Raw genomic sequence first — 258,935 nt, 5'->3', positions numbered from 1 at the left:
GGGGAGTGAGCTAGTTCTGTAGTTCGAATACTTATTAATTAAATGTGATTTTTAAATGCCCCCTCCCACAATCCGCTTTTAACCGACAAGGCATGGTTTCGGTGATTGAGGAAAGGGTTCAGGGAAGTATATTCTCCTACGAAAAAAGAGGGGGGAGGTCCGTATTTTCTGAAATCCTTCCAGTCAGGTAAATCGCTTTTAAAATGCAAATTTTCCCTCCAAGCCACCTATAACTACCAGTCACTTTCACCTTACTGTTATTGAATTTATTTAAATCACACTAATTTCCTTACGGAGATCCTGACTGAGATAGTTTTGACGCTTCATTCAGCGCTGCTATGGTGAGCGGACTTCGGGAGAGGTTTCATTAGGAGGGGAAGAGAGGGATTAGGAAACAAACTTTTCACCCATTGTAGCTAAATCTTCTTGCATTAACTCTAATCCTCAAAACAACTCTATAAGGTAGATAGTATTATTTCATGCTCATTTTACACCTAGTGCAGATGAGGCTTAAAAAGAGAAAGGTAACTGTAGGTGGTGGGGCTGGGCCCATTCTGTTCTGAAGTCCTTCAGATGCCCTTCTAGGTCCTCTGCTTGGTCCCTGGTCAGCCATGGTCATTTGTGGACTAGTGGGAGGGAGAGCTAGACGAGAAATGATGGGAAGGAGGGAACTGGCTCATGAATCATCCTATCCCCAGCAGAAAGCAGTCTTGCAAGCCTGCTCTCCCTTCCTTCAGGCTTATTCACATATCCAGCTTGTAAACTTGTGTCTTAACCCCACATGATTCACAACTCTATCAGGCAGGCCTTGCAGTTGCAGCCCATTTTAAAGATCCTGCAACATACAAGCCTTTTTCCCAGTGAGGGGAAGCAAAGTCTGCCATCTCAAATAAGCCTTTTTTTAGATATTATTTTAAGCTGGTTGTTTTTTAAAATGACTCAAGAAAAACCTTAGACCATCCCTCTAAATAATCCCATGCCTAAAGTATTTAGATAGAGGGTCGGCTCCAGGAAAGGAGCTATTATCATAGATAACTATAGGCAATATGAATTAGGTGTGATAGATGGGGAGGACCATAGGAAGGCCGCTTTGACCAAAGTCCTCTCTCTTTCTCATTGTTAAAGATGGCCTAGCAAACACTATTTTACCAAACATTTACTTTTCCATCTCCATGTGAATTACCTTTCTCCCCTTTAAAGTTCCAAACCATAACTCTCCTTCTCCTTAGCTCAAGATGGCATATAAACAGCCTGATTTGTCTTGGGGTCCCCTATTCTTAAGAAACCTCTGTATGAACATGTGTAATAAATTTGGTCATTTTCTCTTGTTAATCTATCTTATGTTAATTTGATTATTAGTCCAGCCAGAAGAACTTAGAAGGGTCAGAGGAAAATTATTTTTCCTCCCCCACACTAGCCATGCAGCTCCAAATAATTGGAAACCAGAAATTCTAACTCCATATTGTTTTGCCCTAAGCTGATCCCTACATGTACCATGCACATAAACTAATGTAAGGGGATAAGATGGTTTACTTATTTCATGATAGATTTTTGTTATTTAGTTTCCATTTTTATTACCATAATCTCTATTGAATACTCCAATTTAATGCATAGGTTAAAGAATTTAAATAACTTGTTTTATTGTATATGGAAATAGGAAAATAATCCCACTCAGAAAAAATTACTTTAAAGTTTTTGAATATCTTGAAGAAAAATATTAGAAGGAAAAGTACATTAAAGTGCTTTATGATCCATCATACCATAAAAAGGATTTTTTCATGGTATTATTTTTAAGTTACATTAATTAATTAATTAGTAAATTAATTAATTAATTTTCATATCTGTCAGCACACCATCAGAATTAGTAATAACAAAAAGGCACAATTGACTAATGAAGTAGAAGCAGTGCTTTTAAACAAAAAGCAAAAACCGAAGGAAAGAAGAATAGGCATTCTGTTTCCTAAAGCAACATCATAATCATATGTTTATATTTTTCTGATGGTTTTCTTGATTTTAAAATATGAGTTTAAAATTTGGTTCATGAAATTAGTATTTGTCTGTAAAAATTCAAAATGTCACATTAAGCAACTAGACATTTTTAACATTTAAAATTCAAGGAAGGGGTGGAATAAATAAATGTATGCAACCAAGTTCAGTTTTGAAAAGACTTATTGTCAAACACAGAATAGAATTTATAAGTGAATTCTATTATCATAAATGTTCCAGTGACACAAGAGCCTAATGATTTAGATTTATAGCCTAGTAACCTTTTATTTAAATTGAAAATGTATTTAAAACTTAATAAATTTATGTAAATATTATAAACACAAATGTTTTGTAAGTTTAATCATCCTGAACATCAAATTATTTTCCTTAACTTAATGTAAAAGAGAGGCTTTAGGAATGGTTTACCCTTCTTGCTCAACAGATAAACCTCACAGGAGAAAAATAATTGTATAAATGTGATTATATATCAAAAAGTTTAAATCTTTATTCAGATTCTTTAAGTACTATATATATATATATACAAATAGAAACTCAAATATAATAAATGCAGAAAAAATTAGGTGCTGCTCACCCTTTAAATACATTTATTTTGAAGTAAAATTTTCCTTTTGTCAACATGTCCTAATAAAACACAATATCACAAAGGGAAATATTTCTAGATTTGATTATGTAAAAGTTTGAATATTTTAACACATATACAATGGTAAAAGGTAAAAAAAAATGGGGGAAATATTTGCCATATAATTGATATTCTTAAATATAAAGAGTTTATAAAATGAATAAAAACTTTGAACACCTAGAAAAGTAATCAAAGGACATGAAATCAGTTCCTAAAAGGAGAAATATAAATAAGTTATCAGTCGTTTATACATTAAAAGATTCACTCAGTCAACAAATAGCTATTGAGCACATACTATCTGCCAGACACTGATCTCAGCACAAAGGATACATCATTGGACAGAACAGACAAAAATCCTTGTTCTAGTAGAGTATGTATTTTAGTGTGAGTTGGGGGAAGACAGGCAAAATGAATAAGGGAATTATATAGTACATGAGAAGGTAATAAATACTCTCATATAAATCGTGGAAGAAAGATAAAGAATGTTTTAAATAGATTGGTTATTGAAGCTGTCACTGAGAAGGTCACTTTTCAGGAAAGATGCCTTGGTGGTAAAGGAGCTGGCCAGATATCCTTGGGGAAGCATTTCAGGCAGAGAAGACAGCAAGTGCAAAGAAGCCAGTGTGTCTGAAATGGATGAATGGAAAAGAGTAGTAGGAATTGCTATCAGAAAAGTAATTGGTACAGAGAAGTTACTGTTTCTATAATGCCTAAAAAGCAATTATAGGGACTTTGATTTTGGATTTTGCTCTGAAGTGAGAAACCACTGGAAATTTTGAATAGAAGAATGACATAATTTGACTTACATTTTTAAAGGACCCCTTTGGTTGCTGACTATAGAATAGACTATTAAGGCTTATGAAAATCTAGCAAATGAAAACGAGATATGTTTTTTACTCATGCAATTGGCAAGTATTTTTTAAAGCAGGTCATAAAACAGCATACATACTATGATTACATCTGTGTAACTATAATCATAGGTAATATCCTTAAGATGTGCTAGGAACTAAGATAATTTGTCAGAAAGATTTATTTTAAAAGGTGATGTGACAGACAACTGTTACTTTGATACCCATGTCATATGGGGGAAAAAATGGCCTTGGAGGTCAGGCAGATCTGAATTTGAATAACGCTGTCACTTATTTTTGTGTGAACTTTAACAATTTAATCATCTTCTCTGTGCCTCACATTTATCGTGAGTTAAGATGGGAATAACAGTGTCCCCGTTTTACCCTTATTAGTTTACTATAAGGATTAAGCAAGAAAATCCATATAAAGCCTTTGGCATAGAATAGGACCAAGCAAGTTTTAGTCTTTCTTGCCCCAAATATTAGGCCACATTACATACTCAACATCCATTACCCACTTCCTTGTTAACCAAACAAGAACTTTGTTCAGGAATCCTCCCCTCTCAGGGAAGTAGGTCCAACCCCAGCAGAAAGGCCCGAGACTCAGAGGGTTATGGTGGTCCCATGCCCCTTGCCCCTAAGACGTGAACAGGTGTCACAGACCTGGCCACTGAGTCATTGAGACCTAAGACAGAGTCTGCTGGGTGGCTTTTGGGAAAAATTTCCCCATCTTGAAAAGAGACTCACAAAAAAAGACTGTCTCTTCTTCCCCTAGACCTTGTCATGCCTGAACGTGGTATCTAGGAATTCTGTAGCCATTTTATGGACAAAACTGACAGGCTAAAAATGGCAATGCATAATAATGCAAAGAACTGGCATTGGTCCTGAAATAACTGACTTTGGAGTAGCCCTAATTAGGACTCTTTCTTATGTGACGATAATATATTTTCTTTATTGTGTAAGCCAGTTCAGTCAGCCCATATCATCCTAACTGAGATATTCCCATTATTTATTTGTTTGTTTATTTTCTGTTGGAAAAGTCCTTCTCATCGTATTTCTGCCAGGTTCTGTTCTCTTCTATCAACATTGAATAGAATCAATAGAGACACAGGATCAGAGACGAGATTTTCAAAATTATAACTAAATAGTTCCCCTGAAAATAATTCAGAAAAGGCATTCTCTCACATTTAAACAAACATAACTTTCCCCAAGATGGCTTTAGAAGAAAAAAAAAAATGAGATAAAATTTCTCTGAAAAAATTCTATAACACTCCAACTCAAAGATGGTGGAAATTGGTTACTTCTGGGCTGTCCTTAGAGGCAGTGGGGTAGCTACACTACTATACTGACTATCACTCTGGTTACTTCCATTCTGTTCACGACAATAATAGAAATAGACAATATAATAAGTGGAGTCAGTGTATTTGGTGGTTAAGTACATGAGCTTGGAAATCAGACTGCTGATGTTGAAATGCAGTCTAAGATGTGTGACCCACAGCACGTTGTCTCATCTGATTAAGCTTCATTCCACATCTGGAAAATGGAGGATAATAGTACTTACCTTGAAGAGTTCTCATAGGGATTAAATCAAATAAATTATATGATTACATGTAAGGATAATATTTCCATGTTTGGGCACATCCTCTGTACCCACAAAAATGATATGCTCCCTGTGAGCCTGCGGGTTACCCAGGTGTATAGAACAAGATGAGGAGAAACACAAATCATCTTTCTCATCGCTAGATTTGTCAATCCAACATATCTCAGACCTACTGGAATGAGCCAAAATAGTTCATGCAAAAGATACTATGCAGTGTGAGAATTCCATGAATATAGTTTGGTGTCTGTGCCCAAGTAGATTTCATCTGAAGCTTCTGCATTTCCTCATTATTCTGATAAGAACTAGCCAAGGGAAAGCACATATCTGATGAAAATGTCCTTTATCATGATTCATAATCATGTTACCTTTTTTCTCAGACCCTCAAAGCCCTTGACATTAACACTAACTCTCATCAAGTGATAATTACTTGTCTCCTTTAAAGGATGAAGAAATAAAAGAGATGGGAAGGTTATATCCCAAATTTGGGACAATGAAGGGAAGACGGAGAATGGGGAGCAATCTCTAACTGTAGGTGTGGCATTTTGTTTTTTAAAAAAGAAAGAGACTAAAGCAAATATGGCAAAATGTTAATGTGTATTTTATCTGAGTATTGGAAACAGATTTTTAAAATTGTGTTTTCTGTATTTTTGTATGCCTAGAATAGTTCTTAATTTTATAAAATTAAAAGGAAATTAAAAGGTAGAAAACAATTGTAATTTTTTAAATAATTACATTTTAACACTACAAAAAAGTTCATTCATAGCTTATGGAATGAGAGTAGGAGACCTCAGCCCTAAAATATTTGAAGACTTAAGTCATAATAGTAACACAGACTCTCTAACTTATGATTTGTGGAAAATATTGTTTTTAAAATGGCAATAACTACTAGAATAGTTTCATTAAGGCCTACATGGATAAAAATCTAATATGACCCTTCAGGCACTTTGAGGTGGTTACAGCAGAAGTAAGAGAAGATTGTGAAGACAAGAGGGAAAAAACCTCAGCATTTCTATGTCTAAAAATTTATGATTTTTTTATGGAAATCTAAACAGGAAACAAGCAAAAATATTCAGAGCAAAAATCAGTTTTAGATTGAGAAACCGAAAATAATACAAGTTTTATTTAACTGATAGCCTCCTAAATTTTAAAAATCCAACACCACACAAAACTGCTCGAGTCTAGGATGTTCTTCGGTAATTTCCACTTACTATTAATTGCATATAGGTCAGTTAAAAATTCATATTATAAGACAAGCTAAAAAGATGAATGTATACATGGTGAAGAAAACCGGTAGAGATTCTAGCTTCCCTCAAATGAGTGAAAAACAAAACAAAACAAAACATTGAATCATTTTGGCAAAGATACAAGACTTCCAAAGGGCATCTGAAACTAAAGCTTAATTAGATGAGTTGTTCCTCAAATAGTTGGAAATTTTACCAAGTAAGTACACTTTGTTTGCCTTCATTAAAGTACTAGTTTATTCATGGCCAGTGAAAGAAATCCTATAGAAAAAAAAAAGCTGAAGTAACTGGTATTGTGTTTTTTAATTTCCAATGTATTATTCCTAAAGAGGATACCTCAGAAAAGGAAAATAATAAAATAAATCCATTGAACATTTATTGAGCTCTTACTATGCGGCAGGTACTATTCTGAGTGCTTGGTCTGTATTAACTCACTTAATCCTGGCGACAACCCTTATTTTCCGCTGATGGAGAAGCATGGAATAACCATTGCAGCTCTCTCATAGTGAAGCTTGCTTAGTTCCTAAATTCACCCTCCTAACCATTGTACTATGCTGCCTTTTAAGCTTAACCAATCTAGGGTGAGAGTAGAGTCAGATTGCCTCAGAGAAACAGAAGGTTTCTGACAGTCAGAAATGATATGCAGTGAATTGACTTGAAATGCATTACAATAAAGTATATTTGTATGAGATATAGTTGGTATTTGAAGTTTTTAAACTGGGGAAGTTTGTTTTTATTTAATTGACCAGGACATCGAACTTTCCAATATTTATTCTGATTAGTCCCTTTTGACTAATTTAAGTCCATTCTCTGCTCTACACCCAGGCTTCTGCTAAGAGCTTTTAGCTCTCGATTCCTTATTTTGCATAGGGGTATGGAGAACCTACACTCATTTTGCCATAAAGCAGTCACCATTATTATGGCCCATTCACATCGAGTTATCTCTTGCAGGGACCCCTAAAGCAGAGTTATGACTAGAAGATTAATGCTGCCCTCTGAGTGCAGGGTCACTATCCACTACCGGGCCCCCTTATCAAGCTGTGTCTCCATGCAGACATGTTCATTCTGTAATCTGTGAAGAATCAAAGGCCATTTTTCTGCAAATTTTTGCTTGAGATTTAAATAATCTCAGGAGACTGAGAAGTGGAGGGAGGAATGGAGAACCACAAACACAAAGCAGAGATCTGATGGTTGTTTATCAATATTTAGTACCTGTACTCAGAGCCCAGGGTATCTGACATTGAAATCTTTTCTTAAGCTGACAGCTTTAGATAAAGAGAAATGCCTTCTTGTCCAGGAAAGGCATTCCAGAGAGATTTGGATTTTTCTTTCTTTTTTCTTTTAATTAAATTTATTGGGGTGACGCTGGTTAATAAAATTATATAGGTTTCAAGTATACAGTTCTATAATACACCATCTATATATTGCATTGTGTGTTCGCCATGAGTCAGATCTCCTTCTGTCACCATGTATTTGACCCCCTTTACCCTTTTCTACCTCTCTCTCTCCCATTTCCCTCTGGTAACCACTAAACTGTTGTCTGTGTCTATGAGTTTTTATTTGTCTTATTCATTTGTTGCTTTCAGTTTTATATTCCTCATATGAGGATTTTTCTTGATAAATATAATAGAAACCTAATGGTGGCTTCAGAACTTCTATGGAGAAGGTCCTAGGGGCAGCTTAAACTGAGCTGCATAAATTATCCATATCAAAGAAGAGAAGAATTGCCCTTGGAGAGATTTCTGGAGGAGAGTTCAAGCTCCCTTGCTCTCCTTTGGTGCTTTGCAACCTCCAGTCTTTAGTTACATTAAGTACTAATTGAGATCTCACTGTGTGCACAGCACCATGGAAACTGGGTAAAGGGATAAAAGAAGTATCAGATAGGTCCCCTGCCCTCCAAAAGCTTTTAATATAGTTGGTGAGAAAACAAACCCTATGGAACAATTACATAATAAGGACAGACTGTGACTAGGCAATTAACAAACCTATAAAGAACATGTCAAAATATAAACCAAAGAGCAGAAAATGTGAAGAGAGTTGGTGAGTTGTAAAGCAGAGAAGCAGAGAGGAAGAGAATAGGAAGTTCAGGGAGGAGAGGAAAGTTCACCGGCAAAAACTTAACCATTGCCTATTTGTGTGCTGAATCAAACACTTGAAGTTGGGAAGAAAAGCTGACCAAAGAAATGAGGGCCAAGGTGTTGTTAGAACAGAAGCTAAGGAGATAAGCCTTTATCTGCCAGAAATTTGGGAACTAGCATGCAGGATATGACATGAAGAAAAGAGTGTTGGGGGGTGGGAGGTTATGTTGTAACACAACTGAGAGGAGCAGACAAACAAGCTTGACCATCTCTTGTGAAACTTCCTGTGGTTTTGTGAAGGACTAGCGCATGGGTGCTGGTTGGACATTAGGAAACATTACTCCAAATCCCTGAAATTTATTATCACTAACTACTGTTGTCAAAAACAATCAAGCACAATTCAATCTCTTACTAAACTTAAAAAATTCAAATGAAATAGGTAATATAGGGGAGGAAAAATACTTTTCCTTCTACCTTCTTAGGTCCAGTATCTGGGACCCTACAAATTTATCTGGCAAAAGACAAATTACGAGGAGAAAAGGGCTTAATACATACACATAGGAGTTTCATAGAAAAGGAGTGAAAGTTCAAAAAAAGCAAATAGGTCATTTTATCAAAGTGGGGAGAAGGGAGTTTTGGACTTTAGAAATGGGTTTTGGGAAGGTGATTAGGAGACATGGTAAATAAGGGTTGTAAGGTTTGTTAAGCAGACTCAAGTCACCTCAGGGGATGAGCTGTCTCCAGAGTCATTCTTGTCTTTCTGGCACAGGAAAGGAGGACACCTCTACAAATAAAATTTTCCTTTATAAAAGTAAATTTCCTTTATAAAAGGGAAATTTATATACTCTGGTTTTAGAGCTTTTCCTGAGTCAGCTCTTCCTCAGTTACCTTCAGCTCAAAATAATCTTTATGCCAAAGTGGCATATTTTTGGGTGGTAAAATATTGAAAACAGCAAAAGTACTAAAAGGCTTTTAGAGACTGCCACATTCTTTTTTGCTTCTTCAGCCTACTGCTTGCCCCACAGCCCCTCAAATGAAAAAGAGCAATTCTACACAGTTTTGGTATAGGAAATTCTAAACTTTTAACTTCTAAATTTAGAAGTTCCTTTTACAGATAAAAAAATATTAGTTATGTGTCTTTACCTCCCCAGGTAGAATGTACATTCAAACTATATAAATCTGTTTGTTTAAAACACAGAAAAGAATTATGATATACTTGTTGAAAGAATCTGTTTACATTAAGCCATAGCTGCAGTAGCTATTAAAAAAGTACAAAATCATGGCAAAATAGAATACAATAGGCAGAATGAAAGGCAAAGGACAGGAACTGTTCTAAATCTTGATTGTGGTCATAGTGGATTACACAATTGTATACATTTGTCAAAACTCCTCGAACTATGCTCTAAAAAGAATGAATTCTACTATACATAAATATCTCTTGATTTTTAAAATGAGAATAAAGGTAATAAACAAACTAGGAAAAGGTATTTGCAAATTTTGTCACAAACAGCAAATATCCATAATCCATAAAGTGCTCCTAAACTTCAAGAAGAGCAATAACTGTCTATGGCCATGCCACCCTGAACATGCCTAATCTCGTCCGATCTCGGAAGCTAAGGAGGGTTGGGCCTGGTTAGTACTTGGATGGGAGACCACCTAGGAAGACCAGGAGCTGTAGGGGTAAAAAATAAATAAATAAAAAATAAAAAATAAAAAAAAATAAAAGAGCAATAACCCAAAAGAAAAATGAGCAAAAGATAAAATCAGATAGTTCATAGAAAAATAAATGAAAATAGCCCTTAAACACACACACAAGATGCAAATTAAAACTATAAGATACCATTGTTTTTTATCAAATGGGCAAAAATCCAAAAGTTAGACAACTCTGACATCGAGGTTGTAGAGAAACAGGCATTCTTGCATATGGTTGTTTGAATGTGAGGTGGTCCAACTCCAGGGAGGATAATCTAGCAATATCTAGCAAAATTACACATGCATTTCCTCTGTGATAAATAATTTTTAAAACATACTGGCAAAAATATAATATCTCATGGTCAAGGTTACGAGTGTACCATTGTTTATAACAATTTAAAAAATAGTAATAACCCAAATAGCCATCAATTGGGCAATTGAGTAAATGGAATACTATGTAGCCATGAAAAGAAATGAGAGCAATTGCAATGAACTGATCTAGAATGATCTCTAGGATAAATCATTAAAAAAGAATAGTGCAGAAAGTATTTATAGTATGCAATGTATTTGGAAAATATTTTTTAAACAAGCAACAGAAGGATAATCTTAGGAATAAGAAGAATTATTCTGGGGAGTGGAGGGAACAAATTGAGGAAACAGAATAGAAGCATAACTTATGTAAACATTTCTTGGCCTATAGTTTTGGCTTTGAAATTGTGTGAATGTTTATGTAATTAAAATCTAAGTTTAATCCAAAGTGGGAAAAGCAATCCTTACAAATTGAAAACACATTAAAATATGAAACTAAATATTTAGTATCAGAGACACATAAAGAAAATAATTGTTCTGAATATCTTTAAAATAATGTTTTGACTATATGTCTTTTAGTATATATATTCTAAGTGTAAAATAATTACCAAGTAATCTTAAACTGCAATAGTGTTATATTGGTATTGTTATTTTGCAATTATTATAGGTAATTGTAGGACAAAGTAATTAAGTAACAATGATGGCATTGTTTTTTATGTTCATATTTTTAGAAATATATTTTGAAGTCTGTATGGATGAAAGGACATGATATCTGGGAATTACTTGAGTAAAAGAAAAAGAGAATGGAATCTACTGTTGAATGTTAGTGATGGATATATTGGGATTCATCATACAATTTATTCTCATGTTAAGTTTTATAATAAAAAATTTTAAAAGGAGCATAAGATCTCTATTTTTCGTGACTTCACTGGAATACAATCACCACCCCCCTCCACTATTTAAAACAAATAGTTATAAAGCTGGACCAGATCTGAACTCCTATGAAGAAACCTCTTAGCATCTTTTGATCTTCAAAGCTCTTTAAAAATCTTAAAGATAAAGCTTCACTGTGTCATTGAGTGGTAGTTCAGTTAATAGCTGCATGTCTCCACGGAGAAATTAAAAACAGGAGGATAATAATAATAGCTAGATGTATCTTGGGCCATTGTGTTCAAAATGCTCATGGCACTTTCTCATGTGATTATCTCGGCTTCACCTAAGAGCTCTGTAATTACTGCCACTTCAGATGGGAAACTGAGTCTTGGAGAAGTTAAATGATGTGTCCATGATCACAATTGAACTGACAATGGGACTTAGGTTTCCTATTGGCCAATTCAACTATTTAATACAGACTACAGCGGAAATTAACATGAAGAAATGAGATTAGAATTCATAATATTTTAGCTTTTACTTCAGCACTCCAGTCAAATAGAATACACATTAGAAAGATCACCTAACAAAAGAAAGATTTCAAGACCTTAAATTTCATAGGTAATAGATAGTCTAGAACTAGTTAAAAATGTTACTGTGTATTTGGGCTCTTGCTGCATGCGTGCATGTGCGTGTGTGTGTGTCCATGTGGCTCCCTTTTTAACACTACTATGAAATCAACAGTAGCTTTTCCCTTTATTTGAAGGTCTGGTTCATGAGCTTGTATCTACAAAGTAATCATGGTAGAACACAGTGCTTATTGAATGTGTTTGTGTTGTCTTGGCCCCATTCCTTCCTGTAGAGAAGATTTCAGCTAATAAGTTCATCAGATAGTCACAGAATGCATTGTTATAGGGCAAACCTAAGTCTTGAACACCTTTTCTTTATTGGAAAAAAAGTGTTGACTTAAAACAGCACCCTTAAATTAAATTATGTTTGTTGAAGCAATTCTGGCATGTAGGAAGGCCGTAAATGAGGTGTCATCTTTAACTATTAGATTATTCTTACATTTCTAAAGTGAAAAAGAGGTGACTTCCAACCTAAATTCCCATGTTGCCCTTATTCTTTGATTTATGTAGGGCTTTGGTGTTATTTGAATACTTTGTTTCATTAAGACCATCCTATTTAATATCATGGAGAAATGTTCATGATTTAATTCAAGTCAAAAATGTAAGATACAAAACTAAATATACAGCATAACCCAATTTTGTCTAAAAATAATTTATGCATAGAAAAAAGGCTAGAAGAAAATACGCCATAATGTTCATAATTATTATCTTAGCCTGGTGAAATTATGGGTAATTTTGGTAATGTTTTTCTATATTTACAAGTATCCCTTGCTTTTCTAAAGTTTGAGTTATGCCATTTTGCTGTTACCAAAGACCTACATTGGTACTTATTTTCACTTTATGCTGTTTTGGATTATGAAAGAAAGGTTTCATAGGAATGCTATGTTTTTGGATAGTGGGAGACTATCGAAAAGTGAGTTTATAAAGGATTTTCTATAATAGATATATATTACTGTTATCATAAGGAAAAAGAACTTTTAAAGTCTTTTTTATCTCAGATTGTAATTTAGAATGGATATTTTTGACAGCGATTATTCATAGCTCCCAGCAGCCTTGTGGCATGCAGTAATGGACTACGAAATGTACAGTTGGTTGGACAGTCCAACAATTTACTTTTCCAATTTTCCATCCATCCCATCAGCATAAGTCCAAATGCAAAGAAATAGACCCCCACAACGTTTTCCCTCTATTTCCTCTCTTTAGTCTCAGTAACCATGTGAGTGAAACTTGGAATAACTTGCTCTTTTCCGATGTACTAATTTAGCAAATGGATTTTGATAAGTAGAGAAACCTAAAGAGGCAGCCAGGGGGTGGTGTTCATTTAGATAATACTATGAAACAACCAAATATGATCTTGAAAAAAACTGGCTGTCTATGTTGACGTTGCCTATGTTGAAGGATTTTTAACTAGAACAAAAATAGAACTGTTACAGTTTCCATTTTCTTCAAACAGTTACATGTTGTAAGTGGTTGGAATGACAAAAACCAACCAGGACTTCACATCTTGGTATAGAAGCCCCAACTGTAGAAGCTTAGCCGCCTGACAAATACCAACAGAATACCACCTCATGCACTAGAAGCATCTGTCCATTACCCAGCAAGTGAAGCGGGGAGGGGAACTGTGACACCTTCGGACTTCAAACATATTCATCTTATGGATAGTGACCCACTATAAAAACCCAGGCCTTTTAAATTAAATTATATATGTATTTTACATTCCATTTGTCAATACCTTGGCCAGATGGCATAGCTGTCTTGTAGATGAAACAGCCACATTGGGTTGTTCTCAAACTATTAGCCACTTTTTTCCTTAGACAAAAACTAAAAGATAAACACACACAACCACTATCACACCGCAAAAAAGGGGTGGGGGGAAGGGAACATGGAAAATGGACTTAAAAAAGTATATAAATTTAGAGATAGAACATTTGGATTTGAGTAAATTATTTTACTTCTCTTGAATCTTAATTTTCTCATTTTTGAAATGAGGATGATAATAATACTATGTGTAATATATATCAGTGATTATTTCTGGAGAGTGAGTTTATGGGGGATTTTCACTTTCATTTTTTTTTTAAGATAATGAAAATACCTATTTCATAAGGCTCTAACAATGACCAAGTGAGACAATGAATGTAGTTTTTGTAGACAGTAACCGTCTACCTTGATTATTGTTAAAGATACATCTAGTGAAACTCAGAAAGAGTCTTGATCGAGCATTAGGGAAAGGAATATCTCATGTTTTCCCCTTCCTCACTTTTTGGCATCTGAGTTAGGGGCTCTTCTGTCACATCTTAGTGCTTGAGAAAAAGTACTACATCCCCAAAGTTCTCTCCTCGGCCTGGTGGTCAGTCAGAAAAAGAAATCTTTATGGTCTTAGATTTTTCAGTGGTCACCCAAGAAATCCCCATTGGCGTTCCTATACTGAGGCTGGCAGCCTCCATCCTGCAGGAGAGCCAGAGTTCAAAGCATCCTTTTGTGTTCTTCCAGAGAGCTCTTGCAGAATACTACTGCAGTTGGCATAGTGTGAATGACCAAGCTCTAGCCAGCCAAACTTCCCTCGCCTCCTCCAAGGATTGCTAAGAATTTGATGGTTTCCATTAGAAATCAATTCTCTTTTGGGACTTTTTCTTACCACTCCTCACCTCTACCTCCTGAGAGTAACAGTGTGTCCTTTTTGCTCCTTTTGGTTGAATTTATGTGTTGTGGGCATTTTCTCTGTAATCCATTGGAAAAGTCACAACTATGAAGATGTGGGAATTTTGAGGGGAAAAAAGGTCAGAAATGGGACATTGACTTTTTTCTCCTTGGACCTCTTCGGTAGAAGGCAGCAAGGCCTACAATGCATGGAAAGCAGGAAGGAGAGGCCAAAAGGGAGATGCAGAAAACAGGGGAGATATGAGATCTCCAGGACAAACTTTACCTCATAATTTTGACTTTGGCTCCATAAACAAAAGCTCCCTCTTACCCTCTGGGCAAAAGAGGCAATCTGAGTAATTAAAAGTTCAGAGTTTGTTAGAAGTTAAGTACCTGCATTTCAGCTGAGAAAAAAAGCTGTTAAATAAAGTGGGGATTTCTCTACTTAGAAAACTGCCCTGCAGAAATCAGGCTGGCACCAAAACCTGCTCTTTTTCCCTCTGAGTTTTGCTGCAACCCCTAAGTTATAATCAGAGGAAGGAAACGCCTAAGAGATCTGAGGGTTTTAATTGTCGTCAAGTGCAGATGGCTTGGATTACCGCACAGCAACGTAGCTCAAGGTCAGTGTCTCGCACTGTAATCAGCGGCCTGAGTGTATGATTTTAGTTGGACGGCACCATTCTGGACAAGAGCTGTGCAGCTACATTTAGGCAAGGTCTGCCTGGAACACTGGCAGACAGAGAGTAAAGTGTAAATTTATCAGAAATTCAGAGCACAGAAAAACCCACCATATTTTTCATGCAAAATAGGACCTTGCCAGTGAGCATCAAAAGAAAACAGGAAGTGGCTGTGATTGGAGATGAGAAGTCACACACACTCCACTGACAGGAGCTTTGGTTTCTTCTAGTCTAGTGCAGTGAGGACTGACAGGACTAAGGCCTGGGGCGGGGCGGGAAGTCGGAGAGGTGGCAAACAACGCGTGCCTGGTGCCAGCAAAAGTCCTGTGGATGATTGAGACGTCGGTTTTGTATTAAACTCAAAACTGATATCCCCTGCTTGACACGGAGCACTTGATCTTTTCACCCCATTAACAATGAGTGAAAAAAAAAGGCGGGGAGGGGGTCTTTTTAATTTCAGAAAGAGCCCAAGCAAAGCGGCTGCATTAACTGTGCCAGAGCGTGGAGACCGTTTTGTTCCCAATCCAAGTCAAAGACTCAATATTTTGTGCCACGGGTGTGTAAATTCCCAGGAGAACCTCCCATCGCCTTGGGTAGAGAGGAAGGTGGAGGTGGGGTAACATCTCTGCAAGGGTAAGAACTGCTTCTTCCACAAGCACAAGTGAACTAAAAGTAGAGGGCTCTTTTTGAAATGTGTACTTAGAGGCCCAGGGTTTATGTCACTAGCATTGATCCAGCACTTCAAAATGAGTAGAGTCTCAAAGCTTCTACACTTTCGGCTTTCTCGTATGAGAGGTGTGAAAATAGATGGACATAAAAGCCCATCAAAATCCTAAGAAAATCACTATCGAAGCCCAATCAGAACTCTGGCTCATCCCTCAGTGTCTTGCATGTTGTGTGAAGCCCAAAGCACAACCAGGAGCCACAAAGGCCCCGGTCTGATCTTTCCCTCACAGACACAGGCGAGGTGATAGTGATCCTTCAACAGGTGTGAAGGTGGGTATCGTGAGGGAGGTTGTTCCAAATGCGATCTTTTCAAACTGTGCCTTCTTTCCTCTTACTCTAAGACGAACTCTTGCCATAACCCCCAAAGTCCCTCTGAGAATCTCGGCAGAATATTGAGCTGCCATCAGTAGCACTGTTTCAATGTCTTGGAGACAAGAAAAGATGGTTACCTGAAATGTCCTTCAAGCTCTAAAAATTATCTTCTATGAATAAAATAATAAATCTTTTCAATGTAGAAACAGGCATAATAATTTATTTAGAAATTACCTAAGGAAAGATCTGTTCAGGGAACCTTTTGGGGAAAAGATTATTTCCTCTAGGTGAGCAGTCTGATGCCTGCAGCAATGTTTCTGAGTAACTGTGGCAAATCTCAGAGAGCTGGCAACATGCGGAGAGGTCAGGAAAGGTGAGCCATCACGATATTACAGCAGCCCCTGATCTATTGGTTGGGGGATTTTTTCCCTAGTTCATTTCTCTGTCTTCTACGATAAAAATGTCTTGATCTCTTTTGAAAGACTTTCAGATTAAAAAAAATATATATATGCAAGAGAAAGACAAATACTACATGATCTTATTTTTAAAGTTTTTTTTTTTCTTTTAAATCAAATGAACAAACAAAACAGGGAAATTTGGACACATAGAAACAAAGAACAAACTAATGGCTGTCAGAAGGGAGGGGAGTGGGGACGGGTGAAAAAGGGGAAGGGAAGGGACTATAGCCAATAACAGTGTGGCAGCTTTGCAAGGTGACCAATGATTACTAGATTTAGCGTGGTATTCACATTGTAAGATATATAAATGTCAAATCACTATGCTGTACACCTGTAAAGAACAACTTTGTATGTCAACTAAACTTTAATGAAAAGAAATCGATCCAAAAAGAAAAAAAACTTTGAATGAGCATATTGGATACTGAAATCTGCTGAGGGACAAAACGGTTGGGAAATTCGAGTTTGAAAATATCATGACACTGGTTTTCGATAATCAATGATAATAAAGTACACTGTGATGAAAAAAAGATTACGCATACTTATTTAGGCTTTGGCAATGAGATCTTTGTTATGCGTAACATTTAAAACTTGCCTTCAAAACTGACTTTTTTAAACTCATAGATATAGACAACGGAATGGTGGTTACCAGAGGAGAAGCGGGGGAGGGGACAAAGAAGGTAAAGGGGGTGGAAGACATGGTGACAGAAGGAGACTAGACTATGGGTAGGGAGCACACAATAGAATATGCAGATGTTATAGTATAAAGTTGTACACCTGAAATTTATATAATTAACTAATATTAATCTTATCAACTAATGTTATCCCAATAAATTTAAGAGAAAAAACTAGTTTTTTAAAATCCTCATCCTTTCCATAACCAGGTGTGACTACTTTCAAGTCATATTACACTTTGTTCCAAAAGGGCACTTTTTACCTGTAACCACTGCAACTGAAAAACTAACTTGATGGGTTAAGGTGCTGTGTTAGAGCCCTTGTGAACTATGTATGCAGTCCTAATAAGCTCTTTCCTGATAAAAGCCCTGCTCAGTGTAGACTTAACTATTGTTGTCAAATTATTATAGAAAGGTCAAGAACTGGATGAATTGTTAGGTTAAACAGCGTTTACCAAGTTTTTAAAAAAATCGCACGTAATATTAAACACATTTTACATTGTGACTCAGTATACAGGTTTTGCATATATATAATTGTTATGGGTTGAATTGTGTCCTTCTCCAAACATATGCTGAAGTCTTAACCTCTAGTACCTATGAATGTGACTTAATTTGGAAAGAGGGTCTTTGCAGATGTCAAGTTAAGATGAGGTCATTTAGGGTGGGCCCAAATCCAGCAGGACTGGTGTCTTTATGAGAAGAAGGAAATTTGGACACACAGAAGATGTCACGTGACAACAGAGGCAGAGATTGGAGTGATGTAGCGGCGAACCAAGGAATGCCAAGGACTTCTGGCCACCATTAGAATCCAGGACAGAGGAAAAGAAGAATTGTCCCCAGAGTTTGGGGGAACATGGCCTTAGCGACATCTTGATTTTGAACTTCAAATTTCTAAAACTGAGAGAGAAGAAATTTCTGTTGCTTTTAAGCCATCCAGTTCTTAGTACATTGTTATGGCAGCCTTATAAAACTGAGACAATAATTAAAGCAAAAGTTTTCCTAAATGATATTTACCTTTACCATGTGCAATTCTATTGTATTTGAAAATGCGTGTTGTGAGCCACAATGTGAAAAATACTGGATTAGAAATGCTCTTTAATGTTCTTTCAAAAGTTAAGAGTCTGTAACTCTGTGGGACGTGAGTGGGATGTGGATCAGAGGAACCAGAATAGCATAAGGAATATAGTCTGTAATATTGTAATAACTATGTATGATGTCAGATGAGTACTAGATTTATCAGTGCGATCACTTCATAAAGTATATAAATGTCTAATCACTATGTTGTACACCTGAAACAAATATAATATTGTATGTCAAGTATAATTGAAAAAAAATTTTTTTTAATTATTAAAAAAAAAGAAACTGAACACAAAAAAGACTGTTTTGTACCCTCATCTCAGCATAGCCAACCTTTATCCTGTAATCCCTTATAGAGTCTAGAAAAAGACAAATAAATTTTAATATTAGACAACACAAAGTTATAACATTAAATAAATAATATTTTTTCAATCAAAAAACAACAAGTGTTGGGGACGATGTAGAGAAAAAGGAATTCTTGAACACTGTCGGTGGGATTGTAAATTGGTATAGCCATTATGGAAAATAGTTTGGAGGTTCCTCTAAAATTTTTAAATAGAATTACCTTTTGACCTAGCAACTGAACTTCTGGGTATTTATTCAAAGAAAACCAAAACATTAATTCATAAAGATCTATTCACCCCTATATTCACGGTGCGCTATTCACAATGGCCAAAATATGGAAGCAAGCTAAATGCCCATTTGACAGATGATTGGATAAAGAAGTTATGGTACATATATACAAAGAATATTACTCAGCCATAAAAAATGAAATCTTACCATTTGCAACAACATGGATAGACCTAGAGGGTATTATGCTGAGTGAAATATGTCAGACAGAGAAAGATAAATACCATATGATTTCATTTATATGCAGAATCTAAGGAACAAAAGGAACAAACTGAATGAAAACAGACTCACAGGTAGAGAGAACAAATTGGTGACTGCCAGAGGGGAGGAGGATTAGGGGCCTGAGTGAAAAAGGTGAAGGAATGAGGAGCACAAATTAGTAGTTACAAAACAGTCAGAGAGTCGTAGAAGATAGCATAGGGAATATAGTTAATGCTATTGTAATGGCTATGTATAGTGCCAGATAGGTACCAGAGTAAACGGGGCGGCGGGGCAGGGATGGCTCCATAAACTATATAAATGTCTAACCACTGTCCTCTATACCTGAAACTAATATAAAAAAGAAAGGAAGGAAGGAAAGAAGGAAGGAAGGAAGGAAGGAAGGAAGGTAGATTGCTTTTTTTTTAATATTCAGCTATTGGTCATAGTTCCCTGAAATAACAGATAATAAAATATCTAATTTGAACCTAAATGGGATGACTTTTATCCCAACATTCTAGATTACTGGACAATTCCAGAGATGTTGGTCAAAGTGTATACCTTGTAGTTAGAAAATGAATAAGTTCTGAGACTCATTGTGATTATAGTTAACAATACTGTATTATCTGCTTGAAAATTGTAAGAAACAATTTTCTTAAATATTCTCACCACACAAAAAAATATGATAATTATGTGATGTGATGGAGATATTAGTTAACACAACAGTATATAAGTGTATCAAATCAACATGCTGTACACCTTCAATTTATACAATGTTATATGTCAATTATATCTTCATTAAAAAAAAAAGCCTGACAATTCCAGCCCTATTACAAATGCTGAGTAAGGGTATAGACTTTCCAACCTGATTATTTGGCGAGTAGATTTGACCAGTCCTCCATTAAAAAGGCATTATTTTGTAGATCAAAGCCTACCTGCAGGGCTGATTGATTGCAAGCTGACTGAGGGTAGCAGTTGCTTTCCGACTTGGCTAATGTCAGGGAGACAGCAGAGGAGAGTAACAAAAAGCATCGAATTTCTGTCAGGTAGCGCATCAGTGTCAGGTCTATTTAGGTTCACAAACTTGTTTATTTTTAGCCTCTCTCAGATTCAATTTACCTACCTCTTAAAATGATGATAATAATCCCATCTCCCTGGGATGTTGTTGGGATTAAATAAATTTGTTACATATTAATTAATATATAATATCAATGATGAATAAAACATAACTAATTAGCATAGAATTAATGTACATAAAACATTGTGCTTGTCACATTGTAAACCCTTAGTAAATATTAGTTTTTTTCGTAAAACTGTAAGCTCCTTGAAAGCAGAAACTATAGTTTAGACATCTTTGTATATACCTCATAACTCTGAACACAGTGCTTCGTACACGCAAGTTATACAGTTATGTCGGTTGACGAAATTTGCGGCTAACAATACAATAGCACTCCTACTGTTTCTTTCTCCTTCATAAACAACATCTATTTCTCTAAAGAAGACTGTAATCTAAAATGCCACAATAAACTTCACAGGCATTAAATATACCTCATCATTAATCTAAATGGCAGCAGGAAGTGGAACTGTTCTCAGCTTCAAAGACGGGAAAAGTTAAAGGACATGCATGAGGTCTATCAGCAATCTGTCAGCAGGGCTGCAAATAGAAGCCAGAATTCCCCGCACCATAACCCCTGTGGGGTGGGCTAGTCCTTTTTAAAGAACGTTGTCTGAGTAGAGCTCAACAAACTACATTCTGGGGAGAATGGGATTTCTCAAAGGGAAAAAAGGCATTCCCTTCTTTTTCACTTTGTTATTCGTGGGAAGACGATGCAACAATTTCTGGAATAATTCTGAGAAAGAAAAAATGATCACTACCAATTCATTTGTTTTTGCGAAACACCTTTCGGTCCTTGCTCAAAGCCACTCACGTTTTACACTTTTACCAGGATAGTGTGTGTGCCTCTGTGCAACCTGCATCCTTCACTTTGCATTACACTGTAGATCCTTTTACACATTTCTACACTTCATCATAAAGATCGTTTTTAATGGCTGAATCTTAGACCATTGTGTGAGTGTACTACCAACTACAAAACAATTCCTTCTTTCTTTCTTTTTTTTTTTTTTTTTTTTGTCATTTAGTTTTCAGGAAGTAAGCATTGCTCACAAAAGCATATGTGTCAAATTAACTCCCTTCTTTGTGTGAGCAGAAACAAGTTTATGGACATTTAAGATATTAGACTAACTTACAAATAAGGAAAGGCTTACCAGTTCACCAATTATTTTTCATTTACCTACTTCTCAAGATCAAATCAATTAGATTGGTATTTTCACTAACTGAACACGCTACCTCCTCAGAAGATTGAATACCCCGCCTCCCCGCCCCCAAGTAATGAAAGATGATGGAGCAGACATCAGGGCAACTGTTTCTGTCCCAGTTTTTCATCTGTGTGTAGTGGCCTTTGTGATTTTCTCCCCAAAGCCATTCTACCCTCCTTTATTACATAACAGCCTTGTGGCTTTGGCAGGATTTACTCCAGCTCCAAAAGCTGGTCCTGATTAGTCTAAAGGGATTGCTTTCAAAGCAGAATATGCCCCCCACCCGCACCAATTTGGGAAATGGTGTTCTACTTGTTTCTAATCCTTCTCCTGGGGCCAGTGGGCTAGTGTGGATAGGTCCTTCTTGCAATAAATGGTAGAAAAATGAAAGAACAAACCCCAACAGCAAGTCCATTTTAGAACTCTGCTGGCATCACATCTGCTAATACCCCAAATATTATGGCCAAATATGGCCAAAGTAAGTCATATGACTGAATCCAGAGTCAACAGTAACCTTGACCATAATGAAAAGGCACTGTGAAGTTAGATAGCAAAGGGTCTGGTTCAGGAGGATGAGAAAGTGAGGCCATTAACTCAGTCAATCACATGTCTTTATTGGAACAAGAACAATCTCTTCTATTTCTAGCTTGTTAAGGGTTTTTTTTTTTTAATCATCAATAGATCAAATCACATTCGATCAAATACTTTTTTGGCATCTATTGCAGTTGATGGTAGTTTTCTTCTTCGTACTATTAATATGTTGAATTAGACTAATTGATTTTTGATCATTTGACTAATCTTGCTGTGGTAGGTAGCCTCTAAGATAACCTAGAAAATGGCAACAATGATGTGATAGGCATTCACTTCTGAGATAAAGTTATAAAGACTTTAACTTCAATCTACTTCAACTCTCTCTCTCTCTCTCTCTCTCTTTCTCCCACCCCACCTCTTACTTCCCTCCCTCCCTCCCTCACCTGGCCCCTCCCCGCCCTTGCTCTAGGGAATGCAAGCTGCTATGTTGTGACTACTGCTATACAGAGGCCCGTTTAGCAAGGAACTGTCTCTGGCCAACAGTGAGTGAGAACCTGAGTCCGCCGACAGTCACACCAGTGATCTTGGAAATGAATCCTTCTCTAGTCAAGCCTTGAAGATTAAATAAATTTATAAATAGAGGTAAAACATGCAGAAGAGTTTGGGCACCTAGTAAAAGCTCAATACAGTTTAGCAATATTACTTCCGAGCTTACCTTTCCGTATCTGTTAAATGGGGACAATAAGACCTATTTCATAGGACTGCTGTGAGCATTAAATGACACAATGCATTAGTAAGCACTTAATGAACAGTCATTATTGTTACCTTACCAGTTTAACTGATTTTTTTTTAAAAGTAGGAATGGAGTTTTATTCATTTTTGAATTTCCTAATACTGACAACAGAACAAATGTTCAATTAATACTTTGAAATGAATTGACAAATTCGATCTGTCTTCATATACGTAAAACAAAAATACAAGCTTCATAGATATGGACGAGTAATTTAACTTCTGTATCTTCGTCTGTTAAGTGAAAGCACTAGATTTATTCTCTATGGTTTCTTCAAGCTCCTTTCATTCATTCATTCAGTCACATGTTCATTCATTTAGTAAATATTTATTGGTTCCCAACCATATGCCAGTCTCTGTGATTGGTGCTGGGATTCAATCATGAGCAGAACAGATATGGCTTGTGCTCTCATAAAATTTACAGTCTAATGGGAGGAAGACATAAAATAAATAATCGCACACAATTCTCCAATTATAAACTGTGATATGAGTCATGAAAGAACAATTCAGGGAGCCATGGGAGAAATTAAAGGGGGAAACTGGTCCTAATCCAAGGTAAGAGGAAGTTTATCAATGTCATAATCTATGAATTCTGAGCTTGGTGGAAGGAACTCTGCCCTCTAGCTATCAGAATGAATAGGTAAACATGAGCAATTCTAGCACCAGCAGAATCTCAAAAATCACTCTACTTGACCTCACTATCCTCACCAGCCTGCCTTGGTTTGTGTATACAGCCACGTATGGCTGGGCGTGGCCAAGCACTTGGGAATCTGGGGAGAAGAGAGGACAGACGATGCGAACAGAATTCATCTCCTGATTTTAATGTATGCATTGGAACCGCTCAAAGAAAGTGTCACAAATCTCTCCACAGAACATCTATGATAGGGAGATCATTGCTGAAAATGACTAGTGCGACGCTGTTAAAGCCAAGATTACGGGAGGCTGCCAGCACTTGGCTTTTTCCCCCTTGTGGCAGCCAAAGAACACAGGTGTCTTAAAGAAAAGAAAGTGCAGAGGAGAAACTTATTAATGCTGAAGGCTCAGCCCTGCGCAGAGCATTTCCAGACAGTCAGATTGCCAGCTCTCCCCTCCGTTGCCAGGTAATAGTGAGGCTTCATAGTTGTATTTGGGTTTAAGGGGCTGTCCTCATTTGCTGTTGCCAAGTGGCCGCCCAGTCCTCTGTAGCCCTTGTCTTAAAAACCTGACAGCTTCTCTTCTCTCTGCAGCCATTTCTGGGGCGGGCATCTGCAGTGCGTCATTGTAAAGCACAGAGCAGGACAAGCTCAGAGACGAACCATCACTCCTAAGGACGTTTCTGTGGGTCCCACCTGTTTCACACCCACCCTGCCTCGCTGTTCCTGTAGACCTTTCCTGCTAGGTTTTTCTCAGCGTGTCCATGAGCTACGCTTCACCTCCACCAAGTGCACACTTGTGTAAACCTTCCTGGAGTCAGAGAGTCCCCTGAGGTGCAAATATTTACATGTTTCAGGAAAATGCTTCCAGATGAAGTCACTGCCAATTCCTTGAAACCATCCTGATTGGCTTCTGAGGAGCTGGAAAACAGGGAGAGTTAAAAGGATATGACCTTGAGTGAGGTTTGCAGACTTCTTAATCTGGAATCTGGCTTGCCAGATGACTCGAGGCCCCTCAAGTCTCTCCTATGTGGCAGAGCATAACACGTCACTGGGCTGTGATGAACCACACTGAAATGGCAGAACCCTCACTTTTTCAAAGCTAATCAGGACCCTGTGGGAAATGTCATGACTGACATCAATACAAAAGCAGCTTAGATTCTTGTGGGGGTTGTTCATATAAGCAAGCGGGTGTTGCGGGGGGTGGGAAGCAGGCAGCTAAATGGCTCTTTAGACAATTTTTCCCTTTGTTTCTGACTGCCAGCTAGAAGTATATTTCAATATTCTAGTCAGCAAGTTAAGCCAGATGCACACATGGTAGATGACAAAGAAAGAGGCCAGTACGAAAAGATATTAAAATTAAAAACACGCTTCAGAAAAGGCCTTCTGCTCAAATTGCGTGGTCGCAGGGAGAATTATAAATCAGAAGTGCGGTCAAGTGATGGTGTTGAGTTTAGTTTTGTTTGTCCCTTGATAACATTATAATGCCCAGATGAGAACTTTCAGGCAGAAAAGTCTGAGCTACCTCTGTGCTCTAACCCGTCAGCCACTAAACGTCAGTTTTAGATGGCACCAAAATAAGCATTTGGAGAGGAGAAATGCATATCATTAGCATCTGTTCACTTTTTAATTAAATCAGTCATTTACAAAGATATGTCCTGTGCTTAGGGTTCAAGTTTCAAAGAAAATACTACATGCAGAAATCTATTCTCCAAAGTTTGTGCAACTTGAAAAGCAAAGTCTGAGAGAGCCAGGGTCAAATCTGAGCCAGCTAAGACCAAAGTTAGAGTAAGCCGCAGACATTCACAAGCCTGAGGACGAGAAGAAGAAAGTCAAATACATCACAGGCAGGCCCCGGGTTTTGAATAGACAGATTGTCCCCTGAAGACTTATTTTTAAGGTGGTGTTTCGAAAAGAGCTAGGAATACATTTCCCCATAGAAACAATGATATTAAGATAGCTGTGTTTTCAGATCAGTCCATGGAATTCTGTTTGGCACAGTGTACCTAAAATCACCTCTGGTCACCTTAAGGTCCCTAAGACTTGCCCTAGAGTGATAGTAATGAGCCGAAGGAGGGAGGAACTATTTATAACTCACGGCAACATGGGGGGAAGACGTCAGCAGCCAGATACAAGGGGCCAGCGCTGCAGGTGTGCAGTTTGTGCACTGTGGTGCAAGCACCGGGCTGGAGGCCAGGTGGAGGCTGAACGCAGCCTGCCCTCCCCGAGCCGGGCGGGGGATCCGGGGTGGGGATGTGACTGCCAGAGGAGGGGCCTTTTTCTAATTTGTGCTAAAAAGCTATGCCCCCAAAGGAGCTCTGGAGGCTCCAACAGCAACAGTGAAGGATAGCTTTTCTAGAAAGGGGAATGACTTTTCTACAAAAGGGCTTTTCTAAGAGAGCGGGGAGTGATTTGGGCAGAAGAGGACATTATTGAGGGAGGGACAAGAGAGAAGCTGCCATCCACATACACATTTCTATTTCCGTATCACTGAACACTCAAATAGGTATAAACATGTCCCGACCAAAACTTCTTCTAAAGCAAAACTTAGTCCTCACCAACTGTTCTCACATTCCACTTTGAAACTTCTAATTGGCCTGGCAACTTCAGTGAGGGGAAGGCAGTCAACTCAGAAAAGGCTTGTTACGCCTTAGGGCTGCTGCAGGTGGGTGAATGAAAACGAGATATCTTTTGGAATTTCCGTAGAGTGGGACTCCCAAACAGCTGAGGAAGAGCCCATCTACAGCTCCAGCTCTGGTAGAGTCCAGAGGCTGTTCTGGAAACAAAGACCGGAGAAGAAGGTATGACCGCCATGCACTATGTTTGGGGGAAGGTGAGGAAATGTAGCTATGGACAAAGGCCCCAGCCCAACTTGAATGTGGATCAATGATCCTTACCAAGGCCTAGGGCCCCCTAGGAAGAAGAAAAACAGCTTCCCAAAGTTGTCTCCATTCAGCCAGTGGATGAAGAGAGCGATGATTGTCCATAGGAGGTTTTCCAGGCCAGGCCCCAGAGTGGCCTACAGCACGTCCGTTCCCCCCAGTCGGGGGAACGCAGTCACATGGCCACACTTAACGCAAGGGAGGCTGGGAAACATTCCATAGTGTGTGCCCAGGCCAGAGAGGGGAGCACGGTACCGTGAGTGCTGCCAGTCACTGCCTCTCCCCAGAGAGGAGGTGCTAGTGTGGCCACTGGAGAGGCGTTTCCTTCCATTTCTTTGTACCTGCACTCGAGTTGCTGCTGTAGCTGTGACTGATAAAGGCAGGACTGAGAACCAGGGCGTGGCTACCACCCTCTTGGGTTCAGGTACAGTGTCACCCAGGTCCCTCCCACAGGGAATCGCTGTGCACCCACGCCTTTGTCTCCTATCCCAGCTCCTGCAACAGGCTTCTTCTAACCAGGCCTCTTGAAATTGATCTCCCCCAACAGTTGCAAACCCCAGCTGCTCCTTTACTGCTGGGCCCTTAGAGAGAGAATCAATTATCCCTGCCCTTGGTGGATTGCAATGTCTGCTGATCTGCCAAAGGATAGGATTCAAGGTCTCAGGCCCAGCCCATACAAGGCTCTACTTAATCTGGACCTAATCACTTTAACAACTGCTTTTTGCCCTTGGTCTCCACCTGGCAACAACAAAAACACCACCACAGACTTTCAAGAGTCTAGAAACCTTAGCCCTCAAGGGAGATAGGGATAGACATGTATAACCTCCATTTCACAGATGCAAAGTACACAATGGTTTAGAAAAGTAAACGTCTTATCTGCTGTAAACCTGCTGGCCATCTTTGAAAGTCTCACTGTGAGCTTCTGACTGTAATGACCTGTGGTCTATTGGTCTCTGCCCTGAAGAATTCTTGAGTGGCTGCATGTGGAACCCTCAATTCATATGCATCTAAGCTTTGCCATTTTAGGATTTATTTTCTACCACCTCAACACACCGCCCCCTTACTTTTCACCTTCACTTTTCGTGATTTTGGCAATGAATCTCATGAGGAAGCCACTGGGAATTGGGGCCCTGTTTCCTATCAGGACTTCTGGGTCTAGTTAATATACTGGTGAATGCCCAGTAGGTGCAAGGCACTGCTAGACACTGAATTTTGAGGCCAATGGCCTTTCTTCCAAGGAGTTCTGCTTTGGAATGTGTTTTTCAGATGCTTTGCAACAGTGCCACGCAAATGGATTAAATGATAAAAAAAAAAATGTAAAACAAGATGGTTCACATTCTTTGGGGAGGAAAAAAGCAGAAATGTCTAGGATGGTGAGCATTCTTAGAAATGTTTTCCTCTTCTCTTATCCTGGACAGAGTTCCATCAGCAAGACTCTTCAGTCCTCTGGGCAACGGTAATTTGTATAAAAAAGATGCCCCCCTCCCCCACTGCCCAGTGTCCTCCTAGCACATACCCAAAACTGAAGCATGAAACTTGCCAGCCTTTCATTTCTTGCTCACAGGATAGTGGCGCACCTTCTACTACTTATGTATGCAGAATTTAGTTTTGAGGTTGTTAAAAATTTATGTCAAATTGTTGACACATAACTGAATTATTTTCTCAAAGGACATGATTGCCTCTTTGTTGGCGGTGGCAGCTTATCGAAATGCAATGGGGGAGAGAAGGCATTTACTGAATTTAGGGGCTAACAAAGAATGATCATTCGCCAATCCAATAAAATTAAGATAGTAGTTATCAGGGAGCAGGGGCCCCTCACTTATTTGTTTATAAAAAAAATTCTTTTGAAATTACACATGTTCCATTGTCAAATAGCAAATATTGTCTATTAGTAGATAGTTGAAGTCAATACTGACAATTGACAATGTTTGAGACAACAAACCCCAGCATTTCAGATGCTGTATATTGAAAGCCAAAAGATCTAAGTCGATGATCAAAATCTACAATGGCATTAGATATACAGAGACCATGTACCTCGAAGGTACTATTTATATATTCAACACATATTTTTGAGAACTCATTCCGTGCCAAGCTGGGATAGGCGCTAGGGATGCAGCCGTGAACAAACAGACACAGCCCCTTCTCTGATGAAACTTACATTCTAGATAGTGGAGACAAGTCTACGGCCGTGCCACCCTGAACAAGCCCGATCCCATCAGATCTCTGAAGCTAAGTAGGGTCGGGCCTGGTTAGTACTTGGATGAGAGACCACCTAGGAAGACCAGGTGCTACAGGCGTAAAAAATAAAAAATAAAAATAAATAAAGGATTGTAAGCTGACAAGGTCCTTGCCATCTGTGAGGTCAACCAAGGGTTGCCTTGCCTAAAATAAATAAATAAATAGCGGAGACAAGAAATAAACAAAATAAAGTCGGAAGATTGTAAGTGGTATGAAGAGGATAAGACAGGGTAATATGTTAGAGAATAATAGTGGGGTGGGGGCTACTTTGTTTGGGTAGTCAGGGGACACCCCCTTGAGAAAGTGACATTTGAACTGAGACCTGAATCAAGGAGCCAGTTGAGAGAGGCTCTGGGGAGAATATTTCTGGGTGAGTGAACAGCAAAGGAGCTCAGGACCGAGCTTTGCACATTTGAGGAACAGAGAAAGAGTCAGCCGAGCGAGCATACAATGATTGAATGGAGCAGTGGTATGAGCCAAGTTCAGTGAGGTAGGCAAGGGCCCGATCACAAAGGGCCTTGTCAGGCATAGAAAAGAATGCAGATCTTATTTTAAAGGCAGTAGGGGTTTAAACAGGTGTGTGATGTAATCTGATTTACATTTTTAAAGATTCTCTGGCTGCTGTGTGTAAAACAAGCAGGAGAGATGCTAGGAGGTTACCCTAGTGGTGCCAGTGAGAGATGATGGAGGCTTGAACGAGGGTGACAGCGTGGACATGGAGGAAAGTAGGTAGACATTAGTTATATTTTGGAGGCGAAGCCAACTGAATTTGTTCATTGTAGGTGGGGAGGAAGAGAAGAATCGAGGAAGATTCCTAGGTTTTTAGCTTGGAAGACTAGTTGCAGAAAGATGTCATTTATTTAGAAGGGAAAGATGGGGGGTACAGGTAGAGAGGAGTGGTATGGGGAAAGGATGGAAACATCAGTTTTGTTTTGAGATACTTTGCATCCACTCATGTGGAGATACTAAGAAGGCAAGTAGAACTATCACAGAATTGCCTAGGATGGTCTTCTTCACCAGGATGTCTACCAAGCTTCCATAGATGAGATAAATGCTATCAAGATGCAGACGCTCCCTGAAGCAGTAGTGGCTGGGCTTACTGGGACATTTTTTGTTAAGTGTTGTGCAAGTGCTTTGTACAGGGGTCAGTCATATCTGCACAATAATTCTGACTTTGTTCAATGAGCTATTCCGTGGTACTACTTGGGACTCTACTGCCTCCAGGGAGTTTTTTAGACAAAGAGAGAGGGATTCTTCTTGTCAGTAGATAGGGTGGGGGTGGGGAGACCACTAGCATCTAGTCCCCGAGGCCAGGAACATAAAATGTGCTGCAACGTGCAGAAAAGGCTTCACACAAGAACAAAAGTTAAATCCAAAATTCCTGTACCTTGGGAAAGTTTGTTGAGTCTCTCTTCATCTTTAAATGAAGACATTAAATGAAATTGTCTCTGAGGTTAGATCCAACCTCCTTATTCTGTGACTCAAGAGATATACAAACAATGGTGATATAAGTAGGCTGGCTGTAGGGATCGTGGTGGGAGCTTGCCGTGGCCATGAAAATGCACCACTCAGATTTGCTGCTGTGGCGGGTGTGAATGATGGATGGCCCCTGCGGCTGACATTTGGGACCCACCCCCACATTTACTTGGAGACCACACTTCCACAGGTAGCTCCCAGCCAGTGAGACTGAGCAAGGAGGGGAGACTAAAGCAGGCCCATTCCCACAAGACGCAGGACTCCTTCGGTGAGTGACTGACTCAAGGCCTCGCCATCGCCTTGGTTGAACTGCCCATTTGACGATAGCCCAAGACTCTTCCTCTCCCCGCTCTCCCTCCTGGCTCTCCCTACCTATTCTGACTCCCTCCCCTTCGTCCTTCACAAGTGTTCCCCTAATAAATTCCTTACCCATCTAATCCTATCTTGGCTTCTGTTTCTCAGAGAACACAAACTAACTCACGTGGTGCCAGCTGTGGTTTGAAAAAACAAAAGGCAGAGTGGAATTTGGAGAGTGGCTCATGCATTGTCCAGCAGGCTCAGAGGATGCTATTCTCTTTTCCTTGGATCAGAGATTGTGCCAAGGGCTAAAACTGCAGGGAGACATGCCTTGTTCAGTATCCAGAGTTGGTAGCCCTAACCATGTTGAGGACCACTGTACTTACTTCTTAAATCAACAAGCTCGCCTTCAGGGGAGATGTTTAAGTGCAGACTGATGGTCACTTGTCTCAAGTTATAAACTTGACTGGGAAAGGGGTCCAACCCGACTGACACCCAAGGTCCGGTCTCTCTTAGAGATTTCGCGATTCTGTGGCCTGGATAGAACATCAAATATTTTTTGACCCCAAATGTTATATTTCTCCTTGTGAAGGACATATTACCCCGAACCATCTATTTTCCTATAATTCTTAATAAAAATTTCAAATTTCTTAGCAGTAATTTAGCTAGAAAACATAGCCGAACCATTTTCACGAACAGGGCCCTTTCAGCTCTCCATGGCCCGATGTCAGGACATTTAGCCACCCAGGGGCATCCATGTTGCCCACTAGTTCTGTGCCCAGGAAAAAGAAGAGCTTAGAGGGAGAGCTGTTTGCTTCTCATTTACTACTGAATCAGTTTAAATCTACAAAAGGACTTTACCTCTTCTCTTTAATTAATGACCGGACCTAGTATAATTACCAAGCCAGCATCTTAAGACCATATGAATAAAGCTTCTGGAAAGAAAAAGCTGTTAACTTTCAGACATTTAAAGTTGGTACTGAGACTATAACTCATTGTGTGATACCTAAGAGAATGTGGAAAAACTGGCAGGAGAAGAGTAGAAAGAATCACAGGATCATAGGAATTTAAAAGCAGAATTCGAGTTGCTCATTTTGGAAAAGGACCACGCAGCCCAGGGTTCAAATCTCTTGCCCGAGGTCCCCCGAGCCTCAGTTCTCAGTGTTCCCACCGTGCTTTATTTCTTGTTCTCCCTACCCCTCTGACCCCAACCCCCTCAAGGTATAGTCTCCATGTTCTTTTAAACATGATCAAAACATAAAGAAAATGTTAACTGTTCGCAGAGTCACATTTAAATATTTAAATGAAATCAACTTGAAGCCTCCTCTAAACACCAGGGTGAGGGCTTGACAGCGTTGTTGGCTTCCCAACGGATCAATGCCAAATATTTTCTGACGGCTGTTGAAAAGTCTCTAGCACTCATGTGAGGTGGGCTTGCAGTGCTATTTGTGTCTTAGAATCCATTTGAAAATAATAGCTCTGAGTTTCACCTACCAAAACTCTGAAAACATTTTTGAAAGTATTTTGTAGTGGTAACACGAGATGTGGGCCTTGGCAAGTCTCTTGGCCTCTAGGCAACTCCAGTTTGCTCTTCTGTTAACCATGATCATGCAACAAATTGTGGTCTAAGTCAGATTCTGTGCTAAATGCCTACCTTATAGGGTTGTTGGGAGAAGTAAAGAAAATAGTAACATTAGCTAACGTTAATTGAGTAGTTTCATGCCAAGCACTGGGCTAAATACTTTTCTCTGCGTTGTCTAATTAAATCTCCATCACAACTCTAAGAATGAGATATTACATGTGGTATATACATTTATGGATGAGGTTAAATGACTTAACTAAGGCCACCCAACTAGAGGTGGCTGTATTCCTATATCTCCTTGCTCTTCGTCTATGTATAGGTAGTTTGTGCATATATTGTAAAGTGCTACAGAAGTAAGTATAGCTGCCATCTTTGAGGGTTGTGGAGAATCCTAACATTCTCCTCTCGTCTGCTCCTACCCCTCTGAATTTGAATATGGGTGAAAACAAGATCAGATAGTCATCTAGGGCAAGCTTGAGGGGGAAAAGGAGTCATAGTAGCCTGAGAAATGTGTGGGAGCAGGACTGGGGGTGGCAGGACATCGTGGTGCCTTAGCATTGGGCAGGCAGGACTGGAAAGTTTACTGACTTTATGGCCATTAGCTTCAGCTTTTTTTCTTTTTAAGAAAAGCTACATCTCTTTTAGATTCTCAGAGAAAAAAGAGAGAGCGAAGGAAAGAGAATTGTAATGCGGAGCTAGGCCTATAGAGATAATCCCTGTTGTATTTTTTTCATTTGTAAAATTATTTAACCTCTGTAAGCCTCAAGCTCCTCATCTGTAAAAATAAAAATAATATCTTGGTGATGGAACTATCATGTAAGTATGAAACGAAATAATATGTGGAGAGCACATAGAAGCCTAATTAATGTTAACAATAAAAATGATAACGATATGATTATATGTTTAAACCTTAGTTCTGACCAGTAAGTGCTCGATAAATACTAGCAATCTTTATATATTTACTTTTTCTATTGGAATATGTGGCCAACGTGCAAATACGCGGTAGTCAATACCAGAGCGCCCTCTGGTGGTTGTCACAAACAAAACCAATTATCCTGACCCCTGTCTCCATGAGCCCAGGAAGAGAAGTTGACGGCCCAGTCCGCCCACTCAAAGTTGAGGAGCCAGGTGTAGGTCATGCTGCAGGTCCTGTCATCACAAAACATTAACATTAGCTCATAATGATTAAGAATAATTCCCTAAATATGTTTGAGTTTGAGCATTATAAAATTAGCTGGTATTTATTCATCTTTGACCTACAAAAATGCCCATTTCATGTGGTTGAACCTTAATCATTGCTGCTGTATGGGAAATAATTAAAAATCTGAGTGTGTAGTTTAAAAGTGCTAAAACACAATGGCTTTAAGAATGACTTGGTGGCTTGTGGGATCTAAAGCTGGGAGAACAGACAATCGCTCCTCACATTTTGTCAAACCCCTCAGAGATTTTAATAATCTGGGCTGTTTTTCTAATTTCCTATATCTCTTCTAACACCTTTCACTCTTACATTCCATCTTTGCCTCAATCAGAAACACAGGTGGTGGCGGGCTTTTGTACTCCCCTTTTCTGCTAGTTCTCTTGCCAGTTCCTTCCATGCTTTGGAAAAAGATCTACTCTGAATCTCAAGAGGACAATCGATTGTGAAGCCCACACCCTGGGGTCACAAAATCACTGTCTCTGAGTTCTAACTTCACTATTAGAATTTGAAACACTGGAATGGACCAAACGGCAAAATCATTTCCCCACTTCACCCACCAAGTCTGAAAGGACTAAGCCTTAAACACACACACACACACACACACACACACACACACACACACACACACGAATTTTTTAAATGGAATCTATTACGCAAGAGACTACAGGTGTATTTATACTGAGATAAGTCTGTTTAAGAACTGCTGGTAAGGGTGTAAACTGGTACAAACTTTCTGGCAGTATGTGTCAAGAGCCATTAAAGCTCTTAAGTAATTCTTCAGGAGTCTGTACTAAGGAAATAAGCAGAAATGTGGGGAAAGATTTTCATATGAAGATGTTACTGTGGCATTATATATAACAGTAAAAAACAGCACCAAAAGAAACAGAATTGTTAAATCAAGTATGAAACATCCTTAAGGCGAACTATTATACCTTAAAGATCATGGTTTCAAAGAATGTAGAGTGACAGTGAAAATGGGCACATTGTGATGAAGAGTGAAGATATCTGTGTGTGTGTGTGTGTGTGTGTGTTTGTATGTATCTAGCTAATGATTCCAATTTTACAAAGAAATAGATACAATAGATACTGAAAAAAGAAGAATGAAAGACATTAAAATATTAAGAGTGATTATCTATGAGTGGTGGATTGTAGGCAATTTTCCTTAAACATTTTTTACATTCTCCAAAACTTCTGCAATAACTATGCTTTACTTTCATGATCACAAAAATATAAGCAATACAAAAGCAATTTAATTTAAAAAGTCATTCAAATTTGAATTTTATAATCTTTATGGTATTGAAATTAGAAAGTGGATACCAGGTTTCACAAAAATCTAAAGTTGATAAATAACTAAATATGTTTTAAAATATATCTTATAGTTGAAAACTGCTTTCCAGCAATCTTTCAAAGTCCTCATCATATCAAAACGCAGCAGCAAAATAGAAGTCAGAGAATTGTTTTCTTGGTTTTTAGCCAAATTCTGCAGCTTCTAGGAAATTCTGTTTGAATGTTCTTTTCAAAGTTCTCCACTGAATTGAAACCATTCTGAAGTTTATCCTTTTATCAGCGGCTGAAGCCAGTAATATTGGAGAGAGCTCTCGTAATATAATCAGCTGATACTTCCAAAACGTTAATATCTTGAGTCCTGAAATATTGCCAAGACTCAGAAGCTTATTAATGACATTAGAACCATTGCATTTATTATTTTGTACCTTTAAAGCCAGAGCACAGTATCAAATCCCAGTCCACAAGAGTAGATCGATGAGGTAGAATATTAAAACACTGTAGTATAGTACCACATTTTGGGTATGCCTCATGAAAAGAAAGTACTCGAGATCGAATTTAATTCTCAGCACCACTAGATATACATACAGGACATTACATGCTAGGGCGGCATTCCCAGTTGGGGACATTCTTACCCTCATACAAAAGTTTATATTCAGCCTGTTGGGAAGACTTTTTTCACACGTTCTGCATGGCTCTGTCTAGCAAACCAAATCTGGGACTCCCTAAAACATTAACTTCTAAATCTAGAATTCTACAATTTAAAAATAATTGGACTAAAATAAACTAAATATTAAATTGCTTTATTATTCTCTAAAACTTTTGAGTCACATAGGAGAGCTCAGTATTACTTTTTTTAAAAAAATCTATAAAAATAATGTAAATTATTCAGGCACTGGTAGTTCAGGTACCTTCTGAGAAACTTCCTAAAACATTTGTGTAAACCTTACACTTGAACTCTACATTTGTGCAAGCCAAACAAGCATATATTTGTTCTCCCTAGAGCTTCTGATAATACCTCTATTCTCTTCTCTGTTCATTCCAAAGTCCTCCTATTAAATTTCAAACTGCATCTCTAATCTAAGCTTTTCTTCCAGAGATGAAGGCATTTTTCTGAAGCTGGTTTTAAGGCGTGTACAACTTTGCAGGAACTTCAATAGGCTCCAGTCAAAAGATTCACATCAGTCACTACTTAAAATGAAGCCATCAGAAAAGCTATTTTTCATGCCCTTTACAGATTCTCAGTTCACATCCACTAAATTCCCATTTGATTTAGTTACAAATGTGACTAAATCAGCGGATGTGAACCACACACCCTAAATAAACTCTGCACAACTGCTATTACTATCTTGATGAAGAGTTAACTTCATTAGGGGAAAAGCAAGTGGCAAAACCATGGATCTGGTCTTTTGTACTCAGCGTTGCTGGTCAGGGGGATTCAGCCTCTTGGCCCCTAATTGAATAATAGTTTCATTCACCTATGAAGGAAAGATAGATATTGCTGCCTCATTTCAGTAATCCTATTCAGACACTCCAATGAGCTCTCAGAAATTAACAAGACACCACAGATCATTTAATGCAAGTGTCCCCAACCTTCTGGAAAAAAACAACAACAGACTTTTAAAGAAAATTCTTGATGTGTCAGAGGAGAAGATGCTAGAAATGGTTGAGTTTGCAGAGGAGTGGGCCTCATTGCCAATTGTACTCCTTTTCCTTCTGGAAATTTCAGCAAAATGGGGAAAACAATGAGGATGGGATTGCTGGCAGAAACCAGGCTGAGGAGATGTTGCAAGTAGATAACCTACGAGTTGGAGATACTTGCTTTAATGACACCAGTAAAAATGGATAGGTTCCCTAGCAGGGCGTTCATGCTGAGGTTCTTTATCAGATGAAGAAAGAGCCAACACACACATTCAAACTTCATGTTCTATTTTCAGCAGCCGTCAGTATGCCTGTCAGCAAGACCACATCCTGAACATGGATGTGTAATTGCACGGCTTAAAGCCTCCTATTTTATCCCAAATCCATTGGATAAACTATTCATACATTCTATCATGTTATTTCTAAAATCACAACCCATAGTTAAGCTTCCATGGACAGAGTGATGGTAAAGAAAGAACATGAGCCTGTGAAGATACACAGGTAAGCTATGAGGGTGGAAGACCATTCATGAGCACGTGAGTGATGGCATTGCTTGAAACTCAGAACTTTGCAAGTACCAGAGAGAGCCTACCTGAATGTTCTTTTTGCTTGAGTGTCTTACTTCGCAAGTGGGCACACGGTTTGGTAATTTCCCATTCTGTGGGTAATCCAGATGTACCAGGTCTCGGCAGTAAGAATGACATATATATTTACCCTCTGAAAGAGAAAGCACATGAGGTTCCTGATTAGATGAATATGCGTCTGTCTCCATCCCCCAGGCAGAGGGAAAATAAGATCCCAAAGCCAGCATCTGACCTGGAGTATAAAAATGTGTTTTTGAAAGGCCCATTTGTTCACAACAGTGTTCTGAGTATTTAAACCCAGACTGTCTTGGTCTTCTCTGAGATCTAAACATAATATCAGTGAATATATTTCACAATATATATTCACAATAAATTAGGCTACTACAATTTTTATTTTTGCAATTTTCAAGTGGAGATAAAATTCACATAATACAAAAGTCACCATTTTAAAGAGTTAAATTCAGTTCTTTTTACTATATTCATAATGTTGTCCAACCATCACCACTATCAAATTCCCTCACCACAAGACCAAATCCCTGACAAGTTAGCAGTCACTCTCCATTTTCTTTCTCTGTCCCCTGGCAACCACCAACTTTCTGTTTCTATGGATTTGCCTATTCTGGACATTTCATAGAAGTGGAATAGAATATATGGTCTTTTGTGTCTGGCTTCTTGCACTTAGCATAATGTTTTTAAGGTTCACCCATGTTGTATCATGTATTAGATTTCACTCTTTTTGAATAATATTCAATTGCCTGAAAGTGCCACATTTTGTCTATCCACTCATCAACTGATGGACACTGGGTTGTTTCCATTCCCAGAACTGGAACTGCTGGGTCATATAGTAACACTATGCTTAATTTCTTGAGGAACTGCCAAATGATTTTCCAATATAAATATTTTTAAAAGAGCTCTTACTGCCACATCACAACACATAAAAACTTCTACAACTCTATTCACCAGCAAACAGAATTCTCTCAACAGTAATCTAGTAGAAGAACCCATTCAAGAGGGATCTTAGATTATGAAATACTTAAAGGGCCTTATTATGAAATAACTTTACTATTAAAGTGGTGTCTGGGCAAGAAAAACCCTGGAGGAACATTTACAGTGGGGGTTCCACATGAGGATTTTATTCTAACCAAGGATAAAGCATCTATGTTGACACCATCATCTTGAGGTGATGGAGGAACAGGCAAGATTCAAGGGAGATGAATTAAAAAGTCATTTCCCCCTCTTCACTATGATCAATATAATCTCCACAGTAAAGTCTCTATATTTTGGAAACTACACTGCTATCAGTAAAAAAGGAAAAAAATTGAACATGTACCTAGAACATGTGTAGATGAAGATGGAAAGTCCAATTTGGGAGCTGCTTAAGAGCTCGGTTATGGAATGAACTTTGTCCCCCTTAAGTTCATATGTTGAAATCCTAACCTCCAGGACCTCACAATGTGACTATATTTGGAGGCAGTGCCTTTAAAAAGGTAATTAAGATAAAATGAGTTCATATGGGTGGGCCCTAATTAGAAGAAGATATTAGGACATGGATAACACACAGACCAAAGGGCAGCCACGTGAGGACACAGTGAGAAGGCACACATCTACTGGCCAATGAGAGAGGCCTCGGAAGAAACCAACTCTGCTGCACTTGATCTTGGACCTTTAGATTCCAGAACCGGGAGAAAATTAATTTCTGTTGTTTAAGTCACTCAGTTGGTGGTGTTTTGTTATGGCAGCCCCAGCAATATAACACGAGCACTATTGTCAGGATTGTGATATGAGGAGAGAAGACTCTAAGGGGACTCCCAGGTGATGCCTTCCAGAAGGTAAGGACACTGATAGAAAAGGACCGTGCTCAGGGAGGTTTGAAATTTAGGTGCCAGTGAAACTATGAGAGAAGATGTCCAGTTGCGTATGCGAGTCTGGAGTTGAGCGAGGATTGCTGAGGTGGGGTTGGGAGTCATTTAACCTGTTAGGTTGTATGGGAAGACCTGAGTATGACTGAGAGCAGCAGTCTGCAAGAGTGGCTGTTTGGAAACAGCATGTTTGTTGGTCAGACAGTCTGACTTCAAATTCTGCCTCCATCTTTTACTAGCTGTGAGGCTTTGCACAAGTTACTAGCCTACTCTGAACCTCGAGTTACCATCTGTGAACAGAGGGGATAATGGAGCCTCAACGGGCTCCCGTGAACATAAATGATGTAACGTTATGTCCTAGAATGTTCTAAAATAGGAACTCATACAAAGTGGCAGCTACTCTCATGTAGCAAGAAGCAGGAGAAGGAAAGATCACTGATGTTGAAGTGATGCTCAGAGAAAGGTGAGCGTCTGAAGGACAGTTCAAGAAGTAAGATGCAGAGACCTAAGAGGAGAAGTAAGCAAGAATGTGGGGAAGAAGTTTAAAGCTGGAGAAAATTCCGAGAAAGCAATTGGGTCAGCACTGTCACGTGTCACAGAGAAGTCAATCAGACAAGCATGGAACAGTGCAGAGATTTGGCCATTAGGAAACTGGAGTAAAGAGAGATTGCCCTGAAGTAAATGAGTGGGAGTGGAGACATAGAGTGTAAAGCAGTGGTCCCCAACCTTTTTGGCACCAGGGACCGGTGCTCCTATGAGAATCTAATTCCTGCTGATCTGAGGTGGAGCTGAGGTGGTGATGCCAGTGCTGGGGAGCTTCTGCAAATACAGATGAAGCTTCACTGGCTCCCGTTGCTCACCTCCTGCTGTGCAGTCCGGCTCCTAACAGAACGGAGCCAGGTCTGTGGCTAGGGGGTTGGGGGACCCCTGGTATAGACCATTCCTTCCAGAAGTTGAACCACATTCTGCCAGGCAGTGGGAGGAATAGAATAAAATATAGACATGATAATAAAATATAGACATGATACTGAGAGGAAAAAGGGCATTGCATTCTTCGCCTGTGTGCTCGCCTTCTGTTCTCGTCTGCCCCCAAATGGAACTGGAACTGAAATCCTACAGAATTCCTTATTTAATTCAAAATAGAATGAGATATATATTTTAATTCCTTATCTCATATTTTTCCAAGATTGTGCACCATCTTTTTAAAATTTAATTTAATTTTTGTGAATCCTCATGACTCTCCCTTATCTGGGAACTAGATTGACACTGTTATTATTTATGTGTGCCTACATGATAATAAACCTAAGAGACAAACTGAATTAGAGAGCTTTGTGCTATTCTAAGAGGGAATTCACTAATGCCATTAGGAAACATTTTCTCTTTTGATGCATTTTTGTTTCTCATTCATAATTAATTTTACAATGTCAAGCGTACAGCAGGCCCACTATTTCCTGCTGTTAAAAGCCTACGTACGTGAAGGAAGGGAAAGCAAAACCTAAGCATCAACATAGTTTTATCCCCTTATTGTAAATGGAGTTTCAATAGAATGGCAATACTCTTATAGGGATACTCTTATAAGACTAAAAGGAGCTTTGCAGGGCTATCTACCAAATTTTTCCTATACTGAAAGGCACTTTTTTTTTTACAAGTAGACGTCTCTGAAATGGGCACGTGTCTTACAATGAATGGCATGCCATGGTGTAATGGACAGCATTTTCCTTTCTTAATAGCGCAAAAAATTATGTCACGATTGATGATGTCTTAGATATGATGAAACATGGTAATGCTTTGTCTTACTACCAGGCAAGCTATTCTAGAAATACAATTACTTATTGGTTTTGTGAGAGCCTCTAGATAATAGTAATAAGATAATCGGTGAAGTGGCAGATATTCTGCCCTGAAAACATTTCAGGGCAGAATATCTGCCACTTCACCACAAATGAGCACGAAGGCAGGCTGCTCACATCAAGAAACAAGACAAGTCATGGCTTAAAACTAAGTAACATTCCTCTTTCAGTCCATTCCAGCCCTTCTCACTCTAAATACACACACACACCCTTTATGAGCCACCTTCTCACTTTTAAACTTACACAGCTTTTTATTAGCCTTAGGAAGGGAAATCTATCAGCCACTGGCAAAACTGGAGTTCCCACTCTTTTACTCAATATTTAACTTCTGTTAAATCTTCATTTCGATTTTGTTGACAATAAAGAACTACCCACTTTTCGAAGGTATAGGAAACGCCAGGCTGTCCCACACGTTTGCAGGTGTGCCGCTATACTGGGACACCTCCCACAATTTTTCCAGCACAGCAAGCCTGAACGCATTTTCTGTTGCTTCTCAAGAAAGACTCGGGAGCCGTGGCCTAAAGCCTGGAAATCCTTGAGTCTTTTTAGGAAGAATCTGAACTGCAAAACACATGTCTTTGATATTTATAACCAGTCAAAATAATGCTGGAGTTAATGTTACATCTGTTATGGAAAATCCGACCTACCGAGCTGCCCTGTGATAGAAAGGAACTGCAGGGCTCTGTGGTCTCCATCTTTCGTTTAACTCATGCAAAATTCGAAAGCACGGTTGCCTACGAGAAATAAGGCGTCCTTGTGACTGGCTTCTGAACGAACTCAGCTGACAAGAAACCCAAACGGCAGGCCCAGCTGAAGCATTTTTCCCTAGCCCTGCAGGCTAGCAGGGTCTTTCTAGAATATCAAAGGCAAAACGACTGAACCAACGTGGAGACTCATCCTCCCAGCAGGCCAGGTGCCATCAGACTGTCAGAAGCAAATGTAACCTACCGGGTATGTGGGTTTTCTTCACCTGAAAGTTGATTTTGCCCGAGAGCTTGTAAATTGCAGTTCCCATCTCTGAGCCCCGGCTCTGCTGTGCAACACAGAGAGACAGCTGAGGGTGACAGGCTGAGCAGGCCAGCCCCGGCTGACCTGTGTGACTCAGAGCCCACCAGGAGGCCGGGCCTCCCTCCACAGCCTGGCTTCACGTATTTTTCAACTGGCCACCTGCGTGCTCAGTGGCTCTGCTCATCAGGGCTGTTCAGCTTTCACAGCAGTGTCCGTAAATCAGGTTGGAAGAGGTTAAGGGAGCAGTCAACAGGGTCGATGGGAGACGCCTGTAAGGTGCTCATTAAGGCCTCTGGACACAGTCTTGGCAAGCTGTGTGACCTTTGCAAGTTATTTAACCTCTCTGTGCCTCCATTTTTTCTATAAAATACAGTTGCCTTATCCGTGGGGGATCTGTTCCAAGACCCCCAGTGGATGCCTGAAACCACAGAGAGTACAAAACCCCATATAAACTATGTTTTTTCCTATACGTACATACCTATTTTAAAGTTTAATTTATAAATTAGGCACAGTAAGAGATTAACAACACTAATAATAAAACAGAACAATTATAACAATATACTATAATAAAAGTGATGTAAATGTGGTCTCTCTCAAAATATCTTACAGTACTCAACTTTTCACTTAAGCATTTTACAGCTTCTCTCTGGCGTGTCTGAATTGCCATTATCACTATTCCAGTGTTTTGGGGCCATTATTAAGTAAAATAAGGATTATTTGAACTTGAGAAAAATGAAAACATTTTCAGAGTGGAGTCCACCAGCACTGCAGACCTCTAGATATCAGTGCAATATGGTGACAGTCAATCAGATAACCGAGACAGTTGCTAAGTGACCGATGGGTGGGGAGCACAACCAGTGTGGAATCGCTGGACAAGGGGGTGATCCGGGGTGGGACAGAGTGGTGGGTGCACAATTTCATCACACTACAAAGAACAGTGTGCAATTTACAGCTTATGAATTCTTTATTTCTAGAATTTTCCATTTAATATTTTTGGACTATAGTTGACCAGGGTAACAGAAAACATGGAAAGTGAAAACGCAGAGAGCGGGGAACTGCTGTACTTCCAAGAAGACTAGGAAACCCCACTTCGTGTGATAAATCGGATCAAGATTCTCAGCGTTTGTGGGAAAGGGACTGGGGCAACCGACAGGAATTAAGAGAAGGGAGGGAGGGCTGCTCATTAGCATTCTTTAAACAGGTCCATAAATGGCACTGTTTTTATTTGTACTGACAAGCCGCACTCCATCCTGAGGGTACAAATTGCTGCCTAGTGTCATCCTTGCGAAGACTCCTTCTAAGCATCCTCTCCACAGTGGGCGCACTTGAGGGGTTCCTTCTTGTAGCTGAGCTTTTCTGTCCCTGATCTCCCCCTTTCGTCGACTTTGAGGCATTTCTATCCCTTGGTTAAACGCAAGTCCATCTTCTGGGGAAGGTGGCATTGCTTTACTTTTCTGGCATCCGGAGGCAGAGAGGAGAGTTGATTGCATCGAAGCGAGATCTTGTAGAGGCGGGGGTCAGGAGTTGGTGCAAAGCCCTCAGCAGCACAAAAATAGCATTTCTTATTTTTCAGCTGGCTCTGTCACTGCCCAGCATGTCATCTGGGTTCTCAGTTTTCACATTTGTATAACAAAGGGCACTTCCAGCTGACCTCTAAGGTCTCTGTAAATTCTGATGTCCTCTGAGATTCTCAAATTGGAGTTCGTACAACCTAGGGAGGAAGGGATGGTATGGAATCCATACAAAGCTACAGGCTAAATATGGTTCATCTTTCTGGAGCACTAACATTATTTTCTTTATATATATTAAAACAAAACAGGCAGTGTGATGGAATGGAATTCAAAATTTCCTTTTTTTTAAGAAAAAAATAGTGACAATGGGTGAACGACATTGTGAATGTAACTAATGCCACTAAATTGAATATTTAAAGATGGTTTAAATAGCAACTTTTCTGTTATATGTATTTTTACTACGATGAAAAATTTGAAAAACAGTATTTAGGTGGGCTAGACAGTCCAGAAATAAACCCACACATACTTGATCAACTGATTTTCAACAAAGATAAAAAGGCAATTTAGTGGAGAAAGGTAATCTTTTTAACAAATTGTGCTAGGACAATTGGATATTTTTATGCTTTTTGCACATTTTAAAATAAACATCAATTCATACCTCTCACTGTATACAAGAATTCATTCAAATGCATTACAGATCTAAATGTAAAACCTAAAGTTATAAAATTTGTAGAAGAAAACATAGTAGTAAATTTTTGATATTAAGTTAAGCAAAGATATCTTAAGTAAGATGCCAAAAGCATAATTAATAAAAGAAAGAACTGATAAGTTGGATTTCATTAAAATTAAGAACTTCTCTTTAAAAGACACCGTTAAGAGAATGAAAAGATGAACCACAGATATTTGCAAATCTCATATCTGATAAAGGAATATATAATGAATCTTAAAACTTAATAACTAGAAAGCCAAGAACCCAATCAAAAAATGGGCAAAAGATTTGACCAAACTTTACAAAAAAAAAAAAAGATATACAAATAGCAAATAAGTACATGAAAAGATGCTCAATATTATTAGTCATTAAAGAAACACAAATTAAAACCATAATGCGATAGTGCTACACACCTATCGGAATGGCTAAAATGAAAGAGTGACCATATCAAGAATTGGAGAGGAAAAACTGGAACTCTTTCATACATGTTGCTGGTAGGAATACAGTGGTAGGACTTCTTTGGAAAACAGTTGAACAGCTTTTAAAAGGTTAAATATACATCCACCATATGACCCAGCTACTCCACTCCTACGTATTTACCCAAGAGAAAGGAAAGCAAATGTCCATATGAAGACTTGTACACGAACACTCATAGTAGCTTTATTTTTATTTTTAAATTTTTAAAAATTACTATTGTGGCTGGCTGACCCTTTTCCCTCATGTTTGTGTAGTTCCTTTTTTTCTTTTTTTTCACAGCACTTTTTTTTTTTTAAATAAAAATACAAGAGAACAAATCTACTTTTACTTATTTACTTTCAATAAGTTTAAATCCTTGAGGGGTACAACATTACACAGAGTCTGCATCCAGTGGCCTTAGCAGGAAGGTTGCTTCAGAATTTGGTATGAACCATGCTGCTATTTCCATGGGCAAGAGTTACCTTTCCCCAAATTACCCTGGTTTTGTTCTTTTTGCCACCAGGAGTCGCTATGTCATTCTTTGCCTTGTACGCATAAGCACATCTCTTGCCTAGATAGAATTCAGTTTCATCTGGAGCATAAACACCTTCAATTTTAAAAAGAGCTATGTGCTCCCTCTGGTTTCTGAGACCCTGCTAATAGCAAGCAAAACTGGCCTTGGACTACAGCCTTCCAGATGTATTTGTCGTTTTAGAAGTCCTGTTCCCAGCAAGGCTCCACAGGCTCCAGGATGGTGGGAAGAACATAGCAGCTTTAGCTTGAATAGTCTCAAACTGGAAACAATTCAAATGTCCATCAACAGGGAAATGGATAAATTTTGGTACAATGAAACATGCACTATTCAACAATTTTTAAAAATGAACTATTTTGACAGATACATTATGGATGAATTTCAAAATAATTATATCGCATAAAAGAAACCCGACAAGAGATGAAAAAAAAAATGGCGTAGATGATATAGGTTCTGTTCATTCCTCTGGCGACCAAATCAAAGTTGTCATGGAAACAAGGAGCAGCAGCAAGAAAAAATCGCCTGAGATCTAGATGAACAAACCACACAACTACGGAGAAATCCAAGAAAGCACCCTGCAACGGCAGAAGGTAGAATGGGGCGAGGACGTGGGGCTGCTCCATCCGGAGTGGCTGAGATGAAGGCAGTGGCAGCGGCAGACACCTCTTAAAGGGGCCGCGTCTGCAAGCGGATTTTCACAGTAGCAGACCTGCTTGCTCTGAGCACCAGTGCCCGTTTGGCTGCACACAGGGGACACCAGGGACTTACAGGGAGACAAGTCAGAGTGAGGGCCAACGGGAGACTGGATGGGTACAGAAGTGCCAGCAGTATCCTTTGTTCCCTGTTCAGCCCTCCCCTCTACCAGTGCGCAGGACACAGACCTGCCATAGCAGTGACATCATCAAACTGGATAACAAAGATTCCTCCGCCCAGAGGATTTCCTGAAATCTTGTCTCCCCCAATTCGGGCCCCACCCAAGCCACATCCAGGTGTATCCTCAGCGAGTCAGGTGCTCCCTTGCCAAGACTCACAATGGTGAAGGCAGCTGGCCTCAGTTTCTGGTGTGGACTTTTGAGGCAACTATAAGCACAGCATCTGTGGATTGCTTGCTGAATCTTGACAGGTGGCCCCAGAGGGGCAGAGGCTTGGGCTAAATTTAGCCTGCAGCTGAACCCCTTTCAGGACTGTCCCACTGGACACCTACTTCACAAAGCCACACAAATAAGACCGGGAGCTTTGCTTAGTACATAGAAACAGACACAGAAAGGCAGCCAAAATGGGAAGACAAAGAAGCAGAAACCATATGACAGAACAGAACAGAGTATGTAATGGAGTCAAGTAATCTAACAGATGCAGAGTTCAAAACCTTAGTTATAATGATGCTTAATGAACTTTTGAGATATGTAGAGAACTCCAACAAAGAGATAAAAATGGAAATGGAAATTATAAAAGGGAACCAGTCTGAATGGAGAACACATTATCTGAGATGAGAAGTATATTAAATGGAATAAACAAAAGAATAAACAAAATGAATAAAGAAGAGGATCAAATGCTCTATCTAGAGGACAGGAAAGCCAATTGGGACAACTCAATCAGAATGGCAAGAAAAAAGATGCCAAGACTATAAAAATAATTTAAAGAGAATATGGGACACTATTAAGGCTCTAAATATTCATCTGAATCGCATAACAGAAAAAAATCAAGATGTTGAACAGCTGTTTGAAGAAATAATGATGGAAAACTTCCCTAACTTGGTGAAGGAAATGGACATAAAACCCAGGGAAGCTCAGAGAATTCCAAAAATCAGGGATCCAAAGAGGCCCACACCAAGACACATCATAATTAAAATGCCAAAGAAAGTATATTAAAAGCAGCAAGAGAAAAAGAAATAATTACTAATAACGGAACACCCATAAGACTGGCAGCTGATTTCTCAAAAGAAACTATGCAGGACAGAAGGGCGTGGCAAAAAATATTCGACAGGATGAAGACCCAGGATCTACAACCAAGAATAATTTATCCAGCAAAGCTATCATTTAGAGCTGAAGGACAGATAAAGAGCTTCCCAGACAAAAATAAGCTAAAGGAATTTATCACCACCAAGCCACTATTACAGGAAATGTTGGAGAGACTTCTTTAAGAAGAAAAAACATGTATCAAAACCAGGAATAAAGAATGGTTACAACTACATTCCTATCAATAATTACCTTAAATGGAAAAGAATGAAGTGCTCCAACCAAAAGGTAGAGTGGATGAAAGGATAAGAAAACAAGACCCCTACATATGAAAAGGAAGGGAATGGAAAAAGATATCGCTTTGATGGACCTACAAGGTATTTAAGTCAGACAGAGAAAGATAAACACTATATGATTTCACTTATATGCGGAATTTAAGGAATAAAAAGAACAAACTAATCAAAAACAGAATCACAAATATAGTGGACAATTTGGTGTTGGACAGAGGGGAGCGGGGTTAAGGGGCTGGGAGAATGGGGTGAAGGGTTAAAGAAGTACAAATTAGTAGCTGTTGGATGGTCACGGGGATGGGGAGCACAGCATAGGGAATGCATTTAGCATTAATATGTTGTCTAGGTGGAGGGTCAGAGGAGGGAGGGAGCAATTGGGGCGATCATTTTATTAACTATATAGATGTCTAACCAATGTACTGTATACTTGAAACTAATTAAAATTTAAGAAATAAATTAATTTAAAAAAAAGAGAGAAGGCAAACACCTGAAGAGAGTAAGCAAATTGTTTCTCAGAATTTGGGTTTTCCTCACCTGTAGGATAGAAAATTATAATGATGATAATGGTAAAGGCTGCCCAGGACTTGTTTAGGAATATAATGTCAAATGCTCAGTACTGTGTCTGAGACACTGTAAGTACTCAATAACCAATCATTTTAAATTGTTTTAAAAGACTTGGATTCTGTATTCAAATTCCATCTCTTCCAACAACTGTTTGTGGCTTCAAGCAAGTTATTAAGCTCTCTAGCCTATTAAATGAGAGTGGACTAGCAGACACATAAGATTCAATCCAGCTCTAACATTCAATGGTTAAACATGCTAAAACTTGGGGTATTGACTATAGATATAATTATAGTAGTTGAGAGAATGGAGTGTCAAGAAAACAGATTGGAGAAAGTGTATCAGAAAATACGAAGAGATAAGAGTAAACAGATTGTGGGCAAATTATGGAAAGACCTGAAAAATTAGAAGATATGATTTGCAAAATGTAGTTTCTTGAATAGGTAAATTCATAGACATAGAAAGTAGAATAGAGGTTACTGGGAACTAGGAGGAGAGGGAGTTATTGTTTAATGAGAGTTTTTGTTGTCATGATGGAAGAGCTTTGGGTCGAGCTAGTGGTGGTGGTTACACAGCATTGTGAATGATTAAAATTACAAATATTATGTATATTTTACCACAAACACACAAAAAGAAACCAGACAAAAAAAGAGTCCATATTGCATGATTCCGTTTACATAATATTCCAGAAACTGCAAACTAATCCAGAGCCACAGAAAGCAGGCCAGGGGTGACTTAGGGATGTGGGCAAAAGGGGTGAAAGGGAAGGATTACAAAGGGGCATGAGGAAGTTTTGGGTGATAGACATGTTCATTATCTTGATTGTGGTGATTCCCAGGTTATGGTGTCAAGCTCTTCTGAGCTTGAGAGAAGTGTTTGCAGGGTCTCAGGTAACAGGGTAAATGCAAAAACTTCACCAGGCTGGATTGCCACAAGATATGAAGGTTGAATGTATTGAGATCTATCTCTTCTCTTCGCTTAGCATAGTAATGTTTGGGGTGAACAATCTGTTGGTTAGGTTTCTCTGTATTTTTCCAAACAAACCATATTGCCTATTTTATTGATGAGAATATTCTGGTAGTAAGAAACCTATCTCAAACTGACTTAAGCCAATAAGGGAATTTATTGATGCACATATTGATAAGCACAGAGATACACTACATCCGGGTATGGCTGGATCCAGGAGCTCAAATAAGATCATTGGTTCTTGATCTATCTCCATCTCTCTGCTCTCCTTCCCTCCTTGATAGCTCCGCCCTTAGGAAGGTCTCTCATGGTGGCACGATGACTGCCAGCAGCTCTGGGCCTGCATCTAGAAGACAGAGTGCTTTTTCCTAAGAATTCCATTGACAGATCCAGGATTGACTCTGGTTGGATGGACTTATATTTCTATCTAGGTATTAGAAAATGCTGATTTTCAAGGTTTGGGTCATGTGCCCACCCATTGATAAAATGCAAGTAGGGAAAGAATAGATTTCCCAAAGAAAATCAGATATCCACTAAACCTTCAACTTTAATCCCTGAAAAGAACTAACAATTAACTTAATGTGGTATTTAATTTTATTTCCTGAAAATTGGAAAGTAATTATATTTTGTGTCAAAGATACATAGGATTATGGATGCCCATGATTAGGGACATTTAAGTCCTACCCACTCAGTGATGCAGATTTTCTAACTCCTATTCCTTTTAAGCTGTGGCTTAAAAGCTAATTGTATTTTACTGCATATAATCTTGAATTCAGTCTTGGAAAATGCACGATGAAGTAAAAATAAAAGCTACCCCTGCTGTGCCATGCATTTTCTCTAGATAGTACTTATTCTTCCAGCACCCCTGTAAGAATGTTACAGATAAGGGGACTGATGGTTCAGAAAAGCTAAGTAACATATCCAAAGGTTAAGCCTGCGAGTGGTGAACCCGGCCCACATGATGCTAAAGCTCATGCTCTTAGCTGCTGTTACCACAGGTAAACTTCTGTCAGCAGCTTTAACCAGTCACCAGGAGTCACAGCTGTAGAGGGTCAGTCACAGGGAGCCCCCAGGGCTCAGCTTCTCAGCCTCGCAGGTCCTGTCCTGTGCACTGTTATCCAGCACCCACTCAAGGTCTGTTAGGAAGGAAAGGAGGTGAAGCTACACTTTAAACTTGCTCTTCTGTTAATGCTAAAGGGAGATTTGCTTTGTAGTCAGTTTAATCCAGAAGGGTTATTTCAGTTTCCTAACATCAGCCGAACAAAGCAATGTTCCCTTTTCAGTACATTTCAATGTCTCTTTCAAGAACACTGTAAAGCCAGAGGCCCGTGTGGAGTAAAAAGCACTGGCCTAGTTAGAAGGAGACCTGAATTCCTCTATTTCTAGTTTTTCCAACAATTCCCATGTGACCTTTGAAATCCATTTAACCTCTCTGGGTCTCAGTTTCCATAACTGAAGTTGGATTACATCAGCGTTTTCCAATGGTGGTAAACATACCATAGTGGTTCCTAAAATGAGCGTTTTAAATTTTCAGTAGTTATGTGTTAATTTTAATATGTAAAAAATATAATTATACATCAAATCAATTATTTCTCAGACATCACCTCTTAGGATGACACTAAATAAAAAGAGGAAGTTATTTACTAAAAAATATCAAGTAAATACTAATAGAGGGTTATATACAAATATGGCAAAAATTATGATGATGGCCTGTGAATGGCTGATGTTTGGGAAATGTGAGCTCCTGGTTCACTGATCACTTATTTTGGGCCCAGAACCTTGCACTTTATATGTGTTACCTTATTTAATACTTAAAACAATCCTAAGCAATAAGTACTGTCATTATCATCTTTGTTTTATAGCAGAGGATGCTAGGGCACAGCGTCCACTTACCTGCCAATATATGGCAGAGCCAGGGTCTGATCTCAAGCCAAATTCTTAGGCCTTGTGCTCTGCTGGCAATCTTGGTGGAGTACAAAGGACTCACTGAGCCCCAAAGACAGGATTCTGTAATTCAGCAGACCTCAGATAGACAACGTGAGCATCACCTGGGGAGCTTGCTAAGACTACAGGTTCACGGCCCCTCCTCTAGAAATCCTGGTCCTTAGATTGTAGGCTTGAGGAAATGCAAAATTTCAGCAATCACACCAGGTAATTCTGAAGTGCGTGGACCTATAGTCTCACGTGAGAAATGGCTGCCATTCCAGGACTAATTAGAATAAGAAGTAGCTGCTGAGAGGTGAATCCACAATAGACTCTTCTCCCTTGTTCACCTGGCTTGTTACTCACATCTGAGGCCTTTTGCAGCCTGTGAGACAGCAGTAACTGGCTGATGTCATGTCTCTTTTCAACTGTTCCGCATACACGCATCACAGTGGCAGTAGGAACTGAATGATCTTTATTCTCAAATCTGTTCCGAAAGTAGAGCTCTATGTTCTTCATCTCCCATCCAGTAATAAAAGAAACTCCAAAGCAGAGAACAGTAGGCAAATAGACTTTGAAAAAATTCAGCGTAGGGCCAAACAAATTCTGGGTCTGCACAATCTCACTCATGCTCACCACAGCCACCTGCCATCCCGTTTTCCCCTTTTGCAGCCAAGGCTCATTATGATCACAAGTAGGATGAGTACATGGGGCTTTTAAAAGGCTGAAAAAGAAGTGGAAGGATGTGTAGGACTCTTCCAAAGAGGCATGAGGAAAAGAGATGCTTGCCCCAGGCATGGCTTGTGCTAGTTAGGCTTGCTAAAAAGTTAGGGGGGTCGGTGAGTGGGGTAGGGAGTTTAGGAGGGAGAAGAAAGAAGTGAGGATGCTTTCAGAGCTTCTAAAAAGAAGGAAATGACCTTTCGCTCTATTTCCCTCAGAATCACAATTTAGAAAATAGATAAAAAATGTACATAAATAACTTCGATTCAAAGTATGAAATGGTAACAAGTACTATAAGAGAAGTACAGATCATTTCAAACAGGTATGGAGCAAGTTTGATGAGCAAATGGATGAAAATATTTCAGAACTCTGAGACTGGATGCTCAACAACTGGATGAAGAGGATGTAACGGGAACAGGAGCTCTCCAGTTTTTCAGAGTCCTCTGCATTTCCCATTTTCCTTACACGTGACCCCTTTTGTTCATTTAAGTCATGCCTGAATTCTTACTGGCGTCTGACTGTGCCTATCACCATGATGTGAGTGCCGATGTAGTTATAGCAGATGTGGAGCAGGAAGTGGGTGGAGATGAGACTGGCCATGTGGGCTGGATTGGTGTGGGCTTTGAATGCCACGCAAAGGAGTTTGCACCTTAAAAGTCATGGTTCTCACTGGAGTGTCGGTGCCCTCTTTACACCTTGCATCTTGACATCACTGGGTGTAATGAGGGTTGTTCTTCTGGGAGTGTGCTGTGCATGAGAATGGCTGAGAACCATTCTCATGCTGCAGAATGGCTGTAGAACAGCTGAGAAACATAAGCTGTAAGCAACAGGGAACCACGAAACAGTGGTGGCTTGGGAAGGACACGAGCACATTTGTAGAGACATTACTCTAGGAGAAGCTGGGCGCATGAAGGAAGGAAGGATGATTGAAAATAAGAAGAACGGCTAGAAAGTTACAACAGTAGTCCGGGTGGGACTTGGGACCTACCTCCCCTGACCAGCTTTTCCATTTCTCCCTGAATTGGTCAACTGATCAGCTCAGGCACTGGGGTATACATGGGGCAGGAATCAGCCTGAGGTGCTGAAGCCTACTTTGTTAAAAACATTCGTCTTTGTGCAGTTTGTTTGTTTTTCCTTCTTCATCATCCCTAGTTCATGGTCTTTGGTTATTAGTTTACAAGTGACTCTGGCTCATATGCAAAGTTGGGAGCTGGTCTTCACAGAGAGCTCCTGTAGACAGCTGGCTGGTGCTAGGAAGGAGCAGGCAAGGAGGGAGCTTTTTGGAACCTCTGGAGATAGCTTTATCCATAAGGCAATGCCTGTACAAGGAAGCCCATTCTTGCAAGCAAATGAACAGAAAAAGATTTTCAGAGAAAGAACAGGGCAGCAGTTTTAAAAAAGTGGGCATCTTCCTTTGCCCTGGTATGATCAGTACTGCTCCCCCTATCCCTCCACCCTCCACTTCCCACCCATGGTCTGACAGCCTCGATTTGCGGAATGTCGCTGGTCTAGAAGAAACACTCTATTTCTGGATTCCCAGAGGCGCTCAGCAGCCCAAAGTAGTGGGAGGGGAATGGACGTGAGGCTATCCTTTCCCTGCCTTCCTTCCCAGGGAACCAGATTACCAGGATTAGTTTTCTAAGTGTTTTGTTGCTTCTTAAACCCCTCTTGGGACAGAGAAACTTCTGTATCCCCGACCTCTTTAGCTGAAACCAATTAGGTGGATGGCTGTGGAAATCACAGACAAGGAGATAATTTTGGGGGTGGAAGTGGGGGAGACTGCCAGTCTCTTAATTTCTTGGGTTGGCACTTTTAGTATACAACTTTCACAGTCATTATCACGAATGAGTTCTCAATTCTCTTGGCAAAAAATCTGAGAAGGCAGATCACCTAAACCATCTTATGGCGGCCAGTTCTAAAATTGTTCTTGACAAGAGATTTGATTAGATGCTGTATATATGTGTGCATAAATGTTTGTGCTCTTTTGTGTGCATGCTGGGCTGGGTGGGAGAAGGAGGAAGACTAGGACAGGGGATTAAAAAATTCTAACCACATATTTCAACAAAAGCACTGAGTACATCCTACCACGGGCCTACCACTGCGCTGGTGCCTTGGTAACTAAAAGAAGCCAAAGGCAAATCCCTGTCAATATTTCCCTTTGTCCCCTGGCAGGAGCTGAGATGAAAATAATAGACTTGCCATCTGGAGAACAGAAGTTCAGTTGCAATTTGTTTTTATTTTATACCCTCTCAAAATAAAATAAAATAATAGTTCGAGCCTGGAGGAGATCCATCCCATAACACAGACTTCTTGGCATTTTTGAAGGTGTTCTACTTTGACTGAACTTCCCAGATCAGTCTGGAAAACCATGTCGTAGGATAAACAATGCATTTCTAAAGGCATTTGCTTTCATGCCTACTGGTGTTCCAAAAAAGTTTGCTATTTCTAAAGAATTTATAAGTATGGAATTAAAATGTTGAAGCTTTACAAGTTGAGTTTTGTGGAATTTCAGACTCCCCCTCTCTTCTAGGGATGAATCAACTGGCAAGTAGAATGGCTGCGTTCCCACTATTTGAGGGAAGAGACCCAAGAGGGTTCTGAAGGTGGGTGGGAAGCTCGAACTCAAGCATAGCTGAAACTAAAATTCACTTCCCCTGACTAAGCCACTTCTCAGCTGCATGACCTGGGCAAGTTAGTAAGCCTCTTTGAGCTTCTAAGCTTTTGGACCTCTTTGATTCCTTTTTTGGTCAAAATAAAGTAGGATGGGGAATAACAACACTTGCAGTGTTGCAGGATGGGCTACAGACTCATAGGCGTCACCCAATAAATGGTGATGACCATGATGAAACTTTGGAAAACAGAAGCATAGACATGTGGACACTATTCTTCTTTTGTGCGTATTATATGACCCACATGTAATTTTTCTGTGTCAGATTATCAGGTTAGGGCTTTCAAAATTAAGAGACTTCCTTGACTTTAATAACTATTTCCAGCTGAGGGGAGTAAATGTGGCCTAGTCCACTCACCTTCTCCCTGTTCACAGACCTCTTTCATCAGCAGGATACATCTAGAGACCATGGGGATACTATCTAGCCAGTCAACATCACCTTCACTCATTCTAAAGAATGACCATCTCTAGCTCCCTTGGGCTCCTAAACATTTAATGAATTTTTAATTCTATTGTGCTAAGAACATATAACATGAGATCTATCCTCTTAACATATTTTAAAGTGTACAGTTCAGTATTGTTACCTATAGGAACGATGATATAGAACAGATTTCTAGAATCTATTCATCTTGCATGACTGAAATTTTATGCCTGTTGATTAACAACTACCCTTCTCTCCTCTCCCCCAGCCCCTGGCAACCACCATGCTGTTCTTTGCTTCTGGGAGTTCGACTGTTTTAGATACCCCACACAACTGGAATCATAGAATATTTGTCCTTCTGTGACTGATTATTTCACTCAGCATAATATCCTTAAGGTTCATCTGTATCGTCGCATATTGCAGGCCGAATAATATTCCATTGTATGGATATACCACATTTAAAAAAGTCAGTCATCTGTTGATGAACACTTACGTTGTTTACACATCTTAATTATTGTGAATAATGCTGAAATGAATATGGAAGTGCTAATATCCCTTTGAGATAGTGATTTCAATTCCTTTGGACAAATACCCAGAAGTGAGATTGCTGGATCATTTGATTTTTTGAGGAACCTCCATACTGTTTTCTATAGTGGCTATACCATTTTGAATTCTCACTAAAAGAGTATATGTGTTTCAATTTCTCTGCCAATACTTGTTGTCTTTTATCTTTTTGATAACAGCCATCCTGACAGATGTGAGGTGATATCTCATTGTGGTTTTGATTTGCATTTCTCTGCTGATTAGTGATGTTGAGTATCTTTTCATGTACCTGTTAAGTCATCTGCATTTCTTCTTTGGAAAAATACCTGTTCAAGTCCTTTACCCATTTTAAAAACAGGCTATTAGTTTTTTTTTTGCTATTGAGTTCCAAGAGTTCCTTATTTATTTTGGAAATTAACTCCTTATCGGAAATTAACCCTGATCTATGGTTTGCAAACATTTTCTCCCACTTAGTAGATTGCCTTTTTACTCTACTGTTTCCTTTACTGTGCAGAAGCTTTTAAGTTTGATGTCCCACTTGTCTATTTTTGCTTTTGTTGCTGGGTGCAGACATTTAAAGTCCATCTATTCTAAGACTTTAATGTGGACTCTCCTGAGGCTATACCAACACCTACAATCAGTCACTTTTGTTTCTCTTTTTTTCAGTGTTCTTTTCAGTAATGACCTCAATATTTTTAGCTAGCAGGAACAGTAACAGAAATCCAGAGAACTGAAACAGCATGGTCATATTTAATACATATATCTAGGCTCCCAGTCTAGAACCCTACATTTTTTTTACTTAAAATGATAAAAAATTAGCAGCTTTCTTTTTTTTTTTAGCAGCTTACTTGAATGCACCATTATGACTAGAAGCAGAAGCTAAAATCTATTATGTACTTATTATGTGCCAGTTTCTGATGTAAATGCGTTATTATGTGCCAGGTTCTGATGTAAATGTGTTATCAACTCACTCAATCCTCATGAATAATCCTACAGGGGAAACTTATTATCCCCATTTCACAGAGAGATTGGGGCTGGGATTAGGAACCTAAGTAGTTGGTTCTGCTGCCCGTGCTTTCACCACAGTATTGCCCTGATCTTAAATCTCTTCAGAGTGTGTGTGTGCATATATATATATATATATATATATATATATATATATATATATATATATATATTGAACTTCCCAGCATACTCTACATACAATACATATTTCATTGTATGTATAGCTTGCTTACACACAATAAAATATGGATAATTTCAGTAGGATGAGTTTTGACATACCCACCACCTCAATGAAAATATAACACATTTTCATTATCCCTCGTGGCCTTTCATAGCTGGTCCTCCTCACTTCTTGCCAGATAACCACTGATTTTCCAGTTCTGATTTTCTGACCATCCTGAGAGTTTGGTTATTTTATGAGCCATGATGAAAAGAAGTTAAAGAGAAAATACTTTTTATAAATTAATAGGATAGGCTTTTGTCCCCAAGGAGGTGTCCTGGGAGCAATGTTCAATTGAAAATTAGTAATTATTTGGAAAAAGAAATGAAAAGCTGGGCTGTGAAACTGATGACCTCGTCACCAAAATGAAAGGATCGGGATGATTACTGGGAACTTCAAAGTGCCCTGGAGCAAGTTATACATAAAACAAGTTAATTTTGACATGTAGGAGCTTAAAATTTAGGGCTTATCCCTAAAAATGGAGAGTTTAGATCTCATATTTTTTAAAAAGAGCATGTATGCATTTGATATGTAAGCTCCTTAAACAAGATTTAACATGTTATCAGATATAATGACAATTAACAAATGTCAGTCCTATTTCTGTAGATGAAAAACATGGTGACATGCTATTTGATTTCGAGAAACCTTCCTCCTTTTGCTCTCTTCAGCAACTATACAGCTGCTTTGTCTATATTATTATATCTTAGTGTCATGGCACTTACAAAACTGGAAGCAATCTGTAAGATAAATCCAATGTCTACGTTTTACAGAAGAGAAAGTCAGGGAGTTTAGTGACTTGTTCAGAGTCACGCAACTCTCGGTAGCAGACGCAAGGTCCCATGCTGAAGTCCCGTACTCTTTCCAGCGGTCTACAATGCTCTAAAGTTCTGATTGTTCATGTACAGCTGAGGTTCAAACCCTTGACTCGACTAGAAATGGCTCCAGGCCATCGAATATAGATTTCCTCATACATCTCTCTCCATTCTTTTCCTAAGACTATAGATTAGTGTGGTGCTTCAAATAGGTACTGAATTCAGATTTGTTGACTTTCTATATTTCTTCCTAATTCACATCATGGTATAATTTACTGTCTTCTAAGGTGGAGATGGGGAAATTGTGAAGAAATGAAGGAGAGTGAGCTAAAGTTGTGTTAAGTTACATAGTGATAAAGATACTTGAGAGTCTTCACTCAGTCAGTCATTATTAAAATCAACCATTGGTCTTGCATAGAGATCTTTTAAATGTTCGAGTGGGGTTGACTGGGATAGAGGTTCTTAAGAACACCTTGTTATATTTCTGTAGCAACTTTTAGATGACTATAGGTTACTGCTAGTGACAGAGTTTAATCTTGAGGAGATGACCTAATGCTGAGCTGTCTTTTATAAGTGGTCACAATCCACCAATCAACACAGAAGGCCAGGAATTAGCAGATTACTAAGAGTCAATTCATTCTTTCAACTCATCCAAATCAAATCCCATATAGCTATCTTCATAAATTAATTCGGTAAGACAAATAGCTAACTCCTCACTATACAAAATACTTTGTTAAATAGTGGAGATAGAATAAAAGATAGTTATCGCTGTTGAGGGGATATAATTCTGTAAGGCATATATTTAAATAACCTCATTGGAATAGAATAATATCTCAACAAGAGCCTGCATTTCGTCAGATCGTAAGTAAAGTAATTGCTGAAAATAGGTTATTAATCTCCAAACTAATAAGAATACTAGTAAGCTTTGCTTTAAAAAAATACATGACCAAACTTTTAGGTATAGATTATCCACTGATGAGGGCTATCTATAAAATATTCAGTGAGGGTTTGTATGTTTACATTCTCTGATGGTTATACACCATTGCATTGCATTGTGTGTGATAAAAAGAGCAATGGACCAATAATTAGATGATCCAAAATAAAGTTCTGGTTCTTCCCATGTAATCATTGTGGAAGGTTAAGAGAGTTTACTCATCTTAACCTTCTGGAGAGAGTTTACTCATCTTTAAAGTGAAGGGATTGGAGATGATTTTTCTAAGTTCCCTTGGGGCTCTAACATCCAAATTACGCTATTATATATATAAACAGAGGGACTTTTAAACTGTTATGTGAGATTCCCCATATTTTGGTAGCAAAAAGAATAAAATAGTAATTCAAAAAAATAGATGATTAACATGTACTAGACCTTATATTTTATGAATTTCTTAATCAGATACCTTCCTTGGTGATTATGGATCATAAACATTTCTGTGTTAAAGGAGGATTTGGTGCAGGATTATCATATCATCAGATCATGTTTGATAATCTCTTAAACAAGGGGTAAATATTAAGCGTTTATGTAAGATGTAGAGCTACATGGGTGTCAAAGAAACATAATTATAATCCAGCTGCAAGATGAAACACTGTAAACTGAAAGAATGGGCTTACCTTAGTCTAGGTGGTATGTCCAACACTCCTCCCACCTGCAGAGGATGATGGCGAAAGCCAGGCTCTGTAGAAGGTGCTTCAGATACTGACTTGGAGAGGGCATTTGCTCTCTTTAGTTCCCTCTCCTCTCACCGTTTCACATTCCAGTCAGGCAGGACTGGATAGAAACTGCAGGGCTTTATGCAGTAGCATATTTAAGGTGCTTTAAAATCTTATATCAGTCTCTGACTAAAATATGCTACATGAACTGACCCAAACAAAAGGAATGTAACGTCCACTGACCTTTTTGGTTTTCTAGGAAAAGGAGGACTTGCAGTAATTAACTTATTCTTTTTTTGTTTATTCTGAGGTGTTTTATTTCTACAAGCAAATTAAGGTTCATTGAAAATAAAAGCTGTTTTTGTTACATGTTTTTAAAGCTAAACATTTCCATCTCTCCCGAGAAAACGTCTCTGAACCTAAATGCCTAAAACAGCATAAAATTGGATAAAAAGTGTTCATGGCTTTGAATACCATATCTTAAAATTTTCTCTTGATTTTTCCTCAGACAACTACTTTAAATAACACTTTTTAAAGGCTTTGAGAATTTTCTTTTTTTCTCCTACTTGATGAGACTCCATTTTAGTAACAGGAAAAAAAAAAAAAAGGATTTGAAATGAAGCATTAGCCTGAGATAACTTACCTCCCACTTGCCTCCAGAGCAACTTGGATTTCCGATTCTTTGAGGTCAGTGATTTGGGGAACCAGTAAAAGAGTCGGGCTATTCTTCTGAAGGTCTTGTTAAAGTCACTTCTTATGGCCATAGCTAGAACTACGAGTGTTCCAGAATGACAGAACGCATGGATGAGGAAAACACAGTAACACCCACATATGACACTTTAGCTGTGAACTCGTTTTCAGCCAGTATGTCTGGGGACCACCTGTTAGCCCTAAATCCCCTTTCCCTGTCACTCCTTTGGTTTGTCCTTTAGACCTTAGCCCTTATAACTAGAAACTGTATTAATAGATGTTCCTTCTAAAGAAAGAGTTTTTAAGCTTCAAAAAATCTAACCCAATGCCACACTTGATAATTTTTAAGCACAGATAACCTCCCGCCTCACCATCCTTCTTCATAAAAACCCAGTTACTTTCAGACGAGCAAAGTAACCAGTATCCACTAACTCAGCATCCAACAGAATTATCAATAGTAATTCGAAGGATGTAGTGGTGATTAACAAGTTACTTGATTCCACTTGCTTTGTACATTTTTCACTGGAAAAATGATATATATTTTAAACCTTAGCAGGACTTTACCAATCTCCCTTCCCAATTCGACTGATTCTTGTAAGTCGAGAAATGTATAAAAGAACAAGATTTTTTGCAGATCCCGGTTTGGTCTTTAACCCTTTGTTGAACATTTACCTAGATTTTAACATTATTGTAAATTATTTGGGCAGACACCAATGTTTAGTTGCCTACTATGCAAATGGAACTGAGGTTCTCATCATCACCCCTGAAACTATGTCCAACAATTGGTCCCTTGTGCATTCTCTTTATGTTAAAAGAAAATAAACTTATTCGTAGCCTGCTTAAGCTTGATGTAAATATTTGTGCTGGGCTTTTACATGTCATATTAAATTTTTTGAACCAATTTACACTCTAAAAAAGCCCAAAGGATATCATTACCAGTTTTAATTTCCAGGTTCAATGCTTTTTTCTATTTCATCTTCAGTATTTCTAAGGAATTTGGACTTTGAGTCTTCTTAAAAGTGACAAGTGAAGAGGAAGTCCAAGTAAAACAACAGTATTAAGACTTTTCCAGATACTTTTGTCTGCTAAAACAAGAGTTAAGACTTCTTTGTTTTCTTTGCAGTGGTATTGCCCCAGAACTTCTATTTTTAAAATTTGAGTTTAACTGTAATCTTCCTCAAAGACAAAGCACAATGTGTAAAATGCACTTCTGAATGGGGTGAAATCAGAAGTGACTAGCTCTGGTTGTGGCTGTGATTCTGAAGGGAGGATACACTTTTGACGTTTCAGTTGAGATTGCTTATGCCTACTGATACCCCTTCTTAATTCTAGATAACATACTTATTTTTAGCACAGAACACAAGGAGTAGTGTTTATTGCTTTAAAAAATAACGGGAAAACAAAAGAAATTCAGGATTATTGTAATTTTTTCTGGATTATTTACTAATGAAATATTCTATTTTTAAGGAAATACTTTAAGGAAAAGATTATATCTAAGAGACATTCTGATTGATACAGTGGAATGAAGTCTATAAGCCACTTATATCGTATTTGGTAATTTCAAAAAAAAAAATTGAAGCCAGAACTTTAAAAGATGTTATAGGATTATTTTTCACATTTCTCCTCGAACCTCTAATTCCTTTTTTATTACCTTGAAAATGCTCCATTTTTTCACATACTTCACACTTTTACTAATTTTTATTTCTTCTACTGTTAGAACTATAACCTCTCTTATATAGAGTTAACTCCGCTAATTTTTCTATTTGTTACATATACCATTTTTTATACCATTAATCCTCATCTTTTGGCAATATATCTCGATATTAAGAAAAAAGCTACGAAACTAGAGATGCAACTTATTTTAAAGCTAATTTCACTTAAATCGTCATTCTGAAAATTAGGTTAGCACACTGATTTCACGTGTTTATTGACTTAAGATGTTTTAAATGAGGATGTATTTTTGAGGGTAAAATATCGAAATCGAAATTGCTTGGTTTCCATATTACTATAATTACTAAAAATTAATAAAGGAAACCTCAACTAAAAATTGGAGTTAGGAAGGCCTGTAGAGTGAGCTCTCATGCCCTACTACTCATCCATTAATTATTCCAAACAGACAGAGACCTACCTTGCTTCTCCAACAGGAAGTGTTATCTACTTTACTAACCCAGCAGGAGGAAGATTTTCTTCTTGCTCAGCAACAAACTCAGCTAACAGAAGACGCCACAGCTCAGCCAATGAGACGCCACTGTCACCCCGAATACTTTTTTTCTCCCATGAATTTTCACTTTTTTTTGCTAATGACTCCCTTGGTTCACATTTTGTATAACTTACTCAGAGTATCTCTCTGCTTGCTAGATGAAATGCTGCCCAATTCATGAATTAATAAAGCCAATTAGATCTTCAAATTTACTCAGTTAAATTTTGTTTTTTAACATGAGGAATAAAACAGTAAGTCTTGACCAATACAAATGTGGAATAGAATCGTTTTTACCAATATAACTTATAAAAATACAATCCCCACAGTAAAGGTTTGTTTATTGGTGTTCTTTTCTAGGGGCACCGAAATAAAAACTAAATCTGCAAATATAGTAACTTATCACATGATTTAAGCAAAATTATACCTAATGTTCAGGGATGTAAACATTTAAATGATACAATTAAAGACATGTACATTAGACAAATAGAAAATTAAAATTGAGAGGGGTTAAACTTCTCCTTGTCTCACATGCTCTCAGAGTAAACAGGTATTTAAAAAAGAGCATAATTTTATTTATATAAGTCATTCAACCCATGAATTTATTTCTATGTATATGTATATGTGACACTTAAAATTCCTCACCACAATAATTCATCAATTTGAGATTTCAAATAAAATTCTAATTCGTTTTTAGTTTTACAATGTTCATGATAGTCAAATTTATTTACTCTTTAGGACATAACTTTATGATATACAGGTTTATATAATCACACTTCGATAATCTGATAAATCAAAAGATCAAAACCAAAACAATTCCTTTGGATGAAATTTCTTGCTGAGCATAATCTTTTAGTCTAGAACTCTGGGTAGAGTTTTCAGAGAATGTTGTCCTTGGATTTGTATAGCATAAATTTACGAAAGAATTTCTACTAAACTTGGAATTAATGGGTTTAGAAGAGATAAAAATTGTTCCTAAATCCAATATCCTGAGATTAATTTACCATCACCACCCATATTATTTCTTTCAAAAGCTAACTCTTATTCTTCAAACTGTTGTACACAGAAAAATACAAATCTTTACATTAAAATTGAGAAATTTATTGATATTTTTTCATGAAGTAGGCACAACTAAAGAAGAAATATACAGCTTAAAACAGTTGAAATGATCCTAAAATTTTTTTGACTATTTTAGACTTATGACCAAAGTAAAAGTGAATAGTTTTAAATAATTAAATCACTTTAAAAATCTTTGCTCAATAATTTCTCTGAACGTAAACAGATATGAGGATAACTGGGATCTGGGCACCTTGTAAAATGAAATAATGCCACTTTATCCTTCTAAAAAAAATTGTGATCCTAGTAAAACAGTGGTTCGGTTCTGCTCGCCACCCATAGAAGCCACCTCTCCATTCTACCACTTACAAACATATCCACTATCAGTCTTCCAGTTTGTAAGGATGCCAATTTTTGTTCCATTTAAAAATGTTACAGTAGGCAGTCAGAGATATATGACTTAGCCTTCCACAGAAGAGTAAAGGATCAGTATATCTCAACATAACAGTCATGGCTTTCTTCTAGTGCTCACTGAGGTCAAATGTCCTCATATAATTATATAATAAATGTTAAAAGGTAAAATTCTATCTTAACAGCAGCCAAAAATTTATATATTTTTATGTATTTACAATATTGTACATATTTACAAGACCACACAAATACTGAATTGTAGAAACAAGAGACCACTTATAGGCATTCGTTTAATGCCTCAGTATTATTTTCTTGTGCAAACTGAAACTCTTCTCAAACTTCTTAGAGAGCTAAAGGCAGTCAACATTGCGAAGGCCACCATCCATGGTTAGAGAGCCAAACCTAAAAACACAGAAGAAAAAAGGAATCTCAAAAGATTTTTATTTGGCCTCCAACATTTTAAAGAAGACTATAGAATATTTTTCAGAGGAATAAACTGTTATTTTTAAAGAGTTTAAGCAACAATGTATTTACTATTTCTTACTGAAACATGGTGGTATTATAAATATATGAAAAAAAAATACAATTTGGTGGCTTAGAAAGACTATTTAAAAGAAAATGAGGAGTGATATAATCCAGAAAGTGTTAGGAAGAACTGGTAATTTCCTTTTGGTGGGATGGGATTTACGAGAAAAGATGTGGATTTGGGAGTAAGTGTGACATACTAAACGGATAATAAGGAATGAAACCTTGCTAGAATAGTTTGCTATTTTAGGGAGTAATGGGAAATAAAGTTGGGTGAACAGGCTGGGGTGGACTATTATATTCTTTGAATTCAAGTACGAATTTAGACTTGACCTTTTAGATAGCAGGAATGTAGATATTTTTGAGCCAAGGGAGTGGCATGATATGACCAGTATTTGGGAATATTATTTTGGCTGCAATATCCAGATGGAAGAGCCTGGAGTTAAGGAAATAGGTGGTAGTTTATTACCATAGCTTACATGTGAGGGGGCAAGGAGAGCTGAATGAGACTGATGAAGTGAAATATGGAAACATTTTGAAAGATTACCAAACTTGGTGAAAGGGAGTAAAGTAACTGTCTAAAATAATTTATGTTCATAAAATATAATTTATGTTCAAGGGAGTGGGAGAAAGTTCTCACCGAAGAGGATAAGAAAATTAGAAGGGAAAATGAGTTGAGAAGGATGATAGTAAGTGATTTTTGACAGAAAAAAATCTGAAGAGATAGTGAGATATCCACATGGAAACAATGCACAAGACCTGGCTTCTGTTACTAGTTCTGGCACAGATCCTTAAGTAGTCATTTAACAGTTCAGTTATGATTATGCCACATCGTATCACCCATATATTGTCAAATAAACCTACAAATAAAACAGGAGGAACTGACTTATTGGACATGCTTTGAGAAGTGGGATTTTATTCCATAAGGCATAAATAATTCAGTATAAAAGTTTGTTAAAGCATATTTTAATAATCTCTTCTACTAGCTGATCTTCAGCCTTACTTAGGATTTAGCTAAAGTTCTATAAATTGGATACTATAAAAAGATAAATAATTTCAATGAGGTTGCTATAAACCAAAAGGAAAAAAGATTTTAAAACCTAATAGGCAGTCAGAGGAAAAAAAATTGAACGAACATATAAAAAGATGCTTGACATCATTATTAACCAAAGAAATTCAAATTAAAACAAGATGATCAGTTTTTACTAAATAAATCAGTAAACATTTAAAAAACTGGTAACATTTGGCATTAAAGAAAGCATAGTCTTTTTCTGTTTGGGACTACAGCAATACACAGCTTTTAAAGAATTAACAACACCTATCAAAATTTAAATGTGCATATCCTTTGACCCAACAATGCCCTCAAAAATTCTTACACAAGTACATGAAGATATACATACAAGTATATAATTATGAAAAATTAGAAACAATTTAAATGCCAAACAAATAGGGATGTATTAAATAGATATGGTGGACCCGTACATTGGAATATTAAGTAACTGTTAAAAGTAAGAAAAATAGAGCTATATGTATGGACTTGAAAAAGTACCCTTGACATATATAGCCTTGAGACTAAACCAGTATGAACAGAATGATTCCATTCTTATAAAACACACATGTACAACAAACTATTAATAGTGACTACTTCTGCAGGGTGGGGGAGGGGCAAGAGAAAGGGCAGGTAAAATCTTTAATTCCAAATTTTTACAATTATATATTGTTTCAAATGTTTTTATAATTCATTAAGTTAAAAATATGTAATATTTTAGAAGTCTCATACTTCAGAACTTTCTGTACATAGCTCAAAAATCATATCAGGACTTTCTGACAGTGAATCTTTCCAAGCTTTAGATAATAGGTATAGTGGGAGAAAGATTTTATGAAGAGATAGGAGGCTGGGTTCTAGAGGCAGCTCATCTTCTCAGGGTATAAACTTCAATACTTGTAGACCATGGATAAAGACTATCTGCTCTACTACTGTGTAAGGCTGGAATGCATGTTAAGTGAGATAATCCAGCGTGAAAGTGCCCTGCAAATGTGCAAAACATTATAAAAATGTTAAATATTTTTATTAGCATTTTAGGGGTTAGAGAACCCACAGTGGAACACCTAGGGGATTGAAAGAGAAGGGTTCTAGTCTATCAGAGAGCCAAACATGATTTAACTTCTCTGAAGAAGCAGGGTGAGGAAACAGCCATCTCAAAGTGGCTTTATTGGCTCTGTACATTTCCCTGATCTATTAAGATTCTATAAATGAGCAGACACCCAGCTTCTCAAAGAACTGCATTTACAGATGGCACTCACATGCAAAGCAGTTTGCAGAAGGCTCTGTAAGTTAACTAGCACCAATCAGACTGCAGGCATCTTATAAGCAACTCAATTCCAAAATTGAAAAATTATAATTCTAATGAGAAAATGTTATGAAAAATATGCACAAGATTTTTATTTTCACAAATTAACTCAAAATAAGCAAATAATTTTATTAACCAGTGCTTCTAGAAAATGGAATCAATCATAGTTGACTTGTCTTTATCCAATGGCCCCAAACAAAAGACACCACGGAAGTCACAAAATGTAAGAGATATAAAGAACCCTTATACTTTGTGACTTTATATCCCTTCCCACTGCTTACTCTATTGACACAGGAAGACAGAGAGATACAAATATAGATATATATGTACTTGACTGCATATAAAATCACAAGGCAGAATGATATCTGCATTAACTCACCTTTCTAAAATATGATTATTTTCAGCAAGTTCTTTAACAACCCCTTCCATTTCTTCCTTTAATTTCTTCATACTATACATAAAAAATAAAGAAAAATAAGCATCTCTGCTCAAAAAAGTATGCAAATGTCTCAGAATTATATTTATATTGTTTTAATTCTCTGGATTGAATTAAGTTACTAAATAATATTAGCAAACGTATTCACAAATATCAAAAATTTCAATATAAAAGATCAAGATCACAAACTGAAATACAAACAAATGGAAACATCATAGTTACCAAATAACAAATTTCTTACCCAAGAGTCATTTCTACTAATGTGTTAGAACATGGATAAATTGGAGTCATGGCATGTTTGATTCCACTGGAGGCTGCAATCATTTTCTGAGGCAAAGTTTCTTGTAACTAAAATATCAAAAGACCCCACATTAATCACAGAACAAAGTACCTACTACAGATCTTAAATCAGCCTTTTACAGCTTTAAGTTTTAATTTCAAAGCTATCAATGATACAATAGTTAAAACAATACTCTTTTGAAAAAACATTTCTTATAGATAACAAAAGAATGGTCTATCAGATGTTTTCAATTGTAAAACATCTAATTTCTTAAAATTTGGCTTAAAATACATATCACAGATGGGCAAGTAGAGTTCATACAGGCACATTATGTCCTATTTTTCCCTTCTCAATCATAAGCAAATATAAACTGAGAAGATTTTTAATTTTTCCTAATAGGAAGAAAATTTTTTTTTAGATACTTTTGATAGATGTACCTCATTAGTATAGTCTTGATACTTTGATACTTCTTCTTCAATATCAAAACATTGATTAGCTAGGGACAATAACTGTTTCCTAAGATGAAGCATCTTTCTGAAAACCAAAAAGAATTGATTAATAAGCTGTCTAATGAAGTATTATTCATACTTAATATATACAATACACACTAAATTGCATATTGTGCAGTCAATCACTAAATCACCGCCCCCAAAAAAGTTGACCTACCTCACCCATTCTTCTGACTTATTCAAAAATGCCTCATACTTTTTAACACATTCATCTGTAAAGTGGGTCATGGCTTTTGTTGCATGGTAATAGAGTTTTTGCCTGTAATTTAGAAATAATCAGAGGATTAAACCAATGTCACTGTTTCTATTTCCAATATTTAAAAATTTTCACATATATGAAATCTGTTTCCTGTAATGACTGTTGTGACTGAAGAATATTTACAGCAGGAAGCCAAAGGTTTCTAAGATAGACATAGCAGTGAGAAGAGAATGAGAAAGGAGAATAGTCAAAAAATGTTTATTGAATGACATTAAGGTTAAGAAGGTGGTTAAGTGTGTCCTTGCCTATGTTCTCTATTTTCTGTCCTGTAATAGAAGCACATGAGGCAGAAGAAGCCTGCTCCCTCATTCTCCCATCTCAGTAACCTCTCAACCAGAGGTCAGATGAATGAGCCTCAAATGAGTACACACATAATAATAATTGTATAAAGCCAAGATTAAAATGTATTTTAACTGTAATTAATTTTAACTTTAAGAATCATATTAATAACATAACCAAAAATAATTATTAAACATAACCTAGACACTTACTTATCAAATTTGTGGATCTGTTCTTCATTATAAGCCAGTCCTAAAAATCAGAATATATATTATTTTTGTAAACGCGGAATTATAAAATTGTGCACAATATTTTTTTCTTCTGAGATTATTACTTTGGAAAGTCTAAGAGTTTAAAGCAGATATCACAAACTTGTGACCCACAGGTTAGATATAGCTCCCAAATGCTTTTATTTGGTCTGTACAGTGTTAGTGTTAAAAAGAAAAATTAACTGCCAACATTTAAAATCAAATATTTCTAATATCTGGGCTACAAATTAAGTGAATCTGAGTAGTGGACCTCCCATTTAGATGGGGTATCCATCCCTTCTCCACTTCTCCTCAACTCCATTGGCCAATCTCATTCCTGTTATGTGCCTGGCCTCTAGAAGTTTTAGAGTTCATTACCCCTGATTTAACATATTCAAATGGTTAGTTTTAAAAATAACATTAACCTCTTTCCTGACAAAATTAAATCTCTGAAATAAATAACTTAAGCAACCACCCTTACGAATATACTAAATTAATTCAACTGAATTACAACTAGGGCTGATTTATTAGATTAACAAATGACAAATTTTACTTACTACGTTCTGCTTTGTCTTTTTTGAACTGATAGTAAATCTCTGTGATGTAATTTAACAGGACTTGTAGCTTTTCCACACTATTTAAGGAAGAAAAACCCAAATAAATTAACTGAGTCAATGTGAAAAAGAACATTTAATAATAAGAGCAGAAACTACCAATAAAGTTTTAACCTACTGCCTATCTTTTGGATGAGTGCCTTCTTGATGGGCCCACGTATCCGCCAGCAATCCACCTGGAGATAATCTGCTTTCGATATCCTGAAGACTGGTTTCTATTGTTCCCTGAGAACTGGAAAGCTAAATAAAACCAATGGCTTCAGATGCAGATTACCAAAAGTCAGAAATGATCATCACAATGCCAAGAGAGTCTAAAGTCTGAATCAATTTCTCTTACAGATTACAATTCAAAGTCAGAATAATTACTTTAATCTTTAAATGAAAGGATAGTTCCTTATGTTGATTTCCACCAAGAGTATGGTATGACAATAAAATATGAGACTAACTAGTATTAATACATTTTTAAAAAATTTCTTACATTAGATATCCTTTTTAAAAAACATACAAAATCCTTTTAATCTTGTTTTTAAATATTAAACTTCTGGGTTTTTTAGCTGTAAAATATGGTTAGTATTCTATCTCATAGAGTTATAAAACTCAAATAGGAGAACCATTGGCATAGTTTCAAGTATAAAATGTAGGTGTGCAAGATTGTGTTCGATTTGTTCAGAGGCCAAAGAAAAATAATTCCTCTTAAAACAGAAAGTGAAACCTCATCTAAGATCCTGCTCATTTTAAGTTTAGTAAATTTATCACTTATCTACCACAGAACTAAGTAGTTGTAAAACTTTTAAAGAAAGGATAAAGGTTAGACTTAAAGGATAAATATGTCTAAATATTTTAAGGGTCCTAATACGTACTATTACTTTTCAATTAAAGTTTTAAGTGGTGGTTTACAATGCCACTAGCAACAAATTAGGGTGCCCTTGTTATTACACTCTTGTCAGCACTGGACCAGCAGCCTTAGCCTCACTTGTTAGACATGCATATTTGGGGTCCCTACCTGTCGAATCAGAACTCTGATTCAGCCTTGCTAATTTGAAAGGAAAAAACAGTATCTTACTGTTATTGTAATATGCAATTTTCTATTGCTACTGTGAACTTTTTTTCAGGAGTTTCATTAGATCTATTCACTTTTAAATCATTTTTAAGTGTTCTTTGTCTATTTACTACAGATTTAATGTTTTATTAATTTGTATGAGCTATTTTTATTAAAAAACCTTTTGTCACACTTTCTCAATCTATTTGCTTTTTAACATTATTTTTTAACAGAGATCTTAAATTTTTATACAGTCAAATATATATCTTGCTTTTCATGTTTCATGTCTTCTTTAACATTAATGTTAAGAATGTATTAAGTATATATGTTAAGTATCTTATACTTACAAAATATAAAAAATCATTTATGGATAAGGTTATTTTTCACAACATTACAAAGAAGTATGAAAAACAACAAATAACCTGAAGGACCAACAATAGGGAGATAAGTAAAACTATTAATAAATCTATTGCCTACAATATTAAGTATATAAAAAAAAAGGTGTTATCAAAGAAAAAAAAACCCCAACACAACCAAATGGAAAAGGTTTTTACTATAAAACATTTATAAAAAACATTTATAAAAAAAATAAAAATAACAATTGTTTGTTTGTAAGATAACAATCATTTAATAATATATATAAAAAGAGAGGACTAAAAGAGTGGTTGTCAAAACGTTAACAGTATCAGAATCTTCTGGAGGTCTCATTAAAACATTGATTGGTGGGCGCTACCATCAGAGTTTCTGATTCAACGGCGGGGTGGCGGGGGTGTCCCCGAAATGTACATTTCTAACAAGTTCCCATGTGAGGCTGAGGCTGAGGCTACTGCTGCAGGATACTGAACAGAATCTATAATAATCATTTTTTAGGTGATGAGCATACATGGTATTATTTCTACTTATCAATAGTTTTATGGCAGGAAATATTTTAAGGTCTCCATTAGAAAAAGAGTCAAAGAACTAAATAGGTTATGAACAAAAACAATGCAACTTAGTGAAAAATAACTGGCCTGAAGTTAAAGCACAGACTTCACAAGACTCTGTGAGTTTAAGCTATCCAATCACCCAAACTTCAATTCTCATTGGAAATCTAAATCTTCACAAAAATGTCATAAAAATGAGAAATATTTTGGGCTCCCAAAAGAAAACATATATAATTTCAATTCAAAGTGCTCAAATGATGCTGGTATTGGGAAGAAGTGTCTATTAGGACTATGATCTGGTAAATCAAGTTCTAAAACAATAGCAAAAATAGAAAATATTTATAATATGACTGACCATGTTAAAAAAATAAATATTGGAGAAGACTATTTCTTGTTTCTCTGAATTTTAACTGCTTTATTCTATAATAATATTTAAAAAACTTTTTGATCATGACTTATAGTAAGAAATTCACTTTGTTCTAACCCAGTATCATTTAAAAGTATATATGTATATATCTGAATGAGAAGTTTCATGGAACAGTAATTTATTATATTTGATGAATTCTGACATTTTCTATTTTATTTTATTTAAAAACATTGCTGATTTCAATACACTAAACTTTATGCCTGCTGGTTATTTATGACTCATAAATAACTACTGTTCTAGATCTAAAACTGAGGAAAAGAAATACCTAAAAATCAGCCTAAGCTGGGAAAGAGAAAAGGGATATCATATCAAGTTCTTTTTCACTTTTCACTTAACATCCATTTCATGAAAGAATATTTCAAACACTAAACACTTGAAGGAGTATAGCCTTTTTATCTCATTTAATTGGTACAACAACCTGTGAGATAAGCAGGGTAAGAAGCTGCCCATTTCAAAGAAAAAGAAACCGAGGATGCAAAGAATTAAAGGTCTTGCTTAAGTCAGGCAGGAATAGCTAGGTTAATAGGGCAGATCTGGGATTACTCATCAGCTCTCACAATACATAATTTCATGCTCTTCTATAATACATTTTAAAAAGAGATCCAGAAACTGCCTGAAATGCTACTGTAGTTTTCAGCAGAGTAGAGATTTTGTCCTAATTTCTTTTTTCAGTTATAGAAGTGATTCCTTTCCTTGAGGAACCCAAAACTTTCTTTCCTTACTTTTTATTTCAGGGAAGATTTGATATTTTCCTACCTGCATGTACTTCTAAGCAAGTTTAAGCACTCTGCATGTTAAATTACTTGCTTTAATTGCCATAGCAGCACACCCAGAGCATTATGGATTTTAAAGGGAGATAGGGAGAGAAAGAGAGACAATGAACTTAAAGCAAAGCAGGCCTCTAGATACGTCATAAAGAAATGCAGAGCAGTAAGGGTATTTAAATACTGTAAATACTGTAAATAGTTCCCCGAAATGGGGCAAGGCTACTCTTTCTCTGGAGATCTTTAGGTATATCATTTCTCTAGAAAAGTTTACTAGATGTCTACTTGCCAGCAAAGAAATAGATTATGAGCCTATGATTGTCATAGTTTTGTAAATACTTACTCTCAACAATTTGGTGTGTATGTCTGAAATTTCATCTAACTCTGCTGCTTCTAGGTTGATTTTCATCAACTTTTCATATCTGTATGAAAAACAAGTATGGAAAAATCAAATAAGCATAATGAATACATAGATTTAAAAAGATGTTTTATAAATTACAGTGTTTATCATAACCGTTTAAAATATTGAATGCAAAGCCTACAAAGCAACAGATTCTAAGAAAACTTTATGTCTTTGTAAAGGACTTTTATATGCTTCTACTTATAAATTTGCAGATTAAGAGATAAAATATAAAAGACAACTTAATTTCAAATAGTCTTATGCCAGGATAATAGTCAAAATACTAGATTTCAGAATTAATGGAGGTCAATAGTAAATAAATACTGATTCCATTAATTATATATCCGGTGCAGTACAAATGGTATAGCCTAGGAAGAGGGCAGTTTAAAATATCATTCTGTTTCAAAAGCCATTCTCAGGGATCAAATTAATAAGTAAAAGTAAACTAAAAGTAATCCCAAAATTCTAAATAGACTACCAAAATACACTTCTTGAACACCTCTTCTCACTTTCTTTGTTGATTACAGGTTTTTTATTTTCCTATTCAGAGTGTCTGCTTTGCAATGTAAAAAATGAGACTTTTCTATCTCAGATGACCTTTTCCTTTGCAGAGGGAAGGAGAAAATGCCACCAAAAAGATGGTGTGCATTTCTTACTTAGATGACTGGATATTTTTCCCTTTGTGAGGAAGTAATTCAAACTAAAGTTGTGCCTTAATACAAACACTTGCATAGCCTGCTATGTGTGCCAAGGATAACTAAACAAATTAAACAGAAAGGTAAAAATATTTAACATTTTAACCACTATTAATAAGGAAGTAATCTACTCACACTTTCACAGTTTTTTCAATGTTTCTGATGCAGAAATCCAGTGTGATCACAACTTCTGTCTTTTTGTGAACAGTTTCATTATAATCATCTTTAACTAATTCTCTAAAAAATAATATTCTCATTAGTTTATCTAAGGAATTGTTGGTTTTCTCTTGTCTTTCACCAATTACACTACTGTTCTGTCCAAATTTCTTGATGTATTATGAAAGCCGAATCACTTTTTATTACTAAAAGCATCTCTGTGAGCCTTTTATATATCTAGGACATAAACCATTACTACTTATTAGGTTAACAGTTTAGAAATCTAAGGCATTGAAATTATATTAAAAATAAAAACTAATCTACAACCACATAAATAAGCTGAATAGCGTTACATTTTATACCATTAGAATTAATTTTTACTACTCATGGTAGACTGCTGTCTGATCTATACTTTAAATCAATTAATATGATCTCTGAAGAAGCAGGATGACATAGTAAATAATATAACCGATGGGCTTTTGTTCTACATCAACGGTCAACAAACTAAGGCCTGATGCTTATTTTTGCTGAGAATGGTATTCACATTTTTAAAGGTTGCAAAAACAAAATAAAATCAAAGAAGAGACCTTATGTGGCCCACAAAGTCTAAAACATTTACTAGCTGAAAAAGAAAAAGTTTGCCAACAGTTGTCTACATTAAAAACTATTTTCTCTTATTAAACTAAAAGCTAGTAAGTAAAAGGAATAAAAGCTTCATGGGGTAGATAACAAGAGAAAATGAGAGCTGGGAGTAACAACACTATGAAAATAAATTGAAGCCAACATTTAAATTTCTTCAGAAACTATCTGGTAAAAACATAGAGACTTAAGGGAAAGAAAAAAGCATAGGCTTACAAACTAGATATGTGAACACATAAAAAATTATAAGCATACATTAATGGATTTAACATAAAGGTGACAGGGAAAAAAAAACTTATTCTTTTTTCTTCTTAGAAGCAGCAGCAGCAGAATGATAAAATGCTTCATGTGTTTTTGCAAGAAGGGAAGGATAGGTGTACAGTGGGTACACAGAAATTGTCACAGGCATTAAAGCTAAAGAGCACTGTGAATCCAGAGAACATGAGGCCATTGCTATGTGTGTATAAAATTCAAAAGCTTCAAATGATGTTGTATAGAACTATAGGCATGATTCTCAAGAGACCATTTATTCTCCATTTCTATCAGATAGAAAGATGACATCTACAAATCATTAAAGGTAAAAAAAGGTCAAATCGTAGTATTCACCCACGAAACATTTCCAAGGGTCATTTTCAGAAAGAGAATACTGAACTAGATGATCAATATTCTGACTTAGAATAACTATATTAAGTGATTAGCAAATAAAATAAAATAAAATACAATAAAATTAGCTTTTAAATTGCCTGTAAAAGTGAGTGCACTCATATTGTATGGCTTTATTTACATGAAATGTCTAGAATAGGCAAATCTACACCAACATGAAGCATATTAGTGGTTGCCTAGGGCTAGGAAGTTACTGCTAATGGGTACAGGCTTTCTTTCTGGGGTGATAAAAATATTGAAAAATTAGTGTGATGGTAGCACAACTCTGTGAATACTAAAAATCATTAAATTGTACATTTAAAAATGGGTGAATTTTATATATATAAACATCTCATAATGCTGTTTTTAAAAAAAAAAAAAGCTGAGTGTATACTTCATTTGGGAAAATGACAGGAAATGAAGGAAGATTCTGAGGACATAAACCCAAGAAAGAAGTACAGGTTGTATTGGATTATATAAATGACAAAATCTTCCAAGATAATAAAATGACCAACAAGTCAAAGTCCTTAGAAAAGGGATTCATTTACTATCACCTTGTACAGCATAATATAAGTTTTAAAATTTAGATATTACTGTCCTACCCACAAGGTTACTGTAGAAATAAAATAAAAAAATAGCTGCTAAATATTTTATAAACTAAATATGAAACAAATATATCATAATAAAAATTGAGCACCTGACCCTACTTAGTCTGAAGAGAAAAAGTATCAATGATTGGGTACCAGTTATTTAGTGAGGTCTACATGAAGATCAGTTTTCAATTTTAATCTATTACTTACATCAACCATCGTATCCCCTTTCGCATTAATTCCTGATAAAGCAGCAGGGTACTGGCAATTCTACAGGCATAACACACAACTCCTGTTATTGCCTAATGAAGAAACACAAAATGTCGATATTTAGTGCTAATTATGGTAGAAGGTAAGAAAAGCTTTTATATAAAAATTTTCAAGCTTATGTATTTTTATCAGGTTAATTAAAAACACAATTTACACCAATTTCTAAAAGCTAAGGGTAGATATAACGGCAATAAATATTTCATCCTTAACATAATGTTAAACATGCACTGTTTCAATGGAGAACATTTTCTTATGAGTTCAAGAAAGGATATAAAGTCAAGAAGAAACAACACAAAATTATTTGCAATGGATAACAATGTAAGTGAATAATTTCCTAAGTCATACAGGCATATGGAAAGACACAATATATTTTATTGCTTCTACTACTGATAGGATAATATTAATTTAGATATATACATAGTAATTTAATTAAACACGAACCTTAGCCATGCTAGCATCTCCATCTAAATCATAACGTGGATGTACTTTAGGGAGGGAAACTGAAACGTGAAGTAAAATCATTAAAATCAGAAATAAAAAATTTTGAATAAATTGGTATGTCTTTTATATAGCAATCTCTAATTTAAACCTTAACCTCTAATTTACCTCTAAATTAAACATGAGTGGCAAAATTCTTTAATGTTCTTTCCTGGTTAAAAAAAATCACTTGAAACAATAATGTTCATTATATAACAAATTACTAACAAATCACCTGCAATATTTCACTTTTTTCTTTAACATATTTCAACACAACAAACTCAGTGCTTTTCTAAATCTAAATAAAATCTCAAAGATCCAAATAGAAATTTCAAAATCTAGATAGTTTATTTTTTTCGCCAGTAGAATTAATAATTTAAAAGATTCCAAAATGCACATCTAATTTTTCTTAGACTCCAAAGGCTGGCAAAGTATCCTAATCACACTGGACACAATAAATATTTGCTGAAATTAATGATACAAATGGTTATTTTGAGTGTTAGTAAAATACTAAAAACAGAGAGCTACAGTGCAACATACGTGACAAACTATTTTACATTTTATGAAATAAAATATTTAATATCAAATTATGTTGCCTACAAGGCTATTAAATTTTACTAGTCTTGTTCAACTAATTTACAAAATTTTAATGTTTATGAAAGGGCTATATTAATGTCATCATCAATCAACTTTATGGTGACAATCATTTTTACAGGTTTTTTATTTTTAATAGCTAGTAAAAACAACAAGAAAAATCTCAACTTACTTTTTTCATATGTCAGTCCTATGGTACTCATGGGTTCCTGGCTTACTACAAAGATAGGGTTTTCCTCAGTAGTTTTAGGGAAATGCTGTGCCAGTCTTCCAGGTTCGAGAACTAAGCGTCGTCCTTCATATATAAGTTCTTGATTTGAAGAAATAATTTTGGTTTGTTTATACACCAGTTCATGAAATACAGTAGCACTATATGAGAAAAATCCAAAAGGACAACATAATTGGGATAAAAAGAGAGCTGAAGTCTTTTATAATGACAACATCCATTGCTAAGTGATATTTCAGATCATGACCAGTCCACAGAAACAATGCTTGGTTGATGTGGATACTAAAAAGTCTACTGAACTAAAAATTCCACATAAACTGTCTATACAGCAATCCATTCTAAAATATTTTTATGTTTAGATACCCATATTGGATATGTGCAATATACAGGATTCTTAATATTTAATAATGAGGAGCCAACACAGCTTAGGAGCATTGATTATGAAATCAGATGATCTGGGTTCAATTTCCAGTTCTTCCACTTACTTGCTGAATTAATTATCTTAAGCTGCTCAACTTCTCTGTGCTAAATTTCCTCATCTATAAAATGGGAATAATAGCACCCACCTCACAGATTTGTTGTGAAGACTAAATGACTTAAATATATAAAGAACTGAGGATAGTATTTGCAACATGATTATATAATATTTGTTAAATAAATTAATAAAACCAGGTATTTTTGAAATGATGTTTGAGGAGAAAGGTAGATTCTCCCTAAATAGAGCTACGAAATCAAAGAAATGTTTCAGCAGCAATGTTGTGATTTGTCTCTAACGCAAGCCTCTGCCGAGATTTGGCTCAGGCTTGGGTGGGCTTTTTATGTTCAAATAGACTCTTAAAATGAAATAGTGGCCAACATCTAACTCTGATACATATTTATTAAGGCTACTAAGTACCAAAATAAAGAAGAATATTATATTTTAATGTTATATTAATATATTTTATTCATTTTATTTATATTTGTCATAGATATTATATATATAAAAATTATCTTATCTAATTAATATTCCTTAATAAATTACCAGTAAAAGTCTCTTTTTGAGTTTTATAAGGCATCAAAACTACTATCTGAATCCCGTCAAAACAAAAATTAAGGCATAGAGAATGGGTGTAATGTTTTTTCTCTTCGTTTTAAAAAACATTTTGAGATTTATATATAATTGTAATAAATAATATAGAGAGATGCTATATACCCTTCATCTTGCATGGCAACATCTTGCATGAATATAGTACAATAGTACAACCAAGATATTGATACTGATCTACCTATCTTATTCAGATTGTCCCAGTATTACATGTAAGTGTGCATGTACTTATATGCAGTTATAAGTACATTTGGGTAGATTTTTATGACATAGGCGTAATGTGTTTTTGTTTAGTTAAAACAAATGATTATTTTTCTAGCATCCCATAAAGGCTTTATACCACATATACAAACAATAACTAAACTAATTATATTTAAGACTTATGCTTTAATATTTTTTAAATGACAGGACAGTACACTTACTAAAACCTAGCCCATTTATTAGTAGATGCTATTTTCAGTTATGCCATTAAGTAATTTGAGAGAAGGCATAAAAATGAAAATGGTCTTATAAAACTTGCACTTTAAGACCTGGCTAATTTACTTGTAAATTTTAGAAAATGAAAAAATTAATCCTTTTATTCCAAAGGTAAGTAAAAAGGAATTTACTAAGCACTCAAATATAACTTTCTAAGTGGGAAGTGGGTGCCTTTGGTGATGCTGAGGCATCTTTTCTATCTCCTCTCTTAATATGAAGATAATTATTATATAACGCAAAATTATAATATAGGAATAAAAAATAAAGAGGTACTTACGTATTATAACTATGAATATAAATCTTATGAGCTGTCATTTGTTGTAGCGAAAAAACATGAATTATCATTCGGTGAAGTATATCACTAGTTTCTGCAAAAAACTGGTCAAAACCCCAACACTTTTCCTGATCTGCCTCAAGGATGTTTGCAAGAACAGGAGTAAGTAGAACTTGAAGACCCCTAAAATAGTATTGAAAAAAGTTGAAGAGTGAATGTGTTATATTTTATCTAGATACAAAAATCATAATATTTACCAACAAATCAAAGGAACTGCTATTACTATTATTAGATCATTTACAAGTTTTTAAAAGTCTGCTGACTTTTCACAAAGCCAAGTAACCTTAGTTTATTATTACTTGTCAATAAATCAGGGGTTATGGTATTTTTATGTTAACTTATCTTTTACTGATTATTTTCTTTCTCTCCTTCCTAAGTTTATTCACTTTTCTAAACACATTCTAACACTGTATATACGTACACAGCCATCCAATTGATTAGAAACAGATAGTCATGAGGATGAGATAACAATTTAATTTCAGAGTCTTTAATGTCCTTTTAATATGGTACAATATATCATTTTTCATATTGAATTTATGTCTTCTGTAGTATATTTCTGTGAACGAAAAAGAGGCTACACAATATACCCGACAAGCTCAGGGGGGCCACATGGCAGGCCTGATGAGCTTAGTGGCAGGCCTCATGAGCTTAGTGACCAAAAGTAACTACATAGAATGGTCTGATCACAAATTCCTAATTGGGCAGGTAATAGCGGGTAGTCATGTCCCATGCCTACAGCTTCCTTAGTAAAGGTCAATCTTTATCTTACTTAAGTGAGCTCTGTCTACTGTTCTTATGCATTAATAATAACGTACCTTTGAAATGCCAGAGAAATTTTCTTTTTCTACCCCTTGAAGGCACAATCACTGGCACCAGAGAACAAGACCACAGAACCCCTCATTATCTTGTTCCCCGCACACTAACTCTATGTACTGTAAATGTTCATTATTAACTATCCTCTACCCACTAATGTGAAGTATGTGTTTCTCAGTTTTGCCATTTATCCAATCCTAGAGATTCCCCTCTCTCTTGCTATGCTTTCTTGTAGGGAGCTAAAGCTCCCAAAATTCAAAGGAGTGCATGGATTATCTCGGGAGGCCTGCTTGCATAAAAAAAAGGAAAAGGCTAGTTCTGTGGAATTCCAGGAAGAAGAAGATTAAGTATAGAAAAATGAAAGGGAGTGTCAAAGGGAGTGTCGAAAATTGTACCTCAATCTTATTATGTTATTTTGGGATACACAAAGGAACAGATTATGTATAAAAAGAAGCATAGGAAATAAACTCGGAGAGACAGTTGTGAGATCTGTTCTCCCTCCTGCACCCTGTCTGTCTTCTCTTTTTCCTCAGTCCCCGCTCCCCCATTCAGGTACCGGTTTGACTTGGTCGGCTGGTTTCCGACACTTTCTCCCACCTCCTTAATGTACCACCAATGGAATTCATGCACCTTCCTTAAGTCTTTTCCTTTGATTCTAAGTCTTTTCCTTTGATTCTAACGTATAAAATGAGTTGGAAAGCTTCCATTCTCCAGAGCATTTAAGATCTTGCTTCCCAGCATATGTTGTCAGTTGGGATCAAATAAACTCATAAAAATTTTCTACAGGTTTGGATGTTTCTTACATTGACAATTCTTTAAGAAGTAAAATTACTATAATCATCTAGCAATAAATTAGTGACAATTCAACTAGGAATAATTTTTGACTAATAAGCTTAAATATTCTCTCCCTCCTTTTTTTAAGGGAATCCACACCTCTACATTCTCTAACTCTACTCCCTGTGCACAGATGGGCATAAGAGCCAGGTCTGGTTATGATTAGTTGTAGGTAGCTAGGTGGTAGCATATAGGTTAAATGAGAATCAACTCAGAAATCTTTGCTAAACCTATCGGAAAAGTCTTTCTTCCCAATGAGTTTTCAAAGCTGTGAGAATGTGAGTCTAGCAATGCCAGCAGCCATCCTATGGCTGCCAGGAAAGAGTCCGACTGAGAGGAAAGAGAAATCAGAGAAAAGCAGATCAGATGATTTGAAGAGACCAAGTCTTGACAAAGCCTGAGACTGAGGATCTAGCTGTGCTTTACGTCACATATACATATAAACTTTTAATTACAAAGCCAGTCTGTTTCCTTTTTCACTTAAACCAGCTGAGTTAGGTTTTTCTCACTTGCTATTCAGTCTTGACTAATACATATAAAAAAGAATACCTTTTTTTGTAGTCGTTATATTTTTGATAGCTGTTAACACTGCTGATTAGCAGTACTTAACGTCCTTACCAATTTTTTAAAAAGATTATATAATATACTTTCTGGTACCTAAGCAATTTTTATCAAAGAATTTATAAGATGGTGTGCTAAAGACTGATTAGACAGATAAGGCCTGCTACCCTCCTGAAATACGCGATCTGCAGTTCAGAATGTCAAATTACTGATTCTGAGTTTCAGCAATATAATTACTACACAGACAGTATTCGTTTCCTGACCCCTTCAAATTTTATTTGTTTTACCTGAGATCCCCAGAATGAGTATTTTCTAAATCAAAATTTAAAACGAATCACTATTATAACATTAAATTTCTGTTCTCCAATAAAATGAATTTCTCTTAGTAATTTTAGCTGCATGACACAATTTTATTTTGGAGACTTTTATAAACACCACAAAAATGAAACTATCAAAACAGTGGTTTTCAAAAATAATTTTAGCAGTGGAACTTCTAGCATAAATGAGTTTTCACAGAAATCAATACGCACAATGATAGGTAATATGTTACTCGTTTGTGAAATATATATTTATTTATATATATGTTGAAAGTCATACAAATTATAGCACAAATTATAATAGGTATTAAGACAGTAAATCTTAATCTGTATGAGAGTGTTCACTTATAGATTATACAATTATCACATTCAGGAAAAATGGAAGTTAATTCATTAATCACAAATTCTAAATATTGATGAGTGTCTTGACTTTGTTTCCAGATTAAAATCTAAAATAATCTACTCTCTACTTTTAATTTCTTTTACCTTAAATCTTTCTTTTTGATAACAGGATTCATATCTGATAATAAAATTTTTTTGGGTTCTGGCTGCTAAATAAGACCCATATGAACATTTGAAATGTAGAAGAAAACTATTATTTACAACCTTTTGAGTAATATAAATAGTTTTTTTAAATGAGGCTATATTAAACTTGTTGAGTATTTGTTTTTTAGAACTCTAGTTAACTCCTATCTATACCACTATTTGTGTTCAGTCAACATGAAGGTCAGTACAAAAGATACCAAGGTCCTAAGCTAGATCCCCACACTGGACAGAATTCCAAGACCAGTGATTAGCAATCTCAAAAATGTATGCCCTGTGTCCTAATAGAGATCTAGCAAAATTATTTATATATTATATTATGTTTATAATCAATCTTTACATTGCTACAAAGACAAAAATCACAAATCAAAGCATATGCTTTAATAACATCTAATAAAGTAAGCAAACGAACAAAAAAGTACACTTAAGTATTTGTGATTTTAGTCAACAAAGATTCCAAACATCAAAGTGCAAAAGGAGAGAGCTGGGTATACTATACTTACCGAGAAAGACTACAAGAAACAGGCATGTCTCCACTCCAGTCGATTGGTCCATTTTCTGCTTTCTGTACTCCAGATATTGCACCAGACGGCTTTCCAGTAATTATTTTATACCTGGGGAGGAATAAATGGAAAACAAAATAAGCAGTTCATTATTACATAGCCTATTAATAGGCTTTGCAAAAGTATTTCCTCAGGTGCACCCACAATTATCTACTAGATGAAACTTTGTGATTGATGTTCACAGGATCCACAAAACAATCAACATAATTTTGAATGTGACTGACTGAAGTAGAATAGTGGTTGTATGATTATTATATATATGCCATAATTAATTTTTATTTGGGAGCTCAGAGTGCAATATAACAGCATCTTGATGTTCACAACAAAAATATTAATTTTTCCATCTGAAAAAATCAAGCAAACACAAAAAGTTATGCTACAGAATGTCTCTAAACCACGAAAAAAATAACCTAAATCTCATTCATCCATATTATCCAAAGGCACAGTCAACTGGACTATGAAATTACTGCAAAGTGAACAGCAGCATACTTTAACAAAAAGGATAAAACTATACATGGCGCAGTATCAGAAAGATTCTTTAATTGAAAAAATACACACACATACAGGAATAGGTGTGTGTACCAAAATTAAAAGTCAAATTTAATTTGATTCTTGATCGTGATAAAAAACAAAAATGAACTGAATAAAGAGCTAGATGGGGAAGCAAATATACAAGAACACTATAATGATGTAACAAGTCAACAAAAGCAGCCTTTTAGGTTCTGACACTTTTTCTAAACAAAACCTAAAAGTAGGAGAGGATTAAGAGCTTCATGCCTTCAAGAATACTTTTACCTTGATGAAAATATAAAGCATAACATAGTGAAATCTTATTTAAGTTTATAGATATTATTTCTGGCATAATTTTCTTTTTGTTCAATGTCTACATAAATGTGCTCTGAGCAAATCAATATATATTTTTTTAAAAAAGTAAAACAAACCAGTACAACTGATTTGGACCACTTGCTGCTTCCTCAGTACAGGCAGTTAGGATTTCTGCCTTAAGAATTTTTTTTTCCAGAAAAGAAGGAAATTAATGTGTGTTGCAGTCACAGAAGAAGGATCTGACTGTGGAGGAATAAGCAGAGATATGTGAAATTAATGCAAGAGAAGAGAAGTGAATAGAATTAATGGCAGAATTCTTAAAGGAATGCTTACAAATTCTTGAAAAAGCTTAACTAATTTTGATAAGATTCAGACATAAACACATTCACTACATGTAAATGAGATGCAAAAGGATCAATGCTGCTATGTGAGATAAATGCATCGTTCATTAGTAAAGTAAAAAAGACATTACTACTACTTCAAGCACTTCTGATCATTCATTAGCATCAGTGCTCATAAAAAGTTAAGTTTCTGTACTAATAAATAAATAAATTCTTCCGTGTATCTGACTACATGGTGGTCAGACAAAATCATCAGGTATTCCTAGGTGCTTATGAGTCATATGTTTCCTTTATTAGAGAGTATCCACTTTAATCCATTTTTAGTGCAGCAAAAAATGCTGGTATTGATTTAAAACATCTATGACAATGAAAGCATGATTAACTGCTAGATATAATTTATGGTTAAAGAGAAAACACAAAATGATTCTCAGCCTTCATCAACGAAGAGATTTTATAAAAAAGGGCACTGCTGTAAAGCAGGCTCAAGATGATGCTGCACCCAGATTATCAGTACAGTAATGGATGTCTTCTTCTCATGAACATGTATACTGTCCTTGCCGGAAAACATTGAGATATCCAGGTTTTAGCAAAAGTCATCGCATCGGCTGAATTGGTTTTACTTCTTCAAACCAGCAAACCATCAATTTTCTGAGATGAGATTAAAGACTGTATTTTTACAGTTGTGATTGTTAAGTCATGTTTGCTTATAAAAAGCAGAGTCAAATATATAAAGGTCTGAGAGAAATGTTAAGATCTAAAAGAATGGTTGGACACATTAGGCTGTGCCCCAAATCATTCACTAAACTAAAAAGTATTCATAACCTCATAGTTTTATATGTGTGTACATGGGTTGGCTGTTTCTCATGAAGCAAGGTCATTCTCTAATATCTTTTAAGGTAAAAAGGTGTGTAGTCAATGTATGGATAAAGTTTATAATAGATTTCACATCCAGAACTCCATCTCTCTTTTTCTCCATTATTTGGATTACAATAGTGGCTTTATATGCAGTGATTATTTCCTAATAATTATGGCGGTACATAAATGTATAATGTACTAGTAAATGTATTCGGTCTTTGTACCATAACTGCAACACTAGGAAAAAAGTTAGTTACATTAAATGTTATTTTTGAAATGGTAAAAGTTCAAGCTAAGAATTGTATTTCTTTTAGATCTGGTAATGGTTCTAGTACTCTATAGATGTACTTTTTTTTTTTTTTCGGTTATATAAAAAAAAACCCTAATAAATACATGAAGACAAATAAACAGTGTGCTGAAATAAAATCCAGAAGGCAGTATATTTTTAATGATGGACTAAAGACTGGATGCCATTTATATTTAAGATATTTAAACACAATATGAAAAATTATGCCTATACACTTTTATAAGGCTGCATTCTTTTTAAAAAGCAAATAGCTTAAAATATCAGAAATGATGGCTAAACAAAATAAGATACAGATACATTTTAAAAATTGTTTCTAATTTTAGATGACAAAACCACTTACATCACTTCCTTATTCCTACGTGGCCCTTCAAATGGTCTAAATGGCAGTGATCCAGTAGCTGCGTGGTAAAACGTTACCCCAATGCTCCAAAGATCAACTGTTGCTCCATATTTCTTCTGGTGATCTTTTCTTAGCACTGCTCTCTCATACATATCAGGATGCTTAAAAAAAGATGAAAAAACTACTAATTTGTGTTCTATGTGAATACTACAAAATAGGTATTCAATAATACGTGGAAATTCTATCATATTTTCCTGATAATTTAACTTTCCCAATCTGAGGAGACTATTTCATGTCTCTCTCTCCTCAAACCTCCAACACCACCTCGTCTGACCCTCAGTTTTGATGACCTGACTTTATACTTTGAAGAAATGGAAGTAATGAAATAAACTCTTGCTTATACCTTTTATCAAACACTAACCTACCTGAATTTGTGTCCAGACTCTAGGCCTACTTTCTAGTTACAATGGAACTGCTCTAATCAAAGTAACCTTTTCCAGCTGTGTGGTGAAGACCATGATATTGTCTCACCAATTCCAGAAATCATTTCCTACAATTGCCCCTTTTATTCTACACGTCAATTTCCCCCTCTCTGTTGGATTATTTCTTTTAGCTTACACACATACTTCAGGATCTCCCATTTGAAAAAACAAAACAACCTCCCCCCTGCCCAATTTGACACCATAACCCCTTCTGCTTCCCATTACAGCACAGCTTTACAAAACAGCTGTCTACACTTAGAACTGCCTTATTTCCTCATCTCCCACTCAGGTCTATGGCATTAAAAATTATGTATATTCTTTAAGTCCCCAAACTATCTCCTGCCTTGAGCTCTAGATTCATATAACCTACTGTTTTCTTGAATGTCTAAAAGGTAGCTCAAATCTAACATATTCAAATAGATTCTTGGTCTCCCCATTCAAACTTATTTCCTTCCAATGTTTATCTTCTAAGTAAATAGTACCACCATCTATCCAGTTGCTTAACTCAGAAGACTAGCCTGCTAGGATTCATTGGAGATCTAGCAACCCAGACAAGTAGCTGGTCTGGTGTTGAACACATGTCCTTTAAGCACAGAAGACACTATGCTACAGTTGCAGAGAACAAATGGGTCTTATAGGACATTGTTATGAGCTTACAGATCCAGACAGATTCTGTTGGACATTCAGCTCTGCAGAGAACAACCAAGGGTCAGTCAAACATGCTTATTAGCCTTTGGACATTTGCCTTTATGGAAGTTATGGACTGGAACCTGATAATTCTTGGAAGGTAAAGCTACAAGAGTATACTCTGGACAAAAGAGGAGTCATTACCCAATGATCCCAAATGAAAACAATGCCTTATGACACTGTTATTTGGCTGTGCCCGAGATACTGGGAATCAATGCATGTAACACTGCTGGGAGGATGCTTCTAAAAGATGATGCAATCTATGAATCTGATACCCAAAGGGCCATAATCTCTGAATTTGGGGGGGGGGCGTGGAGTGGGACTCTTAGGAAATACATTTTAATGAGAAATCAGAAGAGGTGATAAGCATGAGGCTTTGGAAGTGAGTGTCCAAACATATGTCTACCAGATACTTGGCATCTAAGTGGTTTCGCTGGTTCTGTGGCACAGCACATAAAGTAACTATCGTCCAAAGAAGTGCTAGCCAGACCTTTGACCTGACAGCTGGTACTTAGTGTATAAATGGTACTGTGACTAGGCCAAGAGTGACAGAACATGCCTGATATCTTCCAGAACGTAAGGCCACCAACCTAGGAAGAGAAGATACAGAAATTCTAGGAGATATTGTACCTCAAAAGGTACAATACTATCTAACTGGTACAATTGGAAGGTATTCCCGAGGGAATGAATGACTGATAGTGGCTTGACACATGCTAGTCTGACATCTGTGTGCCCACTGGCTCTCTCCTTAATGTACTACTTGTGCTTGTCTAGGGCTTGCTATTACTGGGCCTGGGCCTCTGCATCTGGAATAGGAGCATAAGGATGAAGCTACTGCAAAGTTCTCAGATTATATAATTAAGATACCATATTAAAAATGGCAGAAGAAAGAATGTTGGTGTTTTCTTTGGATGTTAACACACAAAGGGGAGAAGATTTAACATCTAGCCTGGGAATTCCAAAACGAGAAAAGTTTTCATTTAAATGTGGAAAGATTTCTAGATTGCTAAGCTTCAGGCTATTGTTTAACTCATTTGATAACTTCTGGTGCACTGCATATGAAAACAGCACTGGGCATCATCTGAAGTAGGAAAAAGATTAGAGTAAAATTTCAGCCTAGAGTACAGCATGGACTTGGGAGATTCTCTATTTAATGTTTTGTTCTTCCTATGTTAAGGCTGTTAGAAGCAAAAGCTAAACTGTGATCTTAGGAGGATATATGAAAGATTAATAGTTGGTAATGGGGGATCAACTTCATGAAAGTTGGCACAGGATCAATGGTCTCGTCATTGCAGTAACTGGGAAGGGCTACTGGTATTTAGTAAGCAGAGACTAAAGACATCCTGCTAAATATGGGACAGTTCTGAAAAATAAGCTTCTCACATCCTGTACGACTTCTGAATATCCTGCTTGATATTTGTGCAAGTGAGAAGTCTGTTTACAATGATCTAACTCCATTTTATATACACCTAAAGTATTTTTGTAGCTATAAGAATGCAGCTATCTGTAAAGCCACGTTAATTAGAAACAACCAAGAATTATTCAACTGCTTTGGAAAATCATGTCAGTGACACCACCACCACTTGTAATGTGTGACTCACTAATACAACACGCAAGTTATCACTGTACTTGCATTGAAAGTGATATTATGTATAGATGCAAGCTTCTGATAACGTTTGCCATTGAAGTGGTTCCTAAACTTCTACATATTAAATACCTATGATTTTATTATAAATATTTTCCTTTATATTATTATTAAGATATTATGCTATACTTTTAATTAGGTATGCAAGTTGATTATATTATCTAATAATTTCATTTCAAGATACTGAAAGGAATGTTATAAAACATTATAAAAAAAGGGGAGTGATCATACAGGGTTGCAACCACTGGCCTGTGTGATCTGGCTGTCCTCTGCATACTTCTCCAACTTCTACCACCTGCCCCTTCACTCACTAAATGACAGCCAAACTACCATCTCTTCTGTTTTTCAAACATGGTCACTCTTATTTCTAGGCCTTCACAGTTGCTGTTCCCTCTACTTGTAATTCTCTTCCACCAAATCTTTGCATGGCTTGCTTCTTTTTATTATTTGAGTGTCAGTTCACTTAGGTTTGAAAGAAGGCTTTCCTTAGCTATCTTTCTTCTGCTAGTCACTCTTTATCTTACTTTATTGTCTTCCCAACATTTCAATCATCTGAATTTACTTGTTTACTTATTAACCATCAATTTTCTCCACTAGAATGTGGGTTCCATAAGAAGAGGAAACATGTACATGTTGGTTCACTATTGAAGTCTCAGTGGCTAGAACAGTGCCTGGAATATATAGTAGGCACTCCATAAATATTTGTTGGATAAATAAATGTAATCCATTTTAGGTACTCCTATTAAAAGATTCTTGAATATAACTACAGATTAATTTGGGGTTATATATTGACAGGAAAACAATTTAAGACACTTTAATCCATGCCAGACTCAGAATAATCTGAGAAAAGCTACAGGGTCGGCTAGATTTTATTCATCTTATCAGATTACAATGGCAGAATCTAATTGGAACAAAAGTCACAGAATCTAAGACTTTTAAGACAAAACCCAGAGCCATGAACAATTACTGATAGCTATATATTATAATTACTTTCTGATTACATGTTAAAGGTACTTACTTGTAAATCTATTTTCTTAAGTGTTTCAAATGTTTACTAACTTCCCACAAACAAACCTACATACACCATTTCAACCACAGAGCTTTTCTAGCTTTCTAACATTTCAGTTAGATCTTTTCAAGGCATTTCGTTTTTCGTTTCTAACAATGATCTTTTCTGTCTTTCAATAACTGACCTCCCTGAATAGAACCTTCTGCTTCAGAATTATAATGAATTTTGCTCCATAGGGAAAACTATTATAACAAGCTTGTAATATAGTAGCTACTTTGATCCAAAAATGGAAGTCTAGAGGCTTCCGGAGTAAACAAAAAGGGAAGCCTAGAGGCTTCCGGAGTAAACGGACAGCTTTTTCTTTTAATACAGATCTACAGCATTGATAAAATTAAAGAATTTAAGAGTGTCAGAAAACTTGTAAGAATTTTTAACAGAAAAATAACAGCATCCTTAAAAACATTTCTAATTCCTTATCACACATCATATTCATTAAAACAGAAAATTTCATCTTCATCATAAAAGTTACATAACACACTGAACAGTTACTTGGTTTACCAGTTACCCATATTTACAATATATTCAGCTTCTTTAAATAATATTAGTGATGGATGACTTACCAAATATTCTTCTGTGCCATACAGAGAAACGAACTGCTCATCATCTTCTAATTCTCTAGCTGCACCAAAATCTGTGAGTTTGTAAACAGACTGTCCATCTTCCCCTATAACACGCATGATATTTCCTGGCTTGATATCACGATGCACTATGCCGTTCTCTCGGAGATGATTCATTCCACCCACTTGGACAAGGAATATAAAACAAAGGAAATCATAATGTAGGTATCTTTGTGTGTATCTGTGTGTCAAATTCATCGATATAATTCATTCAATATTTACTCAATATGTTTTTCAATAAATTGGTCTAAAGTCATTTTAATCAAAGAATAGGTAGTAATTATATTTCGTATATCATGTTCGAGTCATAAGGAGTTTTTGAATAAGGTCAATTTGATTTAAGGAGTCCAATTTCTCTTAAATACAAAATGGTCTTAAACATATGACTTCCTGAAATACTTTTGGTTACATACATGTGGGCAATCTGCCTGAACTTATGAATAGATTCCCAAGAAAGATATCAATCTTTCACCACAGTTTCATATTTACCTTGGGGGAAAATATCCTACAAAAAAGTAAACTGGACTCAATACATAAAGTAATAAAAAGGTAACAGAAAGATGTGTCAGACTTGTTTCCATAAAAATATATTTCTTATATGCTTTTCTAAAAAGGCCATTTTCCTTTTTTTTTTTAATGAGTGAAGGTGGCTGAAATGAAGCTGTTTTGGTTAACTGATAAGTAGTTTCACTGAGTGATAGTTTGAAACATTTGCTTGACAGCTGATAGATGAATGTTCAAATGTAACATATGAAAATAAGTTTAGGGGTGTCAACACTTAATTATGAAAACTTAAGGCTACCAGTACTCTTGAGTAGTCTGCAATTATCTATAACTTCTACCTGACTAAAGAGGCTGCCTGCAGTATATTGTTTCTCATTTCATCCTCACCTAAATGGTCTCCATACTGCTTCCAGTGCCAAGTTCAAGAATTCCCACTAACCTTATACCTTCTTCATCACTAGACTTTTCCCATTCCTTAATCATTTTTTCCAAGATAGAATTCCCTTTGGTTGCCATATTCTTTTTTTAAAAATAATAGCTTTATTGAGATGAAATTCACATATCATAAAATTCATCCTTTTAAAGTATACAATTCAGTAGTTTTTAATATAGTTACAGTCACAGAGTGTGTAACCATCACCACTAATTTCACAACATTTTCCTAATGTCAGAAAGAAATCCCCAAACCATTAGCAGTCACTCCTCAACTCTGCCCTCCCCTCAAGCCCCTGGCAACCATTCATCTCCTTTGTCTCTGTGGACTTGCTATTCTGGACATTTTATATAGGTAAAATCATATAAATACTGTACCCTACTGTGTCTGGCTTCTTAGCATAATTTTTCGAGGTGCCTCCATATTACAGCATGTATCACTATTTTTCCTTTTATGATTAAATAATATTCTATTGTATAGATATACATTTTGCTTATTTATCAGTTGACGGACACTCGGGCTGTTTCCATTTTTTGGCTATTATGAATATTGGTGTATAAGTTTTTGTGAGGAAAGTTTTTAATTCTTTTAGGTAAATACCTAGTAATGGAATTGCTAAGTCATATGTTAATTCTATGTTTAACCTTTGAGGAACTGCCAGACTATTTTCCCAAGTGGCTATATCATTTTACAATCCCACCTGCTGTATGAGGGTCCCAATTTCTCCACATCCTTAGCAAAACTTTTTTGTCTTTTTGATTTTAGCCATCATAGTGGGTGTAAAGTGCTATCTCTTTGGGGTTTTTGATTTTCATTTCCCTAATGCCTAAATATCTTGAGCATCTTTTTATGTGCTTGTTGTATATCTACTCTAGAGAGATGTCTATCAAATAATTTGCCCATTTTTAAAACTGGATTATTTGTCTTTTTCTGTTGAGTTGTCAGAATAAAAATTCCTTATCAGATATATGATTTGCAAATATTTTCTCTCATTCTATGGGTTGTCTTTTCACTTGATGTTGTCCTTTGAAATGCAAAAGTTTTTTATGTTAATGAAGTCCAATTTATCTAATTTTTCCTTTTGTACCATGCTTTTGGCATCATATCTAAGAAAGTATTGCATAAAGCTGATTTTGAATGTAAAAAATTTATTTAAAAATTCTTATGTCATTACATATATACATAAACATAAAATCATATAAATAAACAAACGTACCCACATCTCGCAAAACAATTAAAAATTCAGACTCTGGTAGTCCATAGGCATTAGATGGCTCTTCTAAAACAGTGTATAAACTCCCACATGGACAAAATTCCATAATAAGGACTTTATGTCTTGTTGTTGTCTAAAAAAAAAAAAAATCAGTGATTGGGACTCAATATAAAAAATAAGTTTTTATATGCCATTATTTATCTGACTTCATTTAAATATAGGATTTGCTACAACAACGAAGGCACTTTGAATTACTTTACCTGGGATTTGTTAAATTGTTGACTGCACACATATAAGAATTAACAGCTTCTAAATTCCTATTAAAATTGGATTTACATTTGAAGACAGTCAAACCACAGTGAAACCTGGCTAAATCTGAACTCAAAAATCATTGTTACAATGTTATAATGGCTCTTTAAAAATTATTTTTAATTTCTAATACCTAATAGTACCTTTAGGACATTAGCTCTTCTAACAAATCTCTTAAAACACTTGAAGTTTTTCTCACAAAGAGTATTTTTACTTCAAGAAATAGAGTTCCAGCCTTAAAAACAAAGAGGTGCCAAACAGCTGAGTGGTCCCTCTCACAGTAAAGTTCTAGTCTTCTCATTTGCATCTGAGCGGCTGATTTGTTTTAAACCTTGATTTTAATGTACATTTGATTATAAGATATGTCAATTTAATAACAGCTTTATAGATGAAAAGAAATATTACCAAATTTGATATACATATTGATTATACGACATTTGCCATTTCAGAAACCTGAAAATATAAATATGTGTTTTAAAGTCCAGTGTTCATCTCTAACTTTTTATCCATTCTTCCTTTTATACAATGGCCCCAAAACGCTTTTATAAAATATTTTGAATTTCTCTACTATCGTGCAGTTATAAAAAATTTTTTTTTTAAAATCTTGTTTTTAAATAATGAAATATGTTGATGGTGGAAAATTTGGGAACTACCCAAAGTTCCATCTCCGAGATAATTATGCTAATATTTTGGTATACTTTCTTTCAGTCTTTTTTCTATATATCAAATCGCATTATAGGTATCTATCTGTATATCATATTGCATATATATATTTTTAATCCTGATTTTCTCACATAACATTATATATAAGCATGTTCCCATATGATTAATTTTTGGTAAATATCTCCTTTTATTACTGTTAACCACTGTGTAGTAAAGGATTAATTTTATCCATAGAAAGGTTTGGCTTTTGCCTGTGGCTACTGGGAGGTGATCACTAGGCTTTAGGAATGTCCTGTCTACTAGAAGTGTCTTTGTCTGGAGACTTTAGTCACATGACAGCTTAACAATGTGATTTATGATGGGGTTTTAGGACATGAAGATTTGTTCCAACTTCTAGAGTAAATGGAGACTAAAGGTATTAGCCCGAACCTCTGGGAAAGGCTGGAGACTAAAGGTCAGCCATACGGGCAGTATGTGATTGAGCCCCAATAAAAACTCTCAACACCAAAGGCTTAGGTGAGCTTCCAAGGTTGGCAATATCCTGTGTCAGGAAGGTTACGTGTCCCTGAGGACAAGGGAGATTCATGTTTTGAACCTTCTGACATTCTGCCCTATGGGGTCTCTTCTTTTGGCTTATCCTAATTTGTATCTTTTTGCTATAATAAAACTGTAATTTCAAGTATGGTGCTTCACTGAGTTCTGTGAGTCATTCAACATTCTAGCAAATTAACAAATCTGAGGGTAATCATGCAAAGCCCCCAATTTGTAGCCAGCCAGAAGTGCAGATGGCCCTTGGTACTCCTAAACTTGCACCTTTTGTATAAATGAGCACAGTTTCATGGCGATTGTTCTCTCTGAGCTACTGTCAGTAGTCTTGAACAAACTTGACATTCTGGAAGGCTGTGCTCTTAACCTCAAGGGTAGCTAACTCCAGGTAACTATCCATTACACATTCTAACTTATTTAACTATTCTTTAAAACAGGGCAGCAATGAACACCTTTGTGCATAAAATTATAATTTACATTTCTAAATACATCTTAAGTAATCACTAAATATAAAATCCCTATTATAAAAAGTAAAAACTGCCAAATTGTTTTTCAAAAGGTGTGATATTACTGATTACCCATGTAAAGGGATTAACATAGATTTCTATTTCCATTATTTCTAGATAATTATCTAATGACAATCTTATTTTCACCATTTCCTCCAAAAGTCAATACTATCTTTTACAACTGGACTTTATATATTAATCTCTGGGTTCCTAAGATTTTTATTCTTTAACAAAGTCTTCTTTCGATTATTTCACTTTCTCCTTGCGCCTTTAATAATTATATCAATTTAACTTCATTTGTTTTTTTAAAGTAATACTGGTAACTATATTCAATACTTTTTTATTTATTTTTTATTTTTTTAAGCTAATGATGAGACCCTTAATGTGTGGCTGAAAGTTTCAATTTGCCAGGGAGATATGAAAAGTCAAGCTCTGTATATTCATATAATATAACCTTAAAATATATGAAACAAAAATGACAGAATTACAAAGAGAAATTCACAATCTACCATCAAACTGAAAGATTTTTAACACAATTATCTCTGTAATTGATAAATTAAGCAGACAAAAAAAAAAGACAGTAAGGATACAACGGATTTGAATAAAACAAGTTTGATCCATTAAGCATGTATGGAACACTACACCCAGCAGTTACAGAATTCAAATTCTTTTCAAATAAGTGTACAGAACACTTATAAAACTGCCTATAATTTTGTAGTGTATAAAACAAGCTTCAACAAATTTCAGAAGTTGTTATTAAATATACCACAGTCTCTGACCACAGTGCAATTGTTAGATATTAATAACAGAAATGGAACTAGAAGAACACCATGCTTGGAAATTTAAAAATACATAAACCCATCATAATGGATATTAAATGTTTTGGAACTAAATTATAATAAAAATATTACATACTAAGGCTTGTGATATACGATTTTACCTAAAACTGTACTGAAAATGGAATTTATAACTTTGTTACATTAAAAAAGAGGGCTCAAAATAAATAAAAATGGCATCTATCTTAAGTCAGCTCTCTTTTATTTTTCATTTTACCATTTTCTAATTCCATGATACTGTATTTCCATTGTTATAGCTATTCAAGAATCTTTAAGAATAGATTATTTGGTTGTATGAGCTCTAAATTTCGCCATTTTTTAAAACTCGTTATTTATAAAGCATTTTTTAAAATTACTTCTCCTGAACTGTAATAACTACAACAAACATGACAAGATTAATTGAAACTTGTCTACTTACCTCCTCCTCAATTGCAAATAATTTGACAATATTTTTGTGATTGAGTTTTTTTAACACTTCAAATTCTCTCATTTGAACATCTACTGGACGAAGGAAGCTTATGTTATTAAATACTTTGATAGCAAATAAGTCACCAGTTTTCTAAAAAAATAAGAGAGAGAAAGGTTTTATTTATCTATAATATACAGAAGGTTAAAAGGTACTACTAGAACTAGCTATAGCAATTTATCTTTCTTACAGAACGCCCCAAATATTTTAAGCATAGGTAATTTGTACTAGAGTTCCTGACTTTTTTTAAAGCTAAAATAAATCAATCAACTGTTCAATACTCCTTTTGAATTGTATGCTTTGGAATATAGAAAAAACTCTTTTCTTTCATATTATAAAGCTTCCACTACGATACAAGTGGCAAGATAGGCACTTACAAGTCAGAAGAGCTCTGTTAATAGTAGCAAATGTGAAAGTATATTTTAGATGAGAAACAGAAAGTGAAATCTACAAGAGTTTCTTCAGGGCCTAATAAATTTAAATTAATCAAAACAGATAAAGAGAAATTGAAAACTACATTCCACATGAAATTTTTCGTAAGAATCTCAAAGATATACAATTAACTTTTAAGAAATATTCCCTAGTTGCAATAATGTGTCTGTGTATATGTGTGTACAGTGTATATGTGTGTACAGAAGTAGGAGCTCAAGAGTAAGGTTAAAGTAGACTCTCGTCGTTGGATGGCACCACTGTCCTGGGCAAGTCGCAGCAACTTCGCCTAGATGATTAGGGCAGACTGATGTCCACAGACCATTTCTAGAGTATCGAAGGCATTTCTTTTTCATTCTGCTATACCTGCAGCACCCCTCTCTCTCATGACACACTGTAGATCATACACAGAATTACAATGCACAGCTCTAGTTGAGAGGGAATCTTAGAGGCACAAAACAGATGCTGAAGTTCAGGTAAACATCCCATTCTTAAGTTCTTCACATTAACCTTACTTTAAGGCTCTCTTCCAGACCCTCCCACTTCCTTCCACTCACTCTAGTCTACAAGCCTCTCCTCCGTGGTCAGTCCAGATTCTTTGAGTTTAATCTTGTTTTTCTCATAATCCAAGGTTGAACTTCCCTGGAGCAAGTGAAAAGATCATTTCCTCTTTGATCTTGGGGTTCAAGAACCTGCTTCCTAAAGATATTTCATGGCTCTCTGTCAGGGTCACCGTGCTGTTTCTGCTTTGAAGCCCTCTGCCCAGCTTTCCACAGAGTCTCCTCTTATAGCCATCACCATCCTCCCCTCACCCCAGAAACTCATGATATTTTTCTTAAACCATTTAACTACTTCGCAATCTCGCTCTTCAAGACCCTATTCAGAGACCATCATCTATATGATGTGATCACTCTTCCCTCATTCCCCGCCTCCCCTCGCACCAAATACACACATATATTCTTTCCAGAGGAAAAGGGCCACTGACCATTTTCAGACAATATGAAAATTGAACACTGAACGACAGGTTCAATGTACTGTTTTCCCATTTGTTCGGCCAGGATAAGGACACTGCCAAATCTATATCACCCAACTGAGAGATTTTTCTTGAGGATACGTGTCTCAAACTTAGTCTAAAATCAGGAGAATCCTAACAGAGGTGTGAGCAGGGAACATAATACAATGTTATGGTTGCACTGCACAACCATGATCAAGGCTACTGTGATCAAGGCCAGTATTTTCCAAACTTTTGTAGTCTACATCATACCTGTGACATTACTGGGATACGTGTAGGAACATACCATTTTCCCTTTATTCAACTGCACATTTAGCATTCACTATCCCTAAGTTAAAACATACCTAAATATTTAGAGTTCTATGTGTACATATATACATTAAATCATTTAACGTTGTTGACAGGTTCTGTGACTTTAACTGAAACAAGTATAACTTATTTCACTTAAATCCTGTGCCACCACCTGTCTTCTCTTCTTGGTACAGGGCACAAAACAAAAACAATTTTTAGGACAGGATCATCCAAAGTTGATCACAATGGACTTGACCCAGAACATGTGGACAATTCTGGAATCGGAGAGAAAAAAAGTTAAAAATATTTGTATTACACTTCTGATTCATTCTCTATGAACCATAAAGGCTTGTTTTAAGTCAATTCTCTCCCCAGGAGAGGAAATAGCCACTCCCCTACAAATGCTTATCTCTCTGTCACTGACTGAACTGACTGGTAATCTCAAGGCTACAGGAAAATATGAAGAAACTCCTTATTAAAACATTTAGAGTTCCTGTTTCTGAAAAAAAGAATTTAGCAGGCTCTAAATATCATTTACTCAAAATAAATTCATAGTGCTGAAAAATTAGTGGATGGTTATTTGCATTATAAAAGGATATTTTTTTACTCCATTATTTTTCCAGCTTCCTTACCAGAATAGAAACTTTAGTAATCTTAAATGTCTTCATGTTAAATTGTTTTAATTATCTTTAATTTTATCCTCCAGTATAGAATCTGACACAAAATCTTTTGGGTTCTTGAAGTGCCTCCAACATCAGCCCTTTTATTTTATTCTCACTTCCAATAACAAGTTCGGATTACCTCATATAAAGATAGAGCTTTTTAAACCTGAGATCATCTAATTTTATTCCAATCTATCTTGTACAATGCTGTGTTACTTGTGGCATGAAGCCTTAGTACAGCACATCAGAACCGTGTATGGGTTCCCCTCCAAACTACACATTTGCCTCCTCCTCCTACTCCTCCCCCCACCAGCCCCACCAAATCACTATCACCGAACTTTTGTTAGTGAGATCACTCACTACCATAGGAGGGCTAGTTTGGGTAAAGAATCAAAAGGCACAACTCATCTTCCCAAGTCCCCTTTTTCAACGAACCTCCTGTTTTTCTCTGCTTCCCAACACATAACCTCTGCCACCACTGAGTAGATATCACTGCCTCTGACATAAGCTATGCCTTAAAATAACCACAAAAACAGGTATTCTCTTTAGACAGTACTATCAAAGATACCAAGTTTCACATTTTAGTACCAGTGTACTTCTCAGAAAAGTACATATAAAATGATAGAAGCCTTCAGTTTTCTGTGACCAACCTTATGTCTTCCACGAAAGACATTTGCAGTAGCTCCTTGGCCTAAAATATCAGATAAAAGCCACAGATGATTAGAAGTGCTCTGCATCTCGGCTTGGTCAGGCGATTCCCTTGTTATATATACTAGGAGAAAAAAAAAATTTGCATGTTTGTTTTAAGAAACTAAGACATTTAAGACAAATGTCTATTTTTAGTCTCAAGTAAGATTACCCATTATTTATAGCTAAACTGAAGTATATAAACAGTTCAATGTAAAAATCTAAGTTACCAGATTTATAAAGGCTAAAATGCTGTGTGGGCTCTGAAAAAACATTAACCAGTGACATCTTATATTCTCAATTTAATTCACTTATCAAAAGGCTGAAAAAAAATCCCTTCTAATTTTGTCTTTGTCAATTTTGTCTTTGTCAAGAGTGATATTGGCCACTTCTTCAAATGTTTTGAAAGATTAATCAGCAATGAATTATATTTGAAATATATTTTGAAATTATACTTCAAAATAAAGTAATAATGTAAAATATAATAGAAATACAGTAAAAAATTACTTTTGTTTCCTTCAAGGGCAGGGCAATGCTAATGAAAACAACTGTTGCCAGTGCATGACACTTCCATAACTTAAAATTTGCCTACAGAGCCAGATAATCATAATGGAAAGGTGTAAAAATTATTATTCCTGAAAAGTTACTAACTCTTTGGAAATTAAGGACTGTTTCTCCAACCTCCAAGTATATAAATATAGACGAACCAAGTATATATTACCAAGTCTTAAAAAATAAGCAAGGGGAGCCTACTCATGTTCGGGGGCTCAGGAGGTATATGGAAAATCTGTTTCTTCAGCTCAATTTTTCTGTGAACCTAAAACTGCTCTAAAAAATAGAGTCTAATAAAAGAAAAAGCATCATCCCCTTTAAATATTAAAAAAAAGCACCACCTCTTTTTAATACTGTTCTTTAATACTGAAAAGCTATATAACTATAAAAATATTAAAAATATTTGAGTTCTATATTGGAATAAAAATGAGGTATGCTAAACAGCATAAACACTAGTCTCACTGAGCCACCTTAAACCTGCTGTAATGTCAAATCAAAACAGATCTTAATATTCCTTCGCAGTAAGTTAGAACATACTAGGTATTCAGTGATGAATTAATAACTGCCAATATTCCAAGAAGGATTAGGAACTTAAAGAATGGCCAGGGGTCTAAATTTCAGCAATTTCTGATATACTAAGATATACTTATATAATTTTACCAGCCATCTAATTCAGATAAGCAATGTCACATACAGCAATTTATCGGAAATAAGCAACACGTTTGTCAGCTACTGAGGTAACAATTATAAATTTCTCAAATATCTTTTCAACAATATTGTCAAATATTTTTCAATAATGAAAAAGCATCCCTGATTACTGTTAACTGCTGTTTGAGATAAATGCGAATGGTAAATAGTATCCACTAGGTACGTATGCGTAGGTAGTGGATACTATAAAACACATTTATCAGCTAAAACACCTGCTCTCTCTCTATAGGCAGATATAAAACTACAGTTTCACACTGATCAAGGGTTAGTGTCTTTCGAAACTATCTTCCAATAACCCCACAATAACAGCATGTTAAAATATTACTCAACACATCCACAAGGTGCTTGCTATATAAATTTTCCCAAAATTTTGACACAACATAGGCAGGCACTCAACAAGTATGTTACTGGTGACCCTGCCTTAAGTGTACTTCCCTATACTGTCCAGAATGAAAGATACTATTTGTCCACAAGATGAAAACAGGTTTAGTGAGACGGCAAATAGACAAATAGACTAAGTTTCAATACTTTCAAATCCCACTACTAGGTGATTCATTTGTTAAACATATATTCAGCGTTCTAGAGTGAAAAAGGTCAGTCTCTGCTTATGCGTTTGACAATTACTGGGTTGAACATGGTTTGAAGCCACCTACTCAAAATAGCTGGGAAGCGGACTGGGAAACAAGCCTATAAGCCATTTCCCCAAAGGACACGTTTGGGAACTTGCGTTATATGCACGTATACTAAAGACGTCTTCAGCTTCTAGCTTTCGGTGAGTCAACCCCCGCTTGTTATCACTAAAACCTTAATGAAACGTCTCTTTTTAATCGTCTGAAAAAGAGTAACCCATTAAAAACTGCCGATCTCGTCAACGCGCGGAAAGGGATAGAATGTGGCCAGCCTAACTCCAAAGTAAAGGGGCATCGCGCCGCTTCGGGGCGGCCAGGGCCCAGACTCGGTCACGAATACATCTTCTTTCTTCGTCTCCAACGTCGCTAGACCTGGGAGGGCCCCAGTCAGAGGGCCGGGAGTCGAGGTGTTGGGGACAGAGCCCTCGCGAGCATTCCACCGGGTTCCGGCTGCCCCAGACACCAGCAGCGGTGTCCACTCAGCCAGGGTCCGGCAAGGGCTCGGCCTCGGGTTGTGCGGGGCTTCTCGGGTCGCCCACCGCCCCCCCCAACCCCCGCTCTGACTCAGCATCTCAGTTTCCCGCAGGGGGCGGCAGCGCTCCGCGCGGGCCCGTACCGGGCTCGGCTGCCCCTGCCCCGCGCGGCTCGGGTCCCTCTGCTCGCGTCTACCCCACTCACCGCGCCCGATCTCCGCGGCGCCACCGCCAGCGGGCTCCCGCGGCCTCCGTGCACCTCAGGGCACTTCCGGCTTCGCGAGTCCTGGTCAGAGCCACGTGACCGACGGCCGGCGCGAGGGGGTGCGCGTGCGCACGCCGGCGGGTGCGGGTCCGGCCACGGCCTCGGGTTCCGCCACGGCCTCGGGTTCCGCTGCGGCGGGCTCGCTGAGCGAGCGACGGAGAGGTTGGGAAGGGTCTAGAGGCCGACTCGGTCCGCACCCCTTGCCTGCTTTCTCCTTACTATGAGGGTGAAACTAGGGAGCCCTGCGCAGTGAGCACAATGATTCTGATTGCCACAACTGCAAATCCCGCCCGGTCCGGGAGAGGCAAAGGTTGAGTGCGGAGTGTGGTGATGGTGGGGAAGACAAACTCGGAACTCGTGATTACAAACATTCAAATAACAGGCGTACAGACTTCTGGGCACGTGAGGGTCTATCACTGAGGGAATATTATAGTCTGAAGGGATAGATATTTAAAGACCTCGCTGGCTGCAGTGGGACAGGTAATCGCCTCTGAATAATTCAGCCGTGTAGATCTTAATGTAAATAAGCTCACTTAATTTCCTTTTAAACAGCATTTGGGGGAAATGGCAATTGTGGAGAGCTTAAGGACTTAAAATCAGGTCCAGCAACATTCGTGTTACCAAGACCTCAGGCAGCTGTTCCCTAGAGGGGTGATCCCTTCTGCCCACTGACAGCACTGCAACCTTCCCAGCGTAAGGGGCCGCAGAGACTTCTGCAGATCTAGGGCTAAATTTCTGAGAAGAGGAGGGAGAGAGTTCTTCCCAAATGACAACTACAGCCACCGGCAGTGAAATGGGAAACCATGGCAGAGTGGTTGAGAGCAGAGGCTTTTGAATGGAACAGACCTGGGGTTACAGTTCCAGCTCTCCCTGCCAAATACTGAACTTTAAACAAGTTTTTGGTAGTCGTTTTTTGTTTACCTAAGTCTGTTATAGGTATGATAAAGGTAACAAAGGCCACTGCAATGCATTGTTACAAAAGGCAGTTACTTTATTAGACTTTTAAACAATGTTTTAAGTGATGGAATCATTCTAACAACAAAGAAATCTATTCACTGCTTACAATTCCAGTTTCTGTTCCCCCATTTCTAATACCAAGAGGATCTGTCAAAGTTCCTTATAGCAGTAAAACCCACAGCTCAAAGTTAAATGGAAGAAGTGATTAGCTGAGTCCAAGGTCTCAATTCACATATTTACCACATAATAATTGATACACATTGAATACCAGTGTCTTCTTAAAGGTCAAGCTGCTTGTGAACCAATTAGTTATCATTTATTTTACCACTTAAACTTAGGCATAGAACTAAACCAGGCATCATAAAACCCTTGTGGTTCCATAGTTCAGTCACACAAATCTCTAAGTCTTTGCCTCAATGTTATGTCACTTGTTAACAGATTCACCCTTCGAACAATTATTTGGGTGTTTTCTTTTGGAAACTATAATACAAATAAGGTGATTGATTATGGAAGTTTCCTAATTGCTGTGGTATTATGTGAAGTGCTCTTGGCAACTTCAGGGAATGAAGATAGGAATTATTATATATGATTATATAACATGAAATTTAATTTTGATTAGACTCTTAATTCCCATGTTTTGATTTCCCTTAAGCTATGAACACATTTGAATCTTTTGAAAGGCTTTAAAGAGCCAGGGGGAAGGGAGGAGGGAGGAGGTATCACCTTTACATATTTGGAATAGTACAATAACCAAAGCTAGTATCAAGCCTTCATGTGCAGGTACTATAATAAGCTCTTTTTATGTTTATTAAATTCTTAGTTCTGAGATAGCTACCATTATTTCTCCCATTTTGCAGATAGGGAAACTGTGCAGGGAGGTTATTTAATTTGCTCAAGGTTCTAAAACCAGTTAGTGGCAGAACTGTTATTTGAATCTACTTAATCTGGATCTGGAGCCTGTACCCTAACCACTGTGCTATGCTACTCATTAGTATACTTTGAACAATTAGTACTATTGCAATAGGTGCAATTATCTCTCCCATAGTATCGGGAGCTTATCAACCAAAACACTCAGATTTCACTCATTTAGAATACAATTTTAGGGAATTTATAGACCACTAAAGGCCATCCATAAAATCCCTAGGGACCATAGAGGCAAAAGGTTTAAAAAAAAAAAAAAAAAAAAGAACCTCCTTCTCCTAAAACCTTACTTAGACTTTTAGAATTTAAATTTAAATGAATATAGTAATTCTGCTACTCGGTTTTGTCCCTTTCTTAATTTTCCAGTGCTACTACTGATACTATTGTTTTTCTTCTTGCTTTTTTGCATAGTCATGAATAAAAATGAGAGAAGACAGGGGAGGGTAGTTCCAGGAACTAAATGGGCAGCAACTACTTATTAGTGTCATTAATATATAGGTATATACTGCATGGTATATACTGCATAGGTATATACTTAGTAGACCCAATAAAAGAGAGAGAGAGAGAAAAAAAAAGGATTTTTAATTCTATCAACAGATTCACACAGGCTTTTTCTAGGGCATTTTTAAAAGATTCTATGAACTAAGTTGCATGTAACCTTTTAGGAGCATAATAAAATAAAATAAAATAAATCACCCGTAAGCTTATATCTACAGTCCTTTAAATGGGAAATCAGGGAGATGAGAACATAAGGCTACAGTATTTATAATAATCCAAAAAAGACTTGGTAGATTCACTATGTAAAATTTATTTTATTTTATTTTTTATAAAAAAAGGTATAACACCGGCACCTACTCTTAAATCAGTTAATTTATGAAACCATTCTCTTTTGTAGAATACATATTGGCATCGAAACAGTTTAAAGAAATGTAATGGCTATCTACAAAAAATTAGTTTTAATCTGTTGTATTCCCCCCATACTTTGAGTCTGCACACATAAAAGAAAATTTAATTTCTTAAACATTTTATATTCAGCAATTAAAAAAAAGTACACTGTTTTCCTGCTATGGTCTTTATAAAGGACTTAAAGTTTCAAGTGAAAAAAAAAGTACTAGAATAACTCTGCTGTATCTTCTAACAGCATTTTTATATAGAACAATTTGAATTGGCATGCAAGCAACTTTTGTCGTCACATACCTGTATTTAGGGAAAATTACACCTATTTTACAGAAAAATCCCAATACATACACTGCAATAAGCTCAAAGCAAAGTTAAAAAGACCAATATGAATGAATGGCACACAAAAATTGCTTCTTTACAAATTATTAACTGGAATTCCTGATCATGAATCCAGATCATGAAGTAGGCACAGGGAGATCCAGTCCTTAGGGCTTTGCTCTCTGGAAGAACACCTACAAATAAAGTATTTGTACAATTAGTACTAATGTTTGAAGATATCACCTTTTACTTGAAGAATGACTCTGAGTTACCGAGTGCTAGCCACTCTTTTGTAAAATTCAACAGATATTTAACAGATATAAAACATTTCATGTATTTCATAAATCTACACATAATACAAATTAAGAACTTTCTCTTCTGGACAATTTGATAAAGTCTAGAGATAACTTACTGACATTACTCAAATGAGTAACTAGTGAAAATATGGTATTACTGCTAATGCTATGAAATTCAAGTGGTCAGAGGAAAAACATACTCTTTGCTGATGGCAATACTGTCTAAGTTAATGCTGAGAAAATTAAATTTTGAGAAAGACTAAATTTTGAGGAAGAAACAAAAATCAAAGCTACAGATAGCAGTTGTTACCCCTTAAGGAATTCAATATTTATTCGATTATAAAAAAGTACTTCCAATTCAACATTTGAGACTATGAACGAGTAGGCTAGAGACTGTGCTAGGCACTGGCTGAACATTACATATTACCTTCCATAGTTAGGTGCATTTAAGTGAGCACCAGAAAGAGTAAATGGTAGGCAGTAAGCTCATTAAGGAGGACTGTACTGACCACGGTATCACTAGTACCAGCAGATCGGACATTCATTTAACAACAGATCATCTACGAAGAGAAAAGAATGATCACTAAATGAGCAAAAGAAAGCCTTATTATAAGGAGGCCATGGTTCAGGTAAGCCTAGAAGAATGGAAGAGGGGTGCTAATAAGGCAGAATATTTGGAGACCACCAAGAATGGCGAAGACCATTCCTGCAAGAGGAACTAGAAAAGTAATCTGAGATCAGTATATGAAAAAAACCCTGAACGCAAAACTAAGAAACATGAACTTGTTTTCTGTCAACAATAGGCTTATGAAGATTATGAGAGAGGAGAATGAATTTCAGAAGACTGTTCAATATTTTCAAACAGATCTGCTTGGCTAGAAAAAGGGAAGGGAGATCAGTAAGATAACAAGCCCACACCAGACAGAAAGGGACAGCAAGTAAGGAGGAAGAACCAGCAAGATCTGAGGATCAATCATATATGAAGAGTAGGCACAAAAGAAGGAAGTCTTCTCCAACCAGAAGACTAATGTTATCATTGAGATAATGCTATCACTAAAGAGAAGTTGGGCTTGGGAGAAAGACTTTTTTTTTTTTATAATTGCGGTTTAGATAAATAGGTTTGGAGCACAAGCCTGCTAAAATGTACCCAGATCTATTTTTACAGATACCTCTAATAGTTACAATTCTTTGAGGCCTTTAATCCAGTTTGACTCATTGGTTATTCAGCAGAGGTTACCTCTATAGGCACTTTGCTTTTATAGTGATAAGGGAGTGGGAGGGTTCCCAGTGATAAACAGTAATTCTCAACATTCTTCTCACAAACTCTTTTGTCAGTTTAAGCTGACAAGCTACTACTACTGGGGAAAAAAACTGACAAGGGAAGAGATTAGAACCAAAGTCAAAGGATGGCACATTTATTTATTCAGCAAAGTCCCCTTGACTTATAAATTCTGCTGAATGCCTTGGGCAAAAGAACCAGGTAGCCATTCATTAAATTACCTGCTACCAAGACATTTAGCATAGTGCTTTGCCCTCACATTTGTTGAATGAAGATAATAAATAAAAATAAAGAAGAGTTACTCATCCTGTCACACTATAATTTTATTTGCAGAACACAAGCTCCTTATGGGCAGGGAAAGTCATCCATCTCAGTATTTGCAGCAGTTACTACAGTACTTGTTACATAAAAAATAAGAGTACTGAATGACTACTTAGGTGAAAGCAAGATAGTACTGCTTCATGGATTCAACTGTAAATATGAATACCAAATAAACATTTGATACTTCTTGCCAACTTGGAGCATTTATTTTTTTTAATTCAGTGATTTTACAAATGTAAAAAGAGCCTTGATGGCCAAATTTGAGGACTCCACTTTTTGTCCATTTTACAATTCAAAAGTTTCAAAATGGGATATAACCAAGTAACTCATACTTCTGTTTTTATATTTTTAGCTCCTTCCCTTCAACTAAATATAGGCAACTGTTCTTAAACATTATTTGTTCTGCCAATGCTCTAGTTCCTATTTAATTACATCACGAAACTATAAAAGAAAACTGGCATTTCATATGGATATGCTCAGGCACATACACATTCAGTGTTCTTACCTAACTTTCTATGATCTTTTGTTCAGCTGAAAGGGGTTTCACAGAAGACTCCAAAATATAACGTCTATAACTGCAGATTCTTAGAAGCAGGTTTTTGAGCAAAGAGATCTCAAAATAAGTGACAGTTGGTCAAACTACAGTATGACACAGTATCCTATAATATATATTCTCTCTTGGCTCTGAAATGTTGCCTAATTATATGGAAATATGTACATCTTCCAAATACCTACCTTTAAGTAGTTTTTAAAAACTTTAGCATCAGGCTGCTGAAGTGCTTGACAAAACTCCTGGGGGACCAGGAGGAGAGAAGAGAATGATTATGATTTATCCTAATTCAAATCCACAGCATTATTTTAAAATTGTGGTAAAAACATAAAATTGACCATCTTAACCATGTTTATGTGTACAGTACAGTAGTGTTTACTATATGCACACTGTTATGCAACAGATCTCTAGAACTTTTTCATCTTGCAAATATCCATTGAAAAACTTCCACTTCCCTCCCTTCTCCCCAACCCACAGTCCCTGGCCATCACCATTCTACTTTGTATTTCTAAGAGTATGTCTACTTTAGATACTTCATATAAGTAGAATCATGCATTATTTGTCTTTTTGTGACTGGCTTATTTTATTTAGCATCAAGACCTCAAGGTTCGTCCAAGTTCTATCATATGACAGGATTTCCATTTCTTAAGGCTGAATAATATTCCACTGTGTATAATCCAATGTGGTATATGCCATGTCCTATTATCCATTCATCCATCAACAGACATTTGTGTTGCTTCAAATCTACAGTATTTCTAACTTATACAAAATTAACTTGAATAGTTCCTTACCAAAAAAGGTTATACGGTATTCTCAAATGTAATACTTGTCAGATAGGCTGCTTTTGCTTTTGAGAACACGGTTCTCCTAGACAAAGGTTGACTCATGCCTAAGAAGGGTGACTGAGACAAAAACTACATTGCTATGGCTGTTCTCACCTAGCAAGTAACTGGGCAAAGCCAGATCAAAAGAAAAAGAGAAAATTTTCTACAAAAGAATTCTGAAAACTGTGTTGTCAGAAGGCATCTGAAAAAGAGAGAACTGAGGCACCCTTATCCTTACAATCAAATTTTAGATAGAAATATAATTTTGCCTCAATGATCAATCTGGGAGAATATTAGCTATTCGAAACTTTATGATATATTTCTATTTTTGATGGGTGTTAAGATCACCTGAGTAATTAGTAATTTATTGTTTTCATAAAAATATTGTAACAGGCTTATGTAACAAGTGATAACTGAAAAAATTCATTAAAATCTAAAGTTAAAGATGGTGTGTCATAAAATAAGAGACCATAAATTCATTAAAAATGAGTTTTATGATTACTCATGTGAGATCCTATTTTTCAATTTTTTCAATACCTTTTATAAAACATCATTAATCACTTTGATGATAAATAACTTTTAGACTCTACACAAAAGATTCTAACTCCAGCTTTAATCAAAACCTTGATGCTTCATTAGATCTATGTGCTCCTGGACAAGAAGTCTGGATAACTATATGCCATTAAAAAAAATGACTTTGTAATAGTGCAAAAGTATGAGATAGCTTTCCAGCCCCTTACCTCAAAATATAGTTTCAGATTTACAAATTAAGCACTGGTAAGCTTGGCATATATAAAATGAACTACCCGGAGCGAACTTTCAGAACAGAGGTTTGTGCGCCACAGTCCCCTTTGGTAGTCTGGGGGAGCCTACTGGACCCCTTTTAGAATGTTTTTAACACATGGGATTACAAAAGAACTAGTAATGAATTTATGGTTATCAAAAATATTTTTGACATGTGATAAAATAATAAGACTTATTCACACAGCAAGATCTAGTGGCATACCGTAACTCATAATTTCAAAATATTGATGAGTCTAAACAATATTTCAAGATCTCTACAACTAATGTGATATGAAAATACCTATGATTTCCATTGATGACAAAGTGACAGGCAATGCAAATAGTGCTCTAATTTGTCAACTACACAATGCTAGGAAATGAAAATTTGGTTAAAGTTTAGTGAAAATAAAAGTACAAATTTTCCCATTCAATTTCACAGACCCTCTGAAGTTTGAACTGTTGCTATCTTATATACAGTAAAATATCAAGTTGAATGCAGTTTGGCTTTCTTGAATCAAAATTTAGATGAAACTACAGTCATAGTTCTTTAGTTAAATTAAGAGGAAAAAATCTGCTAGGACAGCTCTTACTTGAATTATCTCTGGAGCTACTTGCAAGGAAGGCAGATATTCTTGTTGAAGATACTGAACACATTCTGGGCCCTGAAAATTAAAAGATGATTATAACTAAATTTTTTCTTCCTTGATATTAATAATGTTTAAAAAAAAACTGAAATAACATATATATACTTTAAACACAATAAGGTATTGTGATTAAGAACACAGACTCTGGAGCTGGACTGCCGTGTTTTGAAACCTGGCTCTGGCAAATTTCTGGTAACCTGGGCAAGTTACTTAACTTCTCTGATCCTCAGTTTCCCCATGTATAAAATGGAATTATTGTGAGGACTGGATGAGTTAAGAAATGTAAAGCTTCTAGAATACCACTTAGTATTTACTACATTTTAATATTACTCAGAGTTATGTACTTCTAGAGCGTAAACAAATATTCTCCCAAATGCAGGGGTCACAATGCTGGAGCCTTCCATGCACTGAAGGGAGAGAGTGAAGAGGTGTTCCTGTTCAGTCTACCACTGGCTGGGCGGAGGGGTGTTTGTGAGTGCATGAGGTGAAGCCCTAAGGCAGAGCCGGGGTAATGACCACCTTTAGAAACTAAAGTCCAAGCAAGAAAGAACAAAATATGTTAACAGATAATAGCAATAAAAGCGCATTTCTCTTTTCTGCTCACATACTAGGGAACAGAAATTTAGTAGCCAGGTGAGGAAACCGAGACCCAGAAAGACAGGATTATTCACTCAGTCTGCTGTTGATTAAATCTGTACTAAAAACATCAACTTCTAAAACTACTTATCTCCATTCCCATCTTCTAGTACTTCTAGATGCTAAAAATTATAACAGTAGTTTTCTGGGGCATTTTTTAGTGGAGGGAAGAGAGAATAATTCCACGAACTAACTCCTAACCCCCAGCCTATCTCAACAACTACAATGGAACTTAGGATACAACTGAAAATGGTTTTCTTACAGCAATTTGTTTCTGAGAGAGTGGCCTCAAGCAAATGTAACAAATATAATACTTAAAAAAACAAAAACAAAAATAAGCTAATTTCACTTTTAAACTTGAATATGACTTAAAGACTTTAATATATTGGTGACCCCAATGAGGTCCAACTTAAAATAAGTTATCAAAATGAAATTAATCCATCTCTCCTCAATACACTTCTCTCTGTATTAACATCTATTTCCTGTTTAATACTACTGGCTCTTGAATCAAAGGATGTCTTTATGTTTCCTCCTCTACCCTGACTCACGGGCCCTCTAACCCAGTGGATCTAGGTCCCTTCAAAGGAAGCCAGTTCCTAGCTGAGAGGAAGTAATGTTTCACTGTGAAAGTTTCTCAGACTCCTTCAACTTTCTTTCTCACCTTTTTCTTTAGTCTACTCTCCCTATACTTACTGCCCATGTACTGTTCATTATCTCATATAACTCCACTGTTATCACTTAAAGATGGAGTATTGTTTGTTTTTTTTCTAATTTGGAAAGCCTTACCTCAAGAGGAAGTCAGTCAAGTGAGTAAATGAAAAAAAAGAATGAAGCCAAACATTTTCAAATATAATATTCTATTTGATTCAATTCTATGTGTGTCTGAGAGCTTCCAAGGATAAGACAAATACTTCTGAACTATAAATACCATTGTTTCTTTTTATTCCTCATTCTCCTTGACTCTCTAGCATCCAATAATGTCAACCCAGCTCCTTTCTTGTGACTTTCTTCCCTGAGCTTTCATACTCTTGGTTCTGCTTCTAGCTTTTCCTTGGCTCTTGCTTTAGCCGAGGTTCTTTCTGTCCTGGTCTTAAAAAGTCTCATTCTGACCACTTCACTTTGACTAACTACATACTCAGGATTCCAAAATCAGCATTTAGTTCTAACTGGTGTAGACCCATATTCCAAACTGGTCTCTGAACATTTTTTTCCCACCTAGCTATCCTAAATTATAATCCTACTGCCTATTGACTTCCCAACTTTTCATATAGAACATACCTAGTCCCATTTTACTTTCACATATAACACAACTAGTTTCATTTCAGTTTTTAGCTATTACTTCTGCCTCCATACTTTAGCTAAACATGGTGACACTACTTTCTACCAAATCGACCATGCAACATCTGATCTGTCTTCATACACCTCTTAATTTTGCTCAGAATGCCATCTCCTCTTCTTGTCAGTCCAATGAATCTACGGAGACTTATGAATGTTTTAAGGTCTATCATAAAAACAAATCACCTCTTTCTAATGGCTTTCTTAGATTGTCTTCATAGGCAAAACTGTTCATCTTTAGTCCCACAATATTACATTTAATACAGATCTATTAATATATCTCTATTAAAGCACTTACTTAACCCACTTCATTAACTTATTTATGTATTGGTCTCCTCTGATTCTAAGCTCTACGAATATTGGAGACTTTTTGTTCATCTTTATATGGCTCCCCTGTTGCCCAACAGGCCTAAAACTCATAGCCCTCACCCTAGCACATAGTAGACATTAAGAAAATGCTACTGAGTTGAAAACCCTTCAAATCCCTATCAGAATCAAAAATTCAAATTCTAATGAGGAATGGGCTGAACGGAGACTTATGAATGAGAACTCATGCTTTTTTTAGGGGGTGAGGAGAGCTGCTGCTCATTAGCTGACTACAACTATGTGGGAATGTCAGTCTTACATTGGCATACTGGCTTTGAGAGGAGTTGAAGATAGCAATTTTTGCTTAAAAAAAGGTAACTGGGTTCTAAATGTTGGCAATCAATTCAAGTTATTGAAAAATACTGTGTAAGACAAACAACACACCGGCTAGATTCAACCCCGAATCACTAATGATTGGACAAACATGAAAGAACGGGATATTATGAAGTAGTAAAGTGCTCTAACCATTTGTAATACTAAGAAGTTGGAGAAATCTAGCTGTAAAGAGCCTACTAGATAGTGAAATTAACCTGACATTCTGGTTAAGATTTTTCACATTCTTTGTCAAATGAAAACATAACATTTTAACCTTTCTTGTTATCCAAAACATAAAGGACAATAACGTATACTGATATTCCCTCAAATCCCAACTGGTTGGAATTGAAGTTCATTAACTTCTATGAAAGATACAGCTTTTAAGAACAAGACAAGTCAAACACAATTAAAACCATAACAAATATACATGTGAACTGAAAATGAATGGGCATGGAGTACAAAGCTTACCCGTTTGAGATGAATTGTTTTCAGTGTCACTGCACACTCTGATAAAGCCTGTGTAAAACAAGTTTAAGAATTTTAATATAGTCAATTCTTGGTTACTGATCCAACTTTTCTCTTTATTTCCCTAGCCACTGCTCATTAACCTCCAAGAAGGGATGAAGGAAAGGAAGGAGGAAGGAAAATAAGTGGGTTGGACAGAAAATTAAATAAAATGCTGTCTTCAGGTAGTGAATTATAATTATGAAATCTAGCTTTTACTAGGTTGTGGGGAAGTAACTAAAAGGCAACTGCTTGACATTAAGTATTCTGAAGATGATACTTGGGGAAACTATCATACAAGGAAGAGAAAGTTACTCTTAACAGTTAGGAAAAAATATTAGGCAAAAGTTTTATAATGAAAGTAGTAGTAGGAAGCTAAACTCAACCTAACTTTAAAGAATGTTGGTATCATGTACCCTTTCATGGTCCTAGAAAAAGAGTCTTGATTGTTAAAGTTGTAGGAGCTGGATTTTATATATTCAGCTTTAGCATCGAGATTTAGTAAGGCTACATAAAAGTTTCAAAAGGTTTCATCAACCTTTAAAACATGAATCCTAATTTGAAATTAATTTTAAAAAGTTATGAAAACCAATATAATCAATCCGTCATTGAAGAAGAAATTGTGAGTTAAAACACATGAGATCTACACAAGGTAAACAAAGATTCCTAGGTGCTTACCAATACTGTTTGTGCATCTGCCAGGTCAAAGGTTTGTTTTAAAGGTGCTAGGAAACATGCAGGGACAATGTGCTTATAAACAAAATCAGCAAATCCCACTGGTCCATCTTTACCGCCTGTCAAGAGAATTCAGATTTTCATCTTGTAAAAAAAGAGTCAATTAACTTATCACTAGGGAAAATCAACTCCCAGCCTCTGCCAACATGAGGGCTAGGGTTCCATTCAATCACTTAAGAGTTTTAGGAAACAGGTTGGGGAATGAAGTTTTTTAAAAAAATCGTCTTACCCCAGAGTTCTACCAACTTAGAGAGGATGATAAAACATGTTTTCTGTGCGATTGGATCTGGATATTCGACTGCTCCTTGAATAACAGTAACCAGAACTCGTTCTACATTCTCTGCACCTACAATGAAAAAAATCTTTGAGTTGAATTTCTTAAAGAACTAGAAAGGCAACCTAAAGCTCTCATTCCACATAAAGTAACAAGATAAAAAGATTTACCAAGTTGTTAGGATCCCTCAAGTTTTATTAATTGGGTTTCTTAATTTTAATAAAACATTGAAAAATCACTAATCCTTTGTTATCTTATCCTCTGGATTTCCTCTATTGCAAAATTCTCTATGTTGATCTATACAGTCCCATTTATTTTTAATTTCAAAATGTCAAACTGCTCAGTAAGGCTCCTGTGTCTGGTCAATTCTGGCAAGTAGCCACCATGCTATTCTATGCTACTAAAGAACCAGTTAAAGAATACCGCCTTAGGAAAAAAGGAATGAATACAAATTAATTTTAAGGTCCTCTACACGAATGTAATTTCCACCATGATAATAATGAGCTGTCATTCTAGGGGCCAACATATAATCACTCCAAAAGCAGTGTATGCTTCAACTACCTCTTGCTCATGTAGATATATAACTGTGACAAGGACTTAAGCATACAATTTGGTATCACATGCATCCCCACCTTGATTTGCTATGACTTCGCTCATTCCACTGCCTGTGACTGTTTGCAAGAAAGCAAAATAACTCCTCCGCAACATTTGCTTCTCTAAAGCAGCAGACTGGTCGTTTTCTTCGGCTGGTCGGAGCAACACTTCAAAAATTGCATGAAGCAGAGGCATGAACATTTGTTGTAAAAATGGGGATACCTGTATCTGAAGATAAAAAACAACTATTACTACTTTAGAAATGAGTAAGAAAATTATTATTCTGAAACCTAGGAATAATCTTTTTGCATATTTGAAAGTTGCTAAGAGCAATCTTAAAAGTTCTCAAAAATGTTCTCATCACAAAAAGAAAATTCTGTAACAATGTGTAAATATGTGTGGTGACAGATGTAAACGAGACTTATTGGGGTGATCATTTTGCAATATATACAAATACTGAATCATTATGCTGTACACCTGAAACTAATATAATGTTGAATGCCAAGTATACCGCAATTAAAAAAAATAAATGAAACTTAGAAAAAAAACATGTTTTACAAAAGCCTTTCTCTGGAGTTTCTATTTAGGATATATATTTACATAATTAAGTTAGCAAATATCAATGTTAAAACAAAATCTACATAGCATATAAATTATTGAAAGCTTCAAGATCATTAAGTTCAACCCATTTCCTACAGTTCAAGATACAGGTCAAAATAACAGGGAGTCAGAAATATTTCACAATCAAGTATTCTTGATTGTGGAATATTCTGAAATTTAAATTCTCAAAATAAATTATATTGCTAAATTATTAATGAATTTATATGACTGGGCTCTTAGGCTTTATGTGTTGTTGGGCAAATTCCTTAACTTCTCTGTGTCTCAATTTCTTCATCTATAAAATGTAATACTTATCTCCTAGAATTGTTAAAAAATCAAATGAATCAGTGTGCAAGAAAATGATTAGAACAGATTTTGAACACAGAAAGCACTATGTAAGTGTTAGCCATTCTTAATAGCCAGTTTATACTTAAATTAGATTTCTTTGTACATAGAACTGACTTTAGCACTGAATTACTTTCAGACTCCTGTGTGGCCACTCAAATTAAAATGCTTCTTATTTACCTCTTTTAGACCTAATTCTGTTTTTAACTGCTCTTCTAAAATAGCAGACTAATAGTTTTCTTCTAACATAGCAGACTAATAGTTTTCTTCTGCTACACAGAGCAGATGTCTGTTTTTATTAAAACATTTATTAAGCATGTCCTATGTGTCAGGCAGTGTGCTAGACATTGGAGATGATAAAAATACATATATTCCATGCCCTTAAGTAACTCATATTAAAAAAAAAAGCCAAGGAGGCAAGTGCCAAAATATATCTAAAGATAAATACATCTAATCTTTATCTTTAAGGTAGGAGATGCCTGTCATACCTTAAATTTGGCTGTAATCTGGTTGATAAGAGGAATAAACTCCTGAAGGTCTTTTGCTTCACAGTCTTTGAGCATGTGCTCTGAGGCAGATGGGATGAAGGGAAGAACTTCTTCCTCTAGGCAAATTATCATGCGATGGAGGAAAGTGCGAACTCCACTTCTGAGAATATCCTTTTGTAATGGACAACTGAGGGCTGGCAGGAATGTCTGTAAACAGTCCAGATAAACTTCGGAACAGCCACATTGTTTCACAGTCTGCTTGTTGCTGAAAGCTTTGCTGGTTCGACTATATAAGCAAAATCAGGCAACTATTTTTAACTTTATTTTTTAAAAGTTTATGGAGTAATCAAAAACAACGCACGACAAAGTACAAAATTGATAAAGGTAATTCTTTATTTCCCATGTCACAATTACATCTATCTTTAACTTAATATGGTTATTTGTGAACTACTGCTTCCAGTTTTTTCCAGGGAAAAAATCCACTTACTATGACACTATGACTAGGCTGTCCTGCTAGACAATCTACAAACGACCCAATTCCATTTAGAAAATAGTCTTTAGAATCAAGTTATTTATACAACCTAATATTACCTTTTGCACTGAAGTAGTCTATAATTTCTCTATATACCTTCTAATTAGCAATCACTATAATGTTCATGCTGTTATTCTTTGCCAATAAAAAGTATGGGTAGAAAGAGACAGCAGCTTTAGTGGTCTTCAGGACACAATGCAATAGCTAAAAAGAAGCCTCAGGACTTGCTCTTTAAGATATCAAGACTGATCCAAGATGTCCCAATATGTAATTGATAGACAAATACTTTAGCTAATCCCCTTAAATACAGGATCAATTTATACCAAAAAATTCAAAGTTAAGGATTTAGATTGTTGTCAAGGCAGAAATGCAGAATGTTCTTCAGCTAAATCTTCTAATTCACTAGATTTAAAAAAGGTTTAGACAATTCTCTGGATAATCCAGTTTTGGAAACATGGATATGTCTGCCCAATTCTAATAAATGGTTCTGTTTGTGTAGACACATTCACTTTATAAGTTCAACTGTAATCACGCTCACCTGGCAAATCCAACCGCATGGTTGAGACAGTCTGCTAGAGACGCCTGCCTTTCTTCATCTTGTGCCAGCATCAATTTTTCTAACAGAATTTTAAACTTTTCCATTAGTGGAGCCAACAGATTCCTCATTAATGCTTGCTTCCGTTCTGCTGGGTATTCACTATTAACAATCAGCACTCCAGCTGTCTCATAAATAAATAGTTGATCATCGCTGCTCAACAAAGACTGGTAACCATTCTCCTAAAATGAAATTTAGTTGTGCTGAAGTTTCTTTTAGTTCCTCTCATTTAAGCAGAGTTAAGTGCAGAAAGAGGGGAGATGTAATCTGTCACATCAACTCATTATTAAACAGTACATCAAGTACCACAATGAGATATCATCTCACATCTGTTAGAATAGCTGTTATCAATCGGACAAGTAATAACAAGCATTGGAGAGGATGCAGAGAAAAAGGAACCCTTACACTCTGCTGGTGGGACTGCAACTGGTACAGCCGCTATGGAAAACAGTATGGAGGTTCCTCAAAACACTAAGAATTGATCTATCATATGATCCAGCAATCCCTCTACTGCGTATTTACCCCAAAGACATGAAAACCCATATCCAAAAAGATATTTGCACACCGATGTTCAGAGCAGCATTATTCACAGTGGCCAGGACATGGAAGCAACTGAAATGTCCTATGATAGATGACTGGCTGAAGAAGCTGTGGTACATATATACAATGGAATATTACTCAGCCATAAGAGATGAAATATTGCCATTTGTGACAACCTGGATGGACCTCAAGATAATCATGCTAAGCGAAATAAGCCAGATTGAAAAAGTCTGGCTTATTTCGCTTAGCATGATTATCTTGAAAATCACATGATATCACTTATTATGTGGAATATAAACCTAAAAGCAACAAATGAACAGGACAAACAGAGACTCACAGATGTGGACTACTGACTAGTGGTTACCAGAGGGTAGGGGGTGGGGAAGGAGGGGGGAGGTAGACGGGGTGGTCAAATATGTGGTGACAGAAAGAAATCTAACTATGGGAGGTGAACACACAGTGCAAATATATATGTATGCCAACACACAGTGTAAACATATATGTATGCCATACTGTTAAAGTATACACCTGAAACTTATTGGATTTAGTTAACCAATGTCACCATGAAAAAATAAATTAATTAAAAAAAAAAAGAAAAAGAAATCTCTCATCTCTTAAAAAAAGAAATGTCCCGATTAGGAAGTGACCAAAGCACTTATTAAGTACCCTAGGACCAATAACTGCTCTAACAGTTGAGAACACAAAGATAAAGTAGCTATAGAAGCATAAAGTACTCAGAACAGGTCACTGTGAACTGCCAAGGAAAACTGGTATTAACTAGGTGAAGTACTTTAACATACAGGTTTTTGTAGTATGTAGGCAAAGATAATTTAACCATATAATTCACTAGTAACCTTTCGTGCAGTAAAATTATATAACCTTTGTATCCTAAATACTGATATATACTTAAAAGAACAAGTGTTATTTTTTGTTCAACACTTTTCAAGTGGCAGCTCTAGTAGTATCTTATCAAAATTGGAAAAAAAATGAGTCAATGTCAGTATTTTGCTTTACACAAAAACATCAGTCAAAATGTGCTTAAGAAAGTATCTTAACTTAAATCTTTCTAGTGAAATGGACACCAAAACATTCAGATCAACCAGCATTTAAATATTTTTACCCCAAGCCTAAAAAAGTTAAACACAGAAAAACTTCAGTCAAATAGTAGCAGTCACTGAGAATGGCTAATATGACCATGGTACTAAATAAAAATTTGAAATTGATTTTTTTTCTTCTCCATAAAACACTTTACCAATATTTAATAGATACTTACAGGTGGAGAAAGCTCTAATAAATCTTGTATTCTATTCAGAATATCCTCAATGAAAGGATTCATTTGTTTACTGAATAAAAGCAAAAAGAAAAATCACAATAAATCACATAAATAATAGTGCTCGAAAGTTGCTAAAAACACCAACTCTTACTTTAAGGCAGAACTAAGAAAAAGTTCAGTTCTAAGCTAAACACATGTGATTATTAAGACTAGCGATGATTTTTAAAAATTACAACCTTATAAGCCAAAGATGAGTAGTTTTCATACCAAAAACTGGTACTAGTAAAGAACAATACAACGTAAAACAGAATAAGCTAAAAAATGTATTTTCAAAGAATACACTACTGATCCACGGCAAGAAAAGTGTTGGTTAAATAAGTAATTACATAATGTCATTCATTAATGATTAGTGTTACATATAAAAGTATGCAAATAAATCACTTTTTAACGATGAACAAAGTAAATGGATAATGAGGAGGAAAAAAGTCATGATACAAAAAATACTCAACTTAAAAAATGCCTTAGAACAGAAAAAGAACAATCTGCCACAGGCTCTTAGAAAATAATTTATATGTCTTATTTAATAACTTTAAAAATAAAAACTAAACATAATAGCTGAAATTTTGTACTTACTTGAGAGATTTGACAAATCTAGAAAACAGGTAAGCGGTTCTGCTCCTCACTTTTGCACTAGAATGTCGCAGACCTCTGTGATCTAAGAAAGCCATCTGAAGAAACAGAAACACTTTTACTATTATTGGACTTTTGCTATTGTCATGATACATTTTTATTTACACCAAATTTTACTTAGCTCCTAGAAGGCAGGAATCAGGTATACATTAATAAGTAATCCCATACAACACACAAACAGGCTCTTGAAGGTTTGTTCTAGGTGACTGATTAGATAGAAATTGTCCATTTTAAAGAAATGGAGGAAGGTTTAGTTTCAGTGCATTCAAGAGTTTTTCAGAACTTTTGGTTCTGGAAAAAGTCATAAAAGACAGAATATTATCTACTCAATAAATGAAGTAAATGAAAAATAGAAATTGAGAGTAAAATAAATACTTACTAGTACACATGGAATGTGTTGAGGTTCAACTGTGAAAAACTTTTCATATCTAACAACAGTTTCAAAGAACTCCAATGTCACAGATGTATGCTGATAGGAACTAACTCCTGATGTTACCAACTGAAGCAGAAAAAGTTAAGAAATCTATCCTTATTTATTGCAACATCAAAATGCCCCAGTATTTACAGATACTAAGCTCTAACAAGGAACTCCCAATTAGCTTATAGTGAAAACAGAAAATTATATTTAAAATAAATTATCTTCAGTATACTTACAGTTCGCATCATATCCTGCAAAGCACTAGCTTTTGAAACATCACCTGAGAAGTGAGCACCATGAGATACTGGAAGAGCTTCTGCCAACATATACAGCAATCTTATTGCTACTTCAACTTCCATAAACCGTGTAGTCTGCCAATTCCTACCAAGGTATAACAAGTCACTGAGATCTGAACATACACTTTCTATACGACTAGTGATGCACAGGATAAAGATACCAACGAAAGCTACTTTAATTATTAAAAAGTCGTAGCAATTGTTAAATTTTGCCAGGCAACATAATTTATAGCACAAAAGAGGAAATAACTGATTTAATTCATTTTATGTTTCAAAAAGTAATGTTTCCCCCCAAAGATCAAGATTACTAAAGGAGATAAGTGCATCATTTCAGATACACATAAGATCTTAATCAGTCAGACAAATTAATAAGTCAAATGAATCACTTATTGTAGATCATCATCAGGGAGAAAAAAAGAGGTGACTTATTACAAAAACAGTAACAAACTTACTGCAGTGTAGAACTAAAAACTCTGCGAACAGAAGCCAGCAGTAACTCTGGTGAAACTTGAGCGAGCCTGTCCAACAATAACTTCAGTTGTTTTCTATATTCTACAAACATGGCTTCATCTTCACCCTATGATGTATTTTTAAATTCTCATTTTAAAAACTTAAAAGACCTTAAAATTCATGTAAATGGTGAATTGTCATTAGTTTTCTACATTTACAAATTAATCACTTTTGTTTTTTTTTATCAATATTTATTTACACAGAAAAACTTAGTAGCCTTTCTCTTTCTGCTCACGACACAGTCCTAGACCTTGAAAGCCTAGAGCCAGACACAGTACAGGTAGGTGGTCAAAGACAAAGTCTAGAGCCAGAATGGGTTCACATTGGACTTTTTGAGAACTTTCTTACCTTATTTATACTCTTATCTTTATGGCCACTGTAAAAACTGTAATGTTGTCTGACTAAAGCTACTGATGTAACGAGCCTGGCACTTTGAAAGTGCACAGTGTGTTGGTTATCATCACCATTATCCTTTTATAGTCTAAAGTATTTAAATGCTTAAAGTAAGGAATATGACACTTTGGCACACAGCTAAATAGTATATACCACTAGTTATTAGAAATCACCTAATAACCCTTCTGTTCGGTGAGAAGCTAATTCACTGGCAACCCTAAACAAGACTTCTGACCAGAACAAGTCCAGGCAGCTAAATGCCTCACACCCACTCTCTCACAGACACTTATGATCTCAGGTCCACTGACCCAGCCTCAACTCATCACTCTTATTAAATACAAAGTGAGATATGATCACCAATAATATTGACTGTCAATATTTTATAAAGTTCGATGCTACTAAGTATTTTAAAAAGGGACCAAAAATGTAAGATTATGAGGCTTTCATTAATTTTACCTAAAGTCGAAGTCAATATGACAAATTTTAAAAATATTTGTTTTAAAGAACTCTAAAATGATCAAAACTTGAAATGTCAATTTGATGTAAGTAAATAAAATTAAAACTGATTTCTCCTTAATGAAAATTCTTACCTCATTTTCAAAGTTATATTCTTCATCATAAGTCAATTTTTTCATAACGGCCAACATGATTGCCTAAAATTAGGAATAAAATATCTTTTGTCAATTTCCTTTAATTTCATAAAATTAAAAATTAAGCTAAATTTCAAGAAAGATTGCAGACACAGATACTATTATTAATTTAAAAGAAGCAAAAAGAAGTCAGTTACCTCTACATTAGCTTTTTGCTGATCCGAGAGCACTGTAAGCTGTTAAAAAGAAAGCAATAATTTATTAGGTTTCCTAAAGTTATACTTATCAGAATATTTTTCTAATCAATTAAGATCTTTAAAACCATGCATGCAACTTTTTTGGAAGGCAGTTTGGCAACCCCTTTCTATGTTTAAAATGTACTTAACCTAAGATCTAGCAATTCCATTTCTAGTAAATAACTTGACATGTAGATGAAGTTGATTTTTAAAGATACTTATGTGTTCAGCAAAGTAACAGGTTATAGGACAGTAAAGTATGATATCACTTTGTTTATAAATAAAGCAAAAAAAAGTCTAGGAATCTACAATGAGATGCACAGTGGGATTACCAAAAGTGATTTTAACTTTCTTCATACCTTTCCACATTGCCTCAAATTTCTTAAAGTATGCATGCAGGTATGTGTTATATTTATAACAAACAAAAGTTAATTGGAAAAAAAATTATTTTAAGCTTGACTTGATTCAACTAAAACAATATAAATAAAATAGGAATGGTTCTCACATCTAATGTCATACTGAAAAGTTACTAATTCTTTAAAAGGAAACATGCTATGATATAGAGATTAATATCTTCTAAATTTTAAGTTCTTATTGGAACCAATTCTCTAGGAGGAAATTTTTAATTGTAAAAAACTGTTTATAAGAAATGATGTATATATAATTAAAATAATAAACCATGTTTAACAAAATTTCTACTGTGTTTAGAAATAAACACAAATTCATAAATGAAAAAAATAAGCTAAGCCTATAACTAATTCTGAAGCTTGTTAGAATCTGGCCACTTCTGTTTTCTGGCTAAAAGTTTAAAAAAAAAAAAAGAAAGAAAGAAATACATTAATATTTAACAGCAAATGTCATTCATTAGGTAGAATTATTTTCATTTTTCCTGTTACTTTCCAATTCTCTATGGCTCTTCTATATTATCTATGGGACAAAAAGATCAAAACAAGGACCCACCTGTTTCAAAATATGAAGATAATCATAACAAAATCCAATAATGTTAGAAGAGATATCATCGTCCTCATGAATTAGTAGCTGCAACATCAGCTCCACTTTTGTTTCAATAGCTTGTAGTGCCTCTTGAGCATTCTTAATATCCCCATTCTTAATTAGTTTAGTCCAGCTAACTATCAATGACTGTCCCATTCCATTTACCAGTTTAGAAAATCTGGCCAGAAAGTCAACATCTTCCTCCTTAAAAGCAATCAAGACAGATCTCAATTTAAAACCACCCCACCTAAGAGTAAGAGGGAAATCCCTAAACTTTATTATGAATCAAGTGCCATTCAATTTTAGGATTCAATTTTAAACTAATATTACTTAACAATTCTATCATTTTGACTGAGAAATTTTTAGAATTTGAATGATTCTACTATTATTATCCACTAGTACTCTTTAAAACAACTATTTTTAATGATTATAGTCCTGTAGACATTTCTGACTTTATAAAAGCTTAAAAACAAAAATGTGTGGTTTTAGAACCTTCTCCCTAAACTGTTGAATTTAGTAGATATGCTCTAATAAAGTTAATGCTGCCATATTACAGTATGTTCGACAATTTACAATAGTCCTTTCTGATACTACTAAATTTGCGCCTAACTAGGCTGCAGAGATACCGCTATTACAATTACCTGCTAAAGGTCATATCAGTGTTAGAGCCAGAAGGCAAACTTAGATTTTTTTCATTAATTATCCTCACAATGTTTGACATCGAAATAGCTGCACAGTAATTATCTTACCACTGATGCTCTTCTATAGAAAGAGATTTTACCTTCACCATTTTAGGTCTTTCACCAGGGGCTAGATATGATAATTAGCAATGTAAAACACACTATTATTCATCTGTCAGCAAGGAAAACTAGAGTCGTATTACTGACATGTCGGCAATATAAACATTTCTTAGTGATTCTGTCACTGGTAAAATTAAAATGAAAATCTTCAAATTCTGTTTCTAAATTACTAATTTATTGCACCCAGACTCCTTTCTCTGTTTGGGTTAATTCTAACAGCTCAAATGAGTAACAATTCAAAAGTATGATGAAAATATAACATTTATAATTAAGTCTAATTTTGGTCAAAACACACTGCTATGTTCCTTACTACTTAAAGTACAGTCTATGGACCAGCAGTTTCAGCATTACCAGGGGTTTGTTAAAAATACATAGCTGCAAGTACCATCCCAGATCTTTATGTTTAAGAACTGGCATAAGATATTGTCCCAGGCAAATGCTACAGATAACATGACTTTCTGGATACAGTGTTTCATTAGTATAATCTCAAGGAAAGTTTCCAACATTAAAAAAAAAAAAAAAAAAAAAGGAAAGGAAAACAAAGCATATTTGAATTACTACCTATCCTAGTGTGTTCTAACAATTTTCAAAACTTTATATATAAATCTACTGACCTGGTCAATGCTGAAAAACCCAGCAGACTGTAACACTTGACACAAAGATTCTACTAGTTTCATTTTATCAACAGGATCCATTCCTTTATTTACAATTTCAAATAAACAGTCACATGCTTCTTCCCGTAGAACTTCTATTGACATATGACCTAGCAGCATATTTATAAACCTGGCAATGGGGGAATAGGGAATATAATTGTTATAATATTTTCAAATTCATGAGTTTTATATACTGTTTTTTTGCAGGTTTGTATTTTAAAAATATACGTATACTCACTCACCTATCATTGGCTATAAGGGATAAGTCTATCCACGAAACATAAGCTCCAACTACTTCAAGGCACTGACATGTCACTTCTGAATTACTATACTGATAATTTTGTAAGATTTGGTACCATGATTCCACCAGGTTTGGAATGCACTGTTCCCTCATGGTATCTTTTATTAGAGTATTTCTTCGAGCCTCCTAAAAAAACGAAACACCTTATATGCAATCAAAGTAGATCACCTCACAATGTTTGACATCGAAATAGCTGCACAGTAATTATCTTACCACTGAACTTCTAGACTTGTTAACACATTCCCTGACACTGTTTCCTATTGATCAACTCTAAAAACATCCTGTGATTCTATTTCCTCTTTCCGTTTTACTCCTCAGTGCCAGACTTAATCTCTTATTAAACATAAACTATAAATAAGCATTACGTAGAATTCTTAAGCACTGTGATAAAAGTTATTTCTCAATATTATGCAAACAGAATACTTAAAGAGAATGGCAATAACTTAAATGGGTAATACCCTTTATAAGTATGTATAAGTATGTTTGATATACAATGACCTTAAAATAACTTGGATTAACCTATTCCTACTATATTCTTTAAGAATAAGGAGAAGTTTATATTGGGTAATTAAGAAATAAAGACTAAGGTGAAGGGCTATGTCACTGAGAATACAGAAGAACCCAGCACTGACTCATAAGTAATACTTCTTTCTCACTCTGTGATTATATAGTAGCAGTAAATAGACCACATATCCCTACAAATTCACAGGAGAAAATCGATTTGTATATTTCACCAGAAAGTGCTCGCTTAGTTAAAAAAAAAAAATCTAAAGTAATACTCTAACTTCAACTTACACCTACCTGGAAAATAAAAACAAACCCAAGTTTAAGTTCTTTTGTAAAATAGAATTCAAAATGCTAAATAAATCTGCGATTATTAAGAAAGTTCATCTCAAAAATAAGACTTATGCTCCTTTCATTTTGTGCCCATTATTTCCTACAAAATCTACAATGGAAACTAAAAATTAATGGGAAGTTACTTGCCTCTGATGTATGTACCACATCACGATCCACCAACTCTGAATCAATAGCCATGAGGATTCGGAGGTATAGATCTACTCCCCTTGGATTTAGGTCCACTACTGAGAGAATGTCAAAAAAAAACTTAGGCCATTTAGTGAGATATTCTGTAACAAAAAGCAAGGCGAAGACTTGGGCTGCTTTATTTCGTATAAAAGTCTTCTCTGGTTGGGGAGTCAGCATCTGACAAACAGAGAAACAGTCCATAAAATTAAATGTAAATTGAAAAGATTCTAACACAGTTTTCCTATTTAATAATAAATAATAATTTATTATTAAATATTTCAACATGGTCTAGATAAGCTATGCAACAAATGTGCTTGAAAATTACCAAACATTTAAGCAACTGAGCAGTGGGGAACAATCAATGAACAAAGGTGCTAATGGTTACTTCTCAGTCTCACACTTTTAGAGAAGTTTTATGTGCAGTTCCTATAATTTTTCTAAGAAGAAAAAAATTTGTTTTCTTCTAGCTGCTTGCTCTTTATAGGAAAATAAAATTTCTAGCTGCACAACTGCTTTATACATACATTAAGATTAGCTAAAATTAATAAAAAAAGAAATTCTACTGGCCCCTTTGAAAAGGGCTCTTTGTTGAAGAGGCTGTCCAAGAGGGCTCACCTTTAAGAGTGGGCATAAAAGCTGCTTTTCTCAAGCAGTTAAAAAAAACTATATTTTAAAACAAAAGTTTCCACGTGTCATGGAAAGCATGACAGTTTCATTACCTAATATAATTTAAAATTATTGCTAAGTTTTCTTCTACCCATGATCTTCAAAACCAGCACTTTCTTAAAAAGTTGCAAGATTACACAGAGGATAAATGATCAACATTTTTGAGGCAAAGTTTCAAACTCCTGCAAAAATAAAAATTTAAATATCCGGTAATTTGAGGTACTGAATGAAATCATTATTTTACCTGAGCTTGAAGCCAAGATACGAGCGTCTCCCTAATCAGTTGTTGTTGAACAGTAGTTAGTTCTGAATATCTGTTCAAAATAGAGAAGAAAATTAATAACGGCTATACTTGGTGTCTGCAGTTTAAGCTCCTCTTATATATTTGAAAAATAAAAATTGGATAGCATTCAATTGTCTAAAACTACCTCAAATAAAATGATAATGCCTCTCATCACTGCTTTAGGGAAAAGATAGGGGTGGGAATAGAGGTGGGGTATCAATATTGATATGTTTAATTTATGGTTCAGTTCATGTTGAAAAAATGGCAGCTGCACAATTTTTCAAACAGAAATATGTCCATGTTCTGAGGTCTGTGGCTTACAGAATAAGTAAATAGGCAAACTTCTGAGTCTTCTGAGCAGTGATTTATTGTTTTTGCTTAATTAAGGCAGGGCTCTAAATACAAGAGTCCATACTGCCACTAACAGAGCTGTCATGGAGGCTTGGTGTTGCCAGGTCTGATGTTTCCCGAGAAGCCAGAAATCTATTTTTTTTCCTGTGAAATGGTTGGATTTTTACATGTAACCAACAAACTCAGTATTTTTAAAACACTTTGGGATAAATCAAAACACATCTATAAACTAGATGTGACATACATTGTTAATTTACAACCTGTATTATGGTTTCCTCAAAGAAAGAAAAACTAATTTTAAAAGAATGGCCTCTTTTCACGAATCTCAGAGTCAAACAGTGAGAAAAGACTTACTTATATTTAATTTGATGTTCTAATACTTGAAAGCAGAAAAACTTTATGTGATCATCACTGGGGGAACAAAAGAAAATTAGATGAACAGAATATGAATTGGAGAAAACAAATCAAAGGTAAAATATTAGTGAATAACAGTTAAAAAGTTTCTCAAACTAGACTGTTGGCTTGCTTTCTACTTATTGATCTCATTTATTATACTTGTATCCATTTGTTTAAAAAGCTAAGAAAAATTTAAATATACAATAATCAATATTTCCACTAAATTATGTCAAGCAGAACCAAAAAATTTAAGATGCACCTTAAGTATGCTGCCTTGCTGCTTTGCAAATAGAAGACATTTCCCCTAAATTCTAGATGTTAGGATTCCTGGAACAACTCCTACATTTTACAATAGAAAGGCTAGATGTTAAAATGACAAATGGTAAAAGAGCCAGAGACTGAGTTAAATCAGAGATGGTCATCAAAGTCATACTTAAAATTCAACCCTAGACAATTCTATTGCAGCCAATCTAAAACAAGCAGAGTCACCTGAACTGGCAGTCTAGCCTCAAAATTCATACAGAAAACCAAGTTAAAAATATACTGCCCTTATAAAATGGGAGCCAAACCCAGTATCCGGCAATTATCCACTTTGGACTGTTTCTCTAGGGGTGATACAGAGTTGCAGTGAGCTAGCTACAAACTCTGACAAAGTCTCTTTAGTGCACAATAATCTATTCATCTAAGATAATTGGTTTGAGCCAGGTTTTGTCAAGGAACAAATTTTAAATATATAACACTAAATGGTCAATAAAAGACTAGAGATGTTATCTTCATTTAGACAACATAAATTAACCAAACAAAACATTTTCACACATAAGATAAAACTTAATCTTGCAAAAGTTTTTTTAAGTTAGGTTTAATTAGCATCTCTTCTAAGACCTTAGGGTTTCTATCCTTATTACAGATGACATTGAAGCCTTAAGTACTTATACAAGACTTTGGTCTTCCTCTCAAAAACAAAACAAACAAACAAACAAACAAAAACACCAAAAAAACAACTAGAAGAAGCCTTTAAATAAAAGCCAGCCCTCATTTATGCTAAGACATATGGATGTTCTCGAAACCAACTTCTTCACTAAACTGGAGCACTTGGTTTCAGCTGTAAAAACAGTGACTGATAACCATGGCATGCCAAGAACTCCACTAGGAGCCATCACTAACTCTCAGGAACTTCTACTTCCACCAGTGAGTTGTTTGCTTACAGCTCGTCAGTTGTATCTCCAGGCTTCACTATGCCAAGTGTACCTTTTTTGTGATTAAGTAACTTAATTTTATTATAAACTAATGAAATGAGTATGATAAGAGTTCTTATTTTTGTAAAAATTATGTTGAAGGCTTTAGAAAGACTTCATAGAAAGTCACATTGCGGGGCTTGGGGGGAAACTTGTACATGTGTGATGTAGGCTAGATAACCAGAAGACTTGAAGAGGAAAGTATAGGAACTTGCATTCATTGTACCTCAATCCACTAGAGGCCCGAATAGATATGGATTTGATCAACATAACAATGACAAAGTGAATGCTAGAAGTATATACACAAAGAAAAGACATTGGTCAAATACCAAGATTGGTATTTGAATGCTTATATATGTTAAATTAAAATTAAACAATTAAGATATATATAATTCATGATTACCTCTTTTACCAAGTTTTTAAGAAAACTATCACTAGTATCATAAGACAAGGAAATTTTTACTGTACTATATTCCAGTTGAGATCTGCTGTGAGGTACGCAGCATAAGGCAGAGGATAGTTTTACCATCTTAAAAAGGCCAAATTATTATTTTACTATTTTTCTCATTTCTACACTGGTTTTTCAAAACACAGTTGTAAAATGTTTTTATAAAAATATTCTCCAAATACAGGTAAATTCAACAGTCCTGTCAAGCTCATAGAAATTTAAATTCTTCTAAGAGTCACGTGAATTTCATTTTAATTACCTGTATGTCCTCTGGGCTAGAGCTTCTGCACATGCCTGCCAGGCATTTGGGGAGATCTTTAATTGCTCAAAATAGGCCAGGGCCTGTAAGATTGCAAAGCAGGAAACCCATTACGAATGGCCAATTTCAATGCCCTGCCAACACTATGGAAGTCGCAAACCAGTAACAGATCAGTGAACCTAAAGGAAAATAGCTAAAACACTTAATTCAGGCTTCTGAATATGTGTAATTTAGAAATCATTCCTAGAAAAAAGGGTAAGTAAAAATCAAGTTCCATCAGTTAGATACTCAAACCTGTTTCCTTATAGCTAAGGAGACATCACAAAAATGCCCTTCAGATCTCACTGGAATTATTAGGAGGATCGAGAGAGAAAATATACAAGTACTTGTCAAACACAATTATAAAATAGTATATAAAGGGTATTTTCCCTATGTAATAGCAATATGCTATTAAAGAGGTGATTATAAAAGACAAAATATATTCTGTATGCCATTTGGTCTAGTATTACAATTCAATTATATTAGATAAGTTGCCTAAAATGTGAGATTAAAATCGGAGAACAACTGCATGGCATGAATTTTGAGAAAGTATCAAATAACTGAAAAAGTCAAAGCTACAGGAAACGTGTTTCCTTGAATTCAGGGCCTTGTTATAAGAGCAGGTGTACTTTAGAATGAATGCAGCATTAAGTCCACATGCTCTCTGCCAGACTGTTGGGAAATAGGAAGTGACTTCTGCTACTCTTTTCATTCTGCATTTTGCAACTGGCATCAACGACAGATGCAGGTTTCACATACGATAATGGACAAATAGTAATCTCAACAACTCGTGGAAATACCTCAAATAGCCAAGAAAATTACACATAAATTAGAAATACTGCTAGATGATTTTAAAGCAATTAATTACATACTAATATAAACCTTAGTCAACATTTTTGAAAATGTGGTTTGTGCCCCATTAATGATTAAATCAATTTTATTGGTCTTGAATAGCAATTAAGAAAAATGAAACATAATAGAAAATATCAGAATGCACTGCACTTAGCAAGAATAACTATTACTTTGTGTAACTTGTAGCTACATGTATATGTATATACTTATTTGTATTTATTTATACATTTATGTATATAATATACTGGTCGTGATGTAAAATTATTTTTTCCTTTGCATTAGAGGTTAAAAATAAAAGCACAAAAGCCTCCATATTTAGGTGATAGTTTCCTATACTATGTAATTGTATAAACGAGGGAATGGTTTTCATTCATGGTCTCAATAGCTGCTCCCACTGACGGAGAACAAGATAAATGAAGGTGAGTAGACGGAGATCACCAAGTGTTATCTAGAGTATAAATAACAGCTATCTTTAGAAAATAAGAATACAGGAATCCAAGCAGCTGCAAAAGAATCTAGTTCAGTTATTGTTTAACAGTATTCTATAAAGCCTAGGGTTCCTTTAGCAATACCTAAGGAGCCTGGGCAGATGATATGGTGCACGTCGATCATGTCATGTTGTATCACTGCCTAATAATTCACTTATCAAAAAAAGGAGGGTGGGGAATTCAGCTGCTAGAATTGTCATTGACATACCATTTTCTTTAAATAATAGCAAGTTTTAAGCCAAAGACAGACATTCCATTTAACAAAAAGAAAAAAAAGTGATGTAATAGCTTAAAAGTTTTCAGTTAACTAGTCTTTGCACTCTAAATCCATGTATTACTATACTAGCATTAAAAAAATTTTTTTTCTGGCAATGATGAACAAGTCAAAGCTTTTATCACCTTGTTCTTCTATCTCATACCTTCTAATAATCTAGTTTCTAAGTGGCAAGTCAGTTCAGCTACTTTTACTGCCCATGTAGAAAACAACTGAGAATCGGGGTGGTATCCATTTATCTTACCACCAAGCTGATTTAAGTTCCCACTACTGAACTCCAACATCAAGACTATCAGTACTCACTTTTCCTTAAGATTCCTTCTTTTCCATCCTAATTGTTATTCAGGTTGGCTTTAATGGGATATCAAATCAAGCCTGGATCAGGATGTTTATACATGCCTGTGACTGATAGAACCAATTTTTACTGAAAAGAAGAATAGCTTCTGTATTAAAAACACTAAAAATTTATTGGTTTTACTTTTCTGAAAAAGAAAATCATGACACATTAAAAAAATATGTCAGATAGTGGAAATAAAAGATTTCTTAAAAAGGACATAAAAAATAACACAGAAGACCATCTAATAACTAAACAAATTGTCAAAGGGTTTTAGTTATAATAGCCAAGCAATACTAAGCCAGACTAAAGCTGAAGATTTAGGATGCTTCAACTATGTAACTAAGGGTTTGAAGGTTGGTAACTTAAACTCCTATGAAAATAAATTTTTGTCTACACACAGAAGACATGGATTTTTAATGTCTTTTGATGTCAAACCAGTTTGATAGGTATCTTATAATTAGCTAGACATTTAATTCTTAATTCTTGTTATTTCCCTCTTTCTGTAGGGCTGGTTACTTATTTAACATCAGAGGTATGTATGTGGTACTATGTTACAAAGTACTTGAGTTTTTTTACTACTTAAAAAAATTCCTGCTCAAAAACACAACAAAAAGTGCTATAATTTTAGTCCAACTGTTAACCTCATTTACTCATTTATAAAAAATATCCTTTGCCATTAGAAGTAAAAAGAAAATGCCTCTCCCTTCACATATCCTATACTTCAAACTGCACACAAAGTCTTTAAACTTAATTATAGGCTAGTTCTTTAGAGTCTTCTTTTATCATCCAGCTATAGTCATGATTATAGGTATAGGCTACATTATATTTAATTATTTATATTTACCCAAATATCCCATCACCTCATATTAGATTCCTTGTCATGAGATCATTTTAAGTAACTTAAGACATGGCATATCATAACTGCTTATATACATGTCTGTCTGGACCAAATAATAAGGATGTTAAATATCACTAATGCAATGGTTAAACAACTTGTGAAGACCAACTCACGCAATGGGAAAATAAAATATACATGTCTGCTACTGTGAAAAGTCCCTTGAACAATCCTTTGTATTACAACTTTTAATTATCAATGATTGATGTGACATAAAGACCTACCTTGAATCACATGAATTTAACTTCTGTTGAGCCAACTAAACAGAAAATAAATCATACCCTTAATTCTATGTTCAGAATATATTCAAATACCTTATCTTTAATTAACTTTATTCATTTCTACCCAAATTAAACTTTTATCATTAGATGTGTTTTTCATTCAAGTCCCCTAATGCAAATCTGCAGTAACGTGTTTTAAAAAAATTATTAAGCCAACTTAACTTACCCTTTGTCTGAAGTCTGAATCAGCATTTGGATTTAGCCCTAAAAGAGCCTGTTCATCCATCCCTGCTGCTATACGTGGAGTTTTCTGATTGCAACAGACGTGCCCTCTGATCCCGCAGAAGAATCCACAAACATCTGCGCACACACAAAAAATGGAAAGAAGACCTGATAAACAAAAGATGCTCATCCAGAATATCATAACAAATGGATAACATTATGTAAAGAAGTTTAAATGTTATAAGAACTTCTTTTGGAACTATCCATATTACAATTAAAGGAGTCTAAGTCTCAGAAGAATGGGCCTGCTAAATACTCCAGGAACGTGTAATTTCTAAAAATCTCAAGTATGCCATTAAGGTTCTCAAATTTTCTCATTCTTCAAGATCATTAATAAAGTATAGAAAATAATTATTTCCTACTTTAAATGGAAGCATTTAATTTATGCAATGTTTTTTCATACTATCTCCAGTACATATTTAAATGGCACTTGTATAACTATTTTTAAAAATGACAAATCCAGATTCTGTTAATTCTAATTTGCCTTTCATTTCTCTATTATCACAAACCTTTCTTTAAAAACAGAATGGCTGGCTAAACAGTGACCTCAGAGTTCAAGATCCTTATTGGAGTATCTACAAGTACTTCAAAAGAAGTCAAATGAAAGAGGAATGAATGAGTGAAAACCAATAATTTAGCTTTTGAACAATGGGCTAGCTCTGCCTTTTACAGATTGTTACTCTTGCCAGCTAATTCTAGAAATGTATTTCAAGAAATGTTTTATAATAGTAGCTATACAAAGTGACAAATAATACTCTTATTTAAGTACTTTTTTTGTCTCTAGAAAGTAATGCACTTTTTTACAATATTGTCTTAATGTTCTCAAAGAAGAACATAAGCCTCAAGAAACAACTTGATTGTATACATGAAAATGTATATTTATTTGAGGAAATGAGAAACTAACTCTAAATAAAGTGAAAATCACATTTATTCTCTCAAGGTAGGGAGAGAGAATAAAGGTAGGTAGGGAGACCAGGCCTTACTACTCCCGCTAAAAGGCTGTGGGGTTTTTGTTTGTTTAATTATCATAATCAAAGAGAGATCAGAGCCTAAAGAGGCCAGGAGACTAAGTAGATCGGGGGTGGGAGATACAGCCTTTTCAGAATGGTGAGACCAGGATAAGACCCAGGGTTAAAGGACCCCAACTACCACGTGCTTTTCTGTCTTCCCCCTGGGCCTGCTTGAATCAAATGATAAATCAGGGTATGTGCGGAGAACCTTGGAGAACAAAGCTCGGCCCTTTCTTACTGTTACTATCATACTTGCAGACTACAGCATAGCAGTGTAGCTCCCCACTGTCCTCAGGATTAAGATCCTAACACTGTGAATGACCCGTCACCATTCTGTACCCCAACTCAGCAAGGCCAAAGGTATCCTGCCTTTCATCTACTTACACTGCTCTTTTCTTGTTCCTTGGTTAACCCTTGCCTGCCCTTCAGAATTCAGCTTAGAGGTCACCTCTTTCAAGGATTCTTTGACCCCTGTTATCCAACTCTCCCAAACTGGATTAGATGCCCCTCCTAAAGGCTGAAAGTCACTGCCTGCTTACTAGTTTTCTCTCATTAACTAACTTTAAAGGGCAAGGGCTAACTGTCTTGAATACTCATTTCTACATCCCTAGGATACAACAGAACATAGGTGTTCGATTTGGAAAGATCTGGATTTGTAGTCCAATTCTGTCATTTTCAAACTGGGGCCAAGTGAACAATTATGAAATCTGAGAGACAGCCCCTTCCACGAAATGGGAAAAAGAGTATCTGCTCATAAAGTTGTAAAGACTTCAATGAGATGAAATATATAAAGTATGCTTGGCACATAGTGGGCCCTCGAAAGGTTATTCATAATTCAGAGCTAGGGACATGAGGGATGGGAACTATGGGCATTCCAGATTTATCGTGTACTAGTAAATTGATATATTGAACAGATGAGAAAACAACAAAAGCAATGATTCTCCTCCATTCACCCCACCAGCCAAAAATGACCAGAAAATGTGATGACAATTACTCTATAAAATGCACGCATACAGAGAAAAGACAAATTGAATTTCTAGAAACCCCAGCTTGAGAAGTCCTATAAAAGATTCCTTGAATTTGGCATGGCTTTAGGGAAAACTGCTCAAGCTTGGTCAAGCCATTTTGATTCCATAAGGGAAACAGCAAGTGGTTCTAAGATAAAACATGGCAAATAAAACTACCTAAGGAAACAAACTTGTTACAGTTGTCAGTACAGAAAGAATCCTTCACAGAGAAGGCACTTAGATGATAATCACTATGCAATGGAACATGGTAAATTACCTATGTGTGCACGAACACCTGAAGTTACAACCTGTGCGAGGTGACAATTTTCCCAGTAAAAGGTTGTGCATGAACACATGATGTTCTAACAAGACATAGCCCTGCAGGTTTAAACATTTGTTAAAACGCGACTATGCATTTAGCAAATGTTCTGGGGAGAAGGCAACATATTTAAAATTCTAAGCCCTAATTTTTCCTGGATAGCCATTAAATCAGGAAAAAAACAATTTAGAAAAATCCATCCGCACCTACTGAAGGCGGTTCAAGACCAGGACTGAATCTTAGCCTTTTAACATCACGCTGACAAGTCGCTTTAATAAAACGTAACTTCCTCCAGTAAAAACTAATTAGTACTTTCAAAAAGTACTTTTTTTTTTTTTTCTGGTTACAGGAGACATCACTCTTGCAGAATTGTGAGAAAGGGACGCGAAGAAATGGCGAGTCTCTGCTGGCAAATTACTACACAGAAATAACGCTTTTCGCTTTTTTGTCCTGGGGCGGAGGGGCGAGTCAAGTTTAAGCCCTCTGCAGATGAAACTGGTGAGACACGCAATAACTATCACGAATGGGCTTGGCCACTTTATTAACCTGGGGGCCACAAGCGATCCCGACCCTCCTCGGCCAGCCACGTCCCTTTCCTTCCCCCGGATCCCTCCCCTAAAGGAAGCCTCGTGGCAACTCCGGTGATGAAACACTCGGCAACGGGCAGCCACGCACTGGGGACATGCTCCACGGCGGCCACAGCGAGTACCCACCCCCACCCACTCCACCAAACCTCCCGGCACACTACCACCGAGGGCCCCCAGCCCGCACCCCTCCTCAGCTCCCCGGGCCGGTCCTCCCAGCCAACTTCCACGCAGCCATGTGCGGACCGAGCTGGGTCCGAGCCCCGCCGCCCCCAATCCCCGAGTCACCTTCCCTATCACTCCATCCCGCCTCCCTGCCTGCACTCCCGGGGGTCGGTCAGCGGAGCGGAGCGGGGCTGCAAGCAGTGATCGAGGAGAGCGGCCCTCGTTCTTGTCGCCGTCGTACTCCGCCACAGCCGCAGCGCTAACGCCGGAGACCGAGCTGGCCGGGGCCAAGCGTCTCTAGCCGCTCCGCGTCCCCTGGCTCCTTCTCTTGCGTGGCGCCGGGCCGGCAAGCTAGGAAAAGGAGGCGGGCAGGATCCGCGCCCCAGGAAGGGAAAGAGCGCGAGGGCCCGGCTAACGCCGCCGCCGTCGCCGCTGAGTCAGCGCGAAGCGCGTTCCCAGCGTCTGTGCCGCGCGGGCCGGCGCCAGCAGCCTCATGGAGGTCGCGGACAGCAGCCCGCGGGCCGTGTCGGAAGCCTACAACTCCCAGCATGCAACGTGCAGGCGGCGCTTCCGGACGGCGGGGCGCACACGCACTCCCGGGCGCTCTCCGGGAGGCGTGGTCGGCCGGGCCTGTGGTGCATGCTGGGATGGAGCGTCCTACCTGAATCGCTCCCGGGGCGTTGAATACCTCGTGCCTTCTGCGCGGATCCGAGGCGCTGGTCGGGTTTGCGCAGCATTTTCCATAAAGGCTTGGTTAGATGGTTGGTAGATTAGATTACCCAGATCTGGATGACGTAGTCAAAACCACGTGCGAGTCAGTTGTTTAATTGCTCTTTGGTCCCATTAAAAGGAAAGCATTCTTAGGAAATCCTATTCGTAGGTTTCTTCTATGCTATGGTTACTTCGTCTCTTCATTCACCGATTTATTAATTTATGAATGCATCGAGGCAGTATAGGCTCAAGCTGCTTGGGTTTGAATCCCAGCCCCCCTGTTCACTAGTTGACCTCAGTTTCGGGCATGTTACATAATCTGTACTTCAGTTTACTCTTCTATAAAATGGGGGTGATTAAAGTACTGAGCTCAAAAGGTTGTTGTGAGGATTGAGTTAATACAGGTGTTTGGGACAAATAAACGCTTGATACTTAGGTTTCGCTTGATTATTCAATACGGGCTGCATACAGATTAGGTTGCAGTCACTGGGACTACATAGAAAAGAACAAAACTTGGGGGAATGAGAAGAGAAGTAGAATAAAATTAATATAGCACTTTAACAGCTACATTTATTTAGTGACCCACCAAGTACAAGACACTGCACCAGCCATTTCATATATAAAGTATCCTGAATCACTTTTGCGTCGAAGTTTGTAATTTACTTGTTCAGAATGTCAGGCTAGGATTCTTGTCCCTATTTATTTCAGTGTATATCCCCAGCATCTAGTACAGTACTAGTGCCAGCCTGGAGTTAAAATTCAATAAGTGAACAATTGCATGAATTCTTACATTAGCTGTATAGGTCAACTATGGACTACGGAGGCCCAACATTAATCTTGGTCTGAGTGGCTCCAAAGTCTTTAATATTAAATATGTTCAGTATATTGCACTGCCTGATCCTAAAGAACATCAAAAATACAGTCTATTGTATTGTTACTGTCTTTATTTGCTCTTTTGTAAAATCATTTTGTGAATATTTCATATGTTAAATTTCATTATTTACAGCCTATCTAGTATCTATAGCTTAAATACAGTTTAACATTGACCCTTTATGGTAGTTCAAATACCTAGGTTTGTAAAAATCTCTTTAAATTTTGTAAACTAACATCATTACGGAACAAATAAAGACTTGGAATCCAATTAAAGAGGACCGGAGAGAGATATTAAATTTGACCATTCCATATTCTGGTTCCCCAGTCCATGAGGGGATGACAGTTTCTCATCTCAAACTAATAAAAAATGCCAATGATCAAAATGTTGATGAATAACACTATCGTTATTTTAGCTTAAAACATATATGCTTACATATGGCAATATTTTTATGTATTAATTGTTAACATTTTTGAGCATTTATTATGTGCCAGAAATAGTTCTAAATGTTCAGACATTAATCCTCACAACTCTGTGAGGTAGGTACTATCATCATCCCCATTTTATAGATGAGGAAACAGAATGACATAAAAGGTAGCAGAGCTGGTCTTCAAACCCACATAATCTGACTCTAGCTAGAGGCTGTGCTCCTAATCTTTGTTTCTGAGATGATGACAGTGTAGAACTATACTACTAAGTCAGTTCTTCCTATAAATATGCTGAGGCCCCTTCCTTAGAACAATAAAACTTTGTTCCCGTCTCATATATTTCCTTTCTTTCAATTGCCAGAATACTTGAAATAATTATAACAGATAACATTTATGTATTTCATTATGGTTTACAATATGCCTTCATATATATTTTCTAACTTGTTCCTCTTAAACTTGTAGAGATAGAGCAGGTATCATCATCATCATCATCATCATCATCATCATCATTTTTAATTTACAGATACAGAAACCAAAGTAGATCTATTTTAAGTAACTTATCCTAAGTCATATAGCTAGTAAATGGTAAGTTAGAACTCTTATACTCTTGATTCTCAATATAAAGCAAAATTAATTTTAGACTGTAATAAAGAATAAAAAAATTTAAGTGAAAGGATCTGCAGCCCATGAGACACAGATTTAAAGAGCAACATAAATTGTGTTCTGCTGAGACAAAGGGAAGGCTGCCTTTTATAATAAAAGTTCCTGATGAGGTTCCCAATTATGTCCATTTTATGTAAATAGGGGTAACCAAGTATGTACATTTGATCGGTCTGAAATGCACAGTCCTGATTGGTAAGCATTATGTTTCATGATTGGTTGTTATGGAGTAGTTCTGATTGGAGGGGGCAAATCTTAGTCTATAAGTTGAAAGACTGAAACTATGAACTCTCTTATAATTGTTACTCAGCTGGGGAAGCCTAGAGTTCATTTTGATGGTCTTCCTAGTATGCAGAGTATGTGAGAGGCCCCTATCAGCAAATGGCCACTTGGCTCTTATTATTTATAAAATTTGGGTCTTCAGTTGACCATGGAGAATCCATTTCAGTAGACAAATTCCTTTTTGGGGTTCACATCATATGAATCTTTCTTCTTAGGGTCCACATTCCTCCTTGAAATTCTCTCCTCTCTTGACTTCTGACCTTACATTACAGTCAAGCTCCTTTTGCTTTTTTGAGTACTTCTATTCGTTTTCCTCACCTCACTCCTTCCGACTTTTGCTCTCTTAACATGTATTCCCCAAAGCTGTGAAGGGGAGCAGAGTTCGTCATCCCAAAATATGTCTCTTTGGCATAAGAATTATTCTAAGCTGGTTATTTTTAAGAAAACACAGACACTGGAGAAGCTCTGAAAACCAAGCACAAGTTATCCTTTATAAAGGACATTGATATTTATAAGTGAAATTTCCATTTATAAGGGTATATCAGAAAGAGGGAGATGACTCAGTCTCTAGAAACTCTTAATAAAGAGGAAGGCGATATTTAAATCTGCATAACCTTAGTCTTGTTTACTCTGCTTTTCCTGGTAATCTCCCATAACTGATTCTCCCAATCCCTAACATCTTTTGTCTTTAGCTGAGGATGATATTTAAAGTGATGACTTCCACCATTTTAGTGAATTAGTCTAGCCACTATGGAAAACAGTGTGAAGATTCCTCAAAAAATTAAAAACAGAGCTGCCACATGACCCAGCAATTCCACGTCTGGTATTTATCCAAATAAAGCAAAAACACTAATTCAAAAAGATATATGCACTCCTATATTCATTGCAGCATTATTTATAATAACCAAGATATGGAAGCAACCTAGGTGTCTACTGATAGATGAATAAAGATGTGGTGGCCACACACACACACACACACACACACACACACACACACACACCACACAGAGGAAAATTACTCAGCAATAAAAACAAATTAACTCCTGCCATTTGTGACAACATGAATGCCCCTGGAAGGCATTATGCTAAGTGAAATTAGACAAAAGCAGACAGGTACCATATGATTTTACCTATATGTGGAATCTAAGAAAACAAAATAAATGAAAAAACAAAACTGAAACAGACCCATACATATAGAACAATGAGGGATGCCAAAGGGGAGGGGATAGAGGATGGGTGAAATTTTAAAAATAATTAATTTTAAAAAGTTGACTATAACAAAAAGAAAAAAGAAATAGTTTCATTCGTTCTTCAAGCATTTATTGAATTCAGCCTCCCTCATGAAGCATTTCCAAATTTCCTCAACCAGGCTTGTTTAGTCATTTCTTTGATGTTGCTTGTTTTTTTTTTTTAACCTCTCTAATGTCATTAATATATTTTAATATGCTTTGTATTAAATTTGTGTGGTTGTCTTAGTCATCTATTAGTCAATTCTTGAAGAGTGAAAATAAATCTTATCCTGATTCTGTTTATGGATAATAACTTCTGGGTAAATATTTGTGATATGTATTAAATTGAACCAAAAATAATATAATTGTGAGTTGATAACTACTGAGTCTTGTGTCAGATTTACTTCTTATGTTTCATCTCAATGTTTGTTAAGCCTAGTGCCATTGTTATCAAAAGCTCCTTCATGATGGGTTTCTTGGCAGGGAAAGAAATTGAAAAACAGATCAGGTAAGCTGACTTTATTGGCTCTAGTTCAATCATTGGTTTCTCTCAGAGGAAGTGGGTGTGAAGCCGGAAGCCTGAGGCAAAATAAAGACCTAGAGCATTATTTAGTAAAAGAAACAGTTTTTTCTTAATCCAAAGCATTTGTTTGGTCCCTTTGACTTCATTATAATGACATTTCTCCTCTAAATGTCAGATTGCTAACTGTAGATATTTAAATGGTCAGTATAGATTAATACAAAGTAGAAACACCAAAAGACTCCTAAATCAGACACCTTTAAAAATTCAGGTTTTATTTACTTAATATAGATGTCAGGTATCTTTCTATCTTTAGTTTAAATGTAGGGAGGAGGCAAGAGAATAGAAAAGGTTAATCAAGCTACAATCAGAGACCGCAATATGCTGATCAGCCCTGCAGCCAGGCCAGGAGGACACCTTCAGAACAAAGGAAGATTTCTGCTGGGATTGCTAACAACCTATTCCTCACACCTATGAAGGGGAAATGGGAACCAAGAGTCATTCCCTATGGCTAAAACCATGGGGAACCTCTGGATTAAAGGCTGGGAACTGCCAGCTGGCCTTTCACTCTACATATTCTTACCTTTTCATGCTACATACTCTTCCCCTTCTTCATTGTATGCCCATATCAAAGGAAATAGGAACTAAAGAATGACCTATAAACTGCATTCCCTGAACACTCTAGGTCCTTCTCAGTGCCTTTATTCTGTCTCTCTCACTGCCCTCGTCTCTATTGTGTCTGTCCCTCTGAGTCCCTCTCAGTGCCTTTACTCTCTCTCTCTCACTGTCTCTCTCACTCTCTGCCTCTGAGAGGAGACCACACTGTGTCTGTGGAGTATTATTTCTTTTCTAATAAACTTTCCTTTTGACTTTACCTTTCGTGTGTGTGTTGAATTCTTTCTACGCTCTCCACCAAAGGACCCTCTTCTTCTCTCAGTGCAGGGCTTGGTCTCCCCCCACCAACTTGGGGAAATTTGCCCTGTACTGCATTAGTTTCAAGTTGAGAGATGGGACGCTTGAGATCCATAGGTCCATTGAAGGTTACTTCTGGTTTGAAATCTTCACAGGGTTCTTATGACCTATGGCCCCCTGATCACTTCTCTACCAAAAAACACAACTAAAAAATTACAAATACCATTCTTTTGTCTATATGTGTGTACATGTAGATTAGATTTTTATCTTGAGCCTTAATCTGAAGTTTAAAAAGTTAGGCTATCCTCAGGCAAGGGAAACAAAAGAAAACAAAAAAAGAACTATTTCAAACTAAAAAGTTTCTGTACAGCAAAGGAAATCATCAACAAACTGAAAAGATAACCTACTGAGCGGGAGGAGATATTCACCTCTGATACATCTGATAAGGAGTTAATATCCAAAATTTATAAAGAACACACAAAACTCAACAACAACAAAACAATCCAATTAAAGAATGGGCAGAAGACCTCCAAAGAGGAAATACAGATGGCCAACAGACACATGAAAAGAGGCTTAAGATCACTAATCATCAGAGAAAAGCAAATTAAAACCACAATGAGATATTGCCTCACTCCTGTCAGAATGGCCATCATCAATAAATCAATACAAACAAGTGTTGGTGAGGATGTGGAAAAAAGAGAGCTCTCCTACTCTGTTGGTGGGATTGCAAATTGCTACAGCCACTATGGAAAGTAATCTGGAGGCTCCTCAAAAAATTAAAAATGAATCTACCTTTTGGCCCAGCAATTGCTCTTCTGGGTATATATACAAGGAAAACCAAAACACTAATTTGTAAAGATCTATGCATCCCTATGTTCATGGCAGCACTATTCACAACAGCTAAGACATGGAAGCAATCTAAATGTCCATCAACAGATGACTAGATAAAGAAGTTTTGGTTCCTTCATATAGTGGAATATCACTCAGCTATTAAAAAAAAGAAATTCTATCATTTGCAACAACATGGATGAACCTAGAGGTTATTATGAATAAGTCAGACAGAGAAAGATAAATACCATATGATTTCACTTATATCTGGAATCTAAGGAAACTAAATGAAACTAAATGAAAACAGACTCACAGATACAGAGGACAATATGGTGATGGCCAGAGGGAAGGGGGGTCCAGGAGGTGAGAGAATAAAGTGATACAAATTAGTAGTTACAAAATAGTCACGGGGATCTAAAGGACAGCATACAGAATACAGTCAATAGTACTGCAATGACTATGTGTAGAGCCAAGTGGGTGATAGAGTAATTGAAGGGATCATTTTATAAGCTGCATAAATGTCTAACCAATGTATTGTATATCTGAAACTAATAAAAAATAAAATGAAAATGTGAGAGCCCAGGGAAAAAAAGCTAGGCTAGCATCCAACAAAGAAGAATTTGATATTACTATATTACTTTGTATACAAGGAACCAAATGACTATATATGTATCAGAAATCATATATTTGTTCAATGTATTTTTAAATGTATTTATACTCAGGTATATTCTATACTCAGGTACCTTTTATAAGTACTTTAGAAACACTGTTAATTCTCATAATAACCCTATGGGATTGGTACTATTTCTCCCATTTCACAGATAGGGAAACTGAGGCACCGAGATTAAAGTAACATCGTCCAAGGTCATTTAGCAGCTAAGTGTGAGAAATGGAATTTGAGCCCAGGTCATTTGATTCTATACTCCTATGCTCATAACGCCTGCCCTTTCAAACTAAATGAATTGACCATCTATCAATCTAAGGCTACTCTGTTGTTTTGGTGAAAGTTCTGGTTAAGGAGAGTGACTTTGGAGAGTAGTTCCAACTAAGTAATGTTCTATTTCTTTTGATAGTTTTATCAAGAAACACCTATTAAGTGCTTGGTTACACGGGATCTATACCAAATGCTTCTTGAGTTAGGACAGACTTAGAAAATAAGTAGACTTAGAAAATAAGACAGACTTATCTCAGGTGTATTTATGTTAACTATCCACAAAAAGTTAACAGAAAGATAAGGAAGTATGGATACTTTACATGTCTATAGTGCTTTTAGAATTCATAATTCATTGCCTTTGCTCCATATACCAACTCTTTGTTGGCAGGGCAAATATTAGAAGTTTCATTTTAGAAAAGGCTCAAAAATGTTGTGACTTTCTAAAAATCACAGATAGTGAGCAGCAGGGTTAGCACTCTAATTCAGTTCTCCTGACTTCAAATTTAGTGATCTTTCCCCTATATTAAACCCTTTTCCTGCAATTTGAACTTGGCTGTTACCTTGGCAACAGTGCAGAACACTTAGTGCCTGGAAACCATGATACTACCTTCTCTGTGTACCACAAAGTTAAAAGTGTAACTGAGGTCACTTTAGCCATCAATGCCTTTGTCAAATTCCCTTCTTTGTGTGCTTCATCTTAACATTTTTTAAACCCGGTGCCCTTGTCACCAAAAATTCATTTATGGGGTCTTCTTGGAAGGTAGATCAGGTATCTGTCTTTTCTGGAATGTCCGGAATGTCCAGTCATTCTGTTTCTCTTAGTCCTGGGTACGGAGCAGGAAGCCTGAAAGACACGTAATAGCAGCCTGGAGTGATACGTTTCTAGTACTTGGGCCTCACATTCCACCTCAGATAGAGCCATTTGCCTCTGAAGAGCTCTTGTGAGGTGTAGCTATTTGGCAAAGGTAAAGGGCCGTTGTCTTCTGTTAGTTTGAGGCAACAAACTTGGTCTAAGTGGCTTAGATAGGGAATAGTCTGTGTTTTAGAGGAGAAACCATACTTCTAGGGCTTACTTTTCATCCAGTTATGAAGTTTTGAAGAGTCAGTCGCTTGATCAGATTCTAAAACTTTAAATGGTAGGTCATTTAAGATTTTGTCAGCAGGTGGCACTGCTCTCCTTACCAGTCTCTCCAAGAAAAGAATACGATTTCTGTTTCTTTGCTGTTGAATCTTCAGACTTGTTTATTCACACTCAAACATTTCTCCTCAGTTTCCTTTTGTCTACAATATCTGCTTATGCGTTTTAATTTGTTTATACCCTCTTTCCACAAAAAAATTTGAAATTGCTTACAACATGTAGTATACAATAGTAAAATATGAAGAAAAAGAATACAACTGGCAATAAAGAATCTTATGATTTGATTCTGAGTTGCAGGTAACTGGATTTTATATATATATATAATTTTTCCATTGCAAGGTCTTTGGGTGAATGGAGAGGGAGAATGTCATGTTTTTTCCAGGATTTGAAATTAAAATGAAAGTTCTCACCTAAGTTTCCGTTGTACTCTTCTCAGCTAACCTAATTTATAGTAAGTCATTCTTGCTCTGTCAAATCTAGACAGTGTTTTTACTACCTGCAGCCTCAAGGATGCACAACCAGCCTTACTCAACTTATAAGCTTCAATTTTTCCAGATGCAGACCTCACCCACTAACTCGTCCTACACAGATTGCCCTCTGTCTGCAAGGCCTTGTCCTGGGCATTGGGCCCACCACAAGCATAGCCATTAGGTAGGCTTGGGTGTGCCCAAATCAATTTATGATAAAAGTCTTTTCTCTCAGAGCTTTTAGCTAGTTGGAGAAAGAAGACCTACGTTTATACTCATTAAAATTGGCTATTCCAGGCAATGTTATCATCAAATGCCAAATCTTTGTGATGGGTCTTAATAGGGTTCGAGGATTGTTCTACCCATAAAAAGTAAATCGGTAAATTCCATCTTGTTTAAGTTTTTAACGGGAAACCAGATTAAAACTGCGGCTCCCATGCAGTTTGTAAGGAAAGGCGCGGTACGCTGGAGTGGGGGGCAAGCTGGGCGGAGGACCAGGAAAACCCCTCAGCAGCAGCCACGCAGCTCCGGTGTACTTGACGGTGATTACCCTGAAGGGCCAGCGTCTCGCCCCGCCCACTGTTGTTGAAGGTTGGGACGACGATTGCCGGGCAGGGCCCGGCGGGGGTACTTCAGGGAGCCAGCTCCTAGAGTTCCGCTGGGCTTCGAAGTTGGGGGGCCCGGCTCCCCGCGCCCGCGAGAGGTGGCAGCGGCGGGGCGGGCGGCTTTGTGGCGCGCGCGGGTTCTACCAAGGGCGGCGCGGAGGCGGGACCGGACAGAGGCATCCACCGCCCCCGGCACTCGGCCCAGCAGCCGGCGCCCCGCATGGCCAGCCCTGCGGGATCCGGCTTCCCGGCGCGCACCAACAGCCGCCTGGACGCGTTCTTGCGGAGGCATCTGGCGCCCGAAGTCTACGACGCCATCCGTGCCTACGAATCGTGCATCGTGGTATCGGACTCCGAGAAGCACACCTTAAAGTACGTGGTCCTCAGCGACCGGCTCATCTACCTGACCGAGAACCCGCCCAAGTCCATCCGGCGAGTCGTGGCGCTGCGGGATGTCCTGGCCATTGACCTGGTGAGGAGAGCGGGCGGGCAGGTGGGCTCGCGAGAACCCCCTTCTTGGGCACCCTAATCCCAGACATCCTGCACGCGGGAAGGAGGAGGAAGACCTTCCCCTTCCCTCTGTGGACTCCCGTACTCTCTTTAATTTACTTCAGTATTAGCACCCACTTAGGGAAACCGTGGATTGCTGTATGCACTCGGAATAACGATGCCTTGCCGGTTCTCACCGTGTGTACCTACCAGTCATCCCCCGTCCCCTCAAATCCTATCAAAATTATATTTTAAAGTCATTCCTTCGTTCGTTAAGCGCCTAGGCGGTGCCAGGCTCTGTGCTAGACACTAACGATGCAAAAATGAAATAGGGCTCCCTCCTAGAAGCTGCTGTGGGCGCCCACAGAATGCCAACACCAATGCAAATAAATAAATGCCATGTGATATGCGCTATTATGCTTTGTTTACTTTTTTATCTCCAGCGCTTAGAGCATATTAGGTGCTCTAATATGAATAAGTGAATGAATGAATGCATTGATAAGATGCGCAGAGGATGTCTGGCAATCTCTGGCAGGTCTCTTGATCGAAACTGGGCTCCCGATATGCTGGAAAACCTTCCTGGAAGGACTGTCATCAGAGCGGAGCCTGGAAGGAGATACAGTCTGGCACAGCCACGCCTCATCCCAGTTTTTAGTGGGCTGCTATTATATCCCTTTCCTCCAAAAATAGATTTACCTTATAAACCAGCATCAGATTGCAAGCAGTCTCCTCTCCAATTACCGTTTTTCTCCTCTTTGGCTCCCTTTGCCTAAGCTGCTCTCCAGGTGTGTTCTTCCTTTTTCCGTTGGGGACAGGTGTCTAGCCTTTTTTCTTTTTCCCTTGTCTGAGTCTGAATCCCCCAAGGGAGAGGTGGCGGGACTCTTGATGGAGCTGTTTTGCCAAGAGAATTGTAGCTTGTTTGGAACATATCTGTATGAAAAGAATAAAATTAAATGGAAAAAATGGTTTTTTTTTTTTCCTACTTAATATACCTCTTTGGGATATCGCTGTGAAAATTTATTTGCTTTTTTTTTTTTGAGTAAAACTTGGAAGTAAAACTGCCGTTTTCTTCACTACCACCATTTCCATTGTCTTGACTAAACTAAATTTTAAACTAAAATTGAAAAAAAAAAGATTTCCTTTACCAAATGTTTTAAAAAACATTAAATGCTCAGCTTTTTCTAGTATATAGTAAACACTTATAGTTTTGACAGAGTAATGATTTGAACTATTTTTATTCTTCCCAACAATTCTACTTCTAGGTATTTATCTGAAGAAAGCCAAACACTAATTCAAAAAAATATATACACCCCCATGTTCACTGCAGCACTATTTACAATAGCCAAGAAATGGAAGCACCTAAGTGCCCATCTATAGATGACTGGATAAAGAACATGTACATATATACGATGGACTATTTTTAGTCCACACAATGGACTAAAGCCATAAAGAAGAATGAAATTTTGCCATTTGAGACAACATGGATAGACCTAGAGGGTATTATGCTAAGTGAAATAAGTCAGACAGAGAAAGACAAATACCACGATTTCACTTATATGTGGACTCTAAAGAACAAAATAAACAAAGAAAACAAACAGACTTGTAGATAGAACAAACTGATGGTTGCCATGTAGGAGAGAGGTTGAGTATGGGTGAAAAAGGTGAAGTGATCACGAAGTACAAATTGGCAGTTACAAAATAGTCACGAGGATGTGAAGTACAGCATAGGGAATATAGTCAGTAATATTGTAATAAATATGTATAGCGCCAGGTGGGTACTAGACTAATCCGGGGATCACTTTGTAAATTATATAAATGCCTAAACACAATACTGTACACCTGAAACTAATATAAATAACATTAAATGTCAACTGTAATTGAATAAAAATTTTTAAAAAGTAATAAAAGAGATAGTATACATATTTCAGTAGTTGATATATATCTTTCTTTTTGAGCTGTCAAAATCTGAAAAGTATAGTAAAACTCCCTAGGCCCCCAGCCAAGAATCTTACAAAAAGGCATACCAATTTATTTGGTCATGCTTTATATAGAAAATTTACCTTTCAGGGACATAGAAGAATGTATAATGTCTATAAAGGTGCTAAACAAATCTAAGATTTCAGCATTGTCGACAGACTAAATGTCCATCTTGCACAATATAGTTTAACTTTGGTTAAAGTTGTGGTAGGCAGATTAATGGCCCCCAAAAGATATCCTTGGAACCTGTGAATATATGACATGGCGAAGTGGAATTAAAGTTACAGATAGAGTTAAGGTTGTTTGCTAATTAGCTGACTTTAAAATAGGGAGCCTGTTTTGGATTATCTGGGTAGGCCTAAAGTAATCACAAAATCCTTAAAGCTGGTAAAGGGAGGCAGAAGAGTCAGTGGCAGAGTGATGCAGCATGAGAAAGACACTGATTTTGAAAGTGGAAAGAGGCCCAGGGCTGAGAAACGTGGGCAGTCTCTAAAACAGCGGTCCCCTACTGCCACACTTTTTGGCACTAGGAACTGGTGCTCCTATGAGACTCTAATGCCTGATGATCTGAAGTGGAGCTGAGGCGGTGATGCTAGTGCTGGGGAGCAGATACAAATGAAGCTTCGGTGGCTTGCCAGCCGCTGACCTCCTGCTGTGTAACCTGCTTCCTAACAGGCCACAGACTGGTACCAGTCCATGGCCTGGGGGTTGGGGACCCCTGCTCTAGTAGCTGGAAAAGGCAAGGAATCAGGTTTGAACCTCCATAAGAAATGCAGTCTTGCTGACACAATTTTAGCCCACTGAGTCCGGTTTCAGACTTCTGACCTCCAGAACTGTAATAGAATTTGTGTTTAATGTCACCAAATTTGTGGTAATGTATTACAGTAGCCATAGAAAATGAATACAGAACTATTCTCCATTATGGTGTTTTAAAACGGGTAATTGTTTTAAAAAAATATTGCTTCAGTGAGAAATAAATATAATCATGCCAAGCAAAAATTCCTTAATAATCTCTTTTCCTGAGTTTTTATAAAATAATTCTAGGGTTATTATTATATTTTGGTACTTGTATTAAGCTCCATTGAATGTGTGAAAAATAGGTATACAGAATTGCATTTACCTAGTACCAATTAATAACCACAATGTAGTTGACTAGTCATCCCCCTATGAACACTATGCCCTCACTTACTACCACAATGTGTAGAATTTTCCTGATTTCTGTGTTATATCGCATGTAGTTGTCCTCCTATCCAGGCTAAATCAGTCACTTCGATTACATTTTTCAGTGTCAGGCAGCTTTCTTTTTTACAACCCGTTCCTCCTTCCTTGAAAGATCAACTGTTTAATTTTCCTACTATGTTGGTGTCTTCTTTCTTGGGCCACCTGTTTAGGTAGTTTTTTCAATTCTCAAAGGTTTTCTCATTTTACAGTACAAGTTGTCTTCTTGTTATTTAACTTTCAGTTGGCTCAAGTTTCTCATTCTACCTTTGTTCTTACTTTCATGTCTATAAAACCTGTAAGCAAACCAGTCCTTTATGTCCCTGGGCCTCCTTGCTCTATGTTAGGCCAGATTATTCTATTTAGTTCACGTCACATGTCACAGTTACACTTAAGAAAAAAATTTGCAAATATACACATAAAATTCTATTCTCTCCCCTAAGGAAAAAAATTAAAGGTTAACAGCAACAAAAAGACCGGAACTCTGATTGAGTACAGGCAAGATTTCCTTTCCATCAAAGACGAGGACAAAGTGCTTTTGGAGATCTCAGTAGGTGTTTAATACAGTTCATCTCCTAAAAAGGAAGAGTTTCTAAGATTGCTTGGGCAGAGCTTTTATAAAGGCTGATGTTTTCCTTAAAAGTTACTTTTGAAATTATTCTCTAGAGTTCTGCTCTGTTGTATGCATCAACACATTATTCTTTAAGTCCTTCTAAAATTAGACACATATTGCTAAAATGTGTGAACCAGATATCTAGAACAATCTGTGAATTTTCTATGGGTTCACTCCATCCCAACGCCTATAAAGAAAAAACATCTATCAACTCCAGCAAATCTACCTCTTGCCTCTCTTTTCCTTCATCCTTTCACCACTGCCCCCTCATTGAATATCTGCTCTCCAGCCATCCTAGGCTCTATGTGGCTTCTTGAACTGGCACAAAATGCACCTTCTACAGCCTAACTTCTTTGCTTGTAGTGTACATGTCCTCCTCCAAGTTAGTTCGTATCATCATATTTACAATTCACCTCTTCTTCCTCCTTCCTTACCTTTTCCTTCTCTTTTTCCTTTTAGAAATGTAAAAACCATTCCTAGATCAGACAGAAACAAGTCACAAGCTGTGCTGAAGGGGCCACCTGTAATTTGCAGGCTGATCCCTGCTTTCTTCCTTTCATATTCAAATCCTTCACTTTTTCTAGGCTAAACCCAAATCATTCTCCAAATCACTTTTCCTTGACTGAGCCCATGAGGGCAGGCCTTTTGGTCTATTTTGTTAATTGTTGTATCTCTGGTTCCTAGAACACTGCCTGGCACAGATGGGATGATCAGTAAATACTTGTTAAATATTCAAGGCATCTGTTTCTTCTCTTCCTAAATTATCATCTGTAGTATATACATTTGGGCATTTTATATACATTTTTATTCAGCTTTTTCTTTCTATCTGTGTAGATTTGATTAAATTTTTTAACCTCTACTCTGGTGCTTCCACCTCTTCACCTGTAAAATAGAGATAACAGCACCGTCCTTATGGAGTTGCTGGAAGAAGTAAATTCATTAATAAATGTAACATACTTAAAACAGCTATGATAAGAGCTATGCAGATGTTAGTTATTATTAATAACCTTTACTAATGTCTATTAAGTCTATTAAGGCTTACCATGAATCTGTAAGATGGATATTATTATCTCCCTTTTCAAATCAGGGCAGTTAGCTTTAGGAGATTTAGGAAATTGGGAAAGAAAATACTTTTTGAGCATCTATTATATATTAAATGTTTTAAAATACTTCATCTCATTTATTCTTGAAAATCTGCCCAGTAGGTTTGACAAGTTTAATACGTTCAAAAACAATTCCTGATCTCCACCCCAAACCTGTTCATCCCTTAGCTTTCTTTATTTTAGGAAATAACATCTTTCATTATCCTTAATTCTGCCTTTCTCTTGCTTCCCACATCCAACATATCAGAATATCCTCTTTTTTAAAATTAAATTTACTGAGGTAACATTGGTTAATAACATTTTATAAATTACAGATGAATAATACTATAATTCAATATCTGTATACTCTATTGCCTGCTCACCACCTAAAGTCTAGTTTCCTTCCATTACCATATCTTTGCGCCCCTTTACCCAATTCACCCTCCTCCCACCCTCTTCCCCTCTGCTAACTACCATTCTATTGTCTGTATCTATAAATTTGTTTGTTTTGTTAGTTCATTTGTTACTTTTTTGTTTCATATTCCACATATGAGTGAAATCATAGTTTTTGTCCTTTTCCATCTGACTTACTTCACTTGATATAATACCCTCAAGTCCATCATGTTGTCAAATAGCCTCTTGTTGTCGCAAATAGCAGTATTTCATCTTTTTAATGGCTGAGTAGCATTCTGTTGTATACATGTATCCCACTTTCTTTAGCCACTAATTCAACAACAAACACTTAGGCTATTTCTATGTCTTGGCTATTGTAAATAAAGCTGCAATGAACATAGGGGTACATATATCTTTACAAATTAGTGTTTTCATATTTTTTTGTTGAATACCCAGAAGAAGAATTGCTGGATCATATAATGGTTCTATTCTTAAATTTTTAAGGTACCTCCATATTAGTATATCCTCTTGACTTGTGTAGAGGAGGAAAATGTTTTCCTTGACCCTCTTACGGTCCCTGGCTGGGTCTGAAAATTAAACAGACAAACACAGATTAACAGGATAATTTATTTAATGTAGATTTTACATGACACGGGAACCTTTATAAGGAAAAGAAGACCCGAAGAAATGGTTAAACCTGTGCATTTTTAATACTAGGTTTAATGAAGAATGGGAAGTTGTGGAAAAATGTGATAGGACAAAAAGGAATATGAGCTAAGGGTAATAAACTTAGCAAGGTCTGTTGTTTGGATTCCTCTGGGCATCCCTGCCTCATAGATAGGATGTTTCTTTCCTCTAGGTATAGGGAGGGCACTTCTCCCATGCTTCAGGGGAGGTGAGTGAGGAAAAGTCAGAGATACTTTCCTGCATCTGCCTTTCTCTCAAATTCCTTCAGCTTAAAATAGTCAGTATGTCAAGGTGCCATATTTTGGGGTAGCATGTGCTGAACCCTGTCACTATCTTCTAAAATATATACAGCTATAATCCTTTTTATGACTTTTTTTGATGCTACTTGTCCATTCCCTTATCTAGACTATTGAAAAAATTGACTCCAAACTGATTCCTCTTCACATAGCAGTTGGGATGACATTTTTTAAATATAAATTCTAAATTAAATTATGTCACTTTTCTGTTTCAAAGTCACCATAAGCTGGCAAACTCCTTATTGCCTACAAGAGCCTCCATGACTTGACCCCTCCATCTCTGACTGAGTTCCTACCACTCTTCTCTGAGCTCTTTATGCTCTTCAACTGTGTCTCAGTGCCTTTGCACTTGCCATCCTACCTGGAACTCTCTTCCTCCAGATTTTCAGAGACTTGATTACTTCTTGTCAGCTGTGTTTCCAAATTCAGCATCACCTGCACAGGGATGCCTTCTGTGACCACCCAATCTAAAGTACCTTTTGTCCTTCAAACTTAATGTTTGTTTCAAAACTCTTATCATTATCCGCATTATAAGATTAACCTTTTTAATGATTATATGTCTCTCATAGTAAATGTAGGCTTCATGAGAACACGACCTTGTCTGTCTTGTTTATCCCTGTGTCAATGTGCACTATATTTCCTGACACATAGTAGATAGTTAATAATTATTTATCAATTGGAAGAATTAATAAATGAATGAATGCTCATTCATTCAATAAATGAATGACTGTGCATCCAAGTGAATGGATGCTCAGGTCCATCATACAGTTTTACCTCTTAGAAAGGGAGATCATATTTCCTTATTTCCAAGTATTGAGGGACTCCAGAGACTAACAACTCATCACACTGGCCAGAGTTACATAACCACATAGTGGCAGAGCAAATTCTTACAGGTCTCCTGATGCTCAGGTATAGCTCTCTCCGCATTCATTTTGTGTTTGTATTATATGATCCCTGTGTTTATCTGTGTCATGCATTTTGAGAGGTGATAGGAGTTATGTAAGATGAGACTATATTATAGATACTTCTCTTCCTCTTTTGCTTTCTTTATCTATTTTGACTCATTTGTAATATTTCAAAACTCTCACCATAGGAGGCAGAAAGAGGTGATAAACTGTTAACAGTCATTCTGGCTTCTTCGTAATAGTTTGTTTGCATAGAATAGTTTGGATATTGCATTCAAATCTTGATAAACTTCATGAGGACAGGCATTTTATCAGTCTGACTCATTGCTATATCCCCTGTGGCTGGAATGATAGTGTATTGGTCAGGATAGCTTAGGTTAAGCTGCACTAACAAACAATCCCAAAGTCTCAGTGCTTTAATACAATACGGAGTATGTCTTATTCAAGCTGCTTATCTATTATTGATTAGTGAGGGGTTTTATTCATCTTAGTCACAAAATATGTGATACTTAGTCACACATCTTAGTATCAGAAGCCTCTCAACATATGCTTGCTTAATCACCATGGTGGAAGAAATTAAGTTGGCAAATTAGATACTGAGTCTTAAGCTTCAAACTAGAGGTAACACATGTCACTTCTCATATTTCATTAGCCAGAGTTAGGCACATGGCTACGCCTAACTTAAAAGGGGGTGGGAAAATGTGATCTTATCAAGTGTGCATTCCACATGTCTGGAAGAGAATGGGAATATTGTGAACAGTTCTAATGCCTACTTCAAATTGCTGACATTTTATTGAGTGCTTATTATATGCCACCCAGCTGCTATTCTAAGCTTAAATTAAGTTCTTTCTCCTTATAACAATCCCAGATAATAATGTTAACTGTTTTACAGATAAAGAACTTGAAATAAAGAGAATTTAAGCAATTTGCCCAAGGCCATCCATTAATGGCAGAAACAGAATTTGAACCCAAGTAGTCTGGCTTGACTGATTATCCAGAAGACTCTAAGTTCTTTGAAGACAAACTCCATCTAATATTTTGTATGTTTCAATTCTGTACTTTGCAGTAGGAACTCAAAAATATCTATGATGAATTGAACTGAGTAAAATTGAAACTAGAAAATTGAAACTAGATAATCAACTGCTGAAAGCTTAGGGCTCTATTATTCTCTGAAATTAAAGCTGATAGAAGAAAATCTGAATCAAAATTCTGAAACCAAGACTAACGGATAAGGCAAATATGGAATTGCTAACAAAATATTGGAAAACAAGAAACATCCCTTTGCATTCTGAAAGTAGTATTTTCATATAAGAGTAAATCAGTTCCAGTTGCAAATATAAATATGGATAAAATTGACAGATAAATTCATGATGACATCTTATTTTTAGAGATTTTGTTCAAGTAGTTAGGAATATTTTCAGATTAAGCCTTATTCATTTGAAATAATAACAAAGAAGAGCATTCTCTTCTCTCCCAAAATGCCCCTTGCTGCTACCACCACAGACAAATACTAGACTGAGTAGACTGTGAATCTAGCTCAGTATCGTATTACTGAGGTGCATTACTGAGGTTCCTATGAACAATCAAAGGTCATTAATTATAATAGATATCTATTAAGTGGCACTCTGTGCCACCCTGTGACAAACAATAAATGGATTACCTTATTTAATCTTATTCTATAAGAAAAGCGATCCCTTTTTTTTTTACAGATGGGAAAACTGTGGCAGAGAAAAGGTAAATACTTGAACAAGGTCATGTATTCAGAAAACAGCTGAGCTAGAATGTAAACTTAGGTCTTTTAACATCAGAGCCAACATTCTTTAACCACTATGCACATAGTAACACAGTTGTTCTGCAAATTTGTGGTATTTCTTTAAAAGTTTTTAGGTTCTGCAATGAGGACAACATAATTACCTCAGTATGCAGATTGCATGGTTCCTGAGCATTGGTTGGCAGGAGGAGGAGATGAAGTTATAAACACCTTTTCCATTCTCTAATACAGGGGTCCCCAACCCCTGGGCCACACAACAGAAGGTGAGCGGGTGCGGGTGGGCAAGCAAGCAGAGCTTCAGTTGTATTTGCAGCTGCTCCCCAGCACTAGCATCATCACCTCAGCTCCACCTCAGATCATCAGGCATTAGATTCTCGTGAGGAGCGTGCAACTTAGATCCCTCACATGCACAGTTCACAATGGGGTTCACGCTCCTATAAGAATCTAATGCCTGATGATCTGAGGTGGAGCTGAGGCGGTGATGCTAGTGCTGGGGAGCAGCTGCAAATACAGATTAACATTAGCAGAGAGGTTTAACTGCACGGAGACCATAATAAATCAATTGCTTGCAGACTCATATCAGAACCCTATCAGTGAATGGCAAAAGACAATTAAGTTGCATCTGGTGGCAGGTTTTATAGTGGCAAATAAGATGATGTACGTCAATTATACAGCTGCATCTGGTGGCATCTGATTTGTATAATTATTTCATTATACATTATGATGTAATAATGATAGAGATAAAGTGCACAATAAATGTAATGCGCTTGAATCATCCTGAACACCTCCCTCCCCCCACCAACAAGGTCTGTGGAAAAACTGTCTTCCATGAAACTGGTCCCTTGTGCCAAAAATGTTGGGGACCGCTGCTCTAATATCTCTCTGTATTCAAGGTTGTTGTCCTTCAAAGCTGAGACTGGTATCATTGCTTTTGCTGATGAGGTTCAAGGACAGGTTTGGCTGAAAAGATCCTGGTGGAATATAGAATCTTTTTCACAGGGCCAAGCCTTGAAAGCTTTTTTTCTTGTAGTCTTAGCTGTGGTTCTTGGCCCCGAGGCAATGATTTTTCAAGCCTAACATTGAAATAGCCTAGGGAGTCTCCAATATTATGATGAGGCAGTGCCCAATTCTCCAAACTGCTAATTCCTTTTGGAATATGTTAGTGGATCATTCATGCCAGCAATATTCATAGATTACAAAACAGCTCATCTACTCAGACTTCCCTAGGGATTGGCATGCCATAGCCCAGGTAGAGTATAATGAGGGGAAAAAAAAATGACCTGGTGGAGATGGCGATGAGTTTTTTAATTATGACAGTGGAAGGATTTGCTAAATGCTAAATGTAAAAATAACTTCTATTTAGGAGTAAGCTTATATACAGTGTGATACAGGTAATTGCTAATGTGGTTTAATTTGAGGAAAATCCATTCAAGATATCTCCATATAATCATTAGCCACTTCATCAGTAGATTGAATCCTTTGGGTTTACCATTGGTCCTCCTCTGGATCCTCTCTGAAATGTACTTAGAACAGGTAATTTATTAAATTGCAATTTGACTGAATTAATTTATTACTTTCTCTCCTTTTTTTGAAGACTGTAGAGTTAGAGCTAGCAATACAAACAGAAAGTTAGGTCTTGAAAGCACCACGGAAGTTGAAAGATATCTCAATATTCAGCTCTTTTTGGACCTTACTTCCACTATCTGATGTTCCATTAAGTAAAATGATCTCGACTGTAGCTCAGTACATGATGTCTGCCTTCAATTTTTCCCTTTTCCTCTGGTTTATGTTTTTCTTCTTTCTACAGAGTACAGTTCTATTAAACAGATGTTAGCTTCTATATGGAGCATTCTACCTATATTTTGAATTACCAGAGACTATAAATATATAAATGTATAAAAAATTGTACCGATTTTTGAGTATCTCATAATTTAGAGAGGAATGCAAGCAGATGGGAAAAAAGAAAAACAGTTATAGGCAAATAATTATAATGAAATATGAAAATAGATATAATAAAAAAATATGGTGAGAACCCAGAAGAAGAAGTAACATTTCGTTGGGGGAATGAACAGGTAGTTTCACTGAGGAAGTAACTTTTGAGATGAGTCTTGAAGGAAGAATAGTAGTTTTTAGACAGAAAAAAAGGGGTAAGTGTATTCCAAAGAAGGGAATAGCACATGCTTGATCACCTTTCCACAATATGTCTAAACCCAAATCAGTGAAACCAAGTAGAACCCTGTTTCGGTGAATGCTACATAGCTTTTCTGTTTTTAGCTATCGTCTACAGACAGTTTTTTAAAACTAGAATCCTATCTAGAATCACACATTGCATTTAGTTGTCATCGCTCTCTTGTGTTAACTTTTTCTCACTAAAATTTCAAGTATAAACAAACTAGAACAGCAAGTATAATGACTCACCAAATACTCATTGCCAGCTTCGGTAATTATCAACATTTTGCTGATCATGTTTTATCTATATATACTCCATTCAGGTTTCCCCCTGAAGGATTATTTTAAAGGAATTCTCAAGTATATTATTTCATCCATAGATATTTCAGTATCTATCTCTAAGAAATAAGGATAGTTTTTAAGTAGCCATAATACCATTATCGTACCTAAAAAATTATCAATAATTCCTTGGTAACTTTAAGTATGTTACCAAGGAATTATTCAAATTCCTGTCAATTTTCAAATTTTCCCACTTGCTCAAAAATGTCTTTTTACAGTAGATGTGTTTGGGTTAGGATCCAAATAAAGTCCACACATTGTGTTTATCTGTCTCTTAAATTCCTTTTTAATATATGACAATTCTTCCTTCCTCTTCATTTTTTCTGTCACTTATTTGCTGTAGAAATCACTTGTTCAGGAGAATCTCTCACATTCTTGATCTGCCTTACTGTGTCTCTGGAGTCCTTTAACACGTTAGTTACTGTATCCCCAATATTTCCTATAAACTGGGATGGTAGGATGCAGATTTAGTTTCTTGGCAAGACCACTCACAGTTGGTGCTGTGTACTTCCTATTACATTCCGCTAGTAGTCACATACTATCTTTTTGTCTCTCTTTCTGTGATAGTCAGATTTGTGAATTATTGTTTCTTAGCTCCCTCTTTTTTTTTTTTTAACAATTTATTTTTTTATTTTCCCCCTCCTTTCTGGTATCTATCTCTAAGAAATAAGGATAGTTTTTAAGTAGCCATAATACCATTATCGTACCTAAAAAATTATCAATAATTCCTTGGTAACTTTAAGTATGTTACCAAGGAATTATTCAAATTCCTGTCAATTTTCAAATTTTCCCACTCGCTCCATTGTTCATGCCCATGAGTCTCTGTTTGTTTGTCCTGTTCATTTGTTGCTGTTAGGTTTATATCCCACATATGTGATATCATGTGATTTTCAACCTTTTCTGTTTGGCTTATTTTGCTTAGTATGATTACTTTAAGGTCCTTCCATGTTGTTGCAAATGTCAATATTTCATCTCTTCTTATGGCTAAGTAACATTCCATTGTATATATGTACCACAGCTTCTTTAGCCAATCATCTATTTTAGGACACTTTGGTTACTTCCATGTCCTGGCCACTGTGAATAATGTTGCTATGAACATTGGTGTGCAAATATCTTTTCGAATATGAGTATTCAAGTCTTTGGGGTAAATACCCAGTAGAGGGATTGCTGGATCATATGGTAGGTCAATTCTTAGTTTTTTGAGGAACCTCCAAACTGCTTTCCATAGTGGCTGTACCAATTTGCAGTCCCATCAGCAGTGTATGAGGGTTCCTTTCTCTCCGCATCCTCTCCAACATTTGTTATTACTTGTTCTGTTGATTATAGCTACTCTAACAGGTGTGAGATGGTATCTCATTGTGGTTTTGATTTGCATTTCCCTAATAGCTAGTGATGTTGAGGATCTTTTCATATTTGTTGGCCATTTGTATGTCCTCTAGGGAGAAGTGTCTGTTCAGGTCCTCTGCCCATTTTTTGATTGGATCGTTTGTTTTTTTGTTTTTATTGAGTCGTATGAGTTCTTTGTATATTTTGAATATTAGGCCCTTATCGGAGGCATCGCTTGCAAATATATCTTCCCATTCAGATATTTGTCTCTTTGCCTTGTTGACGGTTTCTTTTGCTGAGCAGAAGCTTTTTAGTTTGATGTAGTCCCATTCATTTATCTTTGCTCTTACTTCCCTTGTTTTTGAGGTCAAATTCATAAAATCCTCTTTAAGCCCAAGGTCCTTGAGTTTAGTTCTTATGTTTTCTTCTATGCATTTTGTTTTTTCAGGTCTTACATTCAGGTCTTTAATCCATTTTGAGTTAATTTTGGTGTGTGGTGATAGACAACAATCTAGTTTCATTCTTTTGCAGGTGACCTTCCAATTTTCCCAGCACCATTTATTGAAGAGGCTTTCCTTTCTCCACTGTATGTTTTTGGTTAGCTCCCTTTTTAAATGAAAACTATCACCCCTCTTCCTCACCTTTTTTTTATATGATTTGTTAAAGAGATGGCCCACATGTTTTGTAATGTCTTTCCTTTGGATTTGTTGATTGTTTTTTCCTGGTGCCTTTTTACTTGAGAATACATTTTTTTAAAAAAGTGTAATTGACATACATTATATTAGTTTCAGGTATATAACATAAAGATTCAACATTTGTATACACTGCAAAATAATCACCACAATAAGTCTAGTTACCATCTGTCCCCATACAAAATTACAACTTTTTTTTTGTGTTGAGAACTTTTAAGATTTACTTTCTTAGCAACTTTCAAATATGCAATATCTTATTGTTGATTATAGTCACTATACTGTATACTATATCCCCATGACTTTATATCTGGAAGTTGAGAATACATATTTTAATGAGATTTTATCATAACCAAGTTCTCCCTTGTTGGCAATGCTTCTTAACAGAAAAACTGCTAACTTTGTAAATTAAAACAGACAAAAAAAAAATCCAACTTCCCTACTGAATATGGAATGGGCCAGGTGCTAAATGAAGGGATCAGAGCAATTCTAATAATAATCTCTCAAACTCATATTTCTTAAACAGGAAAAAACTGACAGCCTGAAAGTCAGGTTTTATCATGCCTTCATCAATACTTCATTTAGAGTTTTCTTAAACAAGGGAGGTAACTGAATGGGTAAATGCTTACTTATGCTGAGGTTGTTTGTTATAACTCTCAAACTCCAGTACATTTTAATCTTTTTTTATATGTTTCTGGACTTGGTTTGGAAGCATTTTTTTGAGGAATTTTCCTGTATATTCACAAGAAATATTGGTCTGTAGTTTTCTTATGATGTCTTTGTCTGGTTTTGGTATCAGGATAATAACTCTACATTCTGAAAGAGTTTTGAAGGATTGGTGTTAATTCTTTAAATATTTCATAGAATTCCCCAGTGAAACCATGTGATCCTGTACCTTTCTTTGTAGGAAGTTTGTTTTGGTTACTAATTCAATCGTTTATAACTCTTTTCATATTGCTGTTATAGATGTATTAATATTTTCTATTTCTTTTGAGTTAGTTTTGGTAGTTCATGTCTTAGGAATTTTTTCATTTTATCTAAGCAGTCTAATTTGTTGATAAGTAATTATTTTTAGCATTCCCTTATGCTCCTTTTTTTTCTGTTAAGGTTGGTAGTAATGTCCCCTCTTTCATTCCTGATTGTAGTAATTTGAGTTTTGTCACCTTTTTTCTTGGTCAGTCTTGTTAAAGGATTGTCAATTATGCTGATCTTTTCAAAGAACCAACTTTTAGTTTTGTAGGTTCTCTTTCTTTTCTTATCACTATTTCATTAGTTTCTGCTCTAACCTTTATTAGAATCTTTGCTCTAATCTTTATGTGGAGTAATGAAGCTCCAACTATTATCGTTGAGTTTATTTCTCCCTTCAGTTCTTTCAGTGTTTGCTTCATGATTTTTGGGTTTTGTTCTTAGGTACGTATATGTTTATAATTGTAACTCCTTGATGGATTGACCTCTTTTTATTATAAATTGTCCTTTTGTCTTTAGTAAGATATTTTGCATTAAAATCTTATTTTGTCTTATAGTATAGCCACTTTAGCTCTCATTTGGTTATTACTTGCATGGTATATCTTTTCCGCCCTTTTACTTCCAACCTATTTGTATCTTTGAATCTAAAGTGGGACTCTTGTAATAGTATATAGTTAAATTATTTTTAAAAATCTATTCTTACAATCCCTGACTTTAGTTGGAGTGTTTAACTTAGTTACAGTATTGTACTTACTGGTAAGATAGGGTTTACATCTATCGTTTTGCTATTTTCTATATTTCTTTTATCTTTTTTGTTTGTTTCTCTATTCCCCCATTACTGCCTTCCTTTGTATTAAATAGATATTTTTTAGTACACGATTTTAATTCTCTTGTGATTTAGTATATATTTTGGAGTTTTTAAATTAGTGTTTGTCCTGGGGATTACAATTAACATTCTAATTTATAACAATCAGTTCAGTTCAACTTAATTTCAATAGTATATATAAATTGTGTTTTGCTATAGCTCCATTCCTCCCTCCTTTGTGCTGTTATCATACAAATTACAATTTATATATTATGTGCCCATCAACATAGATTTATAATTATTGCTCTATGCAGTTGTCTTTTAAATTAGATTGGAGAAAAGAGTTACAAACAAAAAATACATTTAACCATCTTTTATTTTTACCTGTGTAGTTATCTTTATCAGTGTTCTTTGTTCATGTGGATGCAAGTTACTTTCCAGTGTCCTTTCATTTTGGCCTGAAGAACTCAATTTAGTGTTTCTTGTAGGTCTGCTAGTACCAGTACCTTTTAGAAAGTATAGATTCTTTGGGGTATATATATTGAATTCTTCATAAGGAATATTCTTAACAAAAAGTATAGGTAAATTATATATTTACTTAAATATATTGTCCTCCCTAAAAAACAGGACTCTGCAGATGTTCTTGGCCTGAATCTTTGCAGAAAAGCCCATCTTGTTTTTCCTGATCACATAAATACATTTTCTGAAGTACAGTCATTAGCAAAGTTAAGTTTTTATATTTTAGTTATAATATAGTTTTGTACTTAAAAATATATATATTGTTCAAGCTGAAAGAGACTATAACCAATTCATTTTACATGTAAGGAAACCAAAGTCAAAGAGACTAAGTAACTTGACCAATGTCACACTACTAGTTAATAGTGGAGGCCAGACTAAGCATCAGATTTTCTGATTGCTAATTCATAGTGTTTCCCAGCATTCCAAACTTCTGTCAGGATGTTGACTGTGATTACCTAGTTTGGTAATGATGTGCTTGATAATTAGGGCATAAAATAATTTGGTCTGCAATAATGTAATTAATTTATACTAGTTAATTAGATTGCTGTCTGCCTGATGGCTTTCCTTTAGGATACTCTAATACTTTTCAACTCAGAAATCTGATTTCCAAGTGATTTTAATCCTGACCTTTGTACATCAATTTATATTAACTTCATTTTTTAGGCTTTCTTAGTCTGAGTTTCTCTTTCATGTTCCAATCCCTCTTTGATGTCAAGCCTTTGATAGGAACTCTATAGGCAGACAGTTCATGAGAATGCATAAGAAATGAAAGCTACCTGAGGAAAGTGAGTCAATTTAGTAATTAGAAAATTTGGAATTTTTGAGGGTTGTGTAATATTTACTATCATGTTTATATAGTAGAGTCTCCTTAAAATTGTCTCACAGCGAAGATACAAAAGTCCACCTCATCATAACATTGTCTTGTCTCATAATGGAAGCAATTTTATTTTTAAACCCACAGTATGTTAGTTTCTTGGTATATGTATGTTTTCTATTTTGTGTATCATTTTGTACGACATAAGTTAAGAGCACAGGCTTCATTTTGAATCTTTGGTTGGCTACTTACTAGCAGTGGAACCTTGGTCAGGCCACTTAATTCTCTGAGCCTTAGGTTCCTCATATTCTCTTGTAAAATGGGAATAGTTCTACTGATATATGGGGTTGTTTGAGGATTCAGTGAGATAATAAATATAAAACACTTAAAAGAACGTGTAATAAGTGCTCGAGAAACATTAGCTTTTATTATATTTGTGTGATACTGTTTGAACATTTAATTTCTTCCGTTTCCCCATCTTCACGCTAGAGAGAATCCGACTGCAAGGATCAGAATCTTAACGAATCCCTTGAAAAGGAAGGATGGGAAGGTGGGCTGACCCCTTTCTGACTTATAGCCTGGGAAAGCACAAAATTGTGGTGTCCAAAGGAGGCAGAACAAATTGTCTAGGCAGCTGATGGCCTTATGCCTGGGTATAGTTCCTCCTGTGTAGGGAGACCCAAAGACTACCCTCTTGCTTGATGATTTACTAGAAAGACTCATAGGAGTCAGAAATGGTTTGTAACACTGAGAGGACACATATTAAATGCAGCGAAAGAAAAAGGTGCATGGGATGAAATCCAGGAGAAACCAAGTACAAGTTTCCAGGTGTCCTCTCTCAGTGGAATAGCATGGATGTGCTTAATTTTTCCAGCAATGTGTTACAACATGTGCAAAGTGTTACTAACCGGGGAAGTAAGTTCACCTGAGCCTTGGTGTTGAGTTTTTATTGGGGGTCAATCATGTAGGCATGCAGGCCCTGCAGGAGCGATCTATTACTCAGACTCTAGTCCCCCTTCCACCTCCTCACTCTCAACCTTTACAAAAACAGGTGTTTACCATAAATTACATTGTCAGAGTCAACCAGTATAGCATGGCCCAAGGTGTCAGGCATACAAAAACACTTTTATCAGGCAGAATAGCCCAAGGCTCAGAGGTTATCTCCCAAGATCAGGCCAAGGGCCAGTCCTGATTATAGGCCTTTCTTTGGAGTTCGAAGTATGAGAAGGCCTTGAACAGGTCTGTGGAGTTAACCCTTTCCTGCAGGTCAACCTAAACTTTTAACTTCACAGATTGAGAAAGGGTATACCTGGCTGATGGTTTCTTTTTTTCCCACTATACACAGGTAACTTGGTTAAGATTTTTCCCAATGCCCGAATTTTAATGAGAGAATAGCAACTGGTGTTGTTGTAGACACCAGCCCCCGAAAGACACACGGACTACCAGAAATCAGTGAGTTATAGGAAACACACTCTTTATTCAGCCAGCTGGGTCTGCCAGGGGTACGCACACCCCAAATTAAGCAGCCCCGAAATGTAGAGGTACAGGGTTTTTAAGCCCTAAATCCCATTCCTCATTCTGTCTTAACAGAAAAGTCTATTTTTCTTCTATTTATTAACTATCAACCCACAGGTAGGTTGTGCAAGTGGGGGTACAGAAGCAGAAAGCTTATTGTTAGAATGTTATGTTCCCATGGGCGATAGCCAAGCAGTAATTTTTCACCCAGCACAGTGTACCACTTGGCTCCCAACTACCAGCGATAGGGTTATATAGTACACACTTTTCTCAGAGGCAAAGGAAGTCAAGTAAAATATTAGAAAGTGTTATAACTTATGCATGGCCTTACAGGCTTTATAATATTGACTGGGAGGGAGAACTTAGGAGGCTATTTGCAAATAACTCCAACTTCCCCAACCTCAGTTTTTATTAAAAAAAGACAGCTAAGTTACCATTTATATTAATGGAGCAGTACCCAGACAGCACTGGGTCAATAATTTCATGAAATTACATTTAAAAGAGGTGATTTATCAGATACATACAAATAGTGTGATTTAATTGTAATATAAGAGTTTTTAATGTCAACAAGTCATAGAAAGAAATGTTATCATGTGTCCTGATTTGGCATTCTAAAATTATTTTCATGTAGATAGTCTTAGTTATTATTATCTATGCTAGAAAATGTCTGGGTAAAAGCAGTTCTTTCAACTTTAATAAATAATCCTAAAAACACAAAATCAGTGTTAGATGAAACAATGAATAATCTTAATTTATTTCCAACCTAAAAAACTAAGAATTCAGTTACAAAATAGAATTAAACTCACAATATTTAAGCTTATTTTAAGACATAAAGTTAAAAAATTTTAAACAAAGTAGTTCTATATGACCATTACAATATCCTCTATCTATCTATCTATCTATCTATCTATCTATCTATCTATCTATCTATCCATCTATCTTATCTACCTACCTACCTACCTACCTACCTACCTATTATATATGCTTTTGGCTGAAATATGGAAGATCTAGCTTTTGAATTTCCTAAAGATGTCTCTGATGTAAATGGAAAAAATTTCTTCCTGATAACACCATGTCTAAAATACATTGCTAGCAAGGGACTGAGTTCAGCTCTGTCCCTTTTAAGAGCTTTCTTTTCTTCCTTCAGGCACTGACAGCATATTCATTGGACTAAGTGTCCTTGCCCTTAGTACCCGTGCTGACAGTAGAGAAGCTTTCTAGTCAGAAAACTCTTTACTCCCCTTGGATGCATAAATTTAGCCCACCTTAGCTCCTGGGTGGTGCTGAAGGGTGGAGGGAGGTTGAGTTGAGAGAGGAAGTGAGAGAGAGAAATCACTTTCCTTATTTTAACACTTTGTCCTTGTAAGTCAAGTCCAAATTGAAAAAAAATGTGTTTGGTCTTGCTACTGAGGTTACGATTGTTAGATGAGCCAATAAGAGAGAACGGGGGAAGTAAAAGTGATTTGGGATTACTATCTTTCAGTTACTTTGTTTATCCATCATTATCCCTCCTTTTACAGACTCAGATGCATCCTCTTGGCTGTGTAACAGTCATCAGTGTAATCATCTACCACCTCCCTTACAGTGATGGAGGCCTTATAGTGTGCATAGAAATGCCTTTTAAAAAGTTAGGTTGCTGTAAGCAAACTGTCTTCATGAATCATATTGTCCTTAGTATCCCCCCTCTTCCCCATTTAGTTCTTTGGTGATAAATTTTCAGAAAAGAATGGACACATTTGTGTTTACGACTATGTGATGTCAGGACTACCAATCAAAATATTTTTTTAATAATAAAAATCAGCCAAACAGCTTTCTTTAACATAGTATGTAGATGATTCTTAGAATTAAAATAAATAAAAATTATATACTTATAATCTGTTAAAAACAAGACAATAGGCCCCAAATGAAGTCACTTATGCTAAGCTCTACACTGCCAAACTGTGACTTAATTACAGTTTCGGCTCGTCCAGAAATGGAATCTTAAACCAGTCATTCAGGAATCACCTTGTTACTAGTCCAAAGTCTGTATGCTTGATGCTTTGAAAGGCCAAACTCAAAACATTAGAGTTTAGAGTAAGGAAAGTTTTACTGATTGAGAAGGTGTCAACTAAGATGGGAGCCCTAGTGGTTCCTCAAATCCATTTTACAAAAGCACAGAGCTCAGGCTTCTTTTATGTCAAGAGAAAAGGAAATGGGAGGAGCTGTCTTTGTAAAGCTCAAGCTGCAAGCAGAATTCCTCTAATGATTAGAAGCTATTAGCCTGAGGCTTTGGGAACAAAGCAGGCTTGAAAAAGATGGAGCCAAAGAGAGACTAGCATTTCACTCAGTTACAACCGGATCAGCACTAGTTAGATACTATCTTCCTGAAAGACTCTGGTCATTCCCTGAAGGAAAGTAACCTTGCAATAACCAACCTACCTTTTTTTGCCTAGTATAACTTCCTTGTTCTCACTTCCACTGCCTATACAAGTCTTTCATTTTGTGCAGCTCCTCAGATCTCCTTTCTCTCTGCTAGATTGGATACTGTCCAATCTAAATCAATTTTTGCTCAAATAAACTCAAATTTTTACATATGCCTCAGTTTATCTTTTAACAAATTCCACCATCCAGAGGTAACAACAGTTAACCATACAAACAAGAAAATTTGTTGTACAATATTTCAAACTGTGTTCTATGCATTAACACGCATGGGGCCATGCTCCACATACTGTTTTGTAATCTCTTTTACTTTACAGCATAACATGGACATTTCCATGCCAATGAATACAGAAGAAGTTTACATAAAGATTTTATATGTATGTATAGCGTATTTAAGGAAGGGATTATGTCTTGAGTGACAAAGCTAACCAAATTTGATGATTACAGCAGCTAAAAAGAGATCTGCTTCTACTTTCTCCCACAAAAAGGAATTAGCATAATTTGACTGAAACTCTGATATAATGAATCCAGCTGTTTAATTACTATTTGGATTCCAGTCTTGTTTTCAGAAAAAATACATCTATCTCTCCCTGAAAAAAATCCCTATCACTGACCACTAGTAGGGCTGTGTTCTTAAACTTTAGTTGTTTTTGTAAAATTGGCTTTGGAAACAGATTGCTTTGTCTTGTAATTCTAGTTCTACCATTTACTAGTTTTGTGAAGTTAACTCTCTGAACCTGTTTCTTCATTGCAAAATGGAGTTAATAATAACTATTTCACAGATTTATTGTGAGTATTATCATATAAGATGGTATGTGCTGCATTCTATAAACTGTGATTATTATTCAAGTTATTAAAAATACTGTCTCCCTCTGAAACTGTTAATCAGCAACCTGACTCAGAAATATTTACATATTCATTTACATTCAGTCTCTACTTAAAGCATACTTTTTATCAAATCAATACTAAATAGTCTTGGAATCACAGCCAGTTAGACCAAAGTCTTAAGGAACACTCTCCCTATAGACTACAGAAGGATTAGAGAACTAATTGTAAAAGAGGAAACTGGAAAGGAAATGGAAAGCATAGGTGAATATTTATCTGATTTCAGGGTATAAAAGGCATTTCTAAGTATAAATCAAGGGAAGAAATGAAAAGGACAGAAGTTGATGGATTTACCACTTAGAAATTTTAAGTTTCTATATGTTTTTATTTAAAAAAAAACCACACACACATAAAAAAGTTTTCTACAAATCACAGCATTGTAAAATAACTCTGACAATGAAAGGCATAGAAAACCTGGATGGGTAAGCTAAACAGAACATCTACTAATCTTTTATTTCCCCATATCAAAGTCTTCCACAAATTTTCCTGACAGTCTGTCCCACAACCACCATCATAATAATCTCAAAAAAAAAGATTGTTCTTAAACACAAAATAAGGCTTTTAGATTATCCTGATTATTTACATAGGTGTGGCAAAAATGTTAATTTACCATATATTTGAAAATTTAGGGTATTGAACAACTATTGCAACCATAATTTAACTTCTGTCTGGATGTTTTCACAATATATGTAAGGTTAGACTTTCAAGAAACTTACTATTTGCTTTCCGAAGTTTGGGAAATCAAGCCCAAGAAACTCTCACTACCAGTTTATCCTGAGGTACCGATAAATTTGAGTGAATTCTGAGGTCCTGAAATTTCTTCTGGAGTCCTGGAAATCCTGACTCAGTCTACTGGTGTAGTCTGAGAATCTGAGAGTTGTCTAAGTAATGTCAGCTCAGCCATGAAGTGTTAATAGTATGAAGAACCTAGCTCAATCCTTTTTCCAGGAGGCTCTGAGACTTCCCTTTGTTGAAAACACAAACGCTGACCTTTAGCATAGAGTAGAATCTTAAAGCAAGCATTACAATAAAAAACTATCTAGAGTAGATAGAGACTTCGAATGGCTGTGGTTAGTTTATTATTGAGAACTTTCAAATGTGAAAGGTCTGGTACGTCTTCATATTAAGAACAGGCAACTGACAAGATAATTTGGTTGTTCCTACGTCATGCAAAACAAAGATAATAAAGCCACTGCAAAAAAAAAAAAAAGTGATGAAGCCTGTTCTCAAAATCAGCAAAAGTTACTCTGATTCATAAAACTCAATGAATATAATTTATATAGAGTCTTGAATATAACAATACTGAGATATTGTGTGTATAAATATACATATATAAATAATATGCCAAGAATATACCAACTACAAACTAAGAATATCAAATAAAGAGATTCAGTAAGTCTGAAGTGGGCCTAGATAGCTGTAGTTTCTACAAACTGCATAGGTAAGACTGACATAATTCCCCATTAAAAATTTAGTAGTCTAGAAGGTAGTAAATTCAAATTAAAAACAAGGCTGTCACAAGTCAACATTTTATATAATGGCTGAAATTATGACTGATAACATTATACTGCTATTGCCTACTATGATAAGGTCAAGCACCACCAAGACTCTGATAATAAATGCATAGCATGGATAGGAAGGGCACTGGTAAATCTCCAGAGACTTCCCATAAACCGTACAATTTCTGAAATATTTATACTCTTTTACCTATGCAAATTTAACCGAATGAAGGCCAAGCATCATTTTTGATTAGACAACTCTTCCTATGAAATTCACAGTAATAAATAGACCAAATAAACCTACTTATTCAAGCGTTTCTCTTTTTATAAGGTAAAAAGAACAAATCTTTGTGATTTTTTTTAGGGACCCCCTGGGAAAAGTATTTATTGAGACCTTTTCCCTTTTTAATCAAGAATAGAAAATGGAGCACTTTGGAGAGAAGAGGAAGCTATTTAGGAGCAGAAAATTTCCAATAATTCAACTTAGACGTCTGTATTCATGGAATCTTTGTAGGCTGTTCCTACGAATGAACACTGTCTCCAGCATAGAAAAATCCCAGTTTAAACCCAATTAATTTTACATTTTTGAGACCTTTTAAATAATCTTTTTTTCAAAATGGAAGTGAGGAGGGATATATTTTAACAAAAACACTATTACTATTTATTTAGCAATCCTATAGTGTAAATAGTTTCTTGTGTTCTGTTGCTGAGCACATTTTTAGTCAAGACTAAAACAAATAGAGGAGGAATTGGGAAACCTAACAACAAGAAGAGGAATGATTTCCCAGGGGAAAAAATAGAAAGAATGCAGTTTAAACTTACCCTAAGCTTTGGGGGATTTCTTATACTAGAATACATACGCAATTGTATTTGTCTTCAGTCAGCTCAATTTTTTTTCAGATTGATGATTACCCAGAATTTTTGAGTCCACAAGATAGAGAAACCAACCAACACATTCGTATCATCTATTCAACTGTTTTGAAAAAAGAGTATGAAAGATCAAAAGGTGTCAGGAAATTCTTATTTCCATTTCATCATGCCAATGCTAACAACAAAAAAGGTATGTAATATATTTCTTAAAGTGACACATGAAAAGATATGTTTCTTTATAAGACAAAGAAGATAATGTTCTTTTTTCCTCCCCAGCTTTACTGAAGTATGACTGACATAAAATTTGTATATATTTAAGGTATACAGTGTGATGTTTCGATATCTGTATATGTTGTAAAATGATCACCACAATCAGGCTAATTATATTATCCATCACCTCACATAGTTACCTTTGTGTGTGTGTGTGTGTGTGTTTTTGTGTGGTGAGAACATTTAAGATCTACTTTCTTTGCAGATTTCAAGTATTATTATTATTAACTATAGTCAACATGGTGTACATTTGGGTCTCTGGAACTTATTTATCTTATAACTGAAAGTTTGTTCCCTTTGACCAACATTTACCTCTTCCCCCAACCCCCAGCCTCTGATAACCACCATTCTACTCTCTGTTACTATAAATTCCCCTTTTTTAGATTCCATGTAAGTGAATTTATGCTGTATTTGTCTTTCTGTGCCTGGTTTAGTTCACTTACACAATGTCCTCCAAGTTCATCTATGTTGTTGCAAATGGCAGAATTTCCTTATTCTTCAAGGCTGAATAATATTGCAGCGTGTGTGTGCACGTGTGCGTGTGCGCACATGCACACATTTTCTTTATCCATTCATCTGTTGCCAGACACTAAGTTGTTTCCATGTCTTGGCTACTGTAAATAATGCTGCTATGAACATGGGAGTGTAGATATCTGAGATAATGGTTTTATTTCCTTTAGATATATACCCACAAGTTGGATTGCTGAATCACATGGTAGTTTAATTTTAATTTTTTTTTTAGTTTTTTAATTTTTGAGGAACCTCCATACTGGTTTCCAGAATGACTGTAACACTTTACATTCCCATCAACAGTGCACATCTTTGCCAACACTTGCTATCTTTTGACTTTTTATATAACACGCAGTTGTCCTATAAGTATAATGTTTTTACATTGTAGTTTTGATTTGTAAAATCCTGGTGATTACTGGGATACTGATAAGATAATGTTCTTTACATTGAGGATGAGCTGACCAGTCTGGTATCAGCAGCACAATGCCAAGGGATAGTTTGCCAGGAATAAGGAAGGATATACAGAAAAGAAGGAAAGAATAGAAAGAAATGAGGGAGGGAAGGAAAGAGGGAGCAAAAAGAAAAGAAGACAAAAAGAAAGAGGGTGCGCACTAAATATTGGTTTTAAAAAAAAGAATGGGTTAGAATCTGGATTCCATTTGGTTAGTTCTTGTTTGACTTTAATAATCTTGCTAACACCACATATTTTAATGAAAAACCTGGTGAAAAAGTGCAGCGTAACCAGAAAGACTGTGATCCTAGCTTAAGGAAAATTTCTGATAGTCATCTTTGTGAACCCTCTCACCAGCAAGGGAAGCTACAAGGTCCCGCCCTGATAATTACAGTTTACTGCAGTTATAATAACATTTATTCTTTATTCAAAAATATTTGTTGGGAATCTTTTCACCTAAGAATTGTGATACATACCTAGATAAAAAGATGAAAAATCACCTTTAGATTCTGTTTTCAGGGAGCTCAGTGATTGGTGCAGGGGATTTTTCTGCTGTGCCCAAGGAGATCTGGAAAATCCACAGTGAAGTGGGGAGAGAGGGGGAGGGTGAGAAGTCAGGGCGCCCAGCACTCACCTGTCTCGAGCAAAGCTTCCTTGCTTTTATGTTCCACATTTTGGGCTTTACCTAAATGTTTCTTGTGAATTAGTTTTAAAAATCAAAGGATGAATGGATAAAAATAAAATAGAACATATAGTTTAGCATTACACTGTTTACTTTCATGGTCTTATATATATATATATGTACATGTATATGACATGTACATGTATGTAAAGGAGCCCTTTAGGGTATTGATCCTATGATTGGGAGTTGGTGAAAAGCAGTGAAAAAGAACATGAACTTTGGACTTAGCTAAGCTCAGGTTTGAATCCTGGCTCTTAACTTTCCTGGCTGTGTGACCTCTGCAAGTCACTTAACCTTCGTGAGCATCGATTTCCTCATCTCTGTTATTAGCTTCACAGGGTCCTTTTATTAACATGAAATAATGTGAGCCGGGCTGGGCACACAGCAGGAAAGCAATTAGCTCTGAAGACTGCACCTGTAGCCTAGGAGAAGGGTAGAATGTGGTCCAAGGTGGCTCCTGGAGAGGACCTTCTACCTCTGTCATCTGTCCAGTGTAGCTAGACGGGGCTGTACCAGCCCATTCACTCGTCACTAGATTTCACTCCAAGTCATACTCAGTGTTTGTACACTCTCGTGGACGAGCACTTTTTCACACTAACACTCTATGGCATGACAACAGTTTGTAGAAGTTGTTGTAATTAGCAGACTTGTTAAATCCCTGGGTGCTCACCCAGTCTCTTGGCACACTAATTAGAAGATCTAACTGGTGCTGCTTGCCTTAAATACATATTTATCCTTGTCCACAGGCATAATTATTCTTGGCTTTTTTAATTCTCTCAAGAAGACAAAAACACATATTAAAGAGGCCAATTACAGGTAGAAATTTTATGACATTTAAATTCTTAGAAACTTTGCAAATGATGTTAAAAGCAGTGAAGAGTTTTTAAAAAACAACCTTGTGTCCATGTGCATGGCTACTCACAGAATTACACCTCTCCATACTTGTGTTTTACCTTCATCTCTGAAGGTATCATCTGGCACTTTTATGCAAGGACTTTTGAAAACAAAACTGCCGCTGTCACAGGGGTCATACATAGCACACAGAGGATAGAAAACAGTCCCCCTTTCCAGCATGCTGACAGTGATGCTTCCTGTTCTCCAAGCTGCTTGTTCCCTGGATTCAGACTCCCATAGTTCACCTCCTAGGCGTTCTGTAATATGTGGTCCTGAAGCAAGAGACAGGCTCAAAGCTGTCTGACCAGCTATCTGACAATAGTCATTACTAAACTCCTTAATCTTAATGATGATGTCATGCCTAGAGAAGTAGCACACGTTAACTACGGACCATTTAAATGAAGATAATTATTAGGGCCGATGCCGAACCTCTTGGGTGAAAGCCTAGGGAATATTTGTGTCATGTGGCAAAGGTGCTCACACTCCAATCAACTGAATCATCTTAACAAAGGAAGCTCAAAATTGCAAATAATTTATAATAAAAATTCTTAGTTTAATCATCACACTTTTAACAGGGCTCCTAATTAGGCCCAACTTTTCTGGAGATACAGAGGGAAAGAGGCTTTTCTCAATACTATACATGTGTGCTTATATGGGCCACAGTTAGCACTCTGAATTGTACTTTTTATATTTAGATGAAAGAGGAAGGTTATCAAACTCTAAATGAATAGTGCTAATGGGAGCAGAGTGACAGTGGTGAACTGTATTAGTAGCTAAAGCTCTAAAATGAATCGGGTTATTATTAGTTCCTTAGTTTCAGGTACATTCTAGAACAGCACTATCCAATAGAACTTTCTGCAGTGATGGCATTGTTCTATATCTAGTCTAATTATGTTTAACACAGTAGCAACCAGCTACCTGTGGCCACTGAACACTTGAGATGTGACTAGTGCTACAAGTGATTTTTAATTAATTAATTTTTTAAAATTTAAATTTAAATAGCCACAACTGGCTACACCAAATTAGTCACTGCAGCTCTAGAATCATAAAAAAGACCTTATGGACTTTAGTGTCATATTTTGAAAAACTAGTGTAAAGTGAAGACTAATCTCCAAACCGGAATGAAACATAATAATTTAATGAAACATAAATTGAACCAAAGTTTATATATACATATATACAATTTTTATTTTAAACCTAAAGTGTAGACATTTTCCAAAACCAATAATGTGAGATAAAACTAAATCAACAAGACACCAATACGTCTCTCAGGTTTTGTGGATAATTTTTACATAAGCTTAGCAGTCTTCCCCACTGAGATAGGATTTGACAAATATAACTGAATTTCTTGCAGTTAACAAAGCAGATGCATTCTTTTTGTAGTGTTGCTTTTAAAAGTGTCCCTCAACTGACAAGCACTGCTGATCATGCCATCAGATAGATAGATATACATTGTGCTAAATGGCTGAAGGACTTTATATACAAGCTACTGTGAAATGACTACTATTAGAAGTGTCTATGATGACTGGGGTTTTAAACATTTATGTATTAGTAAAGGTTCATAGCTTCCAAGTAAAAAAATTGATTCTGCCTATCTTAATGCCAAAAGAAGGTCACTGGAAGGGTTTTGGAATCTCTTAGAGAATCAATAGGGGAACAGAAGAACCAAATAGTGGAGACCAGAAACCAGGGGCCTGTTCTAGGGCCTTAAGAGCCTGTGAAGGACCTTCTTCTAGGGTCCAGCCAGCTCCAAAGACTCCCAGCTCTGCCTCTCGGGTCCAAATGTCACGAGTCTAGGGGGAGACACCGATCGGCCCAACTTGGATCAGAAGTCTACCCCTAGACCAGTCAGCTCTGGCTAGGGCAGGGGTGGATTCTAGGTTTTGTGGGGACTACATATAATCTGCAGAGCCCTCTTTAAGAAAAAGAGTTAAAACACCAACTACAATGACTGCAGCACTCTGAAGAAACCTGGGCAGAAGAAATCACATATATTAAGTGCCTATGGCCACTCCCAAGAGGGGAAGTGAGACCAAAGAAAAACTGATGTGGGAAGAGCCTATGGTCTTAAATGATGGTGGTTGAAAGGTCTTTCTTTTACATATTTTATAAAAACATTTGACCATGTGAGCACATGGTTAGGGCCTCTCCTAAGACTTTGGAAGGAACTTGTGCAAGTGAGGGGACTAAAGCTTAATCATCATCAGTTTCATGGAAACAGTATCTTCTTTTTAAGGATGGGGCACTGTAGTAACAGGAAGAGGAAAGTTTCATAAAGAAGGAAGGTGCTGGGAAGACAAAATGACAGATGACCAGTATACCTTGACCCCTCCAACAGTCATCTCATGTAGCTGCAGGTTCCTGAAGAACAAACACTTTTTATCATCAAGTCTTTTGCCTCAAATCCCTAGGTGGTTTCCAATTCTGATGAGTTATGCTGGACTTCAAGGGGGCTGTGTTGACCGCTTATGCCTAGACCAGAGCAAGCCTTAATAGCCCATGCTCTCCATCTTTCTATAGACGCCATCTGGCATCACTTTTGGTTCTCTAATGTGAGAGGGTTCTTTCTGCCAAGCATGGAGGTGCCTTGAGCTTCTCTCAGATCTATGGGAGTCTGAGTGAGGAGTTGCACAGAGCAGTTAAAAAGGAAATAGGTCAAACTCAGTGAAAGTACACTTAAGATTTTGCACTTCATTTTACATAAATTTAACCACAAAAGAAAAATAAACTGAAAAAAAAGGGGAGAAGGAGGAGGAAAGGGAAGCTAGCAAGCCAGGAAAGGAAGCAGCTAAGAAAGCCAGGGAGCTCCCCCAAAGGAATTCTGTGTGGCAGCAAGAGTTTTCCTTTTTCCCTCCCTAGCTCTATGGATGGCTTGTGCATCCCTGACTCATAAGTTCTTCTGCAAGGATGGGGAAGCGGTTAGACAGGGATTACTGAGTTTCCACTGGAGGTAAGAATGTGTAGCTAATGCTGACCTCTTGCAGTAGCTTATGAAAATGTGAATTTGGTTGTAGTTCAGAATATTTATTAGATACTATTATTATTTATCCCTCCAAATAAACAAAATACACTCACATAATGGGGAGGACATGACAGTTTTCTCAATGTTATGATTGGTTCTTTGAGTTCTACTTTAAATTCAGCTGTTTGTTGCATACCTCCTCTGCCACTCCTCTGCCAGGCATCATGTGAGTCATTTTTATACACGTTATCTCATTTTCATTCACAGAATTATCATCCTCATTTTTACAAATGAAGACACCGAGGCCAGAGCAATAAACTAACTTGTAAAGTGCATAAAAGAGAGTCTGAACTTGAGCATGTGTTTTAATGTCAGAGCCAAAGTTCTTTTAGTTTCACCATGCTGCCCAGCTTGTAATTTTGTACTTGTTTTAAGTTTTCATGAAAATGTATGAACACTCATCAAATCAGTACATGTGACAACATCTTCTTCATAAGCTCAAATTATGTAATTAATGACCAACTTTTTTTTTCTGTTCTTTTAGTCAAGGAAGAGAATAATGGCCCTTTGTTTTGGACAGACAAAGAGCCTAGAAGTCTGAATGAATCTTCTCTCAGGTGAGATTGTTGTTTGGAGTGTGTTTTTAACTTGCTGACCAAAATTTGTATTACATTTCAATTTGTTGATTTTTTAAATGCTTTTTCTCATCTAATGGCTTTGGACCAAGTTCTGCTTATCTCATATATGTAACAATGAAGAAAATATTTTGAGGAAACTCACTTTAAATTCAAATCCAGTTAGTTAAATAGTAAAGTATAATTTTTCTCATTTCAACTGAATATATAAATGTCACAAAATAATTGATTAAAATTAAATTCTAAAATATTTATTGAGTTCTGATTCTGTGCCATCAATACAAGGTATAGCATAATTCCTGTCTTTGAAAAGCTAATTCTAACCAGGCTATATGATATTTGCATAAATAAAGATAATACAAAGTATACATGCTGTGTGTCATAAATGAGTATGAGCAAATTGTCAAAGAGATTTAAAGAGGGGAAAGATTATATTCAGTTGTGGGGAGAAATAAAGATGCCAGGTGACAGCTGGTAAAGGAATATTGTACATGGAGATAGAGATATTGCAGTTGGAGGGAGCAGCAGAAGCTACAACTGAGGCATGAAAAAATGGAATATATATTAGGAAAGGTAAACAGTCTAGTGTGATTTAAAAATTTAACACGATTACTAGATATAAGGTACAAAAGTAAAACTGGGCCCATATTTTAGAAAGTCTTAAATATCCAGATGAAGATTTCATATGTCACTTCATAGAGTATGAGAAAACTATTGAACGTTTTGAGCAGGAGAATGATATGATAAAAATTCTATTATAGAAAATAATCTGATAGTTGTGCTTAAAGTGGACTGAAGCAGGGAGAGACCAAATATTGGTGAGAAGTAATGAGAATCTGAATTGGGCTAGTGGTAGTGGAGACAAAGGGATGGATGGGGGAGATATTTCAGTGGTAGAATCTACAAGACTATCAACTGATAGAACATGAGAGAGAGAGGGAGAAAAGGAGGGAGGGACGGACAGACAGACAGACAGACCACTGTGTTTCAAGCTGGGGTAACTGCAAAGTGATGCCTTTCAGAGAAATAAAGATATCAGGACACATCAAGCCCAAAACTGGTTTAGACGGGTTAAGCTGGAGGATCAAGTGCGCCTCATCTGGTGGAGAAGTTAATCTGGCAGCTGGATTTTCAGTCTGTATGGTAGGAGAGAATCTGGGTATAGATTTAAAAAGGAGTATCCTAAACTGCATAAATCAAAGTATGATTCTGTTATATACTTCAAGTATCTGGACATTAGAAGGAGGAGGGGGGCACAGGATTCAAAGAGCTATGAGTCAAGAGATACATAAGCATGGGGAAAATTAATGTGGGTTTGGGGCCCTGAAAGACAGATTACGGCATGGGGGAAATAGCCGATTTAGGAAAACATTGCAAAATGCTGTAAAGGAAAAGTGAACTCTTAATTGAGGAGTATCGACAAAGCTGTGGTGTACCACGCTGTGCAATAATAAGTTAGGTTGCTAAGAAGGGACCTCTGTACTTGCTCTTTTTCACCTTTTCTCGCTGTTTGATAAAGATGATGTACGAGGTCAATTCTAAATCTAAATTTCATTATTATAACTTCCTTCCTCACCAAATTTTTTGGTTTAGGAAGATTCTTTTTTCTACTGAGAACACATTACCAATTTGCTTTACAGAGTTTTAACTTTACACCAACTATTCTGGATGAGAAAATTGGTGGAAAGTTGGCTACAGTAACTGATTTTCTTAAAGGTTTTTAGAGCTTAAGGAGTTAGCTTTAAAAATTGTCCCTCAAGGCTTTGGAAGTTCTGATTATATTTGAAGCTGAAACATCAGAAAACTTATCGGCTAAGACAGGGTTAACTAGTAAGTGTTGTTTCACACTGCAAACCATAGCACACCAAGGTTCATTTGTAATGTTGGTATGGGGGTAGTGACCAACAGCCTGCACAGCCGAATTCCTTCCACTAGGGTTTCTTGATGGGGCGTTATTGGCATTTTGTGCGGGACCCTTCCTGGTTGTGCAGAATGATCCCCCATGTTGTGAGATTTAAGCTTCTCTGGCTCTTGCCCACTAAATGCTAGTAATGCTCCCATTTATTGTAGCAACTAAAAAAAAAACCAGTTTCTAGCTGTTGTCAAATTTGTTTGCATTTCCCTATCCTGTGCTCTTTTCCCTTTTCTGTAAAATCCTCTCTCTAGCCTTCCCTAGTAAGCATCCTTGCTCTCCCTATAAAATTATGCACTTGGGTTTTTATCAACCCCACAGTGTGATAACTTAGTAATATAAATTTAAAATGGTTTCCTCTTCACAGGGATTTCCATTTTAACAGGCATCAAAGCCAGAAGCAAGGAAAGCTCTATTAGAATTTTGCTATAGCAACTATGATTGACATACAATAAACTACAATATTTGAAGTGCACAATTTGATACCTTTTTTTCATATGTATACACCCATGACACAATTACCACATATCTATCTATCACCTCCTCCCTGCACCATGGCTTGAAAACTTTTTCAAGGCTGTAAGCTGGGGCAATTGTTAGTTCTCACCTTGTTTCAAACCTCTCAGAGCTCACTGTTTTATGTTGTCTGATGTCCAGTGTCTTAAAAGCTGTTGTTTATATATATATACACACACACACTCACATACACATACATACATACATATATATGTATATTATATATATGTGTGTGTGTGTATACACACACACACACACACACATATATGTATATATATATTTTTTAGGTTTTTGGTTGTTTTAGGTGGGAGGTATATCTAGTCTCCATTAATCCATCTTGGTCTGAAGCAGAAGAAAACTAGTACAATTTTAAGCTTATATCAGTATATATGGAAGAAGATTTGGATTGGTATCAGATCCTTCCTGGAGCCAGTAAAGGTTCCACAATTTCCATAAAAGAAGGCAGCAAAAGGGGGAACCAGGGGACTCATTTACTTGGAATATATGCTTATTTGGAGTGTCTGGAAACTTTTCTTTTGGTAGACACAAATGCATTGTTTTTATGTAGCATATAGATAGATAGATAGATAGATAGATAGATAGATAGATAGATAGATAGATAGATAAATAGATAGATAGATAGATATAGATATATAGATATATATATTTATGGTAGCTCCTTCAGGGTGGGAGTAGGGGGCTATTATTGGAGAACCTAGGGAGTGAGGGGCACTAAAGCCTCCTCCCCTTGGCCTCTGCCTTTGGAAGCCTGCTATTTTAGGCAAATTCAGCTCACCAACTCACCAGTTCTAGACCATAACAAAGATAATCCTGAAGCTCAGAAGGACCTCAATTATCAAAGATTCACACATGCCTAATATTCTGCCTTTTACAAAAAGATAAAACCACACTTTCAGAAAACTTTCTAAACAAAGTTTTCTAAACAAAGTTAGTTAAAGAGTCAATTCAATAGGAGAGCTCAAGAGCTCATTTCTCCAAGCACTCCTGCTGTTTGAGGGTTGACTGGCTATTGGGCATGAACTTGTTTGAATAAACCAGATTCTGGGACACTGTTGCTGCTTCCTTACGTGTTGTTACTGCTTTGAGATTAGTTTATGCTTTTAATAATGTGAGGAGACAACCCTAAGAATCTGGAGTGTGAGAATAAAGCTGACCTGGAATAATGGCAAAAATCCATGGTTTTTTCAAGCCTGGCCTTGTATCAGAATCTCTCAAGGGCTCATGGAGAATTCAGACTCCTAAGCTCTACCCCAGACTACTGAATCCTAAACTTTAGGAATGAAATTCAGCAATCTGATTTTGGTAGCTCCCTAGATGATTCTATTAGCTAGCTACCAAGGTTTAGGAATTCCTGGGCTAGGTAGTCAGTTTAGTCCTGGATTATTGAGACTCTTGAGTTAACTTTTCTCTGTCTCCACTGCCAGTACTCCAGTACAAAGCTATTATCATCTCTCACCTGGGCTTGCAACACTTCTAATTACCATCTTCACCTCCATTCTTGGTATCTGCTGTGGTCTGAATGTTTGTGTCCCCCACGAATTCATATGCTGAAATTACAACCTCCAAAGGGATGGTTCTAGGAGGTGGGAACTTTGGGAGGTACTTTAATCGTGAGAGTGGAGCCCTCATGAATGGCATTAGGGCCTTATAAAAGAGATCACTCACCGCTTCCAGTGTGTGAGGACACAGTGCAAAGGCGCTGACTGAACCAGGAAGAGGTTTCTCACCAGAAGGCAACCATGCTAGCACCCTGATTTTGGACCTTCCAGTCTCCAGAACTGTGAACAATACATTTTCTGTTGTTTATAAGCCACCTAGTCTATGGCATTTTGTTACAGCAGCTTGCACAGGCTAAAACAGTATCTCTCTGCCCCACCTGAATTCATTATCCACCTTAAAACCAAAGTGATCTTTTCCAAATATCCCTTCCTTGCTTAAAACCTTTCAGTGGTATCCCACTGCACAGAAAATAAAACTTTTTGGATGTCTAGACAACCATGTAAGATATGGCCTTTGTTTACCTCTCTGGCTTTATCTCAAGTCCCTTCATCCTTTGCTTACCACATTGGCTAGAGCACCTCAAGCTTTTACCAGCTCACAGCCTTTGTACCTCCTTTCCCCTCTTAACGTTGCTTTTCACACATGGCTCACTCTCATCCTTCCAGTCTTAGCTTGAATGCCCACATCTCAGAGAAGTCTTGCTTGAGTACCCAATCTTTAGTACACCACCTTCCAATAGACACGCACAGGTTTTATCAGAGTATTTTATTTCATAGCACTTTCATAAACTATAATTACATGTGTGTTGTTTATTGTCTGTCTTCCCACTAGAATGTAAGCTACACGAGGGCAGGGACCTTGGTATTCTTGCACACTGATGTGTTTCTAGTGCTTGGCCCAGGACTTGGTACATAGTAGGTGCTTAATATTTGTTGAATTATTAATCATATTCTTTACAACCTAGCCTTACTTGCATTATATAGGCTTTGGGGAGAGCAATTTGATCTAAATCCATGTAACAACAAACCATAACTTGAAGGGGTTGATGTACTTCTACTGTTGCCCTGAGTGCTGAAAATTATTAGCTTATGAGAGTAGGGATCTCTGCCTTGTCGCAGGGCACTAAGTGAAGTGCCTACCATGGACTGTGTAACTGGAAGTGTTGGGGGAGAGGCAGAGCTAGTGACAGCCATCCACCTGCTCTCAGACTCAACGTTCTTCTTTACACATTTTGGCATATAAGGCTGCAGTTTTTCTAAACCATTCTGATAGTCACATTGTTTTCTTCCAATTTAGAAAAATAAAAGATTTCTAATTAATGTTTGCAGTAATTGTGTTAGGCTATTGCAGAAGCTAGAACTCTATTAAAAGTGGCAGAAGTGCAATTTAGGTAAAAATGGGAATTTATTGGAATTACTGAGGCAACTCATGTAATTCAAAATTCATTCAACAGAGGTATACAAATATAAACATAAATATAGATACAAGTGTAGATCCATCTATCCATCCATCCATCCATCTACCCATCCAATCTGGCATATTATAATTGCTAGGCTCTTTGTTCAATTTTGATGTACAAGGTGAGCAAAATCAGCAAGTTAGAAATTATACCACAGGAATTTAGGAATGGTAAGAATGAAGTTGGGATTTAGGCATGCCTAGAACTTTGTATCTTCTGATGTTTGTAGAGAACCTTCATTTTCTCTCACTGAATACAGTGTCCTGCATGGGAAAGCAAACAAAGTCAACAACTGTCTTAAATTCACTTTTTACAGCTCCCATTACTAGACAAAGAGTAACTCATATAGTTTCTTGCATCAAATTGAAAAATCCTGGGAAATTCTCTGATGCCTACCTTGAATGAAGGACTCAGTGCTAAAAACATATCCTCCATAGCCAAGAGGTCAGGGTCTTTAAAAACATGGCAGCTTTTGTGTTCTCCATGTGTGAAGGGAGGAGTAATTTCTAAATAAAGGGGGTGATGAGGGAATTAGGTCTACTACACCATAGTTTTCCAGCACTGTCATCTCCATAATTAAACAATAAAGTCAAAAGGTAAACAAAAAGCATGCTAGGATAGAAAACACTAATTAGAGGACTGAAGAGTGTTATGTATAAAGCTTTGAAACACCTCCATGGTGTAAAGTTTTAGGCCTATTTATGAGAGGCTACAGGTCATAAGAAGGATGCAGTTATCCTGGGACATCAGACTTACATAAATGATTACTTTTCAGTGTAACAGTAAACAACAGACCTTTTAACACCTAAGAGATAGAAAAAAGATTAGTGATCGCTGATAATGAGATTCAGTATGTAGATTTCTCTATCTCTAGTATACCTCTTCATTAGTGGATAGTTCCATGTATCTATATATATTTTACAGGACAAAACACAAATAGATAGCTCACTCAAATATTCTTTTAGGAAAATTGTTTTGTGACTTACTTAAGAGTTCTCTAAAGCTGGAGGGAAAAAGACTGCCCATTGCTTGTGAGTGTGAAAAAAACACAGAGTAAGACAGAACACTTTTACGGTGCTGAGAGAGAATAAGATTTATATAAATTTAATCGAGTTCACCTTCAATAATCCAAGAGGAAAAGAGATGGTGACAGTGGTTAGCTCTCAGTTTAGATTTTGATCTGAGTTTTACATCAATCTGTAGCCTCTACTGATATTTAGCTAATGAAAATTGAAAAGCATATTTTCTAACCACAGTGCATGGCAAGGAGAAAGATGAGCTTCTGGAGAAACTAAACTGTTTAATAAAAAGATTCAGAGCTGATCAGCTTGGCCTCCTGATGAAATAAGAATATGCTGCACTTAATTGTACATCATTAGCAAAACAGAAGAAAAAAAAAAAAAAACCCAAGAGGGTGAACCTTATATTTTTCTCTAAGAAGAAGCATTTCTTGGCAGAAAGTAGAAAAAAAGAGTTGTGTTATTCCTCTCTGCATAGTAAGTAGTTAAGTATGCAGGCTCTGTAGCCACACTGGCTGACTGCAAATCCTGACCCTGCCCTGGGTTATTTAATCTTCCCAGTCTTTGCTCTTAATGGATGCGGTGGGACTCATAATAGTACCTATCCCACATGGATTATATGTAAGGGCTAAATCATGTACATATAAAGTGCTTAAAGTGTGTGGCTCTCAGTCCTTACAAAATTAGCTATTTTGTTACTGTTGGTTATCAATAAGTCAGTCACTGAGCAATAATCTATTCAGCATCCTTAGTCTTTTTGATCAAGCCTGGGACAGAATAACTTTCCTCTTTTCTACTCTCACTAATAACTGTATAGTAAATATTTAATGCTGTTGTGCAATAACTTGACATGAAGTACTGTTTGTAATTATTTTCTAAGAATTTCTTATGTAATAGTTTATTGTAGTTCCATGAGAGGACTGGGTCCTGTGTTATGTAAATATACTATATGTGTAAGTATACAAACCCGCAAATTAGAAACTTAAGAAAAAGGATTCAAGGCCTCCAACAGCTGTTTGTATATAAGCTGTTGTTGATAGTTCTCAAAATTGACTGAAAACATTAGTCTCTTGCATACAATTTGCTCATAGCTTATCATTATTAACCAATATTCACTGCTCAATTATACATTTATAAAAATACAAAAAAATATTTATTGAGCATTAGGGTAGAATCAATATTCATTCTTTTCCTCCTCTCTCTCCTATACTTTTATTCTTACTTTCCTCTTCCCTTTTCTTCTTTCCTTCCTCCCTTTATGGACCTGTGTGATAATTTCTCTGGGATATAAATTCAGAAGCAGAATTGCTTTGTACATTTTATATATTAATCCACTTACTGATTTTAGACATTAAAATATCTCCTCCAATTTTGTCAGCTCTCTATTATCTTTGTCTCTGTGGTATCTTTTACCAAATAGAATTTTAATTTTGATGTGATAAAATTAAGGTTTTGATTCTGGTCAAGATGGAGTAAGCACACTTTACTCTACCTCTCCTTCTGAATATAAGTAAAAATCCTGAACAGAATGCATACAGCAGTTGATTAGATTACCTGATTAAAAAAAAAAATCAATGTTCTCCATAGAATTTAAACAAGGCCCAGAGTCAAAAAGAGCTAGAAATTTTCCTCTAAAATATGCTTTAGCTGAGTCACATGTATTTTTACATGTATTTTTTACATTCAGTTATAAGTATCTCTTAATTGTTATTATTTTCAGCCGTTTGATTATGATGTGTCTGGTGTGGAATTCTTTGAGTTTATCTTGTTTGGGATTCACTGAGTTTCTAGAATCTGTAAGTTTATGTCTTTTGTCAAATTTGGAGAATTTTCAGTCATTATTACTTCAAATTTTTTTTATAGGATGAATATCAAATTTTAATCTTGAGCATTTTCTCCAGTCTTCAAATCATTAAAATGAAGAGGAATGATAAATTGCAATTTATCTGTGTAACAAGCCCTTGTTACAAAATCTCCACCTAGAGTCTCTGAAAAACCAATAGAAAACCCATATGTTATATTATCTAAGTGATCTATTAACAGGTGAAATTTTAACCAACTTCATACCAGAAAACTATTAACACAAGTACTTCAATCACATAGCTTAAAATATGGAGAAAAGATGGGTAAAAAATTATCTTAACCTGTAGTAGTTTTTTTACTTTTGAAAATTTTTATAAAATACACTTATTTCCCAAAATAATATTATGACACATTGATATCAAGTTACACAGATAAATCCTTCAAATTTTTTTTTGCACTATATACTCTATCCTATCTTTCTGGGACTCTGAAACATGAATATTAGACTTTTTCATATTGTCACACAGTCTCCTATTATCCTTTTCATTTTTTTCTTCAATCTTTATTCTCTAGGTTGCTCAGATTGGATAGTTTCTATTCATCTATTTTCAAATTCAATGACTGTTTGCTCTGTCATCTCCATTCTGCTCACTGAGCCCATTTTGTGAACTTAAAAATTTTCCATTACTGTAATGTATTTTTCCTCCTAAAATCTCTATTTGGTCCCTTTTTATATCTTCTATTTCTCTTCTGAGACTTTCTATCTTTCCATTTGTTTCAGAGAAGCTCACCCTTATTTATTAGAGCATGCTTATAATGGTTACCTTAAAGTCTTTGTCTGATAATCTCAACCATCTTTGTCATCTCAGTACTGACATCTATTAATTATCTTTTTCTTCATAAGATATTGAGATCTTCCTGGCCCTTCAAATGTCAAGCAAATTTAGATTGCATCTGGGACATTTTGAATATTATGTTATGTGACTCAGGGTCACATGACCATGAAGAATTTGGGACTGGTCTCTGTCAGCCTTTCAGTTATGTTTAGATATCTGGGAATTATTTTTCCACTTTGAATTCTTCCATATCATGTTGCTTATGTTTCACCAATTCTGCTTCATGGAAAATTTTTTATTCAAGAGAGCTCAAATTCTAGATCTTAAGATCTAAGTCTGTATGACTTATTATGGAAAAATCATTGTTCTTTATTGTTCTGCTTGTTACTTCTATTTTAGCATATTAATCTGTCCATTTCAACCTGATAAGTTTTTAGTTCTTCATGAAAACTAAACTCTTCATTTTCATATTAAACTTCCTTCTCATCCTTTTTAAGAGTTTCTTAAATCATTTTTTCTAATTTTCTTGATAGATTCAATATGCTAGCATAAATGTACTTTTTACTCTTGGTTGAATTTGAACCTAACAGGTTTTTCTGAAGCTGTGCAATTCTGCCTGTTGTTATTTGGACTTTTTGGACTGTGACTTTTCCAGCCTCAGTGAGTTTATCTGTCTTTGATGCAGAGGAAAAAAGGAGAAAAATTATTTGTGCATACTTTGGGTTTTAGAGTTCTTTTTCCTACTTCTCTCATCCCTTTCTCCTTTGTGGCTGGTTTCTCCCTATAGATACATAATCAGCTTATTAGGAAAACACTTGACTTTTAGCAACTTAGTTTTATAGAATGTGAAGTTGATATGTGCAAATTCAAGGTTCTAGAACTCTTGCTTAGTAATCAACTACTCTTTAATCAGACTAGTAGTGGAGGGTATTATTGAATCTCAAATGAAGGCTACAGTTTAGTTTTATGAGTTGGCTTGCTTAACTGGTGTAGCTATAATGACCATGGCATTTTCACATATGCTGCCAAAAAGGTAATCCTTTTCAGAAACCCTTTTAAACTCTCTAAAATAACAGATTTTTCATACAACTGAGTAAATAAGTTGATTTAAGTGAGACTTTCTCTAACTACATGAAATCATTTTGCTGAACTTTCACATGAAACATATTGTTGTGCATAAAATAAACCTAATTTCATAACATTATCTAACATAATCTACATCCTAGTTATTTAACACTCTTCGATTTCCATATAGAAAAATTTAGAAAATATTATCTGCAAGAATAAAGAAAAGCTGCCACTTTAAAGAGGATTGGAGTATGTATCATCCATTTCAGGGCTAGACATATTCATTTACCTGAAAATCCTAGTGTGAGCATCTTATATTCTTAGACACTTTGATAACACTGTCATATATTAGTAGAATTCTATTAAGAAATTGGGTAATGTAAGATAATTTTGGCTGTTAAAGGGAATGTAACTTGGATGAGCAAACTGGGGTGACCACGTGTGTGTGTGTGTGTGTGTGTGCGCGTGCGCGTGCATGCATACACATACAAAGTCAGTGTGGAAGGGAGCTGAGGGTTGGAACTCAGCACAGTTCACAGCAATGGAAAGATAACAAATGAATTTTATACCTGTTTAAAATTAATTTAGGAATTAATAAAAACAAAGTGGCTTTCTACTTGGCTTTCTACTTTCATAGCAGTTCCAATCTTGTAAGGCAGATAAAGGCACTTTAATAATAAATGATAATAATTTAAGGGAATACAGGATAATATTAATAGTTAGCACCTATTGAGTGTTTCTGGTGTTCTAAACACGTTGCGTGAATTTTCTTATTTAATCCTCACAGATACTCGATGAGCTTGGTGCTATTATTGTTCCTATTTCAAAGTTAAAAAATTGAGTCTCAGGTCAACCAAAGTCACATAACCACTTGAGTGGCACAATCACATTCCGCAACTTCCCTGGCCTCTACAACTTGCTCCCTTGTGTGGCAAAGTAGAAATGGGTCATAGTGAGCTGGAGAAAACAGGGAGGTAAAGGACACAGGATTGATTCTGAAAAAAGTGCTGACTCTATTGGGATGCTATTGGAAAAATCAGAAGAGTATTAGCAAGAGATGAATCAAAACACCATTTAAAAAATTCTCCCTTCATATCTCCATATGAATTGTTTTTTCTTTATAGGATATAGTAAAAATGCACAATGAAAGAACAATCAGGCTTCAAACAAGAATGAAAAGTCCTTTCAATGGAAATATTGGGGTTCTGAGAAAGACAGGCACAATGCTATAGACATAAAAAGTGCTTCTTTAAATGCAATTTTATTTCCGAAAGCAGAAAAATATACTGAAGAATTGTGCCAAATCTCCCCTAGATCAGTGGGTACAAAAGTGAGATTAAATCACTCCCTTCTCTTTATAAGCATCCCTTTTATGTGAAAACATTTATATTCAGAGTCTTTTTTGTTTTTTAAAAACCTTTTTTGTTCGTTTGTTTGTTTGTTTGTTTCAATTAGAGTTGACATTCAATCTTATTTTATATTAGTTTCAGGTGTACAGCATAGTGGTTAGATATTTATATAATTTATGAAATGACCCCCCCCACCACCACCACCGATTACTTTCAGAATCTTAAACTGCTGCCATTGGGCCACTGGTTTCTCTTTGTTCCTTACTATTAAATTCTGAATATCATTTTAATGCTAAATTTAACTGACAGGTACCACCAAGAGAGCAACACACCATACAAGGATGCAACTTTCTGTCCTCCTTCAGACCTCAAGAAGCTGTTCCTTCGACCCTTACCTACGCCCTCCAGGAGGAGCTGTCAGTCCACATCAACCACTGGCCAGGCTGTCAGCATGCCATCTTGCACAACAAACACAAAAGAACCTGAGGGACTTCCAGATCACAAAGGCTCTCTAAGTGAAATCCCTTTCAAGTGCAATGAGAACATAAATGAGTTTTACTTAGGAAATTCCTCCCTGATCTCCCCTTTACAGAGCAATCTAAACCTAGATAAAAAGGAGTCAGAACTTCATTTGTATATTATTTCTACAACCTCATCCATATTTCTGCACTTAAAAAGTTCATGGAACAATTATGTTATAGTAAGTATCCTCATAAGTTAACCTTGATTTGAGTTAACCTTGATTTTAGGATAGCCTTCCCTGTTTTACCTCCCTATTTTGGAAATTTAGCCTTGAATTTAGTAATATTTTAGGAGACAAAAACATGCTGGACAATTAAGAAAATGATTTTTTTCAGGCTATTACAATAGGGAAAATGCTCATTAATGAGGAGTGTCGTAAAGAAAAAGAAATAGATCTGGGTTTTACAGAGGCAGGCAAACAAAGGAGTATCAGTGAGTCTCATGAGAATCATGAGGAAGGATGGAGACAGGTCTTAGCTTGGGGTTCTTGTGAGCAGGGTGGTCTTTTGCAGTTCGCTTGAGTGATTTCAGTCATTTCTGCTTTCAGAGAGCACAGAGCTCAGATAAAGTTCAAGACTGTCAGTATGTTTGTGTTTCTTAACTGCACAATTGAAAGTAGGTTGACGGGAGTCATTGTCATAGGATCAGATAATCTTATAGAAATCATCTCGTCTAAGACCCTTATTTTATAAATGAGGAAACTGAAACACAACCATTTTAAGTGACTTACTCAAGACTTCATAGTAAGTTTAGGGGCAGAGTCAGAACTCCCATTTAAGGATCTTTTTATTACACCAGGATCAGTTTAAAAATAAGTAATTTATTCAAAGAGTAATATGATCCTTTTCAGTTATCTTCAATGATATATAATTTTTATTATTGATCTTTTAACATAAAAATATTGAGAAATATGAAAGGCTCTTTTCACTCAAAAGCAGCTTGGAAGCAGGAGATTTTATATATGACTAAAAATTGTGAAAGATTGCAAGGTAACTAATTTTTTTTCTCATAGCACAGTTAGAATCTTTAATGTTTAAATTGAATGTTAAATATTTTTATTTTCCTCTAAAATTTTAAACAGCTTTCTCAAAATTAAGAATGTAAATGAATCAGACTTAGAAATTAAGAATGTAAATAGAGGGAAAAACCTGGTCTATTAAAAGAAAGCCTCATATGTTCATATGTTCTAGAAAAAACGAAACTTAATTGGCTTTAGAAAATCCACCTAAATATTTCAGAATAACTGTTTGTACTTCCCTGAATTGACTAATTCTTAGTTTTAAATACTACTTTTTAATTTTGAAGCAGAGGCATGGCTGGGGCAAGTCAGATAGGCCAACTCACAGTTCTCCTGAAAATAAAAATAACAATAACTAATATGGATTGTTATTAGCCAGTAGGAACTGTTCTGATGCTTTCTGTGTATTAACTTGTTTAATATGCAGAACAACCCTATGAGGTAGGGTTGGTATTCTTATTTTATAGATGAGGAAATTAAGGCATCGAGAAATTAAATGATATATACAAGTTTGCACAACTAGTCTAGTAGAGCTGAGATTTTCACCCAAATAATCTGATTTCTTTCTATGATTACTGAAACAAATGCAGGTGAAGGGGGGTTATCTTTATGAGTTGATAGATATTATAATTAAAAATAATGTTCTATCCCTTGAAAGATGGAAAATGAGTAAGCAAATATTTCATATATATATGTCAAATCAGATTAGCATTCATTTTTATAAGAATAAGATATTAATTCAATGTAAACATTTAAAAGTTGCGACTTCTTATTACACTGTTGAATTCTTTCATCAGCTTGGTTTCCTTTGGTTAGTCTTAGTGATGTCTTCATAAGTTTTAGGAAATTGAAAGAAAAATCATCTCTTAAATCAGTCAGATTTATCTTGGTTAACTGACCTCTTGTACCTTGAGATCTAGAAGGATCTTTCATATTGAAGCAGGGAAGTGCTCCTGGAGAAAGGAATTGGACATCTTAACTCTATATTTTTAGTTAAAATTAACCTAAACTATCCAATTAGAAATTAATACTCATTCGGATTTTAAGGGTTTCCAGAGTTGCGTCTCCTTCAGTAACCCATTTTATTTGTAACTATGACCAAAAGTGATTACATATGAGTTGTTTAGTATCTCAAATTCTACAGAGATGAAATGGGGCAGTTCTTTGTCCTTTTTGTGAAGATAGCTAATAGAAAGCTAAAGAACTAAGAGATATCCCCATATTAAAATTCTAGATTTAAGGCAAACATAAACATTTGGAGAGGAAAAAAAGGCAGCCTTTTTTTTTTTTTTTTTAACTGAAGAGCAATGACAAAGTAGTAAGAAAAAGCACATACTTTACCTCCCCCTACCCACTCACCCACCACCCTACTCCGTTATTAAGAATAAGGTAGGGGTAAGCTTGTTTGGAGTTATAAATCAGCAACATTTCAGAAATTCCTTCTGATCTGTCTATTAAGCTTCAACATAAATAAAATATTATTTAAAGAACTTGATGAATACTATATGGCCATTTGTTTTGAGGACCCAGAGTGACTGGAAAACGGCAACACTAAAGATTTGAGGAAAAAAATAATCTCTTTAATGAGGGAATAGTTAAATTATTGTATATCTATGCTATAGAATACGGGGCAATCATTAAAAAGATTGAAGTAAATCTATGCACACAGACATGAAAAACTGTCTACCATGTATTAAGTAGGAAAAAAAGCTCCAGATTAATATATGTGCTATAATTTAATATTATCTATTAAAAAATATATCATCTAATACATAAATGTTCTTAATGTATATGTTATAATTAGTATGTTTTTATATGCCTAAAAGGATATATAAACCAAACTGATGATGTAAGATACTTTGAATAGTGGGATGGAAGGGGTAGGGAGAGACAAGGAACTTTATGCATTTCTGTACTTTTTGATTTTGATAATTTTATTTTACAATGAGCAAACATGTTTAAAACTTTAAAAAAACTATATAAGGAAAAATTCCCTGTGGTATTATCAAACATTGGAATGAGTTATATAAACAAATCATATACTATAGAAGGGATTAAATAGGTATATATTGACTAAAAGTAGGGAGAACTAACTTTCAATAAACAAAAATTCTAAGTAGTCCCACTTTTTTCCTCTTTCAGAAAGCTACTCTCTTACAAGAGCCCCTGTATGTTAGTGAGCTCAGTCCTGCTACTGGAGGTCAGAAGCCATACAGGTAAGGAGTGATGATAAGACAGAGTTCCATGGGGGACTGTTTTCTCCTCTATGCCTCTCCTAACACTATGTGTTGCTGCCGTTATATTTATACCTCTGCCTCAATTCTCTGCCCTGAATTTTAGGTCTGCAAACACAATTACCCACTGGATATCACCTCCTGTAGGTCTCACAGGAACCTTAAAGTCAGCATATTCAAAACAGAACCCAGCATCTTCCTTCTGGGACCTGACCTTCCTCTTGTGTTTCCTAACATAGGGCATGATGTTATTATCCCCAGATCACCTATGCCGGAGTCCTGGATGTCACCTTCGCCTTTTTTCTCCCCTTCACCATCCTGCAACATTCAGCCAATTGCACGATTTATTTTATTTCTTTAATATATCTGGATAACAACTATGACTTTCTACGGCTGCAGGCTCAGGCTGATCATCTCTGTTCTGGGCTGCTACAGTATTTTTCTAGCTGGCCTCTGCTTTCACTCTTGGCCCTTGTCTATACCATACCCCGTTACAACAGAGGACTCTTTCTGAAGCACAAATTTGATCATGTAACTCCTCCCTTAAAGCCTTTGAATGGCTCCCCATTGATTGCCCTTAGGAGAAGGTTCTAAATTTTGTAACAGCTTACACAGATCTTCCTCATGTCTGTCTTCATTTTTTCCATCCTCAACTATTGTGTCCTCCCCACTCCTGCCTTAAGCCTGACCCAGAGGAACTCATAGTCCTCAGAAAGCTCCCTGTTTATTTCCTCTCTCGGCCTTGACATGATGGCCCCTATTCTAGAACCCTACTATCTACTTTTCTTTCCCTTCATGAATAACTTCAACTCATCAAATATTAGTTTACTTGTCCTTTTTTAAAAAAAAACATTTCTCATAACTAATTTAAGAGGGGCTCTTCCATAATATCCTGTGCTTGTACATCTTGTAGCACTTACTGTTCTGTAGTGTGACTGCCTGTCTGAGTATATGCTGCCCTATTATGCAGTGTTCTCCTAAAGGGCAGGGACTGTGTCTTGGTCACTGGTACAGAGTAGGCTGCCAAGAAGCCTTTACGAAATGAATATGAATGAGTGAATGGGATATGACAGAGGCTAGAACTAGGTCACAAAAGGCCTTATATTTGAGGCTAAGGAGTTTAGATTTTATTCAGATTTCATATTTTTATCATATTTTTGTCACCGTCAGCCTTACATTAGTTACTTGTGATACAACTATCTCTTCCAGTAGATTGTAAGCCCCTAGAAGCTAAAGAGTATGTCTTATTAATTTTTATATTTTCATACTTAAAACAGTGCTAGAAAACACTCAGTGAATTGATGGCATCAACATTTTAATGATAAGTAGTAAGTCATGACCAAGTTTTGAAAGGTTTACAATAGTGATGTATATTGGGGGTCATGTAAATGAGGTAAGAGTAAGTTAATTTTAAAAGAAGCATATTCAATCCTCACTAAAAGAAACTAACGTTCCTAGGTTCTAGGTCTGGAGAAGGAAATACACAAAATGCATCTGAAACAGCTTGTGCCAGAATGCAGAGTAACAGGGCCCTAACTAAAGTACACAGGATTCCACATACGAGGCTCCTAATAGCCAAAGATACGATAATTTGAGCATCAGGAAAAAAACAAAAAAAAAACAATAAAAACCCCATGATATTGTTGAAACAATGAATATATAAAAATTCATAAGTATATAATGATGCATCATTGATACGAAGTCCTCCTCCCACCCCCATACAGAAATAAAAACACACTGAACTGTAATGAAGTAAATAGGGCACCAATTCTGTACTCTGCAAATCAGCAAACGAAAGGTAAGAATTAAGCATTTATCCTGCCTTTCCTGCGTAAACTATGACCCAAGTTGATAAGGGAAAATTCCATTTTACAGAATTCTAGCTAATAAATGTGGCAGGTTTAATGGAATTCAAAAATTACTGTTTTTGCAACTCCGAATGAAATAATAGATTCATGCAACAATCCTAAATGGATGACACCATTTAACAGAAAAGTGAAGTGGAATTTCAAAAGGAGGGATTATTTTGTAAATGACTAAACCCATCGATTAGTTTTAACATCACTCAAGTGGGACAACCATATTTTTTTGCCCTATTATTTGATGCACTATGAAACACACAGCCCCACTTATGAAGTATCTTTGTTAAAACAATTAAGCCTGAATCTGACTTTAAAGTGTGGGTATGTCAGCCTTAAAAAGGAATGCAATTCTGACACATGTAACAACATGGATGAACCTTGAAGAAATTATGGTAAGTGAAATAAGCCAGACATAAAAGGACAAATGTTGTATGATTCCACTTATATGAGGCACCTAGAATAGGCAAACAAAATAGGAAACAAAAAGTAGAATAGAGGTTATCAGGGCTGAGGGAGAGGGGAATGGGAGTCATTGTTTAATGGGTACAGAGTATCTGTTTAGGAAATGAAAAAGTTCTGTCAATGTATAGTAGTGATGGTTGCACAATTGTTAATGCTCTTAATGCCACTGAACTGTACACCTAAAAATGATTATAATGGTAAATTTTATGTTGTATATATTTTATTTTGATTTAAAAAAAGGTAGGGGTATGTGTGTAAGGGAATAGATAAAACAAAGTTAGCAAAATATTGAAAATCATTGAAGCCAGGTGATTGGGTAGTGGGGTTTCTTACACAATTTTCTTCTTTTCTGAGTATGTTCAAAATTTTCATAGCAAAAGTTTTTAAAAGGCTTAAGAAATATAAGCAAATACAACAAGTATCTTTATAAATTTTTATTTTAACAAATCAAATATAAAAGAACATTTTTAAGGCAATAGAGGACATTTGAATATAGACTGGGTATTAGACAGTACCAAAGAAATACTAGTAATTTTGTTGGGTGTGATAATGATGATTTTGTAAGGAAATGTTTGTTTTGAGATATGTTCTTAGGTATATAGGGGTTAAATAATATAATGCTTGTGATTTCTTTGTAAAAAGATGGTAATACGGATAGCTTAGAACATCTACGTTTTCATATATTACTTTTAAAAAGTATCGGTTTTAATTCCGGTGTTTATTTAAAGTTATTTTTAAAGCTAATTGTGTAATAAAATGAGCTCTAACTTTGTATCTGTGTGGCTTGAAACTTATCCCTGAAAGCAAGAAGAAGAGTTCTGCCACTATCTTGACTCACAAGGAGCATATTTCTTGCAAAGTTAATTCTTGAAGGCACATATTTAAAATGCACTCTGACAGATGCAGTATATGCGTAAGATATCAATAAATGGTCTTTGCTTGCCAGGCACCTTCAGTTTAAAAGGAGTAAATATTATTTGGGTCTTCAAATTAGAACTCTCACAAATGTGAGTTTTGTAACCTGACTGTTGTGAGCATATACACAGTGCTTCTGAGATAATGTACGAAAAGCCCTTTTCCAGCTGTAAGGCATACAAATAATTAGTTATTTATATTAAATGTATGGAAAAATGAAAAAAGTACAGGAAAAACAGAGCTTATCATTAGGTCAAGAATCCTTCTTGCTACATTTGGCTAAATTTATGTTTTCTAGCTGATGAATATAGAATATCTGTTAACATGAATATAAAATTTCCCTTTATTCCTCAATTGAAAAATGGAATCTTCTGGCACTAGACTTTTTCTTATTTAAATTAGTGACAGGAAGTTTGTCATCTGTGTAAAAGCAAATATTCTCTGAATGTGCAAAGAAACTGTGACTATACATATTTTTTTTGTAGAAATATAGACTTCTGAATCTAATTTGAATTTATGATATATATAAAACCTCAACTTATATATAAATTGATTTTTAGTATGAAGATATTACTATGCTTTTTCTTATGAAATTCATTTTGGCCTTTTTGAAAAAAATAGTTTGGTATTACAATCTATTATCATAGGTGCCAAAGGATAAAAACAGTTTCTAAGGATCCTAGCAAATTGCTGACTCCTACTAGGAAAAATTGGAAAACCAATTTCAAAATAATTCTGCTGATATTGTATTTTTTCTGAGCTTTTGCTTTTCTAAGCTCATTTGTTTGTGAAAACTACATTTCTGCTGTTTTTGGAGGTCTGAGAGAGAAAAGGGGTTTTATAGTTATTTTTAAAATGAAACGTGGTAGTAAATAGAAGTGGATGTATAGGAAGTAGGACCTCAAAGCTCATTCCTACTTTATTTAGGTTCCATTTATTAAACATTTACTGCATGCTAAGCATATGTAATAACTAAAATGGGATAGGTGCTATCATCATCCCCATTTTACAGATGAGGAAATTAAGGTAGAGATAGACTAGGTAACTTGCCCATGGTTATTATCACCCACCTGAACAGGGGCAGATCTAGAATTCCCATTAGCCGGTCTGATCCTGCCCCACCCCCCATGCCCATAATCATGTTCTGCCTTTATGATTGCTCTCACTGAATTTTTAATGATTATTTTTCTTCTCATATCTCCATTAGAAAAAAGACCTTTAAAAGGAAGTCTTAATTTTTGTTTTAATAAAAGAGGCTCATTGATTGGATAAGGGATAACATCTTAGATTTTTTTAAGTACAAGGGGAGATAGTGGGCAAGAACCAAGATTCCACGTAGTAGTACTGGATAAGTGGCTGGCATCAAGGTGTGTGGAGTAGGTGGTAAAAATATTTTTATTTCAAGTCAGAAATTCTAAGAAGTTTCCATCAACCTACACAGAACATGAAACATCTCTCCTACCATTACTTTGCACCCTGCTTTTCTGAATCACTGGTTGTGTGAGCTTGGCCAGGTTACTTAGCCTCTCTTACATCCTATAAATGCAATAGTAATTCCCAGCTCAGTTCCCGTACTGGGACTGAATGAGCTAGTACACGAAAGGTACCCACGCCAGAACCTGCCACAGAGACGGTGTTCAATTAAGTGCAGGATGCTATTACTAGCACAGTGGAGATGGAAACAATATTTAACCCAATAATGTTTCTTCAAGTTGCTGAAAATCAGCCAAGAGTCTAGTATAAGTACAGAAATAACTCCAATGGCGTAATACAGGATTAGTGTGATATGAGAAGTGGAAAAAAGTGCTATGAGAGAGGGTCTCCCTTTGTTGGTGGAATTGGGGAAAGCTCTAAAGAGAAGGTGTTACTCATTTCAGCTAAGCCAGCTTTTCCTGAAGCGTGGAACACATGTGGGTCAGTGATGGGAGATGATTTCATGTGGACTCTGACATGGCATGAAAGAACTTGGAATTCCATGGTGAAAAGTGATTCCTTTTTCCAACTAGTGTGATCCCATTAGAGAGAAGCTCTTGGCTTGGTGCCAGTAGTGGCAGCTCTCTAGCACATGCTCATCTGCTTTTCTGTTAAGGACAGCAGGCCTCAGGCTTTAAATATGGAGCATCTGCTCAGAATTTGTGTTGCTTTCATGCTATTTTTACAGTCACTCACTGGTTTTCCCTGTAAAGTCGTGATACAAAGTTTTCTTTTGAAATAAGCGTCTCTTAGCAAAAAAAAAAAAAAAAAAAAAAAAAAATAGTGAGTAGATTTAAAGAAAAAATATTAAGCAAATAATATTACATATGGTTCATGGATTATGGTAAATGGCATGTGAACACACTCTGAGTTAGACTATGAAAGAGGGACAGAAGTTTACTAGGGACAGTGAGAGTACACCTCATATAGGTATAGCTTGAGTAAATAAGTGTGAGCAAAAAGTATGTTTGGAGAGTAATAAATAGTTTAATTTGGGGGAAACGAGTTTCATTACTGATAAGTAATAAGCTAGTACAAAACTATGTTAAAATTCCACTGGTAAAAAGTTTTATAAACCTGTCAATTAATTGTTGATATTCCTCAACTGCTGTTTCTTATTTTTTACATGGAAAGTTTTCTTCCGTTTCTGTAGATCTGAGGAGAAAATTAAGCACTTCAGTCAACTTAAATCTGAGCTTTTTCTTAAAGACAATACTTTAAGGAAGATACTTTGTTTAATTACGGAACTTAAAGTAGCAGCCCAGAACAACTTCATTCTGAAAAGGCTTTTCTGGAAAGTAGGTGTTTTGTCTTATATTTAATCTTTAAAACTTGTTTTACCTGTTTACTGAATGCAGCATATTCAAGCATAAAGTAAAATGCTGTATAAATAAATGTCATCTTATATTTTGATGCTCTATCTTACAATGTTGATTAAATTTAACACAATCATGTCTTAACACTTGAAATGTGATGTAATCGATAGTGTATCTGTGTGTGTTGGCGTGGTGGGGTCGGTGGGAAGAGAGGAAAGTGGTAGCAAAAAGACAGTAGTTTACATGGGTTGGGTTTGCAGAGTCAAAGAAAAGAGGTAATTAAGAAGGGAAGATTCTAGTATGCAAGATGTGTTAAGTACAGACAGATGAGAAAGGAGATTTGAAGTTTTACATGCAGGTTCCCCTACAATAAAAATATACTTTAAAAAAATTACTTTTCTGTGTAGCACTGTTATTTCTAAAATGATGATTCCTGGGGAGTCAAAACAACCTAGCTCTCACTCAGCAAGTTATAGACTTACCCTATAAGACTTCTGTAGTTTGATTTTCGGTTTCATGTGAAGGTATTGAGAAGCCCAGGTTAGTACTGATGCTGGTGTTAATGAGGCTAATTCTGGCCAGTGGTGTCATACATAATTGCCACCATTTTATTGAGCAGTTGTGAAGTGCTGTCTCCCTAACCATACAAGACAGCCCGGGCCATTTCCTAGATTATAAGTGCTTCACATGCAAGATGACCAACTGTCTCAGTTGATCACCCCACCCAAGATTTAGCACATTTCTATCACCTCAAAAGGTTACCTTGTGCTCTGTAGCAGTCAGTTTCCGCCCATGCCTGGCAACTGCTGTGCTTTCTGTCACTATAGATTAGTTTTGCCTGTCCTAGGATTCCACTTACATGGAATTTTATACTGTGTATTCCAATGTATGGCTTCTTTTGCATTAACATTTTTGAGACTCTTTCATGTTGTTTCAGGTAGGTAGAAGATATTTTATGAGTTAAAATTCCTGAACCAGTGATCAGGTGGGAGATCATAATAATGATAATAACTGATATTTATTAGCACTTATAATGTGCTTAAGTAAGCACTATTTAAGCTTTACAAATACTATCTTATTAAGCCCATTGTAGAGATGAAGAAACTGAGTTACAGAGTGTATAATTTGCCAAATGTCATACAGCTAGCTAACCAGTGTCAGAGCTGTTTTTGAACTCAATAACCAGAGTCAGTGTGTAAAACCACCACACTATGCTAATTTATTCGTGTAAGCACAAGCACTTCTGAGAGGGCCTGGTGTACATCCTACTCCTTTTCCTCTTTTCCTTCTCTTTACCTGCCATCCTCAGCCTCTTCTCATGCCATATCACCTAAATAAGGGCACATATATCCCTGTCAAAACAAAGAATCTAAGTTGCCACTAATAAAAAAAGAAGTCCTGGGGGGAAAATGAACAAAAGAGGAAAAGAAAAGAGAAGCAATTACATATTTCTCATTAGTACCAACTAGCCTGATTTTATGGGCCAGTGCTTATTTTCATGCTTGATTTATCTCATGAAACTGGATAGGAACGCAAAAAATTGGTTCCCCCACTCTTAAGTCAGTGTTTATTTTGGCAAAAATGGCAATCTACATTTCCATTGTATTAACATCATTACAGAAATGTTAATACTCAGAAGTATTACTATCATTCTGCACTATCTTTAAAGGCTATAGTAGTGCTCTACATGTTTTCATAATAGTAAACATATTAAAACGAGAGCTTATCTAATTATGATTTCATTGTATCTTCACAAAGGCCAAGTTACTTTGGCAAGACAGGAATTATAGTAGCCCCCATTTAATATGTTATTCCAAGGTGACCAAATGACTTGCCTGAGATTATACACCTACTTCTGGATGATCTTAAATATTAACAGTCCGGTTGAATCTAGAAGGCATTACCAGCATCACCCTCTAGACTTTAGCTCTTGCTCTGTTCACCAGGACCATTGTCTCCTGATTGCAAGAAAAAGTATGTTTTCACTTTGGGTTATGCTAGTAATAATGAGAGATATTGTAAATCACTTCCTGGTCAAAGAACAAATCATTTCTTCTTATTTTTATTATGTAAGCATAAAGTTTCACCAACAGATACCTTAATTTCGTCTTCTTTCCTGCTTGCTTTCACAGACCAGTGACCTTTTCTATTTCCTAGTGAACAAACTTCATGAGTACTTGCCAGAGTCTAGGGATAAAAATGCACTTCAAAATAAAAGCCAAAGAGCTGATGAGCTGGTGTAAGTACTAACTGGATAATCGTAGACATTTTGCCCCCCTGGGGTATTAAAGATAAATGGAAGGCACTAGATGAAATAAATACTGTTTTAATGATTAATGATGTTGCAAATTTTGCTTCACATGGATTTTTTTAAAATAGCATTCGTTTTCTAATTTTTTTTTAAAAAAACTACACAGGAAACTAGTAATATTAGCTGTTCTAAAGGGGAAAAAAATGGGTATCTGAGGAAAGGCATTTTTATTGTATTTCCTTTTTTAATTTTGAAATTTGTGCCAAATATTACCTATTTGAAAAAGTTAAAATTATTAAAAATAAAGTAGGGCATGATTATCATAAAAACCTTGGAAAAATATAAGTACGAAAAATATGAAAATGACTTTTAATCCTGATATCCAGCTATTAATTCATTCGTTCAACGAATATTTTTGAATACTCACTATGTAGCAATCACAGAGTTGGCACTCAATCAATGTTGGCAATTTGATATACAGAATTTCCCTCCTGTACTTTTTTTTTTTACATGGATACCTGAGTGTAGTTCTATCAAGAATTACTGACTTTGTGGAATTCTGAACTTGTATTGAAATCATGCCATTTCCATGCTTTTTTCTCTGTTTTCTAGGGTGTGCATTGAAATCATACAGACTCTAGGACTGATGTTCAGAGAAACAGAAACTGAATCATCACGTCTGAACACATTGGCAGCTAAGAAGTAAGTTCTCTTAGAAAATACTGGGATTTTGTAGTTGCCACCCATTAATTATGTTGATTATCTTCCAAAACTCATAGCTCTCTAACTTCTCTGTTCAATTGCCTTCTAAGTACATTAAACTCATTTTCCCTCCAATTCCTTCTGTGATAAACAGATTAATTGGTACATAACTGAGTTCTGTCTCTCTGGATTATTAAGGGCACAAAGATTTTTGTAGCATAATTTTATCTTTTATCATTGTCTAGTAAACTTGAGAAATGACCCATTGTACGTTAAAAGCCGGGGGTCCCTATTAGAATTTTCCAAAGTACCCTTATATCCACACAACTGAAAAATTACTTTGCAAAGGCAGAAGTTACGGTAGCTTCATTTAATATATAAATAAGTGACCTTGGAGTGAATGAAGTTAGAAGGTTTATTAACCTATAGGCTAAGTTACTGTAATAAAAATACTCTAAAATACATGCCCCAAAGAAGACAGAGATTTACATCTTTCTCACAGTCCAGAGAAGGCAGTCAACCTTTCCTCCACAAGATCAGCCAGAGACCTAGGTCCCTTCCCTTTTGTTGCTCTGCCTTCTTCTATTATACTATCTTGGTTCTCATGGTTAAAGCTGGTCTGATTTCATTACACCCTGTGGGAAGCAGTAAGAGAAGTAGAGGGCAAGAAAATTTCCTTTTTAAGCAAGGTATATAGAACTTTTGCTCATGTTCTATCAATGAGAACTTTAGGTATGTGGCCATAACTAGCTGCAAGAGAGGCTAGAAAATGTGTCTGTAGTTGCATGGTTATGTACCAAACTAAACTTTGGGTGGTGATGGGGACATCTGTAATTAAAAGGAAGAATGCATGCATATATAATAGGGGGACAATAACATTCTTTGCCACAGAGGTATGTTGTTTGCATGTTATCGGCTTGACCTTTTTATATGATTATTATAGACTATGAATTACATCCTTGGGCAACGTTCTGGCTGAAATCTTATTTTTTTTTTCTATCCTCATCAACTGTTTATCTAAGTTTCCTATATTAGAAGGTAGAAGAAAGATGAAGGCCATGGGCTCTAAAATATTTGAACTAGGGGAAGAATAAGAACTATTAGTAATATTTGTCCAGGCTATTGATTATAGACCTTTACAAATAAATTTTAATGATAATATTCATTAACATTTCTTAAGCAACTTACTATGTGCCAGGGACTATGGTCATACAATGCTTTATAGCAGGAGTGGTTAAACATTTTTGTAAAGGGTCATAGAGTAAATATTTCAGGCCATATAGTTTCTGTTGCAACTACACAAGTCTGTCATTGCAGCACAAAAGTAGCCATAGACAATACATAAATGAAGGGACACAGCTGTGTTCCAATAAAGCTTATTTACAAAAATAGACTATAGGCTATTTGGCCTGGAGGCCATAGTTTTTTGACCTCTGGTTTTTGTAAACAAGGAAAATATAGTGTGTTTCTCTGCATACTTCTTTATGCAGTTGGTAGTGCTGCCATTTCTCCAATCTCCAAGATAGAGATTTAAGATTATTTCTATCATCTGAGGCTTGGGGTCCTCTTCCAAGGTCATTTGGGTGATTGTTGGCAGAATAAATTTCTTTCCACCTTTAAACTCATGATGACTTTCTTCTTGGCAAGAGAATATCTCTGAGCTCAGAGAAGGCCTAAGCTCTCTTTAATTTTTTTTTATTATTAGTTTTTAATTAATTTATTTTATGGTGACATTGGTTAATGAAATCCAGTAAGTTTCAGCTGTACACTTTAACAGTACACTTTTACATTGTATGTTCACCTCCCATAATTAGATTTCTTTCTGTCACTGCATATTTGACCCCCTTTACCCTGTCTACCTTCCCCCTACTCCTCCCCACTACTATCTGGTAACCACTAGTCTATTGTCCATGTCCATGAGTCTCTATTTGTCCTGTTCATTTGTTCCTAAGTTGTCTTTTAAAGGGCTCACCTGATTAGATCAGTCACACCCAGGATAATTTCCCTTTGATTAACTCAAAAGTCAACTAATTGGGAACTTTAATTAAATATGCAAAATCCCTTCATCTTTCTCATCTAATATAACATAACCCTAAGACTGATACCCTAACATATTTACAAGTCCTGCCCAAATTTAAGGGGAAGGGATTATATAGGGTATATATACCAGGGGGCAGAAATCTTGAAAGCCACATTAGAATTCTACCTATCATGACAACATAGATTGATTTATGACTATGAATTTGCCTTTCAAAGTCTGTATTTTAAAATATAATACATTGAAAATAATAACCATTTAAACAATGAAAGTATCAAACTGTTGGCACCATTTTTTTAAGGGTGTGATGTCAAATCTTTATTTTCAGAATGAAACTACTATTTAGATTAAAATTTTTTCTATTATAGGCCTTGTGGACTTTAAATTGAGTTGGCAGAAGGGGTAGATTACAAATTAAATTCTATTTGAGCAAATAAAAAGCATTTATTTATTTCTGTATTGTCCTCTTTATTTTCTTCATAAGTAGAGATTAGTTTAACCCACTTCATTGTATTCTTCTTGAAATGTGCCATAATCCTTTCATATTTCAGTATTATTATGATTGAATTCATATATTATCACAGCAAGTGACCCAGAATTTGAGAGTTCCTTCCCTTATGCTTAGATATATACTTCGAAAAGTAGTTGCTGAAAATAAAGCACTATAATTAAATATAACAGTGAATGGAATGTCAATTCAAACTTAATATTGGGAAAAGTTTCTAAATGGAACTGTTTTGTTGATTTTGGAAGGGTCTTCTAAAAGACTGGCCATTTTAAAATAGCCTGAATAAAACATTAGCAAATATCCTATAGGGCATATCTTTTATTTTTTTGAGAGGTGTGCTAACTGACATGATTCTTCTTTTGCAGATATGAGAAGTAGATTTGCTTTTTGAGTTGGATAAAGAAGGGGAATTGTATTTTTATTAGAATGTTGGTTAATCATGAACTAATCATGGTAATGATTTAAATGACTGTGAAAAGATAGGAAGCCTCAAATGTTACTAAACAAGGATTGCTTATAGTCTCCTTTATTCCATTATGAAAGTAATGTTTACGGTTATAGAGTAATACAGTCCTATCTGTAAATTCTTTTACTACTGCTACCTGTGAATGCTACTCTGATACTGTCTTCAGTAAGGCACCTATATTTCTAGTGGTTTGCCTTTAGCTCCTTTTCAGCTATACATAGGTTGTACTACACATATGAAGATGGTGTATACTCTCCCAGCTCCTCAGGATGCTCAGTTTGAATTATGATTTTTTTCCTTTTTTATTTTCAAATAATACAGTATATTATTCAAACCTGTTGTAACATTTAAGTGAGTTACTAGTGTACATTAGTGGACAGTACACTGCATTTGAAAGCAAAAGACCTGAAGTTTAATACTAGTTTTATTACTTAATAGCTAGTGGCTTTCAGTAGAATAGTAAACCTCTGAAATGCTTTGTTAAAAAAAAAAAAGGGGTTGTAAAGTCAAAAAACTTGTGATTGGATAAGCATTTTAAGAAATGCTTCATACTCTTTCTTTGTCCTGGAGGTATACAGTGCACATTAGCATATTCAGCTTCTGAGAAGTCCTATAGTAAAGATATCCAGTGAACTTGGTTAAATAAGTATTTCTTATTCCTCCTTTGAAAACAGAATCTATTTTGACTATAATATTGCTTGGAATTAGTTATTCATAAAAAGCCCTTTGGAAAATATTATTATAATTGAAATCACCCAAATTTTCTTTAAATCTAGGTTTTCTAAACTTCATAAGCTATGTGAACTTCTAGAACTGTACACTTTTTCTCAGCCAAAAGATCAAGAAATTATATTTTCATTTAAATGTCTTATCACTAGACTTTTGTCTGCATGTCCAAAGATCCAAAAGTTCAGTCAAGAATGGTCTGCAATGCTTTGTACTTTTAAGTATAATTATATTCAAACTTAGCTTTGCTCTTTCTCTTTTCAGACTTTACTGATTAATTTCCTTTTATTTATTTTTCAGGGGAACACTATTTAATCTCTTGGTAATTTTAATTAGCAAGCCTCAGATTCCAAAATCTTGTCCTGTGTTTGATATCCAGTTGGTGGCTGATTCAACTTTAGTTGAGATGTCTTTTGATGCTGAGGTGAGATGAGAATTTGGGGATAGATTAGATACAATATATAGGGTCTCTGGCTGCTTGTCTTCTAATGTGGACCACAACATTTTAGAATATAGAAATATAATTAAATCAAAGAATAAATATTTTGTCATTAGCTTTAAAACTTAGAAAGCTATTCTGTCAACATTAATATATCCATTTTACATAAATTATTTTCTTAGTATACATATGTAGATTGTCTATTATGGAAGATAATTAGTATTCTGTATATATTAGATAAATTTGTTTGTCTCTCTATAGAACATGTATGTATATATAATTCCACAGTAGGGGTCTCACTGCCTAAGAGATTTTAGGGTTAACTCTTGCCTTAGTTTACCATTTTCTTACCAATCTAAGTAGTGCAAACTCGGCAAGAGTTACTTGTTCTTCTAAGTTTACTAAAACATTTGACATACCAAACTACGTACAAAACACTAATAAATCAACTTATTATTAGTTTATTTTGAGCAGGCCAACGCAGAATTTTTTTTTAAAGGATGGAGCATGATTTGATAGTTCTTATACATACAATCAGAGTTATGTGTTAGAAAACTCTTAAATTCACTTATTCACTCAATAAATATTTATTGAGAATCAATTATGAGCTAAACAGTGCGCTAGGTAGTAGGGTCCAATCAAGAAGCAAAATAGACACAATCTCTGTCCTCATTAGTTTATAGTCTGGTTGGAGCAACAGATGTTAATTAACTAGAATATGGATATATTATTACAGACTCTATATGGAGCATCTATAATACCACTCTCTACAGTAGAGTGAGTGGATTAGGGATTAAAGAGTGGGATGGAAGTAAGACTCAGACAGGCATAGCTATTAAGATATGGACCAGAAGAAAGCCTTCTTTGACCCTCAAATGAGACTAGGCTTTCATTTTAGAGCTCTTCTAACTTCCTGTACTTTTCTTTCATAGCCTTTACCTCAGTTTGCCACTATGCATTTATTTATTTGATTATTACAGTGGTGTCTGTTCCCCACTAGACTGTGAATTCCATGAGGGCGGGGACCATATCTCTCTTGCTCTCCATTGTATCCCCAACACCTAGTACTTGGTCTGATACATATTTGTTGAATAAATAAATGAAGAAAAAGGATGGTAGTTGGCAGGAGGACAAATTCCAGAAATTTTTAGGGAACTGAGTTGATAGGTTGATATGGAAATAAAGTGTGAAGATTAGATGACTTTTAGATTCTGGTTTGGGTGCCAGATAAGAATTAAAACAAGAAGAATAGGTTCAAAAGGGGGAAATAATGGTTTTGGGTTAGTTGATTTGATTTGCCTAAGGTATTTCTATATGAAAATATCTAATGGGAAAAAAAAATATCTAGTGGGCAGAATAGAAAGGTCTGAGTTTCCTATTTTTAAGCTTGCTGACCTTTTTTACCTGGGCTACTAGTATAGCCATGAGCAGATCATATAAACTTTTGTTCCAAGATCTAATAGAGTGGGAGATTTCAAATTAGAGCTTCTCCTGGCAAAGAATAGTGTCAGGGCCTGAAGCATGCCCACAGACACAGTTCTCATGCACCAAGTGGCCTATGGGCTAGAAGACAGCCTCACCAACTGGTTAGAGTTCTTGAGAGCAAAAAAAAAAAAAGTCTCTAAGCCCTATATTTACTCACACTACAGAAGGAGTTGTACTTCAAGTTGCACATAAGCCCAAATTTCTCAGAGAATCTCCCCATCTTAATTCTGGGAAGCATTTTGAAAGAAAGTAGTTATTGATCTGAATGATTTTGTAAATCAAGTGTGCATTTTTTGTGTGTTAGTATTCTGTGGGCCATTGTATCTTCTTTCCCTAACCGATTTTCTCAGCCATTATTAAATGTGTAGTCTTTTTATGAGAGCCTTTCTTTTGAGAATGACTTAAACCAAATGAAATAGGAAAATTGGCCACACTAATTATATTTTCTGTTAATAAAAATGCTTTTGTAAGTATCTAAAGGGAACCAGGAGAAATTGCCATTTTCTGGCTCTGCCAATGATATTGTATTGATTATTATTTAAAATTCCAGTTACAGAAGCTTATCCTGGAATATACAGATAGAGCTACAGCACTTTTATATGAGATACTTCTTGTCTTTCAGCAGGTACAATATATATTTTTTATTATACACATTGTGTGGTTATTATATATATCATACAACTATCATATACTTATATTACATATTATGATTAATAATATATATGATTAATAAATTTTTTTAAATGTTTGTATTAGAGATGGTCTCCAAAACTAGTTTACTCATACAACACTACTTTTGCTCTTAAGTGCTCATCTCGCTTATTTTCCTAACTACTGATTTTAAAGATTTGATTAAGAATAAAATGGATTTGAGAATAAATGCCCTTTTAGGTACAACTTGAACTTCATGAAATAACTTGTTTATTTCCTTGAGTCTTTTAGGGAAATCTTGGATTGGGATCAAGAAAGTTTGCTATTAGCTGGATGATGTCCTTTCTACAAAGTCGTCCCCCCATAGTAAGTGCCTAGAAGTAAAAACGAAACCAGCACTCAAGGCTAATTAAACAGATGCTCTTGTGCTTAATTAATAAAACACAAATTTTTTATAAAACAGAAGTGTAAATCTGATAATACTTGGGGCCTAAAGGCAGTGAAATAACATCTTAAATGGGATCTTTATTTCATGAAAAACTCTAAGATACATGAAGAAAACAGAATATTAAAATATCAGCTATATAACTAAGTGAAAAAATGAACACTTAAACAGTAATATGAGTTGGCAAGCATGAATATAACACTTGGGATCATCTGGGCACTCTGTCCTGGCAGCCTCCATCGTAGTCCATAGTATTACCATCTCTTTCCTTGACACTACAGTCACGTCTACATGGTCTGTTCCTATCTTCCCATCAGACTATAGTCAGAGGAGTTTGTTCAAAATAAAAATCCAATTATGTCATCTCTTGCTTTAAATCTCTCCTAATACTATGTGGGTCTCTTACTCATTGCCCACCCCAACAGCCCCACCTCCATCACAGAATCTTTACCACCTGTCTGTCTGAAATGCTTTTCCTTTCCTTTCCTTTCCCACCTAGTTTACTCCTACTCATCCTTCAGGCCTCAGTGCCCCTTCCTGGGGTTAGGGTAGGGGATGATTCTCTGACCTCTGACTAGATTAGATTTTCTCATTATAGGCACACACAGTCGTAGCATGGTTTCTTCTTCCCTTCCTTCACAGGACTGGTCACTTTTGCAGTTTACATTATTTGTGTTATTATTTGGTGTGAGGGTGGTGAGGTCTTCAGCCTAGATTTCTCGTTGAGGCTCCAGTTGAAATAGGTGCTCTTATGGGTGGCATGCGGCCTACATGAAACTAACTGCGTTTTCCTTGTCTAGATTACTTTTGTGGCCAGTATTGTGAAACAAGTGGTGAAGGGGCTTTCAGCTTCATTTCAGCTGCTAAGTCCTGGCCAAGCAGTTCTGTTGTACCAGCAGTTTTTCATCCTCAAGAGCTGCCTGCTGTACAGCAAGACTTTAGCTGAGTATATTAGGAATGACTACAGAGAAGAATTCAGGTAAGAAGTCTCAATCTAATCTGCAGTAAAAGCCACTCATTTCTGATTTTCATGCGAAATTGAAGCATGGCCTTATATTTAGAAGATGAAGTGACAATGGGAAATTCTATTTTTATTTTTAATAGTATTTTACTTTGATCTGCAGTAAGGTAGGATTTTGGGGAGCTCTAAGAACTGTTGCCATTTGAAATATATTCCCAGGCCAAAAAAGACTAGCAAAACGTCAAACTCTCTTTGAAGAACTATTTTTCACTCAATGTCTGTTGCAGCCAACATATCAAAAACGTTGTAATGATTTTAATGCTATGTAACAAACTCTACTGAAGGGGATGAAAAATTACGGGATGTGAATTCAACTGAATCATTGGGGGAAAAAATTGATAAAAGAGAAACAATTAATGAAGGAGGTTATTAGGGGTTTTGTTTATTTCATTTACTCCTCTCACTCTTAGTAACAAAGCACCAAGAAAGAGAAGTAGTAGCAAGCTTTGGTTTCATCAGCCTGCTTGTTCTGCACCTCAGGGGTTCCTACTTCTATTTATAGGCTGGCAAAGCCAAATGTACTTATCTGTGTAGCCTTGCATTAGCACCTATCAAGGAAAAAACAGACTGTGTCTGACTTAAGATGAAAAGAGTGCAGCAGCCAGAGCTTTGCAACCAGTTTGGATGAGAAATAAAAAGATGTGGAAGCGTACATTATGGCCTTAGACTGGCTTTAAAAAAATTTTCAGCTCAATTTTTGGATCCTCTTTTTTCTCCATGTGGTTTTACACCATAGGTTCCACTCTTGCTCCTATAAAGAAGGGTTTTGTTGGGCCTACTCTAAGTTGATCCACACAGCTCAATCTTTTTTCCTAACCTTTTTTTTTTTTTTTTTTGAGAAAATTCATATATCATGAAATTCACCATTTAAAACATTTTAAAGTGTACACTTCAGTGGCTTTTAATACATTTCACAGTGTTGTACACTCATCACCACTAATTGCAGAACCTTTTCATCACCCTCAAAGAAACCTGGTACCCATTAAGCAGTCATAACCTAGTCTCTTCTCCCCCAGCCCCGGACAACCACTAACCTCCTTTCTGTCTCTATGGATTTGCTTATTCTGGACATTACATATCAATGGAATCATACAATATATGGCCTTTTGTATCTGGCTTCTTTCACTCGGCATAATGTTTTCAAGGTTCATCCATGTTGTAGCATGTATCATATAACCCAATTTTTAAAAATTAGTTATGCACATTTAAAAATCAGAACAACTGAAAAAAATGGTGTCACACTTCTACGTGACAATATATAGTTGACCAGAGCTCAACAGCACCTACCCTCTTAGGTTATAACATACTGTATAGTTTGTCATTCTATCCTCTCTTTATTTTTACTCTTACTCTTACTCCTAATATGTAACCTGTGGGCATTTAGGTTTGTGATCCTTGTTTTAAACTAGTGATTTTCAACTTGCTGTGCATTAGAATCACCAGAGGAATTATTAAAAAATACTGATAACTAAGTTACATATGTAGAAATTCTTTATAATTTGTCTGAGGTGAGGTCTGGGCATCGACATTAAAAAATAAACAAAGTAGCAAAAAAAAAAAAAACCTCTCCAGGTAATTCTAATGTGCACCCAGGGTTGAAAACCAATTTTTAAAGCCATTTCATGGGATGGCTAAAGATTTTCCCACTATTATCTATTCCCCTGGCCTATCTTATACTTTTCCTGAGGCCATGGGGATGAACCCAACTCTCCTCTCTTGACTTGGCCCTGGTGGTCACCACAGCTTAATTCTTTCCTTTCAACTCCCCACTGCGTATTGCCTGAGAGAACAAGAAGTGGGAGCCTCAGCTCATACTGTGGTGAGGACAATCCTGGCTTCCTTATTAATGCTTTGATGGCTAATACATTATTCATGAAATTCACTTTCTTGGCTGAAGTAAAGTGCTTCAGTGAGCCGAAAGGCACTCATATCAGAGATCTTCGAGGTCACAAATGAAGGAGGTTGGAGGGCTGAGGATGCTCGATGAGTTTCGTAGCTGAGACTCCCACACCCAAAAACCCCATGCCAGTGAGTATGTACATACTGATGTGACCAGTGTGAAAATTCTTGTTTTTAAGCTATTTTGTTTCTTTTTTTTAATTTGCAGGTACTTTATTCACATGCCAGCCTTGGAAAAAAGGCTCCCATTGTGTTATCCTATTACCCAGCCTACTACTCAACTTTTTCATGAAGTTCTGAAATTGATTGAACAGAAATAGTGTGTGAAATGTTAATAATTGAGTATAAAATGTTAATTTGGAATCAACTTAATATTTATGAGAAACATTTTTTGATCTATGTAGTACCTGGCTATCCCTGTGTCTTATAAACAAAGATTTTATTGGAATATTTCACCAATCCTTCTTTGAGAGAGAAGTCTTTAATGTTTTTTTTTAATCTGTCACACACACAAAAAAACTTTAAATACATTGACATGCATAAAGTGGTGCTAAAAACTAGTGTTTCTCTAAAAAAAAAAAGTTTCTGAAGACATAAAAACTATGAAGGGAACAGAAGCCAAGGAGAGCAAATGGAAAAGTGCAACCTGATGAGTTTTGTTGGTGAGTGTCTGGAAGCCACTAAAATATCTAAAGATAAATTGTTGTGGGGAGTATAAATTACATAGTGATCATTAGAGAAATACTGAGCAATACGGCAACACCCTCGTTCTAAACCTGTAAAAATTTTAGTGACAGAATATTCATGGAAGAATGAGCAGAAGAACACATGCGTAATGAAAATCAGTTCCTCATTTGTTATGGAGAAAGAAGCTTGTACTTTCTTCAACAAAATTAAATGCATTTTGCCATTCTGTTTCAGGCACCTGTGGGCTAAAGTGAGTAGTCTCAGAATCTCTGTGAAAGAGAAATTGTCTATATGCAGTTATGCTCTCTCAACCATTTTAAAAAAATGTTTTCACTGTATCTTATGACAGTAAACTAATTTAATCCAACAAAAACTTAACTTTGATATCACTGTGAGCTATTGAATTTGGGCTTCTAAGAACTTAGGAACTGGATCCTCCACTCAACTTAGCATGACTTGGGGAAGAGAAATCCACCTCCAAAGAAAGAGCTCCCAGGCCAGATCTGCCTGTGCTGTGCAGTGGAGACAGAATTATATTCACTCAGGACATCTTATTTTTGGTTGTGGCTTTGCCATTAACCAGCTATTTGACCTCTAACAAGTCATGTCTCCTTTCTGCGCCTCTTCTCATATATGGAAGGGTGAGACTAGAAGTTGTTTAAGTTCTCTACCAGCTCTAACATTCTCTGCCTGTGAAAGACACTTCTTAACACTCTGTAATGGAGTAAGTAGTGCATTCCTCTACTATCTTGGCTCAGTGAATGATTTCACATTGATTCCAAATAATCCTGCTTTCTTTAGACTAAACATTTCCCTTTGAGCTGTCACCAACATCACCCTGCATAGTGTCCAAGCCTTCTCCACCATCACCCATCAAGGACTATAAGTCTTCTACTCCTCAATTTGAGGGCAGAGAGGGGAGCCAAATGATATTTATGAATGTCCTGGGCTGTTAGATGGGGGATTATTCTCGAGAGATGGTTGATCAGAAGAATATGAAAAGATTCTTGGGAAACAGACAAGCAACACTTCAAACTGGACCGATGATGGACAGTGGGTTGACGACTGGTGAATGGTGGAACCTACAAAAAGACAATTAGAGAATCAATTCAGGTTTGCCTCAGCTTCTAAGCAGTGCCCTTGCTCTGGGCTAGGAGTAGTGAAGGCTCTAGAGAGGGCTTGGCATTTCTCTCCCATGTACCTTCATGTCCATGTCACCTCTTCTCTCCCACTGCTCTTTATCTAACACACTTTATCTAATCTCCAGGGGCAAAAGCTCTGTCAGAATGTACCTGAATCTTTCTAAGTCAGTAGCCCTTTTGGTTGAATATCTGTCACTTTGATTTTCTTATGGCACATGTCTATTCATTTGTACAGTTTGGGAAAGCAGGGAAAACCCAGAAGTTGATACTTTAAAGGTTTATCTTGCCACGATTCTTTTCTACTGAGTGTCTTTTGCATTGTTGCCAAAGCCAAGAAATTACTAAATAATCCATCTTTTCTAATGATCAGACACATTTGATTGACTAAACATTGACCTCAAGCACAAAACAATTATTTTTCAGGAAACCTAACTAGAAAAATTTTGAATATGAAAATCACATAAATAACAAAGGATCACCAAAAAAGATAAGCATACATAGCCAGTTTTCAGGGTGGGTTCAAGGTTCTGGACTTTGACCACCTTTATAATACAAGCATTGGCATTTACCAGACCCCTACTAAGAGTACAGTCACTCACAATAATCAGCTCTACCAGTAAAAACAAACACATATATGTACACTCTCACACAATATAAGGGCTAAGAGCATGGGTTTTGAGGCCAAAATCATTTAGTTTAAATCCAAGCTCTCCACTAGTTTTAGACCTTGGAAAGTTACTTAACATCTTAAGTTTCGGTCAAAGCAAAGATAATATAACCTATCCCACAGGGTTGTTAGGAGATTTCAATGAAAAGGTGTTGGTAAAGCCCATATCGTGGCATCTGGCATGTAGTAAGGAATCGGTATATGGTATTAATTATTAACATAATACCAAAGATGACTGAGAAATTACAGATTAATAAGTACTGCTCTTATTTTCTGGACCAATTTGGGGACTAACTAATAAACTCAGAGAACCCTTGATCTATATAGCATTGAAGAACAAATTCATTTAGTTATTAAATTGAAAATTCAGTTTTCCATTAACAAGAGTGTGATTTAATTGACAAGTGACTCTTTCTACTCAACATCATGAAGAATTGTTGGCTCTAAATGACACTATCAATGCAAAAGCTATGTGGGAAATATTCTTCCCAAGGGTAGACAGAAAGCTTTTTAGTCATGAAAACTTTTTTCAGCCTTGAATTGAATAGCTAATTATTAACTGATAAAACTGACGTAGCTTTTCTGTACTTAGAATTCCTAATTGATTCATAGGTAGTGTTAGAGGAAATAAATGAAGACTTTCTTCATTTTACTGAAATCTAGATAATCTAGATACTTTGTAAAGAGAGAAAAGCTTAAAGTTCCTATAATCAATAGTATATTTTACATTTTTTCATTTGAACTCAGTTACTGGTAGTGCCGCCTTCAATTGTATATAGGAATGCTTGACAGTACAGTAATAAACGTGCTATAAGGTATTTGATAAAAGTGGTCAAAGCTTGGTGAGAGTGATATGCTTCAACCTGTGGCATTATATTTTCTTTTTCTGAGGTGAGAATCATTTGTTTTCTATTTCATATATGTGATAAATATGAAAGAAAAGCTGGAAATTTCTTGAAGGAATGAATTTGATGGGAATTTCTGAGTAACTTTCAATAGTGTTAATTCACTGTCTGATTTCTCTTTGTTCATTGCATTTACTTCTAAAATGCAGCAGCAGCCTTTAAGGTCCACTTGAGTTTGGCTCTGGTTCTCTGTAGGAGGGAGATAGCAATTCTCCATCCAGTCAGACCAAGCACTCTTGTGTCTGTATAGCTGTGTCTTTTGGATTTGAAACTTTTCTCATTTTGGAGAAGGCAGCATGACTCATTTCAGCATGGCTGGAAATCTGAGTAGTATCACCTTGTAGCTAAGAGTACAGATGCTATGTCAAAAAGAACTTGTTTTGACTCCTGCCTACCTACTTCCTTGTAATCAGTTTTGGTAGGTTATTTAACCTATTTCAGAACTTTCATTTCATCAATTTTAAGATAATAAAAAGCCTACTTTGAAGGTTTTTGTGAATATTCATTCATTTATATATAAACAAGTAGTTCTGTGGCTAGTATATACTGGGATAAACCATATGGCATTGCCATTTGCAAGTTCGAAACTGTCAATATCTACAATTTCATATGGTCCAAACAAATGAAAATCCCTCAGTAAGTGGTAGTTATTATCTTAACAGAAACACTAACTTGCTTAGTGAACTTTAAATATGTATCATTTATTCCAATTTTCCAGATAGTATGGCGCTTTATTATGGCTTATTCCTACACAGATTTGGATAAATCTTGAATCAAATCATATAGTTCAATTACAAATTATTGAGTGGGCATAACATACTTAAACATGTACAAGAGAATTTGAAATTTTCTTGACCGCCTTCCCCACCAATAAAAATCTGTTCTTTCACCAGTCTTCTCCTCAGTGATTGACTGCCTACCGCTTGAAAGAGAAACTTGAGAAAACTCTGTTATTTTTCTCTTCATTTCCCAAATGTAATCCATCAGCAGTGCTTATTATAAATTCCTTCAAAATGTATTTGTAATCTACTGACTTCCCATAATTACGCTACTACCATCATCCAAACCTCCACTACCTACCGCAATGGCCAATATGGTGACCCTGCTTTCACCCTTGACACCTACGATCTCTAAGGTGAGTGGAGTGATCTTTTGAATAAGAAAATCAATACGATTTCTGATTTAAAACTCTTCCATTGCTTCCCATTACCTAGGATGAAGTCTAAAGTCTTTACCATGGCCTTCAAGGAACTTCATGACCTGGCTTGACTACCATTGTGACCTAATCCAATCATTCTTTCCTCACTTACTACTCCCCAAACATATGGTTTTCCTTCAAATGAATACCCACCCCACCCGCCCCCGCCCTGCACCAGGTTCTTTCAGGCCCTGAAAATGTGCACTAGCAAATGCTTTCTCCTCAGATGTTCAAATGTCATGCCACAGAGAGCTGCTTTGATTGCCCCAAAGTAGCCTCCTATCCACCTATATCACCTTATAATGTGTAAATTTACTTGCTTATTCTTTGCAGTGTAAGTATTTAAGAATATAAGCTCCATGAGGGTCTGGTCCTCATTTGTCTTGTTCAATAGTACAACCCAATACCAGGAATCGCACCTGGCACATAGTGTCTCTTCTATGTTGAGTGAAAGAATGGACTAAAGAAACGTGTAGATGGAGACCATAGAGAGGAGCACCAGCCCCAACTGCTGTATCACAGCAAACTCATGAGAGATCCCAAGCGAGATGTGGAGAACTTCCCAGCTAATCCACAGATTGTGAGATATAATACAGGGCTGGGTTTTTCAGCTTTACTGAGGTATAATTGACAAACTTGTAAGATATCTAAAGTGTCCAATGTGATGATGTGATATACATATACAATGTGAAAGGATTTCCTGCTGCCAAATTAATCCATCCATCACCTCGTGTATTTACTTTTTTTTTTTTTTTTTGGTGAGAACATTTAAATTCTACTCTGTTAGCAAATTTTGATTATACAGTACAGTGTTATCAACTATAGTCACCATGTTATACATTAGGTCCTCAGACCTTATTCACCTTATAACAGAAAGTTTTTATCCTGTACCAACCTCTCCCTATTTTCCCACCCCTGAGCCTCTGGCAACAACTTTCTACTCTGTTTCTATGATCTCAATTTTTTTAAATAAAGGGTTACTTTAAGCTTCTAAGTTTTGGAGTGGTTTATTACATAGTAATAGATGAACAAAACAAGAACATTTTCCTTTAATTAAAATTATGCAACATTAAATCATTGTTAGGGTAATTCCAAATTAAATAATTTACCACAACCAGGTCGCTCTAACCAGCCTAGTGTTTTACTTAAGTGTCTATATGTTCTTCCAGCTGTTTTTTTCTCCATTGTTAAAATTTCCCTTTTGACACTTTAAATGGATTCAGTAATATTCCACAAGCCTCTTCTAGTCCCTTTAAGATGGGATTTATATCTGTTTTGACACAGCAAGGTCCACACTGTCACTATGCCTATGCATTGCACAGTGCAAATAATAGCTGATCACTTAAGTGTTGATGGCATATGATGTACACCAACTAGACTGAGATTGCTTCTTCTCTCAACCCTTCCCCTTTCAGCCAGCCCCAAGAAGGGACTGGTGGAGTAAGTTATAAAGCTTGGAGGAGACAAGTCTTTGAAAGTTTATTGGTTATATATCTCAGAGATCACTGGATTCTGGGTTTAGGGAAACCTTGGATCAAAAGGTTTTCTTTCTATCTTTTTCTGGTCTCTTTTTCTTTTCTTATTTCCTTCTACTTGGAAGGTGACTTTGACTCTGGAGAACTAAGAAGGGATATGGGTGGAGCAAGAGAAAAGGAAGCAAGCTTTGCTTAATATTTGTCCCAAGATTGAGAGAGGCAAAGACACCTTTAAGTTTCCTTCTGGGTGGTCCACTCCATTGAAGGCCCCAGAAGTGGTGTGGGTTTCAGGGTAGAAGCTGTGCCTTTAAATAAAGATGCTGGCTTTGACTGAAGCACTACCAATTTTCCCTCCTTTTTCTACTCCTGGTTGTAATGGGACAGAGTAGCAGTGGTGATAGCAGTGATTGGATATGGTGACTTGTTTGTTTTGCCAGCAAGGAGGGCAGAGGAGGGAGAAGAAGGGTGTGGATTAAGTGACACAGGGCCACTATGGGTTTTTGTGGGCTATCTTGAAACATCTGCCATTATTTATAACATTTTTCTACAGGGAAATTATTCTGTCTTCCTTACACCTGACCTACAAATAAATTTGGAAAGGACACATATATAAAGGGAGTAAAGTATTTTACTTGTTAGCAAATGTAACCACCAGAGGGCAGAGTTGGATTAGGAAGATGAATAAAAGCAAAACTGTGCTCTTAACCAGGTGCATTGATTCTTAAACTTTTACAATTCCTACGGACGTTCATTATTTTGTTGTTGTGATTCTTTAATGTGTACTAACATAATTCTAATTGTAACAAAGCTCCTTATGCTATATAAAATCAACACAAATTTATAATTTAAAAGTTTATAAAATTAAGTACAAATTACTATCATTAATTTCATACATGTTGTTTTGCTAAAACTCCATCTCCTCTTGCAAAATGCGTTTGGTAAAATATACAACATATGCTCTTGAGTTCAGTATTCTGTGCTATCATATTTCACTTTTCTCTTTCAGAACTACTACATGTCTTTATTTAACAGGCCGTGCTGGTGTTTGACTTGCACTTGGCTAAACATTTCACTATGTGTGAATTCTGCTTCTGTTCTCTTTTTGGCAAGGAACAATTAAAGTTCTTCCACTCAGAGACAACAGTGGATCGGTGCAAACAACGCAAACACAGGCATTTCATTGATATGAAAAAAAGTTTGAATTTTCTAAGAAAACTCAGACGTTCTAGTTGAAATCTAGACCTCAATTTGGTAGGTTCTTCTATAGGATAAGGGCCTCAAAATGTTTTAAGTATGGTGACTTAACATCATGGTTTCCCTTGGTAGTTTATGCCTTTTTTTTCCCAGCACCCGGTTTCATTTTCAAAAATGTCCTCATTTGGATGATAAAAAATAAGATTCTATACCCCGGTTATAAGCCAGTACTGGCATGGAGGTTTAAGGTCAGAAAGGACCTGTGCTTTAGCAGTAGGAGTTAGGAAACAAAGAAGTTAAAGCCATTTATAAAAATTTCACAGTCTTCTCTCAGATGTTTATCTATCTAATATGAATGAAGCTTTGGGGGTTAATCCAAATTTCAGACATATTCTAATCTCCCTTTGTGACTCAGAGGCCTCAGAGGTTACCCCCAATTTCCATACTCTTCAAACACCACCTCAAAACACAGCCTATAAGAAAAGAAATAAAGTGAAAGATTTCATCACAATTAGGATCCTCTGATACCTAACAACATATAAGGTCATTTTCATGTAGGGAGGAGTCAAGAGAACTAAAATGTTAAATCAAGCTATATTCAGAAACTGCAATATGCTGATCAGCCCTATAGCCAGACCATGTGGAAACCTGCAGAACGAAGAAAGATGTCTGCTGAGATGGCTAACAAACCATTTCCCCACACCATGAAGAAAAAACAGGAAAACAGAATTCCTTAAGTGGCACCTTACGCAAAATAAAATCATTTCCTATGGCTAAAATCATTGGGAACCTATGGATCAAAGGCTGGGAATTGCCAGTAGGCCTTTTCATGCTACATGTTTTACCTTTTAACGCTACATACTCTTATCTTCTCTCACTTCCTTGTCTAATAACTTCTCATCAAAGGAAAATGGGTAAACAAAGTCTTAAAACTATAATTCACAGAAACTAAGAATGATATATAAACTGGATTCCCCAAAACTATTTCTTCTTGTCTCAGCTTTTTTTTTTTTCTTTGCTTCTTGTCTTTGATTTTCCTGTCTATGGAGCATTACCCCCTCTCTAAAAAACTTTCTTTTTGACTCTAACTCTGGCATGCATTTGAATTCTTTCTTGTGCTCAGCCAAGAACTTTCTCTTTTGGTGCAAGACTTGAGCTCCCCCTGACTTGGGGAATTTGCCTTGTCCTGCATCAATTTTAGAGCAGGAGGAGTGAAACTTCTGAAAGGGTCACATTTACTCAGAAAAGCTGGAAGACAGGACAGCAGTTTTATAACTAAAACATAATTTGGCTAGCACTGTGTATTGGTTGCTACACAACAAAATGATTCCTCACTGCCAAGTCTCAAGACCATATTCAGTAGCCAACATGACTTCAGAGTTAACAGTAATGAAAAGATGCCACAAAATATTGATTTTTAAGGAGACTGAGAAATATTTCTCTAAGAAATATATATTCTCAGAGAAAGTGTGTGTGTGTGTGTGTGTGTGTGTGTGTGTGTGTGTGTGTGTGTGTGTATGCCCTAGACCAAATCCAAGAACAAAAATGTTCCACAAACTGAAATTTGCTGAGATTGGTCTATTGAAATGATACTAATGAGAGCATTCTGGCAACCTTGAGTCCTCATTTCTTCAGAAGATGACTATTATTAGCATTATTTCATATTTATCAAGCCCCAACTGGGGCAACTTGTCATAACAGACAAGGAAGGGAGAGGGGAGAAAAAAGCACCATCTGTTCATGGAATGCATGTCAGGGGCATTCAATATGGCAAAAATGTCTTAAAAGTGGTTTGTCAGAAGGTTTGTCAGAAGATTTTCAAGGATCTCGCTGTCCCAGAGAAAAATAAATTCAACTCAATAAGCATCTTTTCTGGGTTAGCTGAATACTTAGGGTATGCAAATGTAAATAAAGTTGGATCCCTGTTCTAATAGGCTAAGTTCTCTAAGCTAAATAATTTTGAGTATAACCTTCAAAATTTTTGCTATATCATCTGTATTTTTATTTACTCAATACTTTTCTAACATCACTATTTACTCAACAATTTTCTAACATCTCTACCTACATTAGCCATGTCCTAAAGAATTATCTGAGAAATCATGGAGTTGATATCATATATATTTTAAATACTCATGTGCACATATTTTTAATGTACATTTTTAAATAAATATCATTAAAAGTTTTTAATGTTTTTCCTTGGACTATCTAAAATAACCTTCGCACCACTCTATGGGAATGAAATAGTAAGAAATACTCAAAATATTTTACAAGAGCAGAATTGGTCAGATGATAGAGGTACAAAGAAAATGTTATGGGAATTCATAGGAAGAAGAGTTTAATTCTGGTTGGGTGCATCAAGGAGTCCTACTCAGAACATTTTGTATTTGAGGAGATTTTTAAAATATCTAACTCTGTAGTATTTTTTTAAACTAAAGAACATGGCAAAATAATGACTTGATAAAGCTTGATGGTGAGTATGCACACAACTTGAAGAAGAGAAGAGCATTCTAAGTAGAAGAGAAAGTATGAGCAGAAGCGCAGAATCCTGAAATTCAGGCTGGGTGTCTGGTTCTATCCAAGTTGAGTCTTGGAAAATAAGGCCAGAAAATTAAGATGCAGTCAGATCACTCAGGACCCTGGCTAAGTAGTCCTGAGATGTCTGCAGGCATAGGAAACCCCTGGAGGTTTCTGATGAACAATATATGATCAGAGCAATAGATTAGGAATAAAACTCTGGGAGAAATTTGCAAGATGGGGAGAGCTCAGATTTGGAAGGATCTTATAATAATGATTCAGGTGAGAATATGGTGGTCTACCTAAGCTCCCTAACATCCTGATTTGTAACCTTGTTCTGCCTGGTTGCATTCTGTTTTTATTTTTAAAAAATCCATTTTCACTGGGCAGTTATATTTCCTTCTTTCTATCTCAGATCTTTTGTAGTCTCATTCAACTATGTTATAGACAAGGGGTTGGTAAACTTTTTCTGTAAATAGCCAGATAGTGTAATATTTTAGGCTTTGTAGGCCATACAGTCTCTGTTGCAACTATTTGACTCTGTTGTAGTGAGAAAAGCAGCCATAGATAACATGTGATGAATAGGTATGGCTATATTCCAGTAAAATTTTATTTACAGACACTGAAATTCAAATTTTAGATAGTTTTCAAGAATCAATAAGCAATAGGTATTTTGAAAAGTAAGATCAATTAAGATAAGATTATGAAATTACCTCAAAAACAGAAAAGTATTTTATGAGTAAATATTATTATGTAAATTAGAATAAAGAGAATGAAAAAAGAAGGACCGAAATATAATTGGAAAAAGAGAAAAGGTGTTAGGGAAAGAGGGGTAGAGGAGGAAATAGGCAGAATCACAGCTGCATTGTAAGAGAAGGAGAATGATTAAGAGAGAACTTTATTTAAAATAAAAACTGGTGAGGGCTTGAATGGAGGAGCATTTATTTTAGGAATCATGCTTTTAAGAGACTTGGAAAGTTGTAATCCAGGACTACTGCCCATACACTGGTCAGAATAAAGATTATCACAAATTTTGTAAAGGAAAATTTTGTCTGCCTCTTTGTATCTTTTATCTTAAATCCTTAGAATCTCCCAAATATTACAAACCTTCCTCAGGAGGGCTAGAAATTTTAGGAATTAAAGCACATAGCAGTGTTTCTGCTTTCAAGAGGGAAGTTTCCCAATTCATTTCCAGGATCAATTCTGGGATAATTTGTGCTCCATCTCCTCTCTATGTCTAGCAGGTGGTGATAGTTAATTAAAAAAAAAAAAAAGGAAGAGAATCTTCGGTTTTATCATTATGTGTCAAGAAGAGGTCATTTGCAGACAAAAAATGTTTAATAATATGTAGAAGCACAGCCTCAAGGGTCTCCATGAAAATCTCTACCTCATATGTAAATAGATGAATGGACAGAAATGCCACCTTTTAGCAATGCAGGCAAGACGGCAGCAATGATTAGAGGAGTTAAGAATTTAATAATACATACATACTTAAGGAAAAAATACTCAAAAGATTTTCTTTGAAGAGCAGAAGATATAAATTGTAATGATGCTAATCATGTCACTAAAAGAACCAAACAAGTCCATGATCATTTAAAACACAAAGGAAGACACTTAATATCTGCTCTAATCTCCTACAGAATTAACAAGAAAGAAAATGTTGACAAAGGTACAATTTGAATCTAATTCTGGAGTTTGAATAATGTTCATATATGAGAACAACTTTTAGATTTTAGGAAAAATGATAAAAATTTGCTGGGGTTCATAGTATAGCATTAGCAAAACCGATTACTGTAATTATTTCAGCAATTATTGAGCGTCAACTATGTTAGTCACTGTATAGATTAATAAGACCCAGTGTCTATTTTCAAGAAGCTTACTGTGTGTGTGTGTGTGTGTGTGTGTGTGTGTGTGTGTGTGTGTGTACTATATGACAAGGAGAGTAAGTTAACCACAAAAATAATTATAAGGTAGTTAATAAATGAGATGTTCAAATTTTTATGAGTTAGAAGGTGTAAAGGCTAATATCCTACTGAGATAATTAGTAAAATTTTCATGAAGTACCATTTGAGATAAGGAAATAGTAACATTTTCATAGTTATGAGAGAAGAGTATTCCAGGCAGTTGGTATGGCAACAGCAAAGGTATAGAAGTGGGAAAGCAGGAGAAGTTTTTAGAAAACTGAGGTGCTATTTTGCCAGACAATAAATTATAGGGTTTTTTTGAAGGTGAAGCAGTAAGAAATACAACTGGAGAAGTAGGTAGGAATCAGATTGTGAGGAGCTTTTCACATTCATTCACTCATTCAACAAACATTCACTGAGCACCTGGTATTATGCTAAACACAGTGGCAAAAATATACAGAGGAGAACTGACTGCTATAACCACATCATCTGTATATTCATAGACTTTTGTAACATAGACCTAAACATTCTTTTGATAAAATGAAGTCACATTATTTGTCTGCTCCCCAAGTTTCATATTGAATTAGTCAAGTTTATGAATGGTGGTGGTCTGAATCCATGTGAAGAGAGATGCCTGGTCTGTCTCACTGGGGTTCAAAAGTAATTTTGAGGAAGAAAAAACACATTTGCGACCAATTATACTTTCCAGTTATACCCTAGTTTCAAGGAACTAGGTCAAATTCCTTACTAGGTTTGGAAAGATGTAACCTGTTCCCTTTAGGAATAGTGACTTCTGCAGTTTGTTCCACAAGAGGCTGGTTCTGCTCAGTTCGTCCCAGTGAGAGTGATAGGATGATAATCATGTTCCAGTGGCTGATCCATTAGACTGGCCAAATTTGGGCTTTATCAACTGGAAGCTACTGCTAAAGAATTCCAAGGACAAATTCTTGCAGCTGTTTTCAGCATTGAACACGATTAGAATACTAAAATCTATCAGCCGGAGGTAGCACACTTTGAGGATCTGTTGAAACTATAGGAATCCATATTTTAAAGTGGCAAATATGGTCATGCTGGCTATTAAAATAAAGAGGATGTGTCTACATTTAAACACTTTGAAAAAGAAATATGAAATAATAAAACATTACAAAATAGAAGTGGAAGTAATTGGCATGCAGAGTAATTATATAGATGACAATTAAAATGAAATGTAAGAATATATTAGGAAAAAGGCTATAATAAAAGATTATCATTAATTCGAGGAGTTATAAGTAGCCTTCCCAAGCTGAGTGTTAATTCTGTATAAGGTTGGGGTAGGGGCTTAAAAAGCTATCTCACTTTGAAGCCTGAATCCGTGAACTTCCTGTCCGCAGGGTTTTAACTCCAGCTTGACATCAAACACTTCAGAAACCGTTGCCAAACCTGTCTTTGCACCCAGAAAGCAGCACCGCAAGTCCTTATACAAAGTTTCCTGTCCTTGAATAGCCTCACTGATGAAAATGAACTCACTTATTTTTCTATTACCACTCACATGTTAGTCTTCTAATAATATAACATCTCAGAGTACCTAACTGCTGTCCTTTCAACCCCTCAACCTGAAAAGCACGTTGGGCCAGCCCAATCAGGAAAATGGCCTAGTTTTGATCTCCTAGACAAAGGTAGGAGCCATTTTTTAAATCAAATGTCTGCCAGGTGACTATAGCTTGGAAAGGAGACATAGCAGAAACACCATTTATTTAATTCAGTCAATCAGCATATATATTTGAGTTCCTAATATAGTAATATAGTCCTAACACTGTGCTTGATGCTATTAGGGAGAAAAGTGTCTGAGGCTAATAGCAATATAGGATCAACATGTTAAGTAAAGAAAGGTATAAGACAGTACCTGATTAGCTGTTATCTCTCTCCTTTATATGTACTGTGCTAAGAAGGCACCCTTGTCTACTGCCTTGCTACCATGGTGACAGTTACTAAGAAATGCACAGATCTGTATATGAACAGGTCACACAGTTCTGTTCTGTTTTGTTTTTAAATATGTAGTTTCTCTAGTCAGATGAATAATTCTTAATATCGATCTCCAATTTTCTGTATGGATACACTCTATTCAAGTCCTTAAAGAAAATGGAACCACAAGCATGTGGACTGATCCATGCGGACCCTGGACAGTTTAGGGTTTTTCCCGTTGCTCAGTGATCAGGCTTTACCCCTCCATGTGTGGTCTGGAATAACCTCAAACATCCAGGCTTCCAATCCTTTAATATGCAGGTATGATTCCCCAAGGTCAAAAAGGAAATCTTGACCATCTCTTACTCTAAATTCTTGTTTTTGTCTCTCTTGTGGTTACTATGTTCTCTTTGCCCCAGTTCATCCTACTTGTGACGACTGTCCTCTCCTCATTAATTCCCCTAGTACCACATATACAAGAGGTTGTTTATAACAGACTATTATATTGAAAGTCTGGGGATAATATTATAGCACAGGACAAGAAATATAAGCATCCAAAAGTTCTTTGGCCATTTTCAACATAGGGAATTTCTCCCTGTATTTTCTCCTCAGGCTCTGCCTGCTGCCATTTTGCTTAGATTTCCTTCTCCACTTCTTCTCTGAGTTCTTCAGGTCTAGATCTCTGTAATTTTATTATTCCAAGCAATGTAATTCTTGTTGTCAAACCCTCCCCCACATGCACTAACTCCCAACCCCAAAGGCACATCTTTTTTTTCCCTCAAACAAAAGTTCCTTTTACCCCAGAAGTAAATTTTGCCATTCTCCCAGAATATAAACTAGTAGCTAAAAATAGCTACTTTTAAAAGTTATTTTCTTTCCCTAGTCACATGCCTTTTGGCTTAATTCTCTCGTTTGAGCTGTATTTAAGGTAGCTTTCTCAAAACTGAACTATAAAGTCAGAGTTTCAGATATAGTTGCATTGCGTGTAAGTCATTCTTCACACGTTTGGGGAAAATTCTAGTTCCTTTTTTTTTTATGGAATGCTTCATGAATTTGTATGTCATCCTTGCTCAGGGGCCACACTAATCTCTGCATCATTCCAATTTTTGTATATGTGCTTCCGAAGGGAGCATTAGTTGCTTTTTTTTTTAAACTTCATTTTCTAAAAAGTGATTCCTCAAAGATTCAGAAAAGCTATAAAATGATTTGTGATTTTCTGATTGCTTTATAAAGATAGGGAACAGAATAAAAACTGGTTCCCTGTAGAAACTCCCTACTGTATCTGGCATTATCTACAGCCCAACACCCTTTTACAGGCACATAGCACAATTTTCATAAAAGAAACATTTCTGCATTCAGTCACAGGAGTAGATGCTTAGGCAGTGACCACAGCTCTGCTTTAAGGATAAGAAACTAACCTCTCAGTACAGAAAAATTTCCAAAGGTGCTGAGTGCTGATTTCTCTTAGGCAGCCCTAAATTACATCTGAATGTCAGCCCCCAAAGAAGGTAACACATGACAATAAGTACAGCTTCTCGTGAAGATGGGTATTTCTCCTTGGACACATCTCGATCTACATATATACCTCTCATAAGCCTATACAGTATGCAGAGCTCCAAGCTAGGTACTATGGAAGAGTGAGAAAACAATAAAAAAAAAAAATTGAGATTCTATAGGAACTTAGAATTTAAAGGGTGAGAAAAGTCACACTACACAGAATAATTATGGAGTAAAAAACAAAGTAGAATTTATTCAGTTCTAGAATTTTAGAACTAGAACTATTTAAAGATCATTCACTGGTTTGTAGGGAAAACGAGCTCAGAAGGGTTAGTAGTTTACCTGAGGTTACACAGTGAATTAGTAGCAGAGCCAGGAAGAGCCACAGATATCAAGAGCTTTGTCCACCTTACCACATGTAATAACTATGAAACATAAGTTCTATATGAGGATGTATATAGCTTCTAAAATGCCTAGCGCAATGTCTGGAATTATCAGCCGTCATCATTATCACAATTATCATCATCATCATCATCATGGTTTGGAGTATAAATTTTGGTATTAGCCAGACTTAAGGTGAGTCTCAGTTCTGCTACTTACTGTGTAACAGTAGTTAAGCTACTTATTTTTTCTTAGCCCCAGTTTCTTCATCTATAAAATGTGAAAAAAATAGTGTCTACAAAATAGGATAGTTGTGAGGATTTTATACACACTCATTTGAATGTGTATGTGTATATGTATATATTAGCTTTTCCACAGTATTTATTAACCTATATAGGTATAAAGAGTCAAACAAGAATACACATATATATGGTGTATCAGTGGAATTTCTCTTTGCTATGTCAAAAAGAAAGCCAGAAAGTTAACATTTACTGAGTTTTCACTGTATATAGATATCAGCACATGAGAGTATGTAACAAAGAAAATAGGAGAAGAAATGCTATCTGGGATGTTATAATATAGGAACTGTTTATTATTCTCAACAAATATATACCAATTACCTCCTACACAATGATAAATAAGACTTGAGTTTCTGCTTTCAAGGAGCTTGCAGTCTAATGGAGGAAGAAACCAGACTGTTAAAACATGGAGTGATATACACATTGCAGAGCTAAGAGCTATGGAAGCTCACAAAAGCGTATTCCATCCAGTAAGGGTGGAGGAAGGGCAGTAGCAGAGGTTTCTCAAGTAAAAGAATGAGGAAGGAGTTGGCCAAAGATGAGAGGAGTTGGAAAGAGCCTAAAGCCACAAACCAGCATCTATTCCAAATCTCCAGAGTGCTTTCTTGAACTGCAGGGGCTAAAGAAAGAAAAACCACATTTTCCCCATCTCTCTAAAGTCAGGGTTCTGCTTCTGCCAATTAGAAGCACTTGGAAGGTGGATCCCAGGCTGGGGTTATCTGCTTTGTTTCTGCTGGCAAATTCAGCGTGGACACACTGGGCTTTTCTGCAGCATTATTTCAGTGTCTGGGTACTAACTCCATAGGTGTCGTGAGGTAGTTGTAGGGGTAGCAGTGGCTTCCTGATTTTTGGATCACAACTACAGTGGTGTCTTTGAACTCAACTCTACCAGTGGAGACTCCTGACTCCCCAACTTTCTGATTATTGCAGAGGCAGCTGCTCTCCCAGTTGACCAGTCCAGCAGTTTTATCCTAGGAATCATTCATTCCTGGAGGCCCTACTAAGTGACCCTTCCTTTAGTCTTTTCAATGATTTCGTAAGCTCCTGTTGCCCTGTATTAAATCCCTTTTCACTTAAAATGGTTTGAGTGATTCCTATTTCTTGCATCTAATATACCAACAGAATGCAAAAAATGCAAAATGTGCCATACATAATAGTTTGTAGGGAGTTAGCAAACTTTTTCTGTAATGGGTCAAGATATTAAATATTTTAAGTGTTGTGGGCCACTTAAGATCTTGATCTCCTTTTCCTCCAGTGTTAAGTATATTCACATTGTTGTGCAACAATCTCACAATTTCGTTTTGTGAAACTGAAACTCTATACTCCTTAAATAACAATTCCCCTTTACTCTCTCCTCTGACTCCCAGGGACCCTGGCAACACCAATATACATCTATAAATCTGACTACTCTAGATATCTCACTTAAGTGGAATCATACAGTATTGGTCTATTTGTAACTGGTTTATTTCACTTAGCATAATATCCTCAAAATCCATGTTATAGCATATCATAGGATTTCCTTCCTTCTTTCCTTTGTGAGGCTGAATAATATTCCATTGTATGTATACACCACATATTCTTTATCCACTAATCTGTTTACGGACATTTGGGTTGCAACCACCTCTGGGCTATTGTAAATAATACTGTTATAAACATGGGTGTATAAATACCTCTTCGAGATCCTGCTTTCAAATCTTTTGGATATATACCCAGAAGTGGGATTGCTGAATCATATGGTAATTCCATTTTTAATTTTTTGAGGAACCACCAGTTTTCCATAGTAGCTGCACCATTTTACATTCCTACCAACAGTGTACAAGGTTTCCAGTTTTTCCACATCTTTACCAACACTTTTTTTTTAATATTAGTTATCCTAATGAGTGTGAGGTGATATGTCATTGTGGTTTTGATTTGCATCTCCCTAATGATTGGTGATATTGAGCATCTTTTCATATGTTTGTTGGCCATTTGTAGCTCTTCTTTGCCCATTTTTTAATCAGGTTATATTTTTGTTGTTGTTGAGTTGTAGGAGTTCTTTATATATTCTGGATATTAACCCCTTATCAGATCTGATTTCCTTAGGTTGCTTTTCCACTACGCTGCTTACGCCAGTCAAGTTTTATTCTGTGCTCATGAATGAAAGTCTAGTCTGGAGCAACTTGCCTGCAGGCTGGTCAAATCTGGAGCCATCTTCCGACCTAAATACACTAGCGGAAATGAGCCAGAGAATCTTTATCTTGGACACTTCAGGTCCTAGATACTCTGATTTCCTATGATATCGAAAAACACACCTATGCCTTTACTTTGAACCAGAAGCAGCCAGTATGAGGTTTCTGGGGCTGCAGAATTAGAAACAACCTCAAGACTGGAGAGTAAATGGGAGTCATGGAGGTAGACTCATCAGATTCAGGTTTTGCATTATTAAGTGTCAGCCACTAGAAAGCTGAAATCAGACACAATTTCAATATCTATTTTTCAATTTAACCATGCTCCTTTTGACTACAAATGGTAGTTCAGTTCAACTTCTTTGATTCACCATGTTTATTCTAAAGTGATAAAGTATCTTAACCCTAGAGATACCTTAATGATTGCCAGTCAAATATGTGGAGAGTTAATTCATGACACAGTCTAAAATGCCACCCTGTTCACACAATACTTGCTCCAAAAAGAAACCTTGCTGATTCTGTATTAGTGAACATGAACACCATCACATGGTATATTTAACTAAAATAGCCTATTTGAGATGTATTAATTGCCAGTACAAAATCAATCACAGGGATGTAAAGTACAGCATACGGAATATAATAATATTGTAATAACTACATAAGGTGTCAGATGAGTACCAGACTTAACAGGTAATCCCTTCGTAAGTTATGCAAATGTCTAATCACTATGCCGTTCACCTGAAACTAATATAATGTTGTATGTCAACTGTAATTGAAAAACATTTTAAATATATCTTGTTTGAAGAGATAAGATTCTGATTTATAAAAGATTGATTTCCTATTCCCACTACTTGCCTTTTAGAAATATTTAGGAAGCCCTATGTGCATTATTTTTCTGGTCCCCACAAGAAAAAGAAAATGGAAAGGTTAAAGACAGGGCTGCATATGGTCAAGGAGAAGAAACATTGGAAATGCAGGATCCTAATTCTCTTCCTCCCTGACTTTGATGTTAAGTTGTTGCTATTAAAATATTTATGTACAATGATGTTCATCACTGTATTACTTCTAATCATGAATGTCAGAAAGTGACATTTATAAATGACTTTAGCTGTAAATAACAGAAAACCCAAACACAAATAGGTTAAAACAATAGTTATTTTTTCTCATCATAACAAGGAATCCAGAGATAGATGGCTGTTGGCATTGGTTTAAATGTTGAACAATCTCAAGGCCAGAAGCCTTTAATTTTCTTAATTTTTCCCTCGTGGATGAAAGATGGCTACTATAGCTCTAGACATCTCATTCCTAACAAAGTAAAAAGACTAGGTAAGAAATGATACCAGTTTAGGCTGTCCCATTTTATTTGGAAGGCAAAATTTCCTGCAACTTCCACCTCAGCCTCAGAAATCTTTAGCTTACTTCCCAACGGCTGGAATTTACACCACCCCTAGTTGTAAGTATGTTTGGAAAATGAAATACCTGGGAATATTTGGTTTCCTTTTAGAGGCAGGCAAGTGAGAGGGAAGTTGGGAATTGGTGTTAATTTACTGAGTTTTAGGGTCTGCCACAGTGAAATCCAGGAAACAGCAAAATAGATAAGAATAGAAGACTAAATATGATGTGCCACAGAAATCCCAGGTGACTTAAAATTATGACATAGAAAAACTTAATGACATGCAAAATTATTCATAAAATGTTGTTAACTAAAAAATTAACACATAAAATGATAAGAAAACATCAAGTTTGTTGGGGAGAAATAAGTTTAAATAGATTTAAAAAATTTAAAGATATATTCAAAAAGAAAAATCTATAACTTACACTCTGAAAATGTTGACAAAGGTTGGGTTTTTGAGGAAACAGACTCTGAGATAGGAATGTGAATGCAGGTGTTTTACTGGAGAGGACTCTCAGGACCAGCACCTGTACGGAGGCAGGATAGAGCAGAGGAAGAAGGTGAACTGCAGGGCAGTTGCCACAGGGGCTTTAACCAGTCCCATAGAAGTTCTAAAGGTGGATGTCTCAGATTGTCCCAACTGAGGGACTGTGTCTTTGTACCTCCACAATTGTCCAGTTATTGGATTTGGGCTGCCCCCAAGGAGAGGCTATAACCTAGGTGAGACACTGTCCTTCACAGATGGCAATTTTGAAGAGGAATTCAATTATGAGCAATCAGTAGCCAACATTCCTGGCAGTTGTATGTTGAGATCTGGGCAGCACACCACAGCATCCACTAGTAATGTCAACAGTGATTGTCTCTGGGTTCGGGGATTAAGGTTGGTCTTCTCTCTTTTTTTAATAAAAATATTTTCTAAATTTTCCACACTGAACATGGCATTGTCCTAAAGATTAAATGAGTTAATTTATGTAAAGCACTTAGCACAATTCCTGGAATTTATTAAATACTCAATAAATTTTGCTATAATTATTTTGTTTTTAGAAATATGTATATACATACATTTTAAAGATAAAACATACATGTGGATATTGTCAAGAAGAAAATAAGAAATAGAAATAAAATAATAGACCTTATTGTTAATTTTGTCTTATTTTATCTGTAAAATTCTTTGACTTTTTTTTTCCAGCATTTCCTAATATAATTTTTTTGTAATGATGGAAATTTTGGTACCTGTACCATCCAATACAGTAGCCACTAACCTCAGCGAGCATTTGAAATGTGGCTAGTGCAAATGAAGAACCAAATTTTAAATTTTACTTGGCTTCAATGTACTTAAATGTAAATAGCCACATCTTGCTAGTGACTACTCTATTGGACAATGCCGCTCTATATCAATATTAGGCAATGATGAGAGAATAGATCTAAAATATTCTTCCTCTCTTAAAGCTTGAATTAGTTCCTCAACTCAATATCTGGTATAATCCCCTAATCGTGATTTCAAAATCACTTTGTATTTAGATGTATAGAAAAACAAATGAGAAGTTAATTAAATGTAAAAAAAAAAAGTGTTTTTTTTGGAGGGGGTCAGAATTTTTTACATACAACAGAGAAAGTAATTTAGTTGCAAGTTCAGTACTAAAAGGCTATATAATATGTTGCTAATTGTATGGTATTGTCTGGTATTTCTTAGTAAATATTCTGAAAAGAAAATGAAAGAGGTTGTTCCATATCAAATATCTAGTTCCTCTTGGTAAACCAAAAAGATTACTCACTGAAATCATATATTTCAACCATACTGTCAACATAATAAGGGAGATAACTGCAGAAACAATTTGAAAATGCCTGAATAACAAGGTGTAAGTCTCTTACCTCTGAGGTGGGAGGAATATGTGTATGTGGATAACTCACAGCAGCCATGTTTGTGGAGGAAAGAGACACAGATCTTGGTTTGCATCTCAGCCCTTTTCAATTACTAGTTGTGTGTACTTTGGACACATTACTTAATTTCTGTATAAGCAAATGGTAATAACTTCATCTACCCTTAAGATTTGTTGGAAGATTAGTGAAGCACCTGAAACACAGTAAGTGCTAAATCAATGACAGTTTTGTTATTATATTAGTATTATATCAAGAAAATAGACTAACAAAGGGGAAGTAAGCCCAAATATAAAATCTGGATCGTAATTAACTGACATAATCATTAAATTATAAAATTATTTTTGGTGTATGTTGCTTTATCTGTATATTGACCATACATAAAATTTAGTCCACTGTTTATCAAATAAATGAAAGAAGTGATGGCTGAATGAACACTTTGCCCTGTCCTTAATGTCCTTTTGCCCCCCAAATAGGTTATCACTAAAATAGTTTTGACACTGCCATTGTCACTAGAGATATTTTCAAAGAACCTATAAAGAGTAGTATCAAATCAATGGTCTTGAGCAGAGTTATTTTTCTAGACTTAACAGGAGAGATTATGGCTTAAATTAAGAAACAACTTCTTAAGCAGTATCACTATAGAAGCAGTTAAGGGCTTCCATCCTTAGACATTTTTAAGAAGACAGATAAATATCTTCCATGCTGGAAATGTCATCAACAACTGTAGTAGCCAGACCTTGGGACAGCTTCCATTGATCTTTGCTTGTTAGCATTCATGTCCTTCCCTAATCTCCTGCCCAAATTCAATCAAGGCTGGCCCTGAATGTGGTCAAGGTGATGTGTGACTTCCAAGCCCATGTCATAAAAGGCATTGCAGCTTCTGCGTTGGTCTCTTAGATTGATTACTTGCTCCATGTTAAGCCAGTTGGCATGCTGTGAGGACACTCAAGCCATCCTGTGAAGAGGCCAATGTAGCCAATAGCCTGGACCAACTTGCCAGACATGTGAGAGAGTCAGTTTGGAAGTGGATTCTCTAATCCAAAAGAATCTTCAGATGATTGCACCCCTAGCCAACATTTGACTGGAACCTTATGGGAGACCAAAACAGAAATGCCCAATTGAGCCGCTCTTGGAAGCCTGACTCACAGAAATTGTGAGATAATACATGATTTATGTTGTTTTAAAGTTGCTAAGTTTTAGGTTTATTTGATATGCAGCAATAGATAGCTAACATTATCAATAACAAACATTTATTGCTACTATACAAAGTATCGTGTTTCTAGGTTGAACCATATGATCATTCACAGTAACTCCTTGCTTTTTAACTTTCATATTTTAACAGCTTTGGATGTCGTTAACTATATCTTTTCCTATAAAATTTTTGTGCAAATCATAAGAATCGGCCAAATATTTAATGAACATCTATTAAGTGTAAAGTATTATTCTAGGTGCTCAGCTGATTAAAAGGTATGATGATGCTAATGATAACAATAACAATAGTAACAATAATGATAGGTATTATTAATATTAAACATCTTAGTAACAATAATGATAGGTATTATTAATATTTATTAAACATCTACTTTGTTTTTGAACACTGTTCTAGACTAGACACTGTACACGTACTCTCATTTAATCTTAATATATACTGTATTTCCAAGTTTTCCAGAAAGGTCATACCAAGTTACAATCCCATCTGCCATGAATAAGAACACACTGCATGTTTACCAGCACTTAAAAAAAAGTTAAAAAAAAAATATGATAGGTAAAAAATAGAAGTTTAATCTGCATTTCTAGGATTACTAGACCTTGATATGAAGCACATTAAACCTTTGTCTGACATATATTACAAATGTTTTTTTCCAGATGGATATAGTATTTTATTGATGTTTCTATATATTTGAGTCAATCTCTTCATTTGTAATTTCTTCCAATTTTTATTATTAGAAGGTTTTTCTCTATTTCTAGGTCAATTAAATTTTCACTTGTATTTTTTTCCAGTTTGTGGTTTTCTTTTTTACACATGTAATTATTTTGTTGCTGGATATAGGAAAAGGGTCTTTTTAAAAAAATAATTATGTCTTGTCTACGGCCATGCCATCCTGAACACGCCTGATCTCATCTGATCTTGGAAGCTAAGCAGGGTTGGGCATGGTTAGTACTTGGATGGGAGACCATCTAGGAATATCGGGTGCTGCAGGCATTTTAAATGAATAAATAAAAATAATCATGTCTCCTTCACTATTAACTGAATGTTTTCCTTTACCTGCTGATTTATAATGCCACCTTTACTGAGAAATTTTTATATTACTTGGGTATGTTTACTGTTTTATAATCCTCTTTCATTGCCTGTTAGTTTTGGTGCTAGTACTTTTTTTTTTTTTGATTATTGGCTTCCACTCATTTATGACAAACCATCACATTCCCTTCCAGTAAGCTTCCCTGATTCTAACAAAAAAAAAAGATTGCTGCCTCCTCTTTTGCCTTTATAACATAGAAAATTCTGCCTTGTATTACAGTTAACAGAGTTGCTCTTATTCATTTATATTCTTGAGAGCAGGGAACAAGTGTATTCTGTATTTATTAAAATTAAACTATGGAATCTGCATTAAAAGGTAGTAATGGCAGAACAGCTCTAATTTGACCAAAAAAAAAAAAAAATAGAAATTCCCTCCTTTATTCAACAAACATTACTTACTATTCATTATGAAAAGATTATAAAGGAAAGTGAACCCTAGTTTCTCCCTTAGGGAGTTCACCACTTAGTAGAGGAAAGACATGTAAAAATATATGTGATTCAAGACATGGAAGCCACCTAAGTGTCCTACAACTGATGACTGGATAAAGAAGATGTGGTACATATATACAATGGAATACTCTTGGCCATAAACAATGATGAAATATTGCCATTTGTGACAATATGGATGAATCTTGAGAGTACCATGCTAAGTGAAATAAGTCAGATGGAAAAGGACAAGAACTGTATGATCTCACTCATATGGGGGATATAAAACAAAAAGCGACAAATGAACAAATAAACGAACTCATAGACCCAAACAATATGATGGTTACCAAAGGGAAAGAGGGTTGGGGGAAGGATGAAAGGGGTAAAGGGGACCTAATATAAGGAGATGGAAAGAAACTAGAACCTGGGTGGTAAGCACACAATGCAATATACAGATGTACTATGAAAGTGTACGCCTGAAATTTATATTATTAATTAGTTACTCCCAATAAATTTAATTTTTAAAATATGTGACTAAATAGTGTGATTAGGCAGCATAAAATAAGCATGTACAAGGAAGGAGAAAGGAAAAAACTAACTTAGAGAGTAGTGGACAGTGTTCCAGAGTATTGAACGTATCCATGAGCTGGGTTTATGGCGTCTGTCAAATGTCAAAAGAATTTGTAATTAATCTGAACGACAGCGTGCATCAATTCAGATCCTTTAACAAAAGTTACATTAATTTATCCTTCATTCTGAGATCTTTTAAAGGGAGCTAATATAGTTTGGCTAGTACTGGCAAGCTAAAGAGAAGCTCTGCTTAGAAGCTGCTTCGATCTAGCTGAGATGACTAGAAAGGGACACGAGTGAGAATTAACCCATAGCGTGTGACTGGGTGAAAATTAGACATGGAGATAAAATATAAACCACCACTTAAGTCAGGGCTTGTTATCTATAAACCACTTATATGAATTAGCTTAAAAACTACGAGGACTGACGCCTTTTCAAGAGTGAGCACAGTTGCAGCCTCGAGTCTCACCACGTGGCCCTGCCGCCTCAGCTCCACGGGGAGCCCAGGCCAAATGTTAGAGCAAGAACTACTGACGTCATGTAAACATGATGTCATTAGCACTGACGCAGTCTCACAGGGCGGGGCCTCTCAGCTCACCTCAGAATACGGTCAGCTCCACGGAGCAGCGAGTTGGCCGCCTCGCGTTCTGCCCTTTGGCTCCGCATAGTCAGATCTACGGTAACCGAAGCGCCGAAGCTGCTCAGGAGCCGAGAAGCTGCCATCTATCTCCCTCTTCCCTTGGCTTTTACTCGGGTCCTCTGAAAGGCCTAGGCCGGCCCAGGCGGCAGCGCGCTCACGAGCCCGCCGCTTGTGGCGGTCACGCGCACGCACGCTTGTGCGCACGTTCCCTGAGAACCCGGAAGTGCGAGGGAGAGGAGAGCCACGTGGGTGGAGCTGGAGCGCAGCTCGCATGGGGGAGTCTATCCCGCTGGCCGCCCCGGTCCCGGTGGAACAGGCGGTGCTGGAGACGTTCTTCTCTCATCTGGGTATCTTCTCTTACGACAAGGCCAAGGACAATGTGGAGAAGGAACGAGAGGCCAACAAGAGCGCGGGGGGCAGCTGGCTGTCGCTGCTGGCGGCTTTGGCCCACCTGGCCGCGGCCGAGAAGGTCTATCACAGCCTCACCTACCTGGGGCAGAAACTAGGTACCTCCGCCCCGCCCCCCGTGCCCCTTGAGGAGGAAGGAAAGGGGGTATATTCCCCGGTCGGCAGTGGCTTGGGTTCCCTGTTTCTTTCGCTCCTAATGCAGGCTCAATTGGACTCCCAGGTCGCCTCCCACCGTTCCCTCCCTTCCCTTGGCTTCCACAAACCCCGCCCACTGGCCTCAGCAGCAGATAGATTGGCAGATGGGGTAGATGCTCTTTGCAGGGCTGTACCCCAAACGGATGGATGTATGCATTTTGCCCAGTGCATGGATTGGTACCATAAATGACAAGTTAAGCAAACTCTATGTCTTCGCTCTTCCAACCAGTGACACTGCGGCCAGAGGAGCAAAACTTGGCAATACAACCTAGTTCGAGTTAATGAACACTACTGTCTGGCTTCTTAAGGTTAAAGCCCTGGAGAGTTTCAGATGGAGTCCTACTCCTTTTTGTAGGCGCTCAATAAATATTTAGTGAGTGAAATAAATTAATACTGGACAGGAAAGGCAAGAAATATGCCTAACACTAGCAAGAGGGCTTACAGGGAAAATGTAAACACTCTTATCCCATGATAAATCTTGCCTCTGAAAATATGAGGTAAGGGCAGAGTCAACTGATTTTCACTAGTAGAAAGCCACGGGCTATGCATATAAGGTAGAACTACTTATAATTACCAATAGTTAGTATTACATATCCCAGAGCTTTTAGAGTTGTTTTAGTACTTTGGCCTATTTTAGACACTTTAATTATCAGAGGCACCCAGTCTGGTATGAATGAAGGACACATATAGAATAGAAATGTAAAATTGAGTGCAGATTCCATTTTGATTCCTCCACCCCCAGTTTCTTCATATTGCCTGAAGGTGACCATGTATGTACATCTTGCTTTCAGTAAACACTCAAGAGGAAAGGCTTTTTGAGATCTTAAGTTTTGCCTTAGTCAAATAACTTGTCGTTTAGCATGTTAACTTACTGGCAAAAGCTGGTCAGTTTCACCTTGTGTATTTTTCCTCCCCTTTTTACAGTGGTACTTCTCACAAATTTGCAATTGCTGTTGCAGTGATATCATTCCCTTTTCTACAGCTTGGCAAATTGTGTATTGTTGAGTGACAGATCCCAAACCAGAATACTTGCCTTTGAATTGTCAGATTTTGTTTGTATCCATATGATTTATAAAAAATTTGTACATGTATTATAATTTACATATATATGTAAATGGGGAGGATTCCAACTATAAAATTGAAGGTGAGGAATTTTCTGGCAGTTTTAATTTTTAGATTCCCCCACCTCGTGAAGAGTGGTAATTGACCCCAGTGTATCATTCTTAATTTTTTTTAGCTTATCTATGAGAATTTGATTAAACCTGTAGACTTACTATCCAGAAAAATATATATGTAGTACAGTACAATTTTGCATATAATCAGAGTACTCAGTTGGATTTCCTAAAGCCTATTTGTGGACCCCAGTGAAAAAAATCAACTTTAGTTTAAATTGTATGTGCCTTGTTTTAGGTAAACAGAATTGGCTGCCCTGTATAAAAGAACTTATGTAAGACTATCATTGCCTCTAACTTGGGTTCTGTGAAGTGGGCCTCATATAAAGTGATTGGTTCTCCATGGACCCCGCCTTGCATTAGTGATCCTGAGGACTTCACCTTGAAATTGACCCACAGAGCATTTTACACTGTGAAACATGCTCAGGTACTCACTGTTTAGGCTCCCAGGTGTCCTGTCACTTCTGAGTAAATGTTCTGAAAATGGCATGTTACACTTTAATGCCTCTTAACTTATTCACATATATAGTAAATGTAGACTCCAGATTTAAAATTTTAACTTTGAAATTTCTTATGGTTTTTTTTTTTTATTGGAAAATTTGTAAGATCAAGGTGCTTAATGACTTCATGATCACTGGGTTGACTTTATTTTCTTAAAAACTTGGGAAAAATTTTTTGTGTCGCCATTTAAAACATTCCTATGTTTTTCATCTACTTTACTAATTAGAACATTTATATGGTTTTCTTTAAAAAGCAATATAAAAAGTTTATATTTATTTTTAAACATTTAAAACGTGGTTCAAAAAAGTGTCTTTTTGACCTCACTTTTGACTGATGTTTATTGGAGACCTTAAAAGTGAATCCTGACTATAGCTGTCTTTTAGACAAAGGACAGACCTGACAGCCTTCTGTTCCTGTCTTGGCTCGCTTGTGAAAAACTTTGGGTGGGGCCCTTTTCTTGGAGCCTTTTCTTTCCTTGGAGGGGAGAATATACCTGTTTGGGGAAGAATCAGTGACTCAATGCCTGTGAAGGATTTCAGAAACTCATACTTTTCTCCCTTTGATTCATTACTGGAGGTTTTCCTCAACATCTGGTTCCTGGAATTTAGCATAGTAGAAAATGACTTAACTTGAGAACCAATGTTTAAACATTATTTGCAAGAAGTTGTAGAATAAAATTCCTAATTAGATGTTTTGCATGATCCTTTAATATACTTATTTCTTGAAATTTCATGTTGTAAGATAGACTGTTGAAATCTTGAGAAATGAACATATATAAATAGAGCCTTCTGGTAATAATTCAAAATAATCGTATTTTGTAAATTCCAGAATTTTAAAAGAGAAAGAAGTCTTACGTCTCTGATTTGTTGTTTCCCAGCATGAAGGAAGGCCAGTCCCCAATGGATATTCCAAACTAGGGTAGTCAACAAATAGGATTATACTCCTGAGAGCTTTGAAAAAGAGACCCGTATAAAGAAATGCATTGATTGTCTCTCCCTTCCTTATAGTGTCACTTTACTTGGTTTCACATACTCGTGATTGATGTTTATTGATAAACTTTTAAAGGTATTCTTTGTATTTATGTGGTATTTCCACTCCCCCAGATGAGGGTAATCTGATGAAGGAAGGTATCCATTTTTCACCCAGAGTTAAAAATTTTCACCAAAGCCATCCTGTTCAAACAGTGGAAGTGAGTACACAGTTGAGGTCACCTAGCTCTGTCAAATAGATTGCTATTTTTACAGGAATTGAAGCTCCCAATTTACCATAGAGTTTCAGAAGCTCAGTTATGTAGCTCTGAGTATTTTCTTATATCAGTTATAAATGGAAGGGAAAGAGGATTAGCGTTATCGAGTGTGTGCTTTGCTCCAGATACGTTACACACCAAATGTTATTTCATATTTGTGTCTTCTTAGCAGCTCTATTACTAGTTTTGTGTTAAAAACAACTAAGGTTCAAAATGGCTAAGTCATTTGCACATCACACAGTTTGTAAATTCGAAAGTTGGGATTTGGAACCAAGTCTGGCAGATTTTCAGAGCTTTTAGGTTTTACATATTACTCTGACTACCCTCCTAACCTAAGAGATTTTGTCCTAGGCCTGGGCAGAGAGGTCTTTTTATTCCATACTGTCACTTTACACAGTCTGCAAAGCTAGAATGAATATGGGCATGGAAAGAAGGCAATCCCAAGGTACAGTCCTATATAGGACGTTTATGTCAGGGTCAGTCCACCTGTACCATATAGATTTTGCTGCTATTAGTAGGAGAAATGATATAAGTGCTAGTCAATCTGTTTAAGCAGTATACTAGAGAAAACTATTCTTAAATATTAGTAGTTTGGCTGTAGACTCAGTAATAAGTAGAGTAACCAACCTTCTAGGTTTGCCCAGGGCTGAAAGGGTTTCCAGGATATGGGACTAAGGGAGAATTTCCCAAGAAGTGAGGCTTTCAGTGCTAAAACTGGAAAGTCGTGGGTAAACTGGGACAAGGTAGTCATTATAGTTGTAAGAGATATGAGATTCATTTCTTGAAACATAAGCCGAGCGATGAACTAAAAACGATGTTATGTAATGTTTCATTATATAAGAAGATATTTTACAAATGCTTTTGATAAATGATTTTCACTTGTAATTGATATGTTTAGAACAGTCATTCATTCATTAAATCATTCTGTATATATCAATAGAAAAATTATCTATTTGAGGTTTTTATATATTCTTAAGAATTACTGTTTTAAACCTGCCCAGTTTCTTTTCTTTCTCCTAATGTCTTGCCTCTGACCCTTTGGTGGGGTGCATAAATGCTTAAGAAAACATCTATAAAGCTGGCTCTATAATTATTAGAAATATAGTTGATCATGTATTAATACAGAAATGATGTCTATGCCATTTGATTCTTTTTGACTATTGAAAAGGATGTATTTGGTCTTACTTTTTGCTGATTTATTTTGGAACCCCTGTATTATAGCAGCAGTTATTTAGAATTGCTTGTTGCTCTTAATAATTCACAATGTGCTGCTTATCATGTTATAGCCTATATTGTCAAACTTGTCAAGAGTACCAAGATTTCCTTTTTTCCCAGGGAACCCAGAAGTCTGTGTTCTTGTGTAAGGGAGATATATGTGTGTGTTATCCATTTTCTGGTTTAAAAGATAAGATTAAAAGATGGCTTAAAAGATAAGATTTAAAGGAAAATGCAACTCTAACACAGAAATAAAATTTTCTGATTTACCGGGAATAACAACAGTGTTTCATAATTGGGTATTCTCATGTATTTTAAATACATTTTTGTGGAAGGAGGGCTTTTTAGATCCTGGTTAATTATTCTCTGAAATAAATCTGAATCCTCATTGAAGTTGGTTGGGGGAGAATTAGTGCATGGTTAAGGAAATGAAAGACAGGTCTGTTGTTACATTAATGAGTTATACCAGCCATTTGTTTAACCTATTCCTATTTGTTCAACCACAAAACATTTAAATCCCAATGATAGGAGTCAGAGATTATGGTAGATGAGCTCAGCAGGTTCAGATTCTTTCCTTTTGGATGCTGGGAGGTGTTTTGTACTTCTGGTTTCTCTTCCTTACCTGCCATGTGCTTATGTCATTTACCTACCAGGGGGCCAGTCTTTCTTCAGCAGGAAGGACTCCATCCGCACCATCTATACTTCCCTGCATAATGAGCTGAAGAAGGTGGTGACTGGCCGTGGTGCCCTGGGTGGGGCCACTCCTCATGTGGAAGAACTCCTTTCTCACTTGTCGGAGCAGCTGTGCTTCTTCGTTCAGGCTCGGATGGAGATTGCAGACTTCTATGAGAAGATGTATACCCTCAGCACACAGAAGTTCATCAGTGCCGAAGAGCTCGTTGGCCTTTTGGACACCATTCTCAAGAAATACAGCTCAAGGTCAGTGTAGGTGAGGAGGGAGGGAGAGATAAAATGCAGCAGCTTCTCGATCCCACACAGACCCTCAGTTTTCCCCCACACTCTTATGAAAATCTATGATGAAATAACAAGAGAATAGCTGTGTTACATTTTGTACATATTAATTAACCAACCGGTATATATTAGGCACCTTCTTTGGGCTCAGTTAACAACATACTAGATAGATACTTAACTTCCCTAAGCAATAGCAAAAGACCAATAATGAGATAATCCTTAAAAGATGTAATATAACTGATGTTGGTATTCATGAAAGAGTTCATATAGCCATAAAAGAATTGTGTATAAAATATTGTGACTTTTTTAACAAACTACTATTCACTTATTCCTCTAATGCAGCCAGTACTTACATGTGTTGGAAGCTCCTGTATAATTGCTTTTGGCACCTGTGGCCTACTTTTTGTTTTGTTTTAAATTTCCTCATAAATTTCCTCATAGTGGAGGCAGGCATCTGTGCTTCTGAGGAGGGCATACTCAAGGTTTTGGGAGGTTTTTTTTGTTTTTTTGTTTTTTCATAGTCAAAAGTTATTTGTAGCCAGTTTCATTTTTTTTTTTTTTTAAAGAATGTTGATTGACTGGAAAACTTTTATATGAAGGAAATTGCTACTTATAAAGAGATTAGATTAGTTTTAATGTCTTACTCACTACCTGACCTAAAAGCAATACCAAAAGAATTTAAGGAGCATCATGAACATCATTGATGTGAATGACCCAGTTTTATTTTTGGGTCCCTGGAGCCTGACATAGTGTCTTACACATAGTAGGTGCTCAGTAATTTCATGATGGACTAAATGGAAAGTAATTACCTTGAAGGATACCACTCCTTTAAATATGTGAGTTCATATATGTTTGCTTAAAAGAGAAAGGTAGATATGTTAACTTATATTCCCAAATGAAAGATAATATTCATCTGATTAATGGACTGGGCAAAAGGGACAAAATGAGGAGATTAAGAGAGACATTATGGAGGACATAGAATCTAAGATTACTTTTAAGGGTAGATAAGGTTTTGAAAGCAAAGCTTGGAAAGGAGAGCAGACGCTTTGAGACAAGAAGATGATTTCAGAATACTGAAAGAGTTTTGGTACCTGCCGTTCTCTCTTCCTGAAACATTCTTATCCTACTTGTCTACTCATGATTTAAGTCTCTGTTCGAATGTCAGAGAGGTCTTCTCTCTTCATCCTACCAAAACTATCATTCCCTTAGGCACTATCCTGCTCCCCTGATTTATTTTCTTCACATTCCTTATTGCCATCTGAAATTACTGTTATTTACTTAGAGTGTTTTTTCTTCTCTCACAACTAGAATTTGGGCTCCATGACAGCTTCTATGTCTTCATCACCTTGAACAGAGCCTAGCGCATAGTAGGTGCTCAATAGGTATTTGTTGAATGAATAAATGAATAGTTGCTAAATAGTGGAGAACCATGAATGGCTTTTGAATAGGGGAGTCTCTGTTTTCATCTTTATCTTAGACTGATTACTATGGTCCTGGTGTGTGGGTTGGAATGGTGAAGGGAGTGGTTACATGAGGAAAGGGTAGTTTAGCAGGCCTTTATGGTAATCTGATTGGTGATAGTAGGGCCTCCTGGTTGCAAGACAGTGGGAAAAGAGATGAAGACAAGGAAAGTCTACAAGTTTTGGCAATAGGGTGGTGGGAGTAAGGAGAGGTTTCTGTCACTGATGATTTATAAGTTTTGCACCTTCAATGATAATATCATTTACAGGATTGAGAAGTCAAGAGGGGCTGGCTTGGAAAGTAGTGAGCAAAATTTGGAGCAATTCAGGCTTGAGTTGCTAACAGATCTTCAAGTAGAGGTTCAGTAGGCAGTTGGAAATGGGGGTACAGAGATCACATGAAGCCAGAAACAGAGAAAATAATTAAAGATCATCTGTATAGAGTAGACTTATCTTGTTTTTTGGTTTCAAAACATATCCTTGTTTCTTTAATAAAGCAGCAATTGATTTTTAAGCTTGCAGGAAAAAAGGGGGAATATTTATATTTTGAAGGAAACTAGCACATACTGAGCAACTACTGTGTGCCAGGCAGTATGCAAGACCCTCTTATATATCTGATTTGAGGTATAGGTGAGTTAGTGCTACTTTTATGGAGTCTCAGGGAAGTAAAGCATGCCCAGGGTCATGCAAATTATCTTTGAACCCACTTCTCTATGACTCCAGAGTCCATATTCTGTATGCATCATTGCTTGTATCAAATAGTGAGATGCTTTTCATCCAGTTTAGATAATTTATCTCTGTTGATTATTTTACAAGTCAGTAAATAAGATTGATTTTTATTTATTGAATAAATAATAAGACATAGTAAGACTATGAAATAGTCTTCTGTCAGAGTAAGACAGAAAACATCATAAGCACTTACTACATTCCCTTGCAAGGAATAAGAATTGTGTACTGCATAAAATCATGTAATGTGCACATTCTCTCTGAGCACAAGATAGTTTGGTAAATGTATTATTATGTTTTTATTCTTTCTTTATAAAGTTTTTCCCTAATTTTTCATTTTGAAATTTTACTCCTACAGAAAAGTTGCAAGAATAGTATAATGAACATAGAGTTACAATATGACCAGTAATTCCACTCCTAATACCCAATGAAAAATACAAAATGAAAACATATATCTTACACATGAAAACTTTTACATGAATGTTCATAGCAGCATTATTGATAATTGCCAAGAGGTGGAAACAATCCAAATGTTCATCTACTGATGGATGAATAGATAAATATGGTATATTCATACAAGGGGTTATTCAGCAATAAAAAGGAAGGAGTACTGATATGTGCTATAACATGGATGAACCTTGTAAAATTATGTTACATGAAATAAGCCAATCATTTATATGAAATGTCCAGACTAGGCAAAGTCATGGACACAGAAAGTAGATTACAAATTCATAGACACAGAAAATAGTAGTTAAGGGTTGGTGGGGTGGGGAGGGAGAATGGAGAGTAACTGTTAATGTGTATAGGGTTTCTTTTGGGGGGTAATGGGACTGTCCTAAAATTAGATAGTGGTGATGGTTACACAATTCTGAATATATTAAAACTGTTCAATTGTATACATTAAAAGGATGTATGTTACATGTGTGAATTAAATACCAGTAAAACTGTTACTTAAAAAAAAACTGTACAATGAACACACACGTATCTTTTACCTAGATTCACTATTAAAATTTTGCCATGCTTGTTTTCTCTCTCTCTGTATATAATTTTATTTCCCTGAGTTGTTTGGAAGTCAAATGCAAAACAAACATCATGACACTTCACTCCTAAATATTCAGGTTGTTGTGTCTTCTAAGAACCATACAAACCTATAACATAGTTTACACACAGGAAATTTAACACTGATTTTCCACCATCATCTAACTTATAGTCCATATTCAGATTTCCTCAGTTGTCCCAAAAACGTCATGTATTTTTTATTGTCATGTATTTTTGATCTTCTGTTGTATTCTAAATTTTCTTTTATTGTTAACATGGCTCAAAATTTATAAAGTACAAAAGAATGCATAGTGAAAAGTCTGCCTGCTGCCCTGTCTTAGCTACTTAATTCCCTTCCTAAGAAACAGTGAATGTTAGCAAGTTCTTCCTCTCATTCCCAAGAGAGTCTATGCATATGGGTATACACATTTTTTAAACATATTTTACATGTGTACAGATTTTCTGTTTGTAAATATTATTTTCTTTCTCAAATCTGATTACTATGTATATATTTTTTAATAAAGTAATCTTTTGAAAACCAAAAACTAAAGTACAATTGGCGATATGATGCTCAAAAGGAAGAGATCGCATCTGGTGATTGCCAAATGCTAATGTGGAAGTGGTTTGCTGAACCATCTCAGAAGCTTAAGAAAATACTCACTGGGCTCCTCCTCTTTTTCCCCAATAAGGTAAAATTTAGTAATTCTGGATTGGGTGCCCACAAATTTGTATGTTTTAAAGTTCCTTGTGCTACTGATACATAGTCTGCATGAAAACAATTGTTTGGATAGATAAAAGATGCCAACATTAGAATACACTGAATATTGAACCTTACAGATGTGTGTGCATGCGCTTGTATATGTATGTGTGTGTGTCTCTCCTGGGAATTATTACTATTTAATTTCATTTTTATTTTATTACATTTGCGATCTATCATCTTTGAACCTTCTTTGAAACATCCCACTTCCTAGAGGCTTGAGAATTTCTCCCATTGCCTGCTAAAGCCTCGATTTCATTCTTGAAACTTTTAGGGCAGTACTTGGCTGTACCCATTAGTCTTCTGATTGGATGCTAATGGAATCTGATGGAGCTGGGTTGCAACATCACATATGGTCAATAGTTGTTTTCATCTACAGTTTCCATCTTCCACCCATTCTAACTTCCTCTTATTAATAGGGAATTACTGATCACAGGTATATCCTAGCCTGAAAATTATCTAAATTAGAGGCTGTGGGTTAATTTGAACAACAAAAATTCTTTAGTTAAGAATTTTTGAGATAGTTAAGATAGAAATTCTATATAATATATTGATTTTTCTTTGGGAAGTGGGATTATTTTAGGTATAAATGAATGTAGTTTGCCTTTTGCCAGGATAACACACCTAATACATTTCTTTCATGGTTCCAGTATTCTAGAGAAATAATTCATATTTTGGTGTTCTCTTGTATTGAGTTAATCTTCTTCCCAGAGGACCCAATTTATCTTTCAGGGAATGCTTATTTGTCTCAATATATATGATCCATGTCAAAACACTTATAAAAAATTGTGAATCTTTCATCTTTCAAACCATGAAATGCTTTTATATTAAAAAATTAACAAGCATGATATATAGCATGGAGTCTAAACCCCTGGCCCTGATTTGAGATGCAGATCTTGTGTGTTATTGTAATATCCAGTCTACTTTAAGAGATGAAGAGAAAGCATATTTTGTTTTTTTCTCTGGATGCCAGTTGTGTTCAGAGTAGAACAATGTTAAAGGTTTCCTTCTTTGGTAACCTTATTACATCACTAAGCAAATTTAAATTCTTATTTAAGAATCAGTCACTTATAATGCTGCATTTCAAATTGAGTAATTAACATTACAGATATGAGTTTTTACTGTGTGCCCTTTAGAAGAAAAAATGAATTTAGATCCTCTAGGATCACAGTGTCTGCTACTCCTTGAATACTCTTGAGGAGAGGTAGAACTTGGTTTTTTTTTTCCAAGGAAGCATCGATGGAACATTTTTTTATTTTATAGAGTTTATTTTGACTTTATTTACCTAACTTTTATACAATGAGCATAAAAGAAAATTCTGGCTGATCTTTCTGTTTTGTGGTTAAAATAAAACTGGAAGATAGATTTAATGTAAGTTAATATTTACTCTCCTGAATCAAGAATATAATTTTAAGAAATAATGCTTTTGAAGAAGTTAGCAATTATTTATGCATTCTAGACAGCTTTTTAAAATCTCTCTGGCATAGGAATAATACCATTCAGTGATTTTTATTTTTTAATCATAAATTTTAGCCAGAATTTATGTATGTAACTTTTTTTTAGTTACATAAAATTTATCTGCATTTTAGGAAGCATAGTTTTTTTTTATCTGAATCCTTCAAAATGACAGAATTCTCACCAAAGACAACTTTGATTTGTTTGGGCTTTATGTCCTTTTTTTTCCTTTAAAAAAAGATTCATGATGATAAGACTGTTAATGAAACAGTTGTGTGTATAGTTCAACAAGGTTAATTATTACCCACTGAAAATTTTATAAGCAAAACCAACAATAGTGCAGTTTCTGTGGGATGCATTCTATTCTATACACTTGACATACCTAGATCTTAACAGTTCAGATTTAAGGCCTTCTGTGATCTTGCATCAGCCTACCTTTTCAAATTCATCAAAGATTTATCAAATGCCTTAAATTGCAGCCAAACTCTTAGTAAAAATGAAGAAGCCTCAGAGAAGTCTTTGAGGATTTTAAACAGAAGCCAAAAAACAGTTCCTAATCTAATGTGTTCCCCATTTCTTACCTTAGTTCATATTATTTATTTTGCTTAGAATGTCCTCAAATTTGTAGAGGAGGAAAAATATCTTTTTCCTCTACTCTTCTAAGTTCTTGGCTAGGGTCCCTTTAAACAAAAGATTAACAAGAGAAAGCATACAAGTATATTTAATATAATTTTACGTGACAAAGAAGCCATAACCTGTGCTTTTATGCTATATTTGATGAAGAATGGAGAGTTGTGGGAAAACATATAATGAAAAGGGTATAAGTTAAATGTAGTAAACTGAGGGAAACAGCAAATCCTGTTAGTTCAGATTCTTCTCTGTGTCCCTTAGTCTTTGGAGATAAGGATGCTGCTCTTTTCCTCGGGGTATGGGGAGTGCTTCTCTCACTTGAGGGTTTTATGACCTAATTCAGGGAAGGGTCATGTTGTTTCTCAATTTCCTTCAGCTTAAAATATTTAGTATTGAAATTGTTAAAGATTTTGCTTACCTAGGTTCAGTCATCAATTCAAATGGGGACTGTAGCCAAGAAATCAAGAGAAGGCAGAGAGAAGGAAGGGCAGCAATGGAAGAATCAAAAAAGATCATCAAGAGCAAAGATGTGTTATTAGAGGCTAAGTCAAAGATCATCTGCACCCTCATATTCCCAATTACTATGCAGAGATGTGAAAGATGGACAATCAAGAAGGCTGAAAGGAAAAAATTTGATTCATTTGAAATACAGTGCTGGAGGTGAGCTCTGTGGATACCTTGAACCACCAGAAAGACAAACAAGTGGGTCCTGGGACAAATGAAGCCTGAAACATCGCCAGAGGCAAAAATGACAAAACTGAAGCTGTCCTATTTCGGGCACATCATGAAAAGGCAGGGTTCTTTGGAAAAGATAATAATGCAAGGAAAAATGGAAGGCAGCAGGAAAAGCGGAAGCCCAAATGTGAGGTGGATTGACTCCATAATAGAAGCCATAGGCCTGAGCCTATAGGAGCTGAGAAGGACAGGACATTGTGGACATTACTCATTCATAGGGTCACCAGGAGTTGGAGCTAACTCATTGGCATGTACCATATTTTGGAGCAGCATGTTCTGAACCACATCACATTGTTCTATTATGTATCAGTTACCTATTACAACAGTCATTCTGTATAACAGAACACCCCCAAATTTACACTTATAGGCTTGCAGGTCTTTTGGGAGTTGACTGACCTGGGCTAAGCTTAGCTGGGTAGCTCTGCTTGACACTGTTGGTCTCGCTGGGCTTGGCTTATTATTGTGAACTTTGGGCTTAGTCTGCTCTATATATGTTCATTCTGAGCCCAAAGTTAGAGGGGAAGCAGCTACCCAAAGTGCAAAAGAACAAGCTCAGCTAAGCTCACGTTAAGCCTTTGCTTGCATCAGATCTGTTAACATCCCTATGGCCAGTGCAAGTCACATGGCTCAGTCCATAGTCCAGGGGTGAGAAAATACACTCCTCTTCAGGTAGGAGAAGCTACAGAGTCACATGGCAAAGGATGTGGCATCAGGGGTGGTTATGAATTGCGACCAGAAATTTAAGCCCTCATCTTCACATGGCTAAATCCTACTTGCTGCTTTTTTAAAAAATTGATCCTACCTGCCCTTTAAGCTTTATGGCTCAATTCAGATCTTGTCTGTGTGGCTTGCACAATCTTTCAACCAAAAGAAATTGTTCCTTCTTCTGAACTGTTATTTTATTTGTACTCCTCATTAGAGATGTATTACTTTCTATTCATATCCATTATAAATACCTCCTTCTAACATAGGAGGTACTGCAGGGCAAATTTCTGGCTAATTCATTTTGTATTTTCAACTATTTGTATCTAAAAACTAGTAAAGTAATTGTTTTAAATGCGAAAAGTACAATTTTTTTTACTGTGGTAAAATATACATAATATAAAATTTACAGTTTAGCCATTTTTAAGTGTACCGTTCTGTGGCATTTAGTACATTCACAGTGTTGTGCTACAGATTTATTTTTAACTGGGCTTCTGACTTCTCACATGCATGAGACCTGCATACTTCTTTTGGAAGGAACTTGATATGGATTTGTAAAGGAAGGTGTGCGTTTGCACATGCGCGCTCTATATATTTTTCTGGCTTTTTTTTTTTTTTTTTTTTTTTTTTTTTTTTTTTTGGCTTTTTAAAGAGCAGATGTTCTCTGCAAATAATTGTCAATTTATTCCGTATTCAGACTTGTTTAAGCTTGCTGCCATAGCTGAGGTGTATATTTTTGGATTACAACAATTTAACAGATCCCCTATAGTATGAGTTGTGAATAGGTATGAGGCACACAGCAGAGTGGAAATGGGGAAATGATACATCATAATACTAATCTCAAAGTCTTGGCAGGATAATATTAACATGTATTTTTAGCTTTTAAGAATGAAAAATAGCTTCGACATTCATATTCATCCTAATGTTGAGCATTTAAATACTTTTAATATATGTTTATGGAAGAGCTTGTTCAGAATTCTTTCTGAAGTTTCGTACAGAGAATTCATGTTCTTTCAAGGAGAATGTTGGATATAAATGATAATTTCCAACTGGAAGCAGAAAAATAACTTATTTTATTTGTGGTAGAATTTTCTCCAATCTCATACCATTTTCTGTCATTAACAATCTTACTGTGTTTATAGTCCTTTGGTAAATTTCCTGATATCCATGCTTATAGAATCTTGTGATACTTGATACTCATTAAGTGTCAAGGGACCTTAGCCTTTAGGCTAAGGAAGCAGGAACATTTCTTACAATTCAATGATTTTGAGACATGCTATTGTGTGTGTGTTAAACTTTTTTAATGTTTATTCCAAAGCATGTAGTGTTCGAAGAGTTCAAGTTAGTTAATTAAGCACTTGAGTTAGAGGATGTGAGCTTTGTTTTATCTTTCTGATTCTTTGAGTATATTACTAGACTAGACCCTCCACCCATGTTGTAGCTTCCTCTCTTGAAAGATGTTGAGGGTAAAATGCAAATAGAAAAAATGTGTTATTGTCTGAGGGTAAAATGCAAATAATAGAAAAAATGTGTTATTTTAAATAACTGCCGCCTATTTATCACATGATAATCAGTTTCTATCTTATAATGTCTAACCTAGTATGGGCTCTCTTAATCATAATCCCTTTAATTAGTGTTTAAATACATTTTTAAAACCTCTAGCTATACTTGTGATGATTTTTTTCCTAATTGTTTAATTGATTACCAGTATTTTATGCTTCAACTGCAGTAAAAACAGACCTGTGTGAGAAGCTTCTGTCTCATTGACAGTGAGGCAATTAAATTGCATGGGCTCAGGCCTGTAAATCATCTCCTGTGGTGCCTGGGCATAAGATACACTCAGTAAATGCTAGATCTTGCCCACATCTTTAAAATGGGGTCACTTGCTAAGATAATTCCTGAAACCTAAGCAGATGCTTTGGATCTTTGGGAACAGTGTAAGGCCTTAATATAGGCCTTGAAAAGGAGCATGCACCAGGCTCAGCAGACACTGAAACTGCCTAGGCATTTCTCAGAAGAAAAGACTGAGGAAGAAAGCTCTAAGTGGTCAATACAGAGAGGATGCTCCTTAGCCATTCTATTCCACTGTTACAGAAAGAAAGTCGTTTACATCATAAACCACAGGCAGAATCTTTGAGACAGAAACTAGGATTCAAATCTTAACATAGTTACCACCGAATTTTAACATAGTTACTGAAGTCCTGCTAAATGCCATGTGTTGTAGAAATAAAGGAGTGAAGGAAGTAGGCAGGTTTTACTTCCCCTCAGGAAGGAGCTCAAAGCAAAGGTGACCACATGTCCCAGTTTGTCTGATAAAGTATGATTAAGTTACAAAAGGGGAAGACAGGTATTAAGAAACTAGAGGATATAGTTAGGAGGCCTAACCTGGTCTGGGGCTGGACACGGAAGACATTTCTAAGGAGGTGACTCTGAAGAGGAGACCTAAAGCATCAGAAAGAAGTGTTGATGACAAGGGTCATGCCTCACTGGCCTCAGGGTCTTTGCACTAGACCTTTTCTCCCTTTGCCTGGAAGAGAGGATACTCCCACATCCTGTCTCTCTACCCCTCAATATTACTATTACAGGTAAAGCAGAATATGTTTTACAAACAGCAGGTAGCAATTCCTGAGTCACAAAATTAATTTAGTGAGTAGTAATCCAATTAAAAAATACATATTATTAGCTATCAAGTACATTGTACATAGTAAGGGTAAATAAGAAGTTAAAACTTTTATTTATATACATATGTGTACTTAGTCACAATACACAGTGACTTCTGTAGATTTTTTAAAACATTTTTTAAACATTTAAATTATAACAAAAAAAATTGTAAATATTTTGTCTAGAACAAGTTAAAATGAAATCACACTATTATCTTAACCTTCTTTGTGATATCATTGCATTTCCAATTACTTATTTAATGTCTGGAGAAAGTGAGAAGAATGGGAATGTGGCTCAAGCTAAGAAGGAACCAGATTATTCAAGGCCTTGTACACCTTTTTAAGGATTTTGGATTCTATCCTAATAGAAATGGAAAGTGATCGATGTGTTAGATATTTTTTATCTAGCTACCATTTTGTTTTATCTCTGCCTCTTTAGGACCACACCCTGAGAAGAGGATGCCTTGTTTTGATGATACTGTTAGTCATACAATTCCCAGAATAAAATAAATTAGGAAAGAATTATAGCTAATTTAATCTCTGTATTTGAAAAGAAGGTAGCCACTACTTTCATTTTTTTTTTAAACGACTATTTCCACAAGAGAATATGATGCTGACATAATTCTGAAATGGTGAAGTTATATCAGAATGACTTTTTAAATAAATCAACATGGAATCCTTCCATTTTTCCTTCCCCTGCCCCTAAATGTAATATTATTTGACCACATTGTTTTTTGTTTTTTGTTTTTTTGAGGGTAGAAAATGTCAACATGGAGTAATATTTCCACTTATTTCTGTTAATTTCTCTTCCCCCTTCAGATTTCACCACCCAATCCTCAGTCCTTTGGAAAGCAGTTTCCAGCTGGAAGTCGATGTCCTGAGTCATCTTCTGAAGGCCCAGGCTCAGGTCTCAGAGTGGAAGTTCCTCCCATCTCTGGTTAATTTGCACAATGCTCACACCAAGCTGCAGACCTGGGGCCAGATCTTTGAAAAGCAGCGGGAGACCAAGAAACATCTGTTTGGAGGGCAGTCTCAGAAGGCCGTACAGCCCCCACACCTCTTCCTTTGGCTGATGAAACTCAAAAACATGCTTCTTGCCAAATTTAGCTTTTACTTTCACGAAGCACTGAGCCGGCAAACGACTGCTTCAGAAATGAAAACATTGACTGCAAAAGCCAACCCAGACCTTTTTGGAAAAATTTCCAGCTTCATCAGGAAATATGATGCTGCCAACGTGTCCTTAATCTTTGACAACCGAGGGTCTGAGAGCTTTCAGGGTCATGGCTATCACCACCCCCATTCCTACAGAGAGGCCCCTAAGGGTGTGGACCAGTATCCAGCTGTGGTGTCTCTGCCCAGCGACAGGCCTGTAATGCACTGGCCCAATGTCATCATGATCATGACAGACCGCACTTCTGACCTTAACAGCTTGGAGAAAGTGGTTCACTTCTATGATGACAAAGTTCAGAGCACCTACTTCTTAACCCGCCCAGAACCTCACTTTACCATTGTCGTCATTTTTGAGTCAAAGAAATCCGAGAGAGACTCCCACTTTATTTCCTTCCTCAATGAGCTCTCACATGCTCTTAAGAACCCCAAAGTTTTTGCAAGTCTGAAACCCGGATCCAAAGGTTAGCAAGTAATTTGTGTGAAAGGTCTCCAAGATGGGTAATTGTGTTTTAATTGCTCTAATGATCTACAGTGGTCTGTGATTAGAGTTTCGATCCGTTCATGCTTCTTTCAGAGCTAAATTAAAGACAAATCCTCCTTAATTGTGTCTCACACTTTATATGCAATTAAGGCCAATTGAATTAAGTATCCAAAGAGTAATCAAGGAAGTGATCATGGCTACTGTGTATCTCCATAGTGCAGCAAAGTACTCTCAGTATTTTCTCCTGTTTTCCTGTATTTCATGTAGACTGCATATTTATTGGCCTTCGATGTTTCTTTCCAGATGTTTCTTTCCCGATGTTTTATATTACTCTAAACATTGTATTCTAATGCAATTTCAAACACCCTCTCCCTTCCCCTCCTACCTGGATGAGTAATTGGGATGAGAAATTAAATGGTCTTTTTAGAATTAAGGACTGTATGTTTTCTATCTCATAAATTAGCTGATTAACATAGAGTTATTAGTTTTATGATTCTGATCTAGAAATAATATTTTTGATGCCCAAATTAGAGTTTTAGTGAGAAATTTCTATCGGTTATTGGAACTGAAGGTGAATTAAAGTAGGATGATAAGATCAGGTTTAACAGTTCAGAAGACTCTATGGCAGCTATATTAGCCATGGGTTCTTTTGGGTTGATCCACGCACCTAGCTGCATTTGTTTTGACCCTTATAAAGTTTGATTTTTTTCCACTCTGTTTTACAGTCAGCATAACCATGGTGTGAGATTTCTTTACTCTTCAGCATATTATCTGCTTGGCTTTTTGTTTATCACCTTTTCGCTGAAATATATGTTCATGTTTGGCTCCACTCCCTGGTTATTTTTAGGCTGAAAAAGCATGCAGTCTTGGTTTTTCAGCCACTCTTAGACATTCATGCAACTTAGCCTTCTTTTATAAAATCAAAATGGAATCACTGTACTTGCTAAAAATCAATTGTGCATTCAGAAGACATCTTCATAGTTGAGTAATCAACTCACTATTTAAGAGCATCTAAACTTGGGGTGCATGCCTGTCTCCTCCAAATATTTTTAGAAATAGTGATACACCTTAACACATGCTGCCTTAACACTTTCCTTCAGTAGATGTTTGTGGGGAAGAAGGCGTGATGGGCTGTGGAGACCTAAACTTCTTGCCTATTGATTCAGAATAAAAATAAGCCACAAAGAGTAATTGAGTTGTTAACTGTTTGATAGTTCCTACAAAGCTTGTGTGCAATGTAATAGTTCAGTCCTGTTTCTCATGATTGCACAGAGCCATTGTTTTAATGAGCAACCAAAGCAAACAAGGCTGTGGCATCGGCAGAGAGCAGAGGAGCCCCTTCGAGTCTAGTAGGAGGCCTGCCCACCTGTCGGGACCACTTGGTGGAAGAACCCACAGGCCTATTTTCTGAGGAGAACATGTGAGGTTTTTCTTTTTTTTTTCTTTTTCTTTTTTTAAAATAAAAGTCATGATTTGTAAAAAGCCAGTTTGTTTTAAATAGAAAGTACTCATTTACCTCTGCATTTTATTCACTCAGGTTCTATAAAAATCTGAACAGATTGTACAACTTTGACCTTACATAAAAAATTGAAAACTATTGGAACTAAAAAGTCAAATTATTTTTCCTCCCTTTTGTGTTTTGCTAAGCAGCTGAAAAGTATTTCTTGGTGTGATTGTATTTTTTTTCCTAAATAAAACACCATTAGCCTTAATAATATGTTCTCCTATGTACCTGAAAGAAAATATACTTTGATGTAACACGGAGAAGAGTGTGAATAAAACATATATACAATACTTAAATAACCAGTCCTCGCCTAGAACATATTTGAATTGTGTATTTATTTTTAAACATTTTGGTTCAAGCCAAGAAACAAGGTCATTTTACTCTGAGATTTGTCCTCTAAATTCAGTAATGATCTGTAAAGTCTATGTTTTGCTAATTGGAAGAGTAAATCTACATATTTTCCACAGACTGCTTATTTTGAAATTTCTTTCCTAAACCACACTTGATCAATTTTTATGGGTAACTGGGAGTGTAGTCAACACTTATAAGTTTGCCAAAGAGTCTATCAAGGAGTGTTTCATGTTAGGATGTTGTTTAGACACAGGGTGAACGTTTATCACTTTGTCCTTTCTTGGGTCCAACTTGGTACTTAACTATACTTAACTGAGGCGCCAATATCCTTTATGTAATCACTTTGTACATTTGGATATATTGGAGAAAATTTACTTGGAAGAAAGAAAATAGTTGGTACTTCACTGCATTCCCAGTAGAGTCACTTAGGTGATCTTTAAAATATGTCCACCCTTTGATCTAGCAGCAAAATTGCAGTTTTGTTTCTTTGGCAAGTCAGGCTATGAACCTGACTTCCTTACCTGTATAATGGGGATAAGGAAATGTGGGCTCTTTTTCAAAGAATATGTAAGAATGGGATGAGATCATGCATAGAAGAAGGCTTTGAAACTCACTTGGGTTTGAAAGCTATATAAATAAAAGATGGACCACTCTTTCCTTAAACCCAATGCCTCTCCTGTTCTTGTCTTTCACTTCAGGTCTGTGGCAAACCTGTGCTTAGTCATTTAGTTTGAACAGTACTTAAAGAACTAGTTTGGAAGAGGAGGCAGAAAATGCCTAACCAACCCACCCACTCATAAATGTAGAATCTTTGTGGTTCTTCATTCCCAAATTTTTCTGGTTAGTTGGTAACATTTCAGTTCTATATTCAAACTGACTTGTGTGTGTGTGTGTGTGTGTGTGCGCGCGCACGCGCGCATCGGAGTAAGTCTGGTTGCTCTATCAGTTACTCAGAGGTGTTTTAAAATCTCTAACTGTGATTGTGGATTTTTGTTAATTTCTGTCAGTTTTTGCATTTTGTATTTCAAAGCCCTTTCATTAGGCCGATATATATTTATAATTGTTCTTTATCGTATATTAACCATTTGTCATCATGAAGTTTCTTGCTTTTTCTCCATCCTTGCTTTGAAGTCCACTTTGCCTGATATTTTTATGATCATTCCAGCTTGCTTATTCTTAACTGTTTGCATGGTATGTCTTTTTTCTATCCTCTCATTTTTCATCTATTTGTATCTTTATTTTTAAAGTATCTAGTAAGAACTAAAGAGAGAAGACTGATTAAAAAGAGCAATAACCAACTCTGTTCTCCAAATTGACAATCCCTGTCCTTTGATTGAAGTGTTTAGTTTATTTCTCCTATAGTTTCTTTTAGTCAGGATTTTGCTGATGATATCCTCAAACCATCATTAAACATTTATTTTTATCTCCCCCTTTATATTCGGAGTTAGGTCAAGAGGTCTGATCAGATTTAGTTTCATTTTGTAGTAGCAGTAGTGCTGTATATTTTATTAGGAGGCAGTTAATATCTGGTATTACCTGGATCAAAATGGTGAAACAGAGCAACTTCACCTCTATTTGGTTACCTCGAAGAACAATTCATATAGGGGTGGCTGGATAATGCTTGATTCTTATGCCAGTTTTTAAAATAATGAGTTAGTTCTTATAGCATCTTCCAGAGACACCAAGGAGTTAGCTGCTTTTCTTTTTTTTAAGTGTATGAATTTATGGGGCTTTCTGCCTCTTAGGTTTAACTCTAAATTTGAAATAAAGCAGCCATCCCTCACCCCTTCGCCACAGGTGTCTTGCCACAAGACACTTTTATGTAAATATTATGACCTTCCCTTATTTCTTAACTCAATGTTAACTTTCTCTCAATTACTACTATTTTCCTCCATGTTTTTCCTCCCTCTCCCCCTTTCTCCCTCCTCTCCTTCCTTTCCTTCTTTAGTTTCTAATATCTTCCTCATCTATTTCACTTTAGTCACTTTCCCATGCTTCAGGGAGGGGTTCAGGACATACCCCAGTGGTCTCTGACCCTGTTTTGGAAGGCAGCGTCTGAAGCATTCGTTTTGATAGTTTTACAACTAGTTAGTCTTCTTCAGGCAGTGACAGAGGAATATATAAAAAGGAAAAGTTCAATATTGACATTAATGGGGTGACCACAATTAAGCTCAGCCACCTCACGAGCACCCAAGACATTTAGCCGGCTACGGCCAAACAGTGCTATATATCTTTAGGAGATTATTTAGCAAGAAAACCTACTCAGAACTAAGATCTTTCCAATTGTACTTTCACTATAATTTTTTATTACTAAGTAAAAGATCATTCTTAGTCTATTTGCTGTAATTCATCTGTATAAAAACATTACACTAACTTCTGATTTTGTTTTTCCTTCAAGTAAAAGTTTAACGAAATACATGTTTTCCCCATCTAAGTGAGAAAGGAAAAACATGCCAGGTGACTCTCCAAGAAAGCCCTGAGGGAATGAGTCAGAATAGCTTGATGCACACTTCTGCCTTTAGAGACTTCTCTTGATATTGTGTAAATCCATAAGGTTTCATTAATGCAAGTATTTTGATTTGTCTGTGTATTTTTTTCAATCTGGTTTTGATGATAACATCTGTGTCTGGGATACTTAAAAATTAAAACCATATGATACATGTAAGATATCGATGCCAGAAAATGGAGAGATGCAAATGGGTTCCCATTTCTATGGCCTCCTACCTAACCTGGGGATAGGGTTCTGAGTGGTAGCTTAACTCAGGGAGGGTCATGAGAGGCAACTGCATTGGGGTGAATTATGAAAGAGAACTGCTTAGCCATGCAGTGGCAATTTGCAGCGGAAAATGTAGGCTGGCACTTGACATTGTTCTATGAGAAGATGATCATTGGGACTTTGGCTAATTTTATCCCTATGGAGTGAATTCTGCTTTTGCTGGTCTTAAAAACTGTAGGGTAATTTCAGAATCCAGCTGTATTTGAGAATCTGATGCCTCATTTGATCTGAGATTTTTAATGACTCAGCTGGTCAAACTTCTAGATTAGGTCTAGACTCATTTTTGTTTGATAAGATATGGTAGCAGGATACCCCTTGACTCCTTGAGCCTAGTCTCAGTCACTCCAGGGTAGCCAGTGTTAGAGAAGTCCCCAAAGCAGAATCAGATAGAGTATATGAATGACCCCTTCTTGTATTCATCATTCATTCATTTATTTAACAATTGAACATCAACTATTCTAAGGGTGGTGATACAACAGTCAACAAAGATAAATGTAGGTAGGGCCTGCTTAGATGGTGCTGGTAGTGAGTGAGGTGAGCTGGCTCCAAGCACCTGGGCAGGCCAGGAGCTAAGAGGGGCAGAAGGGCAATGAATGCTTTACAAACTTGTTTTATTTGCATACCTCCCTACCAGTTTTGAAAAACTCATGATAGCTCGATGGACTTTTTGAAAAATATATATGAAATCATCACCACTACATTTAAATAGTTTCAAAAGATACCTTTTATCATGTATTAAAAATGTTGACATTTAAAATTAGCATAATTGTTCTTTGAAAGATATCTAGTGAAATCTAGGTACAATACAGACTTGATAGCCACCATTTTCCATATTTAAAAATAACAAGCTTTTTAACACATATTTTAATCACTACTTTTGCTCTACTTATCCCACAGAATTTTATCCTAATGCTATTTGTTCTGCTTAAAAGTCTTATTGATCACCTTATCAAACACTTCTCAGCAGTATATATATATATATATATATATATATACACATATATATGTATATATATATAAAATATACATATATATATATATTATATTGATGTATAAGCTATATGTTCTTTCTGTTCCATAAGGCTCTAAGAGTTTAATGACCAAATGGCATGTATATTAGAAATTCTACTTGAACATCTTATTTGAAATACCTTTTTTAATGAAATGAATAGGTGCAGTGTTTACAATGACTTGGTTGAAGAAATTGATTGTCTAAATGTTTCTTTGGTAGGCAGTGATTTTAATACTCTGCAGTAATAACTCATGTTAAGAACTGTGAAGGGTCTGAGATTGTATAAGTTAGTCTGCCACAGTTAGATGGATGCTGTCAGAAGACACAAGACAGTTATCATGGCAATAGCAGTAGCCACAATATCATCATTTCTGCATTGGTTTCCTGAGCCCTAGTTCCCTCCAGGCCAATAGGATGGGTGCAGATGGATGTCTGCTCATGCAATAGACTGTATTCCAGGAGAGGAATTCTGATCTTGGGAAAGCTAAATGTTTTATAATGGTGAGTAAGCATGCCTTCCGTTTGCTCATGGGAGATATTATTATTCTGGACAGTAACTTTCCAAGGGCTGCTCTAACAAAATATCACAAATTGAGTACTTAAAACAACAGAAATTTATTGTCTCTCAGTTCTGGAGTCTGGAAGTATGAAATTGTGGTGTTGGTAGGGCCATTTTCTTTCTCAAACATGTGGGGAAGCTTCCTAGCTTCTGGTAGTTTGCTGAGAATGTTTGGTATTCTTTGGCTTACAACTTTATAACTCCACTCTCTGCCTTTGTCGTCACATGGTGTTCTCTCTGTGTCTGTCTTCACATGGCTATCTTATAAGGACACTAGTCATATTAACTAAGTACTGTGCAACAACCCTATTTCCAAATAAAGTCACAGTACTGAGGATTAGGACTTTAATATCTTTTGTGGCAATGAGATGTAATTCAACTCATAACAGTAAACATGTCTGCTCTTTGCTCCAGATAGAGGGAGACACTGTGCTCCAAGGATGCTTATGAGGATACAAACATCCTTGAAAACCAGTCTGGAACTAAGGTCATTTGGTGCCTCGCTCTTAAGACCTGAAGAAACATGAGAAACCCTTAGAAAATTGTCTCCTAATATATCATGTAAACTTATAGGTGAGAAGTGAGTTTGCTTTTATGTGGCAGAAGAGTAGATATGAAAGGAGAAGGTAGAAAGAAGTAGCTTAACTTGCTAAAGTCACCTTCACAGAGATTCAGCTTTGGGAAGGAGTTCATACAGAAGTTGAGGGTCTAAAATCAATTAAAATTGTCCCTATTCTCGTACCTCTAGGAAATATGAACATACTCCAGAGACTAGAACCCTAATCTGAAGATCACTATTATAAGAGACCTGGAGGTGCATATGGGTTGCAAATGGCCACATCCAGTACATCTTTGGCATTTTCTTGGTGTTATGCCTCCTTCCATTTTTCTGAACTTTGAGAGAGGTCCTTGCTACGGTTGCAGTTAGGCTGAGCAATGACATCAGATAATTAAAATAAGGGCCTCTGCCTTTGCTTGGGTAGAAGCAGAACAGCAGTAGCTGGAGGAAGACTGAGTCCAAGATTTGCAAGGAGTGGTTTGCTTGCAGAGAGGTGGGCAGCCTCTGCATAGGGAGCATGGATTGCTGAGAAGACAGACTTGTGGCTGATGCAGCAGACAACTAGGGTGACATCCTGATTTCCAGAAAGAGTGAGGAGAGGAATTTGTCAAGACCCTGGAATTCTTGAAGTTCAGCAGGATGGGGGAGTTGGAGTTTTCTTAAAATGGATATTAATAAATACATGTGACCTTATTTTACACTCCCCTTGGCAAGGTATAGATAAGCCAGCTAAACTTTTTGACCAAATTGTATACGGCTAACCTAATGTGGAATCATACAATTCCACAATAAGTCATTAATGCAGACACAATGACTTATTTGCATAATTTTTTCAACTATGATTTTCAATTCCTGAGAGATGTATTTGTAACCATCTAGCTTAGCAAGGACAGTTGTCCTTGGAAACCTTGAGGTGATTCTTTATGTATTTTTTAAATGTTATTTTTAGTTTTAAACCAGCACACATTTCCAGCAGCAATAATGTTTCATTTTATCGAGGTTGAACCTCTACAGTCTTGCTTACTTTTTAAAGAGATAGATGATATTAAGGAAAGAAAGAGAAGTTTCTTGTGTGTCCTCAGGGAAGTAACTTCCAATGAAGTGGGGCCTATAACAAGCGGCTAAAGAGATACCTAGCTTCAAAAAAATTATATAGATTTGTCAGACTTCAACTACCTACAAGTGAGAACTGTAACAATACTGAAAAATTGTCAACCATTTAGCAGCCAATAATAAAATTCTCCTTGAGGAAAGCATTAAATGTTTGGAATACTTTGGAGAAGATACTTGGAACAGAATTGGTCTGGTTACTTACAGGGTTTTCTTTTTGCTTCTCTGGAGGAAGGCTTGGGGTGGGTGGGGGAAGGGAGAGAAGCGATCCACTGATAGAGGAGTTAAGAGACTGTGCCTTGCTTAATAGAATT

General features: G+C 36.2%; 4 protein-coding genes, 2 long non-coding RNA genes, 1 other non-coding gene and 4 pseudogenes across 14 annotated transcripts; 5 read left to right on the top strand and 6 right to left on the bottom strand.

Moving 5' to 3' along the window:
- The first annotated feature begins 9,955 nt into the window (after positions 1–9,955).
- Positions 9,956–10,074, top strand: LOC120605193 (uncharacterized; annotated as a pseudogene).
- Positions 10,075–28,607: 18,533 nt separating this feature from the next.
- LOC120605203 (uncharacterized) lies at positions 28,608–28,726 on the top strand (annotated as a pseudogene).
- A 15,352-nt stretch (positions 28,727–44,078) lies between these two features.
- Positions 44,079–45,043, bottom strand: LOC120604828 (60S ribosomal protein L35a-like; annotated as a pseudogene).
- Positions 45,044–62,348: 17,305 nt separating this feature from the next.
- Positions 62,349–100,037, bottom strand: TBK1 (TANK binding kinase 1). Its single transcript, XM_039865908.1, has 21 exons — positions 99,898–100,037; positions 97,294–97,415; positions 94,202–94,342; positions 90,927–91,056; positions 88,717–88,898; positions 84,274–84,434; positions 81,546–81,656; positions 77,918–78,097; positions 76,026–76,222; positions 75,224–75,282; positions 74,723–74,814; positions 72,621–72,722; positions 71,734–71,812; positions 68,356–68,477; positions 68,181–68,257; positions 67,588–67,627; positions 66,995–67,096; positions 66,766–66,862; positions 66,290–66,396; positions 65,992–66,063; positions 62,349–63,138 (listed from the first exon to the last, which is right to left on the bottom strand). Exons 2-21 carry the CDS (start codon positions 97,378–97,380, stop codon positions 63,087–63,089), a joined length of 2,190 nt encoding a protein of 729 aa, XP_039721842.1. The 5' UTR covers positions 97,381–97,415; positions 99,898–100,037; the 3' UTR covers positions 62,349–63,086.
- Positions 100,038–102,627: 2,590 nt separating this feature from the next.
- Positions 102,628–134,314, bottom strand: XPOT (exportin for tRNA). Of its 4 annotated transcripts, none has more exons than XM_039865905.1 (25): positions 134,028–134,314; positions 130,759–130,892; positions 127,427–127,509; positions 125,443–125,499; positions 124,699–124,768; positions 123,747–123,965; positions 122,704–122,888; positions 122,423–122,591; positions 120,976–121,212; positions 119,977–120,015; positions 119,780–119,842; positions 118,739–118,863; positions 118,227–118,371; positions 117,952–118,071; positions 117,516–117,610; positions 116,883–116,952; positions 115,013–115,251; positions 113,943–114,228; positions 112,548–112,737; positions 111,871–111,987; positions 111,585–111,700; positions 110,871–110,918; positions 107,697–107,768; positions 105,685–105,741; positions 102,628–103,247 (listed from the first exon to the last, which is right to left on the bottom strand). In XM_039865905.1, the coding sequence occupies exons 2-25, from the start codon at positions 130,816–130,818 to the stop codon at positions 103,221–103,223; spliced, it is 2,889 nt and encodes a 962-aa protein (XP_039721839.1). In that variant the 5' UTR covers positions 130,819–130,892; positions 134,028–134,314; the 3' UTR covers positions 102,628–103,220. The 4 variants fall into 4 exon arrangements, with proteins under 4 accessions (XP_039721839.1, XP_039721840.1, XP_039721838.1 ...); XM_039865906.1 differs by having other exon boundaries at positions 134,053–134,314; XM_039865904.1 differs by having other exon boundaries at positions 134,023–134,313.
- A 7,203-nt stretch (positions 134,315–141,517) lies between these two features.
- On the bottom strand, positions 141,518–233,329 carry LOC120605010 (uncharacterized). 2 transcript variants are annotated; one of them, XR_005653484.1, is made up of 4 exons: positions 233,186–233,329; positions 149,765–149,843; positions 144,670–144,903; positions 141,518–143,953 (listed from the first exon to the last, which is right to left on the bottom strand). It is a non-coding gene; the product is annotated as an uncharacterized LOC120605010 (long non-coding RNA). The 2 variants fall into 2 exon arrangements; XR_005653485.1 differs by lacking the exon at positions 233,186–233,329 and adding an exon at positions 166,077–166,464.
- CUNH12orf56 (chromosome unknown C12orf56 homolog) lies at positions 143,495–213,642 on the top strand. Of its 4 annotated transcripts, XR_005653483.1 has the most exons (14): positions 143,495–143,956; positions 167,760–167,919; positions 174,043–174,115; positions 185,926–186,316; positions 189,299–189,372; positions 195,256–195,400; positions 197,551–197,657; positions 198,282–198,371; positions 202,410–202,533; positions 204,584–204,658; positions 204,976–205,050; positions 205,930–206,108; positions 208,258–208,711; positions 212,665–213,642. XR_005653483.1 is itself a non-coding variant. In XM_039865898.1 (13 exons), the coding sequence occupies exons 1-13, from the start codon at positions 143,705–143,707 to the stop codon at positions 208,367–208,369; spliced, it is 1,857 nt and encodes a 618-aa protein (XP_039721832.1). In that variant the 5' UTR covers positions 143,495–143,704; the 3' UTR covers positions 208,370–213,642. The 4 variants fall into 4 exon arrangements, 3 of the variants coding, with proteins under 3 accessions (XP_039721832.1, XP_039721833.1, XP_039721834.1); XM_039865898.1 differs by having other exon boundaries at positions 208,258–213,642; XM_039865899.1 differs by lacking the exon at positions 204,584–204,658 and having other exon boundaries at positions 143,673–143,956; positions 208,258–213,642.
- On the bottom strand, positions 209,731–231,236 carry LOC120605011 (uncharacterized). The gene is made up of 3 exons (XR_005653486.1): positions 229,284–231,236; positions 227,837–227,938; positions 209,731–209,818 (listed from the first exon to the last, which is right to left on the bottom strand). It is a non-coding gene; the product is annotated as an uncharacterized LOC120605011 (long non-coding RNA).
- On the bottom strand, positions 222,706–222,809 carry LOC120605161 (U6 spliceosomal RNA). Its single transcript, XR_005653536.1, has one exon. It is a non-coding gene; the product is annotated as a U6 spliceosomal RNA (small nuclear RNA).
- LOC120605169 (uncharacterized) lies at positions 231,377–231,495 on the top strand (annotated as a pseudogene).
- Positions 233,330–233,445: 116 nt separating the features above from the next.
- On the top strand, positions 233,446–252,720 carry KICS2 (KICSTOR subunit 2). The gene is made up of 3 exons (XM_039865901.1): positions 233,446–233,733; positions 238,618–238,903; positions 249,919–252,720. The coding sequence occupies exons 1-3, from the start codon at positions 233,499–233,501 to the stop codon at positions 250,733–250,735; spliced, it is 1,338 nt and encodes a 445-aa protein (XP_039721835.1). The 5' UTR covers positions 233,446–233,498; the 3' UTR covers positions 250,736–252,720.
- Positions 252,721–258,935: the final 6,215 nt, after the last annotated feature.

Source organism: Pteropus medius, unplaced genomic scaffold (assembly GCF_902729225.1).
Source record: "Pteropus medius unplaced genomic scaffold, Ma_sr-lr_union100, whole genome shotgun sequence".
In the NCBI taxonomy this organism is placed as follows: domain Eukaryota; kingdom Metazoa; phylum Chordata; class Mammalia; order Chiroptera; family Pteropodidae; genus Pteropus; species Pteropus medius.
The sequence above is the reverse complement of the archived record's forward strand: the minus strand, read 5'-3'. Positions and strand labels throughout refer to the sequence as shown.

Bases quoted from the DNA above. Each gene is read 5' to 3' on its own strand.
- KICS2 (XM_039865901.1), top strand. From the start codon at position 233,499: ATGGGGGAGTCTATCCCGCTGGCCGCCCCGGTCCCGGTGGAACAGGCG. The intron at 233,734-238,617 runs GTACCTCCGCCC...TTTACCTACCAG, and splicing joins CTACCTGGGGCAGAAACTAG to GGGGCCAGTCTTTCTTCAGC. The intron at 238,904-249,918 runs GTCAGTGTAGGT...TTCCCCCTTCAG, and splicing joins CTCAAGAAATACAGCTCAAG to ATTTCACCACCCAATCCTCA.
- TBK1 (XM_039865908.1), bottom strand. From the start codon at position 97,380: ATGCAGAGCACTTCTAATCATCTGTGGCTTTTATCTGATATTTTAGGC. The intron at 91,057-94,201 runs GTAAGTAGACAA...TTTTTTTTTTAG, and splicing joins TATTTGCAATTGAGGAGGAG to ACAACAACAAGACATAAAGT. The intron at 63,139-65,991 runs GTGAGTTAATGC...CTGTGTTTTTAG, and splicing joins AATAATCATATTTTAGAAAG to GTTTGGCTCTCTAACCATGG.
- CUNH12orf56 (XM_039865898.1), top strand. From the start codon at position 143,705: ATGGCCAGCCCTGCGGGATCCGGCTTCCCGGCGCGCACCAACAGCCGC. The intron at 195,401-197,550 runs GTAGGTGTTTTG...TTGCTTTCACAG, and splicing joins TGAAAAGGCTTTTCTGGAAA to ACCAGTGACCTTTTCTATTT. The intron at 202,534-204,583 runs GTGAGATGAGAA...TTAAAATTCCAG, and splicing joins AGATGTCTTTTGATGCTGAG to TTACAGAAGCTTATCCTGGA.
- XPOT (XM_039865905.1), bottom strand. From the start codon at position 130,818: ATGGATGAACAGGCTCTTTTAGGGCTAAATCCAAATGCTGATTCAGAC. The intron at 121,213-122,422 runs GTCAGTAGATTT...ATTGCTTTTAAG, and splicing joins GGTTTTTCAGCATTGACCAG to GAGGAAGATGTTGACTTTCT. The intron at 116,953-117,515 runs GTAAGTACAAAA...GCTTTTATTCAG, and splicing joins AGATTTGTCAAATCTCTCAA to TAAACAAATGAATCCTTTCA.